Below are 288,358 nucleotides of genomic sequence, written 5' to 3'. Positions count from 1 at the left end.
GGTAGGAAGGGACCAGTGGACAATACTTCCAGTTCGAACCACTTTGCGATACATGGCTCTAAAGCCGAGACAAAAAAATTGTTGTCTACTGAACTCGGGGTGTCAGCGTTGCCACATCCAAAAGGAGGCTGATCAAGAAAGAAAGCAGACCACATAAACTTCCATACTCAAACGTCGATTCTCCAGTGATTCCGAGTTTCATTGCTGTTTTCTTTAGATTCATATTTGTCACTTTTTTTACCGTTCGAATCTTTCTTCATGAAGTACAGATTGCGTGCCATACTTGTCCGGAAATATCATCGACACGTACGATGGGGACGAAACTTCTTTGGAGGGCATTCCTCCAACGAAATTGGCACTGCATACTCGCGAGTGTGGGATGGCATTTCAGTTTGTCTTATCGGCGCTGACACATGTAAGCGTTACTGGTACGAAAACAAACGCAGAGCGCAGAGCGGCAGTGTAGAATATGTCAGCCGTGCCGACACAGTGGCAGACGAGATCGGGAGAACGAATTTCTCGCGTCGTACGGCACGGCTCCATCGTTGTCGCTGTCCCACAAAACATCGGCGAGGTGAAAAACTGTGAAACTTTTTCTCCACGAGATACGACGCATAACTATTGAAGCACTCAATGACGCAGCACAGGCAGCACTTCATGCTGTGAACCCAGCGCAACCGCACCGCTCCGACTTCAATGCGTACCAACGTACGCGGCCTGGTTTCGGTTTCGTTTTCTCTGGGGTTCTCTCTGCCTACCTTCGGTACCGGCCGCGCGGCGGCGTGCCAGTCGCGTCGCACGGAGTGTATAAATGTATAGATCAGTTTCCCCGGTAAATGTTGCGGGAAACTTAATATCACGTGGCATGACGTCACGAGACTCGTACATATATTTAGTTTCTCCGATAAATTTAGCTTAAAAAAGGATGTCAGGTTACCTGATATCAGGTGACCTATACACGAATTCAATTTCCCCGCTAACTTTGGCAGGAAAATCGATGTCACGTGACCTAAACAACTTCAGTTTTCTAGCTAAATTTAGCAGCGAAACCGACATCACGTGACCTATACAACAATTTAGTTTTCCCACTACGTTTATCAGGAGAATTAGAAAGTTTTCATAGACCGTTTTCCCTACTCCGCTACATTGTCCGCAACGAAAAAGCCGCTATTGCGCCTGCGCAACGATTTCCAACGTTTCCAAAAATCGTGGTGGCTAAGCGTTACCAAAAGCATCCCATAAGAAAATTGGCGAATACATAGGATCTCATTAGCGTAAGGGTGGTCAGATGACGACCGATCTCTCAAGTTTGCGGTCGATGTCTTCCCTCCAAATTTAGCGCATTTAATGGCCCCGGTATGTATTTACCATTGGGCGCAATAGACCCTTTTCAAAATTCAGTGCCTTCTAGTGGTTTAAAAACAGTTTCAACTTCGACAAATTAGTGGCGGCCGTGAGGCTGTATTTGATCAGGCGCCACCACCTTTGTGAATTAACGGCATGCGGAATAAGAAGTGGTCCTTCGATTTATCATAATTATTTCTTGATTTGTTTCAGTTTCGAGTTTGTGAACATACAACTCGCCAGTACAAAGCATAGACCTATAAGCCCCTTGTTTCAATTTCCGCCATCAAAAGACTTTCGAGCCAAACTTGTGCCGAGATATTGAGTGGACCGCACTAAACCATAAACGCTTAGGTAGCCGTTGAACCTAACTCGTGCGTTATGTTGTAGAGACGTCTCGAACGTACTGGCTTCATATAAAGTCCGCTTGATAGTATCGTCAACTTATTCCTTCATCAAGGAAGGGCACCATCAGTTTGGCTCATATGCCATGCATTGAGATGATGATAGTGATCAATGTGAGACCGAATTTCGAAAAGGTCTATTCCAATGGTGCTGTCACAAACACAGCAGGTTTTCTAAACCCGCGAGTGCCGGTTTTCTCTCGTTAAAATCAAAGTTAAGAGGCAGGCAAACTAGTTTAGGTTATACATAATTTAAACAGGAGACGAACGGACGGCAAAAAGGGACATGCACAAGACGTCTCAACAGAGACGCGTTGCGTGAATTCCTTTTTTGTCGTCCGTCGTCTGCAGTTTAAGTTTCGTGTCACTTCCATTGGCTGGTATAAACGACCACGCGACCACAAAAACCGCCACAGCCATTCTCGTCGGAAGTCGTCATACGACAACGGCTTCCGAACAGATTGTTAGAAAAATGCAAAGGGGAAGTAAATTGACTTATAAGTGCGTTGAGATGCATCATACTTCTCGTGTCTTGTCTAGGTGGCGCAACCTACTACCCCTTATAAAGGGTACGGCCATTAGCATTCATTCATCCATCTATCGTCATATGCCTATTGGTAGTCGCCGATATTTTAAAGGGATCATGAAATGATTTTAAAATCGAATTTCATCCACCGCACGCCGTAAAAGGTATGAAAAGAAACACAAAAACACAAAAATAGGGAGCCAAAAAAAAGTATTTGCTATAGAACTTTTAAAAGAAAACTGGACTCTTTTGCGCCTTCTTTCCTTCGAAACTCGCTGCCTTTTCACTACGATGCATCCGCGGAAACGGAGCACGTCAGCCGAATCCACGTCGCCTATAGGGTAAGAGCCTACCTCACCAGCATTGCGATCGTAAACAATAAATAGCCGGTGAATGTTTCCTAAAAGTTTCGTTAAATAAAATTCAGATCCACATTTTGTAGCATAATTAGAGATGTGTGGCGAAAATTGCCAAATCTGATAATGCTGAGAGCCAAGCGCCATCTATTGTGTGGTAAACGAAGCAACTACTGGGCGTGCGCAGAAGGGCAGGGCCGACTTCAGTTACTTGGGTCGCGACAGTCGCGACGACCGACGAACGGTTATTTCCTTTGATTTCCTTCCTCTCAAAACTTTGACTGACTGAACGTTTATTTTTCTACGTGTTCTTCTCGCGCGTGCCGACTTCAAGCAGCAAGAAAAAAAGCACTTAAAACAGACTACGACGAACAAGAACGCTGGATCCACAAACACCCGAGAAAAGCGACAACGGCGACGAATCCACCGACTCCGACGAAGCGAGCTGCTCAGAATATAGGCCTAGCAGGCACTCCGACTCGGCGCAGCGTTGCTTCATCGCAAGACCGTTTGCCTACGACCGGCTGGCGTGCTGAATGGAATATGCCCGCGCTACCCTTGTGGACCCTTCCCGTATTAGTTTGATCGCTGACCTCAATTTTAGATTAAGAGTTGAGGTCAATCTCTTTCCCTTGTTTTCCGAGGCAGTGTTGACGAACACTCGTCGAAAAGGGACTCTCGTCGATTCTATCTTTTTGTTTTGCGTGATATAGAGCTGAAATAAACGCCGTATGGATTACCTTCGTAACACGGTATGTACACTTTGTTATTGGTATGCCATTTTTATTCTGACAGGCTGCACGTCACTGTCGAGCTATAACAGTTCGTGAGAGGTATACGTGCAATGTCGGTCCAACCTTTTTTGCCGAGTGTCGCGTCAGTATCGAGTTGCAATCGTAAAAGATCGGTCCCGAAGTGCTTACCAACCGCGCGAATACAGCACTTCCATCAAACGCGCGCGTCCGCTCCGAGTGTGAACAGGTATTTACGTGGCTCTTGCTGACACTCGTAGTTCAAACGTATCGTTTTAACGTCGGCTCGCTCCTGCATCTCCGAGGCCGCGAAAAACGCCGCGGCAATTTGTTTCCATCTACGTCGCTTTGCAAACGACTGGCACGGGCCGCCTTTTACCAACAATGACAGTTGGGTTGACTTCTGGAGTCTTCACCGGAAGACTCGCTGCACTTCCCAATAGGCATACCGGCGTATGGGACTAGTCCTATGCTGTCGCTGTAGCGCAACATATCTCACTGAATTTCGCTCAGCTGCGATGCGGCGATGAGAGGCGCCAATTCAGAAAATACGTCGGTGACATCAGCGCAGTAAAACCTACCGGCGCACCCCAACTCGTCGCCGCTAACGCTCCCCTTCTCCTACTGCCGAGAGAACTTCCGGTTCCGGAAACAGCGTACGTCACGGTTTGTTTTGCGGTCAGTTGGAGAGAAAGAAAAAGTCGATATTTCATTAATTTTTTTTGTGTAGAAGTTAATAAACCGGCATTCAGTGAACATTGACGGTTTAATGTAAAACTTATCTGGAAAAAGTAAAAAAGGTCATTTCATGGTCCCTTTAAGAAACGTGGTGCTTGGCGAGTCCTGGGCGTCCTACTATCGCATTCGCAGCCAATCCCATTGAGGCGTTCCAACGTTTTAACGTAGAGAGCTCAAATGTTTTGGGAACACCGAGGAGATTGGGGTGTCGCACTCCGCATGGTTCTGCGCATGGGCACCGCGACGCACCAAGCTCCTCGAGGTACCCAAAACGTTGAAGCGACCTTTTCTAAAATCCTCTCTTACCTAATAAGAACTCGAAAACAACGAATCGAAAACCCAAAAGCGTAAACTTATCGTGATAAGTCACGCTCTGTGTATCTTAGGCTGTAAATGACAATAAATACTTGCAACGTGATTTCGCGACCCAGATACGTGTTCTACGAATGAGGAATTTGGGAGGCTTCCCCGAAGTAATGCTCGTGCATTTTTCTATAGAGGTTATGTTAAATGCGAGTAAATACGATTATTTCTTCGCGAGGCGCCATAGCAAGCGTTGCCCTGATGACCGAAGCAGCACGTCGAGTCGCCGTGGCAACGCTGTCAAGAAAACCCTGTGTAGCGTTCACCAGTAACCAATAGCCTCGGGGCTTTATTGGTGAACAGTCGGCTGTTAGATAGCGCGGCTGGCGGCCAAGAAGGGAAAATTTGGGGAGGCCATGTCACCGAGCGATTGCAGACGGGCGTTGCGTCACAGTTCGAGAAACGACGCTCGGAGATTCGAGCTCGAGATCGCATCCAATGATGGCGGCCACCGACCGTCTGAGATTTGCGAAAATTTTTCATAAGATGGCGCCACTTATCAAACCCAACTTCATTGCCCGGTCGGTATAGAAGGTTTTAGTAGATCGTTCACCCACTCCCGTTAAGTTACTCGTAATCCGCCACAACCTGCGCTAATGTATCGTAGCGGATCAGCGTGACCTGTTTTAGTATTACGTTTACAATTCCCTACAGATCCCAGGGTTATAAACGCTAAAGCTCACGGAAAAAAAAAGAAAGTTTGTCAAGCAGTTGCTTAACATCTATTAGTGTTATTAGGGCTCATGATTCGACAAATTAGTGTTGTAATAAGTTACGGAGACCGAAAAGAAAGCGGCAAAAATATTCCTTTTACTTTTCCTCTTTTTTATTTTTTTTTATTTATTTTATTTTAACCCTTTTTTAAATTGCTACTTTTTGCTTCTTCTGCAATTTTTTTTCTTTTTTGTAATAGGATATAAGTGACGGCCATGCTGGCCAAGCCGATCCGATTTGAGCCAAGTGCCAAGCCATCAGGAAAGAGCTCTCGGAAACGATAACAACCGTAGCTGTTTTGTTCTGTGATTGTAATCGTGCTTTTCTCTACTTAGTGCGTGCGTGCGTGCGTGCGTGCGTGCGTGCGCGCGCGTGTGTTCGTGCGTACGTGCGTGCGTGCGTGTGTGTGTGTTTGCGTGCGTGTGCGTGTGCGTGTGTGTGTGAACCAACCACTTTCTTGGTTGGTTCTGTCCTTACGACTGAAGTAGCCAAGCAGGAAGTCGCATCTTTCTTTCGCACACAGAACGAATTTCGAAGTTTCATCTTGTGGCCGTATTTCGCATTTTCGTGAAAACTTGCCGCCTGTCGCAGTCGTGGAACGGATTGGTGGCGGTTACAGTCCGGTCGTGGCGCGTGGAGCACGTTAAAGACCCCGGGCTAGCGGTTCTACTGTCCTGGCTAAATTGCTCATCTACAGCAGATACTACAGACGCCAACTGCAGCTGACTAACTTCCGGCTGCATAAACACACACATAATTAATTAATCCGATGACTAATGTGGTGATCGAGGCATTGTCGTTTCCAAGCCGGCTCTCGGTCGCTCAGATTTATTTCCAGTTGGTTGCCTTCTCCAGAGAAACTAATTCCCACAACTGGCGAAAAAAGGTAAAAAAAAAAAGAAAAAAAAAAAAAACAGGCGAGCTGGTGGTCGTTTGAATTGTGAAAGAGGTCTGGGACAGGTATGTAAGGTGATGGTTGTTCAATAAATTTTAATGTGTGTTAGTTGTGTCGTTGTTGTGTCCGTTTTTTTTTAATTTTTATTGTTCTTACTTTTTAGGGATACTATATATGGATGTATTTCTCAGAACACTGACTTTTCCGTGGTAGCGCGTCTATCGGCACAACTCAGGGCCGGGCGCCGAATCCGCCGTTGCGAAGCGCCTCCTCCACAGCACCATTGTGGTCGATACGTCTAACCGAAAGCAACCATCGTCGATCTGCAGGATCCGGCCATCAGCACAGAGTACACGGCAAGACGTTGAGCCGTCCCATCAAGAATGCATCGGAGCTGGGCACCCCTGATGCAAACGCAATCTAAAGGATTCCACGCGATTTCTCCGTCCAACACTAAGCTGACAGCGTAGTGGAAGCTACGTGTTCGTTGGACGAGCCCCGCGTCTGTCTTCTCCCACGTGATAACGCTCCCACACATGTCCCCGCGCAGAGAACGACGTCAGGGGATCAAAGGGAAGTGCTCGGTTGGTACGGCGAACATGCAACTCTCATCGCACTGTCAGCTTAGGGGTGAAGGGGCTAGAACAAAGCCGATGCTTGCGAGGGTGTAGTGTGTTTTTTTTTCCGTCGGATGCGAAGCCCATCCAATTTTGTTCGAACACCGGCACATGTAAGCGCCTACGCCAGCCTCGGGAGAGCGAGATTGGAAAACCCCGGAGTCAAAGGGCGCCGGCAACTCCTGGGTGCCTTGCTCCTTAAAGACGGACTCAGATAGCAGGCGCACGTGGGTCGGGCTTGATATTGCCTGGAAGGCAATGACGTGGGTCTTACGTAGAGTAGGTTGAAATCTGACACTGCAAAAAATTTCACTCGGAGAAGAATCAGAAGGTTTACGCGCAAAATCGTCCGCAAAGGCGTGTTTGGGGCATTTTATATTACGCTCCACAATTTCTTTAAATGGAAATAAAGATTATTATTATATTATAATTATAAACTCTAGCCTACAAACATTAGGCAATATACGTATAAAAGCTCGTTTGACAAGACTATGGATAGGTTTTCCTAAAAAGGGAATTTGTCGCTTGTTGACACCGACAATTGACAAAACCCAAGTCCTCTCGCCCCGCTCTTTTGGTAGCTTATCTTTTTAAAACTATATTTCACCGGAGCTTTTAAATTTAGGATCGTTGTATTTTGTGAAATATGCCCCATAGCGCATAGAAACTTAATATGAAAGTAATAAAACGCCTAAGTACCCCACTGCCCGAGATTTCAACTCGGCAACGCGGGCCATATCAGTCGTGCTAAATCTACGCACGACACAGAAAAAAGTTGATGCCGTAGCGGTGTGTGTCAAAGGGCCATTAAGAATTTTTTTTTTTTTTGCTTTGAGTATAATTGGGTAGTAAATAATTTTTAACGATTACATCGTTAATTATTGGTATTAAAGGCACGGTTACAATTAAAATCTTGCTTGGCATCATCAAAATATACTAAATTCACCCACATCCCAATGATGTATTGCACGCGCAGCGATGTTACGGCGCTCCGAAAAAAATTCCTAATTTGAACGCGTTTCTGGGTGTCGGTTTCTTATCGGAGCGCATCTCGGCGCGTGTAGCCCGCCTCCCCGTGGCCAAAGCGCGCAAAGTACGTGCGCCGCCACGCATCGCACGCAGAAGGAGCTAGATAAGAAGGCCTCCGGACTGTCACATGAGGCTTGCCCTTTTCACGTCGGTTCTACTACGAAGACGCACTTTTAAGTGTGATGTGTGGCGGTGCACACACGTTGCGCCTTTTAGACACGGGGCCGGGTTTGCCCGCGCAAAAATGCGCTCCGATAAAAAAAAAAAATAAGAAGACAACGAAACTTTGAAACGCGTCCAAATTAATATTTCTTTTCAGAACGTCGTAAAATTTTGCGCATGCCTTATATCATTGTAAAGTGGGTGGAGTCAATAGTTATCGAGGATGCCCAGCAAGATTTTAATTAACACCATGCCTTTCAAATTTAAAAACATAAATTTTATATACTAAAACTATAATTACCCAACTATATTGAATGCCGATCGTTTTTCTTGATACGTCCTTTGGCACGAACCACAACGGCGTTACCTTTCTTCAGTGAATTCAGTAGTTTTCCCAGGAGCGATTTGGCCCGCATTTTCGAAAACAGCCTCTTACACGCATACGAAAGGAAGAATTGTGGGCATCCACCGCTGGCTAACAAAATGTAAACGTTCCAGTGGTTCAAAGGAACGCGTTTTCGATTTTAGTCTAAAAAGGCTTAACCGAATACTGAGCCATTGCGAATATTTGTTTCGCTGTTGCAACTTCTTATTAATGAAAGGAAGCTTGCTATTTAAAGAGATACTACAACAAAATTTCGGCGCTTTTTTTGGTATATAGGTGTTCAAAGAAGCAGTATTACATCGGACACGCCAACATCTTGTTAATAAGAAGAAAAAAACGAATATTAAAAGGAATTAAACGATTAGCAAAGAGCACCAGGTGTATGTCGCTGAAGAATTTCTAATCTCCGTCTAGGAACCTTGACAGGTAATGACGATGCTTGTCTCGTCTAGAACTACAGCCTCACTGGTTCCCCATGCGTACAAACATGTGCAGCGTGCGCGTGAAGGTAACTTTGGCAAGCTTGTGATTGCACGCACTTGCCCAGAGGAGCAGAGAAATGGCGGAGTCCTGAAACGCTGCTTGCAATCGTCTTGTCGACGTCAGCCTCGCGCCACAGTTTTGCTCGTCCCGAGACAAACTACGTCACGATTGCGGTGGATGTGACTTGCACTCCGCTGGCTGCTCTCCGAGCGCTTGCCAGAGTGGGCCGTTTATAACGAAAAATACAGCCATCAGGCTCAAAATACAAACGTGCGATTATCATTTACGGATATTGTGGATCGTGTTCAGCCTTTTTCTGAACGCGACGGCGATATTTCGAATTTTGTTGAAGTACCCTTTTAATATTAAAAGAGAAATGAATGAACGGCCAAGACGCATTTATGCTCTGAATTACAGTAAGATTACACGGAACCGACTTTTCCATATATACTTCAAATGGGTTTGATTCATGGGACACAAGCTGGTGTACATGGTGTTCTTTCCTTAGGCTTTAGAGATTACAGATTACAACTAAAATCAACTTTTTTAAGACAGTCGACTGCTCCAGGTGGCTCTCCAGAACATGAGGAAAAAAACTGGACTTCTTGCGTTAATGCATCAAAGATGCAAGTCTCCAGAAGTGCATATTAGCTACATCCACTCCAAGTGCAGATACCCAGCTATTTCATTAGCGCCTATGTATATAATACCACTGATATTAACATTTAACCAATCCCATTGACTTTATGCATAGTAGCAAAACTGTCGTATTTTTCCCAAGAACATATTTTCAGTCAGTAATATTTGTTTTAAAAACCGATAAAGGCTGCGCCAACGCGATTCGTGCACGTGAGCTAAACATTCAGGTGAACATATTATATGACGATAATTGTCCGAATAAGAAAGATAATTCACTAAAATTTGTTCATTAAACTTTTGTTTCGTAAAAATAAACACGTCTTTAATTAGAAGCACTCTGAGCCTCAATGAAATCAGTCAATTTCAGAAGACTTGGAGCTCGTGGGGGCGCATGGCTGGCGGTGCTTCAACGCCGCTTATCAGCGTTTTCGCACCGTCAGCCCTACGCCAAAACTTCGCCATGGTGTTAGATGACACCGTGACATCACGCGAATTAATAATGTGGCGTGCCGTCATGAAGCTACGTGGCCTCACAACGTCACGCGAACTTACAACAGCATGTGCCCAGCTCATTCGCAACGCATCCCGTGCGACTCCGAGTTTATCAGATACGATTACGACACGATTAAATTCTTTTAAAGATTATTTATGTTACGTAATCTGAGGCCTTTTGTTTTCAGATTCATAACGTAACGAGAATAAAAAAGTGAGTTATACTCATGTTCCTTCGCTCCGCGACCTCTGCGATGTGACAACAAAAAATCCGATGACGGCCACCAGTATACCAGAATCGACCGAGCTTGAGCCAAAAAAGGCGCCCACTCGTTTTTCTCGAAGCTGTCCCCTGTCATCTTCGTAACAATAAATAAAAGACAAAATCTAGAGCTTTGTGCCCCAACAAGCATTGCCGTTTCTTTTCTTGGAGAGGAAGCGTCAGGGTTGGTGCACGTCATTCAGATTTCTCAAGCGTAGCAACCCCCTTTTACACTTATTCTTTCTTGTGTATAGTTCAATGTGGAAGTGTTGGTCACGCTTCCGTGTGCTTTTTCCTTAAAGGCCATTGCTGCAACGATTTCGCGGGAGACTCAATTGTTGATTTTGCTCAAAACAACAATCCTTTGAAGTGGTGCGTTGTAAGGCAATGTCCGGCAAAAGACCTAATGAATGCTATGATGCCACGCATTTTCTTCTCCAGTCTTTTATGTAGCGACCGGCTTGGCCGATGCAGCCTTTTCGACATTATAACAGAATATGATAATAAACAACGTATGTTTCGCATGGAACGTCCTATAGAACACGCAGGTGGCTATACTATTGGAAAGTGCGGTGCCGTCGTCTGCATTAAAATTTGGGCTAGTTGGTTCATTATCACGTTCAGGGGCACTAAACCGCACTCTGCGATGGTTTACTTATGGTCATATATAAATGTATGGGCTCTACGCATCTTAAAAAACTACATTCATGTATGGCTAACTATTTTATTAAAATTGGTATCAAAGATGGATTGGCTCAGAACTATCGCTGACACCAGCCGGCGCCACCGGACGAGGAGGAGCAGAAGAAAACTTCGTCTCCACATCCGACGGCGCCTTGTGTTGTATGCGACAGTTCCCTGTTAAATGATTTTTAATTCTGATTTTCATTGAGAAATGTGCCACACGTGAATGTAACGTTTGGCTTTCTAGGATGCTTAGCGCCCATAAATCGAGGTATTATCATGATTAAACTATCGCAAAAAGTTATTTAATGTCTCATTACGTTCCCGCTTCATGATTGGTCCCTCGAAGTTCGTGTAGGGTAATGCCGCATTCTCATTAGTTGGGAAGGGATGAGTTGCTGATGGCTTGCCACGCCCTGCCCTTCTTAAGCCATCAGTGGACATATACGTATCCAACCTCAACAGCGCTATAAAAAAAAAAAAACTGAAAAGAAAACATAAATACAGCATAGAATGTCAAGAGGAATACAAATACGATCGCAAACAATCCGACGACGAATTCTCTCCAAAGCGTCTTCACGTACTTTCTGTAAAGACAAAAGAAAAAAAAAAAAAAAAAAAAAAAAAGATATCACACACGAGATTACCGGAATTTCTGACCATATATTTCTCCACACTGATTATTTGGTATCGACTTGTACTTGATCGTTTATTTATATATATATGTTTCGGGAGTTGTCCAGTCACTTTAAAGGGATGCTGAACCGAAATGTTGGGTGGAAATTCTTGGTCGCAATGGCATACATAGCATGTCCTTTACTTCTAAATGACGTTGTTTTGAGCGAGGAGGCGTGTAAAATTGAATAAACACGAAAAATACAATTTTACGCGACCCCTGGTGAGCGTCGTGGAAAGCTCACTTCGTGACGTGCGTATTCTCATTCGCCTCAAAAGACAGACGGAGCCCAGCCAAGCCAGGCGCTAAGCCGGGTGGCGTTTGTTATTGTTAGTACCACGCGGGCTCTGCCCGCGTGCTCCTAGTACTTGCCGCTTTGAGAACAGCCGCCGAGCGAAGAATCAAGGCGAGCACCAACGAACGAGGAGAATGCGCGGAGGCACCAGGGGCGCTGGAGGCGCCGAGAATGCGCACGTCAGTTCCGCTTCGCCTGCTCTCAGAAGGACTCGCTCGCGCCGGCGGCTTCCGGCCGAGGATTCGCTCTTAATTCGAAGAAATACAATAATTCGGGCCCCATCCGTCTGATTGAAGATCGTTTTTAGGTACAGTACCATCCCGTGAAGCCCGCTCGGGCAATAATTATGAGATTTCAAATATCGGTTCAGCATTCCTTTAAGCCTAGGCCAGCAAACATCCTCCTCTTCATAAGCTCTAAGGCAGGTTAGGAGTAAAGTGGAAGCTTCTCCCAGCTCTTTCCACTTCAGCTGAGCGAACGCTGGAGAGGAGGTCGCCTCCGCTCCAGCGTTTGCTTTGCCAAGAGAGAGAGAGAGAGAGAAGAAGGAGGAGCTTCCACTTTAGACTTGGCACCTCACCAACTATAGATAGGACGTCATCACAGTCCGATCGCAGTGCCATCTCGACAATCGGGCCCGAGTCCGATGCCGAACGTCATTTGACGCGTTGAATGGATACGAGACCTTGCCATTGAATACAAGGCTGACTCAGCACTCGTTTAGAATCTGCAACTTCACCCGATCTCACAGCTGTGACGCCAGACATATTGTGTACAGGCTTTGATTATTGTAGGTGGTGTTACCTAAAGCGTTTCTGGCCACTTTTTAATTTCTATCGCGTTCGCTCGAACTAGTGCGTGGGACTCTAGCAACGCATTAGAAATAAATAAAGAAGAAATCTGATGTATTTTGAGCTTATTTGTTGAAATAAGTTCGGTATTTTGAGCTCATTTTCTATTGTTGACGACGCCATTGGTCTGGACCAATGGAGAACCGAAACGATAAGAGTGTGCAACGACCATAGGCGATCTTCTAATGTATTAGAATAAACATCCAGTTATAAAGATGTGAACGTCCCACCGATGAACTCCAAGAAAAAAATTGGGACAACATTATGCACTTGAAAGGTTCAGAAGGGGTCACGTGCACCTATTCAGCCAGTCCTACCACCAGAATTTGATGTGGTCATTATCCGATGCTCAAGACCGATGTCGCCACTGAACGCTCGTATTTGCACGCCCTTCGAAGCAGCATTTGGTCTCCTTAGTCCCTTTGCAGCGCCCTTTTATGCCAGTCTCCGCGTTCCGCGATAATCTTTTTGTTTTCTCCCCCTCTTAACGTCATTTTTTTATCGTTTGATTTCGTTCTGTACAGTAGGCATCATTGGCGTTCGTGCGATTGTTCGGCGGAGCAGATTTGCGGAAGTTCCTCAGTGCCCGCGCGCAGAAAAACATTGCTACAGCAAAGTTAATGTCGTTCCAAGTGCTGCGGCATTGCCTTTGGCCACTGCGATGGCGAGAGAGAAAAGTCAGACGCGTGTTTTTAAACCTAACTCACATCACGGAAGGCTTGATTGGGCGTGATTGGTGCAAGGTTCTAGACACACGTGCCTGGGGTTTGATTTTGGTCATCGCTAGAGCAAAAGAGAGATCCAAGTTGCCTCTCGCGGAGCGAGCTATGCGGTAACTTTCCTAGACGGTTCGTCCGCTAAGGCGAATATTGAAAACGGTTTGTCTGCTACGAAGCGTCCTACCCAGACAGAAATAAAACACCGTACGTCGTCCGCTAACGAACCGAAAAAAAAAGGGGTTTATTCTTTTCAACGAAGCGAGAGTTGCGGCGAAGTGAGATCGAACGCAGGCTGAAATTTTTGGTTGTCTGCTATTTGACGTTAAAAAAAATATTGACAACCCGCGCTTCGTTTCTACATCTCAAGTTGTTCTGCTGCAGTGCACAAGCTGGCATCGACCGGTGAATGAAGGAGCACTAAGGAGAAGCGCACCAGAGGCAGCGAGGCCTTCTTTGGTATTGGTGCGTTGGGGATACACTCTCATTGAAATATCGCCCTATTGTAAACCAGCGAATGGGACAAAACCGTCCGAATGGTTCATCACACCCAAACTTTGGCGCCCCGTCCAACCAGCAGTCGAAAATGGCTCTCGCCTTGACCATGACCTGTGCCTAATAGTCACTTGCGAGAATTGTAACCCCACGTCGTTTTCTGTTTGTCTAAAGACGCAGTCACCCTGTTAACACATCCTATAAAGGAAAGTCTGCAGGACACTGTCTCAAGTGGGTTTCGTCCTTGCACGTCAATCCTGCTAGATTTTTAATTATTTTTTTTTTATAAAAGAATGGTTTTCTGACTTGTGCGACGCATGCTATGTATGAAGCAAACATCGAACATGTTTAAGCCGTGTCCGCATGCAATTATGTCATCCAGTCCCCAGCGAACATCCTGTCCTTTTGTATATTGTACTTACTGGGGGTTCTATGACTGTAGAATGATTGGCACCTTTGTGCCGTCACGTAAGCACCTTACGGATTGTTCGTTCTACCGGAATCGCGGGTAGAAGCCCGCGGAATGGGGTCCGAATCTAGGCTAGTATAGCTCTGCCGGTCAGGACGTCTCATTTGGCCGGTTCTGACAGCGATCACCCTTAGCTTCGAAACATTCTCGACGACTGCACCGAACCGCACGAGTGCCCGATCGGATTACCACTGGAGCAAGGGGTGATAAGTGGGGCGGTAGGGAGCTGCCACACGAACGTGCGGGTGCAACAGCAACTAAATCTCTTCCCGTCGATTGGCGCCAGAAAAAAAAAAAAAGAAGAGATGGCGATAAAGGCGGTACTTCGATTCACGGTTAGAGCGTAGTAAAAGGCTGCAAGACAGACGCACACAACGCACAAGCTCTCGAACTCTCGGTGTGCACTATCAGCGTTTGATTAAATCAACCGGAGGTAACGAACGCACAAAAACACAATGAACGGCATGAGATTACACTTTTGGGGCTACTTCACTGGCCTCATCGGCTCATAGCACCAGTACGTTGAAATAAAATATAGCGATAACCCCGCAAGACGTATGGAAAGGCTTTATATATCTGATAATATAACACCCGTGCGATGTAGAAGCGAGTCTCGTCCCAACTCAAAACTCGTGTACGTGACCCCCGTTTCTCTGTTTCCCAGTCCGGCCGCCAGACGGCACCAGTCTTTGCTCTCCGCATAAATAAGCAACACGCAATTTAAAAAAAAATGTTTTTTGTTTTGTTTTGTTTTTTTTGTTTTTTTAAAGGAGGCGAGACGGCCAATCACAGCTAACTATAGAAAAACCTGAGTGAATGACGAAGCTGAGGGTACGTCTAGACCAAAGAAGCATAATGTGCTCAATGTGCAATGAGCACGTTTTAATTCCGAAATGCCCCTGCGCACATAACGTTTTTCCGGATCTAATCGCACAACTGACTATCCGCATCGAACACGGCTGGCGCCGCGCACAGCATAAACAAGAAAGCGCGCACGCTTCGAAAGAAGCCTGAACGTTTTCAGCGCGCGCGTGCGTAATCAGTGGGCGCGTTAAGTCCACGCTCCTTTACTCCTATTCCGACGCTCCAAGTTTCATACTGCGAGCGCAGCAACTAAAGGGCGCATGGCATGCAGGAGCGCGACACACCAAAACTATCGACGAGCCACACGAGCTCCTTCCGACCGCACGGTTATGACGTACCCGAAATCTCCTGGATGCGGAAGGCAGAAGCCGAAATTATTTCGAAGATAAATTAATTAGGAACGTGTGGAGCGGCAGAATGGAAAGTGAAAGAGACGGCAACGTTATGAAGTTTCTACGAACGTTTTAATATTCCTTAAATGTTTGAAGACTCACTTCGAGCATTTATGTGGAAAGTAACCTTGGTCGATCTATTTATTGACCATGCATATGCACGCTGTTCATATTTAAATTAAAGACAACATTCTTGAAGCCGCTTGTCGACGCAGGAAACCCTCCAACTTGTCAGATATTTCGTGGTTTCGTCTTGAAGCGCGAGACTGAAGCTACGCGGACGCCGGCATACCGTCGTGCAATAGATAGCCGGTCGATTCGTTTTCAGGCGATGTGCATGAACAAACCTTTTCCGCAACGCTAGCTGATATCTTTCGGCTTTCCAATCAAAGTATGTTGATTCGCTGAGCTAAGCACTCTAGTTTTTCTGGAAAAATAAAGTTTGTTGTATTGTATTGTATTGTATTGTATTGTAAAAAGAGCAGCAGTCCAACAGTCTTATTTTCATCTCAACTTTTCTGTCGCTGTGCTTTTGGCACGCTACCGTTCGATAAATGAATTCATTTTCAGGCGAGATACATGAACAAACCTTTCCCGCAACGCTAGCTGATGATTAAATTTTTCTAATCTAAGTATCTTCATTTGCTGCGGCTGGGCTGAGCATTCTAAGCAGTGCAGCGGTCTGTCTTTTTATCACAAGTTTTCTGTCGCCGAGCTATCGGCACGGTCGATCGATATTTCCATTCGTTTTCAGGCAAGACGCATAAGCAAACCTTTTTCCTCCACGCTGACTGATGTTTCGGCTTTCCAGTCGAAGTATCTTTATTTGCTGGACTAAGCATTATAAAAGGGGCAGCGGCCTGAATGACTCCTCATCTCAACAACGTTCCTGACGCTGCGCTACCGGCACGCTACCGTTTGATACATAAATCGTTTTTCAGGCGAGATGCACGAACAAACCTTCTCCAGAACGCTAATTGCTGTCTTGGCTTTCAAATCAAATCGTTTTTACCTGCTGAATTGGGCACTAATCAGCTAAAAGAAGCAGCGGTCCGGCTACGCCTTTCGTCTCGACGTTTTCAACAACAGCGCAGCCATCTTGTTTGTTTGCGTGACGTCACGGAGCGCGAAGAAGTCACTCGCGCTCCGAGAAATAGTCGGTGCACAAAGAGCGCCCTCGAGTGTCAGTCTCCGGTGGCACTCCTGTTCGTTTAGTGAAAGGAGCGCCTAACTCTCGCGCTCCAGAGCACGGATTTAACGTGTCCAGTGATGGCATCAACCACGCAAACAGCATGGCTTCTCTCCTCGCCTCCTTGCTGTTCTCTGTTCCCGCTGCTTGCTTTCGTGAGCTTAGGGACTGACAACAACAGCAGACGCCTTGACAGAGAGCAAGTGGAGAGTGTGGATGGCCCCTTCCGTACCGACGTCTTGAGCGTGGTCCAAGACTTTGCTCAAGAACGTTAGTAGAAAAAAGACTATTTCACCCGAGAAAAAAAAAATATTTAAAGCGTTTTGGAAGCGAAGAAATAAATCTCCGCTTCCGTCCAGCAAGTGCCGTGCGCGACACAAGCCGTGTCCTGTGCGGACGAGACACGGCTTGAGTCCTTGTTCAACAAAAACGGTAAGACACGCAGTCTTTCTTTTTTTTTTTTTTAGAGTGTAGCTTTTTACTTTTATTTCTCTTTTTTGTCTTTTCAATTGCGTGGCATTGTTTGTCCTAAAACTGCCAATAGCCGATCGACCTTTTTTTTTTTTTTTTTTCCAAGTTAGACATTCCGCATACGTACGCCATCTCCCATGGCCTTGCCTCCCGCTGTTGCGACTTTCGAAAAGCACCGCTTGCTCGACTAGCGTTCTCAGCACCTATCGCTCTGCGTAGTTCGACTTTTATTTTTACCACTTGTAGTATAGGCGTCGTAAAAGGCAATGAAAACCGATACATCGGCCCGACGCCAACGTGTATTGTTCTCGATGGCGGGGACACGTTGGACTGCAATTCATTCGTAGTTCAAAGGCAACCCCCCAGGCGGCACTGGTCACTTCAAAATATCCGGTGCGAACAGTCGAAGGAAGTACGTGTGTATCAAAACCCCACGAAAACATTTCTTTACAAAAAATTGCGTCTGCGCTAGCTTCTTACCGTGCTCAGTGCAAGTGTGCAGATATGTTTCTTTTTTCTTTTTATGAGAACATTTGTTTGTGCCTTGTCATTTCCCTAGTTCAATTCCGTCGATTTAAAGTATTAAATGCGCATGCGTGTTCGTCAACCTATTCGAATAAATACGGTTGTAAGGATTTAATGTTTCCTTATTATGTAGGGTTCTGTGTTTTCGGTACACACCGTATACAACTCCAAAATATTGACCTAGAAATGGTTTTATCGTAAGTGGGGAAAACGGAGCCTCCCCGCATTCGAGCTTTTCCTTGAATAACAATAATAATAAGTAAAAAAAAACAGGTTTTAGAGGAATGAAATTTTTCTTCGCAGCTTCATATTTTTGTGTTAACCTCAAACCCAGCATTCACTGAACAGTGCGCGGCGCCGCTTCGTTTTTTTTTTTCGGAAAACATTTTATCTTGTTTCCATCTATTAGAGTTTTAGTAGATCGTTCCGATACTCTGATAACGATAACCGTTAACCATACGACGTATGCGCACAGGCGTCAGCGGTGAATCGGGCATCGTTACCGGAAATAGCAGAACGATCTACTCAAATTCTTATTATCTGTCAAGCAACGATTTCCTAAGTATTCGGTTCATCCGTATGTGACCTGGAGGTATAGTTGAACACTAGTTACGTTGCCTATGTTTTTCGACATAGGCCCCAAATAAACACCAATGTTCACCTCCGAAACTAAAAATAGTTACCAAAAAACATCGAATCAGGTTGAAAAGATAAACGCCGAAAAAAAAAAGAAAGAAAAACACCCCCGAATTGGAACATAAATAAATCCTGACAACACGAAACCTTAATTAGCTACAGAGGAAAATGTTCGTTAACGTTGCTACGATTTTTAGGAGATGGGTGAAGTGGTCAGTTCTGGTGCAGCCAAATATATTAGTGCCATAAGCTCTTTTTTTTTTTTTTATTTAAGCTCATTTAAGGTCATTTAGGTGCAGTATTAACAAGTTCAATCCGAACAAGAAAAGCCAGATCCTGGTTAGAAACCGCTCATAGAAAGACATTTTTAGTCGTGTTTCGTTCGTCGCCTAACGGATGCCTCGACATCAGTAATTGCCAACCACGTGATTCTCTCGGGTCTCTTCTCCGCCGCCCGGGAAGGGGGGGGGGGGGGGGGGGGGGGGGGTCGCTGTCACGTCGCAAAAAGAAACAAGAAAACACACGAAAGAAAAATAAAACAAAACAAAAACGGACACACTTGGGTGCAACATGCCCTTTATATAGGATGTCCACGCATTTTTGAGACAGGAAGTAATCGAGCTCTAATAACGTTAACGACCGGATTGTCAACGCACAGATGCAGGAGGGCTGATTATCGTAGTACACACTCCAACCTTGGAGAGCCCGGAGAGTTGAGAAGGCGCATTTTATCATTGGGGCTCTTTTGAGTTTGCAGAAAACAAAGAACTCTAAAATCCAGAAGGGGTCACCTGTGAAAGCCTCCACTGTACTGACATGTTCCCTGTCCCTAACATATGAGGGTAAATAAACCATCTAAGGTTCACAAAATAATGTCGCGATCATTACTGAAGGATGATCGGACTTTGAAGTAGATATCGTAATAAACGGTAGATATCCATGTAATATATTGAATATGCACCCCCTGTCAGGTGTACTAAGAAAATTGTACAATGATTCTCGTTTGGCTAGTGCTCCTTTCCTTACCATTGTTTGAAATGATTAATGGGTAAAAAAAAACGAAGCTTTGTAAAAGCAAAAAAATAAAAAAATAAGCGCGTCTGAGCTCAGGGAGAGCTGTATTTGCGAAAATCAGAGGGTGGCTTGTTTACCTACACCTGATCTTAACTTTTTTTTTTTTTATCGAAAATGTTAAATTGGGTTAGAAGGCTGGATTAGCTATTACTGTGTTCAAAATGTACGCGTGTGCTAATCCAACACTACGTAAAATAATCATAGATTGTGACCTAAAACTTTGCCGCCCTCGCGGTGAGATCGAGCGAGGACGCGGATTGGAAAAAAGTGCTGCGACAGCGCTCGGCTTCGCCTCGTGTCCAATGAACGCGTCAAAGGACGTTCGGCGTTGGGTTCGGGTCCAATCGCCGAGCTGGCGCCATCGGAACGTGAGGACGTTCCGTGGAGAGGGAGGAGGTCGTTCGCAAGCCTTGATTATTCCCAGTGATGTCGACTCACACCTCTTCGACGCCCACGGAACAAAAGTTCCCATACTTTGTTTCCGTTTAAGTCAAGTCACGGCCCGACGCCAAGAGCTTATTGCCCCAGGGCAGGGGATAGGAGGCGCCTCGGTCGACTGCTAGTCCGCGCGGCACGTGGCCAGCCAAAAGGTGCAAACTTGGGGAAGCCTTAGCCGCCGAGCGATTGGACACGAGCATGATGTCACAGTTTGGGAAAGAAGCTTGGACATCCGAGCTTTAGAGCGGATCCAATGGTTGCAGGCGACAGTCGTCTCAGAGTTGAAAAATGAAAGACGTTAACAATTTCCGGTAATGCCGAATCAAAGGAGCGGTGCAACAATATTCAGTTGGAATGTTTTTCACTTTACACGAGCTTACTAGCACTACTGAGACTCAAGGATACTCGCAAGCAACACCACTGGCCAAGAAACTCCTTTGTTGCGGTGTAATTTCAAGGACAAAAGCGATCATTTTCATTCAATCTCTCCTTTGCAAAATTTGATGACTCTCCCCAATGACGATATTTGAATGTGGTTCATAGACTGGACCCGAGCATTGCGTGGCCACTCGATTTGGGCTCGTGATAATCAATAGGGAGTTTTAGTAGATCGTTTTCAAAGGTCCGCTACCGCTACGAGCGCGCGCTTCAGAGCATGCATTGAAGTGGCAGCCCGAGCTCCCGCTACGATTAGCGTGGCCTGAAAACACGATCTACTAAAACTCTCTAATAGCTCGAGAATAATTCAGGAAGTGGCCCGTGTCCAATCGCTCCAACGACGACAATAGCCGAGCCATAACAATGTCTGGAACTCAGCGCGTTTCCTGAGCCTTGCCAACCCCAGCGCGTGTCTATGATCAACATTGGCGGCGTATAAAGTATAATCGGCTCCAGATCACGTGGCTGCTTGTTCTGGCTGCGAGTTGAGGGGGTGAACGCTGCTCGTTTTTGTTTAATTTTTTTCTAGGACTTGTATTGCGTGGGGTGAAAAACGAACGCGTGTTTCATAAGTCATTAACGTCAGGGATACGTTCTAAGCGGTGTTTACGTAAAGTACAAATATTGTTGCATCGCCCCTTTAAAGAGCAGCTCTTAAGGAGGAGGTGGGGAAAGTACGGAGAGGAGGGTGTCTTTCTCCTCCTCCGTACCCTTTCCTCCCCTCCTCCTCTTCCCTCTCCCCTCCTCCTCCTCTCATTCTCCTCCCCTCCTTCCCCTCCTCCTCCCCCTACCTCCCTCTACCCTCGTGACGTCACTCGTTACCCTAGTGGCCCTCGTGAAGGTTTGCGAGTGAAGGTCACGTGAAGGTCGTGACCTTCACTGTAAAGGCCGTGACCTTCATCGTGATCTTCACAAGTGACCTTCATGACGTCACACGTGACGTCAGATGTGACGTCATTATGGGAAACGACCCATAATGCAACGCAGAGGTTACGCCGACGGCGAGGGCGAAGCCGCTCAAGGCAGAAACTGGCACCTTAAAGCTGCGCTCTAAAAAAAAAAAAAGAAATCCCCGTACGATGCCGTTATCTGTTAAACCAAACCGCATTTGCCACGGGGTAAAGGTCCCATCAACCGGCGCCAAAAACGCGAGTCACCGGGCCTTTTTCTGTTTGTGATTTGTTCAGCGATAATAGAACATGTACGGAAACACGAGGATCGCCATGATGGTGGGTTTTGGACGCTGTCTGAATGGTCAAAGCGTTGGCTGCTTCAAAACTTGGAAGTGCCGTAATCCGTAATCGTTTTCGTTTTTTTTTTTTTTTTTAAACGCCGACTGCATCACGGTGCAGGTTTTAAAGACCGACGACCAGTTCGCGCTTTCCACTTTTCCCCGCTTTCTCCTCTCCTCCTTTCTTCCCTGTCCACTGTTGCTTGTTTCCTCCTGCCCCAGGGTGAGGGGAATCTTCTGCCTTGCAGAATCTCGTGTCCGGTCGTCGGCCTTTAAGCGGCAGCCACGCTTCTTGTACATAGTACAAAACAAAAACGCGATGGACACTGGAGACCCGATGGATGGCAGAATTATGAGCGAATAATTCTCAAACAAGCCCGCAGAGAGCTTTTGTATGACTCATGTGACCGGTCCGCCATACAAAAAGGAAACGCGCCTCAGATTACCTACAGAGGTTTTTGTACGACGGATTAGCAGGGTGACCTCTGCGTTAGGAAAAGCCAATGGTTGCGCACTGCAGCAAAACAACCGAGAGACGCCATTTTGTTTCCTCGGAAAGGTGGACGTCATGCCTGTTGGTTGTCGTTTGCTGGTAAAAGAGAATATCGAAGGACTTTGCGCGCAACTCCCGCTGCGCCGGCATATGCCGAGCCTTAATTCGGCGCCATCTCGGGACGCCCATCCGCGTTTGCTGCTTCATCTTTCCTCCGTTAAAGGACGGCTCCCACAGGCGTCGTTTGGCGGCCCACTACCGCGCCTCAATCTGCGCGCGTCTGTCTTAGAATGGTGACACCGCACCGCGGGGACAATTTCTTCGCTTTCTTTTTTTCCTTTCTGTCTTTGCCCGGGAGCGCGTGAAGTAACGTTTCCTGGCTCGAGCTCTTAGCTTTTACTATGCAAAAAGATAATTATATGTTTACCGCTCTTTTTTTTTTTATTATGTATGAGCAGTTTTTGAAGAACGCAGAGGCACCCTATAGATAGACACTTTTCATGGAAAATGCCACCTGGCGGTACTCCAGTCTTTGAAGTCTCAGAGAATTTCCGCTTCATAAGAAGAATGAACAAAGCCCACCCTAACGCCGCTGCTTGAAACGTCAATAGAACGTTTCACCAAAAGTTCTCAAGGTGAACGCCAAAAGAACGAAGAAGCGCGAGATCTGTTCAAAATTTTTTTAATACTCTTGTAAACCAACGTGCCTCCTCCCAGACTTTAAATCGTCTAGCCGAGGGACCTGGTTAAATCTCCAACTTTGGTGTGCATGTAGCATTTATGATTTCTAGTACCGGTGACAAGCAAGCTGCACAGACTTGCAAAGACGGGACGACTGGAAGTCGCTTGGGACGCAGGACGCAGTTCATGTTCGTAAACAGCAAAACGGTCTGTGCTCGTTTCCCCCTCGAGGACAATTTAAAAAAAAAAAAGAGGACATTTGGCGCATTGTTTCTACGCCGCGCGATGCTTTTGGCGTTCGACACGTGTGCGTCTTAATACGATAACATATATCTAATCTAGAATCCACCTACATATAGCTTTATTCTCCAGATAAAAGGGAGAAACTATAGCGATGCTATGCGAGGAGCCGGACTTTTATAACTACGGATCTTGAAGATAAAACAAACATTCGCCACTTTTTTGTTTAGATCTGGAAATAAATTTAGTGGCGCCACCTATTGAGTAGTTCCGGCACGCATCCGGTTCACGTATATTTCGTACTTGTTTACTCGTCGCTCTTTTGTCGTAAGAGTGAATTGAGTCTGGCAGTGCTATACGTGGCCATTTTTTGAAGATAGCGTGTATATTGGACTTCGCAGATACTGCGAAACCCCTTGAGGCCTATTTGCACACTGGCGCCAGCACGTTTCAACTCGAGCGAGAAAGAGCGAATTGCTAAGGCGCATGCGTGTGGCTACATCCGCGAGTTTCGAACCCGTTACGGGAGTCGCCGTCCTGGATTCCAGGTGGCGACGCTCTTTCATAAAACGTGGCAGGGACTGCAGTGTACAATGTTCGAGAGAGAAAACGAAACCCGTTTTTTTACCCTCCATATAGAAACTATACATGTTGCAGAAGCGGTGGTAATAGAAATGGAAAGTTTGAGAACACGAGAGTAGTTGAATAAAAAAAAAATAACTTTTTTTTTTTTTATGGACCCCTAGCTTATTAAGATTCGTCAAACTAACCTTTCGGCCACCTGTGGCATTCATTTCAGTAAAAAGAAGAAGAAAAAAGCTTTTTAGTAAGAAAAACAGTCTTGTTTCCTCTTTCGTGACAAACTATCCTAGCGAAAATAAAGGTCACAGCCGCCCCAATTTCCCACTTCCTTTAATTGAAATACACAAGTGCGTAATATGTGTTCATAATGTTATAAAAAAATCTTCAAGTTGGTGTGAGAATTTTTGTGTATTTTGTTAGCGATTCTCATTCTTCAACAATTCTTAGTGTCACCAGGCCACCAAACGTCATCAAAACTGTCGCAAAAAAAGAAAAAGCGGGTGCACATTGATGTTTGTTTCTGTGCTGAGAAAGTTCCAAGAACCGCTGCAACACGTGCAGATCAGCAAATGTAACTACATACTTTGTGGCCGGAATGCAAAAAAAAAAGAAAAAAAGTACGGTGCTACGCGTGACTTGTGCGGTACGTTGTCTCTTCCCGCTCCCGGGTTCACCGCCGTGGGATTCAGCGACCACAACGACACAGCCTTTCTGACCAGCTCAGAAACCTCAGCACACGTACGTCGCCACCAAAAGATCGAGACGGTCTTCTCCCACGAGAGAACACAGGCATGGCTCTCCATCCCCTCCCCCGCCAAAAAAACAAACAACAACAAAAAAACATTAACAACAAAGCGGGATACGACGGACACGGACGCTGCCTCATCTCGTTTGCCTACAATACTTCGTGTCATCCTACGATGGATCGCAAAACACACTACGAGTCGTCAAAGCCAATCCTCGAGTCTCACGTGACCTTCGGGATGGTCCCAGCGACGCCGGTGAACGCAGTCACACCGTAAGGTTTGCCGCTCCAGACTGGCTACGACGTCTTGTAACGTGCTCAGCAGTCCATCTCAAGTTACGACGGAGTATAGGCGCAATTGTTCCGGTCCTCTCGGCGAGTGGAAACATCGATCGTGCACAATGAAAGAACCGTAGGGCTCGTCCGACAATCCCGAGACCCGGGCTTTGCGTGCAAGGTCCCCCGCGAGCCCGGGGGCTGCCCCCAGGGAATACCGTTGGTCGAACGACCCTCCGGGTTCTGACTCGAGACGGCGGGGGGGACGCGACGTCGTGCTGGCGAACGGGAGGACACGGCAGGAGGGCAATCTACACTGCGGAACAAACAGGGCCCCGAGAAAATGCTGGCAGGCCTCCCTCCCGCCTTGTTTTTCGTTCTCTGTCCGCTTGTCCAGCCAACTGCGAAGCGTCTGAAATGAAACTGCCTTCCGTTCGGCCTGAAGGGGTGTACCCCTTTGTTTCGTGTCTTTCAGAGACGCGCGCAGCGATGCTCCGTTCCGGGTGCTAAAGAAACCGTTCCGTGGGAACATTTTGCTTCTAGCCTCTAGGGCTGATCTCGGGGTCTTTTTCAAGAAAATTGTACAACCTAAATTACTTTCGTTTTTTTTTTTTTAGAGATTTCTGCGTGTGTGTCTTTTTTTGTCATTTGAGTGACGCTTTATCTAGGAACGAAGTAAATCAATTTTTTTTTTTTAAGGAATCGTCTTGCAATCGCGACAGAACATTTTGGGACATGAAATAGGTTTTGTGAAACTAATGATTGATATTAATGGCTCAACGACCATGAAGGTCAAATAAATCAACCCTGGCATGACATTAAAAAAAAAGGAAAATATATCTTGGAAATCAAATTCGTTAAAAGCTTAAAAGTAGTTCGTGGCTTGTCAGTTAGCGCGCATTTTTCTAGGCCCGTTCAGTTAGCGGGGAGGAGAGGGCTAATTTAATTTTCAAAAGCTCGCACACACGCACACAAAATATGTAGAAAAATAACTTATTACGCGCGAGGATGAATCAAGACATTGTTGACTTCTCCACCGCCTTACATACTCGGTTAGAAAACGCTCGTACGCACGGTGCTGCTGCCGCATTTACGAAAACTACAAACACGTTGCTCAATTCTTACCTTTTTTCTCATGAAGCATCTAATCTCGAATTTCAAAAAATGTGTCTCCTGGCAAAAAAAATAAATAAATAAATAAATATTTGTAGCGGCGATTTTGTGTCGTCTTGTTCGTTATTTCCTTGTCCAGGGTTTGGATCATGATGTTTCCTAACCGGCTCGCGTCCACACTGCCGCATTTAAGAATCATTCGATGCATTGGCTCAAACTACTCCCACTTCATGAGGTGGGAGCTGTAAAGTCGCTTCGCCGCACCCTTACCGGGGCTGCCCTATCCACACCCTGTCTACACCTTTCAGGAACGGAGGTTGCTACATGCCACCGCTCCCTATGTTACAACTAAAATGGGCGTATTACTGGAATATGAAGGTAAATCCTGGCTCAGTTGTGGAGGATAAATACACAATACACTCTAAAAACAAAAGGGCGTAAAAGGGTGTACCATTACACCCTTTGTCCCATATAATACAACCTAAAACTTCAATTCGACGTACAGCGCCCTATAATCGAATAGACGGCCCCAAATTTTACGAGGGGCTTGATAGCCGTGTGGTACAACTCATTAAAATAACTAATGTACGTGTTACTGACTACAAAAAATAATCGGAGTTTTCTGGGCCCTACTGCAAAACCTCAATGTTTTCTTTCTGATGTCTTTGATACGTACTTTAGCTATTTATTAAGTTATATCGCACAGTTATCAAGCTCCTCGTAAAATTTGGAGCCGTCTGTTTGACTATAGGGCGCTGTACGGTCGAACTGAAGTTTTGGGGTGTATTATATCGGACAAGGGGGTGTAAGGTGATACCCCTTTTTTTAGAGTGTAAGAAAAACCAAGAAACGGAGACAGAAAACGTATGTCTCAATACTAAAGCGTTTCCTGTGTCCAGTTTTTTTTTTTTTATTTTTTATTGTGAAATTTGTTTTACCGCAGTTTCAGGGTTCAGCGTCATGTTGAACATACACTATAGCTCGCCTGCACTGTGAGCATTTATTTGTTCTATTGCTCAAAATCAAGTTGCCTAAAGGGTGAGACAGGTTTATAACAATTTACGTTTTTTTCACTTTTTCACACCCTTAGGGGTGTAGCACGTAAACTGCCCTCCAGATGTATGGGAACGGCATTTACCCTCCTTTAAGCGACGGATCTTCATAGCCCGACGACATGACGTGTTTTTCGTCAACGTTATCTCCAGTAAAGACTTCAAAACGTCGTCTTCGCTTTGAGCGCATACCGAGGGAGATTTCAGGACGTTCATCGAAGACTCAGGTCCTTCTCTCCGGAGCAGCCACGTAGTTTGTGTCTCACCCCCCCGCAGAAATACTTTGGGGAGAGTTCGCAGGGATACGCCAACAGAGAAGCTCCTCCGATACGCGGCTCGTCATAACGAGTCCCCCCGAGGTTTGAACCCGGGCCCCCACCTCTTCCACCGCTTGGGGACACCGCCGCTGATTTGGGCCGCCGCTATCGGGGCGGCGCAGACGGCTCCACGGCTTCTCCGCCGTTGCCTCTTGCTCCCCCCGAACAGGCGGCAATGGGGCTTCGAATAAAGACGGCGGCGGCATAGAAGCGAGCACCCCGGCGCCCCCGGGGTCGCTCATCAGGAGGGTGATAACGATTCCATCGGCCTGAGGCTTCGGCACAGCGACGCAGAGCTTTTCAGTTGGGAATCGTTATGAAGGGAGGAATAAGTGTTAGAAAGAGAAAACGTTCTGCTTTATAGAGTCACTCAAGATTACGCGGAGCACCGCGTTTGGGTTCATTTTGCCTTCCTCTTAACCGTGATTGGCCGGCGCCATCGTCTGCCACTAAGCTATGGCTGTTGCGCCAATGAGAATGACGCGCTTATTACCGAGTCGCACCTCGGGTTAACGAGAGCTTAGAGTGACACTCAATCTACAGTTTCGTCAACCTTAATGAACGCTTCGCCAAACTTTCCCGTGGAGCATCGCGCTCTCCGATGATGGCTGCTCTTCGAGCGCTTTCTAGAATCGAACGGTTAGAAGGAAAAAAAAATAGCCATCGGTTCAAACTATGCACACGTGCGATTGTCATTTAGAAATAGTGTTGATCATATTTAGCTGCTTTCTGAGCGTGATAGGTATATTTCAATTTTCATGGGAGTATTCTTGGAATATAAGTCACGTTTCAATAATGCTTTCTCGAATGCATTATATAAAGCGAGCATGTCGTTTCGGATAAACATTGCAAGAAAAAAAAATGATAGCGATCTTTTTCTCTAAAGTACTATAATGCATGAAATGTAGTAGTTAAAAAGCAGTTGTTTTATTTTGCTTAGAATATTTTAAACAGTTGCTTCGAGGAGTGAAGGATGTCTATTGATATATGTATCAACTTTAATGGGGAAATTGACGTCGTCAAGTGACTTGTGCACCATGTTAGTTTCCTCGCTAAATTCAGCGGGGAATTGAGCGTAAGGCGCGTGACGCCAATTGACGTTACTCCAAACCTCCAAGCTAAATTTAGCGGGGAAACTCAATTGGTGGGTCACGTGACGTCGGGTGAGATGACTTTAATTGCCCCGTATCAGAAAATGCGCAGACAGAAGCAGAGACGGAGAACATTTTGGGAGGGCACAGATGGACAACATTTTGGGAGGAGTAGAGGCGATACATTTTTAGAAGAAAAAAAACATTTCATTATTAAAAAAAGAGTACGTCGCTTGTGCGGGTAACGCTCGGAATCGGTGGGTGGAGGCCGCGCTCGTGACCCCGCGGGTCTCCAGGAAACCGAGGACTCCGCCCCGGCGCGTTCCGACGTCTCCCTGGTACGGGGCCGCGCCCCGCCAAAAGCCCCGCGTGACTGGGGCGGCCTCCACTATCAATTATCAATCCAGGTTCGGGACCCATCCCCTTGCCGTATCACCAGACCAAAGGCTTGGACTCGCCTGGCCTGCGCTTGATAGCCATCCCGCGACCCGCAGAGGCTGGATGGGAAGTGCCACAAAACGGGGACACAGAAAAAATGACACCACAAGCGGCAGCGACATATAACTTCAACGTAATATGAACCAGTGTCCGAAATCCCAGCCGCCTGCGATACAAATGGGAAATAGTTCTCTTAAACGCAGGCTCTTGTTAAAGAAAGAAAAAAAAAAAAGGCTGCGCCAAAAATAATATTTTTGTTTCTTCTTTTCACAGTACTCTTGGCGTTGGTGTTGTTCTTGAAGCTAGGCGACTACGCACTTTTGACGTTTTCGCACTACGGTGTGTGCGAAGGTTTCTAAGAAAAACGGAGTCTTACAAAAAGCGCAGTGCCCCTACACTGTCATGGCGTCAGCGTAAGCAGAGATGGTGGCGCCCATGGAACGGAGCAGACAGTGATCTCTAATGCACGAAATTCACTATGTAAGGAGCAATCGCTTGAATGTGTGTGGAAGGCATCGAAGAATTGTTTCGGGAAAGGACGAACATCGTCATTATCTGTTTCCTCGCCAAATTTCGAGGGGAAGTTGACATCACGTCGCCTGAAGTCATATGACGTAGTCTACTTGACGTGACCTGACGTCATATGACATCAAGTCTTCGGGGAACGCATAGACGAAAGGACGATCGAACAAACTTTTGGAATGAAGTGGTTCCATTAAAGAGCGTAAAAAAAAAAGTGGTAGTGTTGTGGGCATGCCTGAAAAATCTTCGGGCGCATAACGTGCATGACGCACGTGCTCTCGAAAAGAGAAAATTTTTTTTTATTATGTACCTTTTCAACATCAATCACACCCAATATTTGAATCGCCGGCTAACAAAAATTATCTCTTTTAAGATAAATGTTCCTTGTTTTATATAGGTATGGATGAGTGGAACCTTCTTCACCAAGAAATTGATGATTCTGCTCTCCTCGCGGCAATTTCTTTATATTTTGGAGCGCTTGTTTAGCTGATTCTTGTGTTCTCTTATTTTATTTTTTTATTTACACAGAAACCTGCATCGCCGTCCGCCATTATAGAAGTGGTGAATACATAAAACACATTCATTATTAAGAAAAATGTCGAAACACAAACAAAATTATATAAACGTCACACATCCTTCATTAGCCAACTTATTTCATTCATTGTTTTCAGAAGAAAAGAAAGGCAAAAATATCGGTACGGCAAACGTAGGGTGAGATTTTGTTCTGGTAGTCTGCACTCCTTGATATATGAAAAAAGGTTTCTCTAAAAATATATCTCGAATGATTAGAAGGCGATTGCTACATATATCATAAATACTTGAACCCGAACATATATATTTTTTTTTCGGGCTTTAACTAGTGATTCCCACTTTAAAGTCCCTTTCATGCTTGTGACACTCGCTTCGCGTTGGTAATCGTTTAAGACAAAGCTAGCAGACTGAATCTGTACATTTTTGTTTGTTTTTCTATTATGTTGTTGTGGTGGGAGTTCCACACAACTGATGCATATTCAGTACACGGGCGAATAAACGTAAAATACAGAGTTTCCTCGATATTTGCCAAGGTGTGCACTAGGTTCAGACAGTTTTGTTACAGTGAGTTATTTGTAAGTATATTTTGTCCGCCTTATTCGGTGGTTGTTCTAGAACGCCACACGCCATCCCGTTTGACACGAGTGTTTGTGTTGTTTTGATTTTATTGCTACTGCTTTTTTTCTATATAAGACAAAGACAAAGGAAAGTATGTCCTGTAATGACCCTAAAAAGGGTCGACAGTATACGGGGTATCCGGGCGAACCCTTTCAAATATTCGCTAAAATTACGGTGGTTGATGCAAGAGAAAATCTTTCCGGGAATAAACTGCCAGCCATGGCGAACGTCGCGGATATCAGGAAACATACTAATTAGCTAGTCATAACAAAAATTTCGTAACCAATGTTTTAGTTGGTGACGATAGATAGATGGTTGCAATTAGAAACTTTCAGAGCACCAGTAAAACCACTAAATCAACTCACGAAAATACATCGGTAAACACTTACGGATCTTGTAAGGTTAAACACAGCGACAGCTGAGGTGTCATGTCGGAGCCGCTAAGGTGTCATTTCGGAGCAAATGGATTGAATGAAAGGTAAAGGTTCGAGCGCGAAAAACAGAGTCCACATGGGCGTTTCTTATTAAACCGAGTAACAAACCTGAAGGAAATTCCATAGCGTTTTGGAACCATTGAGGGTGCATTAGGTAGGGAGCATTTCGTGAAGTTGTTAAAGTATTTTATTGGACACGAACTATAGGACTTCCTTGTGGTAACTGAAGAACACTTCAAGGATCGCGCGCCAAAGTTTGAAATCCAGGGAACGACAAGACTGCATGTGTATGCATAAACCGTTCCCTGTCGTTGGTGTGGCTGCCTGAACGTCTTATGCAATGTTATTGGGCACAAACATACACCGCCTTCTGGTCACTTAAGAACACTTGCGAAATAGCGCCCTCAAGTTTCAAGAGTTGCACCTCCGCATAACTTCACCCCCACCTCGCTTTATTGGGTTTATCGCCCGATAACCTTTCTGGCATGCATGATCAGCGAAAACGCTTTCGTTTTAATGTTTCCATTATAAGCAGTTTCATGTTTATGTTTCTATGTGCCGCCATCGTGTCAAGTGACGACGTATTGGCACGTAACGCCTGAATGTCACCTGACGTCACATTATTACGTGACGTCATGACATCTCGTGCACCACGGTTTAACCTGGCGTCATTACGTCGGCAGGCGTCACTGTGCAAGGTGACTAAATACGACAATGTCACGTCATGGTGTCGCCTGACGCCAGGTAACAGGTGACATGATGCACGGCGTGACGTCAAACTCGTGTTGAGCGACGTGACGTCAGCGGCGTGACGTCCATGCGGAATCTTTTGGCGGAGTGCCGGAAACGGCCTACGTCGATATAGATGGCGGTCGACGGCGCGAAACATGCGAAGTGCCCCACTAACAGCTATCGCTATAATATCGCGGTAAAACATTTTATTGCCTAAGAGAACGCTCAATCTGGACGCGTATCCAGGTTACGGTTTCCTATCCGAGCACAAGGTTGCGCCAGCGCGGTCCTGCCCCTACGTGGCCGAAGCGCGAAGCTATCGACTCGCGCCTCTCTCGTATAGGATGGATAGAAGTATATGGCGTACGTGTGTTGCGAGCCTCGGCCACTGGGTGGCGTGACCGCTGGCGCAAAGGTGCGCTCCGATGGGAAGCCGAAACCTAGAAATGCGTCGAAATAGAGCGTTTCTTCGAAAGGCTGTGAAATGCCTGTATCTTCCTTGTATCTTTCTAACCTGAGTTGCTTTAGTGGTTTTCAATGATACTCAAGAAGTTTCTAATTGCAACGATATATTTATTTTCGATATGTAAAAAAGAAAATGATTAGCAAGCTTTAGTTACTATATAGCTAATCCGTACACTTTACAACAATTTACTTTATTTTCCAACGAACACGATGGTAGGGGGTATGAGCGTATGTTTCTTGCAATCCTCGAGTTCCGCCGTGGCTGGCAATCTGTTAGCCGGGTGTTTTCTTTTTTTCTGTCTCAGCCGCCGTATTTTTGGAGATTTATATTAGTGTTCGCTGTAACACCAGATCTACTGTCGGCCTTTCATAAGGTGATTAGACTATATATATATATATATCTTCTCCATCAAACAAAAAACAAAAGGGCAGCCTTTAATACAAAACAAGGCAAGCACTCGTTTCTATCAAAATGACATGCGGCGTTCTAGAACAACTATAGCGCACGCACGTTAAAATCAATCGCGGAATAAAGCGGAGGAAACGCACTTGCACGAAAAAATGTCAGTAAGAAAAATTCTGGTTAATTTTTATTTGAACTCCGGCTTGTTTCTTGGGTTCATGTTTTTCCAAATATTCGGTGTTTTTCGATTTCTATTTTTTTTTTTCTGAGCCGTACAAAAAGTAAATTGTCGTTTATCGGAGATTTTTGTTCAAAAAAAGTCGAGAGTGTGGTGTGGAATTTTCCAAACTCCAGGCGAGACGCGGGTGGCCTGATTGCTTGGAAAACCTCCCAGTACCCATAAGAGAAGGAAGCGAGACAGGGGCCGGGGTTCTTAAAAAAGCAGCCTCCAGGAAAATTTAGTGCTAACTGTATTAGGGGCCAACGCACACAAAAAAAGCTGTAGTAAAAGGTTTGTTACAGTAAAACTTGCAATTTTTTTATTAAAAAAAATTTTCTCTTCGCAGTTTTTTTTGTGATTATATTTAAATTTGTTTAGTGGTTACTATTGTGAGTTTATCGGCATCTATTGAAAAAAGAACGCTTCCCATAAGGCAAATCACCGCGTTAATATTGCACTTCGTCCCTTTTTTTGACAATTGTTTGTATTACAGCGGGTTACCAAGCATCAATATTATTCGGAGTTTCTGCTTTTGCTCAAGCTGGTCTTATAACGGTATCTTAGGATGCGGCTGCTCTTTATTTCCTTTATCCTGTTTTGGTCACATTTTGCTGTATAACTTTCGTCTGACGTATTGCAAGAAAAGTGAACGTGCTTAACGCTGAAAATAAATTTTCGTCTTGGTAAAAAAAAACAAAAAAACATTTACTTCTGTTAGGATATCCTGAAGTCAAAGCGGCTCGTTGGTCTAGGGGTATGATTCTCGCTTCGGGTGCGAGAGGTCCCGGGTTCAAATCCCGGACGAGCCCTGTTTTTTTCTTCTTTTGTTTGTTAAGCATTAAAGAGGTAATCTTTTTAAATATTTGACTTGCACCACTTTGTCATCAAATGAAAGTCTGGTGTAGTTTGTTTAGTCTATGCTAAACAAAATGTTTGTTGCAGTTCATTCAAAGAGAATTATTTACGTTGCCCGGATTATAAACATATACTAAAACTCTGGCTCGCATACAACTAGGTTGTGCTGACTAACAAACTTTGAAACAAAAGTTTAAAAACTATTTAACGAAGCCTTCACAGAACGATATAAAAGCAAAACATTTCCACCATTGAATCAAGCACGAATAATTCGTTTTTTTATGGCCAGTCACCACTTGGCAGTTTTCAGATTGCCATGCAAACAACGACAAATTGGAACGTGACACAGTTTGACCGCAGTATGGACGAACCGAAAAAAAGTTTATACTTTCCTCCAGCATTCTGATAAACCCCTGGAGCGCGGCATGTGTTTCGTGCGTGTCCTGTGGAATGTGTTGTGATGTTACGCTTGGTTAAGGAGAAGGTCGTGCGCTTTTGAACGCCCACGAGTGGGTCCTGCGGACACAGGACACACTCAGTGGTTCTCACCGTATTAATCGCGACGATTAAGACGACTTAAAGTTCATCCGGGAGTGAAGTGCGTGAGGAGTGTACTTTAATGAGAAGTTTACTCAGGTTCTGTAGCTTCCGAGGGGGCGTGTAGCGCGCCTCGAGTTCTCGGTGCTCTTGGATTGCAAGTTCATGGTGGTAACTTAGGTGATCGCTAGAGGAGGAGGTTTTATCGCATCTGCTGATCTATCTATGAGTTTCTGCGCGAAGTCTCGACGCCATGCGACCGCTGAGCCATCCATTTATACACGTTACGATTAGGGCGTAGATCATCCTTGTGACTATTTATGGCCAAATTGCGCGTACGTTTCTTGGAATTTATTTATCTTTTTAGACACCGGTGTATTTCGGTTAGTTGACTCGTACGGACGTTAAAAACGTCAATTATAGACTAAACAAATAGACATAAACACTTGAGACAGAGGGGAGTGAGCATTTTATATACTTCTTTTATTCAGATTTCATCTCCTGGGGCTACCATTCTTTACGCTCGAGTGCTATGATATATGCAGGCAATATTTGATAAACTCGCATTTGTTAAGAAGCGGTCACACTGCTAAAGGATCATACAAAAGACTGCAGACATGTTGCAGGCATGCATACATTTATAAATTAAAACATGATTTGAGCATGGCTGAGGAGGGTCAGCAAAAAACTGTGTCATCATGTCCGTAGGAAAAAAACGTATTGTTTTGTATGATGCAAGAGAAGAGTGACCGAACAGATGTGCGCATGCGCACTCATTTTATGCTCGCAACGCACAGATTTGACAACGCCAGTTCGTGATTCGCGCTGAGAGAGGGGAATTTTCAAAATGTCCAGCGAGGTTTGGGACAGTAGCGTTCGGTTCGGGGCATAAAGTTTCTTAAATAGCACCGAATCAACCGCGGCCCTCACACCATACTAACTTCTTTTTTTAAAGTAAACCCAACGAAGCCGGAGCTCAAGTTCGTATGCTTCTTGCACAGGGGCTGCGATGATGTCAGAGCGCCGAACTCTTATTGGCTGATCAAGAAAAAAAAAATAGTGGGTAGACCACGAGGCATCTAGCATTCAAGTGTACCCACTATCCTTTTGATCAGAGCCAATCAGAGCTCGGCGTCGCCCTGACGTCATCGCGATCCCTGTGCAAGCAGCAGACGACTGGCTCTCAGCATAACAAACGCCGGCCTGGTTTTCAACGCTGTCCTCCCGCTTTGACCTGAATAGAACAAGGAAACGAACTATGACGGACATCTAAACTTCCAAAGCCACTGTCCTGCAAGGTGCCACTGCCAGCATCACTGTCCTGGAGGGCAGTGAACTCCTTATGTTTTCTAAGACCCGCAGCGACTACAGGACACAGACCTGTAGGGTGAAACATTCTTGGCAAGGTAACGTATTTTATGAGCGCCTCTATATTCGGGATTTCGGTAAAAATGGCTGCATGCAGCTAAGTCTAAAATATTGAAAATTCGATATTTTACGGTTTTAACCATATTGTATGTCTTTTTTTTTTCTTTGAAAACGACGGGTGTTTATTGGTGTTCTTCAGTTTAAACCAAAAAGTCAATCGTCGTAATAAAGAATTGTAGTAGGCCGTTCTTCTCCTCCGCTGTGGTATCTGCAAAGAAAACGCCGCAGCTGCGCACGCGCGCCGCCAGCCTTGTCTGCATAGTTCAAGGTCTTGTGGCGGATTGCGGAGCGCTATCTGGGTGCTTAGCGGGCCGCGGAAACGGTCGGCTAAAACGCCCCAATATCTCGAGGGAGCTACGCGTCTTCATTCATTTGGAAGCCATCTTGGGCGCGCCGACGATAACCTGTCACGCAGTCTCCTTATTGCCCCGAGCAAAGATATATTGCGCAACGGATAGCATGGTCCGGCGTCCGATTCCCACTCACCCGTGCAATAAATCTTGATTGCTACAACTGATTACTCCTAATTACGTTTTCATAAGGCTAACTATGACTACCTGTGCCTCCTGTTCGAACGCTTATGCTCTAGCGCTTTCTCGTTACACTGGGGCGTAACGCTTTTCGCACAAGTTCCTACCCATAAACTAATTCCGTATTAATAGTTTCAATTGAATGGAAAGTTATTCGAATGTTCACGGTCCAAGCCCTGTTCAGGAGGTAGACACAGAAAGCTGGGACTTGGTACCCCCTGTAGTGTGCAGCAAGTACAGATATACGTAGAAAACAAATTGAGAAGATTTGCGAATGCGAAGCGCAAGTTCTTCTGCTTCTTTTCCAGGGGTTACACTGACGTGAGAATGCCCAGCTCTAATGGGCTCTGATAGAAGAATAGTGGGTACACCTCAATGCTAGCTGCCTTGAGGAGTACCCACTATCCTTCAGATCAGAGCCAATCAGAGCTCGGTGTTCTTACATCCCTGCAATCCTTGCGCAAGAAGCAGACAAACTTCCGCTCCGCTTATGTTCGTAAATATGTAAATATTTCTTTAATCGCATTTTGTAGTAGAGTCACAAAAATGAAAACAAATTTAGAACTGAAGTTCTTTTAATTATTTACCTATTTGCTCTATTTTGAGTGCCACACAAACTACCCTCGACTTTTTTAGTGGTGCACTGAAAACGATCACATACAATCCACAAAACATGGGTTTACTAATCAGGATGAGAGAAAAATATCAATGCACTCTCGAAATTTTCCTTCGGTTCCAAAAATGTTCAAATCAAGACTACCTGAGCAAGATTCAAATTTGTTAAAAACTAGTCGCAAACGAATCATCGAATTTCTTTTTTACAAAGTAAATTAATAAAATAAGAAGTGAATACGGTTTACGATCTTAGAAACTCGGAAACATACACGGTTCCGTAGTGCCGGTGAGTCTAGACAACCATTTGCAACCTTTTAACAAGAACATGAAATTCCGAATCATCCGTGTAGTGTAAAAAGCTTTTAGGCCAATCAAACGACAAATCTCACTATAGTCATAAAATACACTGTGTTGCAAACAACAATCCTAAAACACGCTTATAAATTTTCTTCGGATGCGCTCTACGAGATGATTTGGTCACTCCAATGAAGTACCACATGACTGAGGTAAACTCAAGGCGGCTTCACACAAGGGAATGAAATGACATAAGAAAACAAAGTGGATGCCAAAAGTTAATAAATATGCATCTTATGACACCTGAAATTTGTAAAGACGAATTGACAACATGCGTAACCTGATTATAGGAAATCTCAGTATCTATATAAACACTTTAGTCCCGAATCAGATACACGCGACTAATAACTTCGCATGCAGAGTGTAGCAGAATTGCGAAATGCCACGTTTTCTACCAAAAGTAATATTTTTGTTTTTGATTTATTCAAGACAAGATTAATAAACAAGCCCCAGCTGGTCATAGAACGCACATCACGTTGAAGAAAGATACAGTTTTCTACAGTACCTGTCAGCCGAAACAACTTGATGTCATCGGCAAGTTTAAGCACTTCGAAGTAGGTAACGAACAATGTAATGTCATTAACAAAACTAAAATACGAGAGGGAACAGATTGCTGCCTTGGGGGGCGTGTGACGTCGCTAAGAAAGGGCTGGATAGGCCACCAGACGCACGTACCGAGTTCTCGCGTTTAGACACATAACTCTTAGACAAGTTGCAAATACATGGGACACAAACCATACATGCTTAACTTTGCCAAAAGGAGCCGGTGATCCACTTTGTCAAACGCCTTCGTCATGTCAAGATATACATTTGCTTGCTCACGGTTATGAGTGGTAACCGTGGCTGCGACCCCGCGTTCCCCACGGGCCTCGAAATTTTACTAATCAAGTGGTTTTCCACGATGTTCAGTAAGTTCCTAATTAAAACCCAATGTTTAAATTAAATAAATTAAATTTATAATAAATTATAGTTAATTAACCAACCTATCCTGACGATTAGCCCTCTATCATATGTCTTCCTGGCCGCATAACTCCCCTGCACAAAAATCGTTAGTGTAGCTTCCATGCTTTTTCTTTTAACTATCTATATACCAACACGAGGCCCTAACGTTACACTACAGCGGCAGCGCTGCTGTTGGCATAGCGAATGCGGTGACGGTGCGCTTCACGCGAATCTGGGTTCTGCGCACTCACAGAGCCCGCACCTGGTTTGGACACCCGCGAAGTTGTTTGTAGACAGCATGTCGGTCTATAAAGCCTAAAAAATCGCTGGTGTCACATATTGCTGGTTTCCACGTCTTCTGATTTAAGGGAGCTACCAACAGCCTAATCGAAATAAATTTCCGATACACGCTGCGTCACGTTTTAAGACAAAAATTGAAAGCAGAAAAACAAAGCAAAAAACAAAAACTAGTAGTTTCCGCTTAACACCTGCATGCGCCGCGAGCCATCGATCCAGCCGTCACGGGACGCAAAAGGACGGCGAGCAACCGCAGGCTTCCTCTTGACGACAACACTCCGACGGCAGACCGATCGATGCGACCTCGAAACCGGGGCCCAAAAGCCACCGACGACCGACTCGGACAAATTACAGCGGGGCCAGGTTCACCGATGCGGAAGGTTTGAGTTCTCGATTGCGAAGACAAGGTCCGCCTCCAAGACGCAACGCCTTCTAATAAAGAAGGAAGTGGAACTGGATTTACGACGTCACCTATCGGGGGCCAGCGCCGATTGGACAAGAGTGCCGTGTCAGCGTTTGGCTGGGACTCGGGTCGAATCATCGAGAACGCGAATTTGAGCACGAACGCTGACGAAGTTCCCATGTCCAATCTATGCAACGCGCTTGCATAGATTGGTGACATGAAAAAATGTGAAACTGTGGCTCTGTCATCTCCGAAGTGTTGTTCCGCTAGCTGTAGAAAGCTTCGTAGTGCAAAAACTGCCTGGTCCGCGTCTCCGACTGGTGTGTTTATCGCCTTCCAAAAGAGTAAACCCTCGATTTTCACCTGGGGTTCGATTTTGGTCGCAACGAGATCGAGGAGGAGATCGAATTTGCCTCTTGCGGAGGGAACAAAGATGGGGTTCGTTGACGGCTCGTCTGCTAGCGCGAGCGAAGAACGCGGTTCGTCTGCTGACGCGAGCGAAGAACGCGCTTGTTTGGCGAATCTCCGGTAGTTCTGCTACCGTACACAAGCTGTCATAGACTGGTGGATGAAGGAGTGCTAAAGAGAAGCACCTCACAACTCATGAGACCACTTTCGCTATTTGTACGTTAATAAAATATTCTTACCAAAGTATTGCCAGAATGAGCTCGCGAACGGGTCTAAAATGTATCATCGGTCTATTGTGCGCAAGCTGTGGTGTAACGTCCAATCCGCAGCCGAGAGCGCTCTCCCTCTTACCTTGACCAAAGCTTGAAGGACACTTAAGCTTCGCCTTTAAAAGCGGAACGCGACAGCGTTATCGGGCCCCGTTGGCATCGCCTTCTTATTCGCCGTGCAAGCGTGCCTTGCGTAGCGTAGTTGGTAGCGTGTCTGGCTCTCAAACGAATGGCCGTGGGTACGAATCCTTCCTAAATTTATTTAAATGTTTTTTTTCAGGCAAATTAATTATTTTATAATGTGAAATCATTTGAGACATGCAGTGACCTTTAATTCGCATTACATGCCATGTTTTGTAATGACTTACATTCCACGCGTGACATCACGTTTGAAGCGAGCGCTGTGGGTTGTTTGAAATTTCCGCGCGAGGTCATATGGCTGTGACGTAATGACCCTATCGATCAATCAGGATTTTCGCGTAGCGCCACCGAGGCCGGCTTTTCTGCGGCACGAGCTGCATAATGCTACCGCGTTAAAAATCGGACCTCTGATAAGGATATACATGTGGCATGCTATCGCCGGCTGTGTTTCTGACGGTATACAGGTAACAGCAGCTCTAGTGATTGGGACAGACTCCGGGCTCTGCTACGGGTCGCTCTCCAGGCTTGCGACAGTTCACGGGTTCTTCGATAGCCAGTTGCTGAGACGCCGTGATGACGGAGACGTTCTCTCGCGCTTTCTTCTGGTACTTCTGCCCCCAACCACCAAGATCGCGACATTCGACAGCATGACACTGCGGCCTTTGCAACGTCATTTGTTGCAACTTTGGGAACACTTTCTATGCATGGGCGGAGTTGTACGCTAAACACATCATTCGGAGATTCCCCCCAGACACTGCAGTAGAAAGTGACCCCCAACATATGTATTTGTTTATTTTTAACCCCAAACATTAATTACGTAGTGCCGAACGCTCACTTTCTGCCCAAATGGAGCACTGGCAGTCCGAACCATATGCCAAAGTTTCAGCACTTACCGTTATTCTATTAAAACTACTATAAGCATTGTTCTGACATTTTCAATGGGAATGTCACAGTGGACAAAACTGTCTAATACGCCAGTTACCATAAACGGGCGAAAATGGGCCCGATTTTCCCATTGAAATCTCCAGAAAATCACTTACAACTTTTGAATAAGGCTATGCTGAAACATTGGCACCTGGTTCGGACAGCTAGCGCTACGTTCATGCAGAGAATGAGCGTTGTGCGAAGCGTTAAACAAAGCGTTGTTTACTTACTAAAAAAACACCCTGTAATAATTTTTTTCTTTGTTGAAAGGGGGAGGGGGGGCATTTTGTACAAGTAGACGTATTCAAGCTGCGAGCGGTAAAATGGGCGACTGGAAATGTATTGGAGTCAATTAAGAATAAATGGACTAGGGCGTTTATGTCGTTTCCTTATAACCGACTACTTTTCCCTTTCCACCCTTCGTCCCGTCTGTAATTACGTGACGCAGCCGCCCTAAGGTGGCTTCAATTCCTCTTTGCCCTTCGCGCCTTGGCGAAATGTTGTATTCGTGTTTTCGTCGCCTTTCACCGTGATGTTTTGCATTGCTTTGTAAACTGTTGTCTGATACTTACTTTTACTACCTAACAGCATGCCATCATTATGTACACAACTTCTGCACTCGATTTAATTAAACGTTTTCACTATTTGCAACGTCGGCGTACAGGATACATGTGAGGAAAGGAAGCAGCGTCAGCGGTGGCGTACGTTTAGCGTGCAGATGATTCTAAGACATAGGAGGGTTGAGAGGACAGTTATTTATGAGAACGCAAATTCGCTTTAGTGATAGTGGCTCAAACAAAAGCGCAAGGTATAGTTATGATCATGCATTTACGATCTTAAAGAAGAAGGCAAATATAGTTAACACAAGGAGCTACATACAATGTGTGCTTCTTGAAGACATCGTGCTCTGCCTTCATAACAAATCCAAAACAGTTGCTTTTGATTGTATGGAGGAATCATTTTTGCGGTATAAACATTCGCTTGAACCGTATATTTATGAATTCAAAAGCAACTGCACATTGGGCTAGGTTTCATACTGCAGTAGATAGATTTCATTAAAATATATAATTCAAGTAATGTATTTATACACAAAGGGTGAGGCTTCCCGGGTAAAAAACGCGTCAAGTACAGCTTGCGGGTGCCTGACAAAAGAGCCTGAGGCAAGCAATATGACGCCGAAAAGAAGCTGTCTGCATGGAAATCACTCGAGTGCAACGTTGTCGACGCCAGATGTATTCTCGACGCGCCGCTAAAAGTAAAAAGTCGCATCTGTTCAAACAAATAAATATCTGCCTACACAAATCCATGAGGTGGTGCCTGGCATTCAACTTGAGCCACGCTTCCTGGAAGTTAATTCTCTTGCGCCATTTAATCTTATTTCGAAAAGTATACGGAAGACAGACGTCGGAATTCAGCTCTTGGGTTTGTCCCTTATCTCCTAGTGTAAATACGTTGTAAGGAAATGTCCGTAAACCAGATGGTTTTCTAAGGTCAACATCGTGAAATGCTGCTAATGAATACTTTAGCAGGGCTTATAGATGGTATAATAGATGGCGGTAGCTGTCCAGGCAGGTTTGTGTCGATATACCGGACACGATCCTGGGGAACCTAGTCATTAACAGCTCCGCTGTAAAATGAGCTGAATAAAAAAATGAAAGCCGTTTACAACTCACTGTAACGCCGAATTGGAGCGCAGCTCTTGAGGAGGAGTAAAGGAGGGTAGGGGGGGTCACGTGACCTGAGGGGAGTCAAGTGACCTGGGCGGTCACGTGACCTCGGAGGGGGGAGGTCACGTGACCTTAGTGGGGGGAGGTCACGTGACCTCCCCCCATCCCCCCCCCCCCCCCCAAGGTCACCAAAGGAACCCGAAGTCCTCTCGAAGGAACCCGAGGTCCTCCCGAAGAAACCCGAGGTCCTCCCGAGCTCCTCGGGGGGGGGGGGGGGGGGGGGGGGGGGGGGGTCACGTGACCTGGGGGGGAGTGAGGTGACCCCACCCCCGAGGTCGCCGAGGGTACCCGAGATCCTCTCGGAGGAACCCGAAGTCCTCCCGAGGTCCTCCCGAAGGAACCCGAGGTCTTCCCGAAGAAACCCGAGGTCCCCCCGAGGTCCTCCCGAGCTCCTCGGGGGGGGGGGGGGGGGGGGGGGGGGTTCGCGGTTACGCCGACGGCGACGGCGACGGCGACGCCGCTCAAGCCGGAAACGGGCGCCTAAAAGCTGCGCTCTAAAACATCACTATCAGTAATGTTTTAATTTTACTGGGTCACACTGCTCACACATCATACAAAAGACAGTCTGCATACAAACTCGAACGCGACTCACCGCGAGATCCGTCCTTTGAATGTCACGATGACAATGAGTTCAAGGGAGTTCTTGGCACGCGGACTTCGAGCCAGAGATATTGCGGTGACTCCTGCTCGCAGACTGTCTTTTGTATGATGTAGGAGAAGTCTGACCCCGGCTTTAGGCTTGACAGATTTCTTTAAAAAGGCCGTGAACGGAACAGTAATCCACTCTTTGAACACGAGTTATACGTCCACGGAGCCATACTATAGGGGGATAATCTTCACGGTGAGTCGGATAATAAACTAGGATTCATTAGTTAACTATTCAATTAGTGAAAATAAGCATGAATGGTTCGTAGAAGAAAATCACTGAACTTCACCAAAGACCAAAAATCCGTCAATTAAAAAAAAAAAGATAAAAGATTTCGAGCCCGTGCGAAGCTTGCACAAGGATGGCGGTTCGAAACTGGGACGATAACTACAATACTAATCCGGGCTATCCCGTGCAACGTAACAATTATAAAAAATGTGGACTGAGACGACGAGAGAGAGCTCTCATGATTTCTTTATATCCTCGTTTGCGCTTTGCCCTTTAAGGCCCGTTCGCACGCTTGCGACCGACTCCGACCGACTCAGACAAGACGGGTTTTTAAGCCTCTTAGGACGGCTTACGTACGACCGGATGGGCTGCTGCGGAGCTGGTCCTAAGCCGTCGCAAAAGGCTTAAAAACCGCTCATGTCTCAGACGGTCGTTGTCACACGGAACCGAGTGAACCGGCCTTTGTACATTTAGGATTTTTCGGGTGATGACACCACCACGCGCTTATCATCCCTGTTCTCGTAGCGACATCCGTATGTTGCACGGGTGGATATTTTAGTCTTTCACCATGGTTGCCACGCGCTCCTAGTTATTCTTAAATTACTGACTTAATGGCTTTCGATTACGCTTAAAGAAATTTTAAATTATTTTTTTTTTTTTTTTTTGTTCACCAGTTAAAAAGTGAATTAACAGATTTTAGTTCTCGATCCGAGTTGACGTGACCATTACCTGGCCGTAAATTCACCGGCACAGACCGCATTAATTTGACTTTTGTGTCATTTTTGTTTTTAATTCTGTAAGGCCTAAGATATAGCGGCATGAAATAATAACCAAATTATGGCGGTAAAGGAAAATTTTGAAGGGAAACGGTCATTATGGTGAAATACGACTGCGAGCTCAGTGTCTCTACGAGCGATTCCAAAACATTTTACTATTTCGGGTCAACGTACCGAAATGCTGAATGGCTCCTGAGTCCAAATAATTATCGCGTATTGCGAAATTTTTTTTTTTTTTCGGATAAAGTGCTTTTTGTGACAGGCGTCGTGACACACAGTCTTGTACACCTTCCTCGAAAAAAAAGTAATCGGTTACAATTCGAATTACATTTGATTAAAGAGTATGCAATTATAATAATTTACTACTTAAGAAGAAAAGTAATTGGGTGTTACATGCAAAGGCTACCGTTTCCTTTTAGAGTAATTTCAATTTTCAAAACCAGACTTGAGAAGTAAACCATTACATTTTCGAGTAATTTTGTAATTGCCACGTTACTTTTTTGAAGCAGTAATTTGTAATGTAATTTCGTTACATAACACTTGCAACGGATTACTCTAATTACTCGTTAATTTTTTTAAAATAATGCAAACGTATTACAGAAAGTGGAGCAATATTAGCAGGCAATTCCGCAGCATAAAGTTCAACGAAATAAATAAAAAAAAAAACTTTTTCAGAGTAGAAAAACCGAAGAGAAAACACGATATGGTTTCTGCGGCTGGTCACTACATTTCGTTTCAGCTTCCGTCCGAGCGCAGTCAAAGCTAGGTGTAGCCGGAGCCAATCACACACGCGATCTCGCCTGGCTTTTTGTATCACTCCGCTCCGCCGCTGGTCGTCGGCGCCGCCTGCGCTCGCCGAGTATTTCGTCTCCTACTGGTGTATCAACGGTCTCGTCTGCTACAGGTTTAGAAAGTGCCCTTTCACGTGCTGAACTTTAGTCACATGGGATGTCAGTATGTAGGCTGGCCGCTGGCGTCTGTGTCCGAGCTTTGCACCTGTTCGGTACTTCGGCATAGTTTCGAGATGTAAGTACACATTGCAAGGTGCCCAATGACCCGCGGCCGTTGATGTTTCCTCCTATCGTCTTGGTATACCAGGGCTCGAAGCGCAGTCCTTTCCACCAGCTTCTCGGCGTTCAATGTGATCGGCAGGTAAAGGGGTGCCTTGATTCGCCGCGTATCAGTGAATTGTAGTGGCCCGGACGCTTTTCTTGTTTACAACGCATTCGCGGTACGACGCGGCCGGAGTCTCCTGCCCAATTTGAAAGCAGACATTCATCACGACCTCTAGCGTCTGACGCCCAAACGTGCCTTTGCGAAAGGAGGCTGAAGCGACTCGGTGAGGAAGCAGCGAAGCACATAATTCGGACATTACGGGAACGAAATCACACAAAAAAGACGAGCGTTGCAGCCGTGCTGCCAGCGGATGTACGTGTTTTCACCAAACCACGTGTATTTATATATATTAATAAAAGCATAAACTTCAGATATTTAATTCCTTTAGTTGTAAATAATTGTCAGAAGTACAGATCTGGAATATATTGCAATGTTTATGCACAAAACAGTTTTTTTATGACTTTTGCGAACTACTTTGTGGTGCGTTCCGTTCGAGTGCAGCCTTTGGCTGCACTCGGACGGAAGTTCAAACGAAGTATAGAACCACTAGAAAAACGCGCAAGCCATATACAACTACGCGAAACACAAAAATCAAGAAGATAACGCCGAGTAGACTCTGCCTCTTTCCAACACCTTCCATCGTGTTTTTATTCTCCTGGGCAGAAGAAAGCTCTCCGCGTTTATTTGTTTTTGACTTTTACACCGTTTCACCCCTTCCAAGCATCTTCGACTTCTCCCGCCACCTGCACAGACATCAAACGCGGGTGCGTTCCCCCGCGATTTGGGGGGTTCACAGCTCCCTCGAAGAAGTCGAGGTTTCTTCCCTTTGTCTATGATGTGCCCTACCGTATTTTGATGCGCTCTTGAGCATAGAGGTCGGAACTAGCTTCTGAGGGCGACATGACGCCACCAGCGGTGAACCAGGGGGAGACTTCTGGCTTGTAGGAACAGGCCCCCAACGAAGACCAAAACCAAAGTAAGCACCATTGGACGCTATCGGACTTGAGCATCCTCGGGGGCGTTCCCGCCGATTGCGACCTTTACGTCCGGCTTCAATCGGGTTTATCTCGTTTGGCTGGCTCGAGCCGGAGTGTCGCCTCCCCTTATTCTTACCTCTATGCTCTTGAGACAGGGCTGAAAAGCGTCCGGCGCCAGGTTAAGAGATGCTAAGAGCTTCGTCTTCGAGAGTAAGAACGATACTTTTGGTTTACTCCTCCGGGCATGTACAGGGAAAGTAACTTGAGGGTAATTTGTAACGTAACGAGTAACGTAACCCGTTATTTTTCAGCGAAACTAATTTGTAACGGTTATTCGCTGCATTTGAGGCTCGATAATTTGTAATTGTAGTCCGTAATACTTTTCAAGCAACGAACACTTAAGTCTGTTCAAAACGACATGCCGGTTTCCAAAATTAGTGTTTTACGCAGTCCATCACGTGGTTAAAATCACCGAATTATAACTCGGTTATTCTAACCCCATAATGGGCAGTAGAAACTTATATTCTTAATTCATTATTTTTGCAATACCGTCCATTAGCCACAGACTTGGTTCGAGAATTTCGGGGCAGGAAACATATAGAAACAAGGGGCGCCATTAGAATAGGAAGGTAACAATGGCAACAATTGCAAGTTATTTTAATACTTCTAAAAGTAATCGTATTACTCTTAAGATTACTTCCCAATGAAAGTATCCAAGTGGTTACAAATTAGTACCAAAATTAAATGGATACAAGTTTGATCCAGCCACAAAGAAAACAAATACTTTTGTGTCTTTTTAACAATGTAGTCATGCATTAAAATATGCGCGCACCTCCTAAGACCCTAACGTGTCATGGGCCTGTGGTGGGATCTCGTCGCCGATACAGCCAGTTCCCAGAATACTTTTCGGCGCCGAGTCGGGCGCGGGGGGTTTAGCAGGACATATATACGTAGGTTCTCTTCTAGATGGCCTAGCAAACGGCACGTAGCTTCTAAGACCCTAACGTGTCATGGTCCTGTGGTGGGATCTCGTCGCCAATACAGCCAGCTCCCAGAATACTTTTCGGCGCCGAGTAGGGCACGGGTGTTTAGCAGGAGATATATATGTTGCCTTCTGTGTGGCCAAACAAACGGCACGTACCTGCGGAGACCCTGACGTCTCGGCTCCCAATGATGCCGTAGCTGTTGGACGCTTCGCAACGGTAGCTGGTCGCGTGCACGTCGGGACGGTACTGTTCGGCACCGAACGGCGGGAACACGAGGGACCCGTCCGAGCGCAGCTGGCGCAGGCCCGGCAGCTCGGTGAGCACGGGCCCGCCGTCCGCCTTGCGCCAGGCCGTGGAGGGCGTCGGCACGCCGCCCGCCGAACACGGCACCACGGCGCCACTACTGTTCAGGAACAAGACCGTGCTGGGAGGCTCCTCCTTGAAGAAGAGCGGAGGCAGCGCTGCGACAGAGAACGAAAGAAGAACGTTGAGCTGTCTCGGTCGAAGCTTGTCCGACGGGCGCAGACACAGTCGCCTCCAAGTTGTTTCAACCAGGGTGAAAAGAAATCGTGGATTACTGTAGCCAGGGATGGGCAGTATTTCAAATACAAGTATTTGAAATACGTATTTCAAATACTTTGTGTATTTTGCATTTGTATTTAATTACCAATTGGGTAATCCATTTGACGTGTGTATTTAAATACTAAAACGTGGGTATTTCAAATACAATTGTAATTAAATACAATTTTGTGGGCGAAAATACATCCCTCAAATTTATTGTCACTGCCCAGAGCAGGAAGAAAACTACGTTCTGCACCGAATGCAGTGTCTCTCAATCAAGCACAAGCGTTTAGTGACTTTGTGCTTACGGTGCTAGTCCAGGGCAAGAATAGTGACGAAATCGAGGTTCACAGGCAGACTGGCTAAATAAGTGCCTGTGACAACTTGTGATACTTTCCAGCCTGATTTCCATCCATATTGTTGTCTGAAGCATTCTAAATCCGTGGGTCGTCCACATTTTCGTAACTGGTGCGAGTTGCAACAATAAAAAATTCTCTAGCTAGCGCTGCACGTCTTGGTCGTCTCGGTTCTTTGTTGGTCTATACCAATATATAATCAACAAAAAAAGCTTCTTGAAGCTCTGTACTTTTTTCATCTATTACGTCCAAGCTGATTACATTTTTTTGTGATTATATTTCTCTTACGTTACTAGAGCCTCGCACACTAATTCCTGAGTGTGCAATGCAAAATTAAAATGAGATACCCAGAAACCCGTTGCAGGTGCCTTGGAAGTCGCTGACGCAAATGTTGAGGAATGTATGTGGAAAAGTATTTGGAGCAGACCAAATACATTTGGTTGTATTTGTATCTTGTACTTAAATGCCTTTTTGGAAATGTAATTAGATTTGTCATTAAATACACTTTTGATGAAGTATTTTGTATTTGTATTTCAATTCATATTTGCATGTATTTTGCCCATCCCTGGTAGCTAAGAAATAATGATTCGTTACAGCTACGGTATATGTATTTTCAACATGGCAGACTGATTGATCAGTACGTCCGAATATTGATAACAATAGGGAAGACATAAATACTGTAAATGTAATGTACCGTTCAGATAAAAACAATTTTATTGCTAGAACAAAAAAGGGCTTGATTTTTTTCACTTTGCTAAAATGCTTTGTTTGTTTTTATCTTGAGTGACCCACCATCAACTTAACGCCTCCTTAGTGGTGCACCTATCAACGAGTCAATCAGTGTAAAATTTTAAACTGGATAAAAACGAGATGATAGGACAAAACAATAGTCTCAACACACTTTCAAAATTTACGCTCTCCATCAAAACTATCAAGAATGACATTCCCACGAGTCTGTTCTAAATGGTTATGGGTCTGTTGAAGGCGTGTCATGGCTGCAGCATGGTAAAAATCGGTAGGGTAAAACAAAGTACTATAAAGTTTACTAGACCAAGGAGGAATGGCAAAGTAGATGTGACTGAGTAGCTCTGGTGAATCAATTATACCATTTACAATCTTATGCACATATCAGTCCACGAGTTGCTCTTCTGTTGTGCAACGAGTCCAACTTCACGAGTTCACAAATCCTCTCATAAATATAGAAATAATTCGGTTGAAAATAACGATCGAACAATACGCGAACGAATCTACGTTCAGCACTCTTAATTACACCTGAATTTTTCGCTCCAATACAGTTCCAGACAACTGAGGCATATTCAGAACGACTACGCACCAGTGAAGAAAACAAACGTAGAATACAAAGTGCGTAGAAAACCTTCGTGTCACTCGCGTAATGGCTCCCAGCACTCTAAAGGAAGCATTCGCAATTGTGGTCACGTGATGATTGAAATTAATTGCAGGATCCATAAAAACGCCCATATCACGGATGATCTCGACGCGAGTAATATCGGTGGAATTTTATACAAAAAGAAAACTCAGAATTTCACGCTTCCAGGAAAAGGACGTAACTTTCGTCTTCGACTCATTTAAGAGTAGGTCATTTGGAAAACAGCTCGCCGAAAGAGAATATATGTCACGCTGAAGACATTCACCATCGTCAACCGATTTAACCGCCGTAAAAAAAAAACTCAATATCAGCAAATAACAAAAACCGCGTGTGGTTAATAAAGGAAGCTAGATCATTTACAAAAAAAAAAAAAGATCAGCAAGGAACCGAGGTTACTGCCTTGAGGAACCCCAGAAGTAGATAAAAAAGGAGCAAATAATCGGCCGACTCGTACAAAGTGCAGCTGATAAGATAGATAACTATAAAGAAATTTACTTTTTTATTTCTTTTCCGTTCTGACTTAATTGCAATAGGACATTGCTTTTTTGCACATTTTGATTGTTTTTCTTTTTTTCTGTAGGATGTTACGTAGCTGACGATCAGAGTGACCGAAACAAATCAATCTGAACGCTCCGATTTGCCCAGAGGAGCACCTTTTTTGTCTCGTGTTCGGCTCCATATAGGTCTTCCTTGTATGGTAATTCTTATTTAAATAGAGAACGAATGGACATAAAAGGCATCTTATAAATTAATTGACAAATAATGAAAAAAAAATTTGGGGGACTATTCTGGTTGAAATTGTTAGATTTATGTCACGATAGAAAAACGGGTCTCATTTAAATCATATTGACTGTTATTCGTCACCCTGCTTCCAACGCAACACTTTAAGGTATGTTCTTCGGTACTAATTATATTATTTTTTTTGTCGCAGATTTTTGAGCCTCAAGAGACCCAAAGAAGCCAGTAGAGGCAAACTTAACCTTTCTTGACCAGGGTCTGGGCGCCTTGCCGCTAATTCGCCAAACAAGTGCCAAAGATAAGCTTCGCTGCTGCCAGTTTAAGCGTATTTTGGCACCTCCGGGCCTAGATTGGAAAATGAATGCCAATCTAGGCCCAGAGCTGTTCGGGTATACGTGGCATCTTTGGCTCAAGTCTGTCACTTTGGAAATTGTATGGCGAGCTAGAGGAAAGCCATAGAAAAGCCGAAAAAAAGTACTCTCGCTCTATAGCTAATGCCTTGGAGCAAAAGTGTATTAAGCCAAAGTCAGGCCCCTAGGGATGCTAAGATCGAGCCAAGATAAATGTTTGTCTGGCGTGTAAAAAAAAAAAAAAAAAAAAAAGGAACGCACACACTTTGCTTTGTCCGGCGCACTCAGTTCGAGCGTCTCGTACAGCGCACACTCCAAGCCCTTCCCACAGGCGTCCGGCCGAGGAGATGTAAAGACTAGTTCCTCGACGGGACGCGTTATGGCCGCTTCTAGTCCAGCCCGTCAAAAGCTCGATGGACATCATCCACTGGTAGCGCTGGACTTGGTCCATTCAAATCTTCCTTTCTCTCTCTATCCCGCTTTCTCTGGATTATACGAGGAGAAACTTATTGAAAGTGTTCCTTGTTTTCTGGGTTCACTGGTCATCTAACTGGGCCGCGTTTTTGCAGGGTTTACTTTCGTTCCCACATCGAATCGGTCGTTTTCGGTGTCAAACAAAAAATCGGTGTCAATCCTGCATATGCTGAAGAAAACAAGACACTGGAATGGGATTTCCCAATTCCTAAGCTATTCCAACGAACTATACGTTCTGAATCACCGGCCTTTACTCTTTCCGGTATGCTATTTAGTATCGCGAAATTCAAAATATTTATTGTAAAATCGGCAAAAAAATTGTGCACAAACCAACATTAGAATACACCCGCACTTTCAGAGTCGTGACGTCGGTAGCAGGCAGGCTTGCAAGTCTGCCAAGCACTTGTTTCGTGCTAGCACGCTGGTACTGAAGCGAGCTTTCAGAGCATTCATTTCACACCATGAAACTGCTTGGGATCAGTTGGAAACAAAGGCTGCAGTCCAAAGAGTGAAAACCTGCCTGCCGCTAGTATCACTCTTTTATTGTTACCAGTAGGAACCTTCAATTTGAAAATACACGTTGAGAACCAAAATTGAAAATCCATTAATATGGCTAAAATAATTATTTGTACGTGATAGCTGATACACAATTTCAGTGATGTTTCTTGGTGTGTTTAGCATAAATCAGGCAAATCGATGAGAAAACGCCGAAGTACCCTTTAACTTGGCAAACGTCTATGCGGAGAGCAAGTCGTCTGCTTCTTGCCCAGTGGTTCTGGTGACGTCAGAACGACGCCGAGTTCTGATTGGCTCTTATTGGAAGGTATATTGGGTAGAACTCAAAGCAAGCTGCCTTGAGGTCTACCCACTAATCAGAGTTTCGCGTTCTGACGTCACCACAACCCCTGCAAAAAAAGCAGACGTACTTGAGCTCCATTGCCCTTATGGCAGTCGGTAAGAGCATCGAAGCGAGGCAGGTGACTGTGCCCGGCAGAAATTCTTTCCTGCGTACGCTGTCACGTATCTTACTTCACTCTAAGAAATGTCTGCGCGTCTATACGTACCCGCAAGACAGTCAAAGAGCCAATTTCTGCAATACAGAAAATCACTTCAGCGAATGATGTGGCATTAGTCCTAAAAATGAAGTCTGCGCTGTGGCATTACGCAATGCAAAGTGTCGTGCTTACATTGCGTAATGCCGCAGCGCAGACTTCATTTTGAGGTCTAAACAGATGTTCCGTCTCATCATTCGCTGCGTTGATGTAGACGCGCAGGCACTTCTTAGAGTGTAGTAACTACAATGCTCGTATTGCTACACCGAGCCTCCGACTTGCGGTGTGTGCAGTACAGCGCTCAAGAGGCAACGAAGAAGAGGAAACGAACGTACCTCGAGCACTGTGCGTGTCATTTCACACTTCGCTGCGCCCTGGTGCGTCAATGCTTTTAAGTTATTCAAGAAAGAAGCAATACAAGAAATGCATGACTATGCTGGAAGGCTGCCGCCGCCCCACTTCTGCGCCCCTCCCGGCGGTGTGAACAGCGCGTTGTCAGCACTTATTAGCACTTTTAGTTGGGCGTACGCAGGAAGCTTGCGTACGCAACCTTCGGTGCGTTGCGTACGCAGCAAGTTGCGCGTCCACGACACTTTTAGTTTGACGCGTTTGACGTGCGTTAGCTTTCTTCCAACTGGATATATAAAACAGACCCGCAGATGCTTTATAGTGTATTTTAGCGCCATCTAGCGCTAGAGGAAAGAACTGTTTTTTCAATCTTTCAAGTATTGACAGAAAGTAGCCGAGCCAAGCCGTAGGCTTAGCCGGTTCCTTCGTTCTGTTGTACGGTGATTTATCGCAATGCCTCCAAGAAGTATCTTGTCAAACCCCCAAGTTGCCTCCCTGCTGACGTGGGCGGAGATCGACGATCTTGTGACGCTAAACCGCAGATACCTGCAAAAGTAAGAAAAACTTACTTTTGCAGGTTTCTGCGGTCATTCGCCGCGTAACGCGACACGAGCAAGTCGAACCGCCCGCGCATACTGCGGGAGCTGAACGGCTTGCCGAAAACTGCCTTGAGCCTTACGGCTATTTCTACCCGTTGGTCCGGGTTCCTGAACGGATCACTGGCTTGCACTTCCAGCAGCAACGCTATATCCACTTTCAGCGTATAAAACACACGATTTCCATTAGGAGCGGCGTCGTTTCCACAGCCGTTTCCCGTGTCAGCGGCCATCTTGAAATGCGCTCTCGTTCGGCCGAGATCTCGCGAGACCGTCCCGCAGTGGCCCGCGGGACCCGCACGCAACGTCTGACTGCGTGCGTACGCACGCCGGCAGCACAACGTTACGTTACGTTCTGCGAAGGCGCACTCGCGGCCCGCAACGTTCCTGTGTACGCAAGCTCGTCGCGTACGCCCAACTAAAAGTGTCTATTATTTTATAACATATCGAGCTGCTCGGGTCTCCTAAATATTTGTTATTCAAATTATGCGCTGGCTAAAAAAAGGGCATAAAAGGGACGTAAGTCAATAAAAAAATGGTAAATCTTAAAACTTGATGAACATGTAAACAAACTGGAAGAACATGCTATACATTATATAATACTAAGAAATCGCCGAAGAAAGCATCGTAAATTCTGAAAGAAGCAACTTCCATAAATTTTTGGCAATATAAACAAACATTACAAATATACAATTTATATCGTTTAGAATGCAACGAAATGTGTCTTATGTAACATAAATTTAAAGTGATACTCCAATAATTCTATATGGGGAAAACAAAATCAGATTTAGTGGGCAAACTTAGCCCCAGAGGCATGTTTGGAACTTCCTTTCAAAATTCTAAGCTATAAACAACAAACAGTATGTAATAGAATCTTTGACCAGATTATATAAAGAACGCCTTAAGAAAGGGTCATAGAAATTGAAATTAAGAAAGAATTGATGGCATGTCGCTAATAGATTGCGTTTGAGCGCGATTCAAATATGTCATTGACTACAGTCATCCAAAATCTTACCGTCCATTCCCGCTGCTTTGGGATTTCATTTCTTTAAACTAGACATATCCCGACTTTAAAAAAAGAAAGCGATAATTTTCGAAATTATTGGTCGCAACTATCAGAGTATAAAAATATATATATATATACATATGCATGATCCAAGCCGCCTGAATATATAAAAAGAAAAAAAAAATTACTTGCAAAAAAAAAAAAAGAAAAAAAAGAAGCGCCGATTTGATATAGTGTAGACTTTTAGCAAACCGTTACCGTGTCCCGCGTACCGCGCTACCGAAGCATTTGAAGCATGCTTCTAGGCGCGCGACCGGGTGATACCGTGACCGCGGGGCGCATGTTTAAAGGTGTGCTCAAAGGCTCTGGTAGTTAGGTAGCGGAACACCGGTAACGGTTTCCTAAAAGTTCCTAAGATATTGACCATCGCTTAATTTTTAACGGTTTGGGCTCCAGTTACGCTTCACGTCAGATGAAAATAGGGAGTTTTAGCAAGTCGTTTCAACCCAAACGGTTTGTCTTCGAACGCGTCGGCGACGCCACTGCGCATCCGCGCACGAGTCGTTCAAGACGTCGCGAGGCTCTTCTCGTTCGTTTCTCCCACTCCGGACGCTGGAGTCGTAAACGTGACGCAGCCAGCACCGTTCACGACTAGGGTAAGAAAAAAAAAAAAAAAAAAAAAAAGAAGATGGCAGTCAGTTTGGCGATTGACTCCGCCGACCCAGCCGAGTGTTAGGATTAGGACAGCGGGAGGCGATTTGCCATCCTGTTACTCTGGCTCATTCGAGAGGTTGAACCAAATCATTTCGAGGACTGCTCACAATGGTTATCGATTGTGAATGCTGTAAAATGCACTTGCCAGTAAATGTTTGCGACTAGCTGCCGTGGTGACCGCGAGCAGACGAAATATTTTGGTTCGACGGCACACAATGTGAACGATCGTCCAAGTTCAATATGACGAAGACAGACCAAATACCTTTACGGTCATTCAGATACTTTTTATTCTGTCTAGCTTCGCAGTTCTACAAATTCCGACCGGCAAATGTTACGTCGGCCGTCTTGTTTGCATCAGTCGTACGCCGGCAACACGAGCCGCCGCGGATTCACACATTGCAGAATGTTTCACATATATAGTAGAAGAAGGCGCCACCGGTCAAGCAAAATCATCATCATCGTCGACTCGATTGCGCCAGTTTTACGATTTGCTAACATATAAAATTTCACGTACGGTTTCACGGAACGGACCAGCTGCACCGTTCGTGATTTCGGAACCGTGGACTTGAAAAACGACTCGCTAAAACTCCCTAATAGCGGTTCCGTTCCGGTTCCCAAAAATATTTCGCTCCTTAACGGTTTTCGGTCGGGGTTGCGGTTGCGATTTGAATCCCTGCTTTTTAGACCATGTCAACGCGCTCATCTCAACAGAGTACAAGAAATATTAATTACACACCAGTATCTCGAGAATATATCATTTTACTGAAAGAGGGCTAGAGAAAAAATGAGAAAGGGCTACCGGCGCTTTCCTCCTTGCTGGTCAGTTAGAAACGAGCGCAAAACCCGGATGAACGCCTTGGACGCGTGTGTTGCTCTAAGTTCGCTAGTTTTCTTCGCAGTTTCCTTCATTTCTTTACTTCCAGGTTTAATTGGAGCTAGCGCATTCAATGGCGACTATCCCCTTGTTATCGGAACACCATTGTTCGGTAATAGGCTGCACGAATAAGAACTGAAAGCTCGGAATACGTATTATCGGAGAACACTTGTAGTGCGCATGGGATCCGACAAGGTAACTGCTCCTGCAATGTCTTTAAACTCATCGCTTTCCAAATTACGAATGCCTACGGCGGCAGTGAGTTGCGCCCGTAAAGAGAATAGGCCTTTCCCGACGCCATTCTCTATAGAGTGTGCTCGGAAAATTTCGTGAATAGAGCGCGCACCGAACTTACAGCAGTACCGTCGATGAATATGGGCTACACTCAAAAGGTGGGTGCAAGATTTCTCGTGAGACTCGCTGTTTCAGCTTGTAACATTTTGTAACTTAATTTATCTCTTAATTTATCTGATATCTTTCAGTGGATAAGTTAGAGAGTTTTAGAAGATCGTGTTTTCATGTCACGCTATTAGTACCGTGACCTCGTGCTGCCACTTCGATGCATACTCTGAAACGAGTGCCCGTAGCGGTATAGCTGGCCTATTGAAACGATTTACTAAAACTCCCTATTGACTCCCTTTTATAATCTACAAGCCGCAGTTGAAGGGTCATTTCCGCCACCGGGTGTTGTCAAAGATAATCGAAACTTTAGTTCTATCGGTTTTCCTTCATCGCGATCTCCAACGCCATACCAGAGAGCCGTGAACTTATGTTTACCGTCACAATGCGACTGGGTTCTTATTATTTTGTAAATTAATGCATAACGTAGCTGAAAAAAAAACGTAAATTTGTATTGCTGAAACATGCTCACGCATCGATTTCGAATCGTTGAATCATTGATTGATTGACCCCAGCAATGGGCCCATTTTGTCTTTCTCTCTTCTTTGTTATAGACAAAGGACACACTCGTTGACACGGGATCATCAATTAAAACTTCTATAAACATCTGCAAGCCGGAAGGAGCTACCTCCGATCGTTCCCTGCAATGTTCTTATTTTACGCGTCCTTGTTCAGCTTGTATTTCATTGCAGTGAACGACAAGAAACCTAAGGGGAAAGTCAATGGCTGTAAACTGCTAGAATATTTTGAGTACTCATTCCTATTTTTTATCAGTGGCGCGCTCAGTGACACTCTTCTGAGTGTAGCAGCACTGGCGGGTGGCATTATGCGATCCAAGAAACGCGTTCCATGTGAGTTGGAACGCGCCATCCGCGGCGCACAAGAACAAAAGACTCGCCTTAAGTCGGATACCCAGCACTTTGGAGCATCCAGACAGCAGACCCAACGCGGGAGCGGCGCCTTAAAGAGCACTTTCGCCAATGTTTCTAACCGCTCAGCATGGCTCCGGAACCTGACGCTCGCCAGATGGCACTACGGTATTCAAAATGGCGCTATCCACGATCAAACGGTGTATAGGGTGTTTTCGCAGATCGCTTCCGCCCTCCAGCACGCCCTTCAGAACAAGAGGTACGGGACTCTGCAGGTAAGGCTAGCGGCGCGCATGCGCAGTAAAAGCGTTTCCCTGCAGAGAGCGTTGGAGAGAGACAAAAATGTCTATGAAAACTCCTCAATATGCTGAGGATAGTATACCTAATTGTGTCTCCTGCGTATGGGGCTTTTTATACGCGTATGGTAAAATAAATTTTTGAAGGATTAACTACAAAATCAAAACATCGGCGTGGCGAAAAAAAAAAAAAACGAAGTGCATTTGGCACGCCCAGCGGGTGGCTGAGGACCAATATAATAAGCCTGTATCCTTACTTTTAATCTTGGCTGACGAAACTAAGGGCGGACTAACAGCGTCTGATCAGGCTCCTACGTTAATAGCGCTCATTAGAGAAGAAAAAAACGAAAGCGACAAAAAAGTAATTTTGGTTACGTAGGGATTTCTTCACGGTTACAAGGCCCCTTCTCCGCAATAAGCTTCCGTCAGATTACGAGCAGCTCGGCAGGGATTGGAACCCTCCTACAATTAAGGAGGGGTACGCGGCTCGGCGGGCAACGTCAGGCACGCGCGAAGTGAGCATGGTGATAAAGTAGCCGAGCATGCGAGGCTGACAGCTCAGGTGGGAGCTTCTGTCGGGCCCCAGGGGAAACGAGGAAGCAAAGCAACCCAGCATCCGTAGCACTCTTCAAGATTGCGGTACGGGTGTGGAATCTCCGGAGACTCGACAGCGACACGACGCATAAAGATTTTTCGATTTTCGCGGCGGGGGCGGTTTTGGTTGTACAACGCACGGAGGCGCGATTACAGAAACACAGAAGGTAAAATCTTGAAAGGCAAGTCGGGGAACTTGTAGTACAAGTAACGCGAAGACGTCGCAACCAACCGCGCCTTCACCGGTATCGCACCCGCATTGCAGCAGAAGCTTGCGCAAACGCCCATACCATCCCACCGCCCCATTGACCGATCCTAACGTGCACGGTCGCACTGTTTGTGCGACGCATGAAGCCCGCCATAGGGCGATGTAATATTTATACTTTCACGGGCGTATTTAACTATAGTTAAGCTTAAAAGCAATTACTATACCAAGACGAACACAATGCGGCTTGTGGCAGTCTTTCCTCGTCATGGTCCTTGTCTATTTTCGGCGCTCTTAAGCTTTCGTATATGAGCCAACTACCCAAATGACAACTTTACCACACTCCGACAACTTCCTGCGGCTATGCAATCAAAACTTTAGGCGCACGTGCGCTTGCGCATCTTGAGCGCCCGTCAAAGCTGTGCGCACGCACTCTTCACTTCTTATGTATTAGCTATTCGAGAGTATACCGTGGTAACAGTATCTGGAGCGTAACTGGAGTTAAGGTGCCTTAAGTGCGGAAAAGGCTGCCAGTGTAACTCGGGTATAGCTTTTTGAACGTACGTGCGACCGCATGAAGCCCCGACAGCAGCCATGTCGTCGCCACCTCTACAGCCGTGCTCACAAAGTTTGTCCCATTTAATAAAAGTAGAACCCAGTGTCGTTTCTTGGAAGGGGAGTACGAGTGGTATTCACTGTGCTAAGCAAATCTGTAGATTTCGGCAATTTCCGTTACCGCAGTGATTGGTCATAAACGCGACGACGAAAATTCGCGATGCATCAATCGTACCCGAGCCCACCAGGTGTCATGACGTAGTGCTCGTCACAGGCTTTGTTCGGCATAAGGCCTGGAAGAGTTTATTAATAGCCGACATGACCGCGTCCGCGTCGATGTTTGGTCCTGCGCGTGTCGCTTTCAGGCCAACAAATTTTCTCATCGAGAACCAGAATCGATACCCCAGGTACTCTTACTTTGAAAATCATTGTGCAAGTCGCGGCTCTCGGTTATCCTTATCATGTTCTAGCATGCTTGTCTCGGGAACACGTTCATTCGCACCAACTAAACTCGTCACAACTCATTACACGCAACTCGTCTATAAGCGAACATCTGGTCCTAGGCAAACCCGGATGAGAGAAGGTGAAAGCGATGCCCGTCCATAAATGTCATTTTAAAAGGGTCAAAACTTCGCAAAAAGACACGGACAAGGAGTGCACACACGGAGCGCTGTCACCAGCTCTCCTTGACTAGCTCAGCTCACCACTGTGCCACATAAATGCCATATATGGTCATACCAAGTATACGGGCAACTAACTCCATGCGTATTATAATATGGCCATAGCCGAGTTTGCCCGATTCTCGATAGGGCCATAATATTGCATTTTTGTACGGGATGAACTTATCGTCCTTCCAAAAATCGTCCCGAGTCTGTTTTGCAGCGGCATCTCTTATGTTCTCCCCTCCCAGCAGACCTTGACGATAATTTCTCTTCACGTAAAACGCAGGTACAGAAGGGCATATATTAGGATTCGCTAAGGTGCCATAGCTCTGACTCTACTGTGGATTAACACAGCACTGCTTTTTTTAGTACTTGCAGCTGGTTGGTATGAGATGATTTAATCTGACTGAAACTATCGGTTTAGTATTTTATTTTTTGTCTTAAAGCGTACATATATTGATCACTGCAACGGTCTAAAGATGGTGTGCCATATAAAGTTCGTTGATTCGAATGAAGCTCTAACACAACTTTGAGAAAAGAGCTGTGATGGAATTTCAGCAGTCACATGGAACCACATTGACCAACATACTTCAGCTGACCGACCCCAAGCGCGACGCACAAATATTTTGTTTTGTTTTGTAGGAAGATTTTTTCATCCATTAATTTGCAGAAGTGCTCACGAAAATGCTGGTGCCTTGGTATCGACGCGGAAACAGGGAAATTACAAATAAGTCAAACACAATATAAATAAAAAAATATTTGATTTACAAGTGCCAATATTCGCCGCAACGCAAGTGCTACAAGTATTTCCTGTGGGTCATGCGGTTAATTGATGTAATTTGATTAACAGGAAAAAAAGGAGAAACTTTCAAAACTCACCTCAGAACGCAAACAGAATAGATGAAGTAAGATTAGCACAATAAATGACGTTATTAAAAGTACATACAAGAAATATGAAAACTCGCTCTCGTCTTCTTGAGCTCAAGATGGGGCAGTTGCTTCTTTCGAAAAGTCTTTTATATTTGTAATAAACTACGCGACTAATATAATATATTGTGCGCACAGTTCATAGACATTATAAACTGTGCGTATGAGATATATATATATATATATATATCATCTATGGGATATAACTGTGCGTATGAGATATATATACTATAAAAAAACTTGCGTCATATACTGGGTTTGACGTGAGTGCACTCGTTGACGAACGAATATTATGACTCATAAACAAACAATTTGGTGCCACGAAATCTTATAGGAATTTATTTAGAAAGCCCTAAAAGGCTTTCTACCATTTTTTTTCAAGACTCCAAGTACAACTTTAGACGACCCTGATTTTCGGTTAATTAAAACTTACTGCATAACAAAAATAATAAAAAATTGAACGGCTTTTCTCAAACAAAAGCCTGATAGAGGGAAAACATATTTTATTTCTGTCTGGCCGGCTTCAGTAAACTTGATAAGTTTGAATTTCGAGCACACTGTGAAAAAGTGAACAATTTGCCGGCTTGTCTGCGTTTCCGTGTTCGATTTCAGATAATTTGCTAAACACTCAAAATATATATGCTGAATCGCAGGTTTAAATGCTGCCCGGCATTACATTCTTACCACCTGCGAAATTGGCGAATTCTAAAACTGCCACTGTCACCAGGACACACTCCCGAACTGGAAGACCAGCGGGTGCTTTAACTTAAATATGTTGTAGGAGAAATTTTGGAATCCTGTCGTTGGACTTATTTTCATAAGTTCAAAATAACTATACACTGAGAATCACTTAGGTCCCGATCTAATTACGTCTGCAGAAAGACAAGAAACCTTGAACGAAGTCAACTACAGTTAACTTTTGCTTCGTTACGACCATCCCCGTGTACGAGACGACATGTAACGTGCAGTATATTTCAAGAGTTTACCTATAACGAGATGAGTTTGACGGATTGGCTAACAGTCCTCATAGCGTCTCGAAAGACAATATTGTCAGCAATAACATGTTACAAGGCAGCAATGAACGAGAAAACTAACGGTTTGTTGTGGCATACTCGTCCCTACAACTAAACAAAAGGAAACCGAACATTCCTTCTTCTTCACCGGAAAAGTGACTGACTCAAAGCAGCCCACTACCGCTGTATTTTATTCAGGCTCCAGTTTCAGAACGCTTCCAACTCAAAAGATGCAATGTTGCCGAGTATCTGGAACTTTCCAGATAGGCCTAGAGGTATTAAAATGAAAGACTGAGCCGACGGGGTGTAATCCTCGTACCTGTCTGTATCAGCCCAATGAACACCTAGAGAGCAAGGCCGTAGTGCTCGATTTTCGGCGCCCGCTCAAGAAGGCCAACGCCAGGCGCAGATTGGACGCCAATGCTGCGTCATCATTCGATTAGAACTCGCGTCCAACCAGTGGGAACACGATTCCCAGCCGAACAATGATGCAGAGCTCGTGCCCAATCAGCGCTCCGCGTCCGCCTTTTTCAGGTGACGCTGAAAATTCAGCACCGCGGCTTTGACATCCAGGAAATGTTGGTCAGCTCCGTGCGCTTAGATATACGGGTATACATTTGTTCCGGGAGCAATTTCATAGAAGTTTCAACAACGCTTTCGCATCAAATCTCTGAAAGCAATTTAGAGAAAGAGGCCCGTCGAGGGCTGAGACATCAGCTGTTACGTTAGTCTTGTCATATTCAAAATTCAGAGTAGCAGAGTATTCTTGGTGGTTATCTAATGGTAATCTCAATATGATTTTCGCAACACAATTCGGAGCATAAACAAAGGAGTCCTCAGACGGCTTTATTTGAATCGACGCGAGCGTGCAGTGAATGGATTGCTTCACGTTCCCCTCGCCGTTCCCGACTCCCATTGTACGCTGTTCCTAACTGGAATACAGTGCCCGTCTGTCCTCGTCCTTCTTGACTCAATTCTTTCACGGTGTTCGGGCTGTGAGAGCATTGGTTGTAGGGTCACGTAGTCGTTTTCGTTGCTGGCATTATTGTTTACAGAATACTTGGGTCTAAAGATTTGTTCGTCTTCATCGAGTTGATAACGTTTTGATACTCATTGATTTGTTCAAAATTGGATAACCACAAAAATAGACACATCTGAACTAGTAGCCCGTAATACAAGTCGTCCCAATTACTTTTCTTCGCGAAACTATAGATGTTTCAAGTTTGGTTTGAAAGTGTCGCAGGCTTTACTGGCCACACTGAAAGCGTAGCGTCAGATGTTGTAATATGGGGCAATATGGGGGCGGCACAGCTCATTCCCGTCGAGTTAGAAGATGTTTGACGGCGTGAAATGAATGCTCGTTAAGCTCATGCCGGCAAAACAAGACAAAAAAAAAACGCGCTACATACTGTGCTTTTTTAGACTGCCTGCTTGACTTGCAAGCTTTAAAACGTGTGACATCATCCCGATAGAGAGCGCGAGAAAATTTCAATGTTAGTTTTGGGATTACCTTAATTGACCGTTTTTCCAATTGTTCATTTTAAATATAGAAATATTAAACAGCATGCCCAAAAAAGTAAAGCATGTGTATTCTGAAAATGTTTTAATTTTGGGTTGTTCAAGACCCTTTAGATCTAAGCCTTAAAAAAAAGAACGTTATCTTCAATTTACTGTTCCCTTTAAGGCAATCGCTCCAGCAGGGCAGCTGAAAATCTTCCAGCGTGAAGAGAAATCATCCAGAAGTAAGTGATGAAGGGAGAACGTCGAGCTCTTCCTGCGACGGAATACTTCAACCTATGCATGCGGAAGGAACTGCCTTACTCAGGAGTAAATATATGCTTTCATCGTCTATTTATAAGAGGTAAATGAAATACGCCGGTGATCGATGCATATCTGCCAAGAGAACGCTCTTGGCAACCAAAAATCGAAAAATAAAAAAAAAAAGGAGCTGCACTTTGGCGATTGAGTTATACTGCGCCGTTAGAATTGAGGTTATACAGATCTCCCATATCCACGCGGGTTTCCACTGTTGGTATGCATCGGGAACTCGCGAGCCCCCACGGTGAAAAGTGAGCTCACGTGTAGGAAAATATCATGGTGGGCCCAGCCAATTGTTCACGCGATATATGAAAGCGCTAAAACTAAGCCCTGAATTTCACCTTCTTCTCTTGAGCTGAGAACACGAGAGTAACGCCGGCGTATTTTTGGAGCTTCTTGCACCAATTGAAACTGCAGTATTGCCGATAATAATGTGATTAATTTGTGCTATGCGGAGCGCAAATGCGTCTGCTTCTTTTGCAGGGGTTGTGGTGACGTCAGAACGCCGAGCTCTCTGATTGGCTCTGATTAAAAGATAGTGGGTAGCCCCCAAAGCAAGCTGTCTTGAGGTCTACCGACTATCCTTCAATCCGAGCCAATCAGAGCTCGTCGTTCTGATGTCATCACAACCTTTGCAAAAGAAGCAGACCAACTCGCATTTGTTTACATATTAATTTCAGAGGGTAATGGTATACCAGGACAGTAGGTGACAACCTTCCCTCGATAATAATTGCGTGCTATTATAGCTAATCCCTCGCAAGCTTGAATACGCTGATAAGGAGCAGGAAACACAGAAAGTGTTGAGCGTGAACTATACCAACTCGCAAAACCACCTCCCAGGAACTGGCCTCAAGTGACTTGTCACGTGATGTCGATTTCGCCACTAAATTTGGCGGAAAAATCGGCGTGGCATTTCTTCATGACTTCTTCTCCTAAAATCCAGCTGATAAGTTAGAAAAGCTAATAAGCTGGGAGAGGACAACTTGGGATCACCTAACAGGAAGCAGCAAGCGAAAATGCAACATCCTCTCGTCCCTCCTAGATTATATCGAAAGGAGACCCTCGACGTCCTTCATCTATAAAAAATATAAACTGTAAAGGACTTAATTTTTGCAAGGACCTCATTTTCGCGAACTTCGCGAATAGCCTAGAAATCGTGAAAATTCGGTCCTCTCGAAAAATAGGTCGTTTACAGTATATCGAGGAAACCACCCTTGATACGGATCTTACCTTATCATTGTCATCACCATCAATGACATGCCGAGGAACTAAGAAGCCACACAATCTGTAGCGAAAGCTTCGCATCGGTCCTGAGACTGCTGCAAACATTCCGTTCAATAAGCACGTTTCCAGAAGGACAATTTGTTGATTTATCACGTGCTAGTACATGCTTGTCTCCTGTAACTCCCAGCTTAAGTGTTTTGTTCTTACAGGTTAGTATTAAGTGCGAAATACAACGCTGACGCACTCTCCTAACAAAGCTGTGCACCGCACTTCCCGTAGGTGGCATAAAAAAATATTTAAAAAAACTGGCAATACTGCCTTGTCATGCAGAAGGGCAATTTTAGCATTCCCTTACCGCAGGCTACCTTCGCCACGGTCTACGGCGCGAGCTCAAGGTAGCAAAACCGCTCAGTATACGGCAGCCTGCGGTTAACACTATGCTAAAACTTCTGGCTGCCTCGCCTGCTGTTCTCCGCACCTCTTTGGTTTGCGGCGGAGAAAAAACTTAAGTAGCCAAGTCCCAGACTGAGAATTAAAAAAAAAAAGAAAACGAGCGCAAAGAAGGCACACAGGGACAAGTGGAAGACATGTGTCCTTTCTCGCGCTGTTTTACTAAAGCATTAAATACTTTTTAACAGAACCGCAAAATTTCAATTTTTGGTCTTTGCCCTTCCGCGCATTTCCCGCTGAATTTAGTGAGGAAACTGAATTGGGATTTATGGTCACGCAACGTCGATTGATGCTACGGGACCTGAAATGCAGCAATCTATACGCCAATTAAGTTGACTCGTCAAAGTCGGCGGGGAAATTGATTTCAAGCGACCTATAAACGAATTCAGTTTCCCCGCTATATTTAGCGGGACAATCGATGAAACGTGACTTGGCGTCACGTGGCTTATATACCAATTCCCTTTCCCCTCTAAATATAACGGAAAATTTAATGTCACGTGACCCGACGCAGCGAGGCTCATTCATTAATTTAGTTTCCCCTACAAATTTAGCGAACAAACTCACGTCACGTAGTCTAAACATTTTCAGTTTCCCCACTAAATTTAGCGGGGAATTGGACGTCACCTGACCTGACAACATGTGCCACATTAATAAAATTGCCGCATAAAAGCTAGCAGGAATATTACGCATAAGTATTTAATGCGATATTTCCACACTATAGCTAGCAGGAATTATATACATATTTAGTATCTCCGTCAAATTTAACGGGGAAGCTGACGCCGCGTAAGCTATGCATCCAGTTTCCCCACTCAAAAGGAGCCGTAATGGATCGCGATCGAATTCGCACGGAGTCACCTGGGCCCGGCCATGCAGTGCTTTAAGTCAGGGGGGGTCCCGAAAAATCTCAGACCCCCCCCCCCCCCTTCACCCCCTCCCTCCCCCAGATTTCGACGGGGGGTTTGAGACTTCTTTAGAAAGTAAATCCTGCCGTCGTGCCCCTAACGGCGAAGTTGAGAACTGAACCTGTCGGTCAAACATGAATTATTGGGGCGTGTTTCTGACGCAGCGTTGCGCTGTGTCAGCCAAACACTGACAAAGCCGAGCGCGGTGTTGGTGTTTAGATGCACGTTATTAGTTGAAAGGCAAGCTGCTTGTCAAAATTTGGGCCACTAACCCTCCCCCCCTCCCCCCTCGCGCCCCCTTGAGGTGACCGCAACAGAGACCCCCTGCCACCGGTTGGGGACTTCAAGCACTGGCCCGATGTAATCTCTCGCAATAAACGTTTCACTCACTCTCTCATGTACCGGGGAAATTGATTAAAATAAAGTTCCTTCTTTTCTTTCCAAAACGATGGTTTGACGTTTTCTAACTAATCTTAAACGTTCTCACCTTACAGGATTTCATGCATTTTAGAACTTTGGAGATACGGTTAAATTCTATTTTCATCGTGCACCGACTCGCTCACCTTTATAAGTTCCACGAATGTGCCGTATTTACTGGTGCATGTCTGTAGACACGCTCGCAACCGCCCACTGTCGGCGATACCCGGCGCACTTTTAGTCTTGCGCCGAGAACTCTTATTGAAGAGGTTTCGCAGCACGGCTTGTTCAAAGGTCGCGGACTCGTGGCCCGTTAAATGTAGTGAGTAACTTTTTAGCAGCGTTTTATCTCTACCTATGTCGAGTGACTTTATAGTTTTCTCTCTAAAGTTAGCGGGAATTTAGTCTCACGTAATGGCACGGTGTCACGTAAAGAAAAACAAAAAAACGTCGTCACAACTGCACCGTTCGTGTTAACGGCGCATTCTAAAAGTTCTTTAACGCAGAATCCGTTTGATCACCCCAATTCCAGAAGAAAACCGTTACTAAGAAGCGCGTCATAATGAAAGGTCCACGTCGATTTCCCTACTAAATTTAGTGTGTGTGTGTGGGGGGGGGGGGGGGGGGATAACTTGACGTCATGCGACCTTTAATAGCGCGACGCCATATTTGCCGCTATATTTAGAGCGTAAATCGATGTCACGTAACCACGTTATGCGACCAGGTCACGTGAGGTCATGTGAACTCTAGACTCGTAATGTCAACTTCCGCGCTAAATTTAGCTGCAAAATTGACTTGACGTGACCGCGTCATCGATTTCTGCGAGTCGCGCGACGTCGATTTCTGGGAGGTGGTAGTTTGCGATCAATACATTGTGTGCTTCTTGGTCTTCGCCAGCATGATAGTGCTCGTGTCTTGCTTGAAACGACCACAAAATCACGCAAGCGTATAGTACAATCATTCGTTCCTCGAATAAGCATCGTGTTTCCAGACCGCTCCGTCCCGTGGGAAAAAGAAAATAAACGTACACATGAAGTTCACTATGAGACGAAATACTGTGTCGCCCGTGTTCTATCCGTTCGCGCCGAAAGGAGGGGAATTCTACGAAGCTAAAATATATATATTCGACTCCAGAACGCTGACTAAATTACCACGAGCGAACATACAGACCGTCATGTTTACTGAGGCTAATAACGTTCTAGATTTCCAACTTTATTGTGTCTTAGGCTAGGTCAGTGTTTTCCAAACTGTGGGTCGTGACCGCAAGTAGGGTGGCGACACGTCTTATCCTTCACGCTTTTAGTTTTGGTGACAGATTCAAAGGGGAACGCAAACCCGTGAACGTCACAAATAAAAAGAAAAGAAGCGAATTTCAGTTTTTTTTTTTTTTTTTTGCTTTCATGAAAACAAAAGTACAGGTTAACAGCATTACATCGAGAGTTTTGGTGTCCAAACTCCGTCCTTGTTTAGCGCTTTAACAAGCAAGCTCACTTTAGTCATTAAAAACAGCCGTTTCTGCTAGTCTGCTTTTTTCTTTTGCGATTATTTTTCGCCAAGATTTAACTAGATATATTATCTGTTCAATAAAATATCATCGTCAATTTTGCCTCTTCCGTTTCATGGGCCGAAATTGAAAACCTTGTCGCATAGCGAAACGACGGCGGAAGAGGTAAGGGGAGGGGGTAATTTTTGATGGATCGCAGGATAACAGAGCTTGGAAAGCACTGGGCTAAGCCATTCACCTCACCCGCTCAGTAAGTCTTCGAAATTGGCCCTCAGCGTGCGGTGCCTTAAAGTTAAAGTAGAGGCCCATATATCTTAATGCGAAAGCATTAACTGTCTCATGGAGCGAAGCCGGAGTTGTCTGTAACCGTTTCCAGCAGAAAAAACGGCAGTTCAGTTCCCATTGACGAAAAGAAGAACAAGGCAGCAGCTTCGTCACGCAAGCCTGCGGGGGGCTCAAGTTCAAAGCGGACGCGTCTCCGAAATAAAACGCAAAGAAAAGCACAGCAACGCAGATGCATCGTTACGGAAGCCGTGAGCCGGCGGGGTTCACCGCGCCTGCGCAGTGGAGGAGCGTGACGTCACTGCCGGAGGAGCGCCGTGAGCGATAGGAAGACGTGGCGCGCTGGTTATAGGAATGCGCTGCGTGTAAGAATGCTTTCGCATTCCTACACGTAAGCAGTCTTAGGTGTCCTCCTGTGATATTTTGTTATTATTATTATCTTCCATTAAAGATACTGAACCGCTATCCCAGAGCAAGCCCTTAAACCTTTCTAGTCTTCAGAAACTGAAGAGGTTAATGTCCGCGTCAACGCCGTGCACTAACGCACAGCGCTCACGTCACTACTGCTTAGCGCGTGGCGCTGCCCTGTCGGTGTGTCGTATTCTCTGACGCTTCATTTCACCCGAATCGAGATTCTCCGCACTTGCAGCGACCATACCTGGTATGGGCAAACGCGGACGGGGCTGTAAACAACGTGCTGATCTGTATGAGACGCCTAAAAAGACGACATGACGCACGCGACCAGCCTACCACCGCGAACAAGCATCGCGGATTTAGGAACGAGTTCTTTAAAAGAGAGCTTCGGCGGTTTTTCTTTCAGGTATCCGAAAACAAAAACCATTTACGGACATCCCAGGATTCGCTGTTTTCAGTACGCAATTAATCATCTCTAAATTCGAAATAGTTATTCAGAATGCGGAATATGAAAGGGATGCCAAAACCAACAATGAACTTTTTCCTACGCTCTCCAGGACAACATGCAGTCGCATGTTGTGTAAATTGCGAGTCGAGCACGCACGCTATCTAAAAAAAACATGACTGTGCGCTTTTATTTTCTGGAACGAGTTTAATTAATCTTTTTTTTTTCACAGAATTTACCTTCTTGTAACCCATCGCGAACAAATTGTACTGCGCTCATACTCTCCCGTAATACAGCATATGACGTCACGTTCTCAGCGCTGCCAGTACAGCCTCACAGCCTCTCAAATTAAATTTAAAACTGAAAAAGTTGCATTTGGGACATAACTGAGTTCATTTAAAATGAAGAAAAGCGTATGGTCGAGAGCAGCGCCAAGCATTTTCTGCTGTTGCCGGGGTTCGAAAGTTTAGGGATGTTTATAAGAAACAAGAAGGAAACGTTCCGCCGTGCACCGCCCTCAGAAGCGGGGTGTCAGGCGCAATGAGTCTTTTTTGTGTACAATGCACGTGTACGCAGCAAAATCTTCAACACATCTGCGGGGAAAAAAGTTATGGTAACTTGTAGTATAAGTTACTAATTCAGATGTGCCTAGTAATCTGAAGCAGTTTTGGGGCAAATCGGGGACTATCAAAGTTTCTCCTAAGAAAACATTGAAACTTGAGCATTTGGACACAAGGAGGAAGCAAAATCCGACGATACTCAAACGCAACTCCCGGACCACCCGGCGGAAAGAGAGCCATTATACATTACTCTGGAAGAAATGGACACGTCTTTGAGTGCATTCATGTATTCAGTCCAAATCCAAATAAAAATAAAATCCTTTTTTTTTCTGCTCTGCTCGTTCATTTTGTCTCCTTGTTTGCTGTATCTTGTCTGTAAAAAATGACGCACACGCGAACGCATCTCAACTCGTCTTCAAAACAAAACGGAAATCGCAATTCAAAAAAGCGCGATAGAACTCCCTGCCGGCTCGTCCTGATTCGGAAGACGAATGCATGAGAAGCGAAGCTTTGTTTTGGGCGCTGTCAAGTCGTGGGGACAGTGTTGCCGGCTGTCTCGGGCTGATCTCTCTCCTTTCTGTGTCGCGCAAGTGACAGCAAAGATGACGTGGCTGCTCGCGTCGACGAGAGCGACTGGACCGGTTGACAGGAGGACGGATGGCCCAAGTCCCTTGATATCTTCGTTTACAAGCCACAACCGACACTCGTGAGAAAGCACCTTTCGCGGGAACTAAAGGGTTGTTGTTTATTCCTTAAAACATCCTTCGTGTATTTCAGTCTATTATTATGTGATATACTTTCCGATGTTAACCAAACAAAACACCGAGAAACATTTGTTTGTTAAAATTCAAAATTAGTTATAAAAAAAAACATCTATAAATGTCTACCGCTGCAAAGAATACAAAATCCGATAATAAAAAAAAATTAAAAATCATCCACATTTGGAAGTTTTTGCTCCAGCTAGGACTAGAACTTTTAATTTTTGCATAAGATTTTTCCACTGATAATCATCGCTTTTGGCGTTCGTTTCAACCAGATCAGCGAAATACACCGATATTTAAAGAAAAAAACATGACCACCAAAAGCCATCTGCCGATTTCTCTCGTAAAAAACACAGAAAATCAACGCCCTAGTTATATTATATGCTGCTATGCGACACCATTAACTTCCCAAAGCATGCACCGTCACGCAGTTGGCGCTTCGTGAGATGACGGCACTTGTAAGAAGCACGACGCGAGCCTTTCATCTGAGAACTTTAGACAGCCGGAGTGACACGGATGATTCAGAAAATTGTCACCAGACAGGGTTTCATTTCGAAGTGGGCCTGTAAGCTTAATCCTTTTACGTCATCTTCCTCGATAAAAGGGGGAGGGAACACAGAATAACGTAGAATGTGTTGATAAAAAAAAATGAGACGTTCACAGAACTCTGTAATCCGAAATTAGAGCGCAGCTCTTGAGGAGGAGGAGGGGAGGGAACAGAAGGCATGTATGCCCTTCCTGCTCCTCCGTACCTTCTCCTCTTCCCCTCCTCGTCTCCTGCTCCTCCTCCTCCTCTATCGCCTCCTCTCTCCTCCTCATCCAATTGAGTTTCCCCGCTAAATTTAGCGGGGAAAATGACGTCACATGAGTCGGTGTTACGCCACCTACGACCAAATTCAGTTTGTCCGCTAGATTTCAAGGGAAAATTGACCTGATGTAACCTCAACACCGATTCAATTCCTCGCTATATTTAGCGGGGAATTGAATTGGTACTGAGGTCACGTGACGTCAGAATTCCTGCTAGATTTAGCGCGATTGCGCCGACGCCGACAGCGACGCCAACGGCGCTCAACTTGGAAACGGGCGCCTAAGAGCTGCGCTCAATGAATTGAAACACTTACACCACCCTTAAAGTGAAGCATAGCAACAGCTAGGTGTGACGTCGGAGCCGCGAAGGTGTCATTTAGAAGCAGACGGACTGAAGGAGCGGCAGAGGTCCGAGCACGAACCATAGAGTCCGCATAGGTGTTTCAGAATAAACCAAGTAACACACTAGATGAAAATTCCAAAGCGTTTCGGAACCAATGAGTGTGTATGTAGAGAGCGTTTCAGCTGTCTGCGTAAGGGAGGAGCATGTTTTCGTAGGTCACTTCAGTACATATAGTCACACGTGCTAAATGAATAGCGCCCAAGAAACAGGGGCAAAAAGTAGAGAAAACGAAGTGCGCTTTGAGGGTGTGTTTAGACAAGCACACACTATGAATACCATCTTTCTGGCTATTCGTATAGAAAATAAAACTGCGTGTATGCCAGGTGCATTGACGGGGAGCATTAACGCACTTGCTTTCCCCTCGCTTACCGATACAGAACGCAGCGTAAAATTCTAAGGCATTTTCATCTGCGTATCGCCCGAGAATCGTTGTTCGTGCTCATCCCGGGTCGCAGAGGCGAACATCGCAGTGCACCGCCAGATTGCCCGCGGCGAAGACAATTCGACTGACCCTGCATGTTATCTAGCTACCTACCATGCACGACCATGCATTTTATTTTATCAGTGGCCCGTGGAATGTTTTGGCAGAAATCCACAAATGGCCCGCGTCGATATGGAGCGCGGTCGACGGCGCGAAACATCCAAGTGTCCCACTAACAGCCATCGCCGAAATATCGTTGTAATAAACTGAGTGACCGTGGCGGGACGCGACAAAGCCGGCGACCCTCCCGTCTCGACCTTCGTGCTGAGCAGCAGCAGAACAGATGCTGCATTGTTCACGCAGACCGGAATGGCTACAAGAGAGCCCTTCCTCGGTCGACGGGAGGACACGAACCCCAGCAGAACTCTGACGTAGTGTTCGGCAACGTCAGACAAGAACTGCGTCCTTGTTGTTGTTGTTGTTCCCCATAAGTGTAGTTCTAAAGTTAACCGCTAGGGGCGCGACGGTTGGATCTTGTTCCCAATCGCCGCAGACAGCTTAGAAGGCATGGTTTCTTACGCTCGTGCTTCTCGCTACACGATTTCTTTTTGTTTTTTTTTTCTCGGACATCGGGAATATCCACGATTTCATTGGCTGTCAAACGATGTCAGGTGCTCGGGAATTACCACACCCCGCGTTTCTTAAGTTGTTCGTTACTACTCGGCGAGCAAGTGTTCCGAAATACGTCTTTAGAGGATCAAAACGCCAGCAAGGGCACGGCCTTATCTCAGACACAGAGGCAGTTTCAGGCGTGTACTCATTACTAGTAATCAAATCACTTGAAACCGATCACTTTTTCGAGTAATTTTGTAATCACTTGATCACATTTGTTAGGCTGCCAAACCATCGGAAAGATGTACCATACTTCGTTTCACCATAAGCCTGGACGCAGCCAACCCTACGAGCTGATTGGACCGTTGATGTAGCATCAAAGGTGTATCAACGTATGGTGTTCGTGATATTTCTGCACCAACCAAGTGCAGGGAAGGCACAGTGATTTGAACTTTTGACGCCGTTTGATTTGACCAATCAGCTCGTAGCGTCGGCTGCGTTTGGACGTAAGCTGAAAGAAAGTATGGAGAGAAAAACCAAGGAGGAGAGGAGAGCGTGGAGGTGACGCCAGAACGCTGAACTCTGGTTGGAGCGATTAGTGGGTAGGCCTAAAGCTAGCTGCGATTGTCTTCGTTGCACTCGTCGAATACGTTAGAACGCGGAACACAGGCGTCCGGCGTTTGGCTCTCGCATTCGAACGCGTTCCACGAGTACAGTAGAGACAATGGCAGCTAGCGTTACGTCTACCCACTAACTACTCCAATCAGAGCTCGGCGTTCTGATGTCCTTGCACTCGGCGCATAGAATTCTTTATTGAAATGTGCAAATTTCAGGAAAAATATTTCAACTCGAAGGAAACTAGATAAGTAGCGCGTTTTCTTTTTTAATCTCGTGCTCTCATGAGTTCTGATGAAACAACTTGTACATCAACATTAGTTTCTCTCTCTACCCATGGACACTATTTCCTATGCCGTACAGATTTTTCGAACGATCTCTTGCATACTGTTCAAGCAAAAATATAAATAAAAAAAACGAAAAAATGGGATTATGTTGCAATAGCAACGGTATTTCCGGGAAGCTTTATGCGTTTTAGGTCAGGTGTTAATCAAATCTCACTGAGAACATTAAATTAAATTGAGAAACCCCTCGAAAGCGAGCAGCTTTCGAATCAACTTGAGGATAAACGAGAGGCTGCCGCGGCGAGCCTCTTAAATCTACACTAGAAACCAAAACCTAAGCTTCGAAGACATGATTCGATTTTCTCAATCGAGTGGCTTGTAGCGTCTCCGGTAGAAAGAGGTCGGCTCGAATTTTCTTCACATCCTTTCGCGACTGTAATCAGCAACGAACTGCCCAAGAGAGATAGAAATAAAAGAAAACGAAAGAAAGAGAAGTCTGGATTTCGGGAACCGTACAGTCGGTCCAGATTTCATCTAATTAAGGAAGGAAATGGGAACGAGAGAGAACTCGCCCGAACAAACAAATGAATTCCCCAGTGCCTTCGGGAATAATGGCATACACAGTGTAAACAAGGTAAGGCAAGAATTAGTGCGTCCCAGTCGGTGGCAGCCAAATTGTTTCTTCGCTATACATCTCGCTCTTTCCTCCTGCTTTTCGTTTGTTTCATCCTGAGCGCCTTTGCCTGGTTTCACCTCAAGACCAGACGGAGCCGACGGCACTAGGCTGATGGGACCAAGCAGAAACCGTCAAAAGCGTACCAACAGTGTGTTCGTCATGTTTCCGTACGTGTTCAATCATCGCTGAACCAATCACAAACAAAAACAAGGACCAGTGAATTGCGCTTGTAACGCTGAGTGATTGGTTCCAATACGAAACGGTGTGGGAGTCACTGCCAAATTGGGGAGCGGGGGGCATATCTTATGATGTTCATTCTCTTTGATTAGCTCTTTGATTGATTGATTGATTGATTGATATTTATTTATTGCGTGTCCAAAAACACCATAATGGTTTTGACATTGGTGCACAGAAGTCAGATTCCTATGAAACATGCAAACATATGGAAACCTCAATAGTCATATTAGAACAGTCAGCATAATAAAACAGTCGTAACAAAGTACATAAAATACACATCAGGTGTTAAAGGTAAAATAAGGCATGAAAAAAAAATCGTGCTGGACAAGAAGGTTGCATGATGTCTGAATACGATAGATTGGTGACTCCTTTAATCGCATGTCGGGGTAGAACATGTCGCACTGTCGCGTGAATTTCGTTGGCACACGTAACTTTATGCTGCCCAAAAGGTCAGGTACGTCAATTACACCCTGGATAAGCTTTTGTAGAAAAGCCGCATCTCGGCAATGCCTTCGGTCATCCAAAGTGCTGAGATTCAAAATCTTAAGCAGAGAATGGTGGTCGAAGTAAAGTCTCCTGTGAAAGTATCGATCATAGACTATGCGAACCAAACGCCTTTGCACCGCTTCAATACGTCTACATTCAGTCTCCGTTAAATGGTTCCACACGACAGAAGCGAATTCGAGCCTGGGCCTGACCAGAGCACAAAATAAACGTAATATGGCCTCAGGTGCTTGGAAGTGCCGAGTCCAACGGGAGATCATACCAAGCATTTTGAACCCGGTACCACAAATAGTACTTACATGAGAACTGAACGTCAGTTTGCAATCCACTAACACCCCGAGGTCCCTGATCATATCAGTTCGAGTAATAATACAGTTTCCAAACGTGTACTTAAAATGTAAGGGATTTTTACGTCTAGTTAGCGAGATGACTTTAGTTTGTTTATATTCAAAGGCAAACGGTTGGATGAGCACCATTGCAAAATACTCAAAACATCAGACTGTAACGCATCACAATCTTTTTCAGAACAAATACTTGAGAATAACTTAATGTCATCGGCAAATAAAAGCACTTTAGCAAACTTTACACACTTTAAAATATCATTTATAAATACCAGGAACAACAGTGGCCCCAACACTGACCCCTGGGGTACGCCTGAAGTTGGGAAAAACGGATAAGATAAAACAGTATCAACTCGAACAAAATTTTTCCTCGATGACAAGTAACTATAAACCCATTCACAAAGTTTAGGGGCGAAACCATATTGTTTCAATTTATGTAGAAGCAAAGCATGGTCAACCTTGTCGAAAGCCTTTGTAAGATCGAAATATACCGAGTCAACCTGCCCTCAGTTTGAAACGACCGGGGCTGCGTAGTGTAGAAAAGTACAAAGGTTAGTTTCGACAGAACGCCCTTTAATAAAACCATGTTGTTGCAGCATGGTCCTCATCGGTCCTCATCGGCGAATGCCTCATTGTTATTCGGTGCAGAACGATAATGCAATGTAGGAACTCGTCACGCTTTGTGTATCTTAAATTGTCGGCGACTATCATTACAATAAGGCCAATTTTAATGATACCTCTTCTTGAGATAAAATCGCGAGTCAGAGAGTGTGTGTCGGGACATGCTAAGTCTGCTATGCGGAGGGCAAGTTCGTCTGCTCCTTGCGCAGGGGGTAGCGGTGACGTCAGAACGCTGAGCCCTGATTGGCTGATCGGGACCCCCTATCTGAGCGTCGTCTGCTTCTTTGCAACGTCGTCTGCTCGCAACGTCGTCTGCGTCTGTCTTACCTTTCCTGCGACTTTCGAAAGTGCAGAGGGTTCACAAAACGACCTTACGGCAAAAGAATGCGTAAGACAAAACTTGAGAACAAATTCGTATTCACGAAACGAAATTTTCGTAAGTTTTGCGTAGGTTACGACGAAATCCTACGACAGCTCCGAAGCTGTCTTACGCACTTACCATCAAATCAGCATGGCCGACAGCGTCGCGGTCGCGACGACCAACGGACGTTTATTTTTCTACGTGCGGTTCTCACGCGTCCCGACTTCAAGCAGCAAGAAAAACGTAAAAAGTACTTCAAACAGACCACGACGAAAAAGAACGCTGGATCCACAAACACCCGGGAAAAGCTCCAACGGCCACGATTCCACGGACAACGACCAAGCGAGCACGGCAGATAGGCCTAGCAGACACTCCGACTCGGCGACCGTCTGCCCACGACCGGCTGGCGTGCTGAATGGAATATGCCCGCGCGACCTTTGCGAAACCTTCCCGTCTTATACTTTGATCGCTGACCTCAATTTTAGATTAAGAGGTCAATCTCTTTTGTCTTGTCATCTCCTTGTTTTCCGAGGCAACGGTGACTCTCGCCGGTAAAAAAGCGGTGAATCTCCGACAGACGCAGGAAAGGTAAAGCAGCCATCGCTTTGACTAGCAGACGTAAAGCAGACGACATTAACTGCGCCAACCCGCCGACGCCGTTAAAAAGTGAGGAGTCTCGCCGCACACGAAAGGAGGTAAAAAGTATTTGGGAGGGAACTTGCGGACACTAACACGCTCACTCTCGGTTCTTAGCAAACAAACCTCGGCGCCGTGGGACACCTCGCCAGTGAGTGCTTTGACTTCCCTCCTTGATGCGCGTCTGCTAGTTTTTAGACAAAAACAATGTACCGCTCGAGTTATTTCGTCTGCCCTCTCTGAAAGGCGAAGTCGAGCTCGCTCGACTTCCGAAAGTCGAAGGAAAGGTAAGACAGACGCAGACGACGTTGCGAGTAGACGACGTTGCAAAGGAGCAGACGACGCTCAGATAGGGGGTCGCGATGAGCCAATCAGGGCTCGGCGTTCTGACGTCACCGCTACTTCCTTTCTCATGCGCAGAAGACGAAAACGAGCCCACTTGCGAGGCTTATAGTTATTAGGCTTTACTTTTGCGTTACTCTTCCGCATTAAACGTTTTAAGCAAGTGTTCGTTTTTTTTGTTTTTTTTTTTGTATAACGCTTTAGTTTTATACACATTCATTGTTAAAAAATAAAGGCACGCATGTTTTCAAAACACGTCAGACCACAATTTCGAACGTGAACTGTTGGAACCCGAACGACGGTGTTCGGCGTTCGAACCCGTTCGAAGAGTGAGTAGAGACAAAGGCCCCCAGCTAGCTTTGTGTTTACCCACTAACAATTCTAACCTGACCTCAGTGTTCTGACGTCCCCGTCCCTCCCGTCTCCTCCTCTCCCTCAGTTTCTAGCCGTATGCGGAGAGAAAGTCGTCTGCTTCTTGCGCAAGAGTGGCGATGACGTCAGAATCAGGCCGAGCTCTTATTGGCTGATTGAAAAAAACTAGGTAGATCTCATGACATCTAAAATTAAGGTCTACCCACTATTTTTTCAATCAGCCAATAAGAGCTCGGCGTCGTTCTGACGTCACCGCCACTCTTGTGCAAAAAGCAGACGACATGCTCTCCACATACACCTTTTCGTGTTTACAAAAAAAAGAAACCGTAGCACACCTGGTGGCACGCCACCGACGCTGCGCATGCGCAATAGGGTGTGCATGGGCAAGAAGCGCGCCTTCCCGCATCAACAAACCATTGTAATGTGATGTCGTCGGCGTCGGTGTGTGACCCCTTGGTCTTTTACGCGTTGAAATGGCTGATACTGCGTCGTCATAGCAATGTCTTACTGCCGTATTTTCCGGACTATAGTCCGCGCGCCGTGCACAGTCTGCACCTATAATGCCTAGTCCGAGCGTAAAAATTAGCCACACCTTGACACACGCCTGCTGTATAAGCTCTCAGAGAAGCGTGAATCATATGTAGATAAATCAAATTTAATATACTACGTTGTTCATAAAATCCTTTACGTCTAGTCGCAGAAAACAATCTAGAAAAGAAAAAAAAAACTCCTTTTGTAGTCGTCACGTCTTGCACCGGATAAATGTTAAAATATTAAACACGTATAGTCCGCAGATTATACACCGGAAAATTTAGCGGCCTTAGAGAAATTAACGAGGCTAATTACACCTCAAAACTTCGCGTGTATAAGGTGACATGCGGCGATTAAGTTCGCGTGGTTTCTGCAGAATGGACGCTAGCCCGATAGACCGATCACACGAGCCAGTTTGACTACGCCACCGCTGCCGCAATACATCGAGGGAACTTTGGTCTTTCTGCACGTGCGACAACACTGCTAGAGCTCTGCGCGTGTAGAGCACGATACAGCACGAGCCCTCTCGTGCACTGCCGTCTGCCTCCTGTGAACTAAAGTTATGGCGGTGTCACGCATGCGCCGAACGCTTAGAGAGTTCGGTCTATTCACATAATGAGATTCTCCTCGCTACTTTCAGTCTCGACGTCGCTCGCACTGCAAAAGCGCGAACTGCAGCCGCGAGACTCGACGTTGATACTGAAAATCACAAGCAAATTCGTACCAAGTGAATCGGTTATATCAAGTCGGTGATGGTCACTGGTAACAATGATCAACATCTCCTTGTATCTCCTGTTTACAGCGGGAAAGCTGAATTGATGTTTTTGCCGCAAAACTTAAATTCTTCCGCTAAATTTACTGGGAAACTGAGTTGACGTATAGGTCACGTGCCGACAATTTCTTCAAAGTGTATAGGTAGAGTGACGACACGTGACGAAACTTTCCCGCCAAATATAGCGGGAAAACGAAATGAGTGCATATAGGTAACGCGACGTCGATTGTTCTGCCGTATTTAGCGAGAAAACTGTATTGAGATCTGTATCTCCCGTGACATCAGGTCATGTGACATCAAATTTCCCACTAAATTTAGCCGAGGAACTGAATTCATGCATAGGGCTCGCGATATAAATTTCCCCGCTAAATTTAGCGGGAAACACGTGAACGAACAAAAAAAAAGTTTAGGATTGGTGGATAGCGTTGCAAAGCATATTCCATGCTTAAAAACAAAAAAAAAAAAAAAAAAAGAAACGGGGTGGAGCAGCATTTTTCCAGGGGCTATTGGCAGCGCCTTCATGCTGTCAAGCGGCAAATGACCAACAGAAATCGCCAATGGGAGACGGAGGACAACACAGCAGCTCCCGGGGGACGGGGCTTCCCTGGCATCCAGGAGCGTGTACGACTCTGCCATCCGGCCTGGCGGAGATCGGCCCGTTCCGCCAGTCCAGCTCCGAAACCAATTTTCCCGGTGACAAGGCCAGAAGAAAAGCGACGCTCTCTTCTCCGGTTTCATTACGGCCGTCCGGTGATACGGAACTGGGTTCCGGGAGGGGACAGGCGCCATTTCGCCGAATGCCGCCTGGCAGTAACACGGAATACTCCGCCCACGCACGCCCGCTGTCATGTAGCAACTAAGGAATTTGTTTGTTTGGTCTTTACTTTTTTTTTACGTATTCCGGCGGGAGCAGTTATCATTTCGAATCAGCTTTTTCGCTGAGGATTGTCTTCGCCAGGATCATAATAATGTGCACTAAGCTAAGCAATATTTCTTTATTTATTTATTTAACCTGCAGAGCCCAGAATGAATTCTTATAGTGTGTCAGGAAGGTATAAATATGGAAATGTACGCAAAATACAGTTGTTGTTTTTTTGGCGGGGGGGGGGGGGGGGGGTGTTTACGAGTTTTTATAAACGAGTTACGAAATCTGAATGGTGCTGTCTGTGTAGGTGAGTTATACGCTCAGGGGCACATAATAGAAGAGAGTAATTTTTAAGATAACTCGGTTAATTACCTAAAATTGTTTCATTAACTTTTCACTTATTTGGGATGAAGATATCGTTCATATCAGAAACTTGCTGAGGGTCATCAGAAAGAACTAAATGAGTAAATTTTAGAAAGATTTGGGACGGCTGGGAAAAGAGCTCGTGCGCTAAATAGACTTCTTCCAGAACCGACGCGCCCCATTGCGGCGAAATACCACGCAGTGCACTCTGGGAACTAGTTGGCCACTCAGTTTCGGTTTCGAGTGAGCAGCTTCATTTCATGCTATCACGCCGCGACCGAAGCGCTGATTGGGTGCTCGATTATCTGACTTTTCACGAATGTACAATACACTCATTCTCGAGCGATACAAAACGAAGACCGGGGCACTTTCCTTGGCCCCCGAAACACCGGATATTGTGCGTGCGTATGCAAACATAAGACGCGGCTTAGTCACCTCACCCCACGAGTGCATCTTTGAGCTCAATGTCAGCAGTCCCGTCTAGTACCAGTGAATTACAACTGAAATTTAGTCACCTTGAGCCCTACACGTATTTTGTTTGCCAAACGTCCGCTTCTTGTTACTTCATTGGGCGAAAAGCAAGCCGCATCTTCACAGGATTATCAAAGTTGAGCCCAGCGTTGGCACATGAACTTTTAAGAAAACGAAATAAATTCGACCTCACTACTGCACAGAAGTTAGTATGATGTCTTCCTCATGTCATCACATATCTCACACTCAAATTGTATGCTGATAGAAGATGAAGTTTTCGCAAACACTGATATCGACTAGCTACGACGGAGGCCAGCGTCCCCTACTTCTCGATAAGCCTTTTTGGACGAGCTTTTCCTGACGCCCAAGATCTGTGCCTAAACGGTGTGTCTGAAATTATCTCGGCATACTCAGTCAGGAAGAAAGCAAACACATAACAAATATTATAGCCATTAGCAACCGTCAAATGCGCTTTGAATAATTTCGTCCGTTTGGCGCACCGCATATGGGTTCATGCCCGTCCGGCGCACATCCGGCGAACGGTACGACATTCTTCACAAAAGTGCTTGACTTTTGCTTTCTTAAAACGGTTTGTATGCGCAAATGTGCCTATATGATTGCAGGATAACTTTATGCGCATACGCGATGTTGAACATTAATGGAATGCAAGAGGGTGGAAACTTCATTTCGTGCAGTGCTGCGGGGCAGTACAGGTAAGAGATGAGAAGTGTGTTCAATTGGAGCTTTTCAATGGCGCCTCCGAGTTTTACCTCGCGTACCCAGGCGTATTAAAAAAGAACCAGGAATCGCAAAAATTTATATTTCGTCTATGGACGCACGAAACAAACTTCCTGATCAACTTAATACTAATGTAAAGGCTCGAGCTCAATGTAAGCATACTTATTGGTTGCAACAGCTTGCTGATTCGCACACAAGCAAGATCCCCGAGCTTCGCAGCGTCAAAATTTTCACAACTGGCTCGTCCACATACCTCGGAACGCGAACAGAAAGGCTAAAGTAGAAAGATACAACAAGCATGCGTTAAGACAAGCTATACGCCTCGGGCTTGTGCTAAAGCTTTGAGGCCTGGCCATTTAGGTTAGTTTAGAGACCACAGATGAAGCTCTCGGAACCAGAAAGGTTGAGGTAACGGCCGTTAATAGTCCACGCTCTGTGTGTGACCTCTTGTCGACATGTCGATTGAAACCGAAACCATGCCACTTTCCTCCCTGTCCAACTAGTTCCCAGAGTGCAACGCGCGCCGTGTTGCATGCAGGGATTTATGGAAGTAGTCTATTCACCACTCGTGCAAGAGGCGCGAGGCCAGTCGCGCCAATAGACATCCGCGCGGTTTCTACGTCTCTTATCATCCGCGTTCTCGCACCGTCAGCATTGTGCCCGTTGCACGAAACGTTAACACTCCACCACGCGCCCCAAATATTTCTAACATTTACTTTTGATGACGCTCAGCAAGCTTTTGAATTGAAACCATGTGTTTATTTTCGCTAACTAAAAAACGAATCGACAGATGTTAGTTAGTTATCCGACATGCGACGATTAACCCCCTATATCATGCCCCCTTGCCATATTCGCGGCAAGAAGTTTAGGTATCGCCGCCTGGTGTAATTTTTTAGCAACCCAGAATGAGGATACTTCAACTTATCCTGCTGGTGCAGACGCGTGCAATGCCGAGCTTCTATGCACCCTAGAGATTAAAACATAACCGCGCGGGTATCACCTGCACTGCGTAAAGTGAGACAGAGCCGTATATTGGTAGAGTTTGGCCAATGGGCGGAGCAAATGCCGCCGCCAGCGCCGAGTACTGCCCCCGCGGTTAGAGCGTAAGCTAAAAGAGTGACACAGCGTCGACCAATCAGCATACCGCGACGTCACAATATTGCAAACGACATGTAAAGCGTGAAATCGAAGCGTTCAGTCTCGGCGTCTCGGTGACGGTTTGCTCTGGGCCGGATCGGTAGAACAGCGTCTTAGCTCAGACTGTCTAGAATAAAACAGTGTAATGGCTGGAGCGCGCGAGCGTCTCGAAACGTGGCTTGAGTCCCGCTCAGCTCGTGCGCTGGCTTTCGCAGTGCTTTCTTTTCCCCAGTCTCAGCTGAGACGCTGTTTCTAGCAAGTTGGCCCTGGAGCGCACGTTCGTTCATTCTGCCGTTGAATATGGACGTGACGAAAACCTCACATGCGCCAAGTTTTCAGTCACCGAGACATACCTTTCCACTCTAGCGACGCTAAAACGGCTTAATTTAGTCGTGTCACATATTTATAGCTCACGACCACCGCTAGGGGTTCTTTCGAGGCCTGTGGTTGGCCCGGAGATGCTCGCCTATTCAAACCAATGTATAACCAAGCTCTCCCAATAAACGGCTCTGGAGTGAGGAAAACAGAAGCGGCCCTGGCGAGCTTCTCTCCGGAAATAAGTTACACGAGCAGAGCACATGAGTGCAGCTTCCACGCCTTTTTCAAGACAAATGTGTGACATCTTAAGCAGGGGTCACAATGCACTGTGCACATATGTCGAACAAAAGACAGTATGCACACACAAGTCACCGCAATATTCGTGGTTCAAATGCTGCCTGCCACGTTTCTCCTTCAAGTCACTGCAAGAGGCATTCGAAGTACGGATCTTGGGTCCCACTACACTTCGTCCAGACGCAGCCGATGCTTGCATTGCAGAAAACAGTGCTTGCACTGCACGAGCGCGCGTGCTTGGCAGAGGCGCTGAAATCCCTGAGCTCGCTTTTGTAGCTTCTTGTACTTTCACACTTAAAGTGAAACGGAATAAAGTCTAAAGTGACAAAACATTTCCTTCCAATATAGTGGCACGCCCATTTATATGCCAACATTGGTTGTTGGGCGTGAATGAGGTACAGGGAGAGACTAGATATTGCTTTATGCAGCTTTGCCATTAATGGGTATTGCTTGAATCAGGTCTTTTAAGGTTTGAATTTTCCTTGTGTTAATTATTTTTGTGTTATAGCCATTGAACTTGTCCTGGGGTTTTAAGCTCAGAGTTGTTCATTTGCTATAAAAATACCTTACAGAAAAGGCGGCACTTACTATTCTCCTCTTCAGATCATCATTTGCTTCACTATAGTGTTTCCATTGCAGACTAGTGACGCAGTTGCAAGTGAAAATATAGTATAATCGATAGCCGCGAACTCGATGAATGTTCTGCGTTCACTAGGCAACGCCATTGTGATTACATTGTAGTACATCTTCGAATAAAGATTGTTGTTCTTATTGTTGTTTGTCTTTCAGAGGGAAAGAAGCCGCCCACTCCTCGACAGCGCGCACAAAAAAAAAAAAAAAATCGACCGAGTTTTCAAGAAAAAAAATCAACCGAATGCCGGGAAAACGCGAACGTTTTAACTGAAAGAGAAGTTACCCGCTTCGAGAATTTCAGACATAGTAGCAAATCCATCAAGCTTAAGATTAAAGATTTTCCTTGTCTTGTCACTGTTGTGTGCATCGACTGAGCGGAAAAAAATTCATGTGCGTCCCATTTATTTGGTAATAAAACAAGGTTCAATCCCTATCACTGTTCTTCTTGGTCTGGATGAGCATCGTACCGGCGTGCGGTCGTGAATCACCACAGCGTGATGCACGTTACAGACCCCAGCCTAGCGGTTGTACTGCACATCCAGATCAAAGCGGACAGGGGTGGGGGTCAAACCCAGGATCTCTCGGTTCTGCAGCGCGAGTTTTCGCTCCACGTACGCAGAATAATACTTCGCGATACTTAGTTAAAAGAAACGTGAAGCGTGAATTTTACGAAGAAAATTTCGGTTCACCTACTGAAAGTTCTGGATTGTTTCCTGAATTAATAGAGGAAGTACGAAAGGTAAATGCTGGCTGCCTCAAAATTTTACACAAATATGTGCTAAAGTTTGAAGACATATAGTTGCAGTAAAACCACGGCTACCAAGCGTTCGTCCTCCGCACGGCACAAAAACGAAAAAAGAAAAGGAAAGAGACATATTTCTAAATTAGGGATTTCGACAAATCGGTGTCCTCACTCCCCAGATAAACACTCGATGCAGCGTACATAATTGTTCCAACGTTATCTAATTACACATCTTTTTAACGCGATAGCGTTTAGATGCTCGTGTCGCAAAAAGTCCCGTGTCGGCATCGGCGTTGGTAGGACGAAAAAATCCCATAATGCAACGCGCCCAGCCGCGCGTGAGGTCACCCGTGGCTGTGACTTCATAACTCTATCCACCCGCTAAATATGGCGGAAAAAAATTTCCTCTAAATTTAGCGGAACGTTTCTACTAAATTTAGCGCACAATTCTGCCGGAAAATTAGGGAAAAAGTTTTTCCGCCAGTTTTGGCGGGAAAATTCCAATGAAAGCTCGTGACGTCACGTGACCTCACGTAACACGTGACGCTACCGACTAGACCACGCACACACGCTTGCACGGCTTAAGAACAAGCGCGATTTACTAGGGAATTCCCGTAGACCACGTTTACCCCTCCGCTAAGCCCTCCGCAACGACGAAGTCGCTACTGCGCCTGCGCGCCAATGGCTTTGACTGTAGAGTTCCGGGTATTGTAGCTGGTTACGGAAAGCGTTACGGGACGGCGAAAACCATCGACGAAAACGTCCTAATAGGGAGTTTTCGTAGACCGCGTTTCGCCCTCCGCTAAGCCCTCCGCAACGAAGCAGCCGCTACTGCGCCGGCGCGCCGATGGCCTTGACTGTAGAGTTCCGGCTAGCGTAGCTGGTTGCGGAGAGCGTTACGGGACAGCGGAAACGATCTACGAAAACTCCCTAATGAGAAGGCTTTGCGAACGAAGCCCGATAACGCTATCGCGTTCCACTCTTAAAGGTTGACGACCAGACTTGATTCTGCAAGGCAGAAGACCTTCCTCACCATGGGGGAGGAGGAAACAGGCAACGGTGGACGTAGTAAAAGGGGCAGAGGAGGAAGCGGGGAAAAAGTGGAAAGCTCGAACTGTTCGTCGGTCTTTAAAGGCAAAACTCAGGCATCACCCAATTTTTTCTAATGGTCCAAGGTATTGCGAGGTGTTTTTGGGAGAAAATGACTCGAAACTATTAAAAGTTTGATACTTAATAATGCGTTCACACGCGTTAAACTGCCCAAATTCTGAAATTTAAGTAGATTGACATATTTAAATATCAGAGGCAAGATTTCCGAAACTTTCTTACGACAAAAAAGTTCGTAAATTTATCTTACGACAAAGTTACGAGCTTTCGAGTATTCCCGAAGCAAAATGTTCGTAGGTTTTGCGTAAGTTACGACAAAATACGTAACTTACGCAAAAGTTACGAACATTTTGGTTCGGGAATACTCGAAAGTTCGTAACTTTGTCGTAAGACAAATTTGCGAACTTTTTTGGCGCAAGAAACTTTTGGGAATCTGGCGTGAGAAGTTTTATGGGGCAGTGTAAAATACTTTTAATTATTCATTTACATCGAGGATCTTGGTCATTACACAGGGCAGTTAAAAATAGAAATCAGACACATCTACTAATGAAAGCGAATATAAAGTTAAGAATCAGCTGAGTCCAAAATTCTGGAAAACGACATTTCAATAAGCAGCTGCATTACCAATGATTGCACTACATAAAAAAGGGAGGTTTGATCTACAGATGTGTGAGGACTGAAACAATAAAGATACGTTCGTGCTACGTGGACCACGTAAACCTTCCTTTGCTGATGTAAGACTAGAGATAAGTGCAAATTCGGTAGCAAGCTAAATAAAACAGGGGTCCAACCACCAAAAGAGCGACGACAAATACAACCAGCCATATTCACCAGATGTGTCTAACTAGCGTTGTTTTGAAGTAGCGTGTCTAAGTAGACGCGAGCCAACGTTTCTAAAACACTCAGTTGGGGAACTCGCCCTTGAAACCTGGACCGCTGGCGTCCACCCAGTCCGAGCTAAATGCGATAATGGCGCCACCCTTTAGCGTCGAGTGGAAACATAAAAGTTGCTATATATAGCTACTGCTAGAATCACTGAATGTTCCCAGAGTGCCGACACCCCCAGGCTCGAGGTGCCAAGATGGCGACTTAATTTCTTTTTTTTTTTTTTAAATCTTTGGTCACCATGAGCATTTAGAAAGCATGTTTTTACGTAAAAACAAGCGAAAAAAGCACTTTTCATGGGAAATTTTATCGGAGAATAGTAAAAAATTACAGGAGCGTGATGTTTGTATACAATTTTAGTTTACAGGGTTTGGCGGCACAATTACACTCTAAAAAAAGCCCGTGCGTCTGCATTCCCGCACAACACTCGGATAGCCAATCACCGCAACTTACGGAGGCAGCTTAGCGAATGACAATACCGAAACGTATGTTTAGACCAAAAAACGCAGTCTGAGTTATGACATTAAGCAATGCAAGCGTGACGTTTTGCATTGCTTAATGTCACAACTCAGACTGCGTTTTTTGGTCTAAACATATGTTTCGGCAGTGTCATTCGCTGAGCTGCCCTCATAAGTTGCAGTCATTGGATCTCCGAGTATTGTGCGTGAAAGTAGACGCACACACTTTTTTTAGAGTTTAATATTCTTTTTATACAGCCATGTCTCACCGGTGGCCTCAGGTAGCGCGTCCCAACTTGGTAGCGTCCTAACTTCGGTGATTAACTGCGGCACATCCATTTGGGAGGAAGGGCTTGGCAGCCCTGAAACCCTTTCCACTGTGTACGTTTCGGCGCCAAAATAGCCGATCAAAGCCAAAATTGAAGAGTAACAGCGGACGCTATTGAATGCAATACTACTACGAGATGGCACCACCGGCCCTTGCGCGACTCGACCTGAACGAATGCTTGCAGCCCTGCAGTTCCATGAGTTGCCGCTGCGGGAGTGAGGGCAGCGTTGCGATCGCCATTAGTTGGGTTCTCGAGTACGGATCGGTGCCACTTTTTCAGAGTAGGTTCTATGGCAGTTTCCCAACTCTTGTCCAGTAACGTTGACGCGAACTAAGCGAAAAATCAGCGACTAAGGAAACGACTAGGCCCTGCGGTATTCACGAGCGGCAAGCAGCGGGAGTTACATAAAAAGACCGGTAGGATCTAAAAACCACTGCGTTATTAGGAATTTGGTCATGTAAAACCCAATATTTAAATATATATTTTAAAAAGATGTTATAATAAGGCTGGTTGTCCAGAACATAGCTTTACGAAAGAAATTTAAAAAAAAAAAAGCGCAAGGAAGAATACATAGAAGCCGCATTGCCAGCGGCATAAACAAATATGAAAGCGCTCGTAAGTGCGGGCTCTCTCGTCGTCCAGCACCCTGCTGAGATCGCTTCAGCGCGGTCGGTGCATCTGAACTCTAAAAATGCCTATTTACACCATATTTGCTGCTTTGATTCTGTTTAGATGTGTTCCCCAGCGTTTCAAGACCTCAGCGTTTCAAGACGTTTCAAGCGCTGGCGGTCAGCGGTGACAGGACTCAGCAGTAGACCTATTGCAAAATTAACCAAGCATCAAGGAGAATGCTGGGATTTGTATCCCACGCGCCACACGCGCAAGCCTTCGCCATATAAAAGATTCGAAGTAAATAACCCAAATAAAGCGTTAATGAACGCGCGTGCAAGATGCAATTTGTTTTAGGCATTTGTTTTAGAAAAGTTACTACTGCTGAGGCCAGCACGTGCAGCGCGTGGAACACCAATCCCTGAATTCTCCTTGATGCTTGGGTAATTTAGAAATATGTATACATAGTGCTGAGCCGCTAGTCACCCGCTGAACACCGACTAAAATGGCTGCACACCCTGACTAAGATTTTTAAGATCTCGGGGCGACTAAGCCCTAAATATGGTTGGTGAATGCCGAGTGCCTACTTAGCTATGATTACCACCTCACGCGTGATCATTTTAATTGATGTCGAAGCGGTTAAACAGGCGATATTCGCGATTCCAAGCCCTTACTTTCAGGCCCTCACTAAACAGCTTTGTTTTTTCACCACCACGCGACCAACAATCTCGTTGCATAAGAATAAATTAGCGCGAGACCCTCACTGGGCGGGTTCGAATATAGAGCGCTATGTGCCGTTCGTTTAGTTGAAGTAGCAAATACTCCGTTTACCCTTAAGACTGCAGTCCATGTCACCAACACGAGAGTACAAAGTCCGTGCTCTGAAAGCGTTCTTCCTCAGTACGAGCGTTCGCGCTTGAAATGCATGTCTTGAAGCCAGGAGCGCGGGCTAGCTCGGGCTTGTAGTTTTGGCTGCAGTCTCAGCTTGAAAGTGAACGGATTGTACTCGCGTTTTGGGAATACGGGTGCGCATGTTTGTCGAGACACTTGCTGTGCCATGGACGCGCAACATACAAACGGACACTAACTAGTTCGGAGTTTGAACTCTAAAAACGCGTGAACTCACTTTCCTGCTGAACGATGAGACGACTTAGGGTGCCTCAATGTCCTTCTGTTTAAGGTGATGCCACCCTTTGTAGTACCCGATGCCGACAGCACGCGCTCACGGGCAAAATACAAGAAATCGACGAAAACGAAATGTCGCCATAGCACAGTCAGCGCTAGTCAGCGCCACAGACGCGTTCAGGGACACGCTCTTTCACGCGCTTCTGAACAAAAAAGAAAAATAAACGTGTGGGACAAAATGGCCAGGTGCCACCGCCCTAAGCAATGCGCACATTAAGGCACCCTAAGGCAACCAATCACCGCCAGCAATACAGCATACCTTCGCGCAGTGTGAGCACACGTGTCTTTCTCATGGCTGAGCTGCCGCAACAAACATCATAAAAAGAAGAAGCTGCAACCGTTAAAAGTTGAAAAGGAGACTCTATCACAGGGAGTAAAGAGTTAAGCTCTCCGGAAGCCAAGTCTCATTTTTTTTGTTTATTATTTCAAATATACCTCTTAAAACCAGCTTCTCTCGCTCTTTTCTGGCGTAGTGCAAACATGCAAACGTATGGAAGACGCACCAACTTCTACCCGTGTTCGAATGCATACTCCAGGTACTAACATGAATCTACAAGGGCGCACTCACACTTCTAATGCATAATAATTGTCTTTAGACATGTTCGAAGAATATATCTAGAAAACAAACATTGTTCGAACATGCGTGAGGCGTGTAAGTGGGTCATTCTGACACGATGTCCGCGGACAGAACCGTCTCTTTTGTGTGATGTATGAGCTGTGTGATAGGAGTTCACGCGCTGAAAACGCATATAGTCCAGACTCATACCCCCCACCCTGTTTGTACTTATTTAGTCGCCGCTATGCAACTTAGACGGCCATTGATTGCAGCTGAGGACTTTCTAGCGTGCGTTCTGATCGCTGCTTCCAGGTATATACCGTCGCTCATCTGTCAGTCGTTCCGGCTCCTATTGTCACGCAACGCTGTGCAGCCAACACACGCAAACTTGGGATCCGGACGTTTCGTTGTAGAACTTTTCAATGCAGGGCGTTTCGGTGCGGTCTTTTCGATGCACTGACTTTCCGGTGTGGGACATTTCGATGTACAGGACGTTTTGGTGCACGGACTTTTCGGAATAAATATAGGTTTCGATTTTTTTTTCTAATTTTAAGAAACAAGGTTTAAAATTGCATAGTGTAAAACTCTTAACCACTTAATTGAGGACTTCCTCGACCAAAAATTATTGACAGATAGGGCTCGTATTGTCCCAATTTCGCCACTCTTTCTTTGGTACCAAAATTGTTTGTACTGCCGTCTATGCATTCATTTCTAATGTAAAATAATGTCCGATGTGTGGGGATAGACAGTACTTCCTCCCCGTGCAATAAAAATAGTATGTGTTTAAAGACGCGTTACCTAAAATAAACTGAAGAGCAGTGCCTTTATAGAGGCACCCCCAAGCTGTGGTTAAAACTGCTGCCCGTCTAAAGGACGCGGTTCCGAGTTAAGGGGTTTAATGTTCGCAAGAGCCACATTTTCGCGAACTTTAGTGGGCGCGAATATTTACAATAATTGCAGAGGCAAATCGTAGCTTTTAGAAATCGCGATATTGGATAATCGCGAATATAGCCCTGCTGCCTAATTCACAAAAACACAGGGCCGCGAAAAAAAAAAAAAAGTTTTTACAGTATATAGCAACGGGCTGCTTTTGGGGAGCAAGACGAGAAGTTCGAAATGTGTCGGCTGGCGATGCGCGTCGGCTTCTGAGCTATCGTAGAAAAACAACTTTGCAAGCTTTACACACACACAAAAAAAAAAAAACGGGGAGTGTGCAGGCGAGCTGGTGGATGTTGATCATGTTGGAAATTACCCGAGACTGTGGCAAAAGATGGGAAACTTTGTGGAAGAGAAAAGGACACAGGAAGAAGAACGTCTCTAAGTTATACGAAGTTTCCCATCTTTTACCACAGTCTCAAGTAATTTTGAACATTCTCAAGCTTCTCGCTCCTGCGGCCACTCCCACACGGAATACCAATAATAAAGGCCGCACCCTTACAGAAGATTAGAGGACGCTAATGTCCACCCAACGCGTAAACACGGTGTGATGCGTCTAGTGCGAATGTGGGGAAAGAGACACCGGCAAACAAACCATAACGTCTAACGTCTCCAATCTTCACGCAGGATGGTTCTGCGCCTAACAAAGTCACTTTAGTCGTATGAGTCAGTAAGTGACGGCAAAAGAATGACCAACTTTACAAGATTATAAAGCGCAGAATATGAATCTCTAGTTAAATAGTGCTTACTGCGTTTAGATCGCGATTTTGATTCACGGTGCATTGAAATGTCCGTGCACCGAAAAGTCCGCGAACCGAAGTGTCCGTGCACCAAAAAGTCCATGGTGGTTTTGTGAATGCCCGGAATTGGTATTTTTCATCACACTAATAGTATTGTTGACGTTTATAGAAATAGGAAAGAAAACAAGAAACTCGACGTTTTCTTGTTTGTTCTGTTTGTTCATTGTTCCGTCCTATGTACCCGAGCCTAATATAGTGGATCACTTCAAAACGGGTTTTAATTTATTAAAAATTGTAAACGGACATATTGAAATGTAGCTTTGCTTAGATATTTCTTGTTTTCGTGGAGATTTGAAATCAGGCTATGATAGTGATAGGTTATTTATTTAGTTAGATAATTTAAGACTACATATTGTCGTAAAATATTCATTCTTCTTCTTAAATATTAATGTGAAGAAAGTGGTAATTTCACACAGCCTTCTTAATGGTCTAATGAAGAAGTGTACGATAGGCTTCTAAAAATATTGGCTTTAAAATGATCTTTAAAAGAGAATGTTCCTTGGCATCTTTTTTTTTTTAAGCTTGTTTTGAAACATAATTTTTTTTAAAACTCTAGTCAACTTTTTTTAATACAATGCTAAATACGCGCTGTAAAAAAAAAAAAAAAAAAAAAAAGTACAGCCCTAACTTTAGCGTGAGAGGAGCAAAATTGGAAGCCCGTGGCAATGTTCACTCGTTATATTGTCTAACCAAGCATTCAACTTCCGGCTCTATTGGCTCGCTATAGAATCCCCTAGAGCAAATGAAATATGAGATAAACTATTTTTGCGAAAGAATTTTTTATATTTCTGTTAACATACGTAAAACCCATTCAGTATCCATTCAAGATGACTACTGTTCATACATCACACAAGTGTTCGCTGCAGGCACGAACACGGAGTTATCTCCAGTCACACCACAAGCATCTTAGAATTCTGTTTCCTTCATACATATGTGTATGCTTCAAACTTGTTTGGAGATAGTTTTCTGTATGAACAATGTGAGAGAACAAAAAACAAAAAGTGACGCAATCATCATGCAAGGAAGACACACGCTTCAGACTGTGCCTCCCAATTGTCTTTCTGTGTGACGTACCAGCAGTGTGACCACAACTTCAATACAATTCGGATGGAACAAAGCTGAAGACGTGCTACCGGAGAGCATAAATTTTCCCTCCCGTTAAATTTGAAAGTCTCCAACTCTCGCTCAGTGTCAAATTCCGTTTTGTTTCCCTCCCCGCTTTAACACGGTTGTTGACGTTGCAACACATCGCGCCGTCACAACGGAACTCCGCAACTCCCTTCTCGTCCAACAACCCGCTCCCGAAGCTCTCGCGGGAAAAAAGCGAAAGGCTGGCCCTTCGAAGTGAAAATCGTTCCGATTCGGGAACACCGAAGCGAAGAGCAAACCGAGCAGTTGTTTGGCGCGTGTCTTTTCACGGTTCTTTTGCGGTCGGGGAGCCGCCTTCGACGGCAGCGCAGTTGGCGGCGCGGCAGCCCCTCGACAAAAGTCGTCTATGCGTACGATCATTAATCAGCGAGCGTTTCGACACTGCAGCTCTCAACAAGTGGGTCGCGCTCGGCGGATCGACACCGAGCGCCCGGCGCGCAACGACGGGGGTTCCGGGCTGCGCCTCGTTCGACCCGTCCAAAGCCCTCGTCTCGCTCCCGAAGAAGCGCCGCTCGTCGTAGATCCACCTAAGCTGACAGTGCGATGGGAGCTACGCGCTTGCCGGACAAATCACTTCCTCCTCAAGTCACGGCCACCCCTCTAGTCCATCATATAAAAGGCGGTCTTCAGAAACTGTCTGAGGGGTTTCATGAGTGACTGGCGTGTCACATGGCTCATAAAAAAACTGAAAGGCAGGACATGTCCGGATCGTATACACTGATCACCCAAAGCATTATAACCACTTTACACTGCGTCAACGATCCTGTTCGCGACTCCAACGCCCTATAAATGGCGGGGCGGTTCTTCCAAGATGGCGGTAGAGACGGGGATAGATTATCCAGGATTCAATGTCCCGTGCCCCTGCTGGCTGAAGCGGGTCACTGGGCTAATAATAAATTATTTTTTTACGAGTATACGAAGCGGTCAGAACAGGAGCATATTACAAATGAAGGAGATGTTAATGTGCGCTAGCAAAACGACCATGTTGATATTTAAATGTTGAGGAAACCTTAGCCTGCGAACCTTTGTGGAGAGCGAGCGCGTTCGGGCTCCCGTCCGTGTCACTGTTGGTGACAAAACTATTCTTGGGGGCGATGAAGGTATCGTGGTGCTCGCGCTTTGCCTGGCCATTACTGCTCTAAAAAAGTTAGCCGCGCACGGCGACCGTCAAAGGTTTGGAAAAGCAGCGCGTTCCCAGTATTGATGACTTCGTGTCACAGGCTCACAACTCAATGCTCATCGTCGCAGTTTTAGAACCGCAGCACGTGATTAAACTGCGCTATGGATGGTTATTGATAGAAAGTTTTAGGATAGCGTGACCGCAGGCTATCATACGGTACAGCATTACAACCGGAAGCTCGCGCGGCTCCTTTGAAGCATAATTTTCAAAGCATTCGAGCTGCATTGCTAATCACGGTAGGCTGCGGTAACACTATGCTAAAACTGCCCATTTCCATCATCGACGTACTAGTGAGCTTTATTTATCGCTCTATCAAAAAGAAATATTTTAATATACCGTACATTTGTGTCCCGTGATATTTGCAACGTTGCGGCCCACCTCGCCGAACGGCTGGCTAACTCGGACGAGCTTAACAAGGCTCCGAGTATTTTTTTATTTGTCTTTGTAATTTCCTGAAAGCAAATATGCGAATTTCTGTTGTCTGAAAGTATTGGAGCAAATGGTCATGTTCCTTGTAACGGCCTTAAAACGGGAACTCATTCCCGATGTCTACTGCTCTACATACCGATGCGCGACCAGTTTTCTCCTGTACTTAGGGCAAATAATAGACTTTTCGTAAATCGTACGCTAGAGCTCTACACTGCTAGCGGGAGCGTTTGTCGTCACGCTGAACAGACTGAACTGCCCCTTACAAAAAATAAATAAAAAAAATGAGAGGAGTTTTAAGTGAAATTGTAAAGGGGTTCACTCCATACACCGCGTTGAGTCTCAATTAAAACTCAATAGGTTTTTTTTTTTTTTTAGTTTCATTGAACCTTTACAGGGCCACTGTGTTCAATTGATTTTTTTTTTTTGCGATTGCACTTTAATTAACTTTCTGGCAATAGTGTTTCAATTAAATTTTCGCAAGTGAGTTTCAATAGAATTTTGGCAACTGTGTTTGAATGAAATGTTTTGCAACTGCCATTAAAAGAAATCCTGCAACGTCTGGGGAATTTTTATATCTTAAGCAAGGAAAATGAAAGAAACGAAGCAGATTAAGGAAAGGAACACAAACATTATCGAGCACTCACAACACTCTAAGCACGCCCCCCTTGACTACTCCACCGCCTTACATATCCTACATATGACCGGTATTCATTTGGCACGTGAACACCTTAGCATTTATTAAGGTTCCGAGTATGCTAACTCCTCCTCGGAAGTCTGATGAATGATAAACATTGTTTCGAGGTCATTAGACCTTATCCCTCAGTAAGAAAAAAAAGTTGTGCAGTTACCTTGTCAATATAAAGTAACTGTTCTATAAATCTCGTCGCTCCGACCTAAATATAAATGCTTCAAAAACCTGGTATCATCCAAACAAAATTTATTATATGGACATTCAGTGGCGCCATCTAACTAAGGTAAACAAACATGTCAGCTCTTTCTGCTAGCGCGAGAAGCAGGACGGCCAAATGGCACAAGCACCTAGTGACGTGGTCGCGAGCGGGTGAGTTCTCGATGCTCACTGATGGAGCTAGAGAGAGAGAGCTTCACCAGAACTCCGCGCGTCCCCCTTTCGCGCCACAGCGCACGTGACTTGGGAGATGGTGAAAGCGTTGAGAGGCGCCAAAAAACTCAATTTTTGTCATTTCTTTTAAATAAAAACTAGGACGTTTGGGCAAAGCGGTTTTCCGTTTTTTTACTTCCCAAAGGTCGAGACACCAGCTTTCGCAATTATTTAAGCAAAGCACCGCAATTGCTGCACAGCTCCTTAAACGGTGGCCGGAGATATAGTGGGATAGTCGTGTAGACTATGTGCGCATGTATTAGTTAAGGCCGCTGATATAGGCGAATTTGAAAGGGGGCAGATCACAATGGCGCGATGGCTCGAAACAAGTATCACGAAAATTTGCATAGATCGACGGGTCTTCTCGAGTGAACGTCGTTACCATAGTCCGTTGCAACTCCAGAAGGTATGGCGAGGGAAAGGAAGGTCGGGGAGGGGTAAGCAGACGGAACGCTAAAGTAACAGCGTTCTATCTCCTCCCTCCTCTCCGGCGTTCCTTTCCCTTCCCTAACTCCTCGAGTTCGAGCGGGCTATATCTATGGAAAGCGGAAGAACGACGGTGAAACAAACGGTTGGTAGACGTCGAGGCGTTGCACGTCCACGCCTCATCACAGAACGCGAACGTCGAAGATTTTCCCCGCTTGGTGGCACAAAATAGGCGACCGCCTGTGGTTCACCTGACAACTCGATACGATGCAGGTCAAGGTACAGGTGTTTTTGAGCCCACAGTTAATCTGACTTTGTTCGATATGGGACTCCGCAGCCAACGACACTTGCAATTGTTTTGCGTAACAAAGGCGAATCAACACGGTGCGAGGTAGCTGGTTATGTTTCGGCCGATTATGTACAGACGCTTTACACACGCGCTAGATTACAGCCGCCATTGCTGACCTTCTCTTGTCTTACCGAGATGCCGAGCTACCGAGGCGGGTGTCGACGAGCCAAAACAAAGACCAAGTCTGCGGAGGAGGACACCATGAATCTAAGATTACAATAACCTGGCCGGATGTGGTAATGAAGAATCGAAGGGAACAAAATAAGAGGAAACAAAAACTGAAGGTCGGTTATGGCGGCGTCCATGCACACCTGCTGCAAAGCGTCTGTAGGTACGAAGCAAACATAGACTTCGGGCATGTGCTCGAGGTGTATGCGCATATAATTCTGCCATCATGCCTGCAGAGTGAACCCCGTGTTTCTTATATGATGTACACCCGTGAGCGATATAAAGGTGAACAGCCCTCTTCTTGTTTTTGACGCTCCTGCAAGTTTTGGAACAAGCTCTGTTCCAGAAGAGGGCTAGAACGCAAAGTTTAGACCGCCAAGCCACGTACCATTTGAGACGTTGGGAGTTAGTATAGCTTTAGGGAGCCGTAAAACAGGCAAGAAACCAGGTAACGTGTTCACCTTTATATTGCCGGCGAGTGTACACGTTTCAACCAGTCTGACGGTGGCTTTAGAGTGCCTTGACTGCAGACCGTCTGCAACCGCTCGATCGGAGTCACGTGGTTTATGGTCCGCGTTTGCAACACGTGCTCCGAGAAGGTGACGAACGCGTTGGTCGTCTGCTAGCGTCGCAGCCTCACCGACCGCTTTCTCTACAGTCGCTTTAAGACGGAGTCGTGGACGAGTTGCGGATTCGCTGTAGGCAGCGAGAGCGCAAAAAGACCGACGAGAGAAAAGTCACGCAGCGCCCTCGCTTGTCTTTGTACCCGTCTCCTCGGTTATCTTTTCTTGCGCTATCGACTGCTCTAACGAACACGTACTACATCAAACACACAAAAGGAAATAGTTCGTGAGTTTGCTTTGTTGCAAAACACGCAAAGTTCCAATCTTCCTGCGATCGAAGGATCGCAGAAAATAACAAAGCTCATACTACCGCAAAAACTAAAAAAAAAAAAGTGTAGAATGTGAAAGGGCATTCCTACCAGCAGCACGCCACGTATTCTTTTCTCGCACGGCGTTCCGGCGGTGATATCACGCTCCCCCACTGCACACGCGCGGCGAACTTTGCCGGCCTCAAAAGCACAGCATCTGCGTTACTGTGCTTTTCTTTGCGTTTTATTTCTGAGGCGCGCCCGCTTTCACCTTGGGTGACACCGTCTGCTACCGTGACGAAGCTTCTGAGTGGCTGTGCTTTTCTTTGTGTTCTATTTCTGAGGCGCGTGCTTGAGACGTAGTTTTGTGACCATATTTAGGGGACAACGCCGACTGCTTTTCGCGTAGCAAAACAAGTAAAGCTTTCGCCTTAAAAAAAAAAAAAAAGAAAGGAACGATGCGAACAAGAAGAATAAACGAGTGAAACGTCAAGCTTATATTGTCCGTACGCGCACCGTATTATTTCATCTAATCGTATTTCGGGCACCTTATTCGCTGAAATCCTTTGTTCCGAGAGAAACTGAGGGAAAGAAAGCGATGAGACTGCCCGCGGACTTCGGGACACCGAGCCCCGATTGAAAGGATAAGTGGGTAGACGCAACAAGGCTTCTTCTGGCTGCCGTTGTCTTTACTCACCGTTCGAACGCTTGCATTCGAACGCCGAACGCCGGCGTTCGAACGCGAAACGCTGCGCGAGGAGCAGACAACGACCCCCTTTAACTCTGATCAGAAAGAGGTAAAGAAAAAAAAAAAAAAGACGTCTATGCACGTATACTTCGTTTCAAACGAAGTCTGGCCACAGCCGACGCCACGATTCGACGAAGCCAATTCTACACGCTCCGAAAGTGCATCGTCAAGGCGCTCGATGTTTTTGTGCGCCTTTTACGACCGTGTTTTTTGCCGTGATTGGCTCCCCTCCCGAGTTCCGCAGAAAAGTCAACTCGCCTACTCCTTTTTTATTTTATTTTCTTTAGAGCGTATCGTTTAACGCACGGTCTGCCGAGGGAAGAAGGGTGGCATCGCCGGGGGGCGATCCCTCCGAAACGCGATCGCCTCGCTCGACCGGCCTCGTCCGAAGGCGAGGCAAGACGCTTCCCAGGTGAACGCAGCCTCGCCGAAGAACCCCGGGACCGAGGCTATTTCGGCCGGGGATTCGCTGCCCGGGGATACGCGAGTGACCGTATGAACGCGAGCCGAAGCCAATCTCATCGGATCACGGTCCGGCGGGCGAGCCGCGGCCGCACACGCTCCTCGATACTCCCTTCAACCCCTAAGCCGACGCTGCTGTCCCGAGCTCCGTGCTCGCCGGACCAGTCCTAGGTCGATCCTTCACCGCGTGATCGAGCTCTCCCGCCCACATCCTCGCATGCAGAGAGCTGGTCAGGTGATGCGAGAGAGGAGGTTCATCGGTTCGTCAAGTGCGTATAGCTCCGACCGGCCTCTCGGCTTAGAGGTGAACGGAGTATATATATCGGCGTTCGTGCCTAAGCTGACAGTGATATGGGAACTTCATGCAGTCGCCGGTCCAATCATCCACCCTCCTTTTATCACCCAAGCCCGCATTCTACACGTGGGTTTGAGGGCGAGAGCGTGGTCACGTGGTAAAAGACACACGTATGACTGGTCCATTGAGCACGCAGCTTGCAACGTAGGCCTCGTTTGCCGAACGCAACTGCCGCTCGTTTTATGTCCCGACAGCGCCTTCCAAACGGCAGCTCGGCCAACCTATTGGATCTATGCTATTATTGTTTTGTAGGCCACTAAACGTATAAGGGCGCTTTGAGAGCCCGAACTTTTAAGCTGCCAGTTTCACCGAAGCTCGGTTCCCGGATGACTGATCAGGGGTGAGCTTGCGTCGCCGATAGGCGCACCCATGTTCGCGATAAGAACGTACCGACCACGTGACCCAAACCGGACTATTGTTTGGCCCGGACAAAACTCAGCTGTCCGGCCACCGTCGGTGTATAGGGACGAAATGGGAACCGTAGACACGCTTCAAAGGGTCACTTAGAAAGTCTTTCGATGACGTTTCTGCAACGACGATCAAAGCGATCGTCGTGGCGTGGGTAATGCGAAGGGACTGCTTGCGGGCGTGACGACGTCCTGGCGTGCCGTATTTTTTCCCCGTCGCATTCGCCGGCGGTTGTACTTCAGGTGTACACGCCGAAAGAGGTTCCAATATTCTCGGCGGTGAGGATTACCTTTGCCGCGGGAAAGCATCAGCCGACGTCGAAAGCTGATGTTCCTCCGCCCCCTCCCCCCCCCCCCCCCTTTCTGCCTGTTTTTTTTTTTTTTTTCAAAAAGCTTATTTTTTGAAAACATTCCCAGGAGACGAGAAATTCAATTTCCATCCACCGGAATCCAGCCGCCTAAGCCGAGCCTCTGACGAAAATCCTTCAGTGCGAACACAAACGAAGACGGCTTGTTTTCTGCGAAGAGGAGAAAGGGAACAGGGAGGGGGGGAGGGGAAGGAACAATCCGACGCTCGCTTTCTGAAGCCTCTTTGTCCTCCGGCTTCCCAGACTCTCGGGTATTTCGCTCCGTGCCTCGGTTTATATCCTGCCGCTTTGAGCGTTCGTTACGGATGCGGCGCTCTCAAGCCCCGTGTTTTCTTGCCGGCGATCACACCGTGCTTCAAAAATAAGCCTGTGTTTGTCCCCCCACCTGGTGTGGGCATAGCGTGATCGGAGAAGCGAGCCTTTCACGTAAAGCGATAGGCGTCTGCGCTTCGGCCGTGCCGACGGCAGCGACACAGTACAGCGGCGTCGTGTGAGGACAGTGGGTTGGTCTGTTCCATGGTTCGGAATAGCGGGACATGCTCCTTCCTCCCTCGAAGCTCTCCCCTTTTTCCACTTTAGCGGAGTGAATGCTGGAGAGGAGGAAACCGCCAATCATGGCGACCAGAGGGTCTTATGAGAGGGGCTTATGTCTCGCTGTTTGCAACATGCAACAAACAACGTGCTGTCACAACACGTAAATTACAAAACATACCCCCCCCCCCCCTTCAAAAAAAATAATAATTACATTGTTTTTGTCACCGCCAAGGTAAACTACGCATCGCCGAACACCAATTCTCTGCAAAAAAATATAGCGTTAGCAGTCCGGATCAGAGGCCTATGTTTTAGCACTAACCGTTGTTTTACTCAAAAGTTGTCGGTTCTTTTCTTTTCCTTTTTTCAAATTTTATATGGAAAAAATTGCGGCCGACGGAACTCCCGAATACATATGGAGCTCTACTATGGTGCCTGGAACGCGTCTCCTACTGGTATGTTTAGCGTTCTATCTCGCCCATACCTGGTCCCGAAGTGTCGACAAATGACTTCACAGAAACCGGAGTGTCACGCTGTTCCATGTTGCGATCCTGGCGGTTGGTCGTATAAATGCTGGCGAAAAGCACGGGCGAACGCCAGTGTCGCTGTCGTCGTGGCGTCCCAACTTCTGGCAGCTGAGACTTCCGCGGACTGTCCCATTAAAGAGCGACCCGCAGCGGTACAGGCGTCTGCCACATTCACCACCGCTGCTGGGACACTGTCACGATCCCGACCGGCGACAGCGTGACACTTCTGTGACGTCACAAGGTGGAAATTGAGGGACCACATTTTTGGACGCTGTAAAGACACCAGTGGGAGGCGCATCCGGCACCATTGCTTTATGCCGCCACTCACGGAAGGTGGTAAAAAATGGGCCCCCTTTTTTTAAACACATTTTAGAGAAAAGCAGCAAATTGTTGTGTTTATGTTTATACAGCCGGAAGTTAGTCTGCCTTAGTGGGCGTCTGGTGTCTCAGTTGTAAATGAGCAATTTAGCCAGTGCGGTACAACCGCTAACCTGGGGTCTTCAACGTGCATCACGCAGTAGTGATACACGACCGCACGCCGGTACGATGTTCATCCAGATCGAAACGGGCAGCGGTGGGGATTGATCCCAGGAACATTTTAAGAAAATCACCTAAATTTATTATAAAGTAACGGTTAGTGTTGAAACTTTGGCACCTGAGGATGGATTCACTAAGAATCGCCTATCTTAAAGGATGCTGAACCAAACATTTCAGTGTCCACAGTAAGTGGCGCATGATCTTTCCACGAGCCAGCAGTCGCCGGTGTGCGCTGGCACACGCAACCAAAATTGACGTCATAGTCCTTCATTCCCGCTTAAAGATGACTGAAATGTATGGGCTCGGGGCAAAAGGAGAATAATGACACCCCACAAGCGAAAGCTACGTGCTTGTTAGACCAATTAATCTTCTAACTTTTACGCTAGACCCCACTGTGGAGATGAAAACCTTTCCTTATTCTCTTTTTTCCCAGAGCCCACACATTTAACGTCATCTTAAGGGGGCCTTGGAAGCACTTTTTGACTGCTTTTCAGTTTGCACCGAGCCTGAGCACACTAAACGTAGTACCTTAATGAAACATTTCTTTTCTCCGATTTCGCTTTATTTTTAAAGTTACAGGCAAATTAAATCTAGAAAAACAAGCAAATAATAACCTCCCTCATGACGTCCTTGGTAGCTTTGGTGGCCGTGAACTAGAGGAGGGGTAGTGAGCTCAGCGAGCGCTCACGGCTGCCGCACTCCGTGTCGACGTCTCGAGAGGGCGCCACAAAAGTATGTTCTGGATAGGCTGTATGAAGCGGGCAGCCAGGGCGGCTCGCATTGCATTTGCTGCGCGATTAAACACTAATTCGGCATGACATTTCATTGGCCACAAACGACAGCAAACACGGGGTAAAGGTCAGTTCAGAACCAAAGCCACTTCGCGCAGCCATACCACCAGACGGAGAAACAGCAAGACAAACCTGTTCAGCGAAGGACTTCGGAACGCTCGGAACCGGTCGGGTCCTCGAGCCCATATGACCGCAGCGCTGCCGCGTACGTACGGGACCTTTCTACGCTCGCCGCCTTCGTCGGTGCCTGATCCAACTACCCCTTTCTAGTATGCGCCGCCTTTTCCACCGCTCGGTGGCGGGTATGTCGAAAGATCATTTTTTTTATTTCCGTACTTTATAAACTGCATTTGTCTTTTTTTTTTCTGGTCTGAAATACTGAACAAAAACTACCTTTATAAATAATTGAAACGGTTTGCGCAACTTATATTTTGTATTTCGATTAAAAAGAAGCTTTTAGAGGCTCTGACCAGTGGTAAGGCCAGGACCAAAAACGTCACGACGCCGTCACATATAGCGCGCTTTCGGCACCACAGGTCGCCCCCGTAAGTAGAGGAGGTTTCAGCGTCATCCTGTTAAAATATGACGCACTGATATCTAGTTACTCTCTCCGTACCCGCTGGCTCGCCCGAACCCTAAAAGACGTAGAAACCGCAAAAAAAGGTAGACACTTAATTATGATTGCAAGGCCCCTCCAAAGGGACACTGCAAGGGATAAAAAACGTTTTGTTTAAAGACCACAGACGGGATACGTAATTCTTTTAAATAACTTTTCCTCGAATCAAATATTTTTTTCGCGTAATATTTACGCAGTTAGACGCAATTTAGCGGGAGGTCAAGACTCACTCTCAGCCCCGCCCACAATTTTGTGGCCCCGGCCATTACTACTAGACTGGCTTGGCTGCTCGACCGAACAGGCTAACAAGCGTAGTGTCTCCCTTTCGCGACACCTGGTGCGTCAACTCTGGAAATCTAACACCGTCTTCTAGTGGTTCGAGCAGACGCGCGGCATCCTCCACATCGTCTGCTATTTCACCGCCGTCTATCGTCGCCTCCATCCGCCTTCGGGAATTGCGTGCGTACGCAAAGAGTCTTTGCGCTCCTCCAAGGAGGATTCGTGATGAGACGTTGGCTAAAGCCAACGTCTCATCACGAATCCTGTAATTAAAAAATGGCGGCTCCCAGGACCATGGCTGTGGGCGTTTCGGCGCGGCGTCGTGAGTGCGACGTTGCCGGCATCCTCGCGACTGCGATTTTCAATACGGGACGACATTGAAATTGGTTTGGGAAGCCCAGCAAGGTGGGAAAAGATCACCGGCAACTTGCTGCCTGCGCCGTGCGAACATTTCTCGGCGAAGGTACGGTGTGCGAAGGTCAGTACACGAGGCCTCTCTTGCCGAGGCGACGCAAATGGATGCGACCGGTCGACCGCTCGCGTCGGATTCTCATGTTTAAACAGATCTAAAATGTTTCTCTGGACAAAAAAAGCTTGCTTTGTTTTCCACGTTACAGCATTTGGCATCTGAAATAAAAATTGTGACTGTACCTTGGTGGCGTTGCAAGCGCGAGATGCTTGGGCTTTTGCGTCGCGACTTAGAAACGTTATTCTAAGGATCTCTTGCGTAGCGTGTGCTAACGCAAGCGCTGATTTTAGCGCTTGCGTGCGCTAAACTTGCGTACGTTATACTAAAACTCCCTATGATGTATCTGGATAGTTTTATAGCTAGAAATGAGTGTCACTCTGAGCAGATATTGTCGATGTTTCCTGCATGTAAGTCGCAAGGTACAAAAGTGCAAGATGCATAACAATATTTGAGTCTGATAAGATATTACATTGTTATCACTAGGACTGTGCTGTAGAATCCCAAAGGACTGCTATTGTTTTATGCGAAGCGTTAGATTTATATGGCCTTTGTTTTTGGTCGCGTCGGTCTGATCGCATGACGTTTCCAGGTCAAGCTGGGACCACACGACGTAATTACGTGATGTGACTTCATGGTGATACCTGACCTGCCATTACATGATGTCAGGTCCCAGGTAGCATCAACTTCCCCACTAAATTTAGCGGGGAAATTGTGGCATCATGCGACATCACGGCGCGATGTGACGTCACAGAGTCACCGTGACGTCATCGTGTTATGTGAAGTCATAATTTCTCCTCCGTTCCGAAAGACGCGAAGCGAGCAAGATTTTGGGGGAGATCGAGCGTGAAACGAAGTTCATCAACTGCGTTTATTCGGTAACTAAATGCGTGTCTGGTACACACGTAATACTTCTCAGTGATAAAAAAAAAACACTCAGGGAGGAGTGACATTTTAATTTTGGTTTGTGCAACGTATCGTACGTTTTTACCATCATCGGAAATATTGTTTCCTTGATATGCTGGGCACCAATTCAAGATTTTTCATGAGTGGACCATAGGACAGGGGCGACCGTTTTCTTTAAAGGGACAATGAAGACGGTTTTATTTAATTTTTTTTAAATGGTGTCTTATGCTTCTTGGGAACATAGCATGTTGTCCAATTTTCGTAGACATTTGTGACGCGTATTTGTGTGCCTACGAAAGAAGTAAAGAAACCGAAACTGAACTATCTGCATCCTCGTTTCTGGGCCTCCGAAAACGCAGGTGACGTAGGGAGTGACGTCAAGTGTGAATAGTCGGTATCGGTAGTATATAGGCGATCGAGACTCTGGTTACCGCGATGGGTTATAGCAGCGCCGTAGAGCGGTCTTTTCGACGAATCTGTCAACATGGACGGCAATGCCGCCCTCGCGAGCGAGTTCGAGTGTTCGTTCAGTGACCCAACACAAACAGAACGGGAGTACGTGTGTGGCGGCCTCCGCCATCACCCGATGGGGACCGTCCAGCCGGCAATGAGCGGCCCGCCTGCCGAAGGACAGGGACGCGGGAGAGATGCCGAGGGGAAAGCGGCAGCGATCCGACCGTTCTGGGAATCGGTTCCTCCGCGGGGGGACGCTCCCTAAGAAGAAGAAAATAAACAGCACCATTTTTGATGAAAATAATCCCTGGAGAAGGGGAACAAGAGGGACAAAGGACAAACACAAATCTCCAAACACAGCTAGGTGACTGGTGAGCGACCGAAAAAATCCGCCTGGTCCGGGTATCGAACCCGGGACCTCTCCATTACAAGTGGAGCGCTCTACCAACTGAGCTAACCAGGGGTTAGACGTCAGTAGAGCAAACGGGTTTTATCAGCCGCCCCCAGTCTAACACCAACAAGGGTGAAGCTTGCAATTTAATGTTATAATTAGAATGCAATTAAATGCAAAGGGGCAAGCGAGCTGGACAATAATGATGAAAATAATCCCTGGAGAAGGGGAGCAAGAGGGACAAAGGACAAACACAAATCTCCAAACACAGCTAGGTGACTGGTGAGCGACCGAAAAAATCCGCCTGGTCCGGGTATCGAACCCGGGACCTCTCCATTACAAGTGGAGCGCTCTACCAACTGAGCTAACCAGGGGTTAGACGTCAGTAGAGCAAACGGGTTTTATCAGCCGTCCCCAGTCTAACACCAACAAGGGTGAAGCTTGCAATTTAATCTTATAATTAGAATGCAATTAAATGCAAAGGGGCAAGCGAGCTGGACAATAATGATGAAAATAATCCCTGGAGAAGGGGAACAAGAGGGACAAAGGACAAACACAAATCTCCAAACAAAGCTAGGTGACTGCTGAGCGACCGAAAAAATCCGCCTGGTCCGGGTATCGAACCCGGGACCTCTCCATTAAAAGTGGAGCGCTCTACCAAGTGAGCTAACCAGGGGTTAGACGTCAGCAGAGCAAACGGGTTTTATCAGCCGCCACCAGTCTAACACTGACAAGGGTGAAGCTTGCAATTTAATCTTATAATTAGAATGCAATTAAATGCAAAGGGGCAAGCGAGCTGGACAATAATGATGAAAATAATCCCTGGAGAAGGGGAACAAGAGGGACAAAGGACAAACACAAATCTCCAAACACAGCTAGGTGACTGCTGAGCGACCGAAAAAATCCGCCTGGTCCGGGTATCGAACCCGGGACCTCTCCATTAAAAGTGGAGCGCTCTACCAACTGAGCTAACCAGGGGTTAGACGTCAGCAGAGCAAACGGGTTTTATCAGCCGCCACCAGTCTAACACTGACAAGGGTGAAGCTTGCAATTTAATCTTATAATTAGAATGCAATTAAATGCAAAGGGGCAAGCGAGCTGGACAATAATGATGAAAATAATCCCTGGAGAAGGGGAACAAGAGGGACAAAGGACAAACACAAATCTCCAAACACAGCTAGGTGACTGGTGAGCGACCGAAAAAATCCGCCTGGTCCGGGGGAGATTTGTGTTTGTCCTTTGTCCCTCTTGCTCCCCTTCTCCAGGGATTATTTTCATCATTATTGTCCAGCTCGCTTGCCCCTTTGCATTTAATTGCATTCTAATTATACCATTTTTGGTTTTCACCAAAGTCAGACGTCCTCTTTTCGTTGTCAAAGAACACTAACAGCAACCGACACGTGAAAACTAGCGTCGCCCGAGCGAATACTGGTCTTGAGTCGGCCGTTAGAACAGCCATCTACAGCGCACAAAGTTGGCATGACTACCATTTTGCAAAATCCTTCGAGTACCGTGTTGTTTTTTTTTGTTTTGTTTGTTTTAATTTTATTTTGCTTGCGCATAGTTGCTCGTTGCTCGTTTCGCGTCCAGCGTAGCAAATAAAAAAACAATTATGCTGCTTTATTTACGGTTTAGTAATCATTTCCGGTCCGATTTATACCTTTCATGGTTATTCAAGCGGAAATTAGAACAGTATTTCTAAAAATCGCGAACCAAAACGTGACCGAGGGCACGTCTCTCGTTTCGACCAATCGCTGAGGCGTCTCTTGTGACGTCGCGCTTCTTGGCGCCGAATCGGTCACGTGAGCTCCGCTTCTCCTGGCTTCTCCCGCAACTCTCGGGGCGTCGCCGAAGTCGATCCCGGTACGATTATTAGCGCGACTGTTTAATTGAGTTGCGCGACACACAAGCGCCGGTTTCGACTGAAATATAAGGAACGTGGCCTGAGACGTGCCTGGAACCCAGTTCAATCGCCAAAAAAATGTCCAAAATTGCCTTCATTGTCCCTTAAAGTGCCCTAAGGGCACGAAAAAAGCAACATACACTAGCACTTTTTACGGGGATTTTTTTTTTTTTGTTTTCTTTTTAATTAAACGGCTAATAGTAGGTCAACAAAATAGATCTGGGCAAGGCTTCGCTCATGACGTCACATCTGCCGAAGAGCTGTAAACTTGCTGCCCCCCCCCCCCCCCCTTCTTTCCAAGCCTGACGCATAAATTCGCCCCTGCCACATGAATCAGTGTAAACAGCTCTGCCGGGCCTAGGAACAAAAAGTATAGTTTCGTGAGTTTCTGATTGTATTAATTTTTGTTGTAATAGAGCCGTCTATTTGTTCAAGCTTCCGGGTGTAACACGATATATGCTGTTAATTGAATTAAATACTTTGACGGGTGTTTTCTCGTAACTGCCAGAATGGGCACCACGGCGAATGTCACAAAATGTTTACAATGCACAAAAAAAATTCATGGCAATAACACTAAATTAAAAATTCAAATCGCAAAAAAAATGGTTTTGCGTTGTCGATTTAGACAATTACATTCTTGCCTGTACGGAGCCAATAATTATGACTAATAAAAACTTAATGTAGAAACAGCGAGGAAGACCGTACTGCGACAAACGTAAGTAGTTTTTACCCCACCCAAGATAACGGGAATTTAATACTCAAAGCAATACTCAAAGTACAGCAATAAAAAAACACATTATTGAAACCTTCATATATGTTGCGTTGAAAGTTCCAGAAACTAAAATTAAAAATTTTCATAGAAAGTCAGTTTTTGCAAAATATTTTACGACGTCATCAACGAGCGATAGGATCCCATTATGGACGCGAAAATCCCGGAAAGGCTCTAATAAAGAAAAATATTCCACTCGCTCGTCAACTTTTCCGCACTATGTGCTCGCGCCGTGCATCGAGGACAAAGTCGTCGTTAGGTCTTTTATTTTAACAAAGAATAAAGAAGAACAAGAAGAACTAGTTTGGCTTGGGCACGAATTGATGATTGTGATCGATAATGGAAAAGTCTAATGTTTTGAGGGTAAAAGAACACTGGAAAAAGAAGGATTGACAGCGACTGTGATCACCCAAAGTTCTTCAACGAATGAAATGCAGCAATTACGGAGAACTGGCAACGACCTTTATTTAAAAAAAAGCCTACGTAGCATGAAATGCCGTGTTCAACAAGCTTTCGTCTGCCTTTCAGTAGAACAAATTAGGTATAGTTGTTTTGAATGATAAAAAAAGCATTTTTTATCAATGTTTTCGCCAAATCTAGCTGGGAAAATGACTTGGTGCATATGTTGCTCACGTGACGTCAATTTCCCCGCTAAATTCAGCGGAGAAACTAAATTTATCTATAGGTGACGTGACATCAGTGCCTGTGGCGTTAATGTTCCCTTTAAGTTTGTTGGGAAATGAATGGACAGACAGACAGACAGACGGACGGACGGACCTATGTTTTGGAACAGGGGGTTTCCGCTAAAAGGCGCGTCACGCTTTTAAATACGAAATTCAGCAAAAGATGATGCGATACTTTCGCCTTTCCTTCCCTTTACAGAAAGCGACACGCTTCAGGATACGAAGAAAGAATAGACATACAGGAGAAAGGTTAACACGCGCACGTGTTTCGAGAGATTCGCTTATGATTCCTCCGTGTCCCGTTAGTTTATTCCTCCATCGTACGTCCACCGCTCAGACCCTATCCTTTGCAGAAGACATTGCCTGAACCCAGACTTGTAATTTACTTGGAATCAATTATTTTTTGGGGTAATTTCCTAATAATTCTAAAACATTTATTAGGAAGTAATGACAAGGGTAATCTCATTAATCTAGAAGCACTAAAATGACTCGTAACCACTTTCATTTTTGTCCTTTCCTTTCTAATGGTAAGCTTTGGTTCTACAAGTCGCCTACCAAGAAAACCTCGAACCAAGTCAATCCTTGACAGGAGGACGCAGTTTCCCAAAATGTTCGAATTTATAAGGTAAGCTGATTATAATTCGGTGATTCTGATCCAATAATGGGAAGTTCGAAAGACCAGTCATCAAAGCGGCAGAAAAATCAGTCATTCAAGAAACAAAAATCCGAAGTGGTTGGAAAAGTAATGCTTACTCTTTCTTCTCAAACAAACAACTCATCTAATATAATACTTCTGAGCCGAGAGTAATTGCAGGTTGCTATTAATTACACTTTTTTTTTTAAATTTTCGACTAACGTGTAAAAGACTGCACCTCTCCCCAAAAACGTCGTCTTTATGGGAAGTGACAGCTTAAAGGCCGACGTCCACACCGCGCTTTCCACTTTTGTCCGCCTCCTCCTTTCCTATATCCTCTCCACTTTTTACCTTAACTCCCCTCGCAGCTTAGGAGAGGTGTCCGCTAGGTGGATTATCTTCCCTGCAGAAAACCGAGGTTGAACGCCGGCCTTTAAGAAAGGCAGCACGTGGCTCGCTATCTTCCCGCGTTTCGCTTTGTGATTCATTCTTCGGCCTTTTCAAAGGCCGAAGAAAGGACGATTTCTCGCGGGCTGCGGAGCGAGATGATGTTCGGGAGTTGCCACGTCGTGCGTTTCTCGATTTGACAGTGATTAGAGTGGAGTGCTCGCGTTTGCCTACACCAGATGTGGGCAGTGCCCATGCGCAGGCACTAGTTCCGCAAGAAGCAAAGCGACTACGCGTGCGATGTGCCGACACCAGCGCCACCCCAATGCCGTGACGTCACAAAGTTGAGTGGGTATACATGCTCGGTTTGGCGTGTGGTGCCTGAAACGCGTCTCCGACTGGTGTGTTTTTACCGCGTCCGAAAATGCTGTCGCCTGTCGCGATCCTGGCGGCGTTCGAACAGCGGTGGTAGATGTGGCAGACTCCTGGTTCTGTTGTAGGTCGCCCTCCAGTGTGCCAGTCCACGGAATCTTCGGCAGCCGGAAGTTGGGACGCCGTTACGATAGCGACACTCGCGTCCGTTCGTGCTTTTCGCCAGCGCATTTCTACGAGCAACCGCCAGGATCGCGACGTCCGGCAGGGTGACACCCCGGCTTCTGTGACGTCATTTTTTGACACTTCGGAACCACTTTTGATGTATGGACAGCACAGTCGAAGACGCGTTTCTTTTGATATACGGGCAGTCGGACGCACGTTTCAAGGAGGCGTACCAATAGGCTGACTGTGCGGTGGAAAAGTGCTATAAGTAAGTTACATCTCAAGAAGGTAGAGCGTTGGAAAGAAGGGCTGGGAAGAAAGAAGCAAACGGAACGCTGGAGAAAAGAGGGGGGAACCTCCTCCTCTCTCCAAAGTTCTGTCTGTCTCCCTCCCCAGCCTTTCTTTCCCTCGCCCTGGTCATGCGCCTCTCCTTTGCCACATTCTCACGCTCCCGTTCATACCTACGCGCAGAAAACGGACTTATATGGTAACAGGGAGCCGGCTTTTTGGTGCGGGGAGCCCGTATATTTCCCACCGCATCATTAGCTTAGAAGCCGTGGATGCGGCTGCAGCAACATCTCATAACCAGTGCAATGCTGGCGCGCCGCGACACCGAGACGCGCGCGTCTGTTGCTTTGCGGCGTGCTCTCGTCGAACTCGAGCGTTTTTTCCGCTTTGGGGAAGGTCGAGCGTGCACTGACAATGACGCAATGAGCAGGTCTCGTCTTCTGTGCGACATCGCGCCAACACGCTTTCAGTTCTTTGGACGCCCGGACGCACGCGCAAACGCATGTATGATGGATTCACGCATACGTAGGCCCAAAATCATCATGGGACCTTCGAGAGATTGATGACAATGGCCGGAAGAAAACCAGGACGGCTCATGTTTCAGCTCCTGAAGTGTTCGTTTGAGAACTTGTCGCTTGCATTTCCTTTTTTCGCAAGTACCGTGTGTTTCCTTATTAACCGTGGCGTCAGAATGGAAGGAGAGGGGGGGGGCGGGGGAGGGGTGATCGGCCCTTTAAACATTTTATGCCATATTTAGAAAAAAAACTCGAGGAAGGGGAGGATAATCTTCCTCCTTCCTCTCTCGCTCACTTCTGAAACCACCGGTTATGAAGAGCATTTAAAGCAATGATGAGCACCCTATTTCGGAGCCGCATCTCTGCCTGCAACGGGGAAGGCTCGCTTATATTGAAGTAAGCCGGTTCTTCCACAGACAATCGCAGAATAAAAGCAGCGACAACGCTGGCAAGTGCTGATCGTTGGGCGAGTTGATATTGTACGTGAGAAAACATGATTACGCTTTAAGACAAGGACATAGGAAGAACAGACACCAAAGAGCGCTATGGAGAGGGAGGGTCTTATAATGCTCTGTGGTGTCTGTTCTTCCTATGTCCTTGTTTTAAAGCGTAATCATGTTTTCTAACGGACAACGCTGGGGCGCCATCTTCACGGGTGTGTACAAGAAGCAGGGTGAAACAAGGCCTAAAACAAGGAGAAAGTAACAGTGGCTACACACATGGACGAGCTTCGGAGATGCGCTTAGAGTGGCTAAAACCTCGTAGCTCGGACGAGCTTCGGAGATGCGCTTAGAGTGGCTAAAACCTCGTAATTCTGCCCGAGTGCGCTGCGTTCGATTGTAACAGATTAAGAGAAGAAAACAAACTGGAATAATGGCGCCATCTTTTAGGAAACACTTCCGACTGTGTTTATTCCCTAAAACATACCTTCTCTAGAGAAATAACGCCACCAACAATGACCATCTCCTATAAGACCATAAACGCTTCAGAAAAAGAAAAAAAGAGCATAACGTTCGGAACACTATAAACCCCCAACGCAAGCCGAAAGGCGTATACAAGCATGAATTAAGCCCGGAGGCGATTCCAGATGGGGTCTCCAATTGATAAGACCCGTAGTCTCCCACGGGAACAAACGGGCCTAAATAACACGTTTCAATTTTTCTTTTTGTGTCAGGCCACGTCCATCGTGAAATCGCCCTTTTTTTAAAATAAAAATATTTGTACTCACTCACAACAGGAAAAGAGGTTCTGCGGTATCGGCGAGATCGAATCCACATCCTATTTATGAGAAATCGTCGCTCGTAACATTGTCCGAACTGTTCCAGGCCTATGGCGAAGGAATGGTGCGTAAGCTAATGCAAAAAAATACACAAGGGTCATAAGTACTCCAGTGGACTACCCGACAGGTGGCGCCAGTGTGGCATTGTGTTAAGTAGAGAGCTTCTAATACAGAGAGTGCTGGACTGCTCGATAGGACTCACGTGGTTTATGGGTCATTGGTCGTCTGCAAACGCCTCCCCCTTTCCGCCTGCTTTCCTCCTCGCCACGCGACAACGCAGCGCACGCGCACTTGCGACTAATCTCGGCAGAAAGCGTCCGCCATTAAATTGCAAACACTCCCCGTGGCTTAAGTAAGATAGACCCTCTCTAGAACCTAGAGACGCTCTATCGCCGTACGCAGTCGCGAGCGGTCGTAACGCAGTGGGTCACAGCCGGACGCAAATGTGCGGACCAAACTTAACGCAATCCGTCCCGCTCACACGCCCATGTCTGCACCAGTCCCCTGAGCGTGCGCGGCAGCGAAAACCAATTTGGGGCTTCACACGTGTTCGTCGGGGGCAGACGTTAGGTCGGGCGCTTTCCCGACGACGTGTGCACCCGCCGTCGGATGTAGAGTTAATCGATGTGACCTCGTGTCGCGCGCTGCTCCGCTTCCGCCCCGAAGCTGAGAGACAATCCGACAGGGGCGCTCACAACGGACTCGTTCGTTCGTTCCCCGGCGCACCGCTGCACGCGGCAGTCAGTAGCGGCGCGGAATGCTTCGCTGAAACAAGTCACCACGGGGCTATCTGGTTCAATTAGCGCCCGGCCTGTTTCCCGGAGATGGAGGTTGTAAGTTAATGCCTTTTGCACAAAATTGCAAGTGCTGCTAAAAAAAAAATATAAAAAATGCGCGTGCGACGTTAGACCGGCCTTGAGCCGGTTAGTCGGTGAATATGGCCATCTCTCGCGGCAGTTACATTTAGGTCATGTGACGGGCTCCGTGGGGCAAGAAACTAAAGGGACCTAGCGTACCAGACAAATGACTGATGCCGGAAGTCCCTGCTCGCTTCGGTTATTCTAGACCGATGTTGCGCGCAGAAAAAGAAAAGAAAAAAAAACTTGAACAGGCTCGCAATGAAAGTTAAAAGAGTCGCGTTCGTCTGCTTGAGGAAAGGCATGTGAAGTTATTTCTGGCAAAAATTGTGTTAAGCATGAAATAATTAAAAAGAAAAAAAAACTGGATTAATATTTTATCTTTTTACGAAGCCGCTCACATGTCTTGAAAATTTGTCTTGCGGCTATTTTAATCAAGCCCTGAGAGATATATTTGCATTTCACAGCAAACCTTCCAAGAAGAGAAATGATGACGACGCAGTCGTTTGCCGCGACCTTCCAAAACTATCCTCTTATGTCTCTTAAGATTTCGGTTACATTCCTGATAATTGTATTTTAGCTGTAATTAGGTCAGACATGACTGAAAATATCATAGAAGTACGAATGACCGTATCGTTTTTCCGAGTTAATGGACAATGTAACGATTCGTGCATTTCAGCCGAATAATAGTGGAAGTTTATAAATGCCACTTCGAAATGAAGAAAAAATAATACTTTTGCACCCGTTGTCTAGATCGCGAGTTAAAAAAAAAAAGGAGCACATTTAGGATTGTGGTACCTCTCAACTGTTACACAGCTTTTGAGACACGGGGGGACGAAGAGCTTCCGGTCCCGTATTCAGCACAATCCAGCGACAATCAGCTCACTCTGGTTGCCGGCTTCTCAAAATACGCTTCAGGCACAGCAAGTCCTCTTCACCCTGCCACCACCCCACGAACGTGGCGGCGATTGGTCGAGGTCGGGACAGGAGAGAAAACACAAGTGCAGACTCATTTTAGTTTATCGAACCAACCCGGTTCATCATGGGGACGGCAGCACCGCAGAGGGGTTGGTGTTATTGAATTTGGGTAGATGGCGTAACAAAATGTTGTGAAATTCTGGCAATAATATGTTACTTTTGATGAACGTCTTCATGCTTAAAAGGCATACTTTTAAGACTTAACAAAAAGTTAAGCAGAAGATTTTATTATAGAGCTTGCTAACTTATAACCCTCGACCCTCCTCCTCCCTTCTCCTTTCCCTCTTTTCCCGATGACAGCAAACCTTTGTTCTTATGACCGTCATATGCGGATGAAAACCGTAAAATTATTTGTTTTTGATTATGCAATTACGCGGCAGAATCGCAGTATCTCGGGGGAAGCTGTGACGTGTTCTCTTTTACTTGCGCAGAGATACACATGATAAAAAACACAAGTTGCGAATTATTTCACCGTTAAAACCGGTGTTTCGCCCCTTTAATGTAATCACCCCGTAAAACCCGCCAATTAGCTTTTTATCTTTTTCCCGAGAACTTTATTGCCAGACATAGCATATCCGATCGGCTTGCAGTATTGACATGATAAAGCAAATTTTTGGTAGATCTTTTTATTTATATATATGGCCAAGATAGCAGAAGACGTTTAATTATAGTATGAGGAAAGCGCAAAAAATACGAAACGTTTCTTTTTGTTTTGTTTTTTAATATGGTAAGATGTAAGCCAAACAACCTCTACAAAAGACGCGTGCAAAATAATATAAGCAGGGGATACGGTTATCATTTCTTTCAGATGTCGATCAAGAATCTTTTTAGCGTCTTAATACTTCTTTGTCGTTGAATTTTGTTAATGTTGAAACTTTCCTGACTAATTAAGTGGGACCGACGTGATAGCGCTTGACGCTGATACTTCGAAAATCATTGGTGTAATATAAAGAAACTCGAGTCAAAGCTAATCACGGGTTTTGATGGAAATCCTAGTTTTCCCCTGAAAAGTTTTGCATATGACGTCATTTTTTAAGCATGTGCTTTTATGTGTCACTCAAATCAATGCCGGTTCCTGCTGTGTTAAAGTTTGCAATTATTTAGCTGTTTTCATTTTTTTTTTTTATCCGCAGATTTAGTTGATGAATACAAAACAGAAGTGGGTGTCACCGCTGTCAAAGGTATCTTAGCTTTTTGAGGGTTTATTTTCACGGATTTTATAGCTTTTTTTTAGCACAAGATTAACTCTGTTCTAACACGTTTTTATGAAGGCACGATCGAAGAACCCAAGACAGTTTCTGTGGGTTACGTATTGAGACATGGCAAAGATGTTTGATTGGATACACGATAAATTGCTCTCCTTTAAGGCTGAATATGGCTTAACAGCGAGCTAGAACGAAGTTAACTTGTCGGGTCACCCAAACATTGTTCGTGTTCAAGGAGCCGTGTCGACCGAAGCGCCGCGGTATCTGGAGTTCTCAGATGATTATATCTAGTTCCCCATTTAGGAAAAAAAAGATTTTGCTAGGAAACTTTTTAATGGCGTACAATTTTATTTCTTTATTTATATCTAGGTCGAAAAGCATATGGCTTTAACAACAAAAAAAAAAAACACCGAAAACTAACTGCCGCTGTCAGAAACAGGAAACTGGTCAAAAAAAAAACAACAAAAATAACAAATACTATCAAACGTCTTTGTAAAAAAAAAAGGTTAAAACTGAAAAAAACGTTACCTCTGGAATCGCTGTTGCTCCATCTGGTACCGTTCTTGTCAAGACCATTCCTTGCTTAAGCCCAAGCTCTTAAGTTTTTTTAGAAATGTTTCACCCCTAAATCATCGTTTTTAGCGTCCGCCCGAAAGAGGCCACCTAAATAGACCGATATTTAAAAAAAAATAAATCTACCCCAAAACGTAACCGCCGATTCTTTTGTATATATAAACCACCACAAAGAAACTACTAAATATTAAACAAGAAATCTATCAACCAATAGAGGTAAAATGTTTGCATAGAGCAAACCATTAAAAAAGACACAAATCAACAATTAATAACAGCATCATATATCTGAAAACTGCAAACTAAAGTAAAAAAAAAAGAGAGAGAATGTTTGGTATGCTTTAGGACGGCAACGTGACAAGAAAAAAAATTTCCCCGAACCATTTACGAGACCTTAAGGTTTAAGAAATATCCACTATAAATTCGGGAAACACGTTTTAAGCAAGGATGTCAAGCGAATCACCGAGTTAATTCATTAACGAGTTGGATGTCCATCATACAGACACACCATAGGCCTCCATGAGCGTCCGCAAAATCATGGCTTCTAGAAAGACAATATATACCACTCGTGTTACTTAGGGGCGGGGGGGATGAATTGAACGAAATCTCGAAATCTAAAAGTTGTAAAGTTATAGCTTCTATTAATGCATGCCACACCAATACTCCAAGTCACCTGGTAAACTTTATTGTCAGTTTCATCTATTGAGATTATCTAATCGGTCAATCAATCAGTGCGCGCCATTCCCGAAGAAGAGCGGTGCAGAAGCGACCTTCGTAGTCAGGATTGCGAGCTGGTTCACCGATCAATAAATGTCGGTCGATGGACCTGTCATTACATTTTTACCGCCTGCTATGGGCTCTATAGAGTATCCATCGCGCGTATTTCTGTGTGATGAACAAGTAAAACCGTTGTCTCACTGCTCATATATATCATACGCAAAAGACACGATGTTTGCTGTAGACATGACAACAGAATTATCTGCTGCGGGCGCGCCTCGCGTATATTAATTGTAAGCATGTTTGCTTCGCACATATATGTACACCTGCCGGCAAAATGAAGGTGATCACCTAACCTGATTTCTTGCCTGTTTTACGGCTCCCTAAAGCTATATTAACTCTCAACGTCTCAAATGGTACGTGGCCAAGGGTCTAAACTTTGCGTTCTAGCCCTCTTCTGGAACAGAGCTCGTTCCAGAACTTGCAGGAGCGTCAAAAACAAGAAGAGGGCTGTTTACCTTCATATCGCTCACGGGTGTACATGTTTCGAACATATCCGCAGACAGTTCTTGCGTGGTGACAAGTCCGTCATACAAGGAAGGGACACGCCTCGGGCAGTAGTGTCTGGACACTCTCTTTTGCGTGGTATATTACCAGGGTGATCGCAGTTTAAATCTCCCCAAATTCATTCTTTCCAAAGCACAAAGAAGCCGGCAAATTGATCTGGTGGAATAAGCCCATTTTTAGCTCTCGCAATAACGTTATTGACCACAGTCTGTACAAGACGTGGGTACATATAGATATAAGCGCATAGACACATTATAGGGTTACCTGGATTTCGGGGGAGGGGGGAGGGGGGATTAAGCCTCATAAGCCTCCCCCCCCCCCCTCCCCTCCCCGCCTAAGCCACTGGTCGATACCATATGAGGGAGGATCCTACATTTAGAGGCTGCCATCATGGACAGAGCCACTGGGCTCGTCCGAAGTTCCAAAATTGTTGCTGGCATGCTTGACGTTGTGTAGGAGTTCTTTCTTGAATACATATATGTACTCGCTTTTCCTTCCCACATCTCCCAGCAGATATGGAAATGTCTGGCTCTACCATAGGTGTGTGCAGCATAGCTATAATTAGATAGTATGTAGTCACTTACTTTTCCTAGTCTCCTGTCGCTTGTCGTTTACGCTTGATGGTGCTAAGTCAACAGTGCGTGTTTACTCAGCATCACAGATGTCCAAAAGTCAATTCACGCTGCTATTCAATTTCAATAATCTATTGTCGCTTTTGGAATTAAAATTGGCTTAATTGGAGTCTTAATATTCACCTTGAACGTACGTGTGTCGAAATTAGGACCATAATGTGTTCTAGTGGTTGCCTTGGTCACGGAGATGATAAACATCCAGAGGAATGTCTGAACAGCAATAAACTTCGTCGACAACGCCTCCTGTTAAGTTTACAATGGCTAGCACGTATTGCGGGACCCACCAGCGATCCTGCGTTCAATTGCTACCCCTGCCCGTGTGTCTTTAGATGAGCATCGTGGCGGCGTGCGGTCGTGTATATACTGCGTCATGCACACTAAAGACTCCAGGTTAGCAGTCGTGTTGCACTGGCTAAACTTCTCGACTGCAGTGGGTAACCATGTCGCCATACTCTAGCAGACTAAACTCGAGCAAAATAAACAACTGACGTCTCATTTTAGGGCCCTCTTGTTCATACAGCTCCCTTCAGTTCTTCATTAGACTGCCCGATGACTGGAACGCAACTATAAAAACATGGCATGAAAACGTCAAATATCTTATTGATAAAATAAAATGCCATCAATAACTCCTTAAGACTTTATTCTGCGAATGACACTTGTTACACAGCGCTACAAATGGCCAACTGTAGGCATAGGTACTAAGCGTGGACAAACTGCGAAGCGGGATAAATACAAACATATTAACGTCAACATACCACCATGATGTTACTAAAAAATGGTATTGGCAGCAAAATGAATAAGGCCTTCAGAACGGTAACGGTCTCCTCTAAAACAATGATGGTGACAAAGGTTCAGTTACATTCTAAATACATTCAACGCACCCCACGACGTCGGTGATCTTGCCGTGGTGGCGACGCAAGCCTCGCCTCGCTGCCTTTGTCCGGTGCTTCGTCAACCCTGCCGTCTTTTCCCAGTCGGCTGACAACGACACCCGCGACGGCCGTAACGGCTCTGCTCACCGTCGACTGGGCATTAGCGATGTGCTCATCGGTGACGACCATGACCTAGTATAGCTCTTTGTTTAAAAAAAAAAAAAAAAACCTCAGCGCGATTAGTACTTGCTGCTCGACCGTCATTACGGTCGGCGTATCTCGTCACGCAGCTGGTCACACAGCATTGCGCTTTGCTTTTCGCCAAGCGGTATTGCCGCTGGAAGCAGCCGTTGTGCATCGCGAAAGCATCCGCGTGCTAGACCGAAATCGGTCGTTGGTGGGTTCGTCGAGCCATCGCAACAAGCACCATCGCCATTGTTGTTTAGTTCCAGAATCTTGCGTGGAGCTTGTCTCACTTAGTGCGATCAAAACAAGCTCTCAAGCACGAGCACAGCGCACCAAACGATGCCTGCACTGTTCGAACGCGCTTGCTCCACAGGGACGTAGATAGCCAAGGTCGCACTTATGCTGAAACAGAGTATGAGGTGTGTAAAGAACTAAATAGTATGAAGTTATAACAACGTTTATCGCCGAACCCGTCGGTCGGACTCTACAGCTGGGGATGTCCTTCAATCAGCGAACACAATAAAGTTCGTTGGTTGAACCTTATAGAATCGTGCGCAGGGCGAATGTAAACTTGGAGGTTGCCAACAAGGCACAGAACCCAATATGAACTTGGAACTTAAGAAGCAGAGATAACAAAAGAGGGAGAGAGAGGGGAATCCCAGATTCACCAGCTCTTCCTTAAGCACCACACTGCCGTTCCTTCGAGCGCGTTAGCAGAACGACTCTTCAGCGTCACTTGAGATGTATTCTCAAGGAAGCGGAGAAACATAACTGATGAAAACTCCGAGAGGCGCCTACTGTTTAAGTGCAAAGACTACTAAAAAGAAAACAATAAACCATGAAAGAAAAGCAGTTGTGTATTTGGTCTTCAAAATAACGAGAAAAGTAACTCCTCACTTTTGAGGTAAAGTAACGCGTTCTTTTCGAGAGTCGGTAACGAGTACTTAGTTACTTTTTGAGCGAGTAACGAGTAACTATATTTATTTACTGTTTTGGGGTAACCTGTACGTGCTTGCCAGGATGCACCCTTTAGAGCTTTTCCGGAGTAAAACACTTATTTTAATTAAACCAGTCAATGGCCGGAACACACTGAAGATTTTCACAGGGGTGTATTTAGCTGCTGCATTTATCAAACACAATCTTCTGAATGTCTAACTTTAAGAAAAAGAGTATGAGCCTAAAGGCATCATTCTTTCTTGTGCACGGCGAGTAAAAGCGGAAACGAACTATCGCGTTGACGCTGCTTTTCAACGATGGTACCACACACGCTAGGATATGCTAATTTTGCTTTCGGCTGTTCATCTAAAAAAAAACTCTTTTACGTTTTTGCTTTATGTTGCTCTACCTGTAAGAAGTACCGTTAAACAGAGGGGTTTCAGGGTTTTCCACTTTGTGCATAAGAACAAACTGGATCTTTAGGCTTAAACTTTCTTTCCTGAAACATACACCCATAAATTTTGAGCATGATAAATGTACCACCTGAAGGCACCTTTGTGAAAAGTTCGATTGCACGAATTGGATACGCCTGAATCACACTCGAAAACATTATGTATTTAAAGGCCCTGTCAAATGTTGAGCAGTTGTGTAGTTTTTTTTTTTTTTTCTTCTCCACTTTGATCATAGTTTGAACTGGGAAATGTAATATTTGAAAATAAATAAATAGACAAGTATATTGAGCTTCTGTTGTGGCTCTGAAAGTGCAAGAAAAAAATGCAGGTTCCTACAATGAATTTCGTTAGAACTTCCTTTCTTACAGAAGGAAGTTTGAGGCTGATTTGCCTCATAATTGGTTTAGAACGTCAGTAGACAAGGCTGAACTAGTTCAAAATGATAGGTCAAAAAGTTATTTATTTTAGTTTTCGATTTTATTCCATTTTCACATACTCATCGCCGTTTTCTCTCTCTCTTTCTCTTTCCGATTCGAAAGCTTTTGGGACAACACTGAAAATGTGGCGACAGATTAATGTCGTAATTTGAGCAGTACAACTCTTTCCCAAAGGGTTCTAAGAAGTTTGATGGCATAAAATTGAATGCCAAGAAACTGACTCCAGCAGAATAATCCTAAAACAAAGACTCGGCATACTGAGGTATTTCAGACTACTTGCACGACCAGCAAGGTTTAGAACTGGTGATGGCAGCACATTGGAAAGCGCGGGAAAGTTCTTTTAAAGTGCATTTCGGCCTCCACATACATTTGATGTTTTCTTTATACCTATTCTAAACTTTAAAATATTAGATAGCCTGTTGGCAAGAACAAAACTCGCAGACTCAGAAAATGTATCGAATTCGGGTAAATACTAAAAAAAAAAAAAGAACATGAGTGAGTCTTTTTAATTAATTGAGAAAAAAAAAACATCCCTACACCTAGATTTGATGTTATGTCGTACTTAATATAGAGGGGATTACCTCAGTAGATTTATGCATTCTAAATAAATTACCTGAAAACCTAACGTTCTTAATTACGAGGTACGGACATACTCATTTATTACAATATTAAGTAGCGGCAAAGTAATGTAAACCCAATATAAAAAAAAAATCACGAGTGTTAACAGGTATTACTTTTCGTTTGAGTAAGATTTTAACAAATATAATTGCTTTTCAAGCTCATTAGATTATGATATATAATGTAGTTCATACTTGTGTGCTTTGGGATAAGCAGTCAGTGGGCTTAATTAAAAAAGGCACGTAATTAAACTATATTTGACACACAAGGAGAAACACTAAGCCGGCGCGCTAGTCACGAAATATCAAGCCTAACGCGTAAGACCAAAGACAAAAAATTAGATTTTTTGTAACTTTTTTTTTCTTCTGGGGTTTAGTCTGATTTTTGATATCTTTGTGCATTTCGCTTTTCGACTAGCAGAGATATAGATGAGGATATATATTTTTTCACCTGATGTAGCATACCTAATTAAGTTTTTTTTTAGTAACTTAAAGATTAAAATCGGCACACCAAAAAAATACTAAAATTCATTAAAAGACAAAATGACCCTTCCAGCGGAACTGCATACTAATAATATCTCTACTCCAGCTCTGAAATATTCATGAGTAATTTTCATCCGCTGTCTAGTGTGTGTCCCTGCTTTTTTGGTGCTAGAAGCGCGAAGCAAACAAGTGAAGTGCGGCTAAAACACTACCTTGGAGGTTTTAAATGAAACAAATATATATATTAGATTTTAAGAAAGAAACACAATAGTAATGAAGATGTTAAGTAACTGTAGTTACCGCAGTTTCAACGTAAAGCGCTAAATGCACAAAAGGTACTATCAATATGCATCTCAAGCAGTAGTAACTTAAAATACTCATTTATAAATAAATACAACCTAATAGGATATTCGGAAATTATACACGAACTCTCCAATATCATTATACATTGTGATTATTTTGAGAGCTAAAAAATTGTTCTTCGAAAGAAGACACGCTCGGTTAGAAAGACAAGGCTGTAAGAAATGTTTCGCTGAAAATTAGCCGATTTTCGTACAATCGTTTCCTTCGTTCATACCTCCTCTAGCGAGTTGAGAGCCAATCATTAAAATTTAGAAAATAAGACGAGCCATCGAGGTGTCAATTAAATCTTGGCTCCTCTCATTGAGATGTTCTTAGTATGATGATCGTAGGCTCACAAATCGAGCTCAGACATTTCGCCTCCAAAAATATTTCATGCCCGTCGCGCGACGCTTTGCATTCAGTCAACGTAATGACCACGCAAACCGCATAATAAAAGAAATGTTTTTCTTTTTCTTGGTTTTGCAAATGGTAGCTTCATTTTTGAGTGAACAAGAAACCAGGTATAAAACATGTTTCATTGTCTTATCCCTGATGATTTAATCAGAAATTCATGTCATACATGCCTTTCTAAGTGAAAACTTTCAGGTCGTTTTATGTCGGATATGAAACCGCGGAAATCATAATGGCTGGCGCACTTTGCATTCATTCCAAGTTATTTCCACTCTTCGTTCTCGACGCCTCCCTGAGCATAAAAGCCCCTTAAAGCCCTTCAATGCAGCTTGTGGGAACTGAGCTACGAACACTTACACGCCCTCAAACATCTTAACAAAGTTCCTTGGCGCAAGATATTATCTTTAGCTCACAAGCATCTTTTCACCGAAACGGAAACATCAATAAGCTACTATACTACTATTATAGAAAAGTAAACACTGGAACTTATGCTTCTACGTGATTAATATAAGGGTTATTCATGAGACACCATACTCTCGGTTGTTATTCGCAAAGCTTGCTCAAAAAATATATTCGACCATGAGAAATATCTTGACTGAAAGAAATGCCCGATTGCACCCCTTAAACGAGCATTTCACCCAATCCGAATCGTTGCTCTTGGCAGACATTAAATGGGGGCCAGTTCTGAACCTGCACTGCAAACCACAACCGACAATATTGCGTCCGGTTAATGGCCCTTACATCAGCCGACCTCGGAACAAAGGCAGCTCGCGTCCTTTTCGCGGTCTTGTTCTCTCCGCGGTTCCGGGCGAGGTTGCCTATTCTCGGTGACCCTTCCGCGACTCGGACATGACGAGGGAAAAAGAGAGCCGAGGTGATTACGCCCGCCCTGATTCCAATCATCGGCTCGTCTTCCGTCCGGAGTGCCCGAGATGAAGAGACAGCCACCGCCAGATCCTGCAGCTCCCTCCGTCCACCGCCAAGCTGACAGTGCGGTTGGAACCACGCCTGCATCGGACCAATCAGCCGCGTTGCTTTCATGCCACGACACCGCTCTCCGCGCTTGGATGTGGGTCACAATCGGGTGACGCGCCCAAAGAGCTAGTCATGATGACTGGTCCAACGAGCACATAGGTTACATTGCACTATCAGCTTCGAGGTGAACGGAGTAAGTAGTACGAGCACTGGCGGAGGAGAGTCTGGTTAGAGGCGGCACGGGGAACCGGCAATCATTTTGCCGGCCAGCGAGTCCTCAGGCAACCCCATCGCCGGCCACGCTTGCTCACCTAATGAACGTCGGCCTCGTGCTGCGTGCGAGCATTCTGGCCGCTCTGGACAGCAATGTCCGGTCGAAAAGGACACGCAAGCATCGCCGAAGCACAATCCCGTTGCCTGCCTCGCCCTGACTAATAAGCACATTTGCAAATGCGGCCTCTGGACGCCGCCATCTTGCTGTTCTCGACGAAAAAGACAAAGGGACACAGATTAGAGAATTACACACGCGGGACAAGGCGCTGAGTGGAATTCGGCGCATGTCCCGTGTGTCATTCTCTACTCTGTGTCCTTGCGTTTCTTTTTTCGCACTGTTTTTCATCATGAGCGTATATACCACTGATCTCTATGTCTATTTGCTGGATCGCGTTTGTCCAGCTCCGCCTATGTACTGGAATGCGGCCACGGTCGGCCATCTTTTTGGTAGAGTTATATTATCTCTAGCCATCATAGTAATATCATGGACAGCCCTATGGCCGCAGGTTGCCATAAGATAGCCGTGCATCTAGTATACTGTACCGTGGGTGATATTTCGTGCTTGATTGAACTTGTTCGACGAAGCAGATTCTTGAAACCCGGCGTGAACGGTAGCCTCAGCTTTGAAGACCCGGCGAAAGTTCCACGAAAGCGCAGCACCGGGGGAAAGCAGCGCAGCTCGCATCGAAAGCAGACGCCGTACCGGTGTCTGCTTTCGATGCTTCTTTCGATGCGACTTTCGATGCGTGCTGTGCTGCTTTCCCCCGGTGCTGCGATTTCTTGAAAGTTTTACCGGGTCCTCAAAAATTGGGCTACCGTTCACGGCGGATTTCAAAAATATGTTTTGTGAAACAATTTCAATCAAGCACAAAATATCACCCACGCAATTTTGATGGCAGCCTGCCACCACAACTGCCACAACACTGTCTGCCATGGATGAATAATAGTGGCCGCAGCAGCTGTACATTGGCTAAAGGTAACATAACTCTACCAAAAAGATGGCCGCCAGTGGCCGCATTCGCGGAGCGGGTAAACGCTATCCAGTAATTGTCATGGAGATCAGTGGTATATACCAACTAGCCCAACTGTCCATTGTAGTTGCTGCTCTTGTGTGCAGATCGTCTACAGTGAAGCCCCGTTGAATGGCTGGATGGATTCTATTGGTTATACTCTTTGGATTGGGCGGTAGCTCGCGCTATTTATAGTCATAGACAGCTGAAGGAACGCTGGCGTGGCGAGTCCCGAGCCTTTTATTAGCGCTCAGCAGGAAACGGGATTTCGAAATCGATGGATAAAAAGTCCGAAGAAAAAATCACGAAGCAGAAAGCGTGAACGCAATAAGTGGCTTATGGCATCCACGCTTTCTGCTTCGCCTTGCGTTTGTTAAGCTGTCAACTACTATAACTTGGAACTATTCGCACCCTCCCCTTTAAAGTTCGCTCGAAATTCCCGTTAGGAAAGGCGTTGGGGTGGACTATTGAAAACGGTCCATTGCGCCAAATTTATCTAAATATAACGTGATTCCCGAGCTCACCATAAATATATTTAAAAAAAAGAAAAAGCACACTGCGCACAAACACGCAACACATTTTGTCTGCGGACTTCACGCGTAGCATTAATGTAAAGGGTTGATCGAGAAAATAAAACTCTTTATCTTATTATTTTTTTTTTTTTGTGGGGAGTGGAATCGTCTAAATATATATATACATATTTTTTTTTTTTTTTGCGTTGCAGGAACCTAGAGTTTGATGAGAATGTAACACTAGGGGTGGTGATAAAATGCGAAAGTTTCAGTGTATGACGAATAGGCCTTGATCAAAGGAGAAAAAAAGAAAAACAAAACTTCTCGATGAGCCGCCGACGTCCACCTAAGCCTAATACTCATCAAACTGAAATCTGAGCCCATCAATCGGAAATCTAAGACCAGACATTCATCAAACGGAATTCTGAGAAACAATTATGTCAGCGCAAAAACTTCTCATCAAAAAAGAAAACAAGATGATATTTCTAGCTGACACGTTTTCTCTCACCGAAATAACTGCTACGGGCGCCCGCAGTCTCAAATTTCGATAAAGGTTAGGTTGAGGTGGACATTGGCTCAAAGTTATTTTTTTTTTTTTTTATTTCGTATCTTTTCATCCAGGTAACATCTCGCGGTGAAACTTTCGCATTTTATCACAACCTCTTGCGTTGCATTCTCACGGAGTTTCAGCTTTCTGCAATCCGTAGTCTGTTTTTTCGGGCCCTAATAGCCGGGTTTTATTTTCTTGGCCTAACCTGTAAGTATTATCAATGTTTTTTTGTTGTTTTTTTAGCGTAAAAGAGACGCATTACTAATGCGAGGGCTGTTTTCTTCTTTAAATTCCAACAAACCGGATAAAAAAAACGGAGTAGTCGTCTTTTTTTTTTTTTTTTTTACTTTATAAATAATATGAATGCATACTCTGACTACTCCTTCACATAATCGCCGCGCAGATTTAGGCAGTTATTTTGACGTGGCACAAGTATTTGAACGCTCATGCCCAAAAACGTTGCAGCCTCGGTCCTAGTGTTTCCATCACGAGATCAGCAAATCTGTCAGTAGCCGCATAGTATATAGGCGTTTTTATGACTCCAATTCTGAAGCACAGCCGTCGGTTGTTTCCAAATCTTATGGCGCAGTTTCGTCCGTACAAGAAATACACGTCCGTGTCGAGGGACGCTCTTGCCGACGCGTGATGGCTTGACCGAGAGCCCCGGCGGCAACCTTATTTTTGGGGAGGGCAGAGGTAAGTCTGCGCTTCGTCATAACAGCTTCCTTATCCTTTGCTGTATTTGTGTTCAGAATTAGGTAGACTATCCATCTACGTTCTGCATATATCAACACTATTTTTATTGTTTTTGTTTTGTTTTTTTACGCAGTTCATCGCAATCTGAAGAAGAAGAAAAAAAAACAGTCCTCGTTGTTGTACAGCGTTTTCTCGGATCTTTCTCAGCTTTATTTGGAGCAAAATCCGAGCGTCTATATTTCCCGTCGCAAGGGGCGCTCGTTCGCGAGTGCATCATGAATGTGACGCGCTTCACATACACCGAACAAACAACCACTAGTCTTTTTTTTTTTAACTTATTTTTGAAAGACTGTCATCAAAACTACTAATGTAGAAAAAAGATTGGTTGGTTTGTGTGGAAGGGGAGTAGTAATAAGATTGGCGAAATGCGGGGTCCGCCCAATCGTTCAACAAATAAACTGCGAAAACGCGCTAATGCGGTGTTCGTACTAGCAGTGTCGCGCAATCCATCATATGAAAAAAGACTTCTCAAATATACGTTCGAACTTTTTTTTTTCAATCTATTATTTTTTTTTGGTATGTATTTGATGAAGCGAGTGACGCAAATGTTTGGTCGAGTTTCTACAAGGGCGAAAATGGTCGGGGATCCGCTAATGCATTTCGGCATAGGCAAACACGTAGAACTGCTCGGCGAGAACACGCGACAAAGTGTCAGATGTGTGCGTCTCGGCGACGCCGCATTAGGACGTCGTGCTCCTCGCGAGACGCCGCAAGTACGATGCGTACTTACAGTCCGTCCGGGCGCTGGAGTTCAGAGCGACCTCTACGACTACGAACGAACGCAACCGGTTGGAATGACGAGTTGCTGTAGGAACAAAGCGGCAAACAGCCGTGCTGTTCCCAACGCAAGGAACTGAGCTGCGCTGAACTTTTTTGCTACGTCTTGGAACGAACGCAGCGACGAGAACGAAAAACCATTCATAGGTCGAGGAGAGCTCGGCCGAGCGCGTTGCATGCCGTCGTGATGCCTACCGCTATCTGCTGAAAAAACATAGCCGCGGTGGTGATCGTCGACGCGGTCGGCGTGGTGGAAGTTCAGCGTTCCGCGTAGAGCGTTATCTTGGACCGTGAAATCTTGTCGTGTGCTGCGATGATAAACCAGCAATCTTCTCGTGCGGTGATGTCGTGGCATCAAGACAGCAGGAATGCTCGTGCCGTCGTGTTTGTTGACCTACAAACTCCAATGGTCCTTTCTTAGCATTTCTGTCCTCAAACATCACCCAGATTGCTTATTTTGCGTATTCCATGCGTGTTCTCGAACCTAAGGTTTTACTGATGTGTACTGTGTTCAAAGACGTGTCTGAACGACGCGAATTTGCGCACGTTTTCATCACCGGGGAAAAGTGGTTAGTGGTAGCATTTCTGAAAGCTGCAACGTATATATGTGATCACGAAATCATCCACGTTGCTATAGTGTTTCTAAAAGTACACCGTCTTCTGTGATCGTAGAAAAGGCGTGTGGCGAGATTTGTGCTTTTGTAAAGTCGTGTGTTGAAGTCGTGATAGTCCAAGACGGCGTACTGCATCTTTTTCTTTTTTATCCACTCAACCTTGAGAAGAACACTATCCTGAAAAAAGAAATTAATAAAGATTGAGGTTATCGAAAACTGTCTGTACATTTTTTCATTGCAGCAGTGAGTGGCAACGCGTCCTCTTGTTTCTCGATGCACCTCAGAAACAGCTGACGGCATTCGTGAAGCGGCCGCCGTGCTGACAACCGCCATGTTTGCCAGGGATGCTGCGTTTGTTGCAGAGGTTGCAGGAGTGTGTATGCGCATCGCAGAGAAGTCGTTCCAGTTTTTCGGGTCACAGCGCAAGCAGTCGTAGCTAACGCGCTGGTTGCGGATGTCTGAACCAGTCATGAAGCGCCTATGTAGACCTTTTCTGCTTACTCTCGCCCCCGACCGCCAAGTAGGCATATCCGGTATGGGCGACGAAAAAAATATTAAAACGTTTCAACCTGTAAATAGTAAAAAAAAAATAAAAAAAAATAGAGGGGAGCAAAGCGAGAATGGGTGACGGTTATGCTTATCTCCTAAATGCATTCTATTGGCGTAGCGACGGCAAAACAATCTTTTCACCCATAATGGAAGTGGTGATATTTCAAGATGGCGGCAGCCTTGTGAAAAAGGTCTATATGGGAAAGTAACGTCATCTTTGAAGAACGCCACCTGCTCTCATAGAGCGATCCAGACGGGGCTACATTGGACGCGTAAGTGCAAAATGGCAAAAAAAAATAAAACCGTGTGCATGGGGGAGGAGAGGAATTGGGGAATTCCAATGCTTTCAAAGCACAGTAAGCTCCAGGAACCCATGTCTCTAACCAAGTAACGCTGAAAGCGCAACCTCACGGCTTTCATCGTCTTTCTTTGTGCACATCCCTCATTGCTGGTACACCGTTACAGTGCGCTTTCAAGGCACTGTTAAGGGCTGTTTATACTCCGACGTTTAGCGCCGTGAACGCAGCGTAGCTCAGAACGCGCGCCTTTCATTGGCCGGCAACCAGGAACTTCATATCTGCAACCAATCAGTATCTGTGCGCGCTGCGCTACGCCGCGCCCGTCGACGTTACGTTGGAGTATAAACGTACCTTTATTCTCCTAAGGTTAGCGCAGCAAACATAGCGTAGTGCGAAATGCGTCCGTTTCATTGGCGGGCGAGCAGGAACTGAATATCTGCGACCAACCAGTAGCGGTGTTCGCTGCGCTACGCTGCGTTTGCTACGCTCGACGTCGGAGTATAACATAACCTTTAGTCTCTGTGTATGTTTTTGCGTGCCTTTCGGCCTTTGACTGCACTTTGACTCTCCAGTTGAAACCAATTATAGGAACTAGGGCGCCTGTTGTCTTGAACCGATCCAGGCGGCGCAACCGTCAACGTGGGAGCACAAAAGAGTAAAAAAAATAAAAATAAATCGTGTACCCACCACAGGAGGCGAGAGAAGATGTCGCTACCTTTCGTATTGAGGGGGCCTTAATTCGAAAGTCAGTTATAGACGGTGCTGCGTGGTTCCACCATACGGCGATGTTGAGGATACCGAGCGGTACCCTGATTGCTTGAGGTCGAGGGGAAAGAAAAGCACGGCCGTATTAAAAATCCGTCTATGGGGCTTATCAGGATTTCTTAAATGTCTTGACGTACCCTTCAAATTTTTTTTCAAGGTTTTGAGATGTCCGTCGAAGTTTTCTAAGCAGCCTGACTTACCTTTCAAGAATTTTTTTAAAATGTGTAAGAGACCCGTCATAGTTTCTTGCGACGCCTTTGGGGTCTGTTCCAAAATCTTCCATGAGAGCACAGTACCCATCGAAATCGTTTTAGCGGGTCTGAGGGAAATCACGTGACCCTTCAGGATATATTCGTCGGGGAAGTCGCTTGACCATTTTGTATCGTGCGATCGCAACGAGTGGACGCTGAGTGTCGACTTTCCGTTCCATGCGTGTAACGTACCTTTTAGGGTAACTCATTGTACGGATCGACACATTTGCGTCAACTGCGTTGCGCTGCGTTGCGTCCTGCAGCGCAGCGGTTGCCCATTTGTTCGTTGTAAGGGTCGCCATAGCAACAGCCCGACGGAAGAAGTCTTAAGGCAGTCAAACGCAACTGTGTGAGCGAGCCTTAAACTGGTCTTAGTACCTGTTTCTTGCGCCTCTTCGTCCGTCCGCTTTCAGAAACTCATCTAGCGTTCGGCAAGGACCCGGAGACGCCACCGTGACGGCACGAGGGACGACACCGTGACCGTGCTCAAGATTTCCCGATACCGGCGGACATTGGTTTTGCGTTCGTGGTTTTCGAAACGCGTTACTGACAGTCCGTATGTGTGCGTGGGGTACACCTGCTCGGTTTTATTAGTCGAACTATCCTACATCTCATGAATTTACCCAGAGCCATTATGAGTACCTCAAAAGATTTCTTTTTTGCGACAAAGAACACGGTTCTCCCCATTTTGTCGGATCCCTTTTGTCTACTGCTGTTTACGCCCGGGTTTTAGTACACATTCGTTTTTATCGTCTTTTAGAGTTACAACATACAACATTAATGTCTAAAATAAACTGCCAATAATGCTTTAAACTGAATTTTTTGTCTGTGGTGCATTGTTATTTGGCGTCTATGGGGTGAAGGGCTGAGGAGTCTGAAAGAATGAAGAACCTGAAATGCTAAAGGAGTTTTAAGGACTGAGTGGTTTGAGGGTCTGAAGGGGTTTGAAGGCTAAGAGGGTCCCATAACCCATCAAGGCTAAATGTTATTTTCAATATTGATGGGGGGGGGGGGCGAATTCGGCGAGTCGACAAACGCACTATGTGAGCAAGGGGCAGACAAACCTGCATGTCATTTAGGTCTAGCTGCTTCTCTCGGCCAGACGGCGCCGGCCCGCCCGACGCGATCATGTAATGCTTGAGTCGAGACTGAAGCGCCACTGCAGCGGTGAATCATGCACGAGCCACAGTCATTTTCATGAACGCGTCAGCACCTCTTCACGCGTGATAACAGAACGCGTGAGAAAACAAAAGAAGCTTAAGTAAAAAAAGCAGCTCATGTTGTCCTATCAAAACGATAAATTTATTTTCTTGACGTTTTTTTGTTCTTGTCATCTTATTACCCAACTTTACCCGTCCAACAATTTTTACCAACTTAGCGCCTACCTGCAACGTGAAAAAGCGCAATGACGGGCAGCCGAAAGGCGACCGAGAAATATTCGATTTCTCTCACCAGAGGCGCTGCCCAAACTTGAATGCAAATGGATTTACAGCAACTTTGCATGATACCACGTGACCCTGCCGCCATAGTCGACCTCATGATTCTCGTCAAGTGCTGTGCATTTTCTACAGTGCACAGCAGCCCACCATTAACGAAGATCTATTATTATTAATTTTTATTTAAGTTAAAATTACGTGGTTTTATATGTGTTTTAATGACATTTGACTCAGGTCATTTATATTAATTCCTACTTTAACCAAACTATAGCTCTTCTTTTTTTTACTTAAAGAATTTGGCTCGAATAAGACTTAATAATAAGCGATACTCCAGAGCTCTGAAAATTCGCGCTAGCCTGCCACAACGATTCGGTCATGTAGCGACGCCCAAGCTACTATTTGTCGTACTGATAAAGTGGATATAAATGGACCGTAAAATAATATTTGGTCTGAGATATAAATTTTAAATTAGGATTTTACAAATAGCGTATTGTTTAGTGGGCCAAAAAAAAAAACAAGTCCGCAAATTTTAAAAATATAGCGGGCTATATATCTTTTTTTTTTCCTTCAAAAACACTCCGTTATTTTACTATGATACAACCGTGGTTTCCAAGCACGTCAGACGAACCCAGCTTCAATATTGGACACGAGCACTGCCCCACTCGGACGCGTACGCTTGGCAACAGTCAATTCGTCGACGAACATTGGAATTCGCATTTGTGGCCAATGAGTGTCGTAGCGATATTTAGCATCACTTGCGAATTGGAAGTTTTATGGCGCGCCTAAAAAGATAGGTGGAAACTTGGAATCAACGCATTTGGTTCTCAAGAATGTGCCGACCACGTGATTTCTCATTTCGCTTTTGAGTTAAGGGCCGATGCAACAATCTTTGTACTTTGCGCAAATACCGCTTAGAAGGAAATCTACCATTAACGACCTCTGAAACACGCGTTCGTTTCTCACCCCAAGCAATAGAAGTCGCTAAAAAAATCAGAGAAATGAGCAGCGTTCACCCCTCTACTTGTAGCCAGAACCAGAGCCTTTTATACTGGGAGAGTTCGGCGGTTCTTTGATCCAGCCGCCAGTCTGGCAGCACTGATCAAACAGTCTGGCAACTGTGCGCATCCGCCATGATGTGCCTTGCCGTCTAGCTTGATTGCACCTTTGCATTTAATTGCATTATAATTATCACCTTAAATTGCAAGCTTCACCCTTGTTGGTGTAAGGCTGGTGGCGGCTGATAAAACCCGTTTGCCCTACTGACTCGAGCCGGCAGTCGGCTCGCTAGAGTCCATGGAGCGAGAGACGACGATGAAAATGATCGTTCTGCGCTGCGCTCTGCCAGACGTTAGATGAAAAAGAAATGGGGGGCTGCAGTGCCGTTGGGTGCTCGAACAACGCGAAAAAGGGGTTCAGGATGTACCGGTTCCCGCAAGGAAAAGAAAAGAAAACCGCGCAAGGCACAAGATCTGGGAAACCAAACCTAGAAGGGCTGACTGGAAGCCGAGTTCTCGATTGTGCGAGGTAAGTTTATGATTAACGTATGGTTAACGTAACAAAATGCTTGATTTTTCGACTTTCTCCTTACGCCAACAAAAGCGCAAACGGCAAAACCTACACGCGTATACATCGCATGTCAATGGGGACCCACTCGCCGGGAGGCACATCATGGCGGAAGCGGCGCCCGCTTAGTCCGCTAGACCTAGCGGGCCGTAAGCCCCTCCCACCCGCCGAACTCTCCCAGTATAAAAGGCTCTGGCCAGAACAAGCGGCCACGTGGCCTGGAGTCAATTATATGCCGCCAATGTTCATCATAGCCTCCCTCTGGAGTGGGTAAAGCACAGGGCACGCGCTGAGTTCCAGACATCGTTATGATTCGGCTATTGCTGTTTTTTCAGCGATTGGACACGGGCCACTACCCGAATGCTTCTCGAGCTATCGATTATCACGAGTCCAAATCGAGTGCGCACACAATGCTCAAGTCCTATCAAAGAGCCGTATTCAAACATCGTCATTGGAGGGTACTGCGTTCCCCCAGTTACGTCATAAAGTTTCGCAAAGGAGAGATTGAATTATAACGCTAGCTTTTTCCCTTCAAATTACACCGCTTGGAGGAGTTTCTTGGCCAGTGACGTTGCGTGCGAGTATCCTAGAGTCCCACTCGTGACAATAATCTCGTGTCAAGTGAAAAACATTCCAATTGAATATTGTTTCATATCCCCTTTAAAGGGGCGGTGCGCTGTTTTATCATGTTGAAGTACCAACTAGCTCGAATCACTACTTCGGGTAAAGCTGAGAAGGAAGAAGTTAAGAAATTATATGAATTTTGTGGTCTTCTTAACTAAACAATAATGAAAAAAAAAAACTCTTTGACGGACAAAACGACTTTAGGCGCAATGATGGAACGAATTCCTCGCATTTTTCTGAAATGTAGCAGGCTAGGCAAGTTGGCGTAAATGACGCAACAATCACACCACTGTAGTCTGTGCGAATCATGTAAGACAGAGAGAGCTGTCAGATGTTTGCGCCAAGACAGACGAGCAGTGTGTTAAACGCCACGATAATATTTACAAATATGCGATCATAATTCCGTTCATCCCATTTGGTGGCATGGCATAACTTAACGTGAAATGATTAGCGCTTCGCATAAACGGATGTACCTCCTAAACCTGCGTAAAATTTTCTTCTGCAGACGAGTTTTTGGGCTTGTAAAAACAAGCGAACCGACGACGACCAGCGTAAAATGGGTAAATTATACATACAGTTCCCGATTAACTAACGCCGTTGAACCATCGAAGCACTGGTACTTCGATGCTACATTTACTGATGTGTCAAAGCGATCGTCGTTGACGCCGTTCATCGATCTTTGAATTGGGTGAATCGATATACAGAGTAATCACTAAACACAAACAGTCCACACAAACGCTAGTGGAGCATGTTTAGCGGTTGCAACCTGGTAGGAGAACTCAACGTCGCCACTGCAGCGTTATCGAGTTGCCATTGAGCAGAACCTGCCCACTGGACGCGGTTTACGCGTCTCATTACGGTGGCCCATTGGACACCGTAGCAGTCGCCAACGGCGTCTTTCCCGCAAGGTAAGGAAGAGCAGGTGGGATCAACTTCCAAGGTCGGCAATGACGGACCGGAGCGCGCGCCGGCCGGTGATGGTTCGAGAAACAGGTGCGCAAAAACCGTCTACAGTAGCTAAGTAGTTTTAATATATCGGTTCGATAACTACGACAATGGCACCCGATACGCTGCCGCCGCCTTCGCGCATGCACCTCATTATCGTTCTCCAGCCAATGAGATCGCAGCATTGGACAACGGGAACGTCGGAGGGCCAATCACGAGGTAGAACGCGCGAACGTTAAAAAAGCCGCGCCCTGCATTCCTTACGTAGTCAGTGACCACAGTGATGAAGTAACTGGAGGAAATGCGCAGCCGTCTCTCTTGCTAGGCGGTATCGGTACAACCGCACAACTCCATTAGGCGTCCCAACGCAGCGCTCTGAACGGCCGAGGAGGAAGCGTGTTGCCCATAAAGTGGTCACGCGAGAACAGATGCCTCTCATTCTTCGGTTCGCCATAACCTGGCAAACGGTGAAGGCTCATACTGCCACTGTGAGCCAATCGGCGGGGTCGGAACAAAGCGCGTGACGATCTTAAGCGTCGGAGTGCTCTTCGCCTGCAAACAGCTATCACGTGCTCGGCTCCCTCGCTCTGATTGGTTCGAATGGGACCGCGTAGATCCTGCCCTTTGCCGAGTTACTTTGAAACAAAGTGTAGCCGCGCGTTCCCCGAGGGAAAGCTGCCGCGAATCCCCCAATCTCCGGATTGCAGCGCGTTCGTGCCCGTTTACGCACTCTGTTTTCATCTTAGGCTGGACCGCGACGGACCCTACGTGCGATCCTGCAGCCAGTCCAGCGCTTGGAAAACATCACGTGACTACGCGTTCCCCGCGCATCTATGTGCCATTCCCGAAGGTCACGTGATACTACCGGGACACGGGATTCGCTTCGATGACTCTATACTCACTGATCTGTCTCAAGCAACACAGAGCGTTGAGCGACTCTGCGGCATCTTATCGTCGCTTCGTAAGTAAAGAAATTAAGATATTAACCAATAAGAACGCCCAAGAACTATTCCCGAAGCGAGGCAAATGGACAATTAACGTAATAACGTAACGTAACGTCCTGTGTTCCCCAGAGTCACAGTCTAACTACTCATAACGTCGTGCCAAAAAGTAGGGTATTACATTCCCTTGAGACGCGATGACACTGCGGACGGCACTTCGAGCATGTTGGAAGCATAATACGTGCTTTTTGAGCAAATCTGCAGGCGGTTTTTGTACGCCCAATGAGACCACGACACACAAAAGAAACGATCATCGGACAGTGTCTTGCAGACGGTGTGAGCGCCGCTTTATAGGCTGTCCGTGACCGTAGCAGCTCGCTGTGTGGTCCATCCCGTATGCACGATGAAATGCGGAGTACGGTGTGTATACTGCGCGTGCCGCCGCCTGCTCCGGACATTGGGTGGCCGTCATTTGTCCGTCTGATAATAAGCCCGCATGCTGGGCAATCGGTAATTAGCGGAAATGGATCCTGCCCGGCAGTGGCTGGGCATTCGGTCGCTCAGCGCTTGTTATTCACGCCCGTTCCTTCTCCATTTCGTAGACGGGCGAGTGGTAACCACCATCTATCGCGGCAGCGCACGCCCCTTCCTCCCGCAGTTTCGCAGCTCGTGGGAAGGTTGCCAGCGGGGAATCGGTGGCGCCGAATGCGTTCGTGCACGTAAAGCATTATTTGCGTCTAGTGACTGTTTTCGATCACGAAGTAACGACGGCCTAATTACTCTCGAAAGGAAGGAACATGTAACGCATTTTTGTTTGTTCTTCATGGAGCAGCGTGTAACGAGTTAGTTATGAAGGAGAACTTGCGCAACAAAAGTATACCTAACTCACTCCAGCTCGCGCCTGCGATTTCACTGCGAGAAAACGCCAGGTGGACCATGAAACGATGTGCACAACGTGCGTTTTTATGTCTGCAGTTATCCCTGAATGGACGCGTTAAAAAGCAATACATTATTAACGACCACAAATATTGGAAGCGGCTACTGCTTCACAAATGATACATATTTATAGTAACAGTAAAAAAGCGTTACATCCGGGCAGAGGTAACTTTTCCGTCAAAGTGACGAGTAACACACTTGGTTACTTTTCAAGTAAGTAGCAAGTAGTGGTATTGATTTTATTTATTTCAGAAACCTGGTAGTGCGGAGATTTATGGGTGGCAATTAAAACCGAGCATAATGGGTTCTATCCCTACCCTTGTCCGTTTGAATTTGGATGAGCATCGTACCGGCGTGCGATCGCGTATCACTACGGCGTGGTGCACGTTAAGACCCCAGGGTAGCGGTCGTACTGCACTGGCTCTGATGGTGTACTCACACGGCGGACACATTAAGGGTACCACGTCCGCTGACCAGAGAAATGTGCATATCACGTGACCTTGGCGTCATTACGGAGAAATCCGCCGGTCAGCGATTGGTCCGCGGACCTGGCTCTATATCCCATAGTTACCATGGACCCATGTGGGGACTGCGAGTCCCCGAGCTCGTAGTCCCCACATGGGGACTACGAGCTCGGGTTACCATGGACCATGGGTTACCATGGATTATCATGGGTTGCCATAAGTCCATGGTAACCCATGGTCACCATGGACCAATGTGGGGACTGCGAGTCCCCAAGCTCGTAGCTTCGGTCGCTTCTTTCGCTCCACGTGTTACCAAACAAGATCGGCACCTCTCAAAGTTGTGACCTTGCGCCCATCGCTTTCGCTGCACTCCAAGCTAGAAAAGAACCACCGGGCAGCGCACGGGACGGTGGATTTAGCGTCTGGCCAATATGCCAGTGAAGAAGACAAGGAAGGGCCCCAGCGACGAAACGGCGTTCTTTCTAATTGTGCTCGTGGAAAAAGTTCTTCAACTGCAGTGCCTACACTACCACCAGCACCGAAACAACGATATACGATGCCAACTCCTGCCTCAAAAAAGAAATGCAGCGGCAGCTTCTGCCGGTATGGGCCTTCCATGGAAAGTGAGGTCATTGAAAGCTGACTGATTCATGTGAACCAAATAGTTTTATGCGCCGTGTTATAATATATGTCTTATATTTAAAAAAAGTAAAGATTGGTTAAACAAATGTAGACGCATGTTTAGGCTAGAAATCGAAAAGGAAAAACTAATGGTTAAGTTGGTGAGCACGAGTACGGTATGCGGGGGTTCTAACGCGGCCTCCAGTTTGTAGGGCGCAAAAGCCTGTGCTTAACCGGGCATGCACAGAAACCTACTGAGAAGATGACGATGCTTGTGCCGTGAGTAACTCAAAGGGGATTTGATGACTCCCTGTTTAAGGTTGACGAGTGTTCGTGATCCATTCAGTCGCGAAACAAGGCTGGCGATGTCTGGCATAGCTATAGATTCGCGCAGCACCGCTGGCTTTGAACCCGGCCATGACGACGCTCTGCATATTTCGGCGTTTGTTCGCTCGGGTATGTCACGTTTTACTGAAATGCGATGCGGACGCCGAGTGAAGCTACTAACGTGTAGTAATTGTCAGCCACGTCTTGCGCCGGAGTCACGCGCTCTATTAACAAGGCGACGAAGTTGGAATGAGCATGTACAATCATATACGTTTCCATAGGCAATACTAAGGCTTAAAGGGGCACTGCAAGGGGACGGGGGGATCGGTGGCCGAGTAGGATAGCGCACACTAGCTCGGAGCACGTAAAGCGAATGCTCACGCTGCAGAACCCAGGATCCTGGGCTGAATCCCCACCCCCGCTTGTTTCGATCTGCATGAGTATCGTAACGGCCTGCAGTTGTGTATCACTACTGCTTGGCGCACGTTAAAGACCCCAGGCTAGCGGTTGTACTGCACTGGCTAAATTTCTCATCTGCAGCTGGGAGACTCGTCGCCCCTTGAGGCATACCAATTTTCTGTATAAACACATACACACTCCAATCTTTTTGCAAAGGGACGAGGAAAACCAAATGCAGCTCGAAGGGCATGCCTATCAGTGTGAAACGCGAGTGTTCAGACTTCAGTGACGACATTGGTCTAGAGCGTCGAATAATGACGACATAGAATTCTAGAGGTAGGACTGGCTGAATAAGTGCACGTGACCCCTTCTGATCCTTTCAAGTGCGTGATTCTCATCTTAGAACACCCGTAACTAGGCGGGGCGTTCACAACTTCATTACTGGATGTTAATTCCAACAATCAAGAAGATTTCACGTGGTTGTTGCACGCTCGTGTCGTTTCGGTTTTGTAGTGGTTCAGACCAAGGACGTAACCAACAATAAAAAAAAAAAAAATATGTGCTAAACTTTCGGAAATTCTTTCATCTACTATGCTCAAAATGCATCAGATGTCTTCTTTATGTTATTTTTAATGTGTTGCTAAAATGCCGCACACTAGTTCGAGCGAACGTTATGCTCATAAAGAAATGGCCAAAAACGATTTGCGGGATCCCTTTAAAGACGAGTTGGAAACGCATTCAGATGCTGGTTTGGGGGATTAACTTAGGAAGGGACTCGTGATAGTTGAGAAACACGGAATTAACTCGTTATTGTTTCTTTTTTTTCTGTTTTTTTGTTTTTTGCTTTACAGATATCCTGCGAAACAGAGTTGGGATTTATTGTGGCTGATACGACAGAATCTTGAATTGACACGGATCACACACATTGTGCGCGGCAACAGGCCTCAGTGTGGAACCATCAGGCTTGGCTGAGAAGGGCCCAAACAGAAAGAAAATTGTAAACAAATACTCAGCCTCTGGCTGGAAATTATCCAAAGCCTTTCCAAAGTTTCAACGCACCGACGCATTTAATAAGATTACGCAAACATTCCTAGCAAATATTTTTGATAATGTGATTCGTAATTTTAGAAGAATAATGGCGGACCGCATCGGAAAATTAAAGGAAAGACGTTTTCTGCGGTGCCACATGAAAGTGTGTAACTAATTGAATATCACCTAGACCATCCGAGAAAAAATAGCTATGTCTCGTATTCTCACTAAATTCTAAGGCTCCGCAAACGATAAGCATGTTTAGGAACAAATTGTTTAGGAACAAATTATCGATCTAGAATGTCAAACCGAATAAAAAAAAAAAGAAATTTATAGAACGCGGGATAAATAATCCTGTGATGAAGTGAAATGGGAAAAGAAATCTAAGCACATTTACCGTTTCTCCCGAAACAGAATGTATATTCCGCGTTTCACTACTACTTTTGATAGCCATAAATTACCACACGATTTCGCGTTGCGGTATTGGCACCCATTTCTACATCTTTGCTACGAGATTGCTTGCAAGCGCATTACAATATCACTTAGGGCTTTTGGATAAATACTTTTGCTTTCTGGATTTAACACATTTTGAATTGGTGTTTTTCTTTTCCTTTTTTAGGTCGGTTTCTGTATTGAAATATTAGGACCTATGTCTGGCTGAATTTCGCAATAAAAAGGGTGTAAAATATCGCCTATTTTTAGAGTTTCTTTACATGCGGTGGTGGTGGTGGTGGTGTTTGCCTGACGTGAGGTTTTTCTCACTGGCTGTGGAAAAGTTTCACGGGCTTGAGTTATTGCAGTACGGACGAAGACAGTGATTACAAGAAATTGCATATAAACAGATTCGGCTTTAATAAGGTGTCAACTAGAGTAAACCGTTACCTAAAACACGCTCAAGTAATGCCACTGGTGCACGGGCCGGTTCAACGATCACTAATACCCGTGCCACACGGACAACTCGAATGCTATTTACAACGAATGACATTTGAACGATCGGCCAATCAGCGAGCGACACCCCGAGCGTGGGGCGTTCCACGCGCGACAGATCGCGAGCCGATTCGTTGATCACATGAATGTCATTCGTCGTAAATAGCATTCGAGTTGCCCGTGTGGCACGGGTAGTAGACACCAATTGTCGGCATCTCCCAACTGCCATCGAGCTCAACTAAGTTGTCCGGAATTACCAGGCATTACACGGTACATAGGCCTAACAACCACAATTTTGAATCCCAGTTGAAACCGATACAAAATCAATACTGGTGTCACATTATTTTTTTTAAGTGATTCAAACTACTTATATAACACTTTTATTCATTTTAAATGTTTAACAGATAAGATGATTAGTGTTTTTTTTTTTTATTTTAGAATAAAGAAACGGTGATCAAAGCGTTTAACACGAATTTAAGCAACAGAGACATAACGAAAGTCTTATCGGCAGCGACACCACAATGGCCGCGATCTTCAAGCGTAGGCTTTCGCGACGTGCCGTGATCGTCTTAGCGACACCTCTGGCCCCAAATTAGACCTCTTTCGACAATGTCTGCTGCTACGATACTTTCTAGATACCTCCCCAATCTTCTGCAACAGTAATTGCCTCGCTGGAGCTGGCCATCGGGGCAATGCGGAGCACACCGCAATCTTTAGCACTATTGAAGCGAACCCCTACCAGTTAACTGAGATAGGCCTGCTCAGTTCAGCTCGATGATCGCTTGCGGCTCAACGACAGTTAGCGTCACCGTGAAACTCTGGCCGATCGCGATTGAGTCAACTGTCTTTGGCTCAATAGCGGTTAACATCGCTCGTGTAACTAGGGTAGCTATATAAACAAACACTAAAAGTGGACTGTAGGAAAAATAAAAAAAAAAAATGCAATTTGTGCATTCAGTTGTTACGCGAGCAGTTTCGCGCAATTGGTTCTTTCCAAGCTAAGCGATTTGCAGACCTCGCACGGACCCCGCTGGACCAGGAAAAAGCGGCAATTTACCGAATTTAAAACCTCGACAACCGTAGTACAACAGGTCCGCCGACTTATCTTTGACGTTTGCACACGTGATACACAAATTCAACAGGTCCGCGGACTTGTCCCCGAATATGTTCCTATGGTCCGCGGACCAGCTCTTGAGTTTTGCATACTGTTTTCGCCTGGAACATGGCGGATTTCGAACCGCAGAAAATGTGACGTCACCGTTTTCGTAGTAACATGTCTAGGGACATGTCCGCCGTGTGAATACACATTTGTCTACAGCTGAGACATCAGACGCAAAACGGGGCTTCCTAAACTTCCCCCTTTCTAAACAACCACTTAACACAATTTATTATTAGTAGTATTATTATAGTTCAAGTGGACTGTAGAAACTCGGAACTCGCAGTCTAAAAAAAGAAAACTGTCAGTTCACTTCGGAACAACGATGACAGCAGATCACGGTTCTTCGGAACATGGCTACAGCCTATCTTGGTTCTTCGGAACATGGCGACAGTCAATCACGGTTCTTCGGGACCTGGCGACAGCTAATTACTGTTCTTCAGGACCTGGAGTCAGCCAATCCTGGTTCTTCGATGCATGGCGACCGCCAATCACGGTTCTTCGGAACAAGGCGACAGAAGATAAGTCAATCACGTTGTCACGTTCGGCCGGGATGGCGCGCGAAATTAGGAAAGGTGGGATAAAAGGGCGAAATCAATAAAAGTAACATATATTTACAAAAAAAAAAAAGAAAAAAAAAGGACAGAAGGTTGAACAGAAGGTTCAAATAACAAAAAAAAACTAATTTAAAACTCTAAATACAGTTTTAGGTAGACAGTTCCTGACTCACGTCACCGTGGAGGTGGAGTAGGTGATCGCCGGCGGACTTCCCAGGGAACCTTAATTGGCTGTCGGTCAGATCGGTTCCAGATGAATTTATCCGAAAGACTTCGGGAACAAGACAGGAGCTTGCCGGGCGCTGGGGTGACGACAGACGCCAGTGGAGTCGCTTTGGGATAGAGCCGAAGTCGAACCGTCTAGTCCGGCAAAAATCTCTCGCAGGCAGCATAGCTGCTCCGATCTCTCTTCTTCTCTATTCTCTTTTTTTTTTTCTGTTTGTTTTTTCTATTTTTTTTTAAGTCTGACACACGTGCTCGTGTCCGATCGCTCATTGCATTTTCAGATATAATCGTATTGCAAGCTTCTCCATTCGCTGGAATCCTTCTCTCTCTCTTTTTTTCAATGTAATCGCGACCCTCGGGGGGTAGGGTGGGGGGGGGGGGGGGGGGGGGGGGGGCGGGGATTGATCAAACAAAAGACAAAAAAAGAACGCGAATATTTGCAACGCAATCCAAGCTGATACAATGTAGTATTTACGTCTGGTTCCCAGGAATCATGTGTAAAAATATTCCGACAAAATAAATAATAAAGTCTGCGTTGGTATCTCCGTATATAACTTTTGAGCCTGGCCAAAGCGTTTTTGTTCCTTGTATTTTGTCGGTCGTCCACCGTCGATCAAGGTGACCGTATTTCTCTTTGTGTTAGATTTGCAGGCAATGGTTCTCCCACGGTGAGGGGAGCGAAAAAAGCAAACAAACTAAACAAACTCCATAACAGAACATATAGAGGCGTCATGGTGGAGTCGAATAACTCCCAAGGAAGCAATTGGAACAATTCAGGCGCATAGACTTTGTTTCAACATCCATTGTAAATATAGTAGACACTTTTGGAAACAAAATATTGAAAATTGGGCGCATGCAACAGCTAAATCTCACTAACGCATTAGCTTTGCTTGATGCCGTCATTTTGTCATTCAAAGGCTTCAGGAATCAATATTCTGCAAACACAAAATCAAAAATTAAAAAAAAACTTCCCGCAAGAGCAATACAATTTTAGAAATTATTTTCTCCTGAATCTATGTAGTTCATTGATATCGAACATGTTAGTAGCATACAGGGGGCCTTCGTGTGTGCTCTGCTCATGGTACTTAGAGTGTACATCTGACCTTTTTGCTCACAATGCTCCTTTTTTATTTTTGTCCTGGAGCACGAGAAAGAGCGTCTCCCGGCATGAACTTTCCTTTTGACATTGACAGTGATGTTATGGCGGCAATATGTTACCCGCTACTTGTTTTGAATTTTATTTATTTCTAAAATACAAGAAAAGGTCTTATCTTTGACATCAGGCGGCTGCCTGATATCACACACTTCCGGTCCTAGGCCGGACGTTTCGGTCTTGAACAGAAACATCCGCGGCCACTTGAACCGGAAGTTTTGGTCTTGAAATCGGGGACCCTCAAACCGGAAGTACCAGTGAGATTCGGACACTTCCGGTACGGAACCGCGTGCAGAAGAAATGGGGCGTAGGGAAGCTGTCAAAAGAACTTCCTCTATTTATCTCGTATGTACGGTCGGCCGATGAACACGGGGAGACGCTATAAAAACACTCCCTTCCGCCGACACTCCATCCTCAAAGTAGACAATATTTACACGTGTGTTTGAGAAGATAGCATGTTGCGTTTATTATGTATAAAGAGTCGCAATATGCAGGTTGTTTTCGGTTTAGGCTTATTTCGTTAGAAAAAGCTTGTGAGAATTACAATAATTCTGTCTGTGCGGCCAGGGGGGCCATAATTTAGGAGGCTATTTTTCGAGATAAGTCAGATGATTATCTAGAGTCTAATATTAACTTTTATTTAATAAAAACAAACACTCGGCGCACATCAGAAACTTCCTAAGCGTCATTGAAAACCACCAAATCCGTCCATTTTAGAAAGATTCGGAGCGCGTGGGTGGTGCGCTAAAGATATCGCTCGTGCAGAAAGCCTAGCGAATCGTTTTCTGCCGGGCGGAAAACCGGTTCATACTTTCCTTCTTGCCATTCTCTCTCGCGTTCTTCTCTCCTCCTCTCCCCACAGGAGCGGGTCTCTGAGTTACTCCCCGCAAAAAGCTAGGAGGGCCTTAATCTTTTTTTCAATTGGAAAGGAGGAATTCAGGAATGTTTCGCGTTTTCTGGCTGATCATCGGCCTTTAATGCTGGCGGCACGAAAACGCGGATGATCAGCGCGCGGTGGTATTTTCATTCGCGTTTCTCGCACCGCCAGCTTTCCGCGTGCTGTACGAGCGGTAACTTTAGCGCACCATCCTGATTCTCGAGCGCCTCAAATATTTCTCCGATTTACTGATTGAGAGGGTTTGGTAACGCTCAGCAGGTTACTATTTGAAACACTGTGTTCATTTTCGTCAACTGAAAAGTTGCTTAACAAACTTTCAGTGAAATATTAGATATGATGTGACGAGTACAGGGTGTCACAAAAGAAAATTTACACGGTCTTTTTAACCGCAAAAATAAACCAGACATCGCCGAACGCTCATTCTCCGCCCAAAGGTAGAGCTAGAGGTCACAACCAGATGCCAAAGTTTCAGCCCGATCCGATAACTTAATCAAAAGTTATAAGTGATTTCCTGAAAATTTCAATGGGAAAATGGCGGCCGACGGAGTTTTCAAACACATGGGGCTCTATGGCACCAGAAACCGAAAACGGGCAAAAATGGGCTCCATTTTCCCATTGAAATTTTCAGAAAATCACTTATAACTTTTGATTAAGTTAACGGATCGGGCTGAAACTTTGGCATCTGGTTGTGACCTCTAGCTCTACCTCTGTGCGGAAAATGAGCTTTCGGCGATGCCTAGTTTGTTTTTGCTGTAAAAAAGACCGTGTAAATTTTCTTTTCTGACACCCTGTAGTTCCTACATTGTCACCCTTGCCATATACCTCACATGGACAAACCGCGTGTATCTTTCACCGATTCAAAAATGAACCATCTGCAAAGGCTTGAAAAACACCCAGTTTTTCGCGGCCTTTCATAGCGTATATTTTAAAGCAGAGGCCAGGTTGGCGGTTTCTGGACAAGCGAGTGGCAGGAAATTACGAGCTGATCTGGAAGCATCGCGATAACTCTAAAGGCGATTTCGCATTCAAGGAACAATTGAAGAACGCTGCCCGTCAACGGGAGGGAAACATGACGTGCTTCCGGCGAACCTGTCACATCGAGGCAGCAGCGAGCGTCGGGAAGCAGGTTCTTGTTACCAGAAACCAGCGTTGTAAGCGCTACCTAAAAAACAAAGAAAGTACCGAAATAGTTATTTGTTACTTGCAAATAAAAGCAACGCGTTACTGGCCCACGTTACATTGAAATAAAAGAAAAGTGTTGCCGTTACCGTCACCGACAAAATGTAATGCATGCTGCTTTTGCGTTAATTTTTCAATTATGAATTAACACGTCTTACTGTTTCGCCTTTAGGGGTGCATAAGCGCCATATTACAAGAAACATTATGTCCATGCACAAGCTGAACATATTTACCTTAACTTCTTGCGGTTTTCCCTAAGCACGGAAAAAATGCATTCCCGGTAACGGCGTTACTTGTAAGGTGGTACCACCAACACTGCCAGAAACGCATTTTCAAAAACGTGTTCGTCAAATGTTGGAGAACATTCATGTTATGCCCACTGGCTGGGCGGCGAACACAGGGAACACTTCGACATCTTGCTTGTTTAGTTTTGCTTCTGCGCGGCGTGGTGTCGCTGGGAATAGGCTCCCACAAAGTGTAGTTCCAGGGCCTGAAAAGTACTGCGGAACGATATTCAACAGCGATAGTAATTTAAGACAAATCTGCAAGAAAAGAATTCTTCGCTTGTTATTTTGTTTAAATACTCTTCGTTCACTGATGAGGCACTAGGCCTGAGCGGGGAAAATAAGATCGTTACTATTCTTAAGATGTACGTCAGCGTAGAGAGCGGTTCCGCCATTTATGCTGTTCCCGTTTTGTATAAAAAGGATTAGCACCAACTGTAACCCCAGACGTTTGGCGTAGCGTGGTGCTCGGCGGAGCTGCCATCCTTTAAAACCTTGGTGAACACTTACGCTACCCGTAAGGTGGCATGCCGTGATAGCTGAGGTGGAACGTCGGAGCCGCTAAGGTGTCATTTAGGAGCAGATGGACTGAATGAACGGTAAAGGTGCTAGCGCACCCCCTAGCGTCCTCATAGGCGTTTCTAACTAAACCGAGTAACACACCGGACGAAAATTCCGTAGCGTTTTGGAATTTTTGATGGTGTATTAAGTAGTGAGCATTGCGTGAACCTATTAAACAATTTTCTTGGGCGCAAAATAGGGCTGCCTCGTGGTAATTGAAGAGCACTTCGAAAATCGCTCGCCCAAGTTTGTAATCCAGGGAACGACGAAACTGCAGGTGTATGATGCATGAACCGTTCCCTGCGGTTGCTGTGGCTGCCTAAACGTCGTATGCCATGCTATTGGACGCAAACTAACACCGCCTTGTGGTCACTGAAGAAAACATTCAAAAGCGCGCACTCAAGTTTCAAGCGTGTAGATCCACCAAATTTCCCGCCCGTGGTTTCGCCGGCTTAAGACCCAGCTAGCTTTATTGGCTTTACCACCAGACAACCTTTCTGGCATAATTAGCGAAAGCACGTTGTTTTTATTGTTTTTATTATCAGCAGTCTCATGTTTCTGTTTCTAAGTGCCGGCATGGTGCCACGTGACGACGTATTGTCACGTGAAGTCTGAATGTCACGTGACGTCATGACATCACGTGACTGATCGTGTCACCTGACGCGATTAAGGCGGCTGGCATCACTGTGCAACGTAACTTGACATGACAATCTCTCGTCATGGTGTCAGGTGACGCAAAATAACAAATGACGTCCTGCTCGGTGTGACGACAAAGTCGTGTCGAGCGGCGTGACGTCAATGTGGAATCTTTTGGCGGAGTGCCGAAAACATGTGGAGCGCGGTAGACGGCTCAAAACCCGTGAAGTGTCCCACCAACGGCTATCACAGTAAAACAAGTGCCTGATGGCTCTGGCGTTACATCGATCGGCCTAATAAATATTTTTCAAACCTCTTTCTTTGCCTTTCTGTCTGCTTTGTGGTTGTTTAATTCGCTAAAGATATATTGTTTAAACAATGTTTCGTGTCAGGCAGCGCTCGTTTTCCAGCCCCAAGCATCAACTATAATTATCGACAGCGGTTCATTTCACGCTCCAACTTCCGCATCACTTACTTTCGTGAATGGTTTTTAAAATAGTTTTGAAGAGTGAGTAAGCAGGGTGCTTTTTTTTTATTATTTTAGCGGCATGTGCGTTGAATCAAGCTCCTGATTCTTCCCGGAAATTCCACACACTAAAGCGTTTTGCACCTTTAAAAGGTGTGAATCGGCTTGCACCAGGGCTAACACCCTAAGCGTGTTCCACCGGCAGTCAATGAGCGCCTGCGAAAGAGGATGCTGGCGATCTTAGCAGCATCCTAGGGATATTTTTTTTTACAAGCAGCAAGTTTACAAAGCACAAGCTTCACGGTCCAGTTCTTACTTACATAATTCGATAATTCAAATATATATGCTCATTTGCAGGCCTTTGCATAATGTGCGTTTTATCTAAGTTCAAAGAATGTATCATAGCCCACTATACATTCCTAGAATCTATAGCAGGCTAAGCCAAAGCGAAAAAAAAAAAAGCTATTTTCAAGAAGTTAAATTGCGTACGTAAGCACAAGCTGATATTCTAGTTTGAACGACTAGAATTTGAAATCACTGGTTCAACGCCGCAGAAGAAAAATAAAGCCAGCAGTGTAAAAAAAAAAGGAAACGCTGGTATACTCGTAGCGCGCGTAACGCCGCAATTGTCACGAAAAGCGGACACCGATTCTATGCCAGTTCATACAGAAACCAGTGACCGCGGTGATCAAACTCGGAATTTCTCGAATCTATAGAGCACGACCGACTTCCCAGCAACCTGACAAGCGAACACCAGAAAATTAATAACAAACTCGTACAAATCTAAGCAAAGATAAAACGACGAGAAGATCCTTTCTGCGACGGACAAGGAGAAACGGAAAAATCATAATACTTCCGGTGTAGAAAAAAAAAATGAATCTGGATATCCTCCATTATGGGTTGTGCCGTCGCGAGCAATCTTTCACCATCGCTCGCGAAATGAAACGATAGCTGTCCTCCGCAAAGTCCCTCAGAGATGGCGCCTCGGTGAGTAACTTTCATCAATGTGCCTAGATTAGAGAGTCGTTTATTGTTTTCTTTTCCCCAGATGCACGCTGGGTGTCACGTGGTTTGGCGAATCCCGTTTGCGATACGAGCTGCGAGGAGGTGACCAAAGCGTTGGTCGTCTGCAATCTGCACTCGCTCTCCTCCTTGCCACGAGGCAACACAACGCGCATGCGCACTCTTAACCAATCGACGCAGGAGGCGTCCGCCATTAAATTGCAAATGCTTTCCACGGTCCGTGTCGCTTCCTCCCTTAACTCGAGGCTCTCTAATCTTCGTCTTGGGTTCGAATCACAAGCTCAACGCCCGATGAGGCAAAAAAAGAAAAAGAAAGCCCGAGACAGCTTAGACAGAGCGCGAAAAGAGAAAAGTTACTTCCGAATGGGAACGGAAGCGAAGACGACCTTTTTCCTAAGACAGACGGGCGGAAGATAAGAACCCGGGAGGAGGGAGTCCATGTCGCTTCCAAACTCACTTTCTGTCGGCGAGAAATGATATTTTCCCTACTTTCTTTTTTTGCCGTTTATTTTTTTTTTTTATCATTAAATTTTAGTTACTCAGGTGTTGGCTCGGGTGATAGGGCTGGTGGAGATTTTGTCGATAGCGGTGATGCGCTTCGTAATCATTTTCTAGATTTCCTTTTGCTTTGTTTTCTAGCGTTGAAAACGTTGGAGATCAGCGCCATGTATTGCCATTCTTTCATAAAGCGTGACCGCAGAAATAGGTCGTCAGTGGAGACAGAAATTAGGTTTCAAGTTATAGTGACACTGAAATAACGTACTTTATTTTGGTCGCCGTACTTTGTGCGACATTTAGCAGTCCGATGTGATCATCGAATATAGCTCCAATTCGTGAAATAATATGTTTGTGATGCTTTTTTTTTTAATTTAGTTAGTTTAACTGCTGGCTTTAGTTCAGTACGCTAGTCGGCATTGTTAGATAGGAAAAACAAACGGCATACAGTACCCATGTTGAAACATTTGCAGGGTACAGTTTTTCGAAATATTGCAATTAACATCACAAAATGTTACAATCAATACTTGCCAATAAGATGTAGAGCCTTAGTCAATGTCATAATATCTTATTGCGCACTCCAAAAACAATCTCAAAAGTTAGAACTTTGTTTTGCACTTTTTTTTTTTACTGGAACATTCGAAGTAAACGTTTAACAATCGTGATGACTTAGGTCTCCATGTGTTTTAAGTTCGTTTACTTCACAACAAAGCGTACCCCCAAAGTAAAGAACTAAACATTAAGGTGGGCTAGTTAGTCATTCATAATGAACATATGTAGAGTTAGCGCTAGTCCCGTCTTTGTGTCCACGTGTTTGTCTATTCTTAGCGCTATTCATATTCATGCTAGAGTCTCCAACAATGTGAGAGACCAGTTCGACGGCCCAGTTTCTGGCGGACGTGTGGGTTTGCTTTTTCCATGCTTACATTCCTTAGGATTACGACATAAAAGAAGCTATGTTCAAGTTCTGAAAAATTGAAGTGTCTAAGGCAAGCGTGTGCTTAGCACCGCCGCACCGCGGTACTGAACCTCCGCGGGTTTTATGTTTCTGTCTACTAACAGCTATACCCGTTTTCGCCTTAAGAATCGTAGTTAAAAAAAAATCCGGCTTCTCGCGGAGCATTACTGATTTCCCCCTTTTTGTAGAGAATTAAGATATATGTAGGGTGAATTGTAGATTAGGTATATGTTATCTTATTAAGAGGTACGCATTCCAAACGCCAAGAGCATCGCTTTTTCCTCCGACAGCCAAATCTTGTAAGAACTACTTCGCGCCGCGTATGAATAATGTGCAAAACTTGTTTTTTTCTTAAGGTGAAAGCAGGCACAGTAGAGGCGCCAAAATATAATAAAGCAGCTCACGACCGGTATGCTGTGTAGCCGCTAAAATGACTGACGTGTGCTAAGAGGCGGAGCTTGGTCGCACAAGTAAGCAAACCCCCCTCACTTTTTTTTTTTCTCCCTTTTTTGTGTGTGCATTCTTTTTTAAGCGCGGAAACACGCTTTCGAATCCTCTTTAACGCCATGTAGTACCCTCGTTACACAGGTCACCTTAACCGCGATTAAGTCACCCATAACTGCAGTAGAGCTCAGCCAGAGTTACCACTCTATAGACGCTTTAAAACACCAGTCAGATTACAGCCGCCATTGCTGGCCTTCTCTCGTCTTAGCGAGATACTGAGTCCCCGAAAGGGAGCGTTGAGAAGCCTCCAAGAAGGCCAATGCTGAGTAGAAGGACATAGTGAATCTAAAATGTCAATAACGCGGCCTGCTATGATAATGATGAAGTGGAGTAAACGGAATAAGAGAAAACAAAAACTGAAGGTCGCTTATGGCTGCGCCAGTACAGCTTTTGATGGGCGCTCAAGGAGCGAAAGCGCACTTGCGCCCATAGGCTCGACTGCATAGCCACAGAACGTTGTCCAAGACATTATAGTATGGTGACTGTGACTTAGCATGACTGCAGTCAAGGGTGACTCAACTGCGGTGAAAAGTGTCCGTGTAAAAAGGGTGAAGGATTGCTCCAGATTTGTAGTATTTAAGAGACTCACGCACGCACCGCAGTGTCATATATTATAAGTATACTGAAGAGACGTCAAGAGTTGGCCTTGTTGGTATCCGTTGATAATAATGTAGAAACAGCGCAAAAACACGGACGGAGCAGAAGAGACACGCAAACAGAACGAACGCCGGGAACGTTGGAACTGACGCCGGAAGTGCCTGATGGTAAAAAATATAAACTGAAGTGACGCCGAGAGTTGGGTTACCTGGTGTACTTGGGATAATGTAGAAACCGCGTCTCGACACTTGTTACATTGTGTTACATTATGTACACCACGCGGTTTCTTCGCTGTAATCAACAAATGTCAACTAGCCCAGCTTTCAAGGTTACTTCAATTTATTTGTAAAATCGAGCCATTCCTGCACCAGTTCTAACGCTCGTTCGTCCTGTTTGCGTGTCTCTTTCGCTCCCTTCGTGTTTTTTTTTTTTTTTTTTGGCGCTGTTTATACATTATGACTAAACAAGTATCACGGCCGCTCGATCAAAAACAAGGTACGGCCCGCAACTTTGCGCCGCCGTACGTAAGCGGAGGCGAGATTGATCAGTTCACACTACTGACCGCGTTAGCGCTATAGTAGTCGTGATCGCTCCGGGCAATTCCGGGCACGCGCGCTGCTGAGCAGCGGCGGAGAGATAATGTTGATATATTAAAGCGCAAAACGACGGGGAAGGATATACGAGGGAGGCGGGAAAGAGCGCTAACTGACAACTGACGTTGAATACTCCCGAAAAGAAGAAAAAAGTTTCGGATGTTATCGAAACACAGAAGAAAAGAGAAATCCCTGAAAAGCATACGTTATACGTAAAGAGATTATACGCCACGCAACAAACCAACCAGCGCAGGTGATGGACCGCTGGGAGCGCAACCACCCCGGCAGCTGACATTATTTAGCTGTCATGAACCGGTAAGACCGGTAGCGCCGCGGTGGTGGCCCGCGGTACTAGGCGCGTCTCGCCGTTCGCGGCGCATGTAGCGGGCCGCACCTCGTTTCAGATCGAGCGGCCGTCCAAAGCAAGTGTACGGGCAGAAATCGGAAGAGAGGAAAAGACGCGTGCGTGCGGGTGACGTCAGAACGCCGACCTCTGGTTATAGAACTTTTTAATAATCACCTTATGCGCGCTGCCATCTTTTTTACTGGACTGTGGAACGCGTTCTGAGCATGGGCAGTAGCTCTCTTCCACGAAATACGAGACTCCGCGGTGATATGCCCCGGAGTGATAAGCTCTGGAAAGGTCTTATAATGATTAGTGGGTGTATACAAGGCTAGCTGCCTTCGTCTTCGACCCCCCGCGTGCATCTCGTCTCATCCTCTCCTTCAGTTTCTACACCTATACGGTTTTCAAGGTCGTCTGCTCTTTGCGCACCGCGTGCTATACGGAGAGCAAGTCATCTGCTTCTTGCGCAGGAGTTCCGATGACGTCAGAAAAACGCCGAGCTCTGATAGGTGAGGATAGTTCAAGGATAGTGGGTAGACCTCAAGACAGATTACTTTGAGGTCTACCCACTATCCTTCAATCATAGCCAATCAGAGCACAGCGTTCTGTACGTCACCACAACCACTGCAACAGAAGAAGATGAACTTGCACTCCACGTTGTTAATCCCCCAGATGTGCCCACGCGCTTTTCTTTCTCCCCGACCTCAACCAATGACGACGCCGGCCGGGCCGTTTCGTCATGGCTTGTTCGGAGCATGTTCTCAATGTTGCCTTTTTAATGGAGTGCCCCTCCTGCGTGCCGATGCGCCAAAACGAATTTTGGAACACTTGGTCCCTCTACACACGTTAGCAAGTACGGCCTCCGGGCACCGCCATCTTGCTCGCTTGGGTTGCGCTTGGGCGCGGCCATAATCTGATTACGACACCGATTATGACGCCTTGCGTCGTTATCAGATTATGACCGCAACCAAGCGCACCTCAAGCGAGCAAGATGGCGGCGTGCGGAGGCCGTACTTGCAAGCGTGTTATGCCCGTGATATCACGCAGGACCAAAAGACGATCGCTAGTATTGTTTCTCTTCTTTCTTTTCACTTTATGTACCACAGTTTTTTGTTTTCTTTCCCCGACTTTTGACATCGTCGCGCGGCAGAAAAAGCACGTGCGTGACATCGTACGTCGTAGACCGGAGGACCGGAATACGCTCTGCCTCAACGAGACTTGCGCGAAAAAAATGCGTGAAGCAAGGCGTAAAAACGGGAGTGTAGAACGGCAAATCATAAGCGCTGACATCGGTGTTTTCGAGAGAGCGAGAAAAAAGGAAAGTCAGGGACAAAAAGAAACGGAAAACAAAACTGAGAAAGCAGACGCCACGTTAGGCGTGTTCGTTTTGCCGCGACGTGCTGAAGTTGTGCAATTGCTTGTCGACTTTCGTTTTCTTTTATACAACGCCCGACGCCCTTGTTTTCTCGCGAAATAAAGCCAAAAAACGACGGCACCGACATAGCAAGTCATATTTTTCTGCTTCTTTGTGTCTATAAAAGCCTCGCCGGCGATCTGGTTCCCCTAGAACAACCAATATCAGCCCCCATGCCGCGCCGTGGCGAGGCGGCCGAAATGCATGCGAACCGGACGGAAGTCTTACTCCAGATTTATTATATGTATGAATTCCGTGGCGTGAAGAACTTGACTCCGATAAACACCGAGAGCTTAAAGGGAAGCCGAAGCGTTTTTCGAGAAATCTGAGTTAGGAGCGGAACTTCTATCGCTTTTTGTGCCGTGAATTGAGTTGTCGCGCTTATCAAGGACAGAAGTAAACGTAAAACGCATTTATTAAAAAAAAAAAAAAAAAAGCCTGCAGCGATTGCCGCCGGGCATGCGGCGTTCGGTTATCTGTCCACAGCGTCGTGGCGTCATTAACGTCATCCTCAAGCCAGCGTAGTGGCGAGCAAGGCTCATCTGACCCCTCTGATGACGTCACTTTCACTAGTTTTTCTCTCTGCTCTCACGCTTGCCTACTGTTAGCGCGCGCGCAACGGGCCGGTCCACGTCGAAATTTTAATTGACTATTACGACGCTCCTACTAATAAGATCAACAAAAAAATTACGACACATAATTTGTAAGGTGTCTACATTACAACGTTTACCGTTTGTTCAAATTCAAAGACCTCTTCAGCTTCCCTTTAACAAAACGCAGGTCATGACGAGTCCCACACGTCAAATCAATGCTCGGCAGCCAACGGCATAGCGTCATTAGTCGATAAGAATCCGAAAGAAAAAAAACGCGAAGCAAGATGCGTGAAGATAAAAATTGACAGCGATTTTTATCTTCAAAGTTTTACGACGCACACAACGCAGTATTTGCGGAGCAATCGTGTAAATAACTTCAGATGACGTCAATAAACAGTCGCCTTGGGGGAATAAAGAACCTACATTATTTAATAAATTCCCCTCTAAGTTTCACGGAGAGAAATTGGCCGGGCACAAAAGTCACGCGACGCCATATTTCCCACCGAATGAAAGGGGGGAAACTAAATTGGTCCGAAGGTCTCGTGACATCGAGTCACCTTTTTCTCTCCACATTTAGCGGAAAAGCGGAATTTGCACATAGGTCACGTGACGTCAATTTCCTCGCCAAATTTAGCGGGAAATGCACGGACGGACAGACGGACAAAACATTGGGATCGGGTAGAAAGAGGAGAAAGAAATGTGTGTGTGGGGGGGGGGGGGGGGGGGGGGAGGAGGGTTTCTGTAAAAAAAAAAAAAGATTCTTCAATAAGACTTTGTTTCTTCGTCTCTTTTTTCTTAATGTTTGAGTGAATATAACCTCTGACATCTTAAGGAACGTAGGGCGCAACGAGTTTCGAGCATCTTAGTATCCCTTTGTAGAAAGTGGCACTTCATAGTAAGTGTCACTTTCCAGTAAGTGACACTTCGGACTAGTTGAGAGCCCGTAACAGCACCCAAGAACGAATCAAAAAGCATGCACGTATTAAGCACCGCCCTGTGCTTGTTAAGCTGTCAGCAGAAGGAGCATAGAGCCATTCTGAACGCCTGCTTATTATGCGACTGCTAACGACCCCATGGCTTAACAAAAACGTCACGTTTCACGGACGACTGAATCCTGCATTAAATTAATCCTGTATTAGAGTAGGTATACAGCCTTCATTTATTAACTCGAGAGCGAGCTGCTAAAGGAGCAGACGACGCCCGGTGAAGCGCGAGCCAGCGAAATATCTCATGCAGCGTGAACATTTAACGGTAATGGACGCAATATTTTCACGTTCGTCCTAAAAAAACAACAAAAAACAACGCCGTTAAAGTATGCATACAGACGGTCCTAGTTTTGAGAACTAACTCGAGGCGGACGCCGACGGGGAACAAATGAAATGAACAGGAGAAGCGCCCTTCCAAATAATCTCAACGGTCGATATACACTTAAAAAAAAAACGCCGAGTCACTGGGCTGTGCAGACATGCGCGGCGTCTCACATTCCTCAGTAGAGAGCTACTGCGCATACTCACAACGCCTCACACGGCCCAGCAGACGAAGGCTACAAGTTCCGAGCAAGTGTAACGTCGTGCGTTACCTTTTTTATTTATTCTGGTTAAAGAAGGCTAGGCTAGATGGGTATCACATCTTCATAATAGAGCAAATCCACCCATCCAAAATATCTGAAGGAAACAAAAACGATTTTACTTCTTTTCGGCAGCATAGTTAATAACCATGTTCTTGCAAACATTACGATAAAACAGTATATAAATAAAAAAAAGTGTCGCGTAGAACCCGTGGCAAGCATACCAGATATGTAGATGAACAAACGTTTTCTAGAAAAAGCTTCAGCAACTCACTCTTTTTTCTTTTCTTTGCAAACAACACGGGAGTGGTACAAAATTCCAGCGCACGTTGTGACCGCTAAAAGTCGACAAGAATTTGCTTCGCCCATTCTCAGATATTTCGGTCGGCAGTAGCTGAACGCGTCATTTTCTCTTTCTAATTGAAATGCATCAAAACGCTTCTATTGATGTCTAGATTTTTACGCGTGGTTCCTTGCATCATGTAACATGCACTTCTATCCTGGTCCCGCGGAAGACCGATAGTAATTTGAATAAAATGGCAGCGTGCAGGACAGGGCAAATTTTGGAATGGTCTATCCTTCGTTGCATCGCACGCACTGAACATAACTCAAGGCCATGGCGCACTCTCTGGGATTGATTGGTCTATCACGCGCACAGAAAGACGACGAAGGCTATGGCGTTTCGTTTTCAGAGCTTACTCGATTGGATGCGTCAGTGCGTAGCTTCGCTCGCGTTTTTATCTACGACGAAGCGAAGTATACACACACATGGATCACTCCAAAAAGCGCGCTTACCAAGCACTTCGATGACGACACAATCGCCAGGGTTTCGTGTTATCACCAAACAAATTAAGCATTTTATCGATCAGACGCGCTGATATAAGTTCCTCACCGTTCCCGTGTTTATCGCAACAATTGAGGCAAGTTTACAATTATTCGGGAGCAAAATGAGCGAGAATGAAGTATGCTTTAATGAGAGGTTTCTCGTGAGTTCCACTTCTTCCAAGGATATACGTGCAGAGCATCGAGGAAAAAAGGATTATCGCGCCCTTTGCGCTACCTATTGGCAAGTAGGGAGTTTTAGGGAGCCGTTCTCGCACATCCGATAGGGTACGATGGGCCCTCCTGTACGAACTGCGCATGCGCTACCGCAACACTCTCATATGCGCAGTTCCCTAGGGCGTTCCCTAATGGGGAGTTTTAGAGAACTCTCTCATTAGGGAGTTCTCTAAAACTCCCTAATGTGTAAAATCAGGACGTCATACGCCCGCTACGCTATCGCTTGGGGCGTTATCGTCCGCTCCAGGTGGAAATTGAATTACGTAGGCAGGAGCTACCCTTACAAAAATATGTATGGACACTTCTAGGACGTTCTATAGAGCAGCGTCCATAGGAAGAACAAAAGGCGTCTATAGGCAGACCACGACCTCTGTTGCCTCCGTGAAGTCGTCCTATGGCTGCCCTATAGAATATTGGCCAACGGACGTTCTATGGACGTCCTATTCTATGGATGATGTGTGGTCATTCTATACCCTCCCTATGGTAAGACGACATATAGTGTCCATAGGATGTCTACACAGGGTCTTTACGGTGTCTATAGGGTGCCTGCAAAAAACCCATACGAAGTCTACAAGGAGTCCCTAGGGAGTCCACAGGGAAGCCATACAAGGTCTACACAGGGTCCTCATGGGGTCCGCAGAGAAGCCATACAAGGTCTACAGGGAGTCCCTACAGGGTCCGCAGAGAAGCCACTCAGGGGGTCTGCTACGGGGTCCGCACCGACCAACGTTTCTAGAGCAAGTCAGTTGGGAAACGCTAAAGAGCTTGCTCTGAAAAAGCGGCACCGATCTGTACTCGAAAACCGAACTAATTGCGATCGCAACGCCACCATTCCACCCGCAGCGGCCACTTGGAGAACTGCACGACCGCGTGTGCTGGTTTAGGACTATCGATATTCGACAGCATGTGACTGTTCTGCTTTGGCTTTAATCGGCCACTTTGGCGCCGAAACATATACGGTAGAAGAGTGGTTGTTTGGGCGAGTTGGTTTGACATCTTATACAATCTTGTGCGCAACAAAGAAGAGGACAAAAGCAGAGAAGAGGACACAACAAGGCGCCTTGTTGTGTCCTCTTCTCTGCTTTTGTCCTCGTCTTTGTTGCGCGCAAGATTGTATAAGATATACGGTAGAGAGGGGTTTCGGGGATGCCAACCCCCGTCTCCCAGGCGGACGCGCCGCGAATTGCAACCGAAGTTAGAAAGCACCCAAGTTGGGACGCGCTACCTGAAGTCGCCGGTGAGACATGGCTGTAAACATAAATATTAATTGTGCCGCAAAACCCTGTAAGCTAAAAGTGTATCCAATCATCACGCCCTTGTCATTTTGTACTATCTCCAATAAAGGTTTCTACAAAAAGAGCTTTTTCCCATTTGTTTTTACGCAAAAACGTGCTCTGTAAAAGTCATTTTAAAGAGTGTAGGATCCTTAGGGGTCTGCAAAGAAACCATACAAGGTCTATAGGGAGTACGTACGGGGTTCACAGGGAAGCCATACAGGGTCCACAGGGAAGACATACAGGGTCTACACGGGCTCCTTATGGAGTCTACAGAGAAGCCATACAGGGTCTCCACGGAGTCCCTACGGGGTCCATAGAGAAGCCACTTTAAGCGATGGTGGTACCGCGGTGTGAGAATCGCACTCCCTAGCTCCTGGATGATTGGCCTCATAATAAAATGGCTTGCCTACACTTTCCAGACGTGAAAAAAAAAACATAAAGTAAGGTTTTGATGCAGCGCGCATACAGCATAACTAGAATTACTTACGTGTCGCGCGCAGACCCAGCCTAGTATATACCGCTGTTTTACGACGATCATCCAGATGACCGCAATTTTGGTAGGCACCAGTGCGCCCCCTATGGGTTGTGGAAGTTGCGAATATCAACGGGGGCCGCAGCGACCCACATATACCTACCTCCCACTGAGAAAGTAAAAACATTATTCCAGCACACACTAAACACTTCCATCTCCACAATGAATATACCCTGAAGTTGGATATGCCTCCAGACATCAATGTAACATATTGATACCCGGAACTTAATTAACAACTCTTTAACTCGGACACCACGCTGCACCTAAAAAAAACGTCTACCCGGCATCACTTTATTAATGCACCAATATATAGCTCACACCATAGAGAGTCAATAGGATGTCCATAGACTCACCGGGACCATAGAACGGAAATAGGAAGGAATGAAAAACTTTTTCTTTCGCGAAGATCTCTATGGCGTTGTTGTGTTCATTCTGTGGCAAACCAGTGGTACATAGACGGTCTAAGAACTGTCTACAGGAATCCATAGGATGGACAAAGGGGTAATAGAACGGCAAAAGTATGGACATAGGACGTCCATACATATTTTTGTAGGGGTATGCTCCGCCGTTCGAGAGCCAGTTGCTAGCGCCAACAGTCGCCCGGTACGGGAAGCTCCCGTGAGTGTTACTTGGTACAGCTCCTAGCGCTCGTGTTCGAGTACTTCGCAAAATTTTAATAACACCTTTTTTTTCTTCTTTTTGTGGAAGGCCGCAGCACATTATTTCTATATAAACTGTTTGTTTAAAGACGCTTCTGTTCAAGCGATACTAATACAAACTGTTTTCCTTGTGTAAAGATATAAATGGCAAATATCAACGGTTTATACCATTTGTAATGTCACACCCTTGACCTAAACGCACAAGGACAATTCAGGATGTCTAAATGCCCGATTTGAGTATTTAGACGCACCGATTGACTTACTAAAACCTTGTTTATTTGACAGTACTGTTTTCAAACTTCACAAAAAATAGCACAGTTTCTTAGAATAATCAAAACACCGCCAAATAAAGTTTTGAAAAAAATATCACTCGAAAACGTTATCGGGGAAGAAGCTTTTTCTTTACCAAAGGAATACAAATATTTCGACTGAATCTGTGATTGCAATTTAAAGGGCAACCGAGAGGTTCTGTATTTGAGGAAACGCCCTTAAATCGTCTTAATTTGACCTCCAGGATCTCGAATATAGCAGCTCTGGTAGAGTAATTGTGTCAGCCATGCCTTTCTTGCTATGGCACAATACCTACCCCCTTGTTGGGCTCTGTGAGGGCGGTGCATCTGGGCACTAAATTTCCTTCCCATCTGTATAGGTTCGCAAACTAAAAACCTTCTGATCGGGTTCCGAAAAGCGTCCGCACCGAAGTACCATACCAATTTGAAGCGTATTTTGTTTCCGAAAAGTTGCCAAAATTTCTAGTTCCACATTTTGAGAATGAAAAGCAACTGGGCAAATTGTTCCCCTTCCTTGCAGCCGAGGTACTGGAAGCGGTTGTTGGTAAAACCTTTAACGCAAAGAAAATGGAGTCCGCAGACCTCCTTGTCAAAATCAGTACAAAGCAGCAGGGTGATGCCCTCTTGGGGCTCCACTCTGTGCCAGACTATAAAGTCAGTGTTACCCCTCACCGCAAACTGAACATCGCCCAAGGAGTTACTTCCGAAGACGACCTGCTAGACACATCTGGCGCAGAGATGGTGGAGATAGAACCTCTCTAGCCAAGGAGTTGTCGCTGCACGACGTATCACTATTCGTCGTGATGGTACAAAACGCAAGACGAAGCACACTATTCTAATCTTTGACAGCACACCTCTCCCTGCGACTGTCATGAAGGAAGGCTACTTCCAGTGCCGAGTCTTACCCTACGTGCCGAAGCCTCGGTGGTGCTTCAAGCGCCAACGGTTCGGCCATGGGTCGCGGAGCTGTTGGGGGGCCGGCACATGTGCTAGGTGCTCAAGTAAAAAAAAACATTTTGCCGACGTCTGTGATAATGAGCCAAAATGTGCAAACTGCGAAGATAGCCCCCTTCATACTCGCGTTCTTGCCCTCTCTGAAAACAAGAAAAAAAAAAAACACTGACGCTGAAAGCCAAACAAATACTATCGTACGTTGAAGAAAGGAAACGCTTTTCATTCTTATCGAAGGGTGAACATGCCAAGGTCGAGCGCAGGTGACCTGCACGGCCATGTGACGGCATCGACGGGAACACAGACGCCTCAGGACGATCTGCGGGTCTCGTCGAAGTCCCCTATTAAACCCACGGGAACATTGCCACTCCGGACAACTTGCGGGTCTCGTCAAAGTCCCCTCCTAAACCCATGGGAAGAGTGCCAGCGACACTGCTCCCGTGGGTTTAATAGGGAACTTCGACGAGACCCGCATATTGTCCGGAGACGTCTGGATTCCCGTCGATGCCGTCACTGGCCGTGCATGTCACCTGCGCACTCCAGAGCAGGGGATGGCTTCCTCTGAATCTTTCAATCAAGGTCGGGGCCAGCCACCCCGCACCTCTGCTCCGAAGAGAACTGGTGAGCCGTCAAGTCAGTCGACTCCAAGGGTCGGCCGTCGGCGACGCCTGAAGAGTCCATGGATGGGAGCAGGCTCATATCCGACGGGGAGGCTCCCCTCTCATGAACGGAGTCTTCTCTCTCTTTCTGCCCCCCCAGTGACTCCACTGGGAGGCTAACAAATACGTCTAAAGAGAAAAACGCTTCACGTGTGAAGATTAGTTTTAAACCATGGTGACGTCTTCTTATGGTTCGTTCCGTTTTTAAATGTATTAATATTATTATGATTATCATTATTATTTTTTTAACTTCACATTTCTAGGAGTACACACCTGGGTGTCATGCAATAGAACCGTCCTGACATTGTTCGTAATATTGATGACGTAAATATGTTTTTTTATGAGCTCCGCCCCGTGGCACTCTGTTTACAGTCGACTCGTCTCAATGACCATCACACACAGATCTTAAGTCGTCACCAGGTTTTGAGGAAGGATCACCTTTTCCTCAATCCTTCCAGTGGTGTTACAGTAGTACAGAGTGGGGTGGGGTGTTCTCTAGTTCGTATACAAATACCATTAGAAGCAGTGGCATTTCATGTCCTCTTTGATCGCCTCATCAACCTTTGTATCGCTCTACTTTCCACCTAACAGTCCACTGCATCTCCATGACTTCTAAGGTCTCGTAGATCAGCTGCACAAACCTTTTTTTAATCCTAGGTGATTTTAATGTCCACCACCTTTTGCGGGAGGCCCTCGTGAGGATTCCTGCGGTGGAGTTATTGAACGGCCTTCATTATCATACGGACTTTGCCTTTTAAATGAGAGAGAACCAACTTCATTTAGCTCTGCTCATAACACATTCACATCAATATATCTTTCCATATCGTCACTATCTTTACTTGCATGCTTTTCGTGGAAGGTTTTAAATAATTATTTCGGAAGCGATCTCTTCCCCACAATTTTGGTAAGTGTTATCCCTCTTCCTTCGCTTTCGACCCGCCTTCCAAGGCCGACGGGCTCTGCTTGGTACAGAAGCTGTGTTCAATCGGTTTATATTTACTAGTAGATCTGCAGAGGAAGCGAGAATTTATGTCACTGGACGTTTAATCAATGCCGCTGCATCGTCTATCCCACAGACCTCTGGTAAGCTTCCCAGGAGATGCAAACCCTGGTGGAACAATGAGTGCACAGCCACTGGAAAGAAGCAGAATAGGGCTTGGGGAGTTTTTCGATGATATCCGACTGCTCTTAACCTGATTGAAGTTTAAAAAAGCAGCGCCAAGGCTCGTTGGACGACGAAACAGGCCATAAAGATATCGTGGGTTAAATAAATTTGATCTTTAAATAGATTTGTTTCGTTGAAATAAGTGTGGGACCGCCTGCGCAAAATCCGATAAGATTACCAATCTTTCCGAGCTCCCCCCTTTGTAGCGCTCAAGGATCAGGCAAACGTTCTTGGAACAATTTCAGCTTATTAGTAGTTCGTCTAATTTCAATGAAAAGTTTAAGAAATTCCAGTTTACTGCTGAAAAGCAGCCAATCTTCATGTTAGGGTCCGTCACTGTTTCATACAACAAACCATTCACTATATGTGAACTCGAAGTGGCACTTGCTACAAAAAAGCAGGCTGCACCGGGCTCAGGCAAACTTCATTACGAAATGCTTAGGTAACTGTCCGTTGAATCACTTCGCCATTTGCTGACGATTTTTAATCTCTTATAGAAATTAACTGCCTTCCCTCATTGCTGGAAATGAGCTCATGTTATACTTCTCTCGAAACATGGCAAAGATCTCTCCATCCCCACAAGCTGCCGCCCCATCGCATAGACTCGTGTCCAGGGGAATACATATAGAAGACTCATCAATCGGCGTCTTCTATTTTTTTTTTAGGTTTATAATATTTTTTTTTTGTATTAACCAGTGTAGATTTCGAGAGGGACGATTAACCACAGATCATTTAGTTTGTTTAGGAACCCTTCTTCGTGAGGCATTTTTACACTAGCAGCACTGTGTTTCGGAACTGTTTGATTTGCAAATAAAGCCTATGATACCGCATGGAGGTGAAGAATCCTTCGGGATTTGCACAACTGCGGTGTGCGTGGCCATTTACTTCAATGCAATCAAAATTTTCGAACTGAACGAACCTTTCTGGTTCGCTTAGGTGGCGCACTGTCAGATGAATTTTTTCCGAGAAAATGGGGACCCTCAAGGGGAGTGCTAAGCGTTAATTTTTTTCTGTAGAAATCAACAGTCTTTCAAATGCGGTACTACCATCGGTACCTTACTTTCTCTATGTAGACAACGTGCAGATTTCTTTCTTTCATGTAACTTTTCTAGTCGTGAATAGTAGCCACAACTCAGTATCAATAGGACAAGTAAATGGACGGATGAAAACGTTTTCAAGGTTTCTCCCGAAGAAACTGTTTGTGTTCCCTTGTCATTTCGCCGGGGACTATCTTTGGAGCCCACTTTCCATTTCAATAACGTGGACATATCTGTTCAACAGGTACACAAATTTCTCGGCGTAATCTTGGACAAGAAGATTACTTCTGTGTCCCATTTGAAGAAGTTGAAACGCCCCAAATGCTTTCGTTCTTTAAATCTTCTTAAGGTGTTGTCTCGCATTTCACGGGGATCAGACAGGCGATGGCTCTTACGATTATACAACTCCCTAGTTCGGACTCGCCTCGACTACGGTGCAGTCGTGTATTATTCAGCACGATCCCCTGCTTTAAAGATGCTAGATCCAGTTCACCCCTCAGGGCCCCGACTTGCCTCTGGTGCATTTCGCACACCACCTGTGTTAAGCCTATATGTCGATACCTATCAGATGTCGCTTGAGAAACACAGACAGTACCTCAGTCTTTGTTATGCTTACAGGGTCTATTCTAATCCACAACACCCTGATTACAGTGCCATTCATACCTGCCGTTTAACTCAAATTTTTGAAAACAAGCCGAGCATTGTACGGCCAATCAACTATCGCATTCAAGGTTTCAAAGTTCCCCTCCTGTCCCACTTCATGATGTTGCCGTGCTAAATTACAAGGACAGAGCTGCTTCTTGGGGCAAAGTCCCAATCGTTTGCGACTGGACAGTTACAAAATATAGAGGCGGGTTCATGGGCGTACCAACCGGGGGGAGGGCAAGGGGAGCGCTTACCCCCCCCCCCCCGCCCCCCGCCTTACGCCCCCAGTTCTCAGAGGGGGGGGCAAGGCATGCGTTTTGCCCCCCCCCCCCTGAAACAGCCGCCACCGGGCAGGTCAAACACTGGCCGGCGACGCCCAAGCGATACCCAAGGGCACCGCCCCCCGCGGCCCCCCCCCCGGGGGGGGGGGGGGGGGAGGGAGGAGGAGGTCTGGTTTGCCCCACCACTAAAAACAAGTTGGTACGCCACTGGGCGGGTTGCCTGCACACAAGTTCTCCAGCAAGAGTTCCTTTCGTCGCAGGAGACATTTATAGATTATACTGAAGTTTCTACCGATGGGCCGAAATCCTCGACTTTTGTTGGCTCCAATATATTTTGGTTCCTTCATAAAATCTCTTCAACTAAACTGTGTTACAATCAGCTTTACCGCAGACCTCTATGGCATTTTACTAGCTGCTGATCACATACTAAACAACGATATAAGAAAAGCTGTTCTATTTGTCGAGTCTCAAAGCATGTTACTGGTCGTTTCCTCGCTGCTTCCTACAAAGAATCTTCTTGCCCTACGTGCACGAGGTAAATTAAATGAAGCCCTTCAACTCGGACATAGCATAAAACTTTGTTAGTCACGGAATCATGCTGGGATTCCAGGGAATGAGAAAGCCGAGAGATTGGCTGCATCTGCCAAGGATTTAATAGTAACTCGTGGTTTACCTCATCAAGATTTGATACCGCCTTTGATGAAAAAACTTTTTATGTCATGGCACTTACAGTGAGACAGAGAATGTGGCAAAAAACGTCCCGTCATTAAGCCCATGTTGGTTCTGTGGGAGAGCTAGTTTCACAGGGAACGGCGTGTAGAGGTTCTGCTCTGCCGCCTGAGGATTGGCCAGACATGCTTGACGGACTTCCCCCTTCTTCATGGCGGAAATGTAAATCCCTGCGCCCATTATGGGAAAGGACTTACAGTGTTGTACATTTTATGACATTGCCCATTTTACCATCTTTTCCGCCGGTCTAGCTTCCCTGAACTTTTTAGAGGTCATCTTCCCTTTCATCCATTGTTGTTTACTTAGAGATTGCCCGTGTCTCTTCGTCGTGTTTTCGCCTGCTAGGGGAAAAAAAAACTACATACGCCAGTTGTAATTTTTCATTCTGCTATCTCAAACCGTTTTGTTTAATGCATTCTAAACAACCTTAAATTGGCGTATTGTGGCCTCCGTTGTCATTGAGCCATTAAACATTAATCATATCATCATCATCTAGGTCATCTGAAAGACCCAACAAAAAGACAATACAAAATGTTTAACCGATACACATTTCACTCAATCGAAGACACCTTTAACGAGAAAAGAACACCGCGAGACTTCGGTTCGTTTGACCCCCGAAATACTGGGCAGGATAATCGAATCGTGCGGTCGATTTTGCATGGGGACATACGAACCTTGCCGAAGCAAGCAGGGGCGAACTAATCGACTTTCCGGAGCGTTCGACGACCATCCGCGTGGGAGGGCGTCCGGTTTCAGGCATCGATTGGGCGATCCACGGGCCAAGACGGGACACTCAGAAAGCAGTGAGTATACTCGTGTCGCCCTTCGTCTCACCGCGTGATGGACCACAGCGGACGCTACGAGCCACACGTCAGAGTGCTGAGCTCTGATTGGAAGAATTAGGGGGTAGATGCAAAGGCTAGCTGCCTTTAACTTACTGTCTCCCTCCAAACAGAGTAAGCCACAACGTCTACTGCTCCCCGCGCTGGCTTTGGCGTTGGAACGCCAGACTCTGCACACGACGAGACAACACTACTTTGAACCATCGAAGCCCGCGAACGACCTTCTCTTCCTCCATGGAACAACCTCACAGTTCGATGGCGCCAGCTCAGGGAGTTAGTTGGACTCGAGCTAAATGCCGAGCGTCCGTCAACACGCTGATTGAACGAGGGGCCCCCGCCGAACGCCGGTGGAGCACTCGCGTTCAATCTGTGTCCTCGCTCGATCGCAGCGTAGTGACGTCACACCGACGCTCCTGCTCCCTCCGATTGGAGGGACATATTTGGTAGAGGCAAGCACAGCAGGACTCTGCGTCTACCCACTGTCCTTCCAATCAGAGGTCGTCGCTTTGACGTCACCCCACCCTCTCGTCTTCTCCTCCCTTTCTCTCTGTTTCCAACCGCTACGCTAAATTTACGGTTGCGCGCTCTTAGAGCGAGCCGGCTTTTCGGCTGCAAGATGACCTCGCACGCGTGTACAAATGAATGAAGGTGAACCGCCATCTTGCCGTGTGCAGAAGGCATAGCAGACGCCGGTCTGCGCGGTAAGTGCGGTCGTTCATCCACTCCAAAGGGACACCCGGTAGACGTAACCCCGTGCTACACGCATACGACGTGCATAGTTGGCAGCATACGAGGAGAATTACAGTTAGGCTTTATTTACCCACTCCCATCGGTAGATACAGGCAGCCTCCACTCCGGGGACATATGCTCATTGGTCGCTGCACCCCTCTCAAAGGTCAGGTCACGTGACATCCCTACGGCATTGGATTGGCTCCGATGGCTCGTGGTCTCCGCTGCGGTCCGTCGTAATGTGAAACGAAGTTGCAGCAACTCCAGGAATGGGGAAATATTTTTATGCGGCCGGGTTCAATCTATGGCGATCGTCAGTGTGTACCACGAGACACACGATGACGAATGAAGGGACGTCGCGACCCCCCCCCCCCCCCCCCCCCTCATAACGACAATCGCTCGAGACAACGCCCGGCGGCGGACAGACTGTGATGCGCCGCTGTCGCGGCAAAGACCGAACGAGAGACGTGGACAAAAACAAAAATCCACGAGTAAAAGGCGCCATCATGAATCAGCCGCCCCAAAGGCATCTACTTCTCGGGAGACCGACAGGAGAACGAGGCTGTTATTGGGAATTTATGTCACCCGAGTATTTGTGAGAATGCCGACTCCGACCTGCTTCGCGGTCTGAGCGCCTCGCCGTCGGTGGTGGTGTAGTCACTCCGACACAAAGAAGCGGACCCACCGTCTTATTGCTCTGCCGCGGCGGTGTCGCCGGGAACGCTGGCGCCAATCATTCAGCCCCGCGGGAACGCGGCGACAAAACAAGAACGAAGAATAAAAGCAAAACAAGAATGCCCCAGTGTCTCGGAATTGATGGCGGTGGTGCAACGCTCTGTTCCCCCGTGTTTTCGGGAGTGAGACTCGCGTCAACCTTTGTTGTTGTTGTTGTTTTCTATAAAGCTCGTCGCTGTTCCTCGAGTCGTCGTGTTGGTGGGAGGCCGACGGGGCGTCGTTGAAATGTCGCCACCCTGGAACCACTCGCATCAATCGTACGTTTCGGTCGTACAACTCACGGCGCATTTCGATCGGAGCCGCGAGTGCTCGGCTTTACCAAAGTGTTGTTTGACGACGCAGGACTCTTTACAACAACCGGTAAATTCACCAAAAACTCACCTATAGTCAGCGACAGGTTAAGATCTCCGGTAGATGTTCTTCCTTCTGCACGAGCTCTCGGCCTTCTCCAGCATTTCGGCGCACGCACAGCCAAAGCACTGTGGAAGGCGACGAGCGCGTGCTGAAGGCAGAACATCTCTACGGGTTCTTAACCTGTTATCGACTATGCCAGAAGAAACTTAGGGAGAGGAAAGAGCGCGCGGGGACGGCAGAACGACGAGCTCTAGTTGGAATCTAGCTTCCTCTATACTCAAAAAGCCTGGCAGTTCGACGACGGGGGCGCTCTTTTATTGTCGTCTGACAGCTCGGGGAAACGAAGTAGGCATATCCTCAATTCAGCAATTTCGTTCTGTCTTCACGTTTGAATCTTTACGAAAGGACTCCTCTCCCAATATACAAAACTGAGTTGTGACACCGAAGTTGCGCGGGCTCTTGTCAAGTGTCACGGCGTGGACATTTCGCAATGATTGCAGCACCAGGCAGACGCACTTACAGTGCGCGGGCGGGGGTTGGGCAAGGAACGCTCTCTAATACCCTCATGCTTGCTAATGTCAGCGGAAAGATTTCAAAAACGTCACTCGTTTGACACTGCGTGGCGTTTCATATGAAGGATCTGTGGCTCAAACGGCGACGGCAGACGTGAGACAACTTTTCAAATTGAATGTCGCTTCGTTTCGTGGACACAGGAGAAGACCACGACGAAACGCTTGTACCTCTGTCGCAAACTTTATGTGAGCGTTGCGCAGCCAGGCTACCTAATATGATTTCGCGCACATGAAATCGGGCTTTTCAGAGCTCTAGATCACGTATACGTGTATAGGTTGCAAGTGTGCAGTCCCACCGTCTACTATATTCCCTTTGCAACTAAGCTGACAGTAAGGTGGGAGTTACACACTCGACAAATCAATCACGTGGCTCCGCTATCCGCGCCAGTGTATGGGCGGGAGCATGACCACGTGACCAAAGCTAGATCTACGACTGGTCCAACGAGCCCGCACTGGGAGCTTAGAGATGAATAGAGGGACGGGAAAAGTCAATAAACGTTTATGGAACGAAAAGCAGAAAACACGTCTTTCACACCTAAAATTATAATAAATTTAGTTTGAACAGTTAGGTGGCTGAAGTGCAGTTCCTCCGACGAATGACATATTAAGTGGTCATGATAGCCGGGGCGGGCTAGGCAAGCTCACAAAAACGGTGGCCGTGTGGTTGGGCAGACACTGTAACGTGTTACGTGTATCTACTTCCTTTTGTAACAAAGTAATAACTTCGTTACTTTTCGATAGAAGTAAAGAATAACGTGCATTAGTTACATTTTATCAATTAACGGTATTCGGCTACTTCTGGAGCTACAACACGCTGCAACACACGTTACCCAATTACGTTTCTAACTAATAAAGAATGTTTGAATTGAGAATATTCCTGTGCAAAATCATAAAAAGATCATTTCGTCAGCGACCGCAAAGTATATCAAAGTAAGTACTAAGTACGTACTTTTTTTTGTTGTTGTTGTCACGTCTACGTTTTTACACACATGCATAAGAAATGTTTACAATCATCGCCACACTAATCCTCAGTTGGTCATTCTAATTGCCAGATTAAGGGGGGACACTACCCAGAAAAACCAATTTCTGCAAAAAAAAATTGTTGATTTTTGAAAAAAAGTCATATTTGCATACACCAACATCTAAAGAGTATTGCCAGATTGTTTCACTAGTTTACATTGCATAGTTAATTTCCTATAAATTATTTTCGGTCCACCGATGCCAAAGAAAATGTATAGGTTGGAGCACTTTGCACGGATTTTTCTCCATTCCACTCTTTGCATATATTTCACTTTGCGAAAACTATCGATTTGTTATTACGTAACTTCGATTCATTTTTACGGGTTTTTTTGGAGCAAAATTTTAACGGGAAGATAACTATGAGCTTGTATTTTTTTATTTTTGTCATTTTTCTAGCTTAAGAACCAAAATGTTGGACAAAGGATGGAAATCTAAAAACAGTATTTGTGTTTATGTGGGTTTTTTGTCATCAAAGATGGGAGAATATAGAAATAAAGCTCCATAGCTATCTGCCCTGAACTGTCCTAAAGCAACACATGAAAAAAAAATGTATAAGCAATTTCAAAACGATAGTTTTCGTACGCAGACACGCCCACTTTCATCTTTGAACATTTGCAATTTCTTTTGTACTTCACCCAGGTTAACAAACTTAGGCAGAAATGTTCTCAACATCAACAGAAACAAGCCCTGTAAATGTCATTTAAATCAGACAAGTGGCTTAAACATTCACTGCTTTGGGCAGCATCCCCCCTTAACATATTTCATAGTGTGTGAACTCAACACGTCTTCCTGTAAACACTGGAAGTCGGCTACTGTTAGAGAAAAGCAGCCCATTCAAAGTAACGACAAAGCAACGCGTTCTTTTTAAGCTCCAGGCATTCCTTTTGAACATCAGTAGCGAGCACGTATATTCAGATACTTTTTTGAGCCAGTAACCAGTAATGGTGTTTACCCGTACGGACATGCCGCATATAACCATATCAAGATTTGGGCAAGCAAGGTGATAAAGAGCCATATTACATACAGGGTGTTTCAGCGAGAGTTTCCAAAGGTCCATAAAATAGGGTGTTAAAAAGAAAAGAAATTCTTTACTGGAGAAAATAACCAGCCACGGCGGGTGTGGACGACTTCAAAGGACGAGGTAATTAGCTATAAAAATAAATAAAACTTCCTAATTCACTTTAAATTGGTAAATATAAAATACGGTTGCAAAGAAAATCTTTCTTAGCACTATCGAAAACCGTTACATCGACTGATTTTAGAATGATATACAGGGTGTCCCCCCACTCCCGGCCGGCATGATCGACTGGGGGAGAATCATACTTCCGGTTTTTCTATGTTTACCTCGTGCTTGGGTGGGTGTGCGACGACTCATGGTTCTCTAGCGCTTAATTGCGCGAGAACTACACTCTATAAATGCCCCAGACCCGTGCCCTTAAGATGTCGACACGCACCGGCACGAACAAAAAGCCACTAGTTAAGCCCTTTCGCTTACCTCGAGACGAGGGACGCTACAGACGCCGGCGAGTCTGGGTGATCGCCGGACGACGGCATTGGCAGACGGTGCTAACCTACTTCGATGCGCTATCGACAGATGACGCAACGCGACAAACGCGAGAAGGCGGCGCCCGCGCCGCGGCGCATCGACCGGCCATCTAAGTACAACGATGGGGCTATTATGGCACGTACAAATGCAGGGTGCACGGTGCTCTAGTAAATAAACATTGAATAACAAAGCAAGCAAGTCAAAACATAGAGTACATTACAAAGGCTCGCATCGCGCCGAAAGAAGCGTAATAAAATATTTCTAAGGATTGTCTGCTAAAACAAAGACCCGGTTCGACGACCCCCGCGGGAAAGCTCGGCGCGTATCTTCGGCGCCTGGGGGAGGTATAGGTGCCCATCGCGGATGCCTTGCCGTTCACAAAGTAGTGGAACGCGTTTAAGGAGTTGTAGGCTTTAAGTATAGTTTTCAGGTATATAGACCAGGCGGTTCGAATAGGTAGTCGGGAAGATGCGTCGGCGGTACCTTCGGTAGACTCTGTGTCGTTTCTTTGAAGACCAGGTGTACTTTCTCTCCACCAAAGGGACCAGGAAGGCATGCCGATCCCGTGTAAGTGTATCTCAGGGGGTATCGCAGTAAGCCCTTGGCGGTGAGACTTGTAAAATACACGTTACTCTCAGTAAGTCCTCATTTGCAGTGGTTTCTAGGTTTAGGTTTCCTATTGGAGCTCATCTTTGCGATAGCAGTCCTGCTCTCCGGTGGTTGAGAGGCGCAACGGATTGCCGCCATACTTCGGTGTACCTTCGCGCCTCTGCCACATGGGAGGAAAACCACTGGCATAAAGATGCGCTCCGATAACAAACCGAAACCAAGAAAAGCGTCCAAAATTAGCCCTTTTCTTAGGAACGCTGTGAAATGCTGCCCTACACTTGTATATTTTCAACATGAGTTGAACTAGCGGTTGTTGTCGGTTAGGCTTAGCAAGTTTCTCACTGAAACCATGTGGTTATTTCCAGTCAATCAAAGGATAATTAGCAAATTGTAGTTACATATTTACCTAATTAGTATGTTTTTTTTTTTTTTATCCTTGACGTCCTCCGTGGCTAGCAGTTCGTTACCGGAAAAGGTATCTTTTATTTTTTTTTCTCAAATCCCTTTTTTTAGTCATAAAGCCTTCGTTGAAACACCCGGTGCATAGCCACGTATGGCCTTATTTGTCCAGTTCTTTAAATGGCCATAACAGAATCTTCGTTCCTGTAGTTATCTCTTTTTATTATTATTATTGGCGTGCACAAGTCTGGGTGAGAAAAAGGAAGCGTCCATCGAAATCGATGAGCCCAGAGGTAAGCTGGACGCGGCCATCTTGGCAGCCGTAAGCTTAGGAGTGCTGGTATACCGCCGTGCTCCGGAACTAAGGTCCCCAGAAGATCGATGTGCCGAATCAATAGCCAACGACAACAGAGCGCCCGCATTATTTATACGACACGAGACACGGCACGCCATGCCGGACATTCGTCCCCGAAGCATCTTTGCCTCCGGCCTGGAATTTCAAATCAATTCGGTCGGGGCTCGGGCATTTCGAGCCACGTTGATATCTGGTAGATTTCCGAGCCACTTTGATTAAATACGGACGTTTCCAAGGCTTTACGTTACGCGCTATGTCGACATTCGCGGATCTCGGCTCTAAATACAAAAACCTTTATGAGCGTCGAGGCCTTTCAATGGAGGCATTTAAATATTAATAAAAAAAAAAGCTAAAAAGGTTCGTAAAAACAAAAACAAGTTAGAGGTGAATTCTAGAATATTTTTATCCCCTGAATCTGAATACCACGTTCATTTTTCCCGAAGACGTAATTAAACGCGTGAAAACACGGGAAACCTCCGACCAGTCTTTACGTCATGAAAGGATATTTCGGCCACCGAGCGCGTGTCGCTCGTGTGAGCAACACGAGCGAGTGCAATCGGAAGCTTGCCAGGTAGATTCCCCCGCACTGACACCAGACGGGACGCTTTTTCTGTTGTTTTTTTTCCGGACCTTCTCGAAAATAGCGAGAGTGCACGTGCATATCATTGTTAGCCACCGAAGATGCGCGACAGCGGAGATTCCGAAAACTCATTTTATGATGTCTCGCTCCGCGACAAAAAACACTTTAAAAAAGTTTTTTTTTTTTTTTTTTTTTTTTTTTAAGCGCGCTAAGATTTAAAAATGTAATTTCGATATCCATGATGCCGGAGGCCAAAATTTAAGACAATTTAAGTGTTTTTACTCAAATACAAAGCTGCGTCACTTTTCCTTTAAGCCGTAGTAGACGCTTGTCGTATATCAACACAAAGGGAACGGCGTTCGCTCCGTCCATGGTGACGTAGTTAAAGGCGGACACGGGACATTCATAATCGAAGTATGTTTTCTTCACACACATGCATGCTACGGAGGTGTACACAGACAGTTTCCGTAAGCGGGGCGCAAGTTCGTCTGCTTCTTTTGCAGGGGTGGCCGTGACGTCACGCTGTCGAGCTCTGATTGGCTCCGATAGTGGGTAGACCTCGATGCTAGCTGCCTTGGGCTCTGCCCACTATCCTTCCAACCGGAGCCAGTCAGAGCTCGGCGTCGTTCTGACGTCACCGCTGCGCAAGAAGCAGACCAACTTGCGATCCGCATAACCGTATGGGACGGGACCATCGGATGAGGAAGGAGCGTGCCTTAGACAGTGTCTGCAGTCTGTCTTTTGTAAGATGTTTGGGCAGTGTGAACGCGGCTTAAAAGTTACTCTCCGTGACGTCACAACCAGGACCTGCGGTGACGTCATGAGACCTAATCCTAAATGGCTATTTATCATCAGTTGCGTACGAATCAAGTTCCCTGGTGAGTGTTAAAAGCCCGTTGGGAAGCTTGAAATCTTAGATATATTTAAACTAGCATCGTCTCAGAGTTCACATTCTGACATCAAACTGATTTCGTTCGATTAAAAAAAAAAAAAGATTAAGGGAAATTAAAACGTGAGGGTGAGCGTTTGACCGATCGCGAATTGCGACCATAGCGACGATTTTGGTGGCGTATGTTGCCAAGAGTCACTTCCAGCGTGAGAAGCGCCGAGAGCGGCGAGAGAATCTAATGAAAGCACCGCAACCTTAAATATGGCGGCATTCGCAGATGATAACGCCCGAAAAGAAATCGCAAAGCAAGAAGCGCAAACATATTAATCTACGGCCCGTGTTCGACTAGGACCGAGAGAGACAAGACCTGTTTTTAAGCATCTTATGGCGACGGCGTAGGACCTGCTCCGCAGCAGCGCATTAGGTCCTACACCATCGCAAGAGGCTCAAAGCCCGGTCTCGTCTCTCTCGGTCCTGCTCACAGCAAGTGTGTGAACGGCGCTTTAAAAAAAATATCTAAAAAATTTCCTTAAAAAAAGAAAAAAAAAAACGAGTTAGAGGTGATTTTGATCGTGTTTTTGTCCGGTGAATTTGAATATCACGAGCATTTGACACAAAAGCACCAAACGTTGGGTGTAACGTCATACACAGAGGTTGTTTCAACTGCCTTGCACTTGCCGCTTGTCACCGAACGCCCGCAATGTTTTTGACTGCTAGGGGAAAGGCTCGCGCATAGCGCGGAAATGTTGATATCTCAATATATACTACCGGAGACTTTCATGATTTCCGCTTCCTCGCGAAGGAGGGGCTTCAGAGCTATTTTGATAGCGCTGCTGTGGTTACTTGGCGCATCAACCTGAGATATAACTTTGAAATTCGTCATCGTGGAAGCCAAAGAAAGATTATTTAACATTGTTCTTTTTTCTTTTCTTCACAAATAGAGAAGCGCTTTAATTTCCCTTTAAGCTGACAGCGACCACAAGTAATCTTGAGAACCGTTTCGCGACTTCATGGCCGTAGGCAAGCCTTAGCGCCTGCCTCCTTTTTTTCTTTTTTTGCGCGCGTTTGCGGGACTGGACATTTCGAAAGTGGAGACGAGATATTGTTCTCCCAGCAAAATATGGCGATGGCGGTTGAGCCCTGGCTAAATTAAATTCTTCTTTGAAAAACGCCAGGGCAGAAGAAAAAAAAAACGCTCAAACCCTTTCAAGATATGCAGATCACCAGTGATCGGCGTCCAGCAAAGAAGAAAAAAAAATAAAAAAAAGTTATTAAGGTGTTTTTTCTTTTTGGTAACACGATTATCACTGTGCTAACTACGTGGTGTCGAAACCTGAATGGGGATTTTATGAATTCATGTAAAGAAATTACGTCTACTGCAAGGCTTTGGGAAACCCTGCGAATACATAAAGAAAAAATGCATGCCTCAATGTATTCTAAACTGAAACACCTAGTTCCGAGAGTCCAGTGGACCAGTGGCAAGAGCCAATACACTAAAAGGTAGTATTGCACTTATTAGATACGCATTCAAATAATTTTTGTGGAAACTTCTTTTGAAAAAAAAATTAATAAGCCTGCAAAAAAAAAAAAAAACAGAAAATGCTTAACCGCACTGTTGTGACAAACGTTTTGTTTTGTTCTATTTTTCCTTATAACTTGCTTTTTATCTCTTTTTTTTGTAATAGAGTGACTACCCGTTTCTCTACGCTAAAAAAAAACAAAAAAACTTAATACTTTGGACATGTGACGGAGTTTCTGTGTCTCCCAAGACTAAAAAAAAAGAAAAAAAAAAAAAAAAAAGAAAGCACGCCCAGCATGAGTTTAATTGCACAAAGTTCCTAAGTTGGAGCTACAAGGCCTGCTCGGCAGCGATTCATCCCCGAAACCGCGAAAGAAAGCGCCGTTATCACTGGCTCAATTTATCACCGTCAGCGGAGACAACGGCCGCCCATTGAGCCTGACCAACTTCACGCTGTCTGAACGTACACCCAACACACTTTCTTAAGAGACCTGGCGCACAAAGGTAAGCCTGGCAAAAACGACTGCGCAGGCACCTCTGTAACCAAAAACGGACCACGAACCATCGCCACACCGGAACAGAGAAAGTGCGCGTCACGACGAAGCTTGCAGAAACAAGTTTGTTAGTCACGAGAAAGGCACGGTCAGTGCAGCTATCGGTGGGGACACGTAAAGTGCCTAGACTCGAGCGTGTTTAAAGCTACTCCATCACGTGCTGGATCACGTGGTTTATGAACCGCGTTTTAGAGCGCAGCTCTTAGGGGCCCGTTTCCAGCCTGAGCGGCGTCGGCGTCGCCGTCGGCGTAACCGCGCCCCTCTCCTCCTCCTCCCCTCCTCCTCCTCCCCCTCCTTCACCTCCTCCTCCCCTCATGGTGTAGTATGGTCCGGGCGGGTCACGTGACCTCGGGGGGAGGGGGTCCCATGACCCGTTTCAAGCCTGTGCGGCGTTGGCGTCGGCGTCGGCGTCGGCGTCGCCCCTCCCCCTCCTCCTCCTCCGCTCCTCCTCCTCCCCCTCCTCCCCCGCCCGGTAAAGGTGGTAAAGGAGAGGGAGGGGGAGCAGGAGGGGAGGAGGACTAGCAGGCATGATCACGAGGGAGGAGGAGGAATATACCCTCCACTCCTCCTCCTCAAGAGCTGCGCTCCGATTCGGCGTTACAGGAAGTTGTAAACGGCTTTCACTTTTTTATGCTACAACCTGCTTGAAGGAGGCGAACGCGTCGATCTTCTGGAAGCGTCGCCCAAGCTTGGCTCAGCCTCTCCGCGCTCTAACCTCCTCGCCACGCGGCAACGCGCGCATGCGCGTGAGCACCCAGTCTACGCGGGAAGCGTGCGCCATTGGGCTTCGAGCGCCCTCCGTGGGTTGAGTTTCTCCCTATCGTAAATCCATCCACAAACTGAACTCCCTCACGTCACGCCACGGCAATTGCGCTGCTGTAGGCACTGCGCATGCGCAGGCCCCTCAATCTGGTTTCTGCGCACGCGAAATGTGCCCACCTGGCGTGGGCAAGCGTCCCCTTGGTTGCAAGCAGTGCGTTGGTTTATGCGGAGAGCGAGTCGGTCTGCTTGTTTCGCAGGAGGTATACGGCGACGTCAGAACGACGCCCAGCTCTTATTGGCTGACCGAAAAAATAGGGCGTAAACCTCAATGCTAGATGCCTCGAAGTCTACCCACTACTTTTTTTTCAAACAGCCAATAAGAGCTCGGCGCTGTGACATTATCGCAACCCCTGGGCAAGAAGCAGACGACTTCCAATCCGCTCTCTAGAAGTGTGTCTCCAAAGCGCACTCCTGTCCCCGGTGGGCCACACATTTACCTATTTTCCAGCTACTGTCGGCCGCCTCGAAGGCACGTCCCCGCGTAACATGTTTTCGCCAATTCACCTGGAAATTTTGAACGCAGTGTTGACGCGACACGTACGCTGTTCAAAGAGCTTGTCAGCGAAAGAATACAATTTTGTTTGCATTTTCACTAAGTGCTACGGGCGCCCAGTTTCACTGCTGGACGAATATTAGGCCTAAGTGGACGACGGCTCATAATGGAGTTTCGTTTTTATGTTTCATATTTTGACCGAGATGACGACATGTCCTGAGGCGTTCGCATCTAATCGCCACCGCTTGCGTAACATTAACGCAAATTTTCAGAGTTTCTGCGACACGTGGTTTAACTAAGCGGGCCGAAAGGCCCAATTTCATTTTCTATCTCGAACCCTCTATTATCTTCCACAAATGACAATTTTAAAAAGCAGCACCGTGACGGCGTCTCTTTGCATGGATTAACTTATGAATAGTTACACTGGTTTGTCTCGTGCGAGGTTATTATTGTCCCTTTGTTTTCGCTCCATACCAGACTATGGCAGGGATCTGCGTGTTCACTCTATTTTCATGTTTTCTCGAGTGTTCTTTTGTAGCGCGAGCTACACTGGCCGAGGTTGAGCAGTTTCGCGTGGCAATCAAAAAGCCGTGCTGCGCAAGCGCGAGGAGCGGTGACGTCACACGGCGCCCAGCTGGCGCGCCGGAGCCTCCGCGACCGCGCGCGCCTCGCCGGTCTGCGCATGCGCGAGGAGCAGTGACGTCACATGGCGCACAGCTGGTGCGCCGGAGCCGCCGCCGCCGCGCGCGCCTCGCCGGTCTGCGCATTCCAGAGGAGTGATGTCATAGCCGCGGCAGACGCACTGGCGCCGCCGCGTGCCCAGCTGTGAGCCTCCGTTGCGCAGTAGCCGAGTCTGACGCTGCACCGGAGCCGCTTGATAGCGCCTCTCATTTTGTGCGCATAAGCTCACGCTACGTATATCCTGGCATAGCCGAGCTAAGCCACCGCAATTGTTTTTTTCCTACAAAACATTTGGGAGTCTTTTTAGAGTATTCGCTTATGCTACCTAACAATTAAAGTTCTTGCGAAGATTTAGTAGCTTAAATTAACAATACTTCTCACAATAACAGCCGCAGCACTAAACTACAAATACATTTTAGTCAATGAAACGCCTGCAGCAATAGCAAGTTGGTATACCAGATTTCCGAAATGATTCGTACTTCACAGAATATTTGTTTTCTGTGGGAGGGTTGTACATTTTTTTCTGTTTATCTAGAGGAATATTAAGAATAGCCTTCCAACTTATATAGTAAACTAAGGAAATAACACTAGTTTATCTTGTACCAAAATTGTTTCATAAATGTAAAACAAAAATCTCAAGCCTAGTTTTTAACGTAACCTAATTGGCCGATTGAAACAAAATATAAATTTCATTCGTTTCTTCGGAAAATCTCTACGAGTCTATGTGATGGGAAAAATATGGTGCTCAACAACCGGCGCCCTTTCAGTTGGAGATATATTTGTGCACATGGCAAAGTATGCAATCACGAAAAGACGCTGCCTGTCGCGTTTTCAGTATCTGGATGTTTCAGGAAATACGTACGGCGCCAGTTCTGCTTTCTGTCCAGCAAACAAGCATTGAAAGCTCTTGATAGCGAAAGGAAAGTTCGATGTCTCATTACAAGAAATAGTAGGACTGAATAACGGAGGTTTGGCTGACTATCTTCCTTTAGAACTTCGTCAGGTTAAGCACAGTACTCTCAAAGGATATGCGCAAAATAGTACACATCCGATAGGAAAGCTTGCATGAGTGAAGTGGACTGCAGGCAAGGTCACATCAGCTATTTAAAAATACAGAGCCTGTCCGTGTCTGTGTCTTCTACTTGTCCTCGCCTTTAGCGCTACTTTTAATTTCGTAATTCTATTATATTTGCCTAAAAAATGATACACATCAACACATAATCTGGATTCGCAGCAAAAGAGGTGTAGTGACATGTCCATGCGATATAACAAATAACGTGAAAATGTACAGTGCGCCGCAATATGAAAGACCCACTGGGAGTGCGTGGCCGACGCGGTGGCTGGCGGGAGCGCAGCGAGCGCTTTGGGCAATTCCATTCTGCTTCGAGGGGAGGACGCTCACTCGGGGCTCAGCACAAACTGATAAGCGCGTTGCGCTTTAGCTGCGCCCCGAGTGAGCGCCCTCCCCTCGAAGCAAAATGAAACTGCCCGGAGCGCTCGCAGCGCCCCCGCCAGCCACCGCCTCAGCCATGCGCTCCCAGTGGGTCTTTCATATTGCAGCGCACTGTACAGTCCAAGGCAGGCGCAACAAATATAAGAAGCAACAATATTAAACTCAAAATCAAATCATAATCACCTAAAGTCACATTGGTCGTTACACTCAGCCAATGGGACTTTAGGTGCCGTTTTTTGCTGCTACAGACAACGCCGGCTTCGCTCCATAGGACAGTTAATGATTTCGCATTAATAAATAAGTGTGTCAGTCTACGAGCAGGCGTTGACGATGGGTATGCATTATGGACTGATAAGGTATAGCAGTTATCACGTTGACAGTGCTGTGGAGTCACACAGGAGTCCTCAATTTTTTGAAGGGACGAAATCTACTGGGGTGCGCAAAAAAAACACAAAAAAACAGAGAAATTGGTTAGAATGCCATTGCCGCGGGACCCGGTTCATATTGGCATTTCGTCACTAGACGGGTTATCTTTCTTAAAAAAAATTAAATTTGTAAGAGTTGCATGAGCTGTCAACGAAGCGCATCCACTTACGCAAATGGGTACATCATCCTGAGATGCTAGGCTTCTTGAACTACCTGAGCAATTCGAAGATCGTTGAAAATATCATGATATCTTAATACTTCCAAAATGCATATTTTTCTCCAAAATATGTACTGTGGAAGATCACATGCTGCGGCCTCTCAACAAAAAAGAAAAAAAAAATGAACGGAAAAAGTGCCTACAACTACGTTGTCTAAGTAACATCTCTCTTGTCATCGCTGTGGCCTTCACATGTCTCCAGACTCGAATTCATAACGATCAGACTTGAGACCATCAATCTGTGCCTCCCGGTCGCCAAAACTCTCTCTATATACAACCCGACGTCGGCCATAAATTTTAAGCAGACCGAGACTCTAAGCGACGGTCGCCGCGGAGAGAGGCTCGTCTATTTTGTGTCCGCCAGCATTCTTCCGACGACTCTTTGCGGCGCAAGAAGACCCCAGCGCGAGTGAAAACATCGAGACAGGCCAACATTCCGCTCGTCCGACGACAAAGCCGAAAAAAATTCGCGAAAGATTGCAAACACACATACACACACGGAGGCAAAAAAGTGCATTGCATCCACTGCGCAGGCGGGCGGGCGGTTTGCCGAAGAATAAGAGGAAGCCTCGGAATCCATCTCGAGACTACAACGCCGACCCGTTCGTTCCCCACGCGGCAGCCGCCGGGTGTGCGCCCGGAAAAGAAAGCGTCCAACAAGAGCCGACAGCCCGAGAGTCATTCGGCGGAGTGCACGCGGCCCATCTCCAACCACGCGTCTCGGTTCGCCGCAAAGCTGACACTGAAGACAGAGATGCCCACTTTCCCCGCATACTTCGTTTTCCCCGTACGATGGACTACGGACGACACTACGAACCCGCTATAAGCGAATGCACTGTCGCACGAGTGTCTCGTGGGCTTCGGGAGAACCATCCCAACCAACCCGGGGCTGTAAAACTATCCACGTGACCACGTTTGTAGCTGGGTCGTACGAGCTCCTGCCTTCGTTGGATTGGCTCAGGCGGCTTTTAGCGTCCCCTGCGGTCCGTCCTGAAGTGAAACGGAGTATAGTCACGTGGTGGCGCCCACAGTGCCGGATTGGCTCAGACTGCTCGTAGCGCGCGCTTCGGTCCATCTTGGATTGAAGACGGAGCCCGTCATCCCGACGTCCGCCTGCCACACAACGTTTTCCACTCGTAAGCGCACGACGCGCAGTCACGTGGGGCAAGAGCGACGTCTGGTTGATCCAGTAGGGGAGCCCCAGAGCTGCCAGCGCACTGTCGTGTCTAGAAGAAGCGATTGAACGGTGGCGGATGTTCGCGGAACGGCGCGCGGCCTTCCTCCGGAGCACACAACCAACGGAGATTTGTGGGCTCGGGGAACTCGGGCGGCCTAAAACAATTGCTCATGCGCGTGTGGTTCGGAACGCATCGCGCAGTTGGGGCACAAACGGGGCACGGGAGGTCGTAGACGGCGGCTCCGGGCCGCTGCCATTTCCAATTCTCTGAGAGAGCGCGCTGGCAGCTTGGCGGCGCAGCGCTGCTCGCTGGAAGCGCAGCGCATCCATCGCCCGCAATTGTTTGGATTAATGGGGATCCGGAGGATTGCGGTTGCGGGCCAGAAAGAAAACAACTGCCGCCACTGGGGGTGCAGCGTTTCTGGCGTTTCCGTGCAGAATCGCGCCCTAACGGAAGCTAACTTAAATGTTCGTGTTCGTCCGTGCCGCGTGTGACATATCAGGGGACATGACGTGATGGTGTCAACCAAATTATTGGATCCAGTAACGTCGGGTGTCAAGTCGTGGTGTGTCGTCAGGTCACTCGACCAGATCGCATGGCGTGATGTAACTTAACGCCGTGCCACGTGACGTTACGTCGCGTGACATCATGGCTTGACGCCAACACCGTCACGTGGCCAAATCGCTTGACGTCAGGTGACGTGACGGCAAGGCGTTGCGTAATCCTAAGTGTGACCTCCTGCTGTCGCGTGACGTCAACAGTGTTATTAGATATAATAACGTTGGGTGCCAACCCTTGATATGGCGTCACGCCAAGTAACGTGACACCCCGACTTGACGCCGTGACGTTGCCTGAGCACGTCGCTTGACGTCAGGTCACCTGACGCCACGAACCAATAAAAAAACGACGTGCAAACCCACCGTATGTCATGCATTACAGCTCTGCATCTGACGGTTTGATCCACAGACCCAGATACAGCTTCGAAATGTAACTTCGGATAGCCCTGCGTTCGTTGCAACGACTCGAAGGAAAACGCCAAAAGTCTGCAACTAATAAAAGATTGGAAACGCTTTGGAAATCCTTCGAAATCTATCTCTCCAATTTATGGGTATTTACATGAGGGATGCTTCCGGGGAGAAATGTGCGTGACGTCAGGGATCGGCAGAACCAGTGAGCCTCCCTTTCGAACTCCAGCATTCCCGCGAACGGTGGAGAGCCGAGAGGGATGTCAGCGTTATCAGACACATTAAGTGGTCGTATTCTCTACAACAGTGCTCGTTGCGCGCTGGTGAGAGTAGAAACATTTTGGCGCACGTCAAACGGAGATACGCAATTATGGTAACAGCGCCGTTAGATGCAAACAACAAACTGCGTCCTAAAACAAAAATAAAAAGAAGGCGCTTTTTGAATGGGTAGATGCAACGCATAGAACGTGGAATGTGAAACCAGTTGCACGAGGAGAGGCTTTAAAGACGGCATCGATGCATACAGAATACTCTTTCGGGTGCCTCGGAGTCGGACTATGGTGGCTACAGTCGAACGACACGCGCAACAGCGCAAGTCACGAGAAGTTAGGCGATCCGGACGTCACCATCGGTATCTCGATGATCAAGATCTGTAAAGTTGCCAGACACGCGACCAAAATACAGCCAATTGCGAAGAAATCAAACGCTAAGGCGGGGGACTGTTTGTACAGCCCGAGCAAAAGCTCCCCCAGCCCCCTGCGAGGTAAGCGAGGCTCAGCGCAAAGGAGTGACGTTGTTACCACGTGACCCACATGCAGGGCAGAGAAGTGAGGGATTTCTTCCTTGTGTGAATACCGCCTACAGGACATGGTCATTGGTAGTATCTAGACTAATTCCTTGCCACATCGTGAGGTCCAGAATCATCTTGTCGCTTTCTTTCTCATTTATACTAGTATAGTATGCTTTGGGCAAATGGTGCCATGCACAAAACCCTTAAAGTTAACATAAAGTAGGCACATTTAAACGCTATTTAAGATTCCGTAGAAGTATCGTGATGACGAGCTATGAGTTCACATTGAGCTGGCAAACAAAAAGGTGTTTTACTATATCTTTACAGCTGTGTATCACTTTTCATTTATGACTTATTCATTCCTGTTGAAACATTTTTTTCTTCTTGCCAAAAAGCCAATGCACGAGTGTCAAGCTGCGTTATTGTAGTTTGTTCTTCCTTACCTTCATACCCGACGTGTGCTTTGGGTGTAAAATAAATTGAATTAAAAACTAAACGATAATAATAAACCACCAAGGGGGAGGGGGGGGGGGGGAGGGGGGGAGGGGGGGGTGGTCGATAAAACCTCCAAGTTGAAGGTGACCCACTGGCTTTATGTCCCATTGTTCCTTCCTGTCCTAGTTTTTCGCGCTCTAGTTTTGTAATGAATAACCAACGAGCCCAACAGTTAATTTTAATTTGGCTTCCGCGCTGTATAATCCCCATGCAGTGTTCTCCTTTGTCAGGACTCTCTCTCTCTCTCTCTTTCTCTCCTTACTCCCGCAGTGAACTGACCGACTGGTGTTTGGAGAACGACATCTCGGGCGGCCAAGGGGTTTCGGCTTATTTGCATAGAGTCTTTGTGGGTATACAGCTCGTGTTTGGTGTACTGCCTGCAATGTATGCGTAGTAGTTTCGTGGCGCTTGCTTGTTTCTGTCGGTAAACGGGAACATAGGCCCCTTCCCCCGAACGAGCCGACGTCGGTGTCCGTGTGTGTGTGTAGCACCCGGTCCACAGACGCACGACAAAGCAACGTTTGCTAGATCAAGCTCAGTTTTAAAACTTTTTAGAACGCTTGGTTCCCTTTTGTGGCGCGTCCGCTCCGTGGCGCACGCTGCGCTATCTTCCTAAAGTCCGTTGGCACTTCTTTTACGAGTAACGAAAACCAATACAAATGACAAAGAACATTCCGCGGGAACAAAATGGCGGTATTGAGTTCAAACTTCTTCTGTGCGCCAGCGTTCGCCTCCTAAAACATGCACCGTCACTCAGTCGACGCTTCAAAGAACGTCGCTACTTGTAGGAAGCTCTTATCTATAGGGATTTTATATCATACCAGCCTGCGTGGACAGAAGGTACGGAACGAAAGGGACGTTGAATGCACGTTGCCTGCACTGGAGAATAATGCGATTGTGGTCACTATGGCGAAGATAAAGTGTGCGCAAGAAGAGCGTCGTTCGAAAGCGGTCCTGCTCTGTAGCCGGTGGGACAGATGCCACTGGTGGCACTATAAACGTTATCTGCCCGTAGCTGCTCGCGGGCGCGGGCGACATTTAGGGACTGTTCTCAGACGACGCTCTTCAGTAGAGCTTGTTAACTAATCTATCTAAGAACGCTTGCGAAGGACCACGGGGCGCGGGATCGGCGGCGGCGGCACGGAAATTCCGACAATGCTTTCCGATATCTTGTTCAAAATCGACCACCGTAATGAGGCGCTTCCGACTTAATTAAGAGCTATTCATCGACACGGCTGTCAGACGGCTTTCAAAGATAACATACTGAGTATAACGGGATAACTGACAAATGCAAAAACAAATGAATCAGACAACTAAAGATGAACGCTGTAATACAGGTCAATTATTCCTAAGTATGTACACGTAGAAGAAAAACAACGGCGCACTATTTTGAATAGACTTGCTTCCCAAGAGTCGCAACATTAAGCATTTCATGTTGCACTAAGCATTACACATCACACGTTATAAAGCATTAGAAAGAATTACACATTACACAATACACATTACAAAGCATCACACGTAGTTGACTTTAATATTATAAACAACGAACAGCAACTTATACAGATAGGGCTAAATATTACTTTCTGGTGCGGAAAGGTTTCTTTAGAAAGTGAACCAAAAAAGCGAGAAATGACTTCCAAAAAAAGAAAAAAAACGACATAGTCGCTTTTCAAGCAAATCATTGATGTTCATTTTGCTGTTGTTACTACGAGTGATTCGGGCGTGACCGAATGAGCTTTTGTTGAGTTTCTCGAGTGTTTCTCACGTCACGGAATTCCCCGAAAAGTTGTTTGAGAGTTATATTTCCTTTTACAGGCGGTACTTGTTAATACCTCTTCTCGGCAAAAAAAAAAAAAAAAATGCTCATGTACAAACGCAATAACTCACTCTACATCTGAGGCACTGCTCCCTCTCCCCGCGGTTTCGCAGACACGACCAAGGCTCTCTCTCGCTTCCCCCTCCCTTCCCTCTTGTAGGCCTCCGTCGTCCTTCCACCGGCGACTCTCTCCCTCCACCCCCCCCCTCCCCCTCCGGCAGCCGCCGTTGCAAAAAATACACATGTGGTCGCTCTGTGCGGACACGCTCCCTCGCCTCCCGACTTCCGCCACCCAGGTTCTGCTCTCGCGTACTCTCCGCGCTTCTACAAAATAGCTAGCGTAATTACTTTCGCTTCTTCCACCGCGCGCGCGGTCAAGGGCACCCCCGTTCAGAAAAAAAAAAACATTTCAGCAACAAAAAAAAACAATAAAACACGTCTACGTGTCCGTCTCTAAGACATGCAACATCTCGACAATCGTCTCACCAAGGCACACGTATCACACACGTCTCCTGCATCACTTCCACTGAAAGTGAAGAACACGTTACAAACAATGTACAGTCTCCGGCGATATGAAAGACCCACTGGGAGCGCGTGGCCGAGGCGGTGGCTGGTGGGGGCGCTGCGAGCGCTCTGGGCAGTTCCATTCTGCTTCGAGGGGAGGACGCTCATTCGGCACTCGGCACAAACTGATAAGCGCGTTTCGCTTTATCTGAGCCCGAGTGAGCGTCCTCCCCTCGAAGCAGAATGGAATTGCCCGGAGGGCTCGCAGCGCCCCCGCCAGCCACCGCCTCGGCCACGCGCTCCCAGTGGGTCTTTCATATTGCCGGAGAGTGTACAGTACACTGGCCAAAGGCGCATTTCCTCCAACACGCCTTTCCAGAACGCGGCAGCTACCACTGTCAATTGCAGCACACTTTGTATCGTCGTTTTTTCTCCTTCTATCAACGATAATCCCTTTGATAACGGAAGGTTTTCATGACTTTGTGATTTATTCCGTAATAAAAGGAGCCACTAAGGGCTTCGAAATTTGATAGTCATCAAACTCGGATGGTCTGAGACGGCCTCATTTAAAAGTTTAAAGATGATCGATACCGCTGGCATTTCATTACAAGTGTATAAAGCGTGATACGAAAGCAAAGTTTCTTCCAGCTTCTTCGGTATTCATGCAGCAAGCCTAATCCCCGAAGTAATGATCCCATTGGACGCCGTAATGGGGCAAATTGCCGCCTGATTACTTGGGCTAATGCAAACTATAAAACTTTGAAGATAATTTTTGCACGCAAAGTCCCCGAAAATTGAGATCAGGAGACACGTAGGGGACATGAAACGCATCGTGTCGACGAACGCACGACAATTATTTACATTTATGTGGCATGGAGCGTGATTAAAAGCTTCATACTGATTTCTGTAGGGTCGCGCTTGAAAGGATTTTATCCAGTGTTTCATAATTATATCTATTTTATATCAGTGCGTGTAATGACGTTCTAATTACCACATTGGTAAAGAGACGAATCTCTTTGTTATTATGTCGCCATGAAGAATCTCCGCTCTCCTTTTTTTTCCCCTTCGATTGTTGATTTTTTAAAGACTTACTGCACTGGCGTCAAACAGAGTCGGGTTATGTATGGGGCTGTTTTTGCTTGCTGTTCTGATACCTGATGATGCAGCTGACATTCGTGGTATTCTTTTTTTTTTGCCTTGTCATATTGTAAGAGCAACATATTAAGCACAATTAAGTGGTTTTTTATATGTGTATGTTATCACGGCGGCTAAGCGATTTATTTTGAATAGACGTCGCCTTCCTATACTCGAAGGCCTCTATCAAATCTACGGGGGGCTTCAGCTAACTTGTGCCAAGACTTCAGCCGAAAACAGGTCGAACTCTGCCATGTTCCAGCTCAGCGTTTAAGCAGGCAAGCATTGGGTTGAAACCGGTTTGCCCCGATTTCTATCCGCTACGTTCAAAGCCTGCGGTAATGTGTTGGCTTAGCTGAGCTTCCAGAGGTTCAGCCTTCTTTGGTTAAGCAGTAGAAGGACTACCCATTCTTAGCGCTAATGAACGTTGTTCAATGCACAATGTCTGGTTCACGCGACTGCATATGTTGGGCTCAGACTGACCTAGGCTATATCCTGATACGAGAGTGACGACAGTGTCACCAGCACAAGTGTTCGTCATACACAACATGAGAAATAAGATCATTATAAGCTCTCTACTCTGTCCTAGTTTCTGAAATCTTCCACATTTCTTGCGACGTTCGTAGCACCAAACCTCTCAGCCAACTGTTCATCTAGCATGCCTCTCGGTTTCTCATCAAAGTTTATTGACTGGCGACGCCTCTCTCTATGTCTTTCTCTCTATCCCCGAACAGCTCTCTTTCTCTTCTTCACTAAACCCTCTGTATTCCTAGGTCCCTCGGTCACCACTCACAGGCTCCGATGACTCACACTCTCAAACTCGGCGAACGATCTTGCGTTGCCGTATCAGAGTAGAAGATACATATCTAAAGAAAGACCAAGCAAGTATAAACAAGGCCCAAGGAAGTACGCGTCAACTATGCGGAACAATCCGTGAGAGCACATTTGGCGTGCACGCCAACCAACTGTCCAAAAAGCACGTACTCATCACAACTTGGCAAACGGCGAAGGCGATCGGTCCCAACGAGCCAATCAGCGCGTCGAAGGAAGACACGTGACTCTTTCTCTCTCTCTCTCACTAGTTGCACGCAGTGCTCTCGTAGCCACGGGTGGGAGAAAGGGGAAATCCCCTTTTGTATGAATGGAGTGAATGTGCTAATTTTATACCGGTTGCAGAAGCGACATCAGGGATAGACAAAAGGACGTTCCGGGTAAAAGGGATCGAAGTACCTCCTTTCCCTTTTCTCCGACTGCTTAGGTTACGCTCTCGCCCCCGTACCTTTCGTAAGAGCAGTCACGTGCTTCGCATCTGTCGCTCTGATTGGTTCGAGGGGAACCTAGCGTTCGCTTCTTGCCAAGTTAAGGTGCAACGAAGGGTATACGATACTCGCGGACACTCCCGTGTAAGCCGCCTTCGAACACAACCCTTGACGAGTCGGCTTACGGGACGAACTGTGCAAGAGCCGAACGTCACACACCCGTAAAGTGGCTGAGGTGCGCGTAAAACGATCCGTTAAACCAGCGCCGACTTCGGCTAGTACAGTTACACCAACAAAAGCATTAAAAAAAAACACCCGATAAATATGACACGACTACACTTCAAGATACGTGGCTGGATGCAGACCCGATTCCTCTCGTAAAAGAAAAATATTCTACATACAAAAGGTGTGCCACGCGTGTGCCACCCACTGTATACGCCGCACCTTAACTGAAGCCGTCAAATGAGCCGGGAAACTGCCGTCACAACATCTTGTCCAGGGTTCACTTGGAACGAAACTGCGTCTATACGCCCGCCAACGCTGGACCTTCACATCACCGCCGCTGCCGTGGCGCTGCCGTCGGCGCAGTGCGTGAGCCTCACTTGAAGCGAACCTGGTTTGACCGAACTCGTAGCAGTGGCCGCACCTGACGCGGGGAACGCGGACGTGTTGTTAGACAGCGAGTCCGTGTTTAAAAGCGTTTAAGAAATAGCTGGAGTGCGATATTGAGGAATCGATCTCTTATATTTCTTTAGAAGGCATTAAACGACCGCGTTGGGTAGTGAAAAACAGAACGTTTATTAACTAACGTAAGGTGACCTACGTCAAGTGAAGGTGACATAACATCACGGCATCAAGTCGCGGCGTCACGTGTAGCTGATTGCCCCGCTAAATTTATTTTATTTCATTTTATTTATTTTACGATACCGCCAACACAGTTGAGGTCAAATCAGCAGTGGAAATTTTATTTAGTTATTCGTCGTCATTGTAGCAGGGGTGAGTACATAAAAATACATTAATTTCTAACAAAAACATCGAAACAGAAACAAACTATTATAAACGCCGTACGCAACCGTCAATAGCCAGCCTACTCCGTTAATTCTGCTATAAATTTAGAAAAAAAAAAATTAAAAACATCGGTACGGTAGGTACAGATTTTGTTCTGTTGGTCTGCACTTTCTGATATATAAAAAGATTACCCTAAAAACATTTCTCGACTGATTGGAAGGCGATTGTTATATTTATGATGTAAAAATTTTAACGCAAACATTTTTTCGACGTTGGACTAGTGATTTACACTTTAAATTATCCTTCATGGTGGTTACACTAGCCGCGCGCTGGTAACTATTAAAACACATCTAGCACACTAATTCTGAACTTTTTCCAATTTTTTTTATTGGGCTGTTGTGGTGGAGATGCCCACACAACTGCTGCATTCTCAATACAAAGGTAAATAAACGTGAAGTACCAAGTTTCTTTAATTTTTCATGAACCCCCTCGAAAATTTCGTCGTATAAACTTAAGCATGCGTACAGCATTTTAGAGTTATCATTTACACGTCAGCTTTCCACGTTAAATCGCCAGACAGTGATATAACGTGGATGACGTTCATACAAAAAAGATACCCTTAAAAAAAAAAAAAAAACTACATAGCGTAAAATGCAGTGTGTCGAACCGAAAAAAATACGGGTTCGGTTACGGTTCAGGTTCAGGTAAATTTATTTTGTTCCGGTTCAGTTCCGGTTCGATTAATTCGATCCGCGAACCGGTTCGGAAATTATAAATGACAAATTGTAACATCAAAATAAATTACAAATAAAACATCTGAAATCAGCACATACGAAACGGGATACATCGTAGTGTAAGGCTCAGGGATTTCTACCAGGAATGGTTTCTTTATGTGCAATCAAAGGTTACCTCACCGACGTTTACGCATTCGGACTTCATCTAATTGGGTCCGACGCAGTAGCTGTAAAATCCGCGACCTCCTTACAAACCCACTTACAAGTAGAACTTGCTAACTATCCCGCCATCTCGGCGTGTAAGCAATTGAAGGAACAGTGGGGAGAGAATACAGCTTTCTTTATTTGAACTAGCCTTCGGTAACTCAAATTATATAGACCCTTAAAGAAGTTTCATTAAACAAGATACGGAATATGAAAAACACTTCACCGAACGCAACGCCAGAAGGACGTAATAGGATAAATATTAAAATAGAAGAGTTCGCTGTCTCACAAATATGTTAGCTTCTAAGTGCCTATACGAAACCGGATGCATTATTATCAAACTCCACTGCCTTTTCTTTTCTCATTCCGATGGAAGCAAGCTTCAAGAACTCGCAAGTTCTAGAAACGTGTTATGAAATGAGCACACAGCAGCATTAAGGATTTACGAGATTGTAGGAAAATGAAATCCCGTGACGCGATTTTTTTTTTTTTTTTTGCACCGCTTTTTAATTTTCTTTTTTTCCGTGCAAGCCGCGACCAGCGCAATACTGGTTCCTATGTCAAGATTCATGTATGCAGCGTTTCTCAAGATTCATGGATGCAGCGTTTATATTCCTAAGACTGAGTGGAGAAGAAAAATATGTAAGCGAGGTGTGCGTCAGTTGACGGCACTTAAAAAACAAATGGCATTGATAACACATTCATTGTCAACAGCGCGTGGCTGAACCGTTTTGACATGAGCCGGTAACCGTTATTTTTTTTCCGGTTCAGTTCCGGTTCAGTTCCGGTTCGGGTTCATCGCGATAACAATATAACGGTTCGGGTTCGGGTTCAGTTCCGGAAAAAAATACCGGTTCGGTTCCGGTTTTCGGTTCGGTTCCGGTTCGACACCCTGGTAAAATGTTATAACGCGTCTAACCCATCCAAACAGGGGCGTACAAATGAAAACACGTTGTGAAAATAATATTGGCTAAACAAGGTGCATAAAACATTCTCGAAATCAGAAATTGCGTTCGGAGCAACAACGGAATCTGGAAGCTTGTTCCACTGATCTATCGGCTGTGCTAAAGACAAAAAAAAAGATTCTTAAAATTTTTTTATGCGACAATCAAGGGCCACGAGCTCTTTTGGGTGATGTAATTTCTCTGAACAGTAGGTTTTCGACTTCAAGTATTGATTACTGTCAATTTTCAAAAGATTGTTACAAGTTTGGAAAATAAATTACTGCCATCGGCATTTTCTTCGGTTCTTTATAGGTTGCAAGTTCGCCCGTCTTTGCAGTGCTGTGCCTGATGTCGTCCTAAATACTGAAAAAAGTTGTACGTGCGAACAGTGGCTGGACACTTTCATTGCACTTAGTGAGTGAGTTTCGCCAAGCATCCCAAACCTGGAAAGCGTACTCCAGTGTATGTCTTACGGGAGTTTTATATGCAACGAGTTTTACTGTAGGTGGTGTTTGTTTTCTTCATAAATGACAGAGTTTTCTATTTGTCATTTTTTTTCTTTATGTAATCTACATGTTCAGTCCATCTAAGATCGCTCGTGATAATCACACGGTGATAACTATAGCCATTAACCTTAGTAAGCTTAAAACCCTGAAGCTCGTAATCAAAGAACACTATGTTTTTATTTGTTGTAAATTGCATGTATTTTTTACGGTGTCCATCATCGCGTTATTTTCTTTAAAGAATCTTGATAGACAAGATAAGAGATTGATTAAATTTTCTGGTCGTCTACAGACGAAACAGGGGCATAAATTTACAATCGTCTGCAAACATCCTGATCTTCACGAACTTGTTACTGTCGACAGAAAACAAACTATTGGCATACTCAGCGAAAAAAACAAATGAATTCGGCTTTCTAAATAATAAGTGACGGGACCTGAATTGGTGCATAATTATACATCAGATCATAACTATACATAATTTTACCCTCGCTTCTTGTGAAGGCCACGTACAGAAGTTTGAACGTGTTGAAGGATTTGTTCTACTGAACAAAAACTTATCCTGACCATAATTAACACTACCAAGCGATCACCGCTCAAGTTTAACTTGGATCTCGAAGCTGGGCTTTATACTACTCATTAGAGGAACGTACTTAAGTCAGGCATCAAGGTAAGCAGTATAATATGATGTGCGGCACTAACCCTTCTAAGCAGAATGCAAATAGGCGGTAATGTAATTTTCGCGTTACCTCTTCGCGGAAAAAGCTCTTTCCAACCAAGCCAAAAGAAGGATTCTGCTTCCTTTCTTGCGTTGTATATATTACTTATAATGTGAACACGTGATTCTTCCATGCTACGCGAGTACAAGATAAATTCTGCAGGTTAAAAAACAACCAATGAACTAAAACGGTCGTTACCTATCTTGTGTCGTTCCTAAGTATGTTTACCGCAATATCTTTCGTTGCTTTTTTTGTCACTTTTTTGCCGACAAGCCATTGAACGCGCTCCCACCCTTTCGTTGTCTTGCACCAGACTGGGATCTTCGCAGACGGTAAAACGGTCTCTTGACACTTTCCATTTGTGCAAAGCCGTAACCGTAAACAATCTTTTACTTACTTTTTATTTTTATTTTTTCATTCTCGTCGTTTAGCTTGATTTTTTTATGACGAAGTTCCATCCTTGGATAAATTGACTTTGATATGTAATTTAGCTACAATTTCGATTGTTTTGCCACAAACGTAGTCAATTACAATTACAAGTTCCAGCGCAAGAGAGGTACTCTATTCCAATTATGCATACAATACCAAAAGTAATGAAAATTAATTCCCTTACAGTACTTCCTTCCTGGGTCTACCGTACTCTCACATTAACTGAAGAGCGTGTTGGTAGCATTGACTGGCAACAGAAAGAATAAAACAAACTCAGAACGGGGGACGACGAACATTTGTTTTTTTCCGCGCTGATGCGAATTTGTTTGTTTCTTGTTTGGCCGTTAAGAATTTTTTATACGGCGTTCAACGATCGTCCCATTTTGTACCTTTGCTTCAAGTGAAAAAGCTCTTTCTTACGGCCTTTAGAGGGGCTCGGGGGGGGGGGGGGGGGGGGGGGGTATTTTCCCGATACCGCAGCTCGGTCGGGTCGCTGCCACCTCACCCTTCGCAGACCCATATATATCGGGAAGGATTTAGGACATCTATTGTCCCGGTTGACCTCTCGCCGTACCTTCGCTCCACCCAGGCACCTCCCATAGAACTGGCGTCAGGCCTAGCAACCGCTTAGCAACGGAAAACTCCGGGTGAACGGCGCGGGCATGTCCTGCGCCGTCTTGTAAATCGCATTCGTATCCTTCCGGCCTTCAGAAGAACAGAAATAAAATGACGGCCTAAGAAAGTTCTTCCAGACAATTTTAACTTACGCATTCGCATCAAATAAACAGACATCCAGCGAAACTAATTTTCGTAATCATATCGCGAGCGTTGTACCGGACAGCGCAATTCCCGCAGAAAAACGAGGGGGATAAAAAAGAGAGCATTTCTCTCAGGCTGCACAATCGATTGGAAACGAACCGGAGGCGTTCAAACGAAATCGTACGACTGCGTTTGCTGCCAGCGTCAGAGCTGGGCCCCGAAGATCATTTTTGAAAATCAGTCAAGCAGATTTGATTACTATGATCATCTCAGTGAATGGCATCTGTACCAAACGAATGGCGGCCATCTTGAGGCTGATGAAGTAAGTAGTTGAAGGTTCTACCGACCGAAGGATAAATGAGGCCTTTACGTTCGAGGCGCCAGTACAACATGAGAGCACGAATTAGATACAGCGGCTGTTTAAGCGTTTATTTTGGAGCGGGGTCCAATCAATCTCTTGGCAGAAGTTTGGCTCTAAAGTTTTTTCATGGCGGAAATTTAATCAAGGGCCTTATGGGTCCCGTTTCGTACTGGTCAGATTTTATGTCCACATACGGAACCTCAAACAACTCGTGGGAAAAATTATGAGCTTATCGAAAGAACAATTATAAATCCGCCATTGAACTGCGCCCCCCCCCCCCCCCCCCCCCCCCCCGTGACGATATGTAAATGCGGCTCATAGATTGGACCCGAACATCGCGTGAGCGGTCGATTTGGGCCCGCAATAATCAATAGCTCGACAAGCATTCGAGTAGTGGCTCGTGTCTAGTCGCTTCAATTCTGACAATAGCCGAACTCTAAGAATATCTGGAACTCGGCGCGTGCCCTGTTACTTTGCCAACCCCAGCGCGTGGCTACGATAAACATTGGGCTCGTTCGATTCACTAGATCTCACCTCTTACACGGTGCAGAAAAGTGCAGGGCACTGTACTTCCGATATGTGTATTGAGATATGACCGCAAGTACACCGCCCTACAATTTTCTGTACCGGTGCAGTAGGTGCAGGTAAATCGAACGAGCCTATGGGCGGCACGTAATCGGCTACAGGTCGAGTGGCCGCTTGTTCTGGCTGCGAGTTGAGGTAGAGAACGCCGCCCGTCTTAATTTAATTTTTTTTTTGCGACTACCTATGCACACGCAGAAGAACTAACCCGTGCTTCATAGGTTACACACATTAGGTATTACTTTTAAGTGGTATTTACGCAAAGTACGTAAATCGTTGCACCGCCCCTTTATTCCACGAATTTTGGTGAGCCATCCTTCTGTAGAGACTTGCTTCTAAGATTCTTTGGTAGGGACATTGTACAAAAAGCGGCATTGGAAAGGTTTGGGGAAGATAGTAACGGTCACAAGTAATATTAGTACTTCCAAACGAAATGAGATTACTCTTGTAATTACTTCCTAATACGTGTATTGAAATGGTTACAAAACTACTCCAAAATGTAATCGATTACAGGAGTCTGATTATTTGCTGTGAGTGCCGTACAAAATGGCGAGCGTTTCCATTACGAGCTTCGAGGAGGTGACGAAGGCGTTGACAAATGCTTTCCTGGGTAAACACATTCTCTTCCGGTCATTTGCCACAGACATCCTGCCTACAGCGTCGAATTCTCCCCTATGGGCGTACACAGACCGCGTCCAGGAGATCGCATGCGCATCGCGCTGTCGCTATTTCGTGCTTCTCCGAGGGGAGGGCCGCGGCGGGCGCACCGAGATACCGGAATCGCCAAGAAAGCAGAGACGGCTGTCTCAGCTGTCTCAAAGCTTGTCCACGACTATAGACGGCGGCAGTCACCACGGAGCTCAAAAGGGAAAACTCCGAGACTCCGCGCGTCCAGCCGTGCTAACTACGCAAAAGCTGTCGGCTCCAAGGCTGTCGAACTTTCGTGGAGTGAGATGCCTCCCCTACCGAATTGCACAAAGTGGTCTCCGACGTGGAACGTGGGTGCCACGTCGGTTTTGCAAGTCGGGCCCAACTGGAGCCCACTTGCGCATCCCACCGAGGCTGTCTCGTGGGCCCACAGTGGGTCTACTTGGGCAACCTACAGTGGGTCTACTTGGGCAACCCACAGCGGGTCTACTTGGGCAACCCACAAGGGCCGTCCTCGTGGGGCCCACAGATGGCCCACGTAAGCAACCAACATGAGGTCCTGATCATGCTCAGGGTTATTACTTAACTTTCCTATGGTGTGGGGTATTGCAATGGATCCCAAATGGAGCATGCTTCGCATTCTTCCGCGTGCCTATTAGAGAAGTAATTACTAGTATGATACGTTTTGAGACATGTATAAAACGTCTGAGTAAGACAATCGTAAATGGGGCATTCCATATCTACCAATTGGAACAAAAAACTGTGCACATTTCCATATAAAATCTTGTTGAACATAGCCAGCTTGAGCCTTCTACAGACATCGAGTTTTAGAACAGATAACGCCATTCCGGAGAGAGTGTTTGGAATTCACTCTCAAATTTATCACTCTACGTGAAAATTTTACCCCACGTAGAACGGCCTTCTCTAGATATACGCTGAGTAGTAAATTACTAAATTAGTTTTCCAAGCCTAATTTTGTTTTCTCGCTTTAATTTACGATTTTCGATGATGTGATATAAAGTTGATCCGATCCCCCATCTTAAATTTCCAGAACGCGCACTGTAGATATCCTCCATATCAGCAGAAATTTCCAGTATCGGAGTGCAACAGGCAATTCAAGAGTGACATACCCACGCTCGTCCCTTCGGAGTCCACATTTATGGTAACTGTTACATCGCCGCCTAAGTAACGCCGGGTTAGAGACACACTCCAAATAACACTTTATGAAAGGAACATAATGGCTTTTTTACAGATGGCTGCTCGAGCGAACACCGCGAGATCCCCCCCCCCCCCCGAGTTTGTTGATGATGATTATATGGCCTCGCGGATATATACAGCATTTCTCCCCCCTAAAGATCTAAACGCTCAGGAGGTCGTCGTTGTCTGGTCGATCTTCTGAGAATCGGCACCGGTGAGGTGGTCCCTTGGTCATCCACTGCACTCGAGCGTGTAGCAGGTGAGGTGGTCCCTTGGTCGTCCCCTGCACTCGGACGTGTAGCAGGTGTAAGACCTGTCGCAGGCTGGCCCGTTGGCGAGGGAACTCGTGTCCGGAGCTGATCAGCATGCCGCCGCTGCTCCCCTTGTGAAGTATCCACCGTTGCCATCCGGGCACCCTCGGACGACCGGATGACTCCAGGAACCCAGCGATCTCCTACGCCAAAATTGCGTGACCACACGGTCCTGCCAGCAAATAAAGGACGGCTGCTGCTTTTGGACGGGCGTGAGTGCGAGTGGTCTGGAAGACAGCAGTCAATCTGGGACCGAATGCGGTAGCCGAGTAACCGCTCGGATGGACACTTCCCATCTTTTGTGGGGGTCCTCCGGTAGCGAAAGAGAAATCTCGCAAGCCTTGTTCTAAGATTGCCAGGCAATACTTTGTGAATCCCCTCCTTAACTGTGCGCACCGCACGCTCGGCTAGTCCGTTTGACTGCGGATGGTATGGAGCCGTAGTCAGGTGCTGTACGTGGTTGTCTTGCAAAAACTGTTTGAAAACAGCGCTGGTAAACTGTGGTCCATTATCTGACACCAACGTTCTTGGCAGCCCGAACCGCGCAAAAATAACGCGGAGTGCTTCCACTGTGGTCTCGGCCGATGCCGTCTTCATCGGTACCGCCTCTATCCACCTGGTGCTTGAGTCAACTACAATTAGTGTCATCTAGCCCTCCAGCGGACCGGCATAGTCTACATGAAGGCGTGACCACGGCTGGTTGGTGTCCGGCCAACTGATGGGAACTTCAGCTGGGGGCATTGGAGAGGCCTAGACGCAAGTTTCGCACCTTCTTACAAGATCTTCGATGTCTCGATCAACTCCAGGGTACCAGAAGACGGTTCGAGCCATACTTTTCATGGCCGACATTCCTGGATGGGTGTCATGGAGGGCCGATAACATCCTGGAGCATGCGGCTTCGGGCAGAACCACTCGATGTCCCCAGTAGACCAGGTTGTGACTGACAGTCAGTTCATTTCTCTTGCTGAAAAAGGGCTGAAACCTCTTCTCTGTCTCAGCAAGGTGCCCTGGCCACCCCTGCTGAATCCAGATCTTCACTTGACGGAGCGACTGGTCTTGCTCTGTCATGTCTGCTAGCTGCCTAGCCGTTAAGACACCAACATCCAGGCTCTGGGTGTACAACATGTATTCCGCGGGCTCGCCATCGCTGCGACATGGCGTCTCGTCAGAAACTGGCAGCCGACTAAGGGCATCGGCATTGGCATTGTCCTTCCCCTGGCGATACAGCAGATCGTACTGGAAGGATCCGAGGAGTAAGGCCCAGCGCTGGATTCTTTCCGCAGCCATTTGTGGTGTTGCCTTGTCTGGGTGAAACAAACCTGTCAGAGGTTTGTGGTCTGTGACAAGTGTGAACTTATGTCCATACAAATAATCTCGGAACCGTGACACTCCAAAGACTAAAGCAAGGGCCTCCTTCTCAAGCTGTGAATAGTTCTGTTCGGCCGGCGTTAGTGTCCTCGACCGAAAACCAATTGGATAATCTGTGCCATTGGTGCAATGTGACAACACTGCCCCTACCCCTTTTGGAGAGGCATCGCACTCCAACTTCAAGGGCTTGTTTGGGTCGAAATGCACTAGGAACCGCGCGGTCTCCAACGCTTTCTTTGTCCCAGTGAACGATTTTTCCTGTTCTCTTCCCCACTGCCATTTTTCACCTTTAGCTAGCAGCTGATACAGAGGCGCCAACTTCGTGGACATGTTAGGCAGAAATTTACTGTAATAATTTATGAGGCCAAGGAATGATCTTAGCTCGGTCACAGAAGTTGGCCTTGGCGCCTGGGACACTGCTGACAAGTTGTCTCCTGTGGGGTGCAGACCCCTGGCGTCAATGCGATGGCCTAAAAATGTCACCTCCTCTTGTCTAAACTTGCACTTCTCTCGGTTGACTTTCAGTCCACTCTCTCGCAATCGCTGCAGCACTCGGCGGAGGGCAGTGTCATCATTTTTCTTTTCTGCGACAATGATATCGTCTAGGTACACTTGTACTCCAGGTAGGTCATTCAACAGGAATTCAATGCGACACTGAAATATAGCAGGCGCTGACGCAATCCCAAATGGGAGCCTGTTGAAGCAAAACATCCCTTTGTGGGTGTTAAGCACCGTCATCTTGCGAGATTCTTCGTCCAAGACCAACTGGTTGTAGGCATTCCTAAGGTCGAGGGTGCTGAAAACTTCCCCGCCGTTCAACGCAGCAAAAATATCTTCCACCCTGGGCAGGGGACACTGTTCCGTCTTCGTAGCGGCGTTGACTGTCTCCACAGAGCCTGATGTCCCCGTTCTTTTTCACCACCGGCACGACGGGTGTAGCCCAGTCGGAAACTGTCACCGCTGACAGTACACCCTCCTTGACCAGTCGGTCGACTTCGTTAGACACTTTCTCACGAAGTGCATAGGGCACCGTACGTGCCTTGAAAAAACGCGGAGTGGCTCCATCTTTTATGTTCAGGTGAACTGGAGGTCCCTCGCAAAGACCTAGAGTTGGCTCAAACACGTCAGCAAAGTTGTCCAGTAGGATCCTCAATGTGTCCGGTTTGGGCTCAGCAGGCTTGGCTACATGTAAGTTTGCCAGTGTGTTTCCCGAGGAAAGCACCGGCACGCCCAACTGATTAAATGCTTTGATCGTGTCTCTGCCACAAAGGATAGGCCCCGTGCAATTCACCACCGTTAGCGATCCTGCCACTGCCTGTCCTCCGAACTTCACTGTCATCTCAATCTTTCCCGAGATAGAAATAGGTCCCAGGTAACACGAAAGTCTCAGCTCTGTTTTCTTCAGAGTGGGCCACTCGGACTTGTGCTTCTCGTACACGCCTCGCGGTATAACGATTACCGCCTTCTTGGCACCTCGGCAGGCCCTGGCGAGATGTCCGCGGTTTCCACACTTGAAGCAAGTAGCCCGCCGGTATGTGCAGTCTTGTGATAGGTGGAACTCATTACCGCACCTTCCGCAGGGTCCTCGGCTATCCCCGGTTTTGTTCCCAGGTTTCGGCCTGTTTTTCGGGTAGCGTCCCGACTGAACAAGGTAAGCGCCCTCTTCTACGCTAGCCTCCTGCTTCTTCGTGCGCCGTGAGCTTTCTGCAGCCTTCTCGGATGCAATGGCAAAGTCTTCAGCCTCTTCAAGGGTGAGTGTCCGTCTGGTGAGCATATGTCTGCGTATGTCGTCATCACGAAGCCCACAAACCAGACGATCTCGTGTCATGCGGTGCAGCATTTCGCCAAAATTGCAGTCTTCGGCCAGTCTACGCGCCTCCGTTACGAATGCTTGTACGGATTCTCCATCCTCTTGGTTTCGCATGAAAAAATTGTAACTTGCTGCGATCTCGTTTACTTGCGGGGCATAGTACTCTTCCAGATGCTTTACGACGTCTTCGTAGCTTAGCTCGTTAACCTTCTTGGGGTGACAACGGCCTAGAAGCACCTTCACCACGTTATCGCTGAGGGTAGCCACCGATAATGCCCGCCATTTCGGTTCCTCGGTGCTGTGGTCTTCGAAGTAGGCCTCCAGCCGTACCTTGCAAGTGTTCCATGAACCCGTTGTCTCGTCAAACTGCGGTGGACGGGCTGTCATGGCTGGAACTGCGACAAATTGCGGGGTTGCTTCACCGTCTCGTCGCCAACTGTTACATCGCCGCCTAAGTAACGCCGGGTTAGAGCCAAAGAACACTTTATGAAAGGAACATAATGGCTTTTTTACAGATGGCTGCTCGAGCGAACACCGCGAGATTCCCCCCGAGTTTGTTGATGATGATTATATGGCCTCGCGGATATATACAGCAGTAACCTTGCCCCTGTACAACCAAGGTGGAAGAAATCCACGGAAGCATTGGATGAGCAGCCCAAGTTGGGCATGCCCACGCGCCGTGGAGTCCACCGCACTTGCGACCAATAGACCCGGAATGCGTCCATCATAAAATGGCAAACGCTCTCCAGGATTTTCTATGCTCCCTGTCTTAAATCAAGCCTTTTTAGCTTCCGGGTTCGACCTGTACGCTGCTCTGGGTTGGAAAATACACAGACCGCGAAGGAAAGCACAGAGGATAAATACACAGATAGCAAAGCACTAGGCACCGAACCAAAAGTCGCTGCAGAGTTGGCGCAGGTTTCTTCTTTTATTATTCGCTTCCTCTTCTTTTCTGTATTTAGAAAACCATCCTCCGCGCGCGCGAGTGCGCGCGCACTGCGATTGAAGATAGCCCGAGGCGTGCACGCTTTGCACAAGAGCGAGCACCTCTTCTCGACAACTCGGCGAACAAATGACAATATGCGCGAAGACGAACCCGGAGGGATTTAAAGGAGAAAAAAAAACAAACAAGAACGCCCAACAAAACGAAGATACGAGTCGTCATTTTTCGGTTGTTGGCTTTTGTGTCGCTCTTCGGTGTTCGGTCGCTCGAACACAGGAGTGCGTGCGCGAGGAGGGGTCGACGTGTGAACGTGGCTTCGCTCGATTAGGCGCCTATGCATTTCGCAGCGCACAAAACGATTCCCTCTTTGTCCCTCCCCCCATCTCCGCCTACCCCCCCCCCCCCCCCCCGCCCCCCACACACACACACCCCTTCTGTTTTCTTCTCCGTCACTTTATTCGGGCACTTGTTATTTATCATTTATGTGTTTTTTGCTCCCTTGCGTCTTTAGCAACGGGACGGAAAACGAAAAAGAAAGGTATGCGCCGAACCGTGAGCGAAGCAAACGCTCTCTCGTTGCCATTTGGATAGGAAGGAAACGCGTGACAGACAAAAGAAGCGTTCAAAGGCGGTACTGTTTGAAGGTTTGAACGTTTTGGGAAGAGCGTTACGCAGAAATGAAGCTAATAAAAGAACAAAGAGGATGTTATGAAAGGAGACAAAATGATTTAAAAGAAAAGTAAAAGGCCGTTCCGGAACAAGCACGAGGTAAGCAAAGAAGAAAACGGAAAGATTTATTTAATTTTTTTTTATTTCCTTTTTCTAGCGGAGAAACACTCCGTTGAGAACGAAACTCCTCGATGTAACGTGGCGTGGAACAGAAGCCTGGCGACCGAGATTCAGAAAAGTTCCTTTCTCCGCACGGAGGGTGGTGGGAGAGAACGGAGACACCGGCGTCGCTACCAAAAAACGAAATACAAAGCAACCAATTTAACATTTAAAGAGAAGTGAAACTAAAACGGAGACTGCGCGAACTATTTTCCTTTTTGTATAACGAAGGGCTCGAGTTGTTTTCTAGTGAGAGCACTTATGAGGCTTGAAGAGAAGCCAAACGGGTAAATGAGAAAGGAAGAAAAAAAAAGAAAAAAAAACGAAAATGCGAAACTAAAGCAGCGTTCCGGACGACAACGGCACACCATCAGCCACCTCCGGCGCTTTCAGGCGCACTTCCTGCGTTCTTTGTTTCGCTACACGGTCCGCGCTTATCTCCATTCCACATTACGGGGTTTCTTCTGGTGAAGCACCTTTTTCAAACAACATCGGTTATGGCGAGGAACAACGCAAAAAACAGAAAAAGAAAGTTAGAAAAAAAAAATCAGTTCCACATTCACTGGAGTTTTTTTTTTTCTGTGCGCGTACCTGCAAGAACGGCAGTGGAAGAGGAACAAAGCAAACAAGCACAACGCGAGCGAGGAGATACGCTCGTGTCAGCCGAAAGGCCTACCATGACAAAAGGAAGCGGAGCAAAAGCATAAATGTAACCAATAAGCTGCGAGCAAATGCCCCCGGAAACAACCACAAAATAGTGTGGATCTATGGAAAAGCACCGCCATTTTGCCTTCTTTTTCTTCTCCGGACTGACTCTGGCGCTCCTGACTGCGACACGCACAAAAAAACAAAAGCAAGTCAAAGCGAGCTAAGAAAATATCCATCGCGAGGGGAAACGCCGTTTCTCTTCGCGATGGAGCACAGCGGACCTTACGACTCGTTCCAGCCAATCCGGTACCGAGAAGGTATAGAGTGAGTATGCGCCTCGCGCCCCGCTGCAACCCCCTCCCTCTCTGTCACGTGACACTGGCGTGGGATCGGATTGGCTTGGCCGGCTCGCATTGCCTCTTCCGAGGTCCATCGTGAGGTGGGAGAACAGAATGTAGTGCGAGACCAGGCAAGAAAACGAAACGGCAGCAGCAGCAGCAACAAGAGGCGTGCGTTCGGCCACTATGTTTTGTTGGACAGATGAAGGGGAAGGCGTCCCCCTTAATGACTGCAAATCGTTCTTTGTTTTCGTGCGATGCGTGTGCCTAGAGGGCGGCAGGTCGTATGACGCCGGCAAACAGAATTAGAGAACCGGCGTCGGAAACGAGGAGGGGGAGGACGTCGCAACAGCTGCGACCAACGACTCTGTTTGAGCGACAGTCGCAGTCCACGGTCGTACTGCTCATACGTCATACAAAAGACTCGGCGTTCGCTGAAGACATGATGACGGAAGCATCCGCAGGCGAGCCTCCAGCGTGTTCCCCTTCATTCATACGTATGCTTCCAAGATCTCTGCAGACTGTTTTTTGCGTGATCAATGTAACAGCAGGACTGTCATACGACGGACAAACACTCCTCAGAAGGTGTCCGCAGACTTTTCTATGATGTATTCGCACTGTGATCGTAACTTAAAGGGATACTGAAGCGAAACATGAAATACACCTATTATGGTCAGAAATAGCTTCAATATGATCAATGATATTCATAAATCATAATCGCGCGTTTGTATTTTGAACGGATGGCTATATTTTTCACCCTAATGGGCCCGATTGGGCGCGCGCTCTAAAATCGGCCATCGGAGAGCGCGATGCGTCTTGGGATATTGGGCGCATTCGTGACGTCACTTGTGCCAGTCGGGAAAGGCTACGGCGTGAATCTTGTGGTTACGAGCGTTGCCACTTGGCGGCGCGTCGACGATTTACGACCTGTGACAACGTGGCCGTTTGAGATGTGCAAGGGCTGCACGCACGCTGCACCACGGCAAGTCGGCAACCACGGCAGCACTGACAAAACCAGCTCTGAGGCCGGATTCTCAAAGCGAATTCACGACAAAAAAAGTGCGTACGACAAATTTGAGAGAAAACCCGTACTCTCGAAACGAAATTGTCGTAACCTTTGTTCAGGTTACGGCAGAATCCTACGACAGCTCCGAAGCTGTCTTACGCATTTTTTACGATCAAATCAACAAGGCCGACAGCGTCGCTCAGTTACTTGGTATCGGCCACCAACGGACATTTATTTTTCTTCGTGCTCTTCTCGTGCGTCCCGACTTAACCAGCAAGAAAAAAGGAAGGAGTACTTAAAACAGACCACGACGATCAAGAACGCAGGATCCACAAACACACGAGAAGAGCTACAACGGCCACGATTCTGCCGACCGAGCGAGCTCGGCAGAATATAGTAGGCCTAGCAGCAACATCGACTCGGCGCACCGTTGCTCCGGCGGTCCTTGGCCAAGACCGTCTGTCCATGGCCGGCTGGCCTGCTGAATGGAATATGCCCGCGCGACCCTTGTGGACCCTTACCGGATGAGTAGTTTGATCCCTGAACTAAATTTCAGAGGTCAATATTTTCCCCTTGTCATCTCGATCTCCTTGTTTTCCGAGACAGCGGTGACGAACGCTGTCGTCGAAAAGGGACTCTCATTGATTCTATCTCCTTGTTTTGTGTGACATAGAGCTCAAATAAACGCCACACGGATTACCTTCGCAACTCGGTATGTACACTGTTATTAGTATGCCATTTTTATTCTGACTCGACGACGTCACTGTCGAGCTATAGCAGTTCGTGGGAGCTACGCGATGTCGGTCTATCCTTTCTTTGCCGAGTGTCATGTCAGTATCGAGTTGCAATCGTAAAAGATTGGTCCAGAAGCGCTTACCGAAACGCGGTCTAACAGAGCGAATCCAGCACTTCGATCAAACGCGCGTGTCCGCTCCGAGTGTGAACAGGTATTTGCGTGGCTCTTGCTGACACCCTCGTAGTTCAAACATATCCTTTTTAACGTTGGCTTGCAGCTCGCGACTCGCAGCAACTAATACCGGCCGTGCCAGAAGCATGCCCGGGCCGTGTCGTCCAAAGAGCCGCAACGAGAACGAGCTCACTGTGGCCAACTACGCTTTGGCTTTCTCCGCCAAGGCTTTGCAAACGCGTTCAGGCCTAGGCGAATTCTGCCGGCACGCCGTATTGCCGCAGAACGGCGCTGCTATTTCGGCACAAGTGATGTCACGAGAACTTCCCCCCATCCATCAGATGAGAATTTGAAATCGTTTAATTATGTTTAAACTTAGTTCTCCTGTGTTTTACAGCGCAATATTTATATTTCCGAGGTGGTGCCTGTCCCTAGCCCATATTTATGCAACAAGATCGGCGCTAAAATTTCGTTTCACTACCCCTTTAACGAAGGCTATCAGCGCAGGCGAAAGAAGAAGACCATTCTTAATGCTAGAAGCTTCGACCATTTCCCCGACCACATGTTACTGACCCTGACGTCTGCTCGCTGTTACAATGTGAGGAGGAGGATGATGATTCTGTGGCAGCATCTTAAATACCAGGCGAAAGTTTGAAAAAGGATTCCTGATCCTCTCGCGTAAGAATGGTCATCCGCTGGGCTGGGGTCACCTTACTATCCATCGGAATTCTACGCACGGACAAGCGTAGGTGCCACAGAGTATTCGGCACTACGTCATCACTAGTTAGGAGTCGTTGCCTCACCGTGGCGCACGGCCGCGGAGGAGAAAATTGATCCCCGGGACAGCCACGAACGAAAATGTCGTGTCGGCGCGACGAAGGCCCAAGGTCGCAGAAAGCGACGCCAACTCAGCCCGCTTCCCGGCTTACTTATACTGTGCGTGCCGTTTTTCAATGACCCTCCGATCCCCCACCGGAGCTGGAGGTTCGCTCCTGGAAGCCAACTCCGGAGTGCGCAATCGAGACAGCCCCAAAGCCGAACCAGCAACCTCCTCCGCAAACACGGACGGGAGAACCAGGAGCGATGCCGAAACTCGCAGAGGCAAACACCGAAAGTCAAGAACGGGCGACGCGCATCGGCGGCTTTTGATTTGATTTCGACTGCTCGGCTCCGCTTTCTTTTTGTTCTTTTTCATGTAACAGATATTAGAGTAGAACGGGAGGGCCATCGGCCGGCTTCTCTGGACATTTTGGCTCCGAGTATAGGAACACCCGGCGGACAAGAAAGCAGCTTGCGCGGGCAGCTGCCGCAGGGGCTAATCTTCTCAAGCGTGTTCCATATTCGCGTTTTCATTCCCGTGTTCTCCGGTCTTTTTTTCTTCTCGATTGCCTCATGCAGTACGCTACGCGATCAAACAATCGGCTGTTGAAGTGTGAATTAGCGCGAAACTCGCGTCTTTTATGCTGCTCGATGGCGCGCGTGCTCGGATGGTGGGGCATTGAGTTACGGCGGCTGTTTGATATACTAGACCCATCTTCCCGGAAATGCTGGTGGGGAAATTAAAATGGTGTATATATCACGTGACGTCGATTTTCCACTCAGTGGAGGAAACTGAATTTGTGTACAGGTCACGTGACGCCCATTTCCCGCTAAGTTTAACGGGCAATTTAAATTGATATATAGGTCATCTGAACGTCAATTTTATCATTAAATTTAGCGAGGAAACATAATTGTACGATACGTCTCGTGACGTCAGGACTTGTAATGTAAATTTCGCCGCTAAAGTTAGCAGAAAATGCAGGAACGGTCGGATAAAGAAAAAAAGAATGCCTTTTTGCGTAAGAATTGTCAGCATACTAGGCCCTGGAGAACATCAATTAACTTCTTATTTTGAACTTTTTTTACTCACGTACCGCCCAGTGAAATGTGCGGTGACAGAGGCCAAGCACGCGCTTGATCTCGTCATATATACCACAGCCTCCTTCAGCGCCTTAAAGTTCGTGTGCTATTATCTCCGTCAAAACGGCATCGAAACGTGTGCTGACTGGATTTACACGCGAACATAGATTCCAAAACGTGGCGATCTGCCAGGTTTTGTCAGTGTATAGAAGGCTATGATTAAGGGCACCTGCAAACGCTATGAGCCCGTGCTTCTAGCCTTCGTTGCGGTACAACATAAGGTGAAACAGAGTACGAATTAACGGCGGCAAAGTTAGCTTGGGGCTCCAAGCTAGGCTTGCAAACAGACCGCGTTACGCGCGGTCACTTTAGCTCTGATCGAGGAACATGGAGTGTAATCTCAGGCTCCACGTTCGCCAAGCCTTGCCAGATCCGCCATGGCGTCGGCAGGCAATCGCAGGCAGTCGCGTTTTATCCCAGTCGCTACCGGTTGGGATAAAACGGGAAAGTTTGAGAACACGATATCACCTGGATCAAAAGATGAATGAGAAAAACGATATTTCTTTATGAGCCAACCGTGCAGCTAAGCCTAATAATTCCAAAACAAGAAATGACACTGTGGGTGTCTGTAGGATATTTGTTTCAGTGAAAACAAGAACAATTTGTCAGCAAGAAAGAAAATAGTATTCTCTCTCTTAATGAGAAACATTTTTTTTTACTGCAGTAGATGCTACATGCTTTTACAGTGCCGTTTTTTGTTTTAACGACATTAGGCTTAGAAGGACGTCGGTTTATGGAAAATTTTCGTTTTCCTCGAATTTTTTTTAATCCAGGTAACGTTATTTTCTCCAACTTTCGCGTCCTATCCCAACCGGTAGCGTCACATTCACACGGAGTTTGGACTTTCTGCGATGCACAGTTGATTTACCCGGGCCGAAAAACACGGTTCTCGTTTCTCGGAAACTTCCTGGACTCTATGCCAGTTGGTACTGGCCACCGAGCGGCTCCGAGATCCAGTCGGACTGCCAATGGCGACCGCGGGGACCCGATCGACCCGGGATGTTCGCAACCGGTCGAGATAAACGACGGAGGCGGGGGCAGAGCGTCTGCGCGAAATCATCGAACAGTCCGTCGCCGAACGTTTCAACGGCAAACTTCCTCCACGACGCGCTCATCATTCCGCCAAAGGATATCTCTTCCTTTCGGAATCGGGAGGGTCCGTGCGCGTACCCGCCAGAAAGAAATATTAGATCGGATTAGGGGACTTGTAATCAGGCCGCCTTATCACTCCGGAGGCAGGGTGCTTGGGAGCCCCCCCTCAGAATGCAAGCTCTCTCCAGTCGCTGCACTCCATTTCATCTTGCGATGGACCGTGGACGACGCTACGAGACATCCAGGCCAACCCAACGCCGTGCTAATGTCACGTGACCTTTAATATGCCTGTGTACTTCTGGTAGAAGGCCATGTAGCGTCTTCGAGACGCCACCTAAAAAAGAAGGTACGGCCTCCGTTGATAGCGTCCGCGAGACGCGACCATTTAATGTTGACACAAGGCTACGTTATGCGGAGAACAAGTTCGTCTGCTTCTTTTGCAGAGGTTGTGGTGACGTCAGAACGACGCCGAGCTTTGATTGGCTCTGATCGAAGGATAGTGGGAAGACCTCAGAGTAAGCTGCCTTGAGGTTTACCCACTATCCTTCGATTAGAGCCAATCATAGCTCGGCGTCAGTCTGACGTCATCGCAATTCCTGCGCAAAAAGCAGACGAAGTTGTTCTCCGCAGGGCGTTTCAGTGTGCACGTCTGCCAGCGTCTGTCCACGCGCGCTAACAAAGCGTTCGAAAAAAAACAAGATATCTTTGAAGTCAACAAAACTATCACTGGAACTCGCGCATTTAAAGGGGATATGCTCCAGGATTTATAGGGGCTTAGTCTTCTCTTTATAAATCTGGTGCTACATTTTATTTAGCTTGTGTTTTACATTCTCGGTGCAATGTACGTGCAGAAAAAAAAAACTGTTCTTGTGCACACGTGAGGCATGGCAATACACGTAAAAACGCATAGTAAAGGAACTAATCTGCACCCTTTTAACAACTGAGTGCAACGAAAAACAAAAATAATATGTGAGACTTTTTTTTTTTTTAATAACAAAAAAAATGACATTTTGAAAGGCTAACAAAGGTATCTTAAAATTTTCAAAAACATAAAAACATATATATTCAAACCAAAATTAGATCGTTACACTTTAGATATGCTAGAGTGTATGCACGCCACAATTCCGTCTAATAGGAAAATATTAAGAACAAAAATTATTGCGCACAAAATGGGAAGATGCCCCAAAATTACCCAGACAGGAAAAGCCGTTCGAATGTTACCATGGATGTGTAGCTGAACCCCTTTCGCGGTGCAGAAAATAGTATTTTGTGAATAAATTTCTGTGACAAATTGAAGCTACAGAACACTGGAATGGAGACGAGACTTCTAGGCCTAGTTGTCAACGTTAATATGATGGCGGCCGACGTCACAACTTGAAGAACCATTCGGAGAAAAGAATGGCCCGAATTCATGCCGTTCTGGGTCGCCTGGATGTCATCAAATGCTTATTAGACTAATTTAGCTATCAAAAGCGGCACTAATTGTTTTTCTACATCACCTTTAAAGATTGAAAAATCATAATACACATTGAAACTCAAAATCTTGTGTTTTTTTGTTTCCAACGTATTGCCGCTTTTTTATTCGCGTCCTTTCAGAAGGTAAGAAACAGTTAATGATCTTTTTTTATTATCATTGTAGTATAATATTACAAATTTATATCAACGCTGGCAAGCGTGACGACCACCGAAAAGCAACCTAACAATATCCATATTGCTGCCAGAGCCGCTGCTCAAAACCTGAAAACTACAGGTCAATGCCGTGCGAGCGTCGCGTGACCATCAATAAGCCTTTTCCCCTTGGCCAGGGTGTCCTGTATCATCCGGAAGACGGGACCACAAAAGAAATGATAGCTCCCCGGCTAGCGTCTGTGACACGCGACCATGTATTGCTTGCACAAAACGACGTTCTATCGTCCCACCATGCATGTCTGTCAGCGTCCATCAGCGTCTGTCAACGCGCGCTGACAGATTGCTTTAAAACTCAAAAAAAATCTTTTCAATAAAAAAAAAAAAAAAAAAAATATATATATATATATATATATACATAAGTATTTTTTTTCGACTATTCCGTTCTCGTCGTTTTATTTCATCACTTTATATCGCTACGTGAGTGGTGGAGTTGGCACCACACGCGTCTGCCACTAGGAGGGACGAGGTTCGAATCCCTTTGTGCCTTGTTCTCTCTTACAAATGAAAGAAACGCGCTGATTCGGGACGGTCGTGCCCTTTTCTCACCAACGCAAGAAGCTGGATCCTTCCTCGGAGGCACGAGTTTGCCTCATTAAATCTTTATTTTCGGTTGAACATTCATCTCCTATACTTCTATTTGCGTCAACATCAACGTAAATGAGCGTTGTGACACATAGCCGAAAGCGCGACTTACAGATATCCCAAAATCACTCGCTGTTGGGCGCTGCTGCAAAAACTTCAGAGCTGCATCCCTATCGGAGGGTAGCACAACACGGGGGCCATTCGTCGTCACGTGATACGCTAACAGCTTTGGGTTGGCTTTGATGTCTCCTATACACTAACACACTATATGCGCCGCGTGACGCATACATATAGACCTCAAAACCTTTGATGTCTACCAACTATCCTTCCATCACAGTCAATCAGAGCTTGGCGTTCTGACGTCACCACAACCCCCGCAAAAGAAGCGGACGAACTTCCTCTTCGCATAGCGTCCGCTCGGTCCATCGTTCGTGTGAAACGGAGTGCAGTCGGACCAGCGAGCCGCCCTTGCCCTGCGGAAGTTGGAGAAGTCGAGGTAAAGGTAGAACAGGGCAGAAAGGAAAAGGGGCAGGCGACTCAATTTTATATACTGTTGCCATGGAGATGGCGGAAAGAGGGCAAGGAGGAAGCGACCGGGATGCCGACATAAGGGCCAGACAACCGCCGACGCGATCATCGCGGCAATAACGGACGCGGGCAAGAGGCAGTTGATCTTGGATGCGGAGGATGCCCTAAATTGGGGAGGACGATGGGGGAGCCCGTAAGGCTCTTAGACCGGCGGAGCTTTTGGGGACGTCGTTCGGAGTCCGGATGGATAGTGCTCTTCGTTCTGGCAAGAGCAAAGGGCCGGTGGACGCACCTAGAACCGCTAAATAGGCTTCGCTTTGGAGTAGGGGGTCTTAACCGCCTCGGTGGCTGCGAGGGAGAGCGCCGGCCTATACGGAGCGCAACTGCGTCTGCTTCTTTTGCAGGGTTTGGCGGGACGTCAGAATGGCTCTGATTCAAGGATTTGCTCTGATGCAAGGATTTTGATTGGATCTGATTTAAGTATTTTGGAGTGAAGGTGTTAACCGGTTCTGTCTCCGAGGCAAAGCGCCTGCCTGTGGATCCTCAGTTGAACGAGTTCGAATCTCGACCGAGCTGCCCGCAATCTGCCGTAAGCTTATTATGGAAAAGACGCCATGTAACCGAGCTTTCGGTTGCACCTCGAAAGATCCCCTGGTGGTCCGAAATCAAACCTCGGTCCTCCGCTGGGCCGTGCCCGATGTCCTCTGTCGGTTTGGCTTGCCAAACCCCCCAATTTGACTTTGAGTAGGGGTGTCCCGAACCTCTTCTGAATCTCAGGCTCGTCGTCGAATTTCGAAATTCGACTGGTTTGGTGAACCTTGGAACGTTGTTTACGCTTACGCTTATTGGGTAAGCAAATCTGGGAGACGGCTTAAAGGGGTCATAAAACGATATCGGGTTGGAATGTCTATGACTTTGCAGAGGCGCACTGGTATCCTCAGCCAAGTATAATACTCGCACGGACCGCCACTGGTTCAGAAGCTACTTTGTCGCGGCGAAATTGCGAGGATAAAAGTCGGACTATTTCTTTCAGTCTTGACTTCGCAAAGCTTTGTGACGTAATTGTGGGATCGAAGCCACACGCCTGACGACCGTCGAGCATGGCTATCGGAATGGACACGAGAACTGCGTGAACATTCGACTTCGGCTCGTAACAATCAATGCCTCGGCGGACACTCGGGTAGTGGCTCGTGTCCAACCACTTCAGTGATGAGCATAGCCGAATTCTAACAATGCCTGGAGCTCCGCGCGCGTTTTCTCTTTAGCCAACCACAGCGCGTGGCTATGATTAACGTTGGCGGCCTAGGATAGGCACCAGGCCGCGTGACCGCTTGTCTTGGCTCCGAGTTGACGGTATTGGCGACGTGAGCGCACGAAAGCGTCGCTGTGGTCGGCCTACCACAATTGGCCGAATGCTGTCTATGACGTCAGCAAAGGATTTCTCATCGACGGAAATAAGAGGAATGTAAGAACTTCAGTTTTGACGGTGTTGGCAGTGTTGCTTTGAGAGCGCTATGATTTCAGGCTTCCACCATGCCCATTACAAACACCATCGAATTTGTTGTTCACAAGGTAATGACGTCACGAAAGGTAACCGAACGAGGGCGCCACCGAAAAATCTCGCCGCTAATAAGGAGTATTCACTGGCGGCCATATCCGTGTGCGCTCCTGCTGAGCGCGTGCTGACGGCGAGCTTCCGCAGCCCTTTTGGAGCGTGCATTTAGCACCATCAAGGTTGCCGGTCTTAGCAGGCTATTAATGTAGGCCCGTTCTGAGCATGCGCTGTAAACATCGACATCAAATATGGCGTCCAGTGAATACCTCCTATAAATGATGCTCATATTTTTTCAAACTTTTTTGTGCGACTGCCATTGTCTACAAAGAAAATCTAAGGCCAGTTTATTGAGTTAATAACGTTCGGGTATGATTCTAAGTACTAGAATTTTGCGAAAGTATACAAATCGTTTCAAGGCTTCTTTAAAGTCCATTCACACGGTGTTTCTTTTTTGGTGAGTCTAGTGTTGCGAAACTAGGCTTCGGAAAACAGATGTGTTATTTGAACCAAACGGGAAAAGACGTACACATCCGATAGAAAGATGCACTCACTACGCACTCTTGAAGCAAGAATTTGCTGAAACTTCATTGAGGCATGTCAATCACCCGAGAAGAAAACGCAGTCGCTAGTAATAGAGAGTTTTAGTATTTAGCATAGAAGCAAACACAAGCGCAGTGCTTTTGCGTAAGCGTTGCGTGCTCTAGCCTGCGCATGCGCGCCGTCGCCATTCGCCAATCTAAGACGCAGTTTGAAGCTCCGCGCACGCTCAGTGGGGAACACGCAACGCTAACGCAAACGCCCAGTGCTTGCGCTTGCGCGTATACCCAATACTAGAGGCCTGTTCCCACATGCAGCGGAGCGCTACAAGCAGAGCGCTTACCTCGCGCTAAGCGCGTGATGATGGGAGCGCTCACCAGCTTTGTATCGCACCGTCAAAACTGTTGCTCATGGCAGACGATAAGTAGCTGACGGCACGTGAGGAGCGCTACATCAGCGCTTCGCTGCATGTGAGAACCGGCCTTAACACTCATTAATGACCGCTCGACATTGCTGTGACGTCTGACCTTCGAAGCGGAGCGAACTTTAGGAGGAGCCTCATTCTTGGCCGATCCCGCATCCGAGCCAAAGCAGGAAAAAGAAAACAAAAAGGTGGTGAGCGACAAGCCGAGGTGCGGTGCTTACGGGTGGTACGGGTTGTCAGTGCCGCTTGAAGGTGCGGTGCAGGCTCTCCAACAGTCGCGACTAGTGCAAGCACTGGATATAGACATTATGACCGGGAATAACTGCTCCTTTAGCAATGGGAACATTTTCGAAATACTTGGAGATCATCCTCCAGGTCTATGACATTCGCGGTTTTTCCCCGGCTTGGCAGGCCTGGCGAATCGAGTGAGCCAAATCCGACGAAGTTTAACGAGATATATAATTAAATCAAACTATATCTTCACAGTCTGCGGACTTCATATCATTTGCCGCGAAACGGTTGAGATTCCCAGGGCGTATGATAAGCTACGGCAAAATTCTCGTCAAACATCAAAGATTTCGCGATTAAAACTCGACGTGTGAATTAGTCAAAAGCGCGAAATCTCGCTTTCGCAAAAGCGCAACGTCTTAAAAAAAAAAGGAAAACGGTGCACTGTGGGAATAAATCTTGAAGGCTAGTGCGTGAATCACAGAGGCGTGTTTACCTTAGCCTCGTGCATTCCACCCCTCCCCCCCCCCCCCCCCACCCCCCCCCTTAAAGCAGACTATGTGACATTTACGAAAACACAGAAATCGGAGTGCCAAAATTGTCCTGTTGACGTAGTGCACAAGCTTTTCCGAATAGGCAGCAAGTAGATCTGTTTCTCGGCACTAGGACCACGTGGATATTGAATCAATATAACGGGGGCGCTAAATGGTCTTGGGCAGTAAAATTAACACGAATGATTGCTTGGAGGCAGGAGAGCTGATATTGTTGCCTCCGAGCTGAGTTTTGCTGGACGCTTCCACGCGGTAAAATTACGAAGTAGCCGTCATAACGTAGATGAACGGCCTCCATTTTCAAATGGCTTCCTGCAGTTGAAATAAATAGCTTGCATTCGCTTAAGGAAGACCCTAATGAAGGAAGTCAGCACTAAACCCTTGTTTTCAGGAGTTAAAGGAGCTGTGCAACGATATTCAATTGGAATGTTTTTCTCTCTACACGAGCTTACTGGCACACCTGGGACTCAAGGATACTCACACGCAACGCCATGGGCCAAGAAACTCCTTTGTCGCGGTGTAATTTCAAGGACAAAAGCGATCATTTTCATTCAGTCTCTCCTTTGCAAAATTTGATGACGTAACTCGGGGATCGCAGTACACCCAAGTGACGATATTTGAATGCGGTTCATAGATTGGACCCGAGCATTGCGTGGGCACTCGACTTAGGCTCGTGACAATTGCTAGCTCGAGAAGTATTCGGGTTGTGACCCGTGTCCAATCGCTGCAACGACGACAACAGCCGAGCCATAACAATGTCTGGAACTCAGCGCGTGTCCTGCGCTTTGCCAACCCCAGCGCGTGGCTGTGATCAACACTGGCGGCATATAATCGGCTCCAGATCACGTGGCCGCTTGTTCTGGCTTCGAGTTGAGGGGGTGAACGCTGCTCGTTTTTCTTTAATTTTTTTTCTGGGACTTCTATTGCGTGGGGTGAAAAACGAACGCGTGTTTCATAGGTCATTAACGTTAGGGATCCGTTTTAAGCGGTATTTGCGCAAAGTACAAAAATTGTTGCATAGCTCCTTTAAACAGAAGGGTTTTGTATGAACGTAACGTAAGCAATATCACGGCCGGTCCATATGAAACGCAGAAGTGCGCCCCTCCAGATGCGCCGTAAACGGCGAGACGCGCTTAGTACCCCGGGCGACCACCGCGGCGCTTCCGGTCGATGACAGCTTTGTGCTCCCGGCGGTCCATCACCAGCGTTTATTCCGTGGCGTTTCTCCACTGATCATTAGCTTTCCGTTGCTGCTCAGCAGCGCGCGTCCCCGATATTGCCCGGAGCGTATGAGACAACTAGCGCCAACACGGCTAGGTAGTGTAAACTGATCAATCTCACCTTGGCCTCTGTATGGCGGCGCGACTTGGCTGGCCGTACCTTGTTTTTGATCGAACGGCCGTAACAATATACAGGGTGTTTGACTTATTTCGAACAGATTTACAGCCTGTGCAGGTGAGTTATAAGGCCAGGGGACATAATACGGGCGTATAATCGTCACAAAAAGTCAAATAACTGAAACAATCTGTATAGGTTACTCTTTTATTAGTGAAAATGAACATATGGTTTCATTCAGAAATTTGTTGTGTGCCATCGAAAACCTTTGAATTTGTAAATTTTAGAGTGACTTGAAACAAGTGGGAAGGCGCTGAGGTGCGCTAAAGTTGTCACGCATTCAACAGGCGCGAGGCTAGCTGCGCTAAAATGCGGATAAGATTACCATCCGCGTTAAGATTACAAAAATATGCAAAGATAATACACAAATATAACGATATAACGAGTATAGCCGAAATACTCAAGTACAAAGAATACACACCATAAATAGCTAGGCTTGTGGGATGCCGACTTCAGAATCGGGCGTTCTGGTACCCGTTTGTTTTATAAGTAATGAAGAAAAATATGCACGCTGTTTAACGAAAAACTGGCCAAGTCGATCCTGCGAAAAGTAGATATTCGCAGAGAAAAAGGGTTGAAGTCTCATACTGGTATTTGCCTAAGGACCCGTTTAGGAAAATTAGTAACTTTCGGCATACTTAGGTTCTTGATCATCGCAGGTAATTAAATTTGTATCTAGTAAAATAAAAAGTTTTGTTTCAATTAGAGACCATCTTGGAATCATCGAAAACCTGTTAACCAGCGTACTTCACAAAAAAAACAAAAAACAAACAATGCACGCGCAGCATTTTACGGCGTTTCGAAGAAAAACTCAATTTTTAGGCGTTGTAACGTTTTTCGGGTTATTATCAAAATGCACCACCGCGTCCACAGTCCTGCAACCCGTAAACAAATCGTCCAACTATACCACCTCGCTTCCCTCTCGTAGGAGAGTAGGAAATGTGGCGCGGGCTGGCGAAATGAACCTGTGCTGTTCGAATGACCATAGCCTCCTCTATACTCACAAAGCCTGGCAGTTCCAAGACGAAGCCATAGGTCGCACATTTGGGGCGCGAGGATATGGTAGCACAGAGCATTTCTCGGGGAACCTGGTATTCAGTGCACAGCTTTTGCAGCGGCGAGGACCCGAAACATGGTTTTCAAACCCAACGAGAAAAAAAAGCGGTAGCGCGAGGAACGCGAGGAGCACGAGCGGACATCCCATTGCTCAGGAGAAGCGTGTTTTGGCGTCTCGCCGCAGCGGGGCGCCCGTCACGTGGCTCTCCTCTCATCCGTTGTCTGCCGCTCTACCCTCTCAATTTCGGCGGCTGCTTCTCTTGGCGATCTGCCAGCTTTGTCAGTATAGAGGAGGCTATGGAATGACAAATACAAGAATGAGCTTCGTTGATTCGGTTCCTCTCCGTCGTGCGAAGAATGCCCCCGAGGTGGCGCGAGTTACACCAAGTTTACATGAGTCCGACCCCAGCACGTCCCATGGAGCCGATCACACAGCGACAAAAAATGGTCATGGCGCTCGTTGCATTTGTGGGCTCGATATCAGCTACTAAACCATTCACGCACACAAAAAAAAAAAAAAAAAAAGCGCGGTCGCGGCACGTTTTTTGTGCGTGATTGGTATATTCGGGGACAGCAAACGGGCACAGACATACGAAGAGGGCCGTGATATGATGCACTTTTGTCGCTGTTTGATCGGCTCTACCACTTCAGAAAGCTAAAAAAACGCATTCGAGCTGGTAAATGACATCCATAGTAACCCTGAGACCGCAGGAACAATAAAAAAAACTCTTCGTTGTTCTGTCCGTTTTTTTTTTTGTTGTATTGTTCTTACGTTTTAAGGTTACTATGGACGTCCACCAGTTTTAGATCGGCTGTGGTCCCAATGAAGTGAGGGTAAGTATATACTTGCAACCGGTCTACAAGAGTGCAGCACTAAAAAGAACATATGTCTGACACGTTATAGACATTAGGAACTGCTTGTAAAAAATATGTATTTGCAAAATTTAAAAGAAAACATATTCTCTTTTTTTTTTTGGGCGGCACGGGTTTGTTTGTGTTTAGCTTCACGTTCGACGTCTAAAAGCGAAACGCGCCGCCTCGCTGACATTTCGCGCATTTGAGCTTGGACAGACGCGCTAATTACGACGAACGAGACAACGTGAAATTCATAACGGCCCTCGATGGGCCGCGGTTCCCGAAATCGATTTCAAATTTTGAAGCTACAACTCAACGCCAGGACGCGGAGCTTTTCCAGACCCCAAATCTGCCGAGTGCCATGTCCGGGGGGATCGAGGCAGAGGCTTCACCTTTTCCTTTCTCTCTTTCTAAAACAATTTCATCTTTACCCCCCCCCCCCCCTTACTTTCTCCCTCTCTCTTTAACTCTCTCTCTTTCTCTCTCTTTCTCTAAATAGTTGGAGGACAACCAGTTCGGCCCCTTCTGCTTCTCTCGACGACTCTCCGCCACTTTTTTCCTCCCCTCTCTTTTCTGTCTCTGAAGCCAGCTAGGAAAATGTCCAGGCTCTTCGTCATTCGATCAAAATTATGAAACAAAACGCACAGTCACGTTGTTCATGCGTTATAAAAAAAGACACGGTGTTAGTGGCAGACACGCTCAAAAAAATATCTCCGGACACGCCCTCAAGCACTTTCCTAACACGTTTCCTCCATAGATATGTATACTTCGAACACGTTTGCAGACAGTTTGTGAATGACAGGACTAGTCATACAAGGAAGAAACACGTTTCAGGCATTGTTTGTAGACTGTTGTTTGTACGATGCATCCATGAGCAGTCCCAGCGCGGCACGGCCACACACTGCATTAGCAGGCACAGTCATTGGTTGGACACGACAGGGACACTGAAGTCTGCTGCTTACGCAGGGGTTGCGGTGACGTCAAAATGACGCCGAGTTCAGATTGGCCTTGATCGGACCTCGATGCTAAATGCCTCAAAGACTACCCCTTTTCTTTTTTTTTTTAGTCAGCCAGTAAGAGTTTTGCGTTCTGAACTCATGGCAAACCGTGCGCAAGAAGCCGTGCGCACACCACCAAGAAGACAAGGCCAGCATCGTTGACGGAGCGCCTTGCAGCGTGTCACACCGAGCGTCGGCGACGCTGACGCGCGGCGTCGCCAAGACGCAGGCGTCTGCCGCTTTTGCGGGGGCCCTTGTCGAGTTTGAACGTGTTGGCCGCTTGTGGGGCGGGTCTGGGATCGATTGTCGATGACGTGATGCGCGGGATTTGTCTTCTAGGTGACACCTCCTGGACAGCAAGGCCGAACCACTGGAGCTTTTGACGTCACCGACCGTAGGCCAGTGCGGGACACATATGTGAATATACGAGTGCTACGTCGGTGTTGATGGAACTATAGAGTTCAATCTCTCGCAACACGTGTCTGAGCCAAAGGCTGGACCGCCCCAGCATTTTTGTATTTGAGGAAGTATATTACAGTGCGATATCATATATTCGAATAACGGTAGCGAGTAAAGAGAATCAGATTTTATATCTGGCACATTTCTTGTTCGTATTTTTCTGCTGTGAGAGACAACATCGAGAAGTTTTCTCCCTGCCTTCAATATTCTTCAATCGGAGATGTTTTCTGATCCCCTTTATCACCGACAATGAGTTCCTTCTTTTGTGTCATTCGTAGTTGTATTAAAGTGGTAAATTGAGCGAATTTGTATGCGTTGAACATGGTGATAAACAGTGCACATGAAACAAGGACACAGTAGAAGAAAACAGCGCTTGCCCAGTCTGTTTTCTTCTACCGTGACCTTGCCTCCCGTGCCCTGTTAATCACCACGTTCGTAATTGTAGTAACGTAAGTCTGGATAAGCGGGTGCAGGTATCAAGTGAAGGAATATACAAAGCTGACATAAATTTCTATCCGCTCTTGGCAAAAATAAAAATAAAATTGTTTTTAAAAGCATCAAATGATCTTTTTTTTTTTTTTTTTTTCTTTTTTGCAGTGAGTAGTTCATTCGTCTCTCGAATAGCAGAGTGCGCGTTTCGCGCGACTTGGCGCCACGAGTGCTCGGCCTGAAAGTACAGTGCCTGAAACGCATCTCCAACTGGTGAGTTTACCGCATCCTAAAAAGTGGTTCCTAGATATCCGCCTAATGACATCACAATGGACCGTGTTCCAAAATGTACTCGATCTCACCCTAGGGTAAAGGTCCTCCACCTTGCCGTTGGAAACCGATCCGCGCTCAGGTTTGCTTTATCCATCTTGTCACGTGACATGATCCGCCGAAGTGACTAGGATTCATTGGAGTAAGGTGTGGATTACAGCCAAAGTGTCATGTTGTCGCCGACCGCGACCCTGGCGGTGTCACAGTAGCGGTGGCGCATTTGGCAGACTGCTGTTCTGCTGCAGATCGCTCTCCAGTTACAGTTCACGGATGCTTCAGCAGCAAAGTGAAAAAGTGGCACAGCGAAGTAGTGAAATGAACCTTTCAGGTCGATTAAAATGTGTACTATCTAGCAAGGAACTCCATTTAAGCATTTTATTTTCTTCCAAGACGCATAAGACAGGTGTTACCTTTAGGGCGATTGTAACGGAGAAGGGATCTTGGCAGTCACACATGTCAGACTTCCTTTACAAACAACTCTCAACTTTGGAATTGACCAACCATCTCTTAGTTAGAAACTCGGAAACGATTATTGAATATTTCGAGGGAGACGCCCATAGAATGCGTAGTGCTTTTTTCTTTAGATATGAAAGATCTTTCTTACTCTATTCCGCACAACGATCTTTTTTTCGGCGGTTAGAGGATGCATAAAGCTAAACGGCGAAGTGTCGTTCGCGAAGTCCAGTGGGATCAGTGCAGATAGTTTTCTTGAGCCTTTAGCTTTTTATTTATCGAATACGTATGCTTTCTTTTAAAGGGGTAGATATGTCCAAAAGAAGGGCACTTGCGTAGAGTCTTGTGTCGCGCCGCTTCTGTGCAATGTTTTTTTTAAAGTAAATATGACAACGCAATTGGCTGAGATGTTGGGGATCGGTAACTGGATGAAGATTTTTAGGTACGCTGACGACTACCTTCTGTTTGGCGATGTGGTAGAGCGATTGCTAGACGACATTCTACCTGAGATGCTCCATGTGTTTTGCTCATGCTCTGTCGGTCTGACGTTTCCTCATGAGAACCCTGTAGAAGGAACACTGTAGGATAATTAACCTTGAGAAAGAAAACGAGGAGGCGTCTTTAAAAAAATCTTGCCGACACTTTCTGCAAGAAATTTCTAAGTCACAGATTTCACTCCTACAAAAGGCAGGTATTCCACGAAGCTGCCTGGCTGAGGTTGCGGAAGAATTATTAAAGACATTTATTGAAGCAAACCATCAGACAAGAGAAAAGCAGAAAATGAGACCGGCAATTATTCCTTACTTGCTTGCCATGTCCCATAATTGAAAGAAAGTTACACAGCGTTTTAAATTTCCTGTGGTATAATCAGCCCAAGATAAAATGGTCTGTCTGTGCCGCAGATACAACAGTCCCCATCAAACTAAAGACCAGTGCAGCACAAAAGGACCATATATGTTGAGTGTGCCATGGGAGTGGCGTACGAGATACCGCTGTTCGTGTACATTCGTCCTACGGGTAGGTGTGTCAATGACCTTGCACGCGAAGATACCGCAGCCATGAGAGCAAGCCTTTCGGGTAATCTCGCCATCCATCGTAGTCGTTGCCCATGCTCACCAGTTCTGCACGATGTTAAGATTCTAGCGAAAGAAAAAGAAAAAGTGTGCCGGGAAGTGGCACCAGGCATTCGAGATTCGGGCAAAAGGAAATGAGTGCGTCAGCGAGCCCTCCATTGCCCTTTCAGGGAAAGAGTTTGATTTTATCACGGGGTTTCATCGACAATTGTGACGAATAAGCGTTCTACAACGGCTTATGTTGGGCAATTTTTTCTTAAATAAACTTCAGTTGTGAGTGCATCTTGTGTTGTGTCGACTCTGCTTTGTCCCCGTCGTTTTGTGGAGCCTTTATATACTTAAGCTTCAGCAGCCAGGAATTGGAACTTCGCGATGACAGCGACACTCGCGTTCACTCGTACTTTTTTGCCGTGACTTCTAGAACTAGCCACCAGAATCGCCGCATCCGAGAACGTGACAGGCCGGCTTCTGGTCGCTATTTGTTTCTCTCATGGAGAACACTTTGGACGCATGGGTGAAATAAGACGCTGAACAGACACTCCAAGACGCGTTCCAATAATAATCTTTAATAATCAATGATCTTTATTGTAGTAGACAGGATCGCGGATATAGGCTGGTCTTGCTGAAATCGAGCGGCACCACCGGCGGCAGCCATCACTTGACACCAGCTAATGCATGGGACTCTATAAAAGACACAGGGAATACTGCAATTTCTTACCTTAGTAGTTTGCTTTCGACGACTGAACTTTTATCGGGTTTTCCGGGAAAGGCGTTTAATATTTTGTGCGCAAATATCAGAGCGTTAGAATAACGAGCTTCTTTAAATGAGTAGTTTGTGGTAAAGGATCGAAAATTGCGACTTTGTTGGGAGTAAAATGTAATGCGGTTTAATGAGACTAGGGTTGATGAGAGTCAATGTGGAGTGGTTCGTGATTTCGAAGTCATCGGAGCTTAACAGATGGTAAGTTACAAGGCCTTTACTGGGGACTTTCGCATCGTTTGAAGCGCTTGAATAGAGTGCTTCTGGCGCAAACTCTTGCTTTGAACGGCAGTGAGGGCTTTTGTGACGAACTAAACCTCAGAGCGTGTCGTTAACTCGTTGGACCTGTAATTCATTTAATGATTGAAGCAAGCGATACAGCACAGTCGGCGGAGTTCCGGCACATTTGATTTTTTCAATCGACGTTGGAACGCTTGACGAATACCGATTCTATCTACAACCACCCGATATAGCAATCGCAGCGGATCATTAAATACTCGCCTTCGAGCACCGCGTACAAGATTCAGTGTTGATAAATTTTCGTGTTTCTCCCATAGACATGGGTGTATGGCTTGGTGTCAAGTAATGGCCGCCTGTGGTGCAACCGACGGACTCCCGACCCGCGATCCTACCTACTACAATAGAGATCGGTAACTGAAAGGGTTCCAAGCGCGCCTGTCCGCGCCATGGACCTTTTATCGCTCAAGTTTTGTGCAGCACCCCTGGAGGTGAAAATCTGATATCCTTCAGTTACGTTTCCGCCGTGTGTTGTGTTCCGCCCATTCAAGCACTCTCTAAAGGCTCTGTTATAGTCCGACGTCTAGCGCAGCAAAAGCCTCGTAGCGGAGCGCACACGGATACCGACTCGTCGCAAATATCAAGTTCCTGCTCGCCGGCCAATGAACGGCCCACGTTAAGCGCTACGCTACGCTCAGCGTAAAAGTATAAAGCATAAACCGCATCAAGCGATTTGGCAAGTGACGAGACAAGCGTCGGCCACCCGCTTCGCTGTCGACGTGACGGGAGCAAGCGAAGTGACGGGAGCAAGCGGCCAAGGTGATGAGCGACGTTTTCTGGAAATTCTAAAACAAGCGACACGACGAGGGACAATGAGAAATCTCCGTTGCTCGTCGGTGACTCCCGTAACTGACTCTCGTCGCTGTCGCCATCGCTTGTCTTGTCGCTCGCTAAATCGCTTACATGCGGTTCAGCCTTAACAGAGCCTTTAGTGCCTGTGGACAGACGCTGAGAGACGCCGGGAGGCGCAAGCTTACGCACACTGACCGGGAACGATGGGACGCTTGGACGTCCCTTGAAATCGGCATTAAATGGTTTCGTATCGCGGTCGCTAGCGCGGCCACCTCATTAGTGGTCGCGCTTCGTCGAGGCTACAGCGCCCCCGGGCCGAGAGAAAACTGCCTGTGCGGACAGCAAGTTCGTCTGATTCTTTTAACGGGGTTGTGGTGGCATCAAAACGCCGAGCTCTGATTCGCTTTCATGAAGTGCAGTGGGCAAGCCTCAAGGCAGCTTGCTTCGAGGCCTACCCACTATCCTTGAATCAGAGCATATCAGAGCTCGGCATTCTGACGTCACCACAACCCCTACAAAAGAAGCGGACGAACTTGCGTCCCGCATAGGCATGTTTCTCTCGTCCAGGGAGTGCTGTAGCGTCCAAGAGACGCGACCACAAAGGAGGTACCTCCGCCACCGTTCGTGAGACGCGACCATTTACTGCCAACGTGAACCAGCCTCCTAGCGTCCCAACAGGCACGATGCATGGACGCAAACAAGCGTCTGTCAGCCTCCCTTGCATATACCAGCAACCAATAACAGAGCGTTTAAAAAGACGAAACTCGCCACACGACGGAAACGCGACCTACAAATATCCGACTTTGCTCGCCAGGGGCGCTTCTCAAAACTTGAGATCTACGGGTCTATTACGCAGAGTCTCGCATTGGCTATTTGCAACAGCTTCGTGAGGCATCTCAAAGCGGGCGGAGTTCATTTCCGCACATATCTGCCTGGCCTGTCACTGCAGCAGTGCTCATATCCCGCCCCTCAGCGGACTCTCTCCTCTCTGAAAATGGCGAGACCACGTCGGCGTGCCGCTTATTCCCCCGACCCCGGCCGCAAGTCGCGTTCTCTGGGAAGTACCGCAACGCCCCTTCCACACTACGTTTGTCCTTACGACGAACCGCGGGCGACGCTAGGAGCCATCAAAGCCGATCCATAGCAGCTGCGTCAGTGTCACGTCACTTTCGGGAGGGCCGCAACGCTTCACGTGGAGCGTAGTCCATACTACCCACAACACGAAGGCCGCTGCCTCTTCCCTCCAAATGTCCCGATGACGTCACGCCTAGGCCTTACCTTCTGGGTGGAATCGGCGTAGTCGAGTAATACGTTCGCAGCGCTAGAGTGGCTGTGGAATGGCTCGTAGCGTCGGATGCGGTCCGTCGTGTTTCGGGTGGAACGGAGGGTATACTGTACCCTCCCGCTTTGTCCGCACATAGTTTTGACGAGCGCATTCTCAAGATTCCGCGGCCCCGATGATTCCTGGCTGCTTTCCCCCCCTCTCTGTGTCTCTGCGGAAACTATCCCGGGAAGAGGCTCACCCGACACTGCGGAATCATCGGCGTCTAGTATCGAAGAATGCGGCACTCGACTCTCAACTGCGTCGCCGACGCGTGGAGGGGACAATAACGCTGCGCTGCAATAGCGCTTCGTTGCTCGCAGCGCGCCCGTTGGAAAAGTTTTGCGCGTCATTTTCCTTCTGTTGTTAACTCCCCCCTGAGATTCGCATTTTTCGAGGTGGAGTTTGGACCCTCCGTATGCCATAACTTCCACGCCGGTTCTTGAAATGCCCGATGTTCCTGGATGCCGCGACATTCGTTCTGATTCGGGACACCAAGCGTACGTGTTTTCTTTTTTGTGTGTGTGTTTTTTTTTTTTTTTTTTTTGCTAGCTAGTGAGAATTAGCAGCTTGGATGCAATTAAAAAACAATCGTGTGTGTGTTTGTGTGTGTGTGTGTGGGGGGGGGGGGGCGGGAATCCAGGAATGAGGTTGACCGCACCTTGGTGCTTGCGCATTTCTGAGAGACGTTTAAAGAGTCTCTAAGCGCTGGCAGCACGCTGGCGTTATTTCGACGCGAGGTGTTGAACTGCAAGCAAGAAGAGATATACTGTGCATACGAGATAGCAGGGGCGAGCCACCTGACTCAGCCTTTCACGCTCTAAAACTGCGCGCTTTTTAAGGTGAAGTTATACTACTACCGAACGCACTTCTGTAGCCAACGATGGCGTGAGACATCTGTTCACGGCGTAGTTCGTTCGTTCACGATTCTTGCAACGTGATTGGTCCTTTGGCGTTCGTGTCTGCTCGTGCCGCAATCGGCTTGGCTGCCGAGTGATGACAAAATGCTCGGGAATCGTACAGCTGCACGTTTATTGAGCTGTCAGTCACTTTTGTCAGTTCAGGCCACTATTGGATGTAACGCCTTACTAGTAAGGGCGTCTCCGGTTACCCGCTGTTTGTTTTGGTAAGGTATACAGGGTGCGGCCGTAAAAACTTTCACATTTGGCACGCCTAGCAAAAATCGAATTTCAAACATACATACCTGAAATTGGGCACACGAACGTCGATTATTCCAAAGTTTTTTGCCTATTTTTTTCAGACATCAACTCTGGAGTAGCGAATTATTAGAAAGATAACAAAAATGGCAGACGTGCATTTCCTATGGCCTATACCCGCCCGTTCGCCGTCTGCTATCTGGTTCGCGACGCCGCTCCCAGGTGGCGCACTGAACGCAAAAACTCGGTGAGCAAGGTAGAATTTGAGGATGGTTGAGGCAAATGGACGGGGAGCAATGGGCACGAAACGTTTTCAGCTATTTATACATGAGGAGTGTAGACACAAAGTGGAGACAGCGCACTAGGAAATTAAGAGGAAAGTTTTTGGGCTATAGCGAAGATACGGAAGAGCAAGTCTCAGTTAAGAAGAAAGTTAAGGCCACAGAAAGAGATTGGTGGCTAGAGGGAATGCAGACAAAGACGGCTCTGGAAAGCTATAGATTAAACAAAAGAGTTATTGCCAAAGAAAGCATTTATGACAATTCTAGGGGAAGCTCATTGCTGTTTGAGGCAAGAACGGGTGTTCTGCGAACCAGAACATACAGAGTGAAGTACCAGGAAATTGATACAGTGTGCACCGCTTGTGGAGAGGAGGACGAGACGGCTGAGCACTTGATACTCTACTGTAAAGGGCTTCACCCTATGCCTACCGAAGACAACATAGATTTAATAAAGTCATTGGGTTTTAGAGACAGCGAAGGGAGAGTGGATTTCAAGACTGTAGAAATTACCAAGCAAAGATTAAGTGAATGGTGGCAGAAATCGACAGAAAACTAGGTATTTTCTTATCCACTGATGGCAAGGGGGTTTCATAGCCTCACTTTCTTTGCACTGCGGAGTGAATATAGATTTCACATTTAAATATTCTAAGCTTAAATGGTAAAACAAAATGGCTAGGTGGCGTAAGCTACCGCCCGATCCAAAGGGCTCAGCCGTATTCATCCATCCATCCATCCTCGGGAAACCCGCTCGAAAGGCTGGTGTCGGGCGAGATAATCGCGATAAAAAGTGATTTGAACCAAATATATGAAGAATTGTTGAAATTACCTGTTTCAAGTCAAGTTCTGACAGATCGTCATGCAAGCAAGAAGACACCATGATGCGACGAGATCATAAATTTATTTACAGCTGCTCGTCTTGTTGACAATTGCGGGTCGCTCTCGAAGACAGCAAGCACCGCTTCAATGAGCTCCTCATTTTTCAGTAGGCTCTCACGTTCACTGACTGGATTCTTCTTTTTACAGTCTTCTTCACTCACAAAACGATCCGCCCAACTCAAAACAGTTGGGCGTGAAGGCGGGCGTTTATGAAATGCAGTGCGAAATTTTCGTTGTGCTGTGGCCACCGAGTTCCGCTCCACGTACCACTTGACTGCCTGGGCACACTCACTTGCCGAATATTGTGGCATCGCAGGGCGGCGCGGAAAATATTTTGATAATAACTGCAGAAGACAGTGCAACAAAAGCAATAAATAGGAACAATCAAGACGCCTCAGCAGCGGCACTCTTGATTCCAAAGTTGAGCTTTCACAGGGAACGGACCCGTCAACAGATAAGCAGACGACAAATGAAGACACACGTTCGTCTGCTTTAGAACATATTTTTATTAAACGAGGGCGTCCGCCAGTTTCTAAATTTCAAGTAAAAGGGCATAATCGTTCACATATTTCGGTAAAATCACTTTTTATTGTGATTATCTCGCCCGACACCAGCCTTTCGTGCGGCGTTTCCCGCGTTTTTGCGTTCAGTACGCCATCTGGGAGCGGCGTCGCGAATTAGATAGCAGACGGCGAACGGGCGGGTATAGGCCATAGGAAATGCACGCCTGCCATTTTTGTTATCTTTCTAATAATTCGCTACTCCAGAGTTGACGCTTGAAAAAAATAGGCAAAAAACTTTGGAATAAACGACGTTCGTGTGCCCAATTTCAGGTATGTACGCTTGAAATTCGTTTTTTGCTAGGCGTGCCAAATGTGAAAGTTTTTACGGCCGCACCCTGTACGTACCATTACATTTGTCAAGACGGTAAGGCGTAACGTACTTATTTTGAGTAATGGGTAACATTTTCGTTACTGGTTACATCTTTCCCAAAATTTTAAAAGAAATTATACTTAATTGTGTGTGTGTGTGTGTCTGCGTGTGTGTGTGTGTGTGTGTTTCTATGCGATAAGTAAGGTTCCGTGTTTTGGGATAGATCCGAAAAGCTCCGGAAAACACCCGCCGGTAAAAGTTTTGTCAATTCGAACTTATCCGATAAACTCCGAAGTTAGATGTGCCCTTCCCCCCGCCCCCCTGATAAAACACGATATTTTACGTTTTGATTAGCCCAGTGTCAATCGTTATGAGAAAATGCTACCATAATTCTCTTTAAAATCTTGAACCAGTAGAGAGTTTTAGTAGATCGTTCCGATACCTCCGATAGCCCCGATAACGATACTATGTATGCGCAAGGGAGGCGGTGGCTGAGTATCGGGATATCGTTATCGGAGTCATGGGAACGATCTACTAAAACTCTCTATTGTCAAAAAGGGTCTTACCGGTATTTTCGTCAAGGTTCATTCAGGACAACAGGTCATTGTTTTGGTTTCCTGTTTGGGCCATACTATTCGTGCTTCAGAGAAAGGGGAGATTGCGTTTTTGTAATAGTGAAGCTATGGACCATAGAAATTACATAAAATGGGGAGGAGGGGCAGTTCAAACTTTTCTATTACATCCTTAAAACCTGACGTACAAAAAGGTTTTCCGGGAGGTAGAAAAATCCTCCTCGCCCCGTTTCCCTTTTCCCCCTCTCCCAGACGGTGGAGGGACTCCTTTTCTTGCTGCATCTTGAGGTGGATAAGCCGGGATGAGGTGCCGGGTTAACCAGCCCTTAAGGTACTGCAACAATAGCAGCCCCCTTTCGTTCAGATACCAGGGAGAGAGAGGGGAAAAGAAGAAAGATGGCGAGGGGGATACGGTATATTATTTTGTAGGTCGGACTTTAACCACTACACCTCTCACAGCCGCGGGATAGATTGATGGAATAGGATGGGATGAATACGGCTTCCTAGCGACGTCCTCCAGGAGTTTATTGATTTTAAGGTATCAATGTTTATCGAAGCAACACTTCTGTGGAACTTTAGTCGTGGGACAAATTTATATTGCCAATGGAAATGGCAATATAAATATTAGATACTACATGCGCGTTGAATTTTTTTTTATCTGACATACGCCTACTTGCGGATATTATATATTTATTTATTTATTTATTTCGTTTTAACAGGAAGCACTGCGTAATTAAACTCCGAATTTCGGAAAATCGAAAAAAAAAAACTCCAAAAACTTTGAATTTTTTGGCGAAATATAAACTTTGAAAAACATCCTCCGAATTGGACGAAAAATAAACTCCGAAAACACGGAACCCTGGCGATAAACCAAACTCCTGCGTTGTTCGCGATTTTTTTTTTCTTTTTTTTCTCGTGAGTGTTTGGGCTCAACCGCAAAGAAAATATATAATTAGGTTAAGCTTTTGTATGGAGATAATGTTTCTTTTAAATATGGCGTTTGTGCGTACGTGCGACGTGAAAAGAATAAAACGTTCTAATTCACAAATACAAAGTGGCGCAAAAGTAACGTCCGTTACTCTTTATCTGTAACGAGAACGAAAACGTGTGACTTTTATTTCCAGGTAACGTGGGTCTGCAACACTTTCTTTTTGTTTGCGAATTACGAGTCTATAGCCTATCTCGTTATATTGATTTTTCCTTTCGGTAACGCTTTCAACGTTGGTTCATACATCGGGAAAATCATTAGTCTGGTGCAGGGACCAGGCCCCCAGTTTGGGCTACAGATATCTCAGAAACTGGCCGGTACGCCAAGAATCCACGGACTGTTTTAGCTTATATTGTCCACGACAGTACATCTTTTATTTGACGAATGTTTTGACGAGACGTCAATTGTCTGCCAGTGATTTGCGTAAAAAAGATAGCGACGCAACCTACAAAGACAGAATTTCTAACATATGCTCGCAGCTCGTAGATTATTCATGTTTTTCTTTTCTTTTTGAAGAGGTGCAGTGCAGACTGAGGTTAAATCCCTACCTCGGCATACTACGACAGTATGCGAAGGAAAATGTGTTCGCGTGGAACAGAAACAAGGTTTCGTAATTGTGATTCAGATGAGTACCATTCATTGGGTCAGCCTCCGGGATTGTGTCTCTGTGGCATGTATAGCCTCGATGAGGACATAGCGTCACCTGACATGAGGTTGTGAATTCACGGTGTCGCCTGAAACTGTGACGGCTTTACATAAATTCACAGAACACTCGCAATGTGCTTTCGTGCCCTCTTACCGTGCCCGCTAAAGCGGGAGTCCGAGGAGGCCCGTAAGTGCTACGCACTTATAACGGATTTAACGACTGCGAAGGAATCAACCCTTTTTTTCTTTTTCACCAACAAACTTTGGGCGTTTCTACGAAGGAACGAACGTACTAACGTGTGAGATGCGAAGTAAAATAGTTTTCGACAGAGCGGGTTGAATCGATAGAAGGCAGCTTGTCCTTCTTTAAAGACGCAACTAAATTACGCGGAGGAGAAAAACTTGGTCCCCATTCTCCAGTTGACGTCGTGACGGGACGACCACTTCCCGCCCCGAGCTGGATCGACCCTTCCTGGACCGTCTCCTCATTCTCAACCTCAATTCCGCGGTCTTCTTTGATCACCGGTCCCCACCGCTGGACTTAGAATTCCGGCCGACTCAGTATTATTTCCCCTCCCGTTCGCTTTTTGATCGAGCGATGTTTGCGACCGCATTGAAAACTAAAAGAAAGAGCCAGAAACGAAGAGCGATAAATACACCGAGAAGGTGAGTGAAAGGAAAAGGCCGAGATGAAAACCTCTTCGATGGCAAGGCCGAAGGGCGTCATTTTGTGACGTCACCTAACGGAGGCAAGCGCGAGCTACAGATCGGACGCGAGCGCCGCGTCACGGTTCGGCGAGCACTCGATCGTGTCCGCACTGCTTGACCACGAGTCAAACACGCGGTTAGCGCTCGGAAATGGAGGTATAGGTTCGGTGCCTGGAACGCGTCTCCGACTGCTGTGTTTACCGGGTCCAAAAACAAACATTGAACATCATCATTATCAAAACAGTGGTCCATCGATTTCCGCCCAATGACGTCGTCAGTGGCCGACGCCCGTCCCGCTGTAGGTCGCTTGCCGGCTTGACAGTTCGCGGTAGGTTCGGTAGCCAGGATTTGAGAAGCCGCTACGAGAGCAGCCCGAGCGAAACTTCTTCTCGTGCAGCTAGAACGCTACGCGCGCTTATCAGTGTTGGGAAGTGACGATGCGGCAACAAAGTAATTGCTGACAGCGACGTGATGGCACGAGCATTGTCAGCAATTACTCTGTTGCCGCCATCGTCACTTCTCAACCATCAGTTTCTGCTATTGGTTTCACGGCGACGCAACGACTGCTGCCGCCTCAGAAAGACCGACTTGAGCCGAGGCGATTATTAATGGAAAAGCATTAACTACCCCAATGGAGCGGAACCGGGGTCGTGTGTAACTGCAACAAAAAATAATTGCCAATTTATTAATTGGCTGAACAAAACGGCTCCTAGATAGCCATTGGCGGACGCTTCACGAAAGCGCACGCTCGGCCGCCGCTTTCGTGTCAGGCACTGCCGGAAAGGAGGCGGTGGGGGTGGGGGGGAGCAGGAAGGGGGGGGGGGGGGGGGGCTGCGGCCACTTTACGAGGCAGTAGCGAGACGTTGCTGTCCACACCGGTACCCCGCAGATGAACTAAGTTTGCAGACGCTCGACATTCATCACACAAGAAGTGCTTAGGTGTCCTCGGAATTTTTTTTTGGTCTATGCCAAAGTTCAAGATCCGTACCATCCTTCTCACGAACAAATCTGCTATTCAAAGCATTTTAACTTTTACATATAGGTGTAATATAGTGATCATCGTTGCATAATACAACAATGCCGTTGTTGCATGACCGGCAGGCGTGACCGGCGCGTGAACTCTGAGGTGCGCGAGCTGAGCTCGTGCTCCTGTGGTTCGATCATCGGCAACCAGCCATGGTCGTTGAAGAACGCCTGTTTCCATTAAAGATGTACGTTGCCGTTATGACTCTGCTTGCATAAGCTATAACAATAGGAGTGAGCTATACCGGTAATATACGTTTATTTGGCAGTGCCCGTTCTGACATCTTACGGATGAAACAACCGATAAAACAACTACAATGGCTCATTTCACAGAGGCTCGTTTTGAACCTTCGAGACCATATCTCTTGGGCTGACGCCGATGAAGCGCGCGCTTCCGCTATACCGAAACCAAAATGTTAGCGCCTTCAAGGCTCGGCTGGGCCCTGAGTGAGTGTCCTCCCCTCAAGGCAGAATCGAACCGTCCGGAACGCACCATCTCGGCCACGCGCTCCCGGTCAGTCTTTCATATTGCAGGAGACTGTAAGTACACGATCCGTTTTGAGACAAGGCGGTCAGCAGATGTTCTCTATGCAGACACCAACATTTTTGCACGTTCTTTTCTCGCTGCTTTAGTTCGCTCACTGAATTGGACAGCTAATGAGAAAGCCGCAGCACGAAGCAACTGTACCTCATTGTACAGACGCTTTGCACACGCGCCCGATTACAGCCGCCATTGCTGACCTTCTTTTGTACTACCGAGGTACCAAGCTACTAAAGAGGGCTTTTACGAGCCTCCCCAAGGGTCAATGGCTGGGAGTAGGACACAGTAGAATCTAAAATCGCAATATAACCTGTGCTTCAGTAGTAACGATGAAGTGATATAAACAGAATAAGAGGAAACATAAGCTGAAGGTCGGTTATGGCGGCGCCCACGCACAGCTGCTGCAAAGCGGCGGTTTCCCAAGTTACTACGGTGGCGCTACGACATCGTCGAGCTAGTCGAGCTTAAAGCCCTTCTGCCCTGGTAAAAGTAGCGCCCTTCAATGTTGTGGAAATGCTCGAGACACGTGCCGCGCGCCACGCCTGAAATCTAGCTCAGTGCTGCACTGTGCCGCCATGATCTTCCCGAGTGCTGCACGTTGCACGTGCCTCTTGAATCGATGCACCTTGCGCTACTTTACAAACATGAAGGGGTTCTAATCGAGTTCGCCGCTCAAATGTGGTTTCTTTAGGCGGCGTGGCTTCCGGAGCAGATTGGTTGCACGTGGGCACGTGGGCATGCGTGTGTTGCCGTGAGTAAAGCTCGAAGACGCTGCAGGATATTTTTACCACTTACTTTCGCACCTTAAACTGCAAACGCGGCTCATAAACCACCGACCTAAATCAAGCCCTCGCATCCACCCTGATATCCGAGCGCACAAAGTACAAAGCAAGCCACCTGTGCCACCAACAATTTAAGAAGACACTTACGCCCCATATAATCAATCATTGTTTTGTACGCAAAACACTAGATTATCGTTCAAAAAATTGCCTATTTCATAAAAAAAAAAAACCAGCAATATCGACTTAAAATTTGCGAACCAACGCGAGAGACCGTAGCCTCACGGTGTACGGAAGTCGGGGGGGGGGGGGGGGTTACTCCTCTCGTAGTCTCGGGGATAGCTCCTATAACCACGCGTTTGAGGCTTATCGGTGGTCCAATGTTCATGAACATGACGTGTCACGTATATTGTTTCACTTATTCATAATTCCTCCAAATCCGGAGTCGCATGGCTCTCACATCACGCAAAACAGGTTTCGCGGCAGACACTATGAAATAATTGTTTTTGGACACGCCTCAAGGTCTTTCGAAGTGTGTCTGCTTCGTGCATATCTGTCTGCTTCGAATATGTCCATGGACAGTTCTTATATGATCAGTGTGGCCGTCATACAAGAAAAAGAAACACGACCCAGACAGTGCCTGGAGACTGTCTTTTGCATGATGCATTATGTCCGAGTCCCACTAGAGCGACAAATAGCAACAAACGACAGCGACAAGCTTCAAACACATGCAGCATGCTCGCGATAGTACCTTCGGCGGGCCTTTAGTCGTTCGGTGCTCGGGAGACAAGCATGAGTTATTGAGCCTGCCAAAGATACCTTCGTGTGCATGATACTCGTGTTTGAGCATAGCCTCCTTTATTCTGCAAAGCCTGCCAAATCGCGAAAAACTCTGCTTTGAGGTCGCACGCGCGGATGTCATAGCAACAATCTCCGTACATCCATATAATTTGTGAAACAGCCTTAATCATAAAGCCGTACAGAAACTTCACCCTGACCCTGAAACTGCGGCTCGAACCCCGAAACATACAATTCCCCAGAAAAGCTTCAGCAGGCATGAGCAAACACTACTACATCGGATAAGCGTAGGCAGTGCCCGAACCTCTTCTCGCCTGCATCTCATCCAACACCTGAAATCCCCCACCCGCAGTGCCTGTGGTGCCAAGGAGGACATCGAACACATTCTCTGGCATTGCAGAGCGGGGAGCAACTGTCGAGAGACACTTGTGGCCACCCTCAAACAGCTTAATATTCCAACTGGCAACACCAAGTCACTCTTGTTTCCGGCAGGTTCGCGGAATACGAGAACAAAAACCTTTAAGAACACCGCTCAACTATTTAAAATAAGCTGGCTATAGCAACCTGTAATTCGTGAGGAAAGAATCAAGGTCATAATTAGCCACGCTATTGGTTTATTATTGCATAATACTGTAAATAGTGTGTAATAACGTGTATCATAGTGTTTATTGTGCCACCTTTCCAACAACCACTCCATCACCCCATCACTGGGAGACTAAACCTTCGCCTTGCTTCTACCCCGTTTTCCCTTTACAATAAACCACTACTACCGCTGTTTTCAGGCTTGTCGCTGTCACTTGTTTCTCTTTGTCGCTCTAGTGAGAGTCGGGCATCGGCAGTACGAGCGCGGCTTAAAAGGGCCAGATGTGCGCAGGCTTCCCGCCGGGAGCGAGGGTAGCGAGCTTATTTACGTGTATACCCCAGGGACACGAAAACGGTCCACTGCCAGACTGCAAATCTAGTCACCCGCTCTTCGGTTCGGGCATTCTTTATGCGCGTGCATGCGAACGCTTATTTCCCTCTTTTGTACCTGCAAAATTCCCGCGCAATGCTCCCCGAAAGAAGAACGGCAAACAGCCCAAAACAAAAACTCGCGAAATCTCCGCGCTTCACCCGACGCGAACAAGAAAGGGCGCACGACAGAAGCTCCGGAAAAGCCCGACGCTCCGAACCCATTTATCTCGGCCGTTATTATTCGAACGAAAGTATGAGCCCGGCTGAATTTCAGCAAACTGGAGACACCCTTAAAGAGAAATAAAGTACGGGGAGAAGCTGTCGCAGAAAAATGCACATAATTACGATAAGGCCAGATTAATGGGGATCGGTGCCTGGTCCTTTGCGATTTATCAGCGTGCGTCTCGCGGGGCGAGCGCCTGCAATCGCAATTTCTCAACGCGACCCTGCCCTCTGCCACGCGGGAGCACTTTGGCAATGACCATCGGATGACCGGCAGTCTGTTGCGGTAAAACGCACTAAAAATCGATTCTGGGTGGAATGTGTCCAATATACTCGTATGTCCTTCGGCCGTTCTCTTGGACGAAGCTCGCATGTTCGCAATTCCAGGTAACGTGCGAAGAGATCTTCATTCCCATAACATCCAAGCTTCGAATGCCGCACAGCAACGAGTTGAAGGAGGCAACTGGGTACGCGGCATTCGAACCACGTATATTGCTGAGGCTCCGTGTTTGCAGATTGTCTTTTGTATGGTGCATGAGCAGTGTGACCTCGGCTTTACGGTGCGGACGGTGCATCTATCGCGGTTCTCGGTTAAGGGACAAGCGCATTAGATGCGGATCGGAGGCGATTGTTCCTAGGCTGGCGGCCCCGGCTGCACAATCCACCTGTCGGCGGTTCCGGTGCATGGCACCGGGACAAAAGCCGTTTCCTGACGTGGTCTACAGTCGGCGACGCGTTGAAAAATCGGTAAACGCTCCTCCTTCAGCGCGAGCTTTCTGTCTTTGATAACACTTCGTCTCACGTGCAGTCCAAGATCGGCTTAAGGACACGAGCGCGTGGCGGAAGCGGACCTTCTTCTGGGTTCCTGTCAACGACTATTCGCGACTCCAACTAACTGTAGGTGGTGCCACTCATTTTACAAGATGGCGGTTATAGTGAGGGTCGGAGATGCGTGCCGCTGTTGAGCCTGTGCTGGTTTCACTGAGCGACACAAATTATCTCTGGTAATACGAGGAAGCTAGGGTGTTATGAGCGCAGGTCACCTCTTTTCCCTGAAAACAAGAACGGTGTTTAGCGTAATATTTACGCAAGGATGTGCGTTTTAATTCTGGAGCGAAACCGAAACTAACCTCTATTTCGGATTTAATTTCTCGATATAGGTCTTAATTTCGGATTCTTTCATAATTCAAGATGTGTCTCACATTGTAATTATTTAGTTAGAGAAGTTGTTCGCGGAAACTTTATTTTGCGACATACATGTTAGATCTAGGCTGATATTTGTAGTTGTTGCAGTGCAAGAAATTAGTGGTGATATTTCTTCTTTCTCGCCGGCTTTTCTCGCTGAGATGATGGTCATGGAAAATAATCAGCAGCGGGCCTTTCAATGGGTTTCTGGGTATTTAGATGATTAGTTGGTTTAAAATTATTCCCAGCACAAGAATAAGAAAATAATTTCAATTTTTATATAATGTCCACAAAACGTATAAATTAATAAACGCTGTTCTCACTCCAACAACCCAAAGACGGAAACCGAAAACAAACCAAAGACGGACAGCTGAAGTGTGTGTGTTTTTTATAGCAACGCGGGACGCACAGGACTTTATATTACATCCAGTGTTTGACTGTTTGTAAATCTTGATAACGATGTCAGTTTTTTATATGCAAAAAAGAAAACAAAATATACTTTTCTGGAAAAACTATTATGATTAAATGGCGTATTTTCGGGACCTTGGCGTTAATTGGGAACGTAGACATTGCCGCGATCTGCATTAATAATAATAACATTAAAACTAAAATATTTTAATGCGTAATTTTTCAAGCTCTAATATAATTTGTTGCTTATGATCTAATTTCAAACGCTGGATCAAGTATGACGACCAAAAGTGTGCTAATTATCATCACTGGTGCCAATTGCAGCGCTTTTAATTACCAAGTAATAAAATAAAAATAGTCTAACATTAATGAAAACATTCTAGCTAATGTGAGAAATCCATGTAAAATTACACTAATTGTGGGTAAAGTATATTCTGCTATCCAAGTCGCAACTTTTGACAATCGACAAAGCGTCCAAAGTCGCCGCCAATATCCTTCCAGACCAAATGCCCAAAAATAAAAAAAACACTAATTCTTGTTTTAATTACTAATAAATTTATTACATTTAGTTACTTTCATTTCTACACTCCGTCGTTTCGCCATCATCAGCCGTTCCAGTTCGAAGGAACGCCTACCTGCTTGCACGTCTGCTCACTGCAGCACGTTTCGTTGGCTTTGGAAGCCGGTGAAACAGTAGTGAGTTTTAGTATTGCGCATACGAGCGAACGCAAGCGCTGTGTGTTCGCATTAGTTTTGCGTGTTCCACACTGCGCGTGCGCGGAGCCCAAAATTGCAATCTTGGCTGGCGCATGGCGATGAAGCGCACGCACAAAGTGGGGCATGCTACTCTAACGCAAACGCACAGCGCTTGCTTTTAGGCGCAATACTAAAACTCTCCAGTAAGGTACAATCCCATGCCGGCTGCAGCACTACGTTGGGACAGTGAAGAGTGTTGTTTGCATTCGGAAATGACATTTCGCGAACCATGATCGCGAGCAGTTCCGCCGTGCTCGCTGAGCAGAAGAATCGGGGGACCTTCACTAGAGCGCTTCCCGTTTCCGCCGCGGGAGGGCGAGCGTCTAGCTGGAGACGCGAATAGGTTCTCGACAGGATTGCCAAAAAAGCTCACCTGACGCGCTCAGACAAAGCATACAAACACCCGAAGAAAGCCACCAAGGCGACCCCATTCTACCAAAGTCGTATCGCTTCGAGTCATGACGGTTCCTCTCGTCGCCACAAGGACCGAGCCAAGTGAGCGTCGAGTGAAAAGCGACAAAACGGAACTGCTCCACTCCGGAGCAGATGGAGAGCTAAAACCGATATGGTCCGCCTGCGGCCTGCCGAGCAACAACAAGAGCAAGATGTGCTAGTCGAGCAAACGGTCAGACGCGCCACTTCTGGCCCTGGGCAAACGGCGGGCCCAATGTGGCTGAAACTCCGACGCACGCCTTCCCGGGAGGGGGGCTCCAGAGAGTGTAATCGAATTTGCTGGCCGCTTGTGCTTGCGCCGCCGAGTCAAGTGCTGGTAGTCTTTCCTCTTTTCCCTTTTTTTTCTAATTTGTGTTTGTTTATCTGGGCGGCGTCTCCGCCACCAGCACCGTCAGCTTTGCCTGATCCAATTTGCTCCAGTGGCTACAGATCAGGTACAGAGCCACAAAGGCGACGCCCGACGAACCAAACAAAGAACTAAAGACGCTTTAGGGTGCGGTCAGGGTCTGTTTTCTTTAGTATTCCAACTTCGTCTTAAAGAGGCGATCGAGGCGACCCGCGTGCTCGTTGTTGCAGCCACACTTTGCGTGCGGTTTGTTGGGCAGTTTTGTCGCAATAGGCATTCGCCCATTTGCTTTCCGCGTGGCGTCTGCACGCGCTAAAATTAACATGAAATATTTTGATTTTTTTCTATGACTTTATATTGCGAGAAAAGGAACCGAGGAAGATGATGACCGTGCGCGTAATGAAATCATTTATCTGAGTCACACGGGCACCGCAAAGGTTTCTCTAAAATAGGTCCCTTTGGAATCGGCGAATCAGCCCGCGCTCTTTCGTCGCGAGCACACAACATGCGCGGCGAATCACGAAATGATTCGCCGCCGGTCATAAGGGTCCCTTCGCTAAAGGTACTTTTATGATCGTGTGAACGGGGTATATTAATTCGAAAGCAATAACTGTCCCATGAAGTGAGCTGACGTCATCAGTTTGAAGCGCGAAAACGGCACCTAATTTCCCCGGTCCCAAAGGAGCGAAGTAAAGCTGATGGATTTCGCGTTTGGTTCCATTGGCTGGCGCGCGTCGACGGGGCTCCCACTGGCCGCTGCGCTCGTCAGTTTCCACGACCGCTCACCCCATGGCGCTGCGTGTCCATCAGCGCGCCGTTAACACGGACTGTCCAAGGTCAGCGTGCCCAGGGGATCACGTGCAGTGACCGGTGACGACAAGTACGCAGCAGACGAAAAAGGGAGCGGACTAGCAGCTTGCATGCTTTCGCATTCACAACTCATAACAAGTGCTTAGGTGTACCTCAAGCTTTTGTTTCAGACATTAATACGACCTTTTAACCCTGGACGAAGAGAGGGACCACGACATGAGTCTTCAATACGAAAAGAAATTTGCGTTGTGCCCCTGTTATCAATCTGTTCAGTCAACACGTTTGGGTGTTTGCTTTCAGGTTTGTTCCAACATGCCAGGCAGAAGAGCTCTTGCAGTGGAAATTAAAATTGATGTAAAACAAAAGCTCAGTGGTGAGTAGAGGAGAAGCAGTGACTGGGTTCGGTAGCGTCCTCTCCTTTGTTCTTCACGCCTGGGTCGTTGTAGAAACGTACCGCAGTGCTCGTGTTCCAGGCGACTAGAGCGCCAGGCAGATGCACGATCAATAGCTTGACCAGTCGTACGAGGCGTCAGAAAAATGGCCGAACACTCGCCTTTAAGATTCCTGATACGCAGAGCGGTGTGTCTGCTGCGTCTCTCGTCACTCTGCGTCAAGACAAGTGGCGAGACCGGAGCCCGGTTTATTTTTTTACACGTTACTTTCCGTACTCACTATAGTTGTTGAGAGCTTAAGAACCGCCGATGCCTGGCTTGTTATGCTCATTCGTTTTGCTTCCTGATTCCTGGCGGTTTTATTGGCTAATGCTCACATCTCATGGTGTCTGTGATAATCAAATGCATTGCGATCGCCCTGCGTTTCTTAATTTATCAGTGATCATACTTCGTTTTCCCGTAAAAAAAAAAAAAAGAAAAAAAAAAGTTTTTAAGAAAAAAAAAAAAAAAACACGTCAGAGGTAAATTTTGGAGTATTTTTATTCCCTTGAAGCTGAACATCACGCTCGTTTTCCCCGAAGATGTAACCAAACGCGAGAAAACACGAAAAACCTCCGACCAGTCGTTACGTCATACCCAGATCTTTCGGCCACCAATGTTTCTCGTACGGGCAGCGCGTGCAATTGGAAGCTTGACAGGTATGTTTCTCCGGACTGACGCCAGTCGTGACGGCTTTTTCTATGTTTCTTTTTTTTTTTTTTAGATATCGAGAGTGCGAGTGCATAGCTTTAATAGGCGCTGAAGGTGCGCGAGAGCGCAGATTCCCAAAACTCTGGATATTACGTCATGCTCCGGGGAAGGAGGGGCTTCGGCGGTACTTTCAAAATGATTATTTTGCAGCCTTCGTGCACCGAATTGACAAACTATAATAATCTCGATATTCGTGATCCTAGAGGCCAAACTAAGATGATTCAAGTGTTTCTCCTCAAATACAGAAGCGCTTCAGTTTCCCTTTAAGTCCAAACGAAGACGACACAGCGCGCTGATGTGACCAGTCAGACGGCGGCGAAAGGACACCCATCATAGTGTTCGTCATGTTTCTCTACGTGTACTGTCATTCATAAACCAATCATAAACAAAAAGAACACAGTGACTCGAACCTTTGAGGCTGTTTGATGGGTTCCAGTAGCTCGTAGCGTCGGCTCCGTCTGAACTCTATCTCAGAAAGAGTGTATAGTCATCCACTACTAATGCGCTCATTGTGCTCATATCTGTGCAGACTTGTTATTCTGGCTCCCTTAGGCGATAATGCGCGTTAAGTATACAATGGTAGTAGTGTATGCGTATGCGTTACGCAATATGTCTAAAGCCGGGGTCAAACTGCTTATTACACATCATGCAAAGACAGTCTGCAAACAGATTCGAATAGAAGTCGCCACGAGATCCGTGCTTCAAATACCGCATGGCAATGAGTTCAATGGGAAACTTGGCACGCGGCATTCAAACCACGAATAGCACGGTGACTGATGTGGGCAGACTGTCTTTTGTATGATGTACGTATGTAGCGGTTCCCTATTCGAGGAAAAACACTTAAATCGTTTTCATTTGTCCTCCCTGATCACGAACGTCAAGATTATTTTTCGAAGTTGCGCGCAGGGGCTGCAGAAAATCATTTTCAAAGCACCGCTCAAGCCCTTCCTTCCAAGAGAGTGACGTCAAATCGGGTATTTTCAGAATCTCCCCTCTCGCGTATCTTCAGCGCCTATTAAAGCTATGCACGCACATTCTTGCTATTTTCAAAAAGGGTCAGAAAAAGACGCCCCGACAAGTTCCATACCTGCGAAGCTTGCAATTGCACGCGCTGCCCGCACGAGCGGCACGCACCTAGCGGCCAAAAGATCCTTGTTGTACGACGTCACGACTGGTCGGAGGTTTTTCGTGTTTTCTCGCATTTCGTAACATATTTCGAGGAAGACGAACGTGATGTTCAGATTCAAGGGGATAAAACTACGCTAGAATGAACCCCCGTCTTATTATTTTTTTTAAAGAAGTGTTTCAGCTTCCCTTTATATTAGAGCTCTTTATTTTTTGCTTAATCATAAGGTAACGAAATTACGTAAGTAGGTAGGAAGGCCGTTCAGCAAGCTGTTGTAACACAAGTTCATCGCTCTCTCCTCGCACCTACAGATCTGAACGAATCAGCTAATAAGAACGACACCGCAAGCAGTATGCATTCGAACTACCCTGGCGGTTTCACGTTATCTTCCTCCGACTCGAAAGCTCGCCGAACGCCAAGTTAAGAAACTTCCGCCCTATGTCTTATTTTTTTTTTTTTTTTTTAAGCGCACAGGTAGCTTTTTTTAGCTGGCTCGTGGTATTTTGCGTCGTGATCGACAACGCCATTCAAGGTACTCGGAAACATGAAAGAGCACTGGCTGGCACTCAATTCTTAAACATGCCAGTCTTTAAATATTTGAACTTAAGACGAACGAGCGACCCAGGAGTCGCCCCGTCGGTGATCAATAATGGCTGCAGTGAATGCCGCCGGGAAACTTTCGAGCGAAAACAAAACACAAAATAAAACTGAGTAAACATTGGTTTATGCGGCCGAAACACATGCTGAGTTCTGTCGTCGACGAAACCACGCGCCATGTTTGTGCATCTCCCTAAGGTACAAATGACGCCAGGAACTAATGATTTGCAGGCATACTAGAGGAAAGTGGCGGACGCATTTCATCAACATGGTGAAGCGCGCCACGCTGATAAATACGAAAAAAAAAGCATTTTTTTAATTGTTTTTTTGTTGACGATTTAATCGGCCGCCCTTGCCAAATACTTCCTTTTAAACGCTTCAGTTTTTTTGCGGCTGAGATTGAAAAACGGGACTCCTCAAATTTGAAGACACTTGCTAGAAAAAAATGTGGTTAGAATGCTCGAAGACTTGTAACGAAACACCTCTAGACCAACCCAACCCTCTGATGTCGCACCACTGCGGTGGCGCCGGTGTAGGCACTGCGCAGACGCTTCACTCGTCCCGAATTTGGTTTGTGCGCACGCGCAGATCACACACCTGGTGCGGAAAAAGCGGGTTTGTTGGGAAAAGGCGTATTGCTGCATACACTTCAGTCTACGTATTTCGAATCTGAACAGTGCGGCCAATTGCCCGAAAAAACTTGTAAAAATAAACAACATTGGACACCTTTTGTGTAATGAATCTTTAGGCTCAATCTGCAATTGTACACCGGGTGTTTCAGCGAAGACTTTGTAAAATTCCTAGAAATAAAATAATGGATAAGAAAAAAAAAGAAAAAAACTCTTCCCGGGAACAAGTTGCCAGCCACGGCGGACGTCAGGGATTGCAAAAGACGTAGTAATTAGCAAAATACTTTACCGGATTTTTCCCAATTACCTCGTTATACAGTTTTTTTAAGCTTTACAGGTTTGTTTTAAAAAAGCCGTGAATGTTACACTTAACAAGTTTGTGGAGGTGAGTTATACGGCGAGGGGAACATTATCTGGGTGGCTAAACATTGTGATAAGTCAACTAAATAATTACAATTAGTTATTTGACTTTTAAGTAGTGAAAATAGACATGGTTTTATATAGAAACTTACTGAGCGTCATCCATAACCAACTAATCAACTCTTTTTAGAACGGTAGAAGCTCGTGGGAAACTCGGGGGTGCCACCAAAGTTACGACTTGTGAAGCAGGAGCAAAGCTAGCAGTGGCAAAACACGGATGATTAGATGATCATCGCGTTTTGCTACTGCTAGCTTTGCGCCTGCTTCACAACTGGCAACTTTGGCGGCACCCCCGAGTTTCTCACGAGCTTCAAACGTTCTAAAAACAGTTGATTTATTGTTTTTGGATGACGCTCAGTAAGTTTCTAAATGAAACCATATGTATATTTTCACTACTTAAAAGTTAATTAACAAATTGTAATTAATTATCCGGCTTATCGCAAAGGTTAGCCACCCACATAATGTCCCCCTGCCCGAATAAATCGCCTGCACAAACCGCATAAATGTAAATTTCACGGCTTTTCTTTAAACAAATTTGTGAAGCTTAAAAACAAACAAAAACACACTGTACAGTGAAGATAAACGTGTGGTTCCAGTTAGAGACTCGCTTAACGTAATCAACCGCTCATTCGCACTGGAAGCGGATCAGCGTTCGCGAAGCGGTTGCGAACGCGGTTGTAGAAGGATTCAGTACAATGTCACGCGCACTCGATGACATCAAGTGCGCGTGCAATTGTAGTGGATGTTTATACAACCGCGTTCGCAACCACTTTGTGAACGCGGATCCGCTTCCAGTGTGAATGAGCGGTAAATGAGTCAATTTTAGGAGGAGTTAAAGCACGTGAAGCGTTGGGGTGTGCAGCTAATGCTTCCAGTCGAGCAGCATGCAGGCACGAGCCTGACGACGCGAAGACGAAAATTGTTTTTTTTTTTCCTCCACGTGAGAGAGGGCTAAGTGTCCTCTCGTGCATCAGGCACAAGGCTGACGACGTAAAGAGGCGGATGATGTTCTTATCATTCGAGTTTTCGCATCGTCAGCCTCGTGCCGGCTCGCGAGGGGAAACATAAAGTACTCCTATATTGACCGATTTAGGGGCTTTGAATGACTTTCAACGAGTGTCTGATAAGAACCATGTGTTTATCTTCACTATATAACAAGGTAACGGACAAATTATATTTAATAATTTGGCTAATTATTATTCCTCAAAGTTCGGCCGAAGTGACAGTTTGTTCACGAAGATAATGGTTTTATTTTCTCATCGAACCTATGCGTAAGATGTTTGGATGTTGTCGCAGAAACACCCATTATACTACTTGCATACAATGTGTTTAAAACGTTGCGTGAGGGGATTTCCTTCTCAAAAGTGTGTTTCCCTCGCTAGCTTCATAGTTCTAGTAGCCGGTCGCGATGCATAAATTGGGGCCAATTGTGCGCACGCGTGTTTCATTGATTACGACGAACAAACGAACATCTTCTCAACACTTACGTCGTCGCGACTTCGGTCCTCCCAAATCTCGGGGAAAAAAAAGCCGACACAAAAGGGCAGGCCACCGAAACGCGGCTGAAACTTGCTTTGTGCCGCTCTAGAAACGCGGCCGTCCGCCCATCCTTTCGCGCGCGAGAGCGCTCAAATTCGAAGGCCCCGGGCACACAACAAAAGCGCGGCCCCTAGATTAACCAACTCTTTTTCTTTTCTAGTCTTCTTGCCTTTCCACTCTCAGCGAGAAAGCCGACCGCGGCCCAACAAATACACACATTGGACCCACAAAAAAAAAAGGATATTATTAAGGAAAGTTGGAGGCGGCACCACCCTGCAATTAAGAGACAAATTGCAGGCGAGCTCTCTCTCGCCCCTAATTCGGTTACGGCACCGGCGGTCGGACGGAGAACTTCGGACACGGTCGGGACCCGCGGAACCGAGCTTCAGGACGCGACCAGCGCCGAACCCCTCCCCCCCTTCAAGACTCTGGCCTATCACTGGCCGGGCACAGAATTAGCTCGGCTAATGGACAGTGTCACGCCGCGTCACTCGGATGGTGGAAGAGACGGGCGACCGTCTTTCGATCGCACGCCCGGGTGGGGGGTGGGGAGACCCTTTTCGCCTTCGGCACAGAGAACGTACATGGCAATGATCCGTATAGGGAGGCATTGACTCCGCGCGACTTTTGCGTATGCCACAATTCGTTATTCCAGAGCCCCGTGAGTAGGAACCGAGCCGCAGAACGTTTCCCCGAAGCCCTCGACAGTTTTAGGTCACGGGAGCTCTGATACATCATCCGAAAGACAGTCGGCAGTACCATGACTGCGGCCTTTAGAAACGAAACGGCGTGGCGCGTCCCAAGCGTCTTATCATCGCTCTTCGACCAACGACAATGCAGTATTGGCCAACGAGAACGCCGCAGAACCAATCGCAAAGCCTGAAGTTCAGTTCATGCCCTTCGTCTCTTAGTCTGTCGGCGGCTACAAGGTTTCACCCGATGCAGCGACTTCTAGGGCGGCAGCCGCGAGCGACGAGAGGGGATCCCGCCCAGCGGTCGAGCCACATCCGATCATTAATGAATCGACCCGATGGTTCGACGAGCGCGCGCGAGCGGCCCTTGCCTCTGCCCACACTGCTGTTGTGAACGTTCATTATTCCGGCAGATTAATTCCTCGAGTGCAGCGGGCGCCCCGTCCCCGCCCCAAAACAAAGGCGCCGTCGGCAACCGGACGACAGGCCTAGCTGCGCCCCGTCGCGACATCTGCTGCACAGCGAGGCCCTACAGTGCCGGAGTTTCTACGTCATTCGGCGGAGGTCCGTCCGCACGAAGCCTCCGCCGCAACGCTCAAGCGGTGCTCGCGTCCAACTCTGCGTCCTCGCGCTGGCCTCCGACACGTGACGTAGAGAATCTAGACTCCGCGGCCTTGTCATCTCGAGGAGTGGTTTCGAGCGTCCGGGACTCGGGTGATGAAATGGTCAAGTCCCGGAATGGGAGAGGTCCGCGCGACAGTCGCGACGTTCGCTATCAAACGGAGCAATCGGCTCCGAAAGCTCGAGCAATCAGGGGGACGGGAGAACCCCCGGGGAAAGAGGGCTCCGGTGTACGCCCCGCTGCGAGCGTTTTCGAAGCCGGGCTCAGAGACCCTAACGGCTTTTACAGTGCCCCCGCAAGAGACGCCGATAGGACGACGGCACCTGGGACCGTTCGATCACCGAGATTGCCCAGGCTGAAAAGAAAGAAAGAAATCTTGAGGAATATCCAATTCGGGTTCGGGCTTTCAAGAAACCTGGAGAACTTTCTTCTATAAAAAAATTTCTTTACTTTTCTTTCTTTGTAAACTTTACATTTACGATTGAGCTTTAGCGATGCTCGGAGTGTTCTGGCAGCCAACAAGCGTTGCTCCGCCGAAGTCGTCCGTACGTTTGCCAGCACCAAAGACATCTTCGTGCTTTAATAGAACAAATTAGCTCTCTCGAGTATGTACGTCACTTCCTAGGGCGGTATCAAAAATATTATTCGGTTAAGACAAAACATTTTTTTTCTCATTCCCAGGAATGCAAGATAATTGTGTTGTGTATATATGTTTATTCGTCTTATTTTGTTTCGCAACAAACGCAGTGGCTCCATCTACTGGGTAACCCCGGCGCACTTTCGGTTCGCGTATATGTTCTAATTTTTTACTCATCGCTCTTTCATAATAAGAGTGAATTAGTCTAGTAGTGTTATTAGTGGCCATTTCCAGAAGACAGCGTGTATGTTTGATTTCGTAAATACTGATAAACCCGCCCTTTAGTTCGCAACCGGAAGTGGTCGGGGGCTATTTTGCACACTGGGGCCACCACGTTTAAACTCACGCGAGAAAGAGCGAATACAGGCGGCAGTTAGCCGCAACTCCAATGGGCGTCTGCTGTCTCAGCTGTAGAGGAGGAATTTAGCCAGTACAGTACAACCACTAGCCTTGAGTCTTCAACGTGCACCCCGCAGTGGTGATACACACGACCGCGAGCTTGAGCGTGTTGGTAAGGCACGATTATTTAAAACGTACAGCGAAAAAGACGGGACGGAAGAACGGAGACAAGCAACCGGTTGTTTGTCGCCTTTCTTCCGTCCCGTCTTTTTCGCTGTACGTCTTAAATAATCGTGATTGATGAGATGATTCCATGCGCAGTGCCAAAGACGTTTATATTAGCAAGGAACGCCGTCAGTAGGAGAATGCTCCATGGCGATCTTAGTGCGACTTATTTAGAACGACCCTCTTGAAGCTTCGATGGTTTGAATGAACCAAAATGGCGATTGCTATGGCAACGGAGACCGATCAAGGTTTTTGTCGTTTTGTATGCCAGTATCTGGTTGTGTCTGGCAAATCGGCAGGGAAGGCAATGGCCCTAGTTTTCCACGATTCAGTGACTTTAGATTGAAAGGATAGTGGAGAGACGCAAAGGCTGGCTACCTTTGCATCTACTTACCATTCGAACGCATTTGAACTCCGGCATCCGGCGTTCGAACGCGAGGCCCACTGTGAGTAGCAGACGGCACTCTTGTTTCCCTCCGATTGGACGTAAACGGTGGGGAGAGACAGAGGGAGGTAGCTCTTGTGCTTACCCACTAATCCATCCATTCAGAGCTCGGCACTCTGACGTGCCCGATCGCTCTCATCTTTTTTTCTCTATCTTTCAATTTCACATCGTATACCCGGCGATTATAAAAGGAATCTCAAGACGCGCGGCGAGCAAAGATATCACAAGCACGCTTAGTAAAAGAAAGGTCGCCCAAAGCGACATGGCGCTGTTCATGACGGCACAAAAGTGAGCCGGAACGAATTCTGAAGAAGGGAAACGAAATGGCGGTTTCACTTCGTCGCCCAGGAAAAGCTTCTGTTGCTGTCGCCTGAGTTCCCGGCGGCATTTTCAAATCGTATGACGTACATTGTTGTATTGAAGCCGTTCAGATGAAAGGAGAACGGTTTTGGTTCGGTGCAAATCTGAATGGCGATGATTCCAGCTGAGAAAAAAAAAAACTCAATTTTCGGTCGCTGGGAATGGTAAAATTCCTGCACACACAAATACAACAAACTCTTACGGCCTTTAGGGCATGCAACTTCTTGACAAAATGACGGCAGAAAACAGGTCGTGTTGTGTCATCTGTCAGCTCTGCGCGCAACGCTCTCGTTTGAGCAGGCCAGAATTAGTTGCAAAATGGTTTGCCCCGTTCTTTATACGGTACCTTCAAAACCAGCAATGATGTGTTGCCGCAGGCGAGCTTTTAGAGGCTTAGCTTCGTTCGGGGAAACGATGGAAGGATTAACTACACTCCTTTTACTGCAAGAAAAAAAAACAAAAAAAAAAAAACGGGCGTTCATAAACGTACGATGTCTGGTTCACGTGGTTGCGTAGCTTGCGTTCAGGGGCGACCTCGGCAACTTGCTGATACGACAGTAACGACCAAGTCACCGGGACAACTGTTCGCCCTACACAACATGAGAAGCGGTGCAAGGTGCACCCAAGTTGTGAGGCCAATATAAGTCAGAGTTTCCCCCACGGTCCTGCCCCTGCTTCAGTTTCCGTGGCGCAACTTTCCTCCCCTTGGGGGGCCATCGCGACAACCGCCGATCACATATATATGCAGCGACGGAAGCCAGACGAGACGAGCGAATCGCGAAAGGACTTGTTCCAGTCAGTCCAGTGTTTTCCCCGCTAGGTGCCCCCCGTTTAACTGGAGTCAAGAATATCAGCGCTATTAGAGAGCCCTGCAGATAGCGCTGACTTTGCGGATGCAGCTATGATTTCGAGATAAATTAGCGACGCCAAGTTTCTTTCAAGTAAGCGCTGCGTATTCGCTGTACCTATAGTGTTAATCTACCGCTGCGATATGTGTGTGAACCGGATTTAATACTGCCAGAGTCACTTGCGAGGGAACGCAAGCAACTATGGAATTCGTGTAGCCTGCGATCATGACGCTATCAATAGTATTAGGGAACTGATAACTAGAAATAACTAGAAATAGGCGTAGTCGGCGACAGGTTCAGAGTAAAGTGGAAAGAGGTGGGAGGAGCTTCCGATTTACTCTTAACCTGTCGCCGCCGACTTTATGCGCGTATCGTATTGACAGTAGCGAGTCTGCTACTTGTTGTTTTCGCTTTCTTTCGTTTTCAGCGAGTTTTCTAGTGGAGCGGAATGTTTATCTTCTATAACTCAAAAGTTAATTAACGAAATGTAATTGCTTCTCCCACTGATTTTGACAATTATCCCCCTGTGTAATGTCCCCCTGGCCGTAGAACTCATCTCCACAGACCGCATTAAAGGAACCATAAAACGATTTTTGAAGTTTCGTTAAATATTACTTAGAATCACATCTGAACGTTAACAACTTAATAAACTTGCCTTAGATTTTCTTTTCTAGGTAATGCCAGTCGCCCAAAAAAGTTCCAGAATAACGAGCTTCATTTATACCGTCAACTCGGAGCCAAAACATGCGGCCACGTGGCCTGGTGCCTATCTTATGCCGCCCTGTGGTTGGCAAAGTAGAAAACGCGCGTTGACCTCCAGTCATTGTTCGAGTTCGGCCATTCTCATCACTGAAGTGGTTGGACACGAGCCACTACTCAAGTGTCCGCCGGGGCATTGATTGTTACGAGCCGAAGTCGAATGTTCATGCAGTTCTCGTGTCCATTCCATGAGCCGCACTAGACTGTCGTCAAGCGGGTGGTTTCTATCCCACAATTACGTCGTCAAGCTTTGCGAAACAATAGTACCCCTTTTATCCTCGCAATTTCACCGCGGCAAAGGAGCTTCTGAATCAATGACGGGCTTTGCGAGTATACTTGGGTCAGACTAGGACCAGTGCGCCTCGGCAAAGTCGTGAACATTTCAACCCGATATCGTTTCATGACACCTTTAATTTCACTTTCAAAATTTTTGTTTAAGCACTGTGTACAACGTAAGCCACAAAACGCCATGTTTAGTCACTGACGGCTAGGAAACGCAGGACGTCGCTCGCTATGTTCGCGCGTTCTGCTTCGTGATTGGCTCTTTGGCGTACTTATCAGTTGATGCAGCAATCTGATGGGCCGCTGAGCGATAACAACATGGTCAGGGCTCGCCCCACCCTGCTATTCAAAAGCCGCCAGTGACTAGAGTCGGCAACCGGTTGACAACGCAGTAGAATCTCCACCTCCAGTGCGAGTTTTTCATAACAATTCGGTGTCTTCGATAATAATTCGGCGTCTTTGATAACACTTCGGCGTCTTTGATAACAATTCTGCGTCTTCGATAACATATTGGCGTCTTCGACAACACTCTGACGCCGAAGTGTTATATTCGATAACACTCCGGCGTCTTCCATAACAATTCGGCGTTTTCGATAACACTTCCACGTCTTCGATAACACTTCGCCGTCTTCGATAACACGTCGGCGCCTTCAACAACACTTCGAGGCCGAAGTGCTAAATTCGATTACACTCCGGCGTCTTCGAAAACAATTCGGCGTCTTCGACAACACCTCGGCGTCTTCGATGACACTTTGACGTCTTGATAGCACTTCGACGCCGAAGTGTTATATCCGATAATACTTCGACGCCAAACGTTATCTTAGATAACGCTTCGGGCTCTCTCAACTCAAGGCGCAGGAGGAGGCAAGGAGTGCGTGCTGGAGGCGCAGCTTTTACTGCATCCTTAGACTCCCTGTCACATTGAGGAAACATGTCGACGACGTCAAAACAACACGTTCATCAACGGTCGGGCAACATGTTGGTCGTTGGCTCTGTTGCCCAGCAGACCTGTCAGATTGCGAAAACATCAGCTCAACATGGACGACGGCGAGAGTGCTGCCTCGGTGTGACAGCTTTCGGCAGCAAAGACGACAGCGACTTGTATTGGACGACGCGCGCTGCCCGCGCGGTTCGGTGGATGAGCCAATTTTGAGCCAACAAGACAACACGGACGGCTTCGAACGTGAAGCACACCGTCAGTAACGTGTTCTTGTTTTTAAATATTTACCCAAATACTGGAAAAGGCTGAAAAAGGCTATTTAACAGTATTCAGGATTTGCAGTGGACTTTAGGTAATTTCAAACATTTATACGCAATTACAAAAAGCGATCATCGAAAATGTCACAGCGACTTGCACATTCAAACACTCAGTTAAGATTTGAATCGCCGGAAATGATCAGCCCACATATCCTTAGAATTATCAAAAAATAGCACGCGTACTTACTCGTTGACCATATATGTTAAACATTATCCACGAAAACGAGCGATACAAAATTTGGAACTTAAAAACGACCGCTGCAAAAATTTATCGTTAATATTTCGTTGGCACGTGGGGATGGGCGACGTCATTAGGTGATTCAGTGTGTGTGTGTGTGTGTGTGTGTGAGGGGGGGTGTTTTAATGGCGGTTGTTTGCTTTAGGTGTTTTAAATAAATGTTCAGTTGAGAGTAAGCGCTCGTCCTGCTCGCCATCCTTTTTGTTTTTGTCCTTGTCAATTGTTACCCCTTTTAATTTTATAAGTCATGAACCAACTCGCCCGTTTCGCCACTTCAGTATAAGTAATTTTAGCTGTCCGTACAAATAGCGCGTTTAAATCAGAGCGTATTCGAATATTCCTCGCTGACTTCAAAATACGACGTGGGCATGCCCACATCTTTTTTGTTTGAATATGGGTGTCGAAAGTTGCTCGAGTTGCGTCAAACTTGGCGGAAAATGCTTGCGCGCGCAAAACAGCTCGCATGTAGACGTTGTCGTGCTTTTTGTGTGGTAATGTCAACTTGGTCTTGAGAAGAAAAACAAACAAATTCAACCGTGCGATACGCCAGAGCCTACGCACTCGCCAGCGAGGCCTAAAATCTATCCACAAAATTCACGCTTTACGCATCAAGGGGTTTTAGCAAGGCCACCATAATGCGTGATGGTACGACGTAAACGGAGGGCACGTGATCAACGGCGCACGTCTTGCGGATTTTCTTCCAAACTACGGCGTCTGGATTGCACAAACTGCTAGAACGTTGCGAGGAACCGCAACATAGTTAAGAGAACAGCGAACAAAAAGACATGGACAGAGAGAAGGAACGTGCACAACACGCAAGCGCTGACTCGCAACTTGTTTGTTGTGCATGTTCCTTCTTCTGTCCTTGTCTCTTAGCGAGCTTCATCATACCGACTCGCCATACTTACAACACTTGTGCGAGGAACCGTAAGGCCGTGGAAGCCCGAGTAAGCGCCCAGAACAAATGAAGGTAGCATCTCGCGAGGAGCGCGTGTGCCCGCCAGCATGAGGGTCACTCAGGCATGCCTTTATGCCCTTTTTTATCAGCTCCTTGTCATTGTGTCTTATACAAAAAAAAAAAAAAAAAAAAAATGACAGTGACGCGAAGTGTTCCAGCCTGCCAGCGTTTTTGTTTCTTTTTTTAAATGTTCAATTCTGCGCAATTGTTTAAGCAAATAAAACAATTTCTTTCGCCATTCGGTAACGTGAGTAACTTGCATTTTCCGCCCGAGCATACCTCAAGTACGTTATCAGTACCCTGCTGATAAGGAATATTTTTCTTCAAATTCGGCGCCGTTTTTTTTTCTGGTTTATTTTTTCCCACGGATTCGGTGTTCTTCGGTGTAAATTTTTGGTGCTGGACAAAAGATCAGAGTTCGTGTTAAAGTAAAGTGGGCATCGAATTCCCCAATTTCTAGGGACCATGCGCGTGATCCGAATACACGAGAAACGTCCCTGTGCCGATATAAAAGAGAAACGAGATAAGGACTGTTCCCCGAAGAAAAAGCGACCTCGCAGAAAGTTAAAATATAGAGCTGGAAATAAAAAAAATAATGTTACCAAAACTTGTTATCTCTGTTTTTTTTTTTTTTTTTTTTTTTTTACTGCTAGCTCTAAGTTTCAAATTTTTTTCTCAATTGTGATAAAATCAGCTCCGGGTTATTTTTTCGAAGTTCATCGACATTTATTGAAACCACAGAACCCTTGCTAACGAGGGACATCGTTGAAATATTACATTGCAAATTGAATAACACCAGCAAAATAGTAGACTGCGCTAAAGAAGAACGCGATGAGACAACGCTAAATTTTGACTGTTCACGGATTCAACACTGGGCTAACTCAGTGCTAAATGAGCACTGGAAACAAAACCCGCTTCAGTTGCATTTCATCTTTTCCGATTGCTGTGCTATTTAGCCCTATCAGTCGGCTTAATCATCGCCTCTATTTTGCACTTTACGATACAGTACCGCAAATGACATTACGAGTTCTATTAACCAATCCAACGCAACACGCGTGCAACGTCATTTCACACGTCGCTCTAGCTAGCAGCCTCCAAGCTACGGAGTGGCTCCGGTGCTTCGTAGCGTCTGTTGCGGTTTATTGGAGACCTTTAGCAAACCGTTGCCGTGTTCCGCGTACCGCACTACGAGAGCCTTCGATGCACGCGTTTGAACGCGCGCCCCGCGGTCAACGTATCACCCAGGCGCGCACTTAAAAGCACGCTTCTAAGGCTCCGGTAGTACGGTTCGCGAAACGCGGCAACGGTTTGCTAAAAGTCCCTATTGTAAGGTGAAACGGAGCATATACGGGCGCAATATCGACACTATAATGTTTTAGGGGGTCGTTTTTGCGCTTCCGATACGTTACACGATGGGCCTTCCGGTACGAAGTGCGCGTATGCGAGTCTTTTGTGGTTGCGCTTGCGCAGTTCGTACCCGAGGGCACATCGTGTATCGTATCGGATGTGCAAAAAACGGTTCCATAAAAACTCTCTTTTAACAGGTAGTGCCGTTTGCCTATCGGGTATGTTGGATGATCAGAGAGTTTGAGTAGAACGTTCCGATGGCTCCGGTAACGTTACCCGATACTTAACCACCGCCTTTGCACATGCAAAGTATCGTTATCGGGTATTGTAACCGGGGATATCGGAAGTATCGGAATGATCTGCTGACATTCTCTATTGTGTCGCAGTGCTTACGATCGTGGTGACTTACTCCAATTTGAGAACAACGTGCTCGATGGTGTAAAAAAAAGTTCTCCACAGCAAAAAAAAAAAAAAAAAATTGTTCACAGCAAAAAAAAAAAAAAAAAAGTAAAACGCGCGTTTTGCGATACCGCGAATCGCCCCCTATGGCCGACTGGCGAATGTATTGGCGATATAAAAGAACAAGGGCTTTCAGTTGCTCTAAATTGATTGTTTTTTGCGTTTCCTTCTGCATTGACTTCAATATTCACTATATGGGAAACTTCGAGAGGCCTTCTTCCTCTGAAGTGTGATGAAGTTGTAAGTATCATAAAGCGTTACACGACCGTGTCGAAATAGAGTGTTCACTTTCACTCTTAAAAGAAAACAATGAAGGGTAATAAACAAATGTTTGTACGTGTTTCCAGGAACTATTGTCGCAGCTACTTTCGTCAGTAAACATACGACAGAGCCAATCACCTGATTACGTACGCGCGAACGCACAACTCATACCCGCAAACTCGAATATGTGCGGCGTTGTTATTCAATCCTACATTGTTTATTTTCCCTCTAACCGCTCATTCACACTAGAAGCGGATCCGCGTTCGCAAAGCGGTTGCGAACGCGGTTGTATAAAGATTCAGTACATTTGCACGCGCACCTGATGTCCTCGAGTGCGCGTGCAATTGCACTGGATCTTTATACAACCGCGTTCGCAACCGCTTTGCGAACGCGGATCCGCTTCCAGTGTGAATGAGCGGTAAGTAAATGTGTTCGTACGCTGATGAGACTGGAACGAGGTCGTCGGGACACGCGGTCTATTGGACTAGAAGAAACTTTGCAACTCAATTGTAATTGAAGTGTAGGTATAGATACCCAACGTTCCCTGCGACTTAAAACAAAAACACGCGTCTCAACGTTTGCAGTATACTCGGTTCTTTGTAGGTGCGAACTCCCGACAGTACGGATGTTATGGTATTGGCATGTCGCCTTTTGTTACATTTCACCGCACAAACACAAGCACTACGACGAGCTTGTGCCATGCGTTTTTCCAATTTTGTCGCTCTAATGAAAGGAGAAAAAATAAATGAACATAAAAAGTCAGGCGTTAGCGTAGCCATAAGGCCAATGAAGGCTCCCTCCTAAGCGTTTTTGTGTCCATCATGCGACCCAACTATGAAAAACAATTCATTTCTGCACACCCTGTAGAAATTTAAAAAAAAAACTGCTAAAATAGGGGTTTAAAGGCGCTACTCGGCATACGACGAATGGTTTTTAATAACAAAGTATAAATTGACGAAGGACGCTTCGGTCGCACCTATTCTTAACTAGTCTCGAATTAAAAAGATCAGAGTGTCAGTGTTTCCGGCTATCCGATCTCTGAACTACAAGACCTTTGATTACCGGGTTCCGAATCTCATAATAAAACAAAAAATATATCGACGGCCTCCACAGGAATCCGGTCGTCAACAAACTCCGCGGCTCCACGGGCTCGGGCGCGGGATTCCAAGTTCAGCCTCGGCCAGTAAACAACGTCCAACGGCTTTTCCCTACACGTAGGGAATCTGGGGATTCACGCAGCTCAAATCCTTCACGGTCTACAACCACACGCGCGCGACACAACGCGCCCGTCCTGCGACTCGCGCGTTGACACGGCGGCTTTTCTTGGACTTCAAGTGATGGCAGAATCCATGTCCCATTCCATTTGTCCCGCACTCAACAACTTACTGTCAGCACACACACCAAAAGAAAAAAAAAATTATCGGCCGGCGATACATAAACCATATATTCTGTGCACACGCAGAAGTCACCCACAGAAGCAGCTTACCTTCGCCGACCACCGGTGCCTTCGTTTGGCAGAGCACTAGCAACGGTAGCAGCACTCGCAGCCAGGGGATGGCCGGCAACGCCTGGCCCATGACGCTGACGCGGCGTCGGCAGCCTCTTCCCGGCGAATGTAATCCGAGTGTGACCGTGAGCGCGAGGCGCCCAGGAGAGACACTATCGGCGACTCGGCCGACGGCTTCTGCGGCGCACGGTTCTTTCAGGCCGGCGGCGCAGGGCACTCTGCGAGCCCCGGGTCGAAGCACGGGGCCCGGGCGGGCCGCCGCCATCTTGAAAAGAACCGACTGAAGCGCCACCCAGCGGCCGCGCCGACAACTAGGGCGGGCGCGCTCGCCGGCGGCGAGCGCGGGAAAAGAGGAAAAGCGCGCGTCCCGAAAGAAAGAGGTGTTCAGGGATGGACGCCATTTGTCTCCAGCTGTCGGAGAGCCAAGCCGCCGGACAGCGGGCCGGCGTTTGCCATTTGTCCGCGCGCTCCTTGAGGAGAAGCGCGGGCGCAGTACCGCGGGAAAGAAAGCGCGCGAAAAGGCTCCCAAAGCCCGACTGCCTTCTTCCGGCTGGAAAACGATTCTTGACTCCGCGGTCAATCGGCAGTATCTCTATCCCACTGCCGTCACAACTCACCAACAAAAACAAAATATATCTTCAACCTAAGGATAATACCCGGAGACGCAGTACCTGAAGCGTCTTTTTAACTGCACTTTATGTTTATGCATGAGGTTTTTCTTTTTTTTTTCGGGAGTCACGTAATTTTAGCAATATTTAGCAGAGTGACGTAGCACTGAATTGAGCTGAAATCTTTCCCTCACCAAAATGACCAGAAAAACTCGAATCTGCAAATAGTTATAAACGAACTCCGTTCCTCCGCTCATTTTAGCTGCCAGCCTTTTCTCGCCAAATCGACCAGAAAAATACGAATTGCTGCGCACTTAATCATAAACGAATTTCGTTTCTTCGCCGACCGTAGCGCGAGGCGTTTCCCCGGCAAATTTAGCGAGAAATCCCGAACTCGGGTAGAAAAACACCAATTCATTTTTTAAGCTAAATTTGGGCTGTTACACTTTTGCGTTACTCTTCCGCATTAAACTTTTCTGTAACATTGTTTTTTTAATCCTAGCCCTGCGCACATTTTCTAAAATAAAAAATAAAAAAATAAAAAGAAAACGCCCGTGTTTTTTCTAGATGGCTCGCTCCTCTTGAAAAACTTCTCGCCACCAGGAAAGTGGATCGCATTTTGCTTAGGACTCTGCGAATGTAACGTGAATTGTCATAGCTTTCCTGTGGTTTACCGGTTGGTGCGCTGAGGCAAGACGGCCCGCCAAACCTAAACACGCAAACATTAAAGAAAAAGTAAACAAATTAAAGGTTGTCGAAAGAAAACAAAAAAGCGGGCAAGCTTTTCTCGAAATGCGCGCCTTTTTTTATTATATTGGGGAAGTCAAAACGTTTCCAGGAATGACCGCTATAAACACGGAAAGCCGTAAAGGCAGGCGTCTTGCGACGACGGTCGCTGCCTCCCCCTGCCTTTCTCTCTGATGCTTCCCCGCACTTTAACCCTTTGTGAGGGGAAGCCAGCTTGCGGGCCGCGCTAACACGAGCTTCCGCCCTGTAAAATAAAATAAAAAAAAAAACAACAAAAAAACGAAGGCGGTCGTGGAGGAAGATAACGCTCGCGTGCCTTCCAAGCGCCGACGCACGGGCTTTATGACGCCGAGACTACAAACGTCCAAGTTTATGCGTCGCCTAGAATTTATTTCCACGAAAGGTAGCGAAGGGCATTTGTTCAAATAACCGCCGACGTTCACCGCAGAGCTCATGCTTGGGCCTAGCCTCAGGGATGGGGAAAAGACGCAGAGAAGTCCTCGTTGCATTATTTTCGCAACAAACGCGCAATAACGCTATAAAAAAAAAAACGGAAATCATTGTAGTCACTGAACGGGTTAGAACGGCAAGGAGAAGTTTCAGCTGCGCCACTTCCAGCGCTAGTACTACTTAACAGCTCATAAACGTCTCACAAAACAGCCACTCACTCGATTACAGACACAAAACCGAACACACAGTGCTGCACTCACAACTATTTGCATTTTGTCTTCGTTTTCTTCTACATATTGTTACAACAAACTCTGTAAATTGTTTTGTAATCATTTTTTTCTCCACCTATTAAAACCAATTCGTAAAATAGTCCGCGATTATCTTCTTAAGGTGAAGTGAACTAACCTTTTTTCAGATAAGCTGAGAGATGGGATGCTCCCGCATCCATCGTCAATACTGGCAATATGTTTCGCTACAATTCTTTCCCTAGGTAGTTGGTTGTGGTTTTTGGTCAAGCACGGTGCAATAACGTAGTTGTGCCGCACACCCGCAATTCCGGCAGCGCAGACCTAGATGTCCCGAGTTGGCTGTGGTAATATTATTGCGGTGTTCGCGAAGTCGATCGTACAGCAATGCGGAGGAAATACCATTAATCGTGCTAACACGCACGGGGAAAAACTGTAAACAACAAAGAGGGCCGCGGTTTGTAAGAAAGATATACGTGCGAGGCAGCCGATAAGTCAGTCACGGCTAAAGAAATGGCGGGCGTGGACAGCCCCTAGCTGTCCACGCCCGGCATCGGGAGTGGGAGAAGAGATGGGTGTCTCAGCGGGGCAACAAAAGGGGACCGAAATTTCACGCGGGCTTCTCGCATCTCCCATGAGGGGCACAATCGGTATAGGGCTCCCTCGTGGGGCGCGGTCGCACGCCGCACCGCCACGAAAACATGTTCGCAAATAAGGACGGTTCCTGCAGGGCTTATACACCAACACAGTGTTTACAGACCAGACCGCTTTGCCTACAACAGGCGTGGAGTTCGGTTGAGTTGGTCTATACTTCGTTTCGGCGTTATTCTAAATGCAGTCGACGCTTCGAGGTAATCGGGCGAATCAAGAAACCTATAAAGCGCGCCTCACTGGGCATTTTCTGTTTACGATTGGGTCAGTGATGAAGAGGAGGTAAAAAGAGAACGACATGACGAACACCAGGATGGTGAGGCTTTGACGCCGTCCGATTGGTTCCACCACCTTGTTGCGTCGGCTGCGTCTGGATTTCAGTCGAAACGAAGTAAAATCGTGATGCGCATCTCGTGGCGTGTGCCAGAAAGGCGAGCAAATCTTCCGTCACCAGGGGCGGATTCATGGGTCTAGTTTGGGGGTGGAGGTCTAGTTGGCAACAAGGTGTTACGTCACGAACAAATTTACACCATGATGGACTGACGTCACGGATGGAGGTAATTGAACTTTCACCAAGTACGAGTTGTTTTTGTTTTTTGTTTCTTAAAAAAAAAATCTAAATCTGCTAAGAGCGTAGCTCTTGAGGAGGAGAGGGGGAGAGTACGGAGGGGAGGGTATGCACCTCCTCCCCCTCCGTACACTCCCCTCCAACTCTCCTATTCCCCTCCCACTAAGCGGGAAATTTCCGATAAATTTCCAGATAAATTTCGCGGGAAACTTTTTAGCGGGCAATTTTTCCATAATGCAACGAGCAAATACGCCCGCTTGCTTTATTCGGATGCAACCCGTGCCGTTCCACCGAGGGCGACGGCGACGCCGCTCAAGCCGGAAACGGGCACCTGAGAGCTGCGTTCTAAAATCTTGAGCCATTCCACACTGTGTAGGCGGATGGCCAGCAAAGCTGTTTAGGACACGACAAAGACGTGACACAACATTTTGAACAAAGGTACAAACACATTTATTGTCTTGATCGGTGGTCATCGCGATGAAAGGAGCGCGCACACATGTCGAGGACTATCGCCGCCCCGAGGAACCGGAGGAAACTAGACACGCCCGACGGGACCGCCACCTGGCGGAAGGAAAGGTAACTAGGCACGTAAGCGCTTGGAACGAAAAAAAGAGGGTGGTACGCTTCCCTCTTCCTCCTCCTTCCCGCTTTTTTTCCCGCTAAATATAGCGGGAAAATTCCTCGCTAAATATAGCGGCAAACTTTATCCGCTAAACTTTGCGGGGAAATTTTTCCGTTAAATTCAGCGGGGAAATTATTTGGCTAGATTTGGCGGGGAAATTGTTTCCGCTAAAACTAGCGGGCAAAATGAAGTTTTTGTTGACGCACACGAAAAATCCACGGAACCTTAGCCATAAACAACTTCGCTGTAAATAAATTTTACCTTGAAGTAAAAAAAGAGGGGAGAGGGGGTCATCCCCCCTCCTTTTTCCTAAATCCCTTTCTGCGGAAAACTTGCTCCGTTGCGAGGCGGCGCCGCACAGAAACCTCTTTCATCCTCCACAGTGGTCCCGAGCTTGTAACTATCACCCCGTAGTCAAGAAGATCCAGTCATTAGCCGATAAAAACACCGAGGAACAAATAACGAAGCAACAAGTGCCAAGATGACCCCGCCCCGTGTTTCTTCGGTTACTCTATAGCGAAACTATTGCTCGGCTAACTCAGCACGAAGCTTTCGCTTCATGGCCATCGACCGCAGGGTGCTGAAAAATCTCACTGAATTTCGAATCCCTCTCGTCAAAAGAACGGGGGAACGTGCTCGTAAGTTCGATGCTCAATAAAAGGAGGCTGAAGAAAGGACAAGTGGAGGTGCTAAGCTGAGCTGCGGGAAAAGCTGGACGTGCTCAACTATACGCCGAACAAACGTACCAAAATCCGTCTTTGGCGCGTCGGAGGCCAAGGAGTACCTCCTTTGGTTTTGATGCTCTAACGAGTCATTTTGGAAGACTTGTTCGGTGTATAGTCAAATAGTCGAGCAAGTCATTGTTGCCAAAAGAAAGGCAACATAGAGAATGCGCAGGGAACGCGCGATGACAATGCAGCCAAACGCACGACGTCTGTGGTTGAGGTAAAAGAAGGGGGGGGGGCAAAAGAACATAGATAAATTTGGCAGATGAAGAAATGCGTGCTCAAGGAGCTCAAGAACTTGCACGCCGTGTTGTCGAAAAAAAGTTACCCCCCACACCGTCCCCCCCCCCTTTTTTTTTTTTAGATGAAGGGTCAAAGGAATCGTTAAAAGCGGTAGCCTTTATCGGTAACGTTTAGCAGCGGATCCGTGTATTATGTTACGTGCATGAACACAACATTGTCGCTTTTCATTACACTGACAATTTTTTTTTTTTTTTTTCATTTTGCTTTGACTAAGATGGGGACGCCAAACTTCACCCCTTAGTTTACTCCCTTGAGTGAGGACTTTCCGACGCACAAGTAGGTTTCTGATGAGAGCCATTTAATTTTAAGAGAAGAAACAGAAGACACCGGCAATCGGTTCGGTGCGGGTTCGTGGGTCACTTTGGGCGGTCCGGGTTTCCCAGATTCGGATAGGCGACGGACTTCGCCGTGGAAAGCTGGGTGGATCTTGCGTCGGTGACGAAGTTGTCATCCACAACTAACTCAGTTAGGAATGGGTGTTCGTATCCAGTAATTACTTTAATGCTTTCGTAGAGAATAATTATGCATAAGCCAAACATTACTGCAAAGGTTATTTTCCTGGTGCATGCATGGTTGTGGAAAAGGAGCTTGAGTGTTAGCTCGGAAGTTCGGGAGTTGGCTGGCTTGTGGGGTTGAGTTCCCATGACGAGGACGTTGTCCATGGGAGTCCCCGGACTGAACTTGATTACGGAGCGTTAGCTCTGGAGCTCCAGCAGGAAGTACCTTCGCTTCAGGTGTTTCCGCTTAGAATTCCTCGTTGGCCCATCCCATTTTGGTTGATCGGCGAATCCTCGACGCGGCATCAGACAAGCGTCTCTCACTGACCTAGAGGACACAACCAAACGATCGGCCCAGAATCTCGCCTTGGGGCGATTGCTGACGTTCCCGCGTGAAAAACCCGCAATCTGCGTATATCTCACAGACAAATGTCGGGCTGGTTCGTACTTAAGAAAACTATCCCTAGAACTCGCAGGGCTAGTCAGACTGCCGATCCCGGTGTGAATAGCGCCAACCAGGGCTACCTCTTCATTAATTCCTTCAGGCGTAGTACGACGACGCCATTCCAACGAGCCCCCCCCCCCCCCCCCCCTCCTCCTAATACGGGCGGGAAAGACTACACTGATGTAAACAGTGCCAATCAGAACCACCGGTTTCTCCCGGCCCGAAGCGCACGTTCCGATGTTCTTGGCTCAAGAAGCACGTTCCGAACCTTGCGTCGTAAGGCATGCATGCCTCTCGAGGCCGCGCCCACCACGGAAAGTGTTTACGCCAACGCTTTGCAGCGAACCAAGTCCCTCTAACACACCCACGGAGCATTCGCCGATCCTTGCAGCTTCTTCGCCCTAGCAGCGTCGCGCCGCGTACGTCGTGCCCCGTGAAATTTAGCGGGAAAACTTATCTGCTACATTTATCGGAGAATCACAGATTTGCGACATTGTGCCGTTAAAGTAACACGTGATGTCATGTCACGTTTCTCGCATAAATTTAGCGAATGAAAACTTCCGCTGGATTAAACGCGACGCGCGACGTTTCGCGTCACATGAAACGTGACCTCATGATGTTGCGTGACGTCACCGTGTAACGTCATGTCATGGCGTAACATGACCTTCAAGTGTCACACGATAATAGGTCCACTAAACTTAGCTAAACGCAAGTCCGATTAATTTGAACGCAGGAGTGTAACGGTGTGCTGGAGTGTGCAGCATTGTGTCCGCGGTTCACTTGGAGAACACTACGAGGAACCGGGAAACGACTTTTCTTTTTTCCTGACTATGATTGCATGGAACGCGTCTACTACTGGTGTGTTTACCGCGTCCAAAAAGAAACGGTCCCTAAATTTCCGCCTTGTGACGTCATAGGAGTCTCACGCTGTCGCCGGCCGCGATCCTGGCGGCGTCACAGCAGTGCCGGTTTGTGTGGCAGACGCGTGCGCCGCTGGGGGACGCTCTTTAGCTCAACAGACCACGGAAGCTTCCGCAGCCGGGAGTTGGAACTCCGTGACGATAGCGACACTCGCGGTTGCTCCTGCTTTTCCCCGGCATTTCTACGACCTACCGCCAGGATCGCAACGTCCCACAGCATGCCGATCCGGTTCTTGTGAAGTCATTTGGTGCTACTTTGAGACTCCTTTGGGTGTATGGACGGTAGAGAAAGCTAAACACACGAGTCCGGAAAACGTTCCCCTCACCGCAGTTCTATGAATAAATCCGTAATAATCTAGGCAACGCATTTGTTAGATGATTTATTGTAAAACGCAGAATCAAAAATTACAAGCCTCAAGAGAAAGACGTTACATATCCGAAACAGTGACATATGTCGTGTGATACAAGACATCATATGCGGTTGAAGAATGTGCGACACTCACATTAAGCGATAACGGCACCCTACCGTATTAAAAAATCCGGCAAAAAAACTCCACTGACATCCGATGAACTTCCAGTGATATCCGGTTGAAAACTCGGCAAGGTTCACACGTTTTCATTCGAAACCAGCGTAGTTTACCCGATTTCGCTGGAAGATTTGCCCCCAGTCGCTTTTACCAGACGCCGTGGCTCGTTTCCCAGTTTACCGAACTTCACTGGAAGCCGACGGGAGGGGAGGGGGTAGCCGAACAAATCCCCATGCACCCTCTCTCCCTCGCATGCAGTTCGTGGGGAAAATGTGAGGGGGTCTTTTTGCATTCACCTTTGAAGAAAGCCGGTTTCTTTGTCCGTCAACCAGCAACGACCAGGAACGGACGCTCAGTGTCGGCTTCCCGTTTCATGTTTGAGACCTGTATATTCTAGAGCAGCTGTGTGGTCGGATAAAAAGAAAATATCTTTCAGTGACCTGTTTCTTACGCCTCTTTGTCCGTCCGGCTTCAGAAGCATCCAGCGTCAGAAAAAGACGCCGGAGATGCCTCTCTGACGGCATCAGGGACGACACAGTGACTGTGCCCAAGATTTCTCAACGGCGGCCGACGTTCGTTCCGCGCGTTCGTGGTTTTCGCTAAGCGTGCGGCTGACAGTGTGTGTGTGTGTGTCCGTGTGGTGCACCTGCTCGATTTTATTAGTTGAACTTCCGTACATCTAGGAATTTACCCAGCGGCATTGTGAGTACCTTGAAAGATACTTTTTGCGACAAAAAACTCGGTTGTTCCTATCTGGTCTGATTGCTTTTGTCAACAGCCGTGTAAATTGTTTCACTGGTATTGACCCTGGGCAATAGACATTGAACTTTCGGGTCTTTATGGACAAACCGTTTTAATTGTTAACGAATCGTCCATTATGTGGTAAACATACACTACACACGGTTCACAGGCTTCTTAAATGCATTGCGTTAACGTCCGGAAAATAAAACACGGTAAGTTCTGGTGAATCGCTGCGAATCCGGTGCCTCCCCATAATTTCTGGTGAATCCAGGCAAATCCGGTGAATTCCGGCTTTCCCGTCAGCGAAAGGAGTCCCATAATCCAGTAAAATAGTTTTTACTGGAAATAAAATTCCGGTAAAAAATGTTTTTGAGTAGGGTCGGTAGCTATTATTGGTGTTCGCCCAGGGTCAATAAAATTGGCTGTCTCTCCGGTCTTTTCCAAAAGTGTTCTAAACGAATATCATTTATAGGGCCCCTCCGCGTTCCTTCTTTCGCGGGCACGTTTGTGAGGTTACTGAAGGGCAAGCTGCGAGGAGTTTTAGATGTACAGTTTAATAAAAATTAGTGTAAAAAATTGAAATTCCTGCCTGCCAGGGGATTTGTGTAGCGCTTTATTTTCTTACTATTTTTGTAGCTATTTAGCATATTCGTTTTTGTTTTTGATCACTTTCAAATTTACGTAAAAAATGAGCTTCTGTAAAAGCAATTACCGAAAATTCGCAGGAACAGAAATTTTCTGCTTGAGTTACGTTACTCGTATAGACATGTCGCCTCGTTTATTCCCAAGGCGTAAAGATTACCAGGTATCACTGGTTTGTAACAATCGATAGATGTTATATTCCAAGGCGGAACAAGGCATAGGCAAAAAATGGCTACACATCAAATATTTCACTAGAAACGTTTTGCTAATAGGCGCTGAAGGTGGAGGCAAAGTTCATGTAGCAGCAGAGGTAGTCGAGTATACCGCCAGTTGTGTGCACACAGAGCTCACCTAAAATACAAACATATACGGTTGAACTTCGGGCATCTTCATGCTGTGGCTAGAGGCAGGTGTTACATAATTATGGTCACATACCGGCAGGCAGCAATATGAAGCTCGTTATGATGTAAATCCTGATTTAAATTGCGATTTAGGTGAGACAAATTTTACTATGATGGTTTAACTGAAATCTTTTCCGCCAAAAAAAAATTAAATCAAAGAATCCCCAAGCAATCAGGCTGAGCTCGAGCGAAACGAAATGTTCTACAGATCGAATCGGAGCGTTAAATTTGATTTCTATTTTCACTTTGTCAACCTGCTACAACAAAATCGAGGCACAAAGAAACAAAGACCAGCAAAAGTAATGTCCCATAGAAGCAAGTCAAAAAGCCTAAAAAATCAAATAAAGCTTTGGAAACTAGCTATAAAAAAACTAGATTTTTTGTTCTAGTATGTCGGGCAGCTCGCTTGCACCTTTGCATTTAATTGCATTATAATTATAACCTTAAATTGCAAGCTTCACCCTTGTTGGTGTTCGACTGGTGGCAGCTGATAAAACCCGTTTGCTCTACTGACGTCTAACCCCTGGTTACCTCAGTTGGTAGAGCGCTCCACTTGTAATGGAGAGGTCCCAGGTTCGATACCCGGACCAGGCAGATTTTTTCGGTCGCTCACCAGTCACCTAGCTGTGTTTGTAGATTTATGTTTGTCCTTTGTCCCTCTTGTTCCCCTTCTCCAGGGATTACTTTCGTCATTCTTGTCCAGCTCGCTTGCACCTTTGCATTTAATTGCATTATAGTTCGAATCCTGTCGACTGCGCAAACATTTTTTCTTTTTATGTGAGCACGGACGCCGGCCGGCCGGACGGACGGACGGACGGACAAGGCTAGACCATAAGGAGCTTCGCCCCTAAAAGTTGTAATTAAACTGTACATTACATTTACAGTCATTCTTTCCTCCTCATCATTATCAGTGATCGGACCAATTCGGACCTCTCTCCAATCATAACCGTCATCATCACATCAATTTTATTTTGAGTGGGTCTCTTCGGAGTCCGCACTCAAAGCTTAGACGGCGGCAGGCTAGCAGGCGCACTAGCCTAAGGCCACTCACTTATTTGCTTTACCTGGCACACTCCCGTGTGCGATCCTCTTTCGTGAAAATAAATCACTTCATCACTTAGCGGTAAAGGATCACCATCTTCTGACTACAGTGAGTTAAATAAAATTCTTCGTATTTATATCGAATAAATCTGATTTACCTAAGTCTTTAAAAAATCATGATTGTTTTTTCACCTTTCGTACCAGCCACGGCATCGAAGTTCTCCGCGGACCACCGTCTAACCCGTGGGAGCATATCAGATGTTCTTGAAGTCGAAATGCGCCCCCGGCAAGAGCAGCTACCAGTTACCTAATTGGGCAAACTCTAGGGAAGCGCTTCCATAATGAAGTTTGTGTTTACGAAGAAAAAAAATGTCGCCTCACGTAAAACTAGCCAGTCCATACTCTCAGTGAGTATCAAGTTAGTTTTCGGTCTTGTTACCCCATGCTATTCTCTCTTGCGTCTTGGGTCATATTGTTTCGTAAGTTCACGTAGGTGTAAGCCGATCTTTAACCCTATTGTTAAAATAAAACAATAAAAAAACAACTTTACGGTGAATAATGTGCAATATTGTGAAATAATCCGATCTAAGAAGTGAGAGACACGTTTTTTTTTTTAGCTCCAACAGGTTTCTGCTATGGACATATATCAGGTATTTTTTGGTGACGACGAAACGTTTCTGTAAAAATTGGTGTATTTTTTTACACACTTCTTACGATTCATAGACCTTTTTTTTTTCTTAGTGTTGTCCCCAGCCACCTGGTAGGCAAATGCGATAATGGCGACGAAAAAATAATATAACATTTTAACCTGAAAATAGCAAAAGAATAAAGGGGAGACAAAACGAGAATGGCGGACGGTTACGCTTATATACTAAATACATTCCATTGGCGTGACAACGGGAAAACAATGCTTTCGCCCGTACTGGAAGTGACGACATCTCAAGATGGCGGCGCACTTGTGAAATAGGTCTATAGACGACTGCAAACAGAGTCTGGCCGCCGCCATGTTCATGCTCGTGTGAGCTCGCGCTAAAAGTGCCGCTCTAGGTACCACGGGAGAATTGCGAAGTTCCCAGTCTTCTCGTGAAGTCGGCACTAAAGTTTGCGCGATGACTTGGTCTCAGCGTGGGCTGCCGATACACAGGGCTTATGAGCTTTTACCCTCCTGAAACTAAGCTAAGCCTCGCACTCCAAACAGGTCCTAGACATTGCCAAATATCTTCTGGGATGAATAAAATATTATCAGATTGTAGTTGAAGAATGCTTGTTTACTTCGTCTTCGTATGAGGAATTCATACGGAGACGAATTCACGGGAGCCTGTCCTTTCAATTTTTTATTAATATATTTAAAAACCCAACAATGTTATCAGTTTTTGTACAAATAACTGTAGTATTCAACGAAATGCAAACAATTATAATGACTTTGTTTTGCTTAGGCTAATTTTACCAAAATGTAAACAATGATAATGACTTTGTTTTACTTAGACTTACTTTAAGGGAAAAACAGGCCATTCAGCAAGAAGAGGAGTCTGTTGTTTACTATGAATAAATGGAATTGTATTCGATTCACGCGACCACTTCACCTCTTTCTGCCCAAATATTAACTGAATGGCGTTGCTTTCAAAGAGGTCACTGAGGTCCAAGATGTGAGACTGTATTTTAGCATTTTTTTATTTTTTTCAAGAAAATGTACGCAGTACGAATGCAGGCAAACTGTGTTTTACAGTTTATCTAACGGAATTTAAAGAGTAGTTCCTGCAAACATTAAAAGAGACACATAGCTAAAACATCAGGCCAAACTTCGAGTACCCGCGATAAGTGTGTTATCACCAGTAATTCTGTTCATATTCAAACCCCAAACTGGCGCAACATAACGAAGCTTTTTTTTTTCTTTTTATGAAGAAAGCTTTCAGAAATAAGCTCTTACACCTTACGGGCATATCAAGAACTCATCAATAATGTGTTATATCTATGAAAACAAAGGAGGCACGTTGTAGAACCGAAATATTTCAGCCCTCTTTCTTTACAAAACTGATTCGTCACTGGATGTTCCTTTAAAACGCGCGTTACCTGGAACACCCGAGTCCTCGCTTTCTTCCTTTGTATTGGACTTCCTGTCATTTCCCTAGTTGTGTACTGAGACTCTGCTCGTATTTGATTGCCCTTGCATGTGTGTACCTCATTTCTCAGTCAAAGAGAATATTTTTATTGCGATATCGCTGTACTCTACCTGTGATTTGCGTAATATTATTGTTACAGTGTATTTTACGTTGTATTTAACGTAGGCGTAATATCTGCACAGAGAAAGAGTTTTCCACAAACAATAAAAAAAGCCTTTTTTTTTTTTTTACAGTGACAGCTGGTAGTAATTTATTCTTCGGTTTTTCGACGGCGGGAGCGTAAGTGAAAAGTATCCCCGCTAAATTTAGCGGGAAGTTTCCTTCACGTCACCTATACACACCAATTTAGTTTTACCTCTAAACTTAGCGGAAAAATTTACGTATCGTGACCTATGCACCAATTCGTTGCGTAACTTGACCTATGCACCAATTCAGTTTCCCCGCTAAGTTTACCGAAAAAAAAATTGGCGTCACGTGCCTTGTGCACCGATTCAGTTCTCTCGCTAAATTTGGCAGGAAAACGCACCATGACCTCAAAATATTTATTGATCAATAACGTATCATCTGTAAATGAACGCATGGACGCACGATCGGCGCAATGTTAATCGATCGTCATCGTCATATCGTCGAAACAGGAGCACAGCTGTCGCTGTCCAAACGAATCGCGTCGTCTGATCGTCGCTCAATTTCGATGAAGTATTTTCTGCATTAATCTACTTAGATCGATGTATGCACCCAACACAATAAACATAAATAGATACGTGTACTATTGTGCTCTTTTTCAATAAACTCATTATTTGGGTGTCCTTTCAACATTGCACATGCAGGATATCCATAAGTATAGGACATGCAGATAAGAGTTTGGCGGACTTTCGCCACAGTCGTTATGCCGCGGGCAGTGGACTTAATTTAAAGGGAGACCATGCACTCAAAGCAAAATGGAAGTGCCTTGAAAAAATGCTTCAATTTTGTCACAGTCCCAAAATATCCTACCCCCTCCCTAAAGAAAAAAAAAAAAAAAAATAACGCAATGTTTACGTTGCGATTCTCATTTGAGAGATTCCGAAAAGAAATTTTCAATTTCGGGCTCGAGGTATCGGAATAGGAGCATGTTTCGAAAACGCTGCTGACTCAAAATGTGTAGGGCCACGTCAATATTGAGCTAATTCGAGAGCGCAGCTCCTAGGTGCCCGTTTCCGGCTTGAGCAGCGTCGGCGTCATATTCGCCGTTGCCATCGGCGTAACCGCGCGTTGCATTATGGGACGTTCCCCATAATGACGTCACACGTGACGTCACGTGTGGCGTCACTAGAGTTACGAGCGACGTCACGAAGCTCACTCGAGAAGGTCACGACGAAGGCCATGACTTTCACAGTGACCTTCTTGACTGACGTCTCTAGTGTCACGAGTGACGTCACAAGAGAGGATGGAGGGAGTCAGGGAGAGGAGAAAGAGAGGAGGGGGGAGGAGAAGGAGAGGAGGAGGTTAAAATACCCTCCTGTCCGTACCCTCCCCTCCTGCTCCTGAAGAGCTGCGCTCTAATTCGGCATTACAGGGAATTGTAAACGTATTTCATTCTTTTTATATAGTTTCATTTTGTGATGTAAGTGTCCTACCCAAATACAAAAACAATATTTTCTTTTCGCGGGGGGGGGGGGGGGGAGGGAGGGAAGAGGGGGTGAGTTCAGTTTCTCTTCAAGGGGGTTGAGGTAAAGGGGGTTAAAGCCCATTAAGGTAGATCATTAATAGAGAACGCAGAAACGTTTGTCCTTTTTTTTAGATTCGCACAAATGTTTTACATTTGCTGAATTATTTTGAGAATGTAAATTCGTTTTATTTTGAAATCTTGTTCTTACGATGTTAAAAAAAAGGCGGTGAAACCATTCTCGTATTATCTAAGGCAAATTTTCTTCTTCCTCACTCATTAGATGGCTCTGAAATTGCAATATCTTCTGTTGCGCGTGACCTTGGCATTTTGGTCAATTCACGCCTGAACTTTAACTATCATGTTTCAAAGGTTATTAATGATTCCTGGCCCATCCTGGGCATAATTGCGCGAATTACCCGTGACTTCCAGAATAACGTCTGTATAGTGAGCCATTTTCGGGCTTTGGTTCTATCAAGGTTGAACTTTTGTTCTATGGTATGGAATTTTTTGGGTGTTAGTCAGGCGGTCAGGTTCGAGTGCATACAGTGATGACTTGTGAGAATTGTTTCCGATCGCCACATTGGACGGAGTGTTTTTATGATTATGTGGTCCTTTTGGACACTCTTGATCTTTCGCCTCTTTCAACTAGACGACTAGTTTGCGACGTGGTGTTTTTATATAAGTTGTTCAATTCTGTTTTTGATTCCCCAGTGTTATTGAATAGAATCTCAATTCCTATCCCCCAGCTGAAAAATAGGTCTGTTCCTTTTTTTTAACAGTCTTATCTAGAGTTTAGTCCTCCGCTGACACGGATAATGCTTATATACAACAAGTTTTTTAACCCTCACGTGGACTTTTTTATACCTTTTAAAAAGTTCAAGAATAGTATAGTAGTCAGGATTGCTGTGTAGTTTGTTTAGTTCAGTGCTGTTTTATTAAGTCAAGTGTAACCCTTATACAGGCCCCTAAGGCTGTTTGGGGAACACAATAAAGCTCTCTGATTGATTGATTGATTGATTGATCTAAATTACCGTTTTACGCGCTTTAGGTTTCATGGAAGCCATTTCTCCGCTTGTAGAGTTGTACAGTCTTTGCCAAAAGTTTAAAGCCAACCGCGTGCGCGGTGAGCTTTAATCTTTCGGCAAAGACTGTACGTACACACTTTCATACTATATTTTATTGTTTGGAATCAATATAAGCGAGATATCCATGACACCAACAAGGTGCCTAAATGCAGTAATATGGCATAAATACTTCTTAAGTGATTTATAAGAGAAAAAACAATTTTCGAAACCGGATAATTAAAAATTTTATTTAAAACAATATGAATAATCCGAGCGCTTCCCTTTTACACAGTATTGGTTCCCATAGAACTACTTCCTTATGCGCATATAATTCTATTTTTTATAAATATAAATTCTTGTATCTAGATTCTAACCCTGCTGATACCAGGCACACAGGCCTTTTGGCAAAAGGCTGTACTTTCAAATCTTTCTTATATATATTATTTTTTGGAACTTAATATAAGCGAGATATTCACGAAGGGGTGTAAATGCAGTAACATGTCATGAATATTTTAAGTGCTTTTTAAGTCCAGAAAATATTTGCAAAGTTGAAAAATGCAATGTCATGCCTTACGAACAAGCCCAATCTGCAGTAATAACCCCGCTCAAACGTTTCGAAACTGGACCACTCGATATCAACAAAACTAACCATCTATACGAAAACCAAGTGTATATTTGTAATCAAATCTTAGACCCATATGTGCTTCACAAATTGTGTTTGAACTGGATTAAACATTTAAAAAAGATGCTTCGGAGCAAAATGGTACCCTTTCGTCCGCAGAGTCGGCCGTGGTCAAACTCAAGTGTGTGAACCAGTCTTCAAGACTGGTGCACACAATTGCGTTTGCCTACAACCGGGGAAGCTTAAAACCGGTTTTTGAGCCTCTTACGACCAGCTGCGCAGCAACTCGGCAAGTCTTATTTATTTATTTATTTACTTTCACACTAAAGGCCCTTTCGGGCATTACATAAGGGGAACGTGATACAAAGATTGGTACGACTGAACCAAGTGACGACAAAGATAAAAAATAAAAGTACAAAGCATAACTTGAAGGTAGAAAGCCTTTGGCGCATTTGTGGCCTTCAAACATAAGATATAAAAAATGGCGCACAATAAAACGTGTACATTCGAAAAACACACTGACAACAACATATATTGCAGGGATACTAGACTATTCAAGGTTTAACATGTTCAGTGCGGAGACAAAGACTGATGGTCACTTATGGAGGCAATTTTTCTGGGGAGGTGGTTCCAGTCCGATATAGCGAGGAGTTGTGGAGAGTTTTTAAACATGCTGTTTCGTGCAAATATGGGGTCAAATTTGAAAGGATGATCTAAGCGGGACGGTGTATGGTGAACCGGCAGTAGGAAACGGTCCCTAAAAGGCGAGGGACTGTAATAAAGTTCGCGAATAAATAAATTATAAGCGTGTGAGGTGCTGGACAGGCGAACACAATACAGGTGAATAGAAGGATGAAGGTCATTTAACAACTCAAACAGCTGCGCCTCGCATGAACATCCACGCAGAAAGCCGTGCTGGTTAATAAAAAGAAGTTGATTGGTAGTTAGGTAGGTCATAATTTGCGACGATATAATGTGTTCTAGAAGTATACATAAAACACAGGTGGTTGAAATGGGTCCGTAGTTGTCAAATAAATTTTTATTCCCTTTCTTAAATATAGGAGCAACATGGGCATACTTCCCATCGTCTGATAATTCACCCATGTAGAGGGATTATTGGAACGACTGTTCAAATGGTTGCGCATTTAGTGTAGATTCACGGTGACACACCCCAATCTCTGTGAACAAACCTGGGCAGGCTAGTTAGAAACAGTCTCTCAGCTGAGACTGGGTGAAAGAAAGCACTACAAAGCCAGCGCACGAGTGCCACGAGCTGAGTGGGACTTACGGTACGTTTACACCTGAGCAGAAATCCGCTGCCGCGGGAGCGGACTCGCTCCCGGTGGCAGCGCCGCCGCCGAGCGGGTTGTGTTTACATCTATTCCCTTCGAGCGGCGGTGGCGGCGCCGGCTGCGGAAGCTGTTCTCGTAACACCCCGTCAAATATGACGAGAAGGCGCGAGAGTTACCACCTCGGCTCTCTCCCGGGTATTTCTGCTCTCCACTGGAGTGCAGCAACACCCGGGAGGACACTCGACAACACTCGCCAAAAACAGCGAGACTGGACAGTCTCCAGTCTCGCTGTTTTTGACTCGACAAATTGGTGTGAGCTTCACGTTGACGCTGAATCCCAAGCGAAACAACACAGCGCGAAGCTGATGGATGATTACGTAGACGAAGAAGAAGAAGAGATTGCGATGACTTCTTTCTCGTCTTCCTTGCTTGCGATGAAGGAAGAGGAGCAGCGAGCTCCGAAAAACAGCATCGCTGTCGGTGAAGGTGGGTTCGCCCATGCTTACGAGACCACGAAAGGACGTCTTCGCTCATATGACGAGGAGTACTATCGAGAGTAAGCGAATGCCGCTGAGTACGGGGCGGTTGAAGTGTTCTTCGTTCCCCACCATGCCAGCGACGCTGAATATCTTCGATGCCGTCGATGCCATTGCCAAAAACAAAACAGGAAGAACGGGTACTCGTGATGTAGGCACCGTAGCGCTGTGCAAGAATGTCACTTCCGGTCAGCGAAACGCCTCATTCCGCGGCTGAAACAGGTCCTGGACGTATAGGGCTCGCCGCCTCGTTTTCCGCCAAGCGTTTCGCTCCAGCGGCAAAAGCTGGGCGTATTCGCGATCAAACCCGCCAATGTAAACGTACCAGTAAACACCTTCTCAAGACGCTCGCGCCTCCAGACTTTGCAGTGCCTTTTCTCACCCGGGCTCAGCTGAGACGCTGTTTTAACAAGCCGGCCTGCCTCCTATTTTCTTTTGCAAATCATCCGAAAGCCGGAATACAATGACGAATGCCAAAAGCGCCTGGCGAGCGACGAAGGAGTGGAAGCATTAGCTTTCGCATTTGTATTCCATCTGTATCAAAAAGTTTGAATCTTCGAACGAAGGGTTCCAACACAAATTCACAAATTATACTAAAAAAAATTAAGAAATTATTCCAACCTGGTCATTTAATTAACTTTCTGGTAAATAATAGCAAAAATCACCCAGTTTTCTCACACGGCGAAAAATATTAGGATGACAACGAAATGTAAGCCGCGTGATAAAAATCGTCCCAGCAACGCACACAGCTGCCCTGACTCCAACAGGTCCGGCAGACGGCACTTCTTTTAGGTCCCCTACTTGTTTGCCCACGTGTCAGCACACAGGTTAACCAGACATCCCGCACAACTCGACGCAGCGCAAGCCAAATCTGGAGAGACCATTAGCCGTACCCTTTGCGTACTTTGTGTGCTTCGCCCTTGGTCCAACATGGGCGATCTGGTCGGCTCGCCTTTGTACCGCGTTCATTATTCAGGCACTCTAGATGCGCATGCCACAGGGAGGACAAGAAGCGAATTACGGATACAGCGACCAGTAGCAGAAAGACTACACGAATTCCAACATTACCGAGAGTCGCCAGACGAACAAATAAAAGCAGTCTCGCGAACTGTCTTAGCTGTGGAAGGCTCGATAAGACACATCCTATGTGAGCGCCACAACTATTGCGACAAACAACAAGCTGTACAAGACACGTTGGACCAAATGGAGGCACGGCCCTTCATTGTTTCCAAAGTGCTTTGCCCCTGGAATATAATGAATCAATCTACAAAAGCGTCCAAGGCCGACAGCACTTCCTTAATGTAGAAGACTGCCGACATCTTTACGTTTCTCTGTGTACATGTATGTGTATTTATTTATTTAACTACCTCTAAAGGCCCCGGTGGGGCATTATATATAAAGGGCATCGTAAGAATCATTAGGAAAATGATTCTTACGATAATTAATTATGAAAGTTTTATTAATACAAAAAAGTTGAAAAAAATGACCTCAAAGTGATTATCAGAAATGAAAATTCCCTATCAATAAAGAATATTATTCAAAATATATCAATACATAAAATTAGAAAAAGATGATTTCAAAGTGATTAACAAAAACGAAAATTCCCAAGCAATAATTAGAGGTACCAACGAACACACACACAAAAACATTAGTGAGTTCGATCATCTTAAGTGAGTTTTACACAAGTGAATTTTAGCATCATTTTCATCACGTCTTACGCTATCATCACACTCGTTTCCATTGCGTTCTCCCATCTCTTTTTTTCCTCCTTACCCTAACCCCTACTCTGAGCAGTCAATAAGGACAAATGTCCAAGCTAATTTCTTTGTCTTTCTGTCATTAAAGCAGAACTGACAGCCCGAGATCATTTTTAAGTTACCAAACGATTGCACATCAACCTCGAAATTTGTATCCGGGAAACAACGTATTTCCAGAGGAAACAAAATATTTTCAGAAAAAACGAATTGGAAGTTTTTAAGCTCATCGATGACGTCGAGGGGTCTAGCGCTGAAATGCTTTCTTTATTTTTTCTGTTGCCCTTTAACTGGAAGTGCCGTCGTCGAACCGGCGCTCGCTCTCGAATATCACTGGGCGCCGGCAATGCTTGCCTAAGCACACGACGCGTCAGTTTAAGCTGGGGACTGGGCTGCTTAGGGCTTCCCAATCACTTTCAAAAGCGGTGCGGCTGAAGACAAAATACAGCAAATTTGGATGAGCGACCTGAGGAGCGATGTCGCATCGGTGCTGCGTCAAGGGCTGTCCCAGCTCTGGCACATCCAAAAGTGCCCTTCTGCACGAGCTTCCAAAGAATGAGGCGGAGAAAAAGGCGTGACTGGAGGCGATTCCTGCAGGGCAACTGCTCGTAGCATGCAACGCCATCTTACCAGTCTGTGTTGTCGAGGCGCCACAAATCTGAAGCAGGCGAAACAACTGACGATTCGGCGACGTCCTTATCGGGATCTTTCGGTTCTCGATCAGGAGTCTCGTACGGTGCCAGACTTAACCTTTGTAAACGTTCGACCAATTTCTTCTCAAAATCCGAAAGGTCGACTGGAGCAAAAAGCAACACCTTATCTTCCTAGCTTTTGCAAACATGCACTGGCTTGCGGCACAACCATCGGACTTCGCCATTTTGAGAGACCAAAGCAAAGATCTCATAGAGACGACACGAGACGGCGTCGGCGTCACGACGGAGCCACTCTCGAAATTTTATTTTTGGCATTTCGAAATTGTAGCGTGGCTCAAGTCTGAGTCATCGTGACGTCCCGAACGAAGCCGGTACACGTGACAAGACACGTCACGCCTCGGCTCTATAAGCCGCTGCCTTTTCTGATTAAACCTCTTTCATCACCCGACCTCTGCTCCGCTTACATGGTGGCAGCGCTGCTTAGCCAAAAAAAAAAAAAACAAAAAAAGAACAGCTGAGATGTCGACCCTCAACACTGCAACTACATTTGCCGCCACGGAAGCACTTGGATACCTCAGGCGACACTTGGCTTGAATGGAAAACGCCGAAGGGTGGGTTTGCATTGTTTTCTACTCTGACGCGACGGAGCAAGCAATCTAAATAAGCGCAGGCAGCAACGTTGCTGGGGACTATTGGCGAAGAAGGCTAAAAAAGCACACAACAGCTTCAAGTTTGAGACAGAGGAGGACAGAAATGATGTTAACACCTAGATTAGTAAATTTGAGGACTTCTAAAAACCGACAACCAATTTGATCTTCCAGGAATTCCGCTTTGCGTCAAGGGATCAGAAAGAAGGTGAGTTCTTCAGCGACTGGTTGACAGAACTCAAGATTTTAGAAAAAAGTGCGAATTTGGAGAGCTACAAGACCGAATCTTACGCAGCCGTATTATCCTTGGCATTACGGATAAAGGTTTGCAGAAAAAATTGATAGCAGAAATCCTGACATATCAGAAGACAGTCAGAATGTGCCGCATTCCGGAGCAAAGAAAACAGCAGTTCCGCGAAATAAGTGAATCGGCAGAAGCCGCGCACGACACCCCAGTGAACACCGTCGCAGCGAGCGTTGAACCTTGCAGTAGGTGTGGTTACAGAGTGCACCGTGCCCAAGCTTGTCCCGCGCAAGAAAAATCGTGCAACAAATGCGGAGGGCTGAATCGCTTCGCTCAAGCGTGTAAGATGCACTTCTTAGGGTACAATCGGAGGTAGTGTTCACGACACCGCGTCAGAAGCAGAGTCAGGTTATAATCGTGCTCTTCTTTCATTTTCCTCCACAGTAGTATATTATCCATCACGACAGCAACGCAAGGCAACCCATCTAGCAATCGGTGCATTGCGACTTGGATTATTTCCGGCGCAGAAGCGATCCCAAAGGGCATGCGAAGAAAGCGATAGCGCCCGAACAGTGGGCTCATCGTGCAGAGCTAAGAGCTTCCCTCCGTGAGTTTGGCCTGCATAAAATCCGGACGCCGCACCCAAAGTGGAAAAGAGCTTGGCCTCAGCAAGCCGCAAAGTTACATTTTCTATCGTTGGCATGGCGTAGTTCTCGCGCAACAACGCTTTGTTAAGTGCGCTTGAATCCAGACAGATGCGTATCCTGTCTTTTTTTAACGACTCTAACTATTCGGCTAGACCATTTCGTTGAATCGGTTACCTTTGCAATAACGCCTTGCTCCATGCGCCGTAGCTCCGCCTTCCCCTTTTCCTGAAGAGCCACAAGCACACTTCTAGCCGGCACGACGACACCCACGCTGCCAGGCTTGACTCTTGAGCTTCATTGCGTACTCCACGTCCCTCACCTGTCCGAGTCATTTGAAGACTGCAAAGTGTTGTACTGGGGGAGGGGGGGGGGGGGGGGGGTAAAGCTCTTTGAGATTGATGTTCTGCACACAGGATATAAACCCAAGACATTCGTCGACTATACCACTAAAGTCGCCGGCGCATTGGGGTCTACTACGAAGAATATTTCTTCGTGTATACTGTTGTTTGCGGTGAGCAGCAGTGTTATTTTGACTTGCGAGGTGGTCTTGTGACCCAAGAAAGCAGTGAGCCTAGCGTTACAGGCTTGCTGGGGCTTTTCCGGGAGCATCGTCAGGTCATGCCACGGAATAACGCAACAATTTGCACCGGTGCCCAACTTGCAAGTCATTGGCTGACCCTCTATTTCGACGGTTGCGCTCCACTGCACTCTAAAAAAAGCCCGTGCGCCTACTTTTCCGCACAACACTCGGAGAGCCAATCAGCGCAACTGACGGAGGCAGCTCAGCGAATGACGGTGCTGAAATATACGTTTAGACCAAAAAACGCAGACTGAGTTGTGACATTAAGCAATGCAAAACGTCACGCTTGCATAGCTTAATGTCACAACTCAGACTGCGTTTTTTGGTCTAAACGTATGTTTCGGCATCGTCATTCGCTGAGCTGCCCTCGTAAGTTGCGGTGACTGGCTCTCCAAGTGTTCTGCGAGAAAGTAGGCGCACAGGCTTTTTTTTTTTTTTAGAGCTGGTCTGTCGCGATTGTGTTGACAGATAAAGCCTCCACGTCAAAATCTCCGTCATCTTCTCGCAGTTCCCAAAAATTTTTATCATTTTTTTTTTGTTGCTCGCGAGTTTCCGAGGACTTGCACGCTTGAGCAAAGTGATTCAACCTTCCGCAATTGTCGCACAATTTTCTTGCGCGGGACAAGCTTGGACACGGTGCACTGTGTAACCACAACCAGACCTTCTGCAGGGATTTTACGCTAACTGCGACAGTGCCCATTGCCGTTGTAACGCATGGGATTGTCCTTGCAACGCTATCCTATCAAATTGCATGACAATCTGGGAAAAGAGTTATTTCTACCGGATGCTCTGTCGCGGTTCCCTAGCAAAGTCAAAATGAAATAAGCCAAACAGTTTCGAGTGATTGTGCTTGACTATCTTTCAACTTCCGAGCGACGTTTTTGAGCGAGCGAGTCGGAAGTGGCACAGCGAACAGGAACACTGACTGTTCTACTGTTTTGCTTCACATTCATAGGACTACGCATCAACGCCTTATCAAGCCTAGCCTTCGTCGACGCAAGAGAAGTGTGCCACATCATCACCGTCTGTGGAGCGGCTGCCTGGGACGTCATCAGCACGTGACCACCATCCTCGCTAGAAAAGCGCACCATCCACGAACTGTACTTCCAGTCGGAAGTGGCACAGCGAACAGAAACACTGACTGTTCTACAGTTGTGCTTCACATTCATAGGTGAGCGCACCTGCACCTACATAAAGCCTTTCCTTTCTCTTTGCCACTGCCGACTGATTTGACTGATTTGAGCGTTTTGTGCTTATTGCGAGGTTCGCCTATCAAGAGCTCTGATTGTACTGAGGTTAGGAAAGCCATTCAGGATTTGAAACGTGAGATGCGTGCAGAACTACGATCAGTACACCAGAGCCTTGAATATAGCTCGAATGCTGCAGACTAATTCAAGAAAGCCTTAACAGAGCTACGCGCTCTTACATCCGAGGTGACGAAGGCCAAGGAAGACTATGCTGAGCTAAAGAAAGGAAATAGCACCCTAACAGAAAAGTTGATGAAGGCTGAAGCACGGATTTCTGAGTTGGAACAATACAGCCGGTTGAATAACGTTGAGATTAAGGGCCTGCCTGCCACTGTCAAAAAAAGAGCACACGACATGGCCATAAAACTCACAGAGACTATCGAAGTCCCACTTGACCTTGCTGAAATCGACATCGCCCACACAGTTCCAACCAAAAAAGAAAACGAAGTAAACATAACATCAGGTTCATGTCTAGGTCCAAGCGCAACGTGTTCCTGGCAGCTGCCAAGAAGCTAAAAGTGTCTACTTCTAAAATCGGGTTCGAGGTACCAGACCAGCGCGTCTATGTTAATGAGCATCTAACGCCAGACAACAAACGGCTCCTTGGTGCTACGATTTCTAGAAAGAAACAAGCCTCTTGGAAGCACGTGTGAACAAGGGATGGCGCTGTTTTCGCACGGAAGAAGGACGACTCTAATGTTCTGCGGGTCTATTCCCTGACTGACTTGCCCAAAATGACGTAAATGGCGCCATTGTTTCATAGATTTATTACTCGGTTCTTTATACCCTCATAGATGACACCCCTCTTTTCACATCTACTGAGTTTAATGCGTATCTAGCACTAAATGCGAATAAATATGTTAAAGTTATTCATCTTAACTTCCAATATGCCATGAATAAAAGCTGATGAGGTAACTGTTCTCTTAATGATCTAACCCGTTCTTCGTGTTCTTTCGATGTAATTTTCTTGTCTGAAACATGGTATCGGGCTGATAGTGATGTTGTACGTATTCCGGGGTATAATTCTTTTTATATCAATCGCATAGAAAAGCGTGGCGGGGGCGCTGAAATCCGGACGTAATATATTTTTTGTTGTCTATCGACCACCTCATAAAAATTTCGGCGAATTTCGGAAGATATTTGAACATGAAGCGTTTTTTTTTTTTAGTTCTGAAAATTATTTGTCTATCATAGCTGTCGATTTTAATGTTAATATGGGGACGAACAACCCATTGCAGCAGCAAATGTTACTCACACTTCTTTCAACGGGTTTTCAAAATGTTATTAACAGTCCAACGCACCATTGCAGCTTCTTCTGCTTCTATTTTAGATTTAAATATTACTAATATTAACAACGCCTTCTTTTCCGGTCGCATTGCCGCCGATATTGGCGATCACTTTCCTGTTTTCTTGCGTATAGAAAAAACAATTCGTTCGAACAAGATCGCTAAAATGAGACGTCAGCTAATATCTCAAAAAAGACTCGATCCATTTAAGAACCGTATATTCTTGATGGATTGGAGTCCTCTTTACAAGACCGCTGCAGATTATGTTTTTAACAGGTTTGTAGAGCTCTTCACATCAGTATATAATGAATGTTTTTCCACTATAGAAATAAAACCATGCAAAAGTGCGCGTAAACCATAAATGACTAGACGTTTAATTAGAGTCGTTAAAAAGAAATACTAATTATTTGCAACGTTTATTCAAAACAAAAATCCTACCGTGTTAGCAGAATATAAGTCCTTACGCAACCGACTAAACAGGGAAATATAAATCGGCGAGAAACATGTGCCATAATAATTTCTTTTGTCCCCATTTTTCTAGTAATCTCGTGGAAAAATGGAGGCGTCTAAATCTGCTCCTGAATAGATATAGTAATACCCGATTGATCACAAGCTTAACGGTTAATGGAACTGAGCTATCGGGTTCGGGTCTCGCTACATTATTGAATTACTTTTTTTTCGACTGTAGGTGACAGTCACTACAATTCCAACATTTTTGGCTTTCTAAGCGTTGGCGGAATCAATATTTTTTAAACCAATTGACGAGCTTGAGGTTTTTTCAATTTGACAAAAGTCTAAAAGATACGAATAGGCTTGACTGCCATAATATACAAAGTCGCCCATTAAAATATGTTTTGCAGTTAATTACACCATGTCTGACACGTATTTATAATGTAGCGCTTATGGCGGGACACTTTCCAACAGCTCTGCAGCTAGCTAGAGTAGCCGTAATTTATAAAAAAGGAAAATAAGAACGAGTTCGGTAACTATCGACCAATATCCATACTTCCGTGCTTTTTTTTTATTTTCTTATAAAGGGTTAGAACGATTAATTCATTGCCGCCTCGATAATTTTTTCTTAAAGCATTCTGTAATATTCGATTGCCAGTATTGGTTTTCTAAAAATAGATCAACGGAACATGCCTTGCTTGCCGCAAAAGAATATATTTTGAACGGTTTTGAATCACAACGTCTTACTCTTGGTATTTTCATTAGTGTTTCATAGTCTAAATTGTGAAATACTTTTCGCTAAGCTCGAGCATTACGGCGTACGGGTACACGCCCTCAAGCTTATAAAATCATATTTAAGTGTGCGATTACGATATGTTGTCATAAATCACTCTCGCTCCGATTCCCTTCAAATTTATAATGGTGTCCCTCAGGGTAGCATCCTTGGACCACTCCTGCGTGCTCGTTTGTGCTCCAGTTAGTGTCACGTACCACGTGACACTAAGCGTCGCACCGCGTTCCACGCGGCGGCGTGTGTTTCCAGAACACCTCCGATTGGATACGTTTCGTTTCTGGTGCATTAATAAGACAGGTAAGAAACGCCAGAAAGCCAAGGTGCAGGGGTGTAGAGGTTAGCACACCCGACCGGACATTGGGAGGCCCAGAGTTTAAATCCTGGCTCCGCCGTTTTTCGGCTTTCGGCGGGTTCCTGAAAACTTTGATTCTTTGATTCATTGGATTAAGTACGGTTCATTCATCTGCACATATTCGTTTATATCCTCCTCGGAGACCACGTACGATGGTGTGAAGTGCCCGTGTTGTTTATATATATATATATATATATATATATATATATATATATATATATATATATATATATATATATATATATATATATAAATGACATTTCCAATATTAGCACTCTTGCAAAATACGTTATTTACGCTGACGATACGAGCCTTTTCTTTTCCTCCTCCGACGTTGGACAACTAACTGGCACTCTAACCGAGTATTGACATTATTAGCACGGTGGTCATTAGTCAACTCACTGAAAATAAACAAAGAGAAAACTAAAGCCGTAGTATTTTGTCCTAAAGGAAAACTTATAACGCACCCACCGCCCTTAGTTTTGAGTGACACCGTCATCGAGTGCGTAGAAACGTTTAGATCTCTCGGTGTAAGTTTTACTGCAACGATGACATGGGACGCCCAAACAAACGAGGTTTATCTTGCCCTTTCTAAGGTTGTTGGAATTACCTCACGTAATAAGCATGTTCTACCTGTAAAAACTAAACTTAGTTTGTATTACGCTTTTCTTTATTCGTATTTAAGCTATTGTTGCCTTGTCTGGGGCAGCACCACAATATCCAATATTCAGAAGCTTCTGATCTTGCAAAAGAAAATGTTACGTGCTATTACAAAAGCTCCATATAATTTCCGAACCGGGCAGGCTTACTTGCACTTTAAAACTGTGCGAATATAGATTCGCGTGTTTTTACAAAAAATATATTAGCAAAAAACGATAATTTTTTTTCACGTATTGTTTCTACTGTGCCCCAGAATACGCCTTATGCAACCAGGGAAAAGGACACCTTTGTTTTACCTAGATGTAGAACGAACAATGTTCTTGCCTAAGTTCTTGAATACGCCTCTATTTGATCACTTGAGTAATACGTATTATTCTGTCCTTAGGAACGCCTCTCTATAATTTGTCTCTACTTCTCATTTCTATTCAGTTTTTTATATATATTATTATTTACCGCGTTTACACTGCTGACTTGTAAGGGGGGCGAGGCCCGTTAAGCAGTGGACGACACTGCTTTTATCTCACCACCCTCAGTTTGTGCTTCAAGCTGAAATAAACGCTGATTGATAGATTGATTGATTGATTGATTGATTGATTGTTTGAAAGATTTACAAGCGGCTACCAACGAAAATCCTGTGCTTGTCGAGCTTCGTAACTTACCGGAAACGACCTGGCCAGACAACAAACAAGCTGTTCTAGAGGAGGTTCGACCCTACTGGACGTACCAACAGGATGTCTGGTGTTTCGCAGCAACAAGGTAATCAAACCGAGCTCAAAGAAAGTCGAAATCATGAGTCTTCTTCACGCGGCTCACGCGGGAGCGGAAAAGATGAAAGCCCGGGTTAGGACTATAGTGTTTTGGCCAAACATGTCTGCAGGTATAGTGCAGTTTTGCATGGCATGCAAGGTTTCTTGGACTCATCAGCCACGGAACGCCAAAATGCCCCTTGAGCCATGACGTCCCTACGCTGCCGTGGGAAGTCGTGGGCTTAGGCTTGTTCTTCCCTGGCGGCCGAGAGTTCGCCGTCATCGTTAAATTCTTTTTTTTTTTTTTTTTGTAAATTCGGGAATTACAGCACCACCGCGCCTCGTCTCTTCACGAGCTACCTCTGAGGTTAGTCACCGACAATGGCGCACCATTCACCAGCACAGGGTTTTGGGATTTCCTAGAGGAGCTAGACATTACCCGCGTCGCCTCCAGTCCGTATCACCCACGCCTCAAAGGTATGGTGACAAAATAAGGTGTCCAGGAAGCAAAGAAGCTGCTTAAGAAATGTTGCCTAAAAGTTCCCGACCTTTATTTAGCTCTATTAGAGTGGCGGAACGCCCCTCGTGATGGTATTCTTAAATCCCCATCGCAGAGATTGATGGGACGGCAGGCACTGCTTCCCGTGCCCACAAGCCACCTGGAGCAAGAGACTGTGCCGACCAAGGTCGTCCACAACCAACTGAAAGAGATCCGCCAACGACAAAGAAGGACAACCGCGGCGCCAGGGACCTGACGACGTTGTCACAAGGACGACAGTTCACGACCTACGAACATGGCAAACGAACATGAGCTTCTACTACCGTCCTGAGAAAAGCGAACACGCATCGCTCGATGATCCTGCAGACCGAAGACGGACGCGAAGTCCGCCACACCCGAGAGCACCTCCGGGAGGTAAAGACCCCGCACGACGCGGAACTTCTGAAACCTCTTGCCATGCACGACAAGCCCCTGCCACAGCTGGGGCGTCTTGAACCTCTGAAGCCACCGAAGCTCAAGGCGTCGGACAGCCTCCAGAAGCTCGGAGAAGTTCAAGAGTACGTCAAGACCCTCGTCGGTACCCTTTGCCCGAGATACATTCGGATGGAGGGGAGATGTGGCGTGGCTGAAGTCTCAGTCATCGTGACGTCCCGAACCAAGCTGGTACACGTGACAAGACACTTTACGCCTCGGCTATATTAGCTGCTGCCTTTTCTGAATAAACCTCTTTCATCTCCCGACGTCTGTCCCGCTTACAGAAACCAGCGTCGTCGTGCGCGAGCCACAGTCGTTCAAGATGTTTCATGCACGCCATTATTAACTTTTTATAAAAAATTCACCTTTCGCAACCTCAATATTTCTGCTTATTCAACAATCGATGACGTCGCGGCACGCGATCAGAAAAATGATCGAAAGGAGGTGTCTGATAGAAAAGGAAAACGCGCTTTCCGAAAAAACAAAAATGCGCTCCGGGGCGAACATTTTTTTTTTTTTCGCGTTGCGATTTTTTGTATAAATATATCAAACTTTTGTGTAGGATTTTTCGTTTTCAAAGTTTTATTCTTGAACAAATTCGGAGGGTGCTTTTCAGAGCTGATTTTTTTTTTCTCGGAAAATCAGGGTTTTTGCGGAGCGTTTCTTTATAGCACACGGAATTCGGGGTTTTTCGGAGTGCCTGATGAACTTCTTATTGTACACAAAGTTCAGTTTTTCAGGATTTCAGCGTGGAATTGGTCTTTAACAAAGGTTATATTTAAGTAAAAATATACAAGACAATCAACTACGTATACGTATTTATTCCGCAATCAATATTTTCGACAGTTGCAGTGGCATTCGTGACTTTTTACAACTTGTAGTAAATGCAGGCGTATTTTCCAAAGTTTCCTTCATTCACTGTAGCACGGTCCTTTTGACTTGAAATGCGAAACATAGACAACGCTTTTCCCATATTCGCGCTGGATATGCCAAATCCCGGTAGGTACAGTGCGCAACGCGAAAGAACGGGCCACTCTTATGCATGAATCCTCCTGAACTATAGCGGTTCAACAATTTTCTTCACGGTGTAGGCTGATGCGCACAAAACTGTTCCTAATGACCCAGTCATGCCCGTGTGACGTGACGAACGTTCGAGGCAGTTCTGCTTTGATGTTCCATACGTCTCGAACGTTCGAGAAAGTTATTTCACGTTCCAAAAGAAAATGACTCGTCGGTATATTGCAGGTCGTCCGCAATATTCCAGTGAACAGTACGACTCCACTTCTTGGCTACCAGCATTGTAGTACTGGGGAAAGGTGTCAACGGTTTGAGAGCGCCCCGCCTCGTCAACCATGTCAAGCATGCAGTATACTTCCCCTTCAAAACTAGTCATTGAGGCGTTGGTGCACTGACTTAACAGTACCTTCAGGCGCACGGCAAGTAGAGGATGCACGTCATGCACCAATGTCGATTCAGCATCTAGTTGCGTGATTATGCAACGCACTTCGTCCAAGGAGGATCCTGAGTGTAATAAGCAGGTCGTGCAGAGAGCTAGATGTCAACGCAAATGCTTTCAGTTTTTCACACTTCTTCCCCTTTGCCCTATTACTCTTCGGAAAGGATACAATAGCGCGCCAGTAGTCAAGAATGTCAACAAGTGCTTTCTGTAAAAAGGACCATCTAGATGGGCTGACAGTCGATACGCACTTCAGCTTAATCCTAATGCCCGCGCCACCAACACTAGTCCAACCGTCGGTCTCCGGTTTCAGCATCCACTTCCGGGCCTTGGCAACCACCGGATCGGCGGCGGACCGCGCGACCCTCGTGGCGCACCCCTTCCTGCGCGACCTCCCGCAAGTTCCCGAGAACCTAGCCGCACACATACACGAGCACCCCAACCCCGAAGAGGTGCCCCTTGCCCTGTCAAGAATGAAAACTGGGTCCGCGCCGGGCCCAGATGGTTTTCCCGCCGAATTCTACCGAACCTCCTGGGACGTGCTGGGCAACTATATCTGTGCCGTGCTCCGAAAATTTTTCACGAAGCACCGCCTTCCAGAGTCGTTCCGCCGAGGCAAAATCGTTTTTCTGCCTAAGGAGGAAGGAGACCCCAACGACCCGGGCGCGTGGCGTCCCGTCACGCTCCTCAACGCGAGCTAAAAGCTGCTAGCGTCGATCATCACGCAGCGCCTCCACGGCATGCTCCCGGACGTGGTGACACCCCGCCAGACGTGCTCGATCGTTGGCCGCAGCATTCAGACCCTGACATCCCTGACGAGGGACATGGTGCAGTACACGAACGCTCGCCAAGCCAGAGGCCTGATCGCCTGCCTCAACCAAGCGAAGGCTTTCGACCGGGTGGAGCACCCTTTCCTCCTAGCCGTGCGCACCGCTTTCGGTATTCCCCCTGATGGGGTTCGACTCGTCGAGACGCTCTACAGTGACATGAAGAGCGACGTGGGTCTAAGCGGCGGTGTAACGGCCAGCTTCCCGGTCACGGGGGGGGGGGGGGGGGGGGGGGGGTGACCGGGAAGCTCTCGCCGCTGTTCTTCGTCCTTATCCTGGAGCCCTTCCTATCCAACGTCGACAGGAGCCCCCAGGTCCGCGGACTCCTGCCCGGAAACGGCGAGGTGAAGGTGTCGGCGTACGCCGACGACATTACACTGTGCACGCGGGACACCGACGACCTCGGAGCGGCTCTCCGGATGTTCGAGACCTATGGGTCTCTCTCCGGAGCAAGGCTCAATGAGCAGAGGAGCGCGGTGCTGTGAGTTAACCGGCCGCCTGACCCCTCTTCGTCGAACCCCGCAAAGACTTCTGTCCCGATCCTTGGTGTCACCTACCGCTCGTCGGGAGTCTCGGCGGACATGTGGACGCGCCTGGCGTGCGACATTGGGGCGAACGTGCACCGTGCTCGCGCCTAAGCTCTTCCCCTGGCCGAGCGCCGGTATCTAGCCCACTCTGTCTTCTGCGGGCGCATATGGTATCTGGAGCAAGTGGCGCTCCCGACCTCACGTTTAATTCGACGGGTGAAAGGCGCACTCTTCAGCTTCTTGTGGTCAGAGAAAACGGAGCTCGTCACTTGGCCGGTTGTCTGCCTCCCGCGCGAGCGTGGAGGGTGGGGCTTCCCCTGTGTTAACATCGCGCCCGCAGTGCTCCAACTCAAGACCACGCTGAAGAACTTGCGCGATGAGCACGGCCCAGCATGATCCCTCGCTCTCTACTTCGTGGGGCACTCTCGCCGAGACCTGGGAGTCGAGTCGCCGAGCTCACCGGGCTCCTGTGCCGAAACCCCACCGCCAGACTACCGAAGGGCTCTTCAAACGTCTGGAAGAGCGGGCACCCCAGCTGGACGTCGTGGAGACACCGACGGCTCGTCTCACCGAGGTCCTCCTGGAACCGCAGATTTCGGCCACAGGCGAAACTCGGAGACTCTCCTGGTCCCGCCTCACTTCTTCGTATCTCCCCGGGCACCTACGGGACCTCGAATGGCAGCGCAGCTGGGGCATCCTCCCCAGCGGAGACCGCCTGCCCCGCTGGGGCGTGTCGCGCACGGTCGAGTGCCTAAACTGCGTGAATCGCGAAACGAACGTGCCCGCGGTGACGGAGTGAATTGTGGCGCGGACATTCTAGCGCGTCATCCGCATCAGCTTCCACGGTTTGGGCGTAGGCCTTTACCTGCTGCGCGGGAGATACCCTCCGGGCGTCTTCGTTCGCCTCCTCCTCGCCGCCGCCAAGAACGTGCTGTGGAAGAACCGGTACTGCGCAGTGAGTCTGGCGCGTCGATCGCGTGCTCTCTAGCTCCTCCTGGGCGGCTCCGGCGGGAGCTCATGGGACACCTTGAGGAACAACTGCTGTTCCTCAAAGAACAGGAGTTCCTCAGGCGCTGGTCCTGCCGGCACCTAAGCGTTCGCGAATCGCGGACTGAACTCCGCTCCAGGTACTTAGACAACCTCTAGTCCCCTGAGATCAGAACAGTGCCATTGGGAGCAAAGGCGCGGGTGCGCGAATCTGAAGTGACGCTTCGGCCGCGTGAGTGATCGCGCGGACGGGACACCTCGCTAGAGTGCGCCCTCGGCCCTGTGCTTGTGACGGCGCGGCAAAGACCCGTCAACTGTACAGACACTAGTTCGCCTATGTACATAGTGTTCTTAATCTCCGCGCGTCTTTTACATAATACGTCCTGTCCACAGTGTTGTAAATAAATTTTCTATTGAGATGAGCCAATCGCATTGCGAGGTTTTGGTCGCCTGCATGTTAGTATCTACTTGTGTCCGGCTAGCACTTAGGGAAGGCAATGGCGCTGCTCTCCCGGGGTTCAGTAACTTTAGTGCACACCAGCGCCGAGCACGTAAAGCGAAAGCTCGCGTTGCAGAACCCCGAGATCCCGGGTACGATCCCTACCCCTGCCCGTTTCGACCTGAATGAGCATCGGAACGGCGTGCGGCCGTGTATCACTACTACGTGGTGCACGGTAAAGACCCCAGGCTAGTTGTTGTACTGCTCTGACTAAATTTCTCGACTACAGCTAAAACACGAGACACCCCTTCGAATGAATAACTTCAGGCTGTATAAACATACACGCAACACAATAACTTTTTTATTCAGATAGTTTAAATGCTTAAGTATTGTGTACTCTACCCAGGTAATATTTAAGGCCGTACTCAATAACTTAATTTAAACACCGCTTTTTTAGTATTTCGGAAAATTCGGACACTTTCAACGAAACATTTTCCACGGAGAGCCCAGAAAGGCTATCAGTGGAAAAGTGGGAATACTTGTGCCCATTGCTCGAAAAAGTAATGTATAATAATTCCAAGTCACTCCGTCTTAAATATCACAAATTAAAGCAAGGTTGAAAGCTGGGCTAGTTGGTAGTAGTGGATTATAAGAGAAAATCTCACGAATTCGAACGTTCTACGTAGTTTAGAACATTTCTCAGTCACGTGGACGAAATATTTCTTCAGTTATAGCGTTTTTCTTTTAAGTTAATGTCAATAAATACAGCGCTAAATCAGGACTTTTTTATGCGTTTATGTTCACTGTTCGACACTGTTAGCGCGAACGCGGCGTCGGTGCTTTTCAGCATGGGGAATATACGTGCCAAACGAACGAAGTACATCTAAAAAACGAAGAGAGACGGCAAAAACTACACAGTAACTCTATGTCAGTAACTCTCTGTGCATGTGGATGATCACAATAGACTGAAGGCCACCCAACATAATCCGATTTGCAATAAAAAGGTACTGCTCTATTCTCTCTGCTCATGAATTCGTGCGAAGATGCTTGCTTTACGTTCAAAGCATCACCCGCACGCTCTAAATCTTCGAAAGTAGAGAGACGCCAAAAAAAGGTGTCTGAAAAAAGCTGCACGGCATAAATAGTAGTAAAAAGAAACATTTTTCATAGCGTATGTACTTTATACTTAAAGAGAGTGTCCGGTCAAATTTTGTATTCGAAAAAACAATTGAATATTATTGTTATTGCCTCGAGACGCATCATACGTGCAATATCTGAACTTTATATGCCCCTCTGCATGAGTAATTAAATTTATACTGCTCCAATCGCACTCTAGCGTGGACGCTGCTTTCGGCGGCAACATTGAAGCTCTGATGTCACAAAACACAAAGCGAGCATTTTTGTCTCGGGGTTTACCTGCGAGGTGAACGCCTCAGTGTGCTTCGGTCTTGTTGTTGTGCTCGACTTCTTTCGTGGTTGGGTGAGATTTTTGTTGCACGGTTGGGTGCCACAACCACCGGGCAGCACATGCGAGCCAAGCCATGACGTTCCACACTTTTCCGCGAGGCGTGCAGCGACGAGCAAAATGGATCGTCGTCGTGCGTAGGGACTGGGTTCCCGTTAAGATCGAGATCCCGCTTATGCAGCAATCATCTCACAGAAGCTGAGCTTTAAGCAGACATAATGCTCATAAGCTGAGGTGTGATGCTGTGCCAACGATATTAAACTACGTCCATCCACTCTTCGCCCAAATCGGATCAATCAATTTGATTATGCAGCGAAACCGCAACCAACAGCTACACCACCTGTTTCACCCGCTTGTGAAAATAGAGCGTGTCTACGATTCACCAAGCTCGTCCAAGTCAAGTGACGACGTGCATTTGAACGATTCGCCGTTTGCCTTCGACCCGCGGTCATCGCCTCTGAGGGAATGACCCGCAGCATCATCACCGTTCCAGTGGATCCGCCAAAACGTGTACCCAGATGCCGCTTCGTGTACCTAGTTGCCGCTTCAGAGGCGAAATCTGCATCCTTTGCTTTTCAAGCGCTCCTAGTTCGATCGGTGGCCGTCGCAGTTGTGTTTGCGCGAAACGACATGCGTTTGCTCGAAGCTTATGGCTGTTTTCGTGTAATATCCTTCTAAAAGACGTGACTTTTTTGCACAAGCTTGGGAAATGCATTAAAAAAAACGTATTTCAGTAGGGTACAGCCTAGGAGACTATATAATTCGAAACAAATTACAAGACATCCATCGACCAACGCTTGTTATCCAGACCATCCGACAAACCTTTGCGCTTTGTGACGTCACGCAGCAGCTTCGGATGTCAGCCATTGCCACTGGCGAAATTTGGGGTGCAGTTTCGTACATACGCTCATGAAAGGTTTAATCCATAACGGGAGATCATATATCAAAATACAAATAACGTTTGTCTACATGACGGCTCCCTTGACGTAACGAGCGCAAAAACTTAGGTACTTCCGGATTCGAGCGCACAATCATTTTAACGTTTTCAATGTTTTCAACCGTTCGTAATAATGCACGACGTGGTCATTTTCCCATAGTAACAGGACGGGCTTATCAGCAATATATAAGCACCACCGGAATGCTGGCGAACCTTAAACATACTGTACATTCCTTTCGATTGCTATTTTGCTTAGAATCGTCGCTCGTTTTTACATACCTGCCATGGAACAGAGGTTTCGGCCTGATATATAACGAAGTTTAACGTCATTCAGTGGTAAAGAAAAATGTTCTGACTAAAGCAATTGCACTTTTACAGTCTAAATAAGGGTACATAGTATTCGGTACGACCCAAAGAACA

At 46.4% G+C, this 288,358-nt stretch overlaps 1 protein-coding gene and 3 non-coding genes across 4 annotated transcripts; 1 reads left to right on the top strand and 3 right to left on the bottom strand.

The window, feature by feature from the left end:
* Positions 1-33,292: 33,292 nt before the first annotated feature.
* Positions 33,293-33,364, top strand: Trnap-cgg. The gene has a single exon. It is a non-coding gene; the product is annotated as a tRNA-Pro (tRNA).
* A 13,452-nt stretch (positions 33,365-46,816) lies between these two features.
* Positions 46,817-252,923, bottom strand: LOC121834771 (Down syndrome cell adhesion molecule-like protein Dscam2). Its single transcript, XM_042288537.1, has 2 exons — positions 252,833-252,923; positions 46,817-47,175 (listed from the first exon to the last, which is right to left on the bottom strand). Exons 1-2 carry the CDS (start codon positions 252,921-252,923, stop codon positions 46,817-46,819), a joined length of 450 nt encoding a protein of 149 aa, XP_042144471.1.
* Trnak-uuu lies at positions 104,561-104,633 on the bottom strand. The gene has a single exon. It is a non-coding gene; the product is annotated as a tRNA-Lys (tRNA).
* On the bottom strand, positions 104,863-104,935 carry Trnak-uuu. Its single transcript has one exon. It is a non-coding gene; the product is annotated as a tRNA-Lys (tRNA).
* Positions 252,924-288,358: the final 35,435 nt, after the last annotated feature.

Source organism: Ixodes scapularis, unplaced genomic scaffold, assembly GCF_016920785.2.
Source record: "Ixodes scapularis isolate PalLabHiFi unplaced genomic scaffold, ASM1692078v2 PGA_scaffold10__122_contigs__length_95168666, whole genome shotgun sequence".
In the NCBI taxonomy this organism is placed as follows: domain Eukaryota; kingdom Metazoa; phylum Arthropoda; class Arachnida; order Ixodida; family Ixodidae; genus Ixodes; species Ixodes scapularis.
This window is presented reverse-complemented; position numbering and strand designations above follow the sequence as displayed.

Coding starts and splice junctions, on each gene's coding strand:
- LOC121834771 (XM_042288537.1), bottom strand. CDS start 252,923: ATGGGCCAGGCGTTGCCGGCCATCCCCTGGCTGCGAGTGCTGCTACCG. Junction 47,176..252,832: donor GGCACCGGTGGTCGGCGAAG/GTAAGCTGCTTC, acceptor TCTCTGTCGCAG/CGCTGCCTCCGCTCTTCTTC.